The sequence below is a fragment of the Eumetopias jubatus genome, unplaced genomic scaffold, assembly GCF_037043125.1.
Source record: "Eumetopias jubatus isolate StellerSeaLion01/CBP00866 unplaced genomic scaffold, mEumJub1_p1.0 scaffold_14, whole genome shotgun sequence".
In the NCBI taxonomy this organism is placed as follows: Eukaryota; Metazoa; Chordata; class Mammalia; order Carnivora; family Otariidae; genus Eumetopias; species Eumetopias jubatus.
Genome location: NW_028274820.1, coordinates 69,598,458 through 69,886,815, shown reverse-complemented (window position 1 = coordinate 69,886,815; position 288,358 = coordinate 69,598,458). Strand labels below are relative to the sequence as shown.

Genomic DNA, 288,358 nt, shown 5'->3' with positions numbered 1-288,358 from the left:
CGATCTCCTGTTGAGTTCGTAGGTGTTCAGAATGGTTTGATCCCTATTCAGTTGAATTCCTGAGACCAGACAAAATCTAGGTCTCCTACTCCTCCGCCATCTTGCTCCCTTCCTGTTAATGTATATTTTAAAACATTTTGCTATTATGAAATAATGTGGCTATGAAAATTCTTGTAATAGGTTTCCTTGTACAGATGTGCAAGAATTATCTGCATTACATACCCACAAGTAGAACTGCTTGATTGATGGGCACACATTTTAATGCACATTTACTTTTCTTATTGTTATCAAAATGCTCCATAGTGTACTTGTCCCAATTTACAAACACATAAGCACTAGAGAGGATTTCCATTTCTCCATGGTTTCTCCAAAAATTTGTTTTGTCAAACTTAAAGATTTTTGCTAATCTGTAACCTGAAAACTTGTGTGTGTGTGTGTGTGTGTGTGTGTGTGTGTATTTAATTGTACATCTATAATTCCTTGTGAAGTTTAGTTTTTTTTCTTTTGGATTCTCTCTTGTGTGAATGACCTGTTCTTATACTTTTCAAATTTTCCTAATGGATTGTTTTTCTTTTTTCTCTTATTGATTTTTAGAAGTCCTTTATAAATTCTGAGTACTAATCCTTTGACAGTTACATAGTAACAAATATCTTCTCATAGATCAAAGCTTTGTATTTTTTAAAAGTTTTTTGTGGCTTATATTTTATAATATAAATTTAAGGCAGTTAAATCTACTAACCTTTTTTCCCTATGTAGAATTTATAGTCTGTATCTTGTTTAAGAAGTTCTTTCTACCCAAAGGTCATAAAAATATGCTCTTATATTTTCTTCTAAAAATAGTAAATTTTTGCTTTTTACATTTAAATTATTAATTCACTAGAATGTATTTTTGTCCATAATGTGAGTTGAGATAAAAGTCTATTTATTTTCATATAGATAACCAATTGTTGCACTGCATTATATTGAAACTGGTTTATTTTTTCCACATAATTTGTAATGCTACCTCTGCCACGTATCAATTTTGCCACTTCCTTGCACACTGAGTTTTTATTAATGAACACATCTATTCCTATGTTCTGGGTTCCAGAAGTGTGTTTGTTCCTGCTTATAGCAGTACTGTAGTCTCTTCATTAACATAGTTTATAGTAAGTAAGGCTTGATATCTGATTGGACGGTTGTCCCCACATTGCTCTTCAACTGCACTATTTTGACTACTCTCTGTCTCTACTCATTTATACTAGTTTAAGGACCCACTTCTAAATTCCATACATAACGGTTGGGATTTTGATTAAAATATCATTTGCATTTAATAGGTTACTTTGGGAGAAAGTTATCATCTTTTACATGTTTCTCCATTTCTTTAAGCTTCCTGTCCTTCAGAAATCCTTGTAATATCTCTATGAAAGGGCTTGCATGATTTTTGTTAGGTTAATTTCTAGGTACTTTAGAGGTTTTGTTGATACGAGAATGGCATCATTTTCTACTACATTTTCTATTTGTTAATTACTTGGGTAGAGGAATGCTCTACCACCTTTACATAGTTAATCTTTGACCAATTGGTCTTGCTGAAGCTTCCTGTCAAATCTTATGTATTTTCCCCAAATTCACTTGGGTTTTCAACATAATACTCTCACCATCTCAAAATAAGGAAAAGTTTCTATTCCTTTAAAATTCTTGTACCTTTAATTTTGTTTTCTAATCTTTTCATATTGGCTAGGATCTCTAGTACAATACTGAGCAGAAATTAAAACAGCTGACATCCTTGTCCTGTACCTCATTTAAAACAAAATAATACTAATACAATTTTGATAAAGAAGAACTAAGTAAAAGAATTGGAAGTGAGAACTCAGTGATAGACCCACACAAATATGCTGAACAGATTCTTGACAAAGGGTGCAAAGCCAATTCAGTACAGGAATAATAGCTTTTTCAAAGAATAAACCTGGAGTAATTAAATATCCATAGGGACTTGACCCTTATACAAAATTAACTAAAAATGGTTTATGGACTTAAATGTAAAAAATGTAAACCTATAAAAAGTTTTAGGAAAAAAATACTAGAAAATCCTTGAAATGTAGGGCTAGGTGAAGAGTTCTTAGAGTTGTCACCAAATCACCATCCATAAAATGAAAATCCAACAAATTGAAACTCATTGAAATAAAATAAATTTTAAAATAATAAAATTACTTGATGAAAATGTTAGAACATTAATATATCCAGAAATAATAATATACTTTAGGTTTAAAGGGAGGGAATTAGAAGATTGCACACAGAAAATAATACATATGACCACATAAAAATTAAAATATTTTATCACAAACAAAATATAGATACAAAACTGCTCTCTTTTTAGGCTTGCAACTTGCAGTCATCTAAAAGGTCAACAATATTTTGGAAGAACATATAAATTTAAATGTATTTTTGCCATATTTGCATATCAGTTTTTTCTCCCTAGAGCTCTGAGGGTAGTTGGGTGGAGAGAGGAGTACTTAAATCAATACATACCAAAGTGTAAAATAACTCTAAAACTTTAATTAGTATGTATCTTATTCACAGTTACCTAAAGTGAAGATTAAGTTATAAAGACGTATTACTGCATTTTATTTTCTTATTAAAATTATTGCTACTGTATTTATAGTTCCTGTCAGTGGAATTCCCTTTCTTAATAAGACATATGCAATACTTTTGTAAAAAGAGCTCATTTAGATTTGAATCATTTCAACATTAACTTCAACACAGATGATAAAAATTTAACCTATGGCTCTGAGAGATTTCTCAAGCAGTTTTGAAATTTTCATGTCTATATATACACTCCTTCAGAAGAATATTCTCATTGTCAATATGTCCACTTTTAAAATAAATCTTTTAAAAATAATTTAGCATTCATATAACAAGATTATGTAAGATGGAAAAACTACTTCTGATGTAGTAAAATGAGAACAGGCTGAAGATATGGTTTTTAGGGAAAGAGAAAGCAGAACTAGAAAAGGTAAGAGGACACACAAGTTGGATAATGGAAAAAATCAAAAAGACCGGCATCTGAGAAGCAGGATTTAAGAAAATACCAGGAAAATAACAGTAAAGGAAAGAAACTCAGAAATGATAGTGAAGAGTGAAAGAACTTGCTATGTAGTTGGCCTGACATCGATGCCACCTTGGAAAGCTAAAACATTTTTTTTCGGATATGTTTTAAATATATGTGTTGTATTAGCCAAAATTTTCTATAATCTCCAAGGCAGGGCTTGAGTATTGCTGCAAGCACTCCCAGAGTGGAGGAGATGTTGCTATGTGGAAGCCAGTGGATGGCAGCAAGGGTGGGAGGAAAGATACGAAGTGACAAGTTGTGCAAGAGAACCAGAGAATTACTGGACACAAACAGTATAGAAATACACTGTCAGAAGTAAAGATAACTCTAGTAAAGGAGAAGAAAACCAACTACCATTTTGATGAATTATTCTGAAGCTAGGTTTTAGGATATGCACAATTCTTCAGCAGGCAAATCTAGAATGAGGGAGGGTGAAGAAGTTACTCATATTGTTTGAGGAAAGATATATTGTTTCAAAGGAACAAATTATTATTCCTTATTTCTCATTTTATATGAATTCTGAAATGGACCCATATTATCAGGAATTGTTACCTGATACCATATTCTACCCTATATGTCGGATGCTAGATTCAAAGTCCTTTTTCAGAAAGTTTTGAAGACTTATTTAGGGACTGCATACATTCCAAGATCTCATAAACATAATCTCAATTTACCTATAGTTGTGTGATCTGAAAGATTTTATTCTGGGTAGGGCGGGTTAAAAGAACATGGCATATAGATGGTCACCTAAGATGTAAGATCTGAAGGGCAATGGAAGCATCTCTGCTGTCAAGCACCTTCTTCACTCTGCGCTGTAACCTGAAATTCTACCATTGATGTTGCATGGCTTTGGACTATTGTTCATGGGAAACTAATAGTTTAGCCTAAAAGGATTTACCAGGCAATTTTCTAACAGTATAAAAGAAGAGAAATTAGGAGGTATGATAGCATTGGGTCATATAGCTGGGATTTGAAATGATGGAAAAGAGTTACTTTGTTTACCATTGCATATATAATACTCATTGGGAGTATATCTTCAATAAATATTGACTGAATGAATGAAGTGGTAAAGGAGTGTATTTAGAAAATGGAATATTATATACTGGCTGAAAATGAATGAACCATGCAGTAACATGAATGAATCTTGGCAATATAATATTAAGGAGAAATAATAAGTATTCCAAATTGAGTATAGCATAATAACTTCTCATAAAATTAAGACAACTAGTACACACACACACACACACACACACACACACACACACACCCCTACCTCTATGACTCACTTTTTAGGAACAAATATATTTGCAGTAAGTTAAATAAAGGAAAGCAAGGGAATGTAGGATTCAGGATTCAGGTTCCAGGGGAGGCAGGTGGATGAATCAGAGGAGGTCACTCTATGAACTCTCTATTAAATCAAGGTTATTTCTAAGGTTCTAGACTCTATTTGGATACTGGTTTCAAGAGTGCTTGCTACAATATTACAAATAACTAATTAAATATCTAAACAGATGGAAATGCATGGATTAATGCTGTGTTACTAACCCAGAGAAGACTACTATACTAGAAGTCCAAAATAATTAAATAAATACATACATAGAAGGAAAGAGAAAGAACTCAAAGTTTAGACTGAGGCACACTGAAAACAAATTGCCCACATCACAGTGCTTGTCTCTGGCTCAGACAATGTGAAATAGCAGACAGCCAGTGAGGAATATGCCCCTCCGTGGTTTTAAATAGAGAGAAATATATAGTTCTTCCCACTTGTGGACTTGAGTGTTATCTACTAAAAAATACTGGAATGGAGTTGGCTGCATAAAGAGCAAATCATCCATGGTCATAGAGTCTAATTAGAACTACGTAACTTACTGTTTCTCTTTTTGCCCTGGTTCTCCAGAAATGTGGATCCTAATGTGATGATCAATCACTGGGAATCTTTTTCATAGTTATTAAATCTTCTGCATTCTTTTCATGATTATAATTTTTATATTTTGTTAAACTACTTTACATTTTGTATATTGTAAATACTTTAAATTGGTTTTTAATGAAGTGGGCTATAAATGACAAAATAAAAATTACATGCCACAAATGGCTGAAGTCTTTATTTGGGAAACGGAAACAATTAACTGTATGGCTAGCAAAAACCACTTGTACTAGGGGAGAGAAATAATTTTCTTCTGCAACAATGTGTTAGCTATTTAACTTCAATAAATAAGTACACCTAGAAAATACTATTTAAACACTTGAGAAAGTAACATATTCAGCTGATACACTAAAAAAGATAACTGACCTCACCTTTTGGCTACATGTTTCAAAACTGTATGTTTTAATCTTATGATCAGCTTGAGGAAGCCTCTGTTCCTAGATACCATTGTAAAAATAATATGTGCTTCTGGCTTCAAGATTCTCTTCTGCTTTCTAAAATAATCCCTAAAATAACAAAGAAGTCAAAAAAGAAACAGATACACAAAGCTGATATTCAGTAAAACAAGAAGACATCAGAATCCCTAACCATAGGATGTGAGAGCCAATAGAATTATTGAGTGACTCAGTGAGCAGAAGGTCTGATTCAGTGTCTCTGGAAGGGGCTATTCATGATGTCTCAGAAAGACACGGACTTGAAGGTATCAGGCACCTGGGGAATTGTGTGTGTGTATGTGTGTGTGTGAAAGCCTGTGCATGCAACAGTTGGAATCCTTCTCTCCAATCTCCCTTTTTCTCTCCTATCACCAGAACAAGAAGGTCAACCACTAATCTTCAGTCCTTGCAGAAGTCAGAAAGCTGCCTTTGTAGAAACTGAAATAGAGCCAGGAAAGCTACACGATCTGTGAGGCCCAGTTCAAAATAAAAATGTGAAACTCCCTGTTCAAAAATTAAGAATTTCCAAGATGGCTTTGGTACAGAATTAAACAAAGTACAGAGCCCTTCTAAGTGCCCTGTGCAACCACACAGGTGGCACACCCATAAAGCTGTCTCTGCAAAAAGCCTCCAAACTCAGGAATACTAAGCAGAGAGGAGAGTAGGAGTGGAGTCATGGTACTAAGAATGAAATTACACTAATATCTATTTACTCAGTGGTGAGGTACCAAACCCATCACCCTTTTTTTTAAAAAATGTTTTATTTATTTATTCATGAGAATCAGAGAGAGAGAGAGAGAGAGAGAGAAGCAGAGGCAGGGGGAGAAGCAGGCTCCCTGCCTAGCAGGGAGCCCGATGCGGGGCTCAATCCCAGGACCCGGGGATCATGACCTGAGCCAAAGGCAGACACAACCATCTGAGCCACCGAGGCGCCCGAAACCCATCACTCTTAATGACAGCTTTATTGTCTTTCAGGTTATCCACTCCTTTGAGAAGTCTGAGGGATTCATCTGCAAAGGAACCAAACTAACCTAGAGGAAGATACTGGCATTTGGTAGTTCCCACGATAAAATCTATCTGGTAGCCATAATGCACAAACTGACAGACCACCTGGAAATAATCTCCATTCATTTGGAAACAAGCTTCACCTGTGTACACAGAGCTTCTGGATGTTTTTAGTGTTTCACTAAAAAAGAGTTACCAGGCATTTGAGGAAATAACAGTAATACAAAAAAAGAGCTATAAACAGAGAAAAAAGAACAGAGAAAAAGTGTAGGGGGCCAGACATTTCCCAAAGGGAAAATATTAATATTAAAAAAGTCACAATCATAATAGTGTCAGATAACCTTTTAAAAGCAATAGTGTTCCCTTCATATTTCCTCTTGTAACAGAGGAGGTGAAAACTGGATAACCTTATTTCTCAAAATATTTGCCAGAAGGTTCAAAGCCAATGAGGGGCAAATTCATGTTTCAGATTCAGAAAGCAGAAGAACAACTCAAGCTGTTATGGCTACTTTAGGATTGGAAAGCAAGCATGTGATTTCCAGCAGGCTACAGGTGTGTAGTTTGCCAGTAGAGTTCGAGCATTCTCTGATGAAAATTGCTTTGGTATTGCAGACATCGGTCATGGTTTTCTGATATCCTTATTTCCTGAAATCTAGGGGTGGCTGTTTCATAGCCTTTTCATAACTTTAGGTACCTATTTCTTTGAATTAAATACATTCCTACATGGAATAACTAGTAGAGTCTCAGTTTTCCTGACAGATCTCTGATAAAATAATAGGTATCAAGCACTGCTCTTTATTGTATTTTATGTTTGAAGTATATTTTATCTATTTTTAACCATAACTTTTTATATTATTCAAATATCAAACCATTAGAAAGATCTATAGATGACACATACAATGATATATTTTGTCTTCCCAAACTTCCTCTTCCCATCCCAATATGTAACAATTTTAAATATATTTTTATCCTTCTAATTGAAAGTTTTTCTAATTGAAAATATTAGCACCTTGAATAAAAAAACAGATTAAAGAAAAGAAGCGATATAATATTTATGGTATATGTTTGGAGATCACAAATCCATCTAATAGTAGGTCTATAAAGAGAAAACTAAGAAAATGGATGGGGTATTATACAAAAATACAAAAAAGAAAAAGTTTCCCAGAACTGAAAGATAAAATTATGCATTCTAAAAGGTAAAAGTTTCACTGCATGCTTAGCACAAAGATTTTACCTGAAGGCATGTAAGAACACCAGAAATAAACATCAGGGAATCAGAGATGATCTCAAAAATTTCAGAAAGAAAAAACAAATCACACACACAAAACTAGGAATCATAATGGCATCAGACTTCTCAAAAGTAGTATTTGGAAACTAGAAGACAGTGGAATAATGCCTTCAATATTTTGAGTGAAATAGTTTTCATCCAATTTTTATACCCAGCCTAAGTATCAGTCAAGTGTGAAGGTAGTATCAGGACATTTTATTGAAATCAAATTCTCAAAAATTTTGAGCTTCTCTGAACTCCTTAGGAATCCAGTGGAGGATATGCTCTACCAAAATGAGAAATAAAACAAAAATAGAATAAAATACAGAATTTGGGAAACAACGGATCCAACACAGGCAAGTAGGCATTCCAATGGCATAGTTCTATAGTAGTGGACTTAGTAGGTAATTAAGAAAGATAGTAACATGAGGATAGAAAGAAAAAAAAAACGGAAGTGACAGATTGTCTGCAGTTTGATGTGAGGACTATGCAAGAGATTTAAAGAAAAATAAGCAGATGGAAAATAAAGTTGTAGTTATTCTCTCAGAGACATAAAAATTACATAGAAAGGAAATAAACTCATAACGCACAAATTTGGACCAATGATGAACCATAAAAGCATAGTCCGATTAACAAAAACACCAAATATGGGTTTAACAACAACAGGAAAAGTCATATTAACAAGAACAGGAGAAAGGAAAGGAGATGGGGGCAGGGTGAAGGACTGCTGGTTTCCATGATTGCTCTTTTGACAAAGGTTAATAAGAATTAGGATGTGATCAAATAGAAACACACTCATAAATTATACATTTATTTACTTCTCTGAATAATTCAGAAGACTAGGAATGTTGACACAGCTGCAGATTCTAGGCTTTGAAGATCCACTTAGGGAGAATATCTCACAATTATGTCTGAGAAAGTGAGGGTCACATCACACTCTCTAGAAACATGTCTCTTACCCAGTAGGACCATCTTTTCTGTGTATCTTGCACTTAGGACTCTGGTTATGTATTACAACATTCCCTGGGCCTGAGATTTCTCTTCAATATTAGAGTTTCATAAAATAATGCAATGCATTTAGGCATGAATATATTCCTCATATGTTACCTTCAGATTCTGTGGGTTACTTCTTCCTATTACAAGCAAATTCCTAAATTAAATGCTACTTAGCTAGAATAAGGGTCATATACCCCAAATTTTCAAAGAGTCTCTAGGATTAAGATTTTAGACAAAAACAAAAACAAACAAAAATATTTTAGACAATAATGATTCCATGAAGCTTTTTATCATTATTTTCCTTTTAAAACCATGTACATTTATTACTTTGATCATTAAAAAAATGCTAATAAAATTATTTTAAAAATAAATAAATCCTGATATTTCAAAATTAAGCATAAAGATAAGATTCTTAATTACTTTCATGCTTGGGGTACATTGGAGCACAGTTTCAGATGGAAGATCAATACAATACTACTCTTTTGTCCAGATTTCTCACTAATAACTTGCAATACCTTTCAGCAGTCCCTTGACAAATGATTTGTACATGCTTCTCATTACTCTGCTAAGGCCCCCTTTTGGTCACAGAAAAAAAAAAAAAGAGAGAGATTTGAAGGAGACATGCATCTAAATCCAATCTGTACACGGAATGTAAGTTAACTCTTTTCCATCTTTCTTCTTGCATCTAAATTTGTGATGGGACCCCAATTTACCAAAGAATAGAACCTGCTAAAAAGATCACTGCATTTATTCCTAGCCTCCTAAATAATACTTCATATGTATAATTCAGAAAATCAGATTTTCCATTTAATGTCCCCACAATATGGGAATAGTGGTTTGGAATTGAAATGTTCTCATTGCTTCCCTAAACAACAATTTGGTCAGAATTTAACTGGCTCAGTGGGAATTTTTCCATCACTCAGAAAGACCATAAATGAATCATCTGAGCTGTTTGCTTAGCTCTTTGCCCTGTCTCTTAGCTTGGGGATAATGAAGCTTGATAGTAACGTGCTAAAATCATTTCTCTCTAAGAAAGATTTTAAATCTTACCCTATAAACTATATTTGATGATTTTTAAAGAGTTTTTAAAAATTTTGCATTGAACCAGCTAGGTCCTTAATTTTTCTTGTGATTTCTCTCTGACATTTAAAATGTTTTTCCTCCTTATGGCTTTAAGTAAATTTTTCTTAAGAAGCTGTGAACAGTTTGATGTGATTAAAGGATCTATCAAGACCATGGCTTCCAAGCTAGTTTAAATATTGGTATTGTCTTAATAAATGACTAAATATTAGCTCATTTAAGTTACCTGTTCATCCCAAGTAAAATAGAAAACTTCTGAAATTTTTCCAATATTTTTTCATTTTCTTTATGCAGTCACAAACTGTTTAAGATCACTTTTCATTTATCCCAGAGTAACATAACTTTACGTTCCCCCGAAGTGATTCTTTTCAATAAACACCATTTTCCTTCCTTGTTTTTAAATGCAAACATAAAGCAGCCTAACATTTGTCAAAGCTCCCATACCAGACAGGGGACTACAGCAAGTCATCTGGTTTATTCTCCAATTTTCAGGCAAGTACATACTGCTGATTATATTATCAAATGCAGCCAGCTGTAGTTTGAGATAGCCTATTAGTGAGAGAGGTTGATAAGGCCAATCAACAAATAAACAGGTAAAAATCTTCTCATTCCATTTGATGTGATTCTGACAAATGAGAGGAAAGTGACCCTATCAGCATTAAGAACAATAAGGTAGAAAACCACTCACAGGAAAATCAGTGAGGCAAAATTAGATCATGGTCAAATTGCCTCCCTCTTTTAATACACCTTTCACTCTGAAACCACCTGTCCTGGAATGCCTACATTCTGCATCAGGCTAATGTACTTATTGCTGTATTGTTTTGACTTGCCCAGATCAGTGTGCCATCAGATGCTGAATGACCACCTTTAGATTATAGGAATCTGGAGCAGTGATGAATTTTAATAGAGGTCTGCCAAGCAGTTGCCTTTAGTCCTTAGAGCAATAGCTGGTGTTCTCTTGTTATTCAGAATTTGTATAGAAGCATTTATGCCTAAAGCCTGCAGTGGAGGTGTACAGATGAGCAACTCTTCACAGAATTATCATAAGCAAATCTGGACAGCTTTTTCATTTTCTGGAAAATTGTGTACATAGCAAAATTTTTACAAGGATATCTGCTTTTAAATTGTAGTTAGGGAAGCAACACATCTTAAGTCAAATATCGAGGAGAAGAAGGCAGGTATGATTATGTCAGGAGGGATAGGACCATCACTAGGAAGCTAGACAAAAGTCTATAAAGTTTAGGACAGATCTGATCAGTAATAAGCAGAAATATATAAAGTTCCCAGAATGTAAGGGATAATGGTTATTCTTCTAGAGTCATGCTGTGGCTCTGAGGTGGTATGTATTCTGAGATTTATAGACGCTTGAGCAGATTTTGATCATTGGTCAAATGGTCAACAGTTGACCATTTATGAGCACCTAGACTACAAAAAGCAAGATACTAAACACCAACAGATGATATAAGCATAGCTACATGAATTAGAGTAGAAATGATGAGAATCACATTTGTGGGATTAGATGTGCATGAACCTTTGGGGCACCTGGGTGGCTCAGTCGGTTAAGCATCTGCCTTCAGCTCAGGGTCCTGGGATCAAACTCCTCATTGGGCTCCCTGCTCCATGGGGGGTCTGCTTCACCCTCTCCCTCTGTCTCTCCCCCTGCTTGTGCTCATACTCTCTCTCTCAAATAAATAAATAAAATCTTTAAAAAGTGCATAAACCTTCAACATAACAATGTGTGTGAGAACAGGCAGTTGGTCCAGGACAGTAGTGATTTATAACTATAGCATCGCCCCTTATGAACCAATAGCTCTCTTCTGTTGTTGATTTCTGCTGTGCTGTCAAGATTCAATCAGGTCTGTCACGCTTGGATAGCCCTCTGGCTTGAGCTTCCCTCTTTCCTTCAGAGTCCTCCACTTGGCTTGGTTATGGTGAGCCAGTTTGATAAGGCAGCATTTCCTAAGTTCACTAGATCATAATAATCACTTGTTAAATGCAGATTTCCAGGATCAATTCCTAAGAATACTGAATCAATAGGGCAGAAACTGTATTTAAAAAAAAAACAACTCTGTTGACTCCCATGGTCAGACCAAGGTGGGAAATATTATGATGACTGGAAAGAATAGGTTTATCCCATTCCAGATAAATATGTTTATTTCAAGGAATGAATATTTTAAGTAATACTTCAGCTCCCCGAAGTGTCAATCATTAGTGATTGTATGGAACACTCCGTATTTTCTAGGTTTTATAATGTGCTCATTGGAGATGTGTCTGTGAAAAAGCCACAGCACAGTCCTTGACCTCGGGGAGCTTGTGAGATATATCAATGATTACATGTAGCTTTATTATTATTTATAAACTAAATAATAAAATGTATAGGCTGATACAAGCTTACTTCAAACATATTCTACGCAATGTTTCTATTGGCAATATGATCATGTCTGTTCAATTAGATAATGTTGATGAACAGAGACTGCTCAAGGTGAGACAGAGCGGAATTTATCTATCCAAGACAAGAATGCTAGAGAGTACAGGATCCCATGGCTATGCTGCAAGACTTCACTGGAGACACAGCTGAAGCTCACTTAGCAGTTCAGAACAGGTTGCATATAGCTATAATACAAAGTGAAAACCAAGATTGACAGGTAATAGATTTCATAACTGGTCAATTTTTCTTCCTTTTACATTACTCAAAGAATTTATTTTGATCTACCAAATCTTTGTTTATTAAGCTCATTATATAACTAACACGTGTTCATTAAATGACTTTTCCTATTCATTGGATGACTTATTTCTGTGCTAACTGTAAATTTTATATATCTATCGAGCCACATCTTTCTTCACCTTAAATCCCAGTACAGTGGAAATCATACACAGTTGCCAGGTTCTTCCTGCTTTTTCTGCGAGTAGACAAAAGAAGTCTGAGTCTCTTGAAAGACCCAAGGGTATTGTGTAGATATACACAAGCTAGGAAGAGATTATGTCCTCCTCTCCCTTTATTTTCCTTTATCTGTTTGATGAATATTGAAGTTTTCCTTCCTCACGATTAAATCAAAGATGCCAGAAAAAATAATGTATATTCTTAGGCAGACAGAAAATTAAGGGATGCCTGAGTGCTGCAGTTGGTTAAGTGTCTGACTCTTGGTTTTGGCTCAGGTTGTGATCTCTGGGTTGTGAGGTCAAGCCCCATTTTGGGCTCTGGGCTCAGCAAGGAATCTCCTTAGAATTTCTCTCTCCCTCTCCCTCTGCCCCACCACTCCCTGCTAATGTTCTCTCAAATAATACATCTTAAAAGAAAGAAAGAAAGAGAGAGAGAGAGAAAGTTAGAAAGAAAGAAAAAAGGGGGAGAGAGAGAGAGAGAGAGAGAGAGAGAGAGAGAGAGAGAGAAAGAAAGAAAGAAAGAAAGAAAGAAAGAAAGAAAGAAAGAAAGAAAGAAAGAAAGAAAGAAAGAAAGAAAGAAAGAAAGAAAGAAAATTAAGATGCATTTAGTTAGGGGCCAAGAATGAGAAATCATGAGCAGTTGATAGGCTGAAGTTCTCAGAAGAGGCAATGGTGATGGGATTAGGCTCAGGAAGGAACCTTTAGTGATTTTCTTTTTTTCCTGGAAGGTTGATGGCTATGAGGAGATGGTAGAAACATGGTACTGGGTGTTCCATTTAGCTTATTCCCAAATGTGCACCTCAGCCTCATGCATCCACAACAATGAAGAGTCCTTTGAATTTCTACTTTCCCTTTAAGAAAGTAGAGGTGTTGTTTTTTTGTTTGTTTTTCTGGCTTGATGCTCTATACCAAACCTGGCAAACTGTCTGGAGAGTTTGTAACTATATTTTTAATAGTTTTTAGTTCTTCTGTTGCAATTCTTTGAAGCCTTCCGTTAGTCTAGGAGGACCTGTGCAACCATCCCAATTCAGTTTTTCCTTCAATGTCATAATGTTCAGAGCCCAAATGGCCCCAACTCCTGGAGACAAATGAAATGGTTGGGCAGCAGAAGTCAGTAGTGAGCTGGGGCTATCATGCACTGCTCACAGAAGGTGATTACATGCATATCTTCCCAGTTCTGTATTCAGTTATATCATGTTAGTAGCATAACATCTGCCAAAGTGGGAGTATTTGTGGCCCAAGACAAAAAAATGCTACAAACCAGGGATTTTTTTTTTTTTTCTGGAGAGCTTGCTATTAAATATTTTCCAGCATACCACTGGCACAGCAGGGCTCTCCTCATCTCTTGCATGCAACTGGGGGCCACCCATTCATCCTTAGGCTTAAATGGGTATCTCAGTACAACTGTATCAGCAATGGCTTGCATTAGCCAGTTTTTTGTTCTGTTCTATTGTTTGGGTTTTTTTTCTTTTTTTAGCTGAAAGAAAGAAGCAGCAGTGGCTGTGGACAACTCTGAGCATTGCCATTAACATCTGAATCTAGGGTATGACACAGACCTACCCACAAAGGGAGAGCAACATACATTTCTGTCTGGTCATATTGTGGGGGCCCCCAACCTGACAGCTGCCAAGCCAAGTTCGCAGTACACTAAATGAGACAAACAGGAAGTCAATAGCTGTCCCTAAAATAGAAAGGACTGATAACCAATGGGTACCCAAAAGCAAATTCATCAGTCACAATTCAAAGATCTAATTCTTACAAATGTTTTCTTTTGCCATTCTGAATTTGGGAAGGAAGGGACAGTATGAAATTTTACTTTCCTCTCTTGACCAGGCACCACAGATAGAGATCTGGAAAATCCAACTTTAGTAAGAATTTTTACTCTTTGCCAGCTTCTGCTACTTTTCCCAGGATCGCATCAGAAGGCTCCAGGGCAAATGGGACATTCCAATAGGTCTCATCCTGGCCATCAGAAATTGTAGAGGAGGAAAAATAAATTTCCCCTCCATCCTTTATTTTTTTTTTAAGATTTATTTATTTATTTTGAGAGAGTGAGAATGAGAGAGAGAGAGTACATGGGGGGGGAGGGTTAAAGGGAGAAGCAGGCTCCCTGCTGAGCAGGGAGCCTGATGCGGGACTCGATCCCGGGACTCCAGGATCATGACCTGAGCCGAAGGCAGTTGCTTAACCGACTGAACCACCCAGGTGCCCTCCCCTCCACCCTTTAAAAGTTGAGTGCCTGGCTGAGACCCCCCTTTTTTTCTAGGGTCCCTCATAAATGGATAAGCTTATCTAAAGGTGGCCGAAAGTTCTTCACTGTGGCCACTGTAATTCAAAATTATCTTTGATAATGTTAGCCTACTTGTTCCACCTTAAAACAAAATTTTATTCACCTGAGGCCTCACAGTGAACACAGTCTGACCCCAAGACCCAGTCCAATTTCTAAATCAGACCCAGTCCAACTGTAGCTGGATCCTGCACCCAGTCTGGAAAAAGAAATGCTCAAATAAAGTCTGAAAGCTCATAAAGCAAAAACAAGGATCTGGGAGTGACTTCCCACTACCTCAGATGCAGCGAGAAAGAGGCTCAGCAGGTTCTTCCATCTTGTTGCTCGTTGCTCTGGGGGCTCTTGGGGGTCTCCCTCAGTTCCCTCTTCTGACACCAGAGCTGTTAAAAGATAAACTAAGGCTTATTAAAAATTTTAAGAATTTATTTGAGCAAAAACTGTTTTGGATAGGGGAGCATGCAATCTAGCAGATAAGCTCCAAGGAACTGAACAAAATGAAAGACTTTTATAGTTAGCAAGGAGCAGGAACAAGGAAGTTATACTGGCAAGAAAGCAGGTTGGTTATTGCAAAGTTACTTTCCTTTAGGGGATGGCAGGTTTTCTATCAGGCAGATTACCTAAGTAGTGCTGATCAGACAATTCCTGAATGACTGGTTTAAGATTCCACTTCTGGGAGAGCCAAAACTAGTTAAGACTTGGTTTGGGGATGTGGGGCTTAGCACAAGCAATTCCATTTTGATCTATTGTCTTGTTTTTAACTCCTATTAATAGTTATTTTCATATTTAGAAGCTAAATAATATCACTAAATATTTACTAAGACTGGTGATCAAGTGTCCCAAACTAATTAGTTTCCAAGGTTTGAGAAATTACAAAATTCAATTTAAAATTAAATTATATTTTTATTATTCCTGCTGGTTTCCCAAGGATAGAATCATTTTGCACACTTTTATAAGTGTTTCTATCTCTTTCTGAAAAGCAGACTCTTTATCCCCCTTTTTTGACTCTAAAATTGCAGGTTTCCATGCTAATACGTTGCCCAGTTTTGTGTTAATATATTTTCACAAGTAGCTGCACATGCTTGCTTTTTGCATGTTGTAAATAATTAGAAGTTCTTCAAGCCCTGGGTAAATCTTCTTAGGTGGATTTAAATCAAACTTTAGAAACAATGCCAACATAATGGTATCCTCTGGGGTTGGGTAAAATATTACAGCAAAGCATTTCAAAAGATTCTTGATGCTAATTACAAGTCTTTCCCTCTTACCAAAGTCAAAAGACTTGGCTGGTATTTGCAACTTTGTCAGAAAACTTACCTCAAACGTTGGCTAATACTGTAAGGAGATACAGGTAATTGGTCCACGGAGTGTTAAAAATCAAGTTTGCGTTAAAAAAAAAAATTTTTTTTTGACCCTGTGGTTTTGAATATGAGTCTCTGGTGGTCCATAGAATCTATGTCTCACTAAGTCTTGCATGCAACTGGGGGCCTACAACATCTCTGTGTTTTTAGAGGAAAGATATTGAAATCTTATCCATCAGAATTCCTCCCTGGAGCTGTAGCTTTGTAATTTTAAGGAGAAAATTTAAATTCACATCAACTGATTCTTCTATTGTTTATCCAGTCTCATGCTAATTATTTCTAATTATTTTCTAATGATACATATATAATTTGTTATTTTCTACCTTCTCTTGAAGAAAGAGAAATGAAATGAGCACTCTGTGTTATTCCACAGCACTCTCTTTACCATGCCTTTATTCACCTTCAGCCATATGTCCTGGGGACCGCTAATGACAAATGAAGAAGAGCAAAATATTTAATAAAAATCTTATTCCAAAATTCTTTGAAAATATTGGTCAAAAGCCAAACCCCTGCAAGACTTAGGGATACAGGCGCCTGCTACTTCTATGTGTGTGGAAGTGTTGTTTTAGGGACTCCGGTCTTGATTTGTTCCTCTGAAATTTTTCATTAGTGAATCAATTATTTATTTTTATTTTCTTAAGATTAGAATGCTACCAATAGGTCCTCAGGACTGAGTCCCATGTTCATGAGAATATGGAGAGTCTCTTCACCTTTTTCTTTTTCCTTCTGCATTTTGGACATTCCTTTTCTTTCTTTGCTGCTTTGTTCTCTTCCCAACTCTTGAATGTGTGCCTGCCTCAGGTTCTGTCCTTGGTCCTCTTGTATGTGTGGCTCTTCATTCTCTGCCTCATGGGAACTTCATCCATTCCTACAACTTTTCGTAAACGAAGATTTACCCAAGGCTTGAGGAACTTCTAATTATTTACAACATGCAAAAAGCAAGCATGTGCAGCTACTTGTGAAAATATATTAACACAAAACTGGGCAATGCATTAGCATGGAAACCTGCAATACCTACCTACCATTTCTTTGCACATAATTCCTGTAACTGTAAGACTGGTTCAAATTTTGTTTCTGAAGTGCAAACCTGCACACTTAACCTTTCCAACTGTTTGTTTTGAAAGTCCCTTAATATCAACATATCAAGAACTGAACTTGTTTTCCCTTCACATATTTCTTCGTCCTCTTGCCACTAGCATACTTTCAGTAAACTAGGCTCAAAACCTGTGGATCACCCTTGTTTCCACACTCTCTTTTGCTTTCTGCATTCGAACCAGTTCCAAAAATCATATATATTTGACTTGTGCATCTTTTGGTAGCTTTTCATAATTATGTCACCATCCTGGTTGATCTGTCTTGCCTCCACTGGAGTTGGTATTTTCTCTCTCCCTGCTCCGTAATCCATGTTATACATTATGATCTGTTCATGTCTCAAGGTTCAGCTTCAGTTGTCTTTTTCCTCTAATAAAATTCCTTCAGTGACTTCTCAATTACTGTATTATGTATTAGCTTCTTCTTTTGTCACTCAGTGCTAGTTATAATGTCTTTTTTGGCTTAAATGTATTGCTCTGATGGTGTTTCCATCATGACTATTTCCTCACAAATATTCTGCCTTTTCTCTCCTCTATTGCTTTACTCTTATTTCCCTTCAAGCCCAAACTTCCAGTTTTACTATTTTGTAGCTCCTGTCAAAACCCTATCCTATACACAGCTTTCCCCACCACCGTTTTTTTTTTTTTTTTTTTTTTTAGAGAGAGAGTGCTTAATCACATGCCTGCATGGATGGGGGGAGGGGCAGAGAGAGAGAGAGAGAGAGAATCTCAAGCAGACTCCATGCTGGGCATGGAGCCCAGTGCAGGGCTCAAACTCATGACCCTGAGATCATGACCTGAGCCAAAATCAAGAGTTGGCTGCTTAACCGACTGAGCCACCCAGGCATCCCTATACACAGCTTCTCTTAAACCTCAATTCCTCCCAAACTTTTCTGATGCTTTCAATATTGATCCAACTGATCATAATATCAATACATTTTACATATGTAAAATATCATGTATAAATTTAAATTATGTAGGACTTTTAAAAATATCATCCTTGCTTTATCTACTGTCTGTTTGAAAACTCTGAGGGCACCTTTGTCTTCTTTCAAGTACTATGCACTTTGCACAGAGGCAGAACCACGTATTATTGATTTTTCTAGAACTCTTATGACATAGGTCCTACATGCCTGGCTGCAGGGGAATGAAGAAGAGATTGTACTATAAAGTTGCTGCAGGTCTATTACCCTTTTATTTCTCTTTCCTCCTCCTGCTTTCCTCTTAAATCTGTGGTCTTCAAGCATGACAGGCCTGATAGATTTTTGAAGGAAAAGACAAAAAAATGGCATCAAGTATGTATAGAGCACTGGCAATTTATAAACTGCCAAAGATATACTCTTCCCACTGTTGAGAGTGGAGCGGGTCTCTCACAGTTTTTGCGCAAACAGATGAGCAACTGGGAGGTTGACAAACAACAACAATTCCCTCAGGACAGTGGTTACCTGGCTCTGTGATTTTGTTTCTTCCTCTTTTTTTCTCTCTGAAATGAATGTAGGTAATTTTCTTGCCCAGAAAATGTGCCCACTGGGAAGAATATTCCCTTAAGCAGTCTGATAGAAACAAACAAAAACCACAGGGCAATGTTATTTCCATCCTCATCCTGTAGTTACTGTGTTACAGTAACAAGAAAAGGCTCTGGGATGCCTGGGTGGGGGGCGCCTGGGTGGCTCAGTTGGTTAGGCGACTGCCTTCGGCTCAGGTCATGATCTCAGGGTCCTGGGATCAAGCCCTGCATCGGGCTCCCTGCTCAGTGGGAAGCCTGCTTCTCCCTCTGCCTCTCCCCCTGCTTGTGCACTCTCTCTCTCTCTCTCTCTCTCTCTCGCTCTCTCTCTGTGTCAAATAAATAAATAAATAATCTTTAAAAAAAAAAAAGAAAAGATTTCCGGGTGCAGGGAGTGGCTTAGGGGAGGAGGTGTTATGTCCCAGGCAGGGACAACATGATGTGCTCACCTCTCTGTAATTTTTATAACTACTTTTGTCAAACCTAAATACTAAAGAATTAAAACACACAGAAGGAAAACGTGTAGATGCCCCTTGTTATTTTAGCTTGAGTGAAGCTAGATTAAGGGTGTTCTTACACATGCAAGTTCTATGCACACAAACCTAGAATGGTCTTCAGTATCTGAAAAGATGGCGGTATTTCTCGTGTTCTTGCTTTTAGCAATTCCCTAGCTTTGCTATAAGAATTTAGAGATTCTTTAACTTTGCATTCCATTTATGCAACCTACAAGTTGCCTCTTACCAGCAACAGTTCTTATAGCCCAGACCCTAATTAGAAAATTTGTCTTGGTGATGGTGCTAATAGGCAACCAAAGATAGTAGTGTTTTAACATGTAGCAATAAATGCTCTTTTCTTGTTTAAATCAGTGTGCTTGTTATTTTCATATAACCAGATATTACCTTGTGAGCATAGCTGGCAGCACAGAGTTCAGGCATGTGAGAAAGTTCCAAATGCTAAGAGGCTCATTTTGTGGCTGTTAAGATTACAGTGATTTTAATGATCCTATAAAAAGGACAGCAGTCTAATCACTGTGGTTGCGTGGGTTTTACATCTATCCATTGTAAGTGCTGATATTCTTCTGCTTATATTCATCAAGCTACCTAGAGTAGAAGCTTCTCAGTAAAGTGTCCGGCAAGGGTTATTACATGCAAAATGTTAGCTCTGGCCACAAGTTATGATTTATGATGCCAATGACTACTCATTAGCAACTGTATTTATCAGCTGGAATGGTTTTACTATCAAGTTTGAGTCTGTCTTAGGTACCTCTGCCATAAAGTAGGAATGAGCACATTTCTTCTAAACAGTCCTTGGTTTGACCAAGAACTAGTGAAAAAAATAATGTATATATCAAATGTCTCATTACCTCAGAATCAAGTAATGAATAGTTCCTGTGCCTAGAGCTAATGTACTACTCCTGCATTATCATCATGGTTCTTGATTTGGGTTACAAGAATGGGTTTGAGCAATAATGTAGTTGAAACGACAAATTGGTTCATTTGGAATGTTTTCAATCCCTAATTTTTCATATGTTGTTGAGATTGATAAGTGATTTGGTAACTTGGCAAAATGCATCTTTCAAATTTCATGTGTTTTTCAGAATTTATTATATATTTTGACTTTTCTTTGTCTAATTATATTTTGTTTTCTGTCATGCATCACAATTTGTATTTTACGCAGAAAAACATAGAAAACAAACCAAAGAGCTTTTAGCCAAATTATTTCATTGCACAGCTGTTTTAATTTTTCCTATTTTTAATTCCAAGAAAGTTGGGCTCAGGAGGCTAATGTCTAAGGCATTAGAAGAATGAACAAAATAATACGATCTAGAATAAGAAGGCTTTTATCTCACAGAGGGATATGAGCCTGGTAAGTGATAGAACCCTTTATAAGTAATACAAATCTGAAATGCTGTACAGTTAAAGTGTTGCTATAAGGACATGTAGGAAAATGATTATCTTTTCTTGAAAATATGTGGGGGTATTAGTTTTCAAATGTATTATGCAAATAACCTAAATATTATTGCAATATCTTATTGCTATGGAAGACGTTTGCTGCTCCAATTTTAGAGTTAAAAAAAAATCCTTGTTAGGAATGGTACTGTGTAGAATTTCTAGCACTACTTTATGTAGGGCCATGATTTTCGTGCAAAATAAAATGCTAGGTATATTTTAGTTCCTTGCTTTTTGAATGTAAAGTTTGTAGAAAAAGGATATTTTATTCTGTCACTAACATACTTATATTGACAGACTAACAAATGTTCTTTCTAAATAAACATGAAGACAGAAAGCAAAAGTTAAAAACATATTAAGCAAATTTCTGTCATTTGCACTTAATGTTGTAAGACTAACAGTCCAACCAGTAGCTATATATCTTTAAGATGGAATTTGCTTATAGAATTTTTTCCCTTCATGTATTCCCAAACAGTGCAAATCTCCATTATTTCCTCACTTTCCATTCATGTATCTCTAAATAGTGTAAATCTTCATTATTTCTTTGTGTTAAACCTTGTAAAATTTAAAATTAATGGAATAGTACATGAATGAATTAAAATTTGCTACCTTCATAAACAGAGTAGAGAGTTTAAAATTCTAGATCATATTAATTTGGGGGGGAGGGGCAAAGGAAGAGGAAGAGAGAGAATCTTAAGAAGGCTCCATGCCCAGGGGGGAGCCCAAGGTGGGGCTCAATCTCACAACTCTGAGGCGAAGATCATGACCTGAGCTGAAATCAGGAGTCAGAAACTTAAGGGACTGAGACACCCAGGTACTCCTAGATCATATTACTTTAAAAATATGATGTGGATAACTCTTTAATAACTTTTATTTTTCTAAAATTCTTAAAGAATTTGTTTTATCAGGTCTCACATAGATATGCCTACTCCCATAGTTGAAATAATCCTTCATTAGAAAACAGGAGCTTGGGGCGCCTGGGTGGCTCAGTCGTTAAGTGTCTGCGTTTGGCTCAGGTCATGATCTCAGGGTCCTGGGATCGAGCCCTGCATCGGGCTCCCTGCTCAGCAGGAAGCCTGCTTCTCCCTCTTCTTCTCCCGCTGCTTCTGTTCCCTCTCTCTGTGTGTCTGTCTCTGTCCAATAAATAAATAAAATCTTTAAAAAAAAAGAAAAGAAAAGAAAAGAAAACAGGAGTTTTTAGAGTTTAGTTCTGTATCCTCCTAGCCAGACAATACTGAGTTACAAAAAGCTCTGGGTTTGAAGCTTATTTCTTATATTCCTTCTGATCCTTAGTTTTCTCATCCATAATGTGGAGATTCATGTATAATCTTAGGTCAGGTTAGACAGGAAACACATTGAGGTGGAGGAGGTTTACTGGGGAGAGGAGATGCTCTCAGGAATAATGTCTGTGAAGAAGTAAGGGAAGCAAGAGAAGTTCATCTTCTATATATTTGCAACAAAGGTGTCAGCCAATCCCACGGAGGACTCTGAAATAGAATTAATTAAGATGTCTTGAATTGAGGTAAGTTATTCAGGCCTCTGTTACTTATCATCAAATCGTTGGATATGGGCTCTTCTGAGAAAAGGGTATGCAATTTTGAGGGAGACAGTTCTCTTGGGAGAGATGGCCAAAGGAATTTCCTAGGAAGTAGCTAATAAGCTAACCCTCCAGCAGCTGGCAAACAGATGCCTTGTTCTTAAGAGGGGGATCTGAGTGGCACACTACAGTATGCATTACAGTTACCTTAAAAAAAAAAAAGACCTATGTGTATGCCTAGTGTACACTTTGTACACTGCAGTTATTGAATAAACAGTAGCTATTTTTTTATTATCATTATTTTTATGAAGATTTGTAGAATTTTTCTGAGGAGTCCATGGGATTACATGCACATTGTTAATAATCATTAAGTGCCATAAAATATGCAATTAAAATATAAGGTGGTTGTTTCCTTTTAAGGCCAATCTCCAGCAAGTTGTTTCTATGCACACACACTGAAAAGAGCTGTTGGATCATTTCAATCACTGTATAATCCCTTGCATCACAAAGAGTGTATTCATTTCTGCTGGTGTTTCCTAACATGGAATACACTACAGAGAGGTTTAATTCAAAAACCAAATACAGACATGCATGGTGACCCAAAGTAAGTGTGTAGAAGAGACTTCCTAAAGCATTAATGTTTTTCATTGGCCAGTTAACTGGCTTTGAATTATTTTTAATGGATAAAACATTTTAGCAGCATTCTCTAGAGACTGCTCTGATTTCAAATGAAGCATTTCCAATTAATCTAAGAAAGACATTATATAAACACAAATTAACAATCTCATGGTAATAGATAATAACAATATTGCTGCAAATTATTATAGCTTATTCACTAAGCAATTCAAAGACTTATTCTAGACATAATCAAACTCATCCTTGCATCTCCACAGACTCTTTTGATGCAGGTATTATGACTCCATAATTAACCCCGAGGGAAGATGTTTACAATGATTTATCATTTAGCCTTTTCTAAGCTTTGAATTAATGAGATCTGTTGACTAGTTGGTGGAATAACTTGTCAGTTCTATGGCTCTGTGGGTGTGAGGAGTGGTGAGGTGGTGAAAACAAGTTTTGGAGAAAGACATTACAACACTCAAAGAAGAACAAATGTTTTTCACACACCTTTTGCTATGATTTCTTATTTTTATAATTCTCTTTATATATGCCAGATTCATGAATGTAAAAGTGTGATATTCCTGATTCAATAACTTCTCCTGAGTAACATCTGAATGGGTTTCCACTATAATAGAAGTTTACCTTAAAGAAGGGCTTTGTTTCACTGAGTGATCTAAATATATAATGTCAAGGTACTTTTATATTAAATACTTTAATGTAAGGCACAGTGCCTTGCATTTAGTATGTATCTTAATACATACTTTTTTAGAAAATTAATATCTAAATATTTGTAAACGTAGAGTAAATTGCCATGGAGACAGCACGACAGAATAGCTTGTTTTCAGATTAGCCATAAGCTGGTGCACTCCAAATTTCATTTGCTATTTTGTGAAATGTCATTTACAAACAAGGTTGCTGGTCTGAGTACCAGTTATAAGTTGGGTTTCATTGATAAGTACTTATGAGGCTCTTCTATTCAAACAACACCCTCTTAATTTTACTTTACACAAAGTAAGATAAAATGCAGCAAGTGCAGGCTCAGCCATGAAAACAGTTGTAAATATGGTGGACCCACAGATAGGAATGAGAGCACAATCAGAAAATAATTGAATGGTGAAATATATTATCTATGCTAATAAACATGTCACACAGCAACAGGTCATAAAAGACCAGTTTGAACATATTTCATAATTTCTCATTATCTGAGATATGGAGCTACTGACAACACAATGCCTTTTAGGTAATTTTTTCCCTCAGAAAATCTGGCTATGAATGTAAGTAGTGCTTTGGTTTATGAGGATTATAGAACATTTTCTTTCTTATGAGGGTTACCCACACTTAGTTGAGATGATGTGGCATTGACATATATGAATAAGAAAGTGGTAGCATATATCCTGAAGCAGCTGTTGTGCTCACAGATTGTTAAGCACAATGGGAAACCCAACTGTTAAGATGATTGTCCAAGAATGTTGTTAAGAAAGAAAGCATTTCAGCTGTATGATGGTCCTAAAAGAAAAGTTATTGTGCTTGAGGAAAACTGTTGACATTACTTTCATCTACAAAATAAATGGAATATGAGTTTCTAAATTCTCTTTCTCATACAGAAAATAAATATCAAAGATAATATCAAAAAAATAACTTCAGGGATAGGCTAGTGTAAATTAGTCAATGACTCATTCAATTTAGATTTACTCAAAATCAACTCTACATTGAATTCTGCTATGCATATTCTGAAATAGTGGTCACTTTTACTGTGTCATAGGTGACCACATAATATTAAGACAACAGAAAGAAAATCACAAAATTGGGGTCATTTAAATTTTTTTCTGGCAGTGAGGACAAGCACAAAGTAAAACTTTTGGATCACAATTCAGAATTCTGAACACTAATACTGCTATTCTGATACTTTTGAGCCTTAATGTTTCCCAGTCACTTACTGTTCCAGCATTAGCACTAATATTTACATAAACATATTCACAGAGCCTTTTCTGAAGGTAGCTCTGTTATAGATGACATAAAGACATGCTTTTTTTCTAGGAGAGTATAATCTACAACTTAGTTGAATTGGATGTAACTGAAGAAGTTGAATTTCTTCTTGCTATAGTTTCTTATTGTGGTCTTGCAAGTAACAACAATGACAAAATAAGAAATACTGAACTCAGGGCGACTGGGTGGCTCAGTCAGTTAAGCATCTGACTCTTGGTTTTGGCTCAGGTCATGACCTCAGGGTCAAGAGATGGAGCCTGGCGCAGGCTCTGTGCTCAGCGTGTGGAGTCTGATGAGATTATCTTTCTCTCCCTCCCCCTCAGGTACTCCCCCAGCTCTCATCCTCTCTCTCTCTCAAATAAATAAATAAAACAAACAAACAAAATAAACGAACTCAAGAAACCATCTTAAACCATGGCAAATCAGATAGATTAAATGTTGAGTGATAACCAATTTGCCTCTCAACCAGCTATATCCTGTGGTAGGTGAAATTGTATTCAGTTCAATAATGATTTATTAAGAGCTACAAGGGCTACAAGGATCTGAAAGATGCAGTGAGTTCTCTCTTAGTAACTGACTTTCTTACAGCAAGATACAACAAGAATATAAATAACTATTATGTATGGTAGATTATGATAAATTCAACAGGAGAAATATAAATGAAAGGCTATAGGTATTGAAAGGAAATAAATACCACCAACTTTTGACTAGTTAACAGACTACATGAATAGAAGGAAAAATGCACAGAAGTCAGAGGTTAGAGGAGGGTGGAGTAATGGGGACGAGGAAGGATGGAAAAGAAAGTGCAGTGGGTGTTCAGGAGAGAGTAACCACAAAAATCTATTTTGACGTGCATCTCTTTGGGAAGGCAGACAGTCAATCAGAGTTAGGAAGCTATGATTTTGGAACCAGCTCTGTCACAACCTGTGTGACCTTAGACAAGTTATTTGAGATAATTGGTTAATGAGCTTAACATGAAAAAAACAAGGGCTGGATCTGCCCAGTAAACTCTAAGGTTCTTTTTTAGCTCTGAAACACTTTTGTTCTCTGGGTTTTGGCCCACAGAGTTGCAAGGATGCCATATTTATGCCTACATAGTTAGAAACATGGGCTTATCAAAGTAGGTGAAATAGGAAGGGTTTGTGTCTGTATTTCATGACATTAAAAGGACACATCTTTATGGCATGTCAGAATTGTGAAAGTTGGTACAGACATAGAATCAGGAGATACATGGGATGGCAGATTGGAAAGGCTTTTTCTGATGCATAGGCAGTACTACATGACTGAGTGGGATCACAGAGCATGTGGTCAAGAGTTAATGTGATAACAAAGGGGAATCACTTTCGACTATGGTATTCTGGGAAATGAATATGATTCAGGTAAGTGCTTGATTTTGCTACTGAAGAATGGAAGATAAACAGGAAGTGGGGAGTTGGGGAGAGTCAGGAGTTAGTTTGTACAATGCTGTAGCTTACGAGTGGAGAGAAAATGTGTCACACACTAGAAGATCAACTGGCAGGCTCTTTTGTACCAACTCTTCAGTATGGTATGGGAAAAGCGAGCAAGACATAATTCATTGTTTTTTGAGTATTGAACTAGGCAAGGAAAGTTGATTTGTAAAGAAAGAAGATTGGGTAGGGAAAGTAGCAGACAATATTACTTAGTAATTAAGTTTTTTGTCAGCAAACATGGTATTTAAAACATAATTTTAAATCTTGAACTTTATTTTAGTTTTCATCACCTATTTTATTTATTTATTTTATGGCATATTCAGTATTTCCAGTTTTATTTAAGTTTTTTTACTTAGTTTTTCTTTTTGGTAAGGAATTTGGAAACTATACAATAGAAAAAGTATTCATTTCAGTTCAGGAGACATTGTTGGCTTAGTGAGACGAAGAATGGCTAATAATGAGTAAGTTTTAAAGAACTTCTCCATTACTAATATGACAGATATCTCAACAAGGGAGGTATAAAGATAAATGTAAAATTAATGAGGAGGACAACACTTCAAAGCTTTGGTTTGTGCATAAAAAAGAAAAGTTATTCATGCTTGTGAATGAATTTGGAGGAAATCGGGATTTTATCATTTAGATGTTTTTAACAAATGATAGGAAGCTTTATACAGGAAAATCTATTCATTATTTTGACTAGTTGCAGCATGCGTTTTTCCAGTTAGGTTTAATTTATATCATATTTTAGAAACAAAGTAAAATGATGTGGGGCAACTTGTGTGTGTGTGTGTGTGTGTGGTGTGTGTGTATGTTTTGAGGGAGGCAACTTTCTAACCTATGATAGCTCACCTGCTATTTAGACTGTAGGCTCTAAATGTAAGTTTATAAACATATATGAACGTAGTACTTGCACAAAGAAGATCTCTATTTGTGGAATTGAACCAAATATATGTATGTGTGCACTATATATATATATATACATCCACACACATATTTTTTATAAAAGTGTGAAAAAATATATTTTGTCTTTTACGTGAAACTTCTTTGAATTCACAGCAAATTATAATCAACCTAAGGTGCAGGCTTCCAGAACTACTCAAACTTCAGGTCTGTCTGACAGACCAGCAGGGGAAGTGTGAGCCACCGCCCCAGCTGTCTAGACAGAACTAGCCAAAAAGCCTGCTGTCACTGCTGGAAACCACTATTATGCAGCTTGGCCCTGAGTGTGTGTCTTTGATGGCAGCAGGTTCAGGATATGAAAGATGGGCCGTGAAGGTGCGGAAACGCCAACTGATCTTGAGATAATGAAAATGGGCTGGCACACTATTTGGAAAAGCCAGAAGAAGACTCACAGACAACTGGGGAAAACACAATACTAATTATAGTGTTAGAGCAAAAAGAATATTTTCAATCTTCAATATTACTTTTAAAGGATTATTTTCTGTAAAAGTTTAATCTCAAACAAAAAAATCATCTGACCTGGATTCTATTCCTCACATTACATGAATGGTATTCACTTTTGAATCATGCAATGTTTTCTCTTTCTTTTTCTACAATTAAAAAAAAATAGTTCAGTCGTAATATTTATTTTGCTTTCACAGAACTAGTAAATAAGAAAGAAAGGCTATGATGTGTTGAAATGGTATATAATTCCAACATATTCAGATAATACTTCCAGTTTCTAGGCAAAAATAAGTATGTGGTGGATATAATACCCATATATAATTATATAATTTATGTTCTGTAGTATATATGATATACAATATATAATCTACATGACAAGTATATAGGTATTGGTAGATATAAATGACTTTCAGCACTTCTGAAATAAATATAACAAAACACATCGCAGAATATTTCAGTTACAATAATTATGTAATATTATCCCCATATTGCATTCCCAGCCTGTCTTGTTTCTGTAGCAAAAATTAAAATTAAAATTCTCCCTATAGAAGCAATCTAAATCTAATTGATTCTGCAGCTGAGCAGAAGTTAGGGGATGTTTAAGCTTTTCAGTTTAATAATAAACTGTCTCCCTTTATTGATAAATAAGTGGCTCATTTATTATTGATTTGCATCTTTGCATATCTCATATTTTCATTTTAGGGATTTCAAAACTTAATTTTAAAAAATGCAATTTCTACAATTTGAATGGAAGTGTGGCAAATTGGAAACCATCTGATATCACCTTGTAATTTAGCTCTGAATACTGCTGATTTTTCCAGCATTTACATCAGTTTGGTTTTTATCCTTAACTTTGACTTGTATTATGTTGGCTAAAGAGGCAACATCATATTCACCATGCCAGGCAAGTTAGATAAGATTCAACTGCTAAAACTTCCTTGGCAGCATGTTGTGAAGACTTCTTTGATTTGGCAGCTTGGAAGTCTGGCAGCTAGAGAGCAAGAATAATGCGGTGCCTCACTCTGGTTGAGCTCTGGGCATCCCCTAACTACACAGTGAGCCTGGCACACTTGTCTTGGAAGGATGAAGTCACTGGCAGCCAACTGTGCAGGTACACATCTGTATCTGGCTGAGGGCTGTTCCACCCCATGACTGACTTTCTACTCACTTTCTAAATGAATAGAGAGAAACTTCCTCCCACTGACTATAGGCTCTCCCAGGCTCTATATTCAACTTAAAAGTATTCTTTCTTCCTTTTTTTTTTTTTCCCCTTCTGAGGCTATCTTTTACCTTCATTTCTCTTTTACCTTTCAGTAAGCTGGATCATCATTGTTAGATCATGGAATGTGATGAGTTGGGGAAAGTGGAGAGAGATGAAAGGTCTGGTGTGATACATGAAGTTTGGATATTACTCAAGTCAACAAGTAGCACACAGTACATGATTTTTAAAATAATAGGTGATTAAATCTGTGATGCAGGAGATAATTTTGACAGCAGTGGCTGAGGAAAGTTTGAGAGAGATTAAGTTGAGTAGCAAGAAGACCACAGGAGTCAGTTGCAGCAATCCAAGCAAAAAATACAGGGAGGTTACATGAAGGAAACAAGAATAATGTGAACAGAAAGAGAGGTAACAGTATTGAGACCACCGATTGAACTTGAGTAGGTTACCACCGATACATGGATTAAGGAAGAGGAATACATCAGGAATATCCCCCAAGTGGTTAACTTGCATTCTTAGAAGGTGACCAAGATGAGATGGATTAGTGTTGACTTTGTGTGGGGAGGGTTGACATTAAGGTTTGGATATCCAAGTGAAGTAGGAAGTTGTATATATGGATACGTAGATTAAGAGTTATGAGCCCAAGATATAGCTTTGCAAGTCATTAGCATTTATGTTGTAATTTAAACCACATTTGTTGGATGAAATAATTCAGAAACTGTAATGGTCATTATTGCTATTTTCTGATATTCTGGTTTACTTTGTGCGCATTACAGGATCATACTGGCCTGTCCCCTTTGAAGTTCAGTTTGACTATATTACTCACTCTGGCCAACAAGATTGAAAGGCAAGAATTTATGCCTTTTGGGGGCAGAAACTTTCAAGTTGGTGCATGCTTTTCCATGTTCTCTTCCCTCTAACACCGTGACCAGAAATATGCAAGTGATGGAGAATTTGTTAACTTGTTCATCTGAAGGAAGATGATGTGATGGAGATCCTCAGCTGAACTGAGATGAACATGTAGTCTGAACAAGAAATCAACACTGATTGTTTTAAGCCACTGAAATCATAGGGGTTATTAGTTGTAACTTAGCTTATCCTGTCTTGATAAAGTGAAAGAGTGATAAGATTCAGAGACAGAATCTAAGAAAACAGTAGCTTATATGCAAGAAGTATTGAAGGAAGAGTTTATAGAAAGGAGTGAAGACAAACACTCAGAAAAGGTAGAAGGAAGAAGAAAATGAAAAAAGAAAAAAATGTACCCGAAGCCTAGGGAGGATGAAAGTTCCCAGTAGGAAGGAAGAGTGGACATCATGGGCACTAACTGGTAACCTTGGCAAGAGTCATTTCAATAAGAGTGTAATATGGGCAGAACCCCAACTGTAAAGTGCTGAGGAATAAAGGAAAATGAAGAAGAGATCTAAACTGTATGTGCTATGGTTAGTTCTGTGAATTGTATAAGACTGATGAATCACAGACCTGTATCCCTGAAACAAATAATATATGTTTATTAAAAAAAAAAAAGAAATTCTGAAAAAAATAAAATATAATAAAATAAACTGTATCTTGTACTTTTGAGTAGCTTGGTTTTCTTTAAACGGAGAGACAAGTATTGTGTCAGTATAGAGCAGAAAAGATTTGAAAAATAATTTTTTTGCTGTTTATGGATGGATAGTCCTAGGGCATATTTATAAGCTAAAAGGAAAAAGATGAGAGGGAGAGGTTGAAGAGAAAGGTGAAAGTTGGTAACGAGTGACCTCTTACACATTAGAAGCGACCAAAACATTGGCTCACATGAAGTGAAGAAACTAGCTCTGGAAAATAATAAAGGGAGGTCGTTTTTATGTGTACTTTCATGAAAGACAGTGCTTAAGAGGACTTAGCTATTATAAATCGATTCATGGAACTCTTTGCCACTGAGTTTACTCTGTGGCTTAGACTCTCAATAAGACTAAATATACAAGAATGCCATCCACATAAAAAAGAAAGGATACAAAGCCATGATTCCCTACATTGGTATTTAAAAAAGAGTGGGTATCCCATATTCATCCTATAGTAGTATAGAAAGAAAGGTTTCTTTTGAATAATTGTACAGAAAGAAAGGTTTATTTTGAAATTAACGGCATTTATGCTACTTATTTTTCTTCACAGGGTTTGGTGGGGGTGGTATGAGGTGCAGTGGTGTTTTAAAATTGTGCACTAAGAAGGCAGATCATTTTCTAAGATCTTAGTGATATAAAATACCAGTGCCTCGCTGGTCCTAAGGGAATGTATGGATGCAACATTAAATTTCTCTTTAGAAAATTATCATATTAGCAATCTCTGATTAGAGTCAGTTCTTGTCCTCATGTATTGTGCTATTCCCTATAAGAATTATTTACTATGTCTGTTTGTTCTTGAGAGTAACATACTGCATAAATACTAAGGGTATTTGAAAAGAAAAGTATTTTGTACATGTTAATTTGCATTTAGTGTTTTAATGATTATTGTGCTGATACAGTGTTTATAGTTCTTTCAGATAAGAATTAATGAGTTTTGGGCAAAGGCTTGAAAGTTTCAAAGTTCATTTCAAATGTTCTTTTATGATGGTATTTATAACCCCAGAATAAGGATTCTCATGCTTTCTATAACATTATAACTTTGATACATGGTCAGAAAATGGTCATTAAATTTGCTTTTCACATTAGCTCAATACATTTTTAAAAGTTATTTTTATGTTTGGGAAATTCTTTGGGCTTGACTTTGTATGCATTACAGAATGAGCCAAAGTGATCCAAAGTTTCTTTTCTTATTTTGTTATTGGAGAACTGATGTAATTGACTCCTTGGACTTCACCCTTCCGAAAAAGAGGGATAACGCTAGTTTCTGACATATAAGACATTATTCACCTAGAAATGCCCTGATTTTTTGATTCTGGAAGTATGATCCTTATACAGTAAAAGACTGTACACATGGATTATAGCAAGTAGGCCAATGAGGCTGGAGCGGACTGAGCAAGGCAAATAGTGTTAGGTGATGAGGTGAGAGAGATGAACAGGCTATGGGTAGAGAGTGGGTTATGTGGAATCTTGTTGATGCTTATAGGGACTTTGGCTTTTACTCTGAGCAAGATGGGGAGATACTGAAAAAGAAAATGGTAATATAATGGTAAGGCTAGCCTAGAAATTTGAAATTCTAAAATTAAATATAATGTTGCAGATTATCTTATGTGAGAAAACTTGTATGATATTTCACCATCATTAGACAACTATTTCCATTTACTTTATTGCAATATCTAACATTCTTCTCAGCACACTTTCATAGTCAATAGTGACTATCTTGTAAAGAAATGCCATGGGAAGGATTTTAGTTTTAGGTACAAAGCTTTAGGTATAAGATGATTCTAATGTCCTGTTCAATACCAGGATTTCATGACTCCACAATCTCTAATAATTTCCATCATTCTCAGCTGTCAATTGTCTTATGCCCTAGCAGATTACTCCAAATTATTTCAGATTTGAGGACCTTCCTGCAACCGTCTCCCTGAGCTTTGACCTGACCAACTGATTTACTCACTGTTTATCTAAATTACTAAGTTTATAACTTATGGTGTAAAATGGCATGCTGAGTTAATTATACAAAGTAGGCTGCAAAGTTCTTTTGAAAGCAGTAACATAGAGTGAAACATAGGATTGATAAACTGCCATTTTAACTTAAAATTTAATGAACAGTTTTTCAAAGATGCTTTCTTCCAGAATGGCTCAATAAGCTCCCAAGACACCAATCTCCCTGCAGATAATGACTACAAACTCTGAACAAAATATAATAAATGACTACTTGAAGGCTTTAGAGTCCACAGCAGCAGAACAGGAAGATTCTAGAGGGGACCCTAAAACTTGAAGAAGGGATTGACAGAGGTGAGTTTCCAATTTTTCTCAGCATTAACCCTGACAGATATTATGGCAAATCACAGCCACTGGAGTGTGAGGAAATCCAGGAAACAAAATAACAGAAACACCCTAAAATTGTGTCTATTCTCTACCCAAGTGTATATCAAACCTATATGCAAGAGAAGAGTTGTCTAAGATATGAAAAAGATGATTCAAGAGAGCTTGCTGCTTTAACCAGCTCCAGCCACCACCTGTACTATTCCCTTCATGTTAAAAATCATGCAATCAAATTAGACAATCTGGAAGAAATGGATGCATTCCTAGAGATGTATAAACTACCAAAACTGAACCAGGAAGAAATAGAAAACCTGAACAGACCCATAACCAGTAAGGATATTGAAGCAGTAATCAAAAATCTCCCAAAAAGAAAATAGCCCAGGGCCAGATGGCTTCCCAGGGGATTCTACCAAACATTTAAAGAATTAATACCTATTCTTCTGAAACTGTTCCAAAAAAATAGAAATGGAAGGAAAACTTCCAAACTCATTTTATGAGGCCAGCATTACCTTGATCCCAAAACCAGACAAAGACCCCATCAAAAAGGAGAACCACAGACCAATATCCCTGATGAACATGGATGCAAAAATTCTCACCAAAATACTAGCCAGTAGGAAACAACAGTACATTAAAAGGATTATTCACCAGGACCAAATGGGATTTATTCCTGGGCTGCAAGGGTGGTTCAACATCTGCAAATCAATCAACGTGATACAATACATTAATAAAAAAAAGAACAAGAACCATATGATCCTCTCAATAGATGCAGAAAAAGCATTTGACAAAGTACAGCATCCTTTCTTGATTAAAACTCTTCAGAGTGGGGGCGCCTGGTTGGCTCAGATGGTTAAGTGTCTGCCTTTGGCTTGGGTCATGATCCCAGGGTCCTGGGATCGAGCCCCGCATTGGGCTCCTGGCTCAGCAGGGAGCCTGCTTCTCCCTCTCCCTTTGCCTCTCCCCCTGCTCATGCTCTCTCTCTCTCTGTATCTCTGTGTCTCAAATGAATAAATTTAAAAAAATCTTAAAAAAAAATCTTCAGAGTGTAGGGATAGAGGGTATATATCTCAATATCATAAAAACCATCAATGAAAAGCCCAGAGTGAATATCATTCTCAATGGGGAAAAACTGAGAGCTTTTCCCCTAAGGTCAGGAACACGGCAGGGATGTCCACTATCACCACTGCTATTCAACATAGTATTAGAAGTCCTAGCCTCAGCAATCAGACAACAAAAAGAAATAAAAGGCATCTGAATTGGCAAAAAAAAAGTCAAAATCTCTTTGCAGATAATATGATATTTTATCTGAGAAACCTAAAAGACTCCACCCCAAAACTGCCAGAACTCATACAGGACTTCAGTAAAGTGGCAGGATATGAAATCAATGCACAGAAATCAGTTGCTCTATACACCAACAAGACAGAAGAAAGAGAAATTAAGGAGTCGATTCCATTTACAATTGCACCCAAAACCATAAGATACCTAGGAATAAATCTAACCAAAGAGACAAAGAATCTATACTCAGAAAACTATAGAGTACTCATGAAAGAAATTGAGGAAGACACAAAGAAATGGAAAAACCTTCCATGCTCATGGATTGGAAGAACAAATATTGTGAAGATGTCTATGCTACCTAGAGCAATCTACACATTCAATGCAATCCCCATCAAAATACCATCCACTTTTTTCAAAGAAATGGAACAAATAATCCTAAAATTTGTATGGAACCAGAAAAGATCCCCAATAGCCAGAGGAATGTTGAAAAAGAAAAGCAAAGCTGGAGGCATTACAATTCCGGACTTCCAGCTCTATTACAAAGCTGTCATCATCAAGACAGTATGGTATTGGCACAAAAACAGACACATAGATCAGTGGAACAGAATAGAGAGCCCAGAAATGGACCCTCAACTCTATGGTCAACTAATCTTCAACAAAGCAGGAAAGAATGTCCAGTGGCAAAAAGACAGTCTCTTCAACAAATGGTGTTGGGAAAATTGGACAGCCACATGCAGAAGAATGAAACTGGACCATTTCCTTACACCACACACAAAAACAGACTCAAAAGGGATGAAAGACCCAAATGTGAGACAGGAGTCCATCAAAATCCTTGAGGAGAACACAGGCAGCAACTTCTTTGACCTCAGCTGCAGCAACTTCTTCCTAGAAACATCGCCAAAGGCAAGGGAAGCAAGGGCAAAAATGAACTATTGGGACTTCATCAAGATAAAAGTCTTTTCCATAGCAAAAGAAACAGTCCACAAAACCAAAAGACAACCGACAGAATGGGAGAAGATATTTGCAAATGCCATATCAGATAAAGGGCTTGTATCCAAAATTGATAAAGAACTTATCAAATTCAACACCCAAAGAAAAAATGATCCAATCAAGAAATGGGCAGAAGACATGAACAGACATTTCTGCAAAGAAAACATCCAAATGGCCAATAGATACATGAAAAAGTGCTCAACATCACTCGGCATCAGGGAAATACAAATTAAAACCTCAATGAGATATCACCTCACACCAGTCAGAATGGCTAAAATTAACCAGTCAGGAAATGACAGATGTTGGCGAGGATGCGGAGAAAGGGGAACCTTCCTACACCTTTGGTGGGAATGCAAGCTGGTACAGCCACTCTGGAAAACAGTATGGAGGTTCCTCAAAAGGTTGAAAATAGAGCTACCTTATGACCCAGCAATTGCACTACTGGGTATTTACCCCAAAGATGCAAATGTAGTGATCTGAAGGGGCATCTGCACCCCAATGTTTATAGCAGCAATGTCCACAATAGCCAACTATGGAAAGAGCCAGGATGTCCATCAACAGATGAATGGATAAAGAAGATGTGGTATATATGTACAATAGAATATTATGCAGCCATCAAAAAAAAAATGAAATCTTGCCATTTGCAACAACATGGATGGAACTAGAGGGTATTATGCCAAGCGAAATAAGTCAATCAGAGAAATACAATTATCACATGATCTCACTGATATGAGGAATTTGAGAAACAAGACATAGGATCATAGGGGAAGGCAGGGAAAAATGAAACAAGATGAAACCAGAGAGGGAGACAAACAATAAGAGACTCAATCTCAGAAAACACACTGAGGGTTGTTGGAGAGGAGGGTGGTGGGAGGGATAGGGTGGCTGGGTGATGGACACTGGGGAGGGTATGTGCTATGGTGAGTGCTGTGGGTTGTGTTAAGACTGATGAATCACAGACCTGTACCCCTGAAACAAATAATACATTATGTGTTAATAAAAAAAAAAAAAAAAACATCATGCAGTCATTTTGTGTGCCACCAATACCCCAAGCCTGAAGGTTTTCCCCAACCATAGATTCATTCTAGAGCCCTGGGTACCTTAAAACTTAAACAATGATAGCATGTCTTTGAAGGGATTTGCCAAATAAGAAGAATGAAGCTGAAAAATAAAAAAGATGGCTCGATTTTCCATTAGAGTATCACCTGACAATGGTGAAAATGGGTTGTGTGAAATGAAGCGGACCTTACACTTGAAAAAAATGTACAAATCAATCATTCCTGGAATTGCATACATTGGACACTGTCAAAATGCATATTGTGTAACTTGACCCAAGCCTATTACCCAAAAGAACAATAAAATCCATTAAAAATTTGAAGATCGTGTAACCAGCTTGTGCAAGATAGTGGCAGTTTCTGCTCAAATGTCCTTTTTCTTCAATCAAATCCAAGGACAGAAACAAAGTAAATTGAACATGCATTTGGCTTCTTCAAAGGCTGAAGGGTCAGTTTTTATGCCAATGGTGCAGTTACTGGTTATTTGGGTTAATCTTCAGCTTTGTCCTAAAATGAGCCAAACTTACGCTTTTCTTCCATGTAAGAAGAGAAGGAGATTTGATACTCCTCTCTGCCAAAAGGAGAAGCAAAAGTAGTAAGATCCATGTGCTGTAATGAGTTAAATAATCAGACATAAAACATTCATACTTGGATCTCTGTCTTTAAATCAGCATGCAATTTTCGTGCCTGAATATATGATAACAGAAGCTTAGCACTGACTGACAGTCAAGAAAATTGCTATTACTGAAAATGCTCCATGCACTGTTACAATTAACAATGCAGCTCTGGTGCAGTGAACTGAAGCATATGTCTGTATTAAACAGTGAATAACAGTCAACATGATCGAGTCGAACAGACCTATGCTCAGCACTGGGAGGGGGTCGGAGGAGGACAAAATGACAGCAGTGTCCTTGTGCTCAAGGAAGGTTGGTTTTACAACATGCAAACAGATACGCTCTCAAATAAATAAAAAATGATAAAAGAAAAGTAAACACAAGGTGTTTGATGGTACAATGCTATGAATGATTATTTTTCCCAGGAATGTTGCTGAAGAATCATCAGAGTGAATTTTGCCTTTGAACTTTGGGATCTTAGAGGAGATTATGTATCACTAAAATTGAAGATTTGTTCTTTTTTGAGAAAGGCTAGTCATTTAGTTATATTTCCTATGTTCTATAAAATGAGTTTTTACTCATTTGTTCTTATTAATCTGATTATATTTCCACCATTGATCTGTTTCACAGTTAATGTAATTTGATTAAGAAATTCATGAAATAGGAAACTCGTATTTAGTTTATGCCTTAATTTGTGAAGCATTAATTGGGTGTTTACTGTATGCCAGTCCCTGTACTTTTCTAATACTGGCACATCCAACAAGTCATCATCTGGCCTTTGCTTTGACAGCAGTAGTCATGGGAAGTCAATTCTAACTGATTTCACTGCACTTGAATGAAACATGCCTCCCACGATCTTCACTCACTCATCTAAAAAGATTTGAGTAACTAATGTGTGATGGGCAGTATATAGGACAAAGAGGTTAGAAATTAATTTGGGCGCCTGGGTGGCTCAGTTAGTTAAGCAACTGCCTTCAGCTCAGGTCATGATCCTGGAGTCCCAGGATCAAGTCCCACATCGGACTCCCTGCTCAGCAGGGAGTCTGCTTCTCCCTCTGACCCTCCTCCCTCTCATGCTCTCTGTCTCTCATTCTCTCTCTTGCAAATAAATAAAAAATCTTAAAAAAAAATTAAAAAAAAAAAGAAATTAATGCAATTCCTATTTCTGCTCCCAGGCAGCTAATGGTCCACTGATTAATTCTGATTTTATCATCAATCACATAAACTGGGGTTCCCAGTCTTGGTTGCCTAAATACAATTACCTAGAGATTTTCTTTTTAAAAACACAGATTCTCAAGGGCCACACTTAACATAATATTAACTTCACATAATATTATGGAATATTATGCAGCCATCAAAAGGAACAAAATCTTGCCATTTGCAACAATGTGGATGGAACTAGAGGGTATTATGCTAAGTGAAATAAGTCAATCAGAGAAAGACGTATCATATGATCTCACTGATATGAGGAATTCTTAACCTCAGGAAACAAAGTGAGTGTTGCTGGAGTGGTGGGGGGTAGGAGGGATGGGGTGGCTGGGTGATAGACATTGGGGAGGGTATGCGCTACGGTGGGCACTGTGAATTGTGTAAGACTGTTGAATCACAGACCTGTACCTCTGAAACAAATAGTACATTATATGTTAAAAAAAAAGAAGAAGAAGAAGAAGAAGAAGAAGAAGATAGCAGGAAGGGAAAAATGAAGGGGGGGAAATCGGAGGGGGAGATGAACCATGAGGGACTATGAACTCTGAGAAACAAACTGAGGGTTCTAGAGGGGAGGGGGTGGGGGGATGGGTTAGCCTGGTGATGGGTATTAAAGAGGGCACGTATTTTTTTCTTTTTAAGATTTTATTTATTTATTTGACAGAAAGAGACACAGCAAGAGAGGGAACACAAGCAGGGGGAGTGGAAGAGGGAAGCAGGCTTCCCACGGAGCAGGGAGCCAGATGCAGGGCTCAATCCCAGGACCCTGGGATCATGACCTGAGCCAAAGGCAGATGCTTAACGACTGAGCCACCCAGGAGCCCCAAGAGGGCACGTATTGAATGGAGCACTGGGTGTTACACGCAAACAATGAATCATGGAACACTACATCAAAAACTAATGATGTAATGTATGGTGATTAACATAACATAATAAAATAAAATTTAAAATAATAATAATAGGGGCACCTGGGTGACTCAGTCGTTAATCATCTGCCTTCGGCTCGGGTCATGATCCCAGGGTCCTGGGATTGAGCCCCGCATCGGGCTCCCTGCTTGGCGGGAGGCCTGCTTCTCCCTCTCCCACTCCCCCTGCTTGTGTTCCCCCTCTCGCTGTGTCTCTCTCTGTCAAATAAGTAAATAAAATCTTTTAAAAAAATAAATAAAATAATAATAATAATAATACTTGCAGGAATATATAACTATTTTCAAGTATCTTAAAAATACCCACTTATAAATTTTATGCTAATTCAAAATGAATAATTTACTCATTAGTGTTTACTCAAAAGACTCAATGTTTTTATTTAACTTCTAGTTTCTTTAACTTGAATAGGAACAGAAAATCTCTTAAATGAAAAACAGTCTTACTATGAAATGACTTTAGTCAGACAGTACACGTTTTTTCCCTTTAAGTAAGAAGCTGAATTAAATGAATGAAAATAGCCGAGTATCAACAGAACCTCCATGAGTTAAGGAAACAGTATTTGCCGTAAAAGAGGAAAAATGCACATAAAAGGCAAAATTTAGAAGATTATGAACTCTAGACTACTACCAGTGTTTATAATTTTCCACTCTATATAATTGCAATTTCTCATTTCTGATTTACAGAGACTGTGTACCACAGTAACCTAGGAATGTTGCTTCTGCATCATGCATGCAGATCAAATACCCTTGTGTTCATTAGATGAACTGAATCACCATCCAGCCATGCTACCAGGCAAAGGCTTACCCTAGAGCACCACTGCCTGCCCAGGAATGTGCACTGCTGTGCGGGGGGACGCAAAAAAGAACCTCAGAGACTAGCCTCTGTGTGTGGATGCAATATTAAAATAAACTAAAAAAAGCAGAGCGTCTGTGAGATGTTACAGGTAAAACCTCATTTTAATGTTGAACATTGCAGTCCCAAATACCTTAAAAGTTGAGAAGTTAGCCATGTGACACCAAAATTTTCACTGAAGATAGGTACAGGGCTTAAAGTGTGGCACACATGAAGACATGGTGCGGGGAATCATTTCATCTAAAAAGGGAGAGAAATTTCCCTCTTTTCTTTTTTCACAAATAGGATTTTTTTATTTGTCACCATTAAATGTCTGACTTTTAAACAGATTCTTGGACTGCTGGCTCATATCCATCAGCTCGCTCAACTTTAGCACCGGTCTCATCCCCAGTAGCTTTTCCAGAACCACTACCTTCACCATGAAGCTCCATGAGCTTTCCCAATTCAAACTTGGGCTTCTTCAGCATTTTTACTTTTCTAACTAAGACATCATGAAGTGGATAAATAGACTGACAAGCCTTTTCTATATCTTTTCTGATGCTGTCTGGAATCAATTTATTGACCACTTCTTTCAAGTCATTTGTTTGCACCTCTCGGGTCATGATTTCCATCATCTTTTTCCGAATTTGACGGACCTGTTGGTGCTGAGCATAAGAGGTCTTCCGAATCTGATTATTGCATTTTTTAGTAAAACCAACACAAAATAGACAAAACAAATAACCATCGGTAGTCTTGACATCAACATGAGCTTCAATCATGGTCTGCCATTTTTTGACCATGTAGCACATTTTGTCACGGGTAAGATCCATGCCATGGAAATTAGTCAGGCAGTTTTTGCCCTGAACATCTTTAGTAATTAGCTTGAATTTTCTAAATGCAACTTCATCATTCTGCAAATCAGCAAGGCTCACTTCAAAAACCCGACCCTTGAGGCCATCAGATGCAATTTTGGTTCCTTGAGTTCTTGTGACTAATGTTTTTCCAATATTTCTTATATTGAACATAGCTGGTGCTTTCACATCATACCAATCTTTCTTAGAAAATGGATCAACCACTTTCTTCTTGGCTCCCTTTTTGCCGCCTTTCGTAAGGCACTTGTTCTTGCCGACCGCCATGGCGCTGCTCAGGGAGCCAAAAGGCAGAAATTTCCCTCTTAATATGTTATGCCACATGCACAGAAAACACATGTGGGTAATCATCCATAACAACTATTTTAAAGTTTTGGGCAAATAATACTCATTTTTAAACAGTGCTTCTTTGAGGAACTGTAATTATGAAATTTTCATGTAGATTTTTGAACACAAATATTTTCATTACAGAAAAAAATTGAAATTTCAAAAAGCACTTTACCTCTCCACTTAAAATAATATATCCTTGGTCAAAATATATATAATTTTTCATTAAAGAAAGTATGACTGCAGAATTATTAATAAAAATATATTGGAATAGTAAACATCCTGAAATAGTGTCAGTTCTTAAATGCCATTCCCTGGTTTAAGTGGAAAAAAATGTCCAAAGTTATTTCCTCATTTATTTTAATGCAATGCAAGGCTTTACCTTCATAGAGAGACAAATTCATTTTAATAATTTAGTTACATTACAATCATTTTATGTTCACCATTTCTGTGTCACTGCCATTTTAAAACTGTTCTCCTTAAGGGACAGCCACTTTCTGCCTTGATCTTTCTCACCTGTCCTTTCCTTTCTATCACAGGCTTAATTTTAATTTTAAAGATCCCTGCTCTACTGGATTATTGCTAACATTCTCCTCAGAACCCAGAGAAGGCTGGGACATAATGCTGCCTAATTCCAGTAGTTTCTAAGGGCTTGGAAAGAGGAGAGACCTCTGGAATAAGGAAGTCACGTAACTATCCAAAGACCGTTGGAGGTGAATGAATAAACTATAACTCTACCAGCTTTGTGGTGTTGTCTGAGTCAAGAACAAATTCTTCAGGATCATCACATCATTCTTATTGAATTGTTCTGTTTTCTAATGTTAGCTGGTCATATGTAAAATAGCTTCACACCTCAGCTTTAGATCCCATCATTCTACTAAATGAGTCAAAATTCTGATTTGTCATTTAATCTGCACTATTTACCATTCTCAGCAGATGAAATGTGCCTAAATTAACAAATGATGGCTATGTTCCTAGAGCTCTATGCATCAGGTTCTAACAGCCTCATCCTCACCATCCTCACTATTGTTAGGTAAAATGTCATTATTTTCTTAGAATTGTTCACGCTTTGTAGATACACTCTCATTTGACCATAATCACAGTCGTAAGCAAAAAGAATTGAGATGACTAATTTCCTCGGTTTAATCAACACAATTCAGGTTCTGACCAATGTGTTTATCTTATTATTTGATAGAACTCTACACAAGACTAACTCCAGTCTAATTGTGAATTAGGCAAAATTTTTACTTTGCTTACTTGCTTCTACCAAGATATATAAAAAAATACATTCTTCCTCCTGACTTTGCTCCATTTCCTTCCTTATGTTCTTTCCCTGATTTTCCCGTCTCCTTTATTTAGTGTCTGGGGCACCTAAGAAATTAAGTGACAAAATAGTTAACCCTAAAAATAAGCCTTTATCTTTTTATGAAAACAAAAACTATATTTCATTTGATCCTTATAAATATCTTGCATGTAATCTCCATTTGCCATTTCTTAGTTATAAGTAACTTTTCCAAAGTCACATAATGAGAGTCCTTAAAGAATCTTTAATCTAGACTCTGAAAGCTAGACTCTCCACAGTATGTGCATTGAAGAAGAGGGTGTCTGGGGAGAATAATGTTTAATACAAATGAGTGAAAGCTTAAAGAGTGGGACTTTATGTTCCAGAGATTCTTATTGTTATCATTATTATTACTTAAGAACATCATCTGCCATGCTCAAGCTGTACCATATAAGTAGATCCCCACTCCAAGCAACTTTGATATCATGGTGTATCATGACATTATGGTATATTAATGTACAAAAATTGATAGATATTTCATGGCCAATACACTAAAACAACTAAAGGCATACGCAGATTGACTAAAAGTGGTACAAATTGGATAATTATGACTGGAATACCTAGAATTAAAGGCAGGAGAGAATGAAACAGTAAGTCTCTCTCCTTTTCAGTGAGTTTGGTATTAGTGAAGGAATAAATTATCATAAACATAAGGAAGTTAGAAGGCTCATTATAGGTGACTTATCATGACTAATTTTAAGATTTAATATTCAAATGGCTCCTTCCAGAGTGTTGCCAGGTCTGTTCTGGCAAGAGATAACACCAAAACATCTAATTATAGGTAAATGCAGCTTCTATTTTCCTACAATTCTAAACAGATGAGATTTAGTGATTTGAATAACTAGATTGAAGGTGATAAACGTTGGGAATTCAGGACTAGTTTTCTATCTAGTCACTTCAAAATGGATATATGAGCCAATTATTTCTTAACAGATGTATATGAACCTGATCAATTAGCAGCATTGGAAAGTAGATTTTGTCAAGCCACTGGAACTCTTGTTCATTTCCTGATTCTTCATTTTAATGCCTTACCTTCCTTCCTCATGATCTCTCAAGCATGCACTGCTGTCACCCAGTGGAATAAATTACTAAAAGTAGAATTCAGCCAATAAAAGAGAAGTTTAGGGTCAGAAGCCAAACTGGCACCTTTCAAATCACACTCCTTAAGCAATCACTCCTGCCGTGGAAAAAGGCCGATCCGAACGCAGAACTGCATGTTTGCATTACGACAAGGGAAAGTGAGGGAAGTGTTCCCAGTGAGTAAAGTTTTACTTTGAAGGAAGTTTTAGACAAAAATAGACTATAATAGTAGTAAAATGACTTGCCAAGAAACTACACGTAAGAATGCAGGACTTCTAACTCATATTCTCTCAGATATGATTAATTTGCTAAATGATTAATTTGTGGGTTTATATATATTATTTCCCTCATATTTTTTCTTCTGTTTATTTTATTCTTTTGGGGGGCTTATGTTTAATGTTCCTTTGTTTTCACTCTCTTTTTATTTGTTTAATCACTTATAAAATTTTCTCTGAGCACAATTTTAACTATATTCCATGTGTTCACTTATACGGTGTTTTCATCATTATTATGTTCAATCATTCTAAAGTTCTTATTTCTACTCTTTTACTAACAAATTGTATAAATGAGTTTTTAAAATGTTTCTCAATAGAAGAACTTTCTGTGTTTTTTATTTTGTCATTAATTTCTAGTTTTATTGCATTGCAATCTTTCGTAAAACCTCTATTGACTTTGGGCCTCTAATATTATCTTTTTATTTGTTTTGTGATTGTTCCCCAGGAACTTCAGAAGAAATTACATTCTCCATTTCAGGGAACAATGTACATGTGCTTAGTTGTCTGTATCTGTTCTATGCCTTCTATAGCATTATTTATTTCTGTCCACTTGATATTTTAATGCATTGAAAACATGCATTAAGTCTCCTACTGTGTTTCCTTATTGATTTCTCCTTTTATCTCTTACAATTTCTGCTTTCTGAATATTGCAACTATGGCACTCCATGTATAGATATTCAAGACCATTAGAAATGTATGCTGAATAGAAATATTTCAGAATGCTCTTCTTCAGTACTTTTTAGCCTGAATATCAATATTTATATTGGAAACTGCTCTGTTTTGGTTCTGTATACTCTTTTTTATTATTTTTTAAAACTATTTTTAGAGGAGTTTTAGGTTTACAACCTAAACAAAATTAAAAGGAAAGTACAGACATCTCCCATATACTCCCTACCCCCACACATGTAAAACCTCCCTAATTATCACTAGAATGTTACATTTTTTACCAAGTATGAACTTACATTAACACATCATAATCACCTAATGTCCACAGTTTATATTAGGGTTCACTTTTAGTGGTGTACATTTATGGGTTTGGAGTATACCCTTTTATTTTTAAGTTTTATGAATTACTTTAATTTAGATTTATCTCTTCTAAAGAGAATGGTGTCTTATTTGGTGATACAACTAAAAAATATTTTCTTTCCATAAGTGCCTTAACCCATTTAATCCATCATTGATATGACAGATATGTTTGATGTTAATTCTGGCACACTATTACTTTGTTTTCCATTTTAAAAAAATTTACGTAAGTAGGGCTGAAAAGATGGCAGCGTAAGAGGACCCTAAGCTGACCTCATTCCACAGATACAACTAGATAACACTCATATCAGTGTAAATAACCCAGAAAATGCCTGGAAAAATGGCAGAACAAACTTCATGACTAAAGGTAGAAAAGAGGCCACACTGAATAGGGTAGGACAGGCAGAGACACAGTGGGCAGCTCAACAGATCTTGGCTATCTGTGGTGGAGAGGGAGCTACTGTCACAGAAAAGGGAGAGAGGCAGACTATTAACACTGGGGAGCCCACCCAGGGGAGATGAATCCCCATAACAACTGACTTTCAAAGGAAGAGTCCAAAGGAAGAGTCCTTAACAACCAGCAGGACTTAAAGCCAAGAATTTAAAGGATCAGTGTGCTCAGCTCTGGGAGAGCCTGGAGGGCAACAGGAAGCTGAGTTCCTGTCCTTAAAGAAAAAGTGCCACAAACAGCCCCTGGGAATTACAGTATACCAGCAGCAGTTTGAAAAATTCTGGGGTATATGGGAGGGAGAATTATTTACTAATCTCAGAGCATATCCCAAAGGGGCAGGTTTCACTGGAGGGACTTCTCCAGGAACAAAGAAGCTGCCAGGTGCCATCTCCCTCTCCCACTCCCCAGTATAAATACATGGCCACCTTCTGAAACCAGTGTGGGCCAACATTCACTACCTAACTTGCTTATACCAAGCCCAACTACCCCACACTTTGATGGATCCACCCTTCCCAATCACATTTGCTTCACTCCTCAAGATCCGCCCCCCAAAGACTAGGACAAACCATGCCAACACCATGTCTCCCGACCCACACATTTTGCAGGGCCTCGGTCCTAGTGGTGGCAGTGGAAGCAGGCCCTGTGAAAGCCTGACGTGAACCTTGTTAAAACTGCATTCATTACCGATGTATGCTTTATGGATCCACACAGGTTGGACCAGTCCCAGAGGCAGAACCTGCAGGTCTCCTTTTGTAAGCAGACCTGCACACTTTGTTAAGCTGCATGTCCTATCCTAGCTGGGGACCAAACACTGCCCACAACAGGCAGAGAGAGCCTGTGCAGACAACTGGACTGAAGGAAAAGGCAGCCAGGACACAATAGCAGGGGACACACAATCCACATAGGACACCCCCCCGATACACCAGGTTCTGGTGACCAGGAGACGCTGTGCCACAGGACACTACAGGACCTATTCTTCACAAGGCCGTCACTTCAAAAACATGAGAGGTAGCTGATTTTCCCTAATGCATAGAAACATACACAGAGGCCAAGACAAATGAGGAGACAGAGGAATATGTCCCAAATGAAAGAATGGGACAAAACTATAGCAAGAGACCTACATGAAACAAATATAAGTAGTATGCCTGATAGAGAATTTAAAATAATGGTCACAAAGATACTCACTAGACTTGAGAAAAGAGTGGAGGACATCAGTGAGATAAATAAGAACCAATCAGAGATGAAAAACACAATAAATGAAATTAAAAATTCACTAGATGGAATAAATAGCTGACTAGAGGAAGCAGAGGAATAAATTAGCAATTTGGAAAACAGAGTAATGGAAAGTAATCAAGCTGAGCAGGTGAGAGGGGAAAAAAAATGATGCAAAATGAGGATAGACTCAGGGAACTCAGCGACTTCATCAAGTGTATAACATTCACATTATAGGGTTCCAAGAAGAAGAAGAGAAAAGGGGACAGAAAATTCTTTGAAGAAATAACAGCCAAACTTCCTTAATCTGGGAAGGAAACAGATATCCAGATCCAGGAGGCACAGAGATTCCCCCCCAAAAATCAACCCAAGCAGGTCCACACCAAGACATTTATTAACTAAGATGGCAAAAAGTAGTGATAAAGAAAAAAATTTTAAAGCAGCAAGAAAAAGTACAGTTATGTACAAGGGAAGCCCCATAAGGATATCAGTGAATTTTTCAGCAGAAATTTCAAGCCAGAAGGCAGTGGCATGATATATTCAAAGTGCTAAAAGGAAAATACCTACAATCAAGAATATTCTATCCAGGAAGGCTATCATTCTTAGGATAACAATTATAAAAATTTATGCACCCAGCATGGGAGCACCAAGATACATAAAACAGTTAATAACAAACATAAAGGAACTAATCAATAATAATACAATCATAGTAGAGGACTTCAACATCCCAGATATATCAATGGATAGATCATCCAAAGAGAAAAATCAACAAGGAAAGAGTGGGTTTGAATGATACACTAGACCAGATGGATTTAATAGATATATTCAGAACACTCCATCCTAAAAGAGAATACACATTCTTTTCAAGTGCACATGGAACATTCTCCAGAATAGATCACATATTAGGTCACAAAACAAGTCTCAACAAACTTAAAAAGATCAAAGTCATACTATGCATCTTTTCTGACCACAATGGTCTGAAACTAGAAATCAACCACAAGAAAAAATTGGGAAAGAGCACATATACATGGAGGTTAAATAACATGCCACTAAACAATGAATGGCTTAACCAATTGTTCAAAGAAGACATCAAAAATTACATGGGAAGAAATGAAGATGAAAACACAACAGTCCAAAATCTTTGGGACACAGCAAATTGGGTCTAAGAGAGAAGTTTATAGCAATACAGGCCTACCTCAAGAAGCAAGAAAAATCTCAACTAAACAACCTAACCTTACACCTAAAAGAGCTAGAAAAAGAACAAACAAAACCCTAAGCCAGCAGAAGAAAAGAAATAATAAAGATTAGAGCAGAAATAAATTACACAGAAAGTAAAAACAAAACAAAACAAAACAATATAATAAATCAATGATACCAAGAGCTAGTTCCTTGAAAAGACCAACAAAACTGATAAACATCTAGTCAGACACACACACACACACAAAACACAAATGAAAAAGGAGGAATAACAACTTACACTGTAGAAATACAAATGAGTATAAGAGAAAATTATGAAAAATTATATGCCAACAACTTGGACAACCTAGAAAAATTGGATAAATTCCTAGAAACATATAACCTACAAACACTGAAGCGAGAAGTAGAAAATTTGAACAGACCAATTACTAGCAAAGCAACTGAATCAGTAATCAAAAAATTCCCAAAACACGAAAGTCCAGGACCAGATGGCATCACAGGTAAATTTCACAAAACATTTAAAGAAGAGTTAATGCCTATTCTTCTCAAACTTTTCCAAAAAATGGAAGAGGAAGGAAAACTTCCAAATTCATTCTATGAGGCCAGCACTACCCTGATACCAAAACCATATAAAGACCCCACACAAAAAAGAGAACTCCAGGCCAATATCTCTGATGACTATAGATGCAAAAACCATCAACAAAATATTAGCAAACTAAATCCAATAATACATTAAAAGAATCATTCACCATGATTAAGTGGGACTTATCATGGGATGCAAAGGTGGTTCATATTCACAAATCAATCAACAAGATACATCACACCAATAAGAGAAAGGATAAAAACCATACGATCATCTCAATAAATGCAGAAAAAGCATTTGACAAAGTGCAACATCTAATCATGATTAAAAAAAAAGCTTCTATAAAGTAGGTTTAGAGAAAACACAACTCAACATAATAAAGGCCACCTTTGAAAAACCCACAGCTAACATCATCCTCAGTGGGAAAACTAGAGCTTTTCCTCTACGGTCAGGAACACAAGGATGACTACTGTCAACACTTTATTCAACACAGTACTGGAAGTCGTAGCCACAGTAATCAGCCAACAAAAAGGAGTAAAAGTCATCCAAATTGGTAGGGAAGAAGTAAAACTTCCACTATTTGCAGATCATATGATACTATATATAGAAAACCCAGAAGACTCCACCAAAAAACTGCTAGAAGTGATAAATTCAGTAAAGTCACAGATACAAAACCAATGTACAGAAATCCATTGCACTTTTTTTTTAAAGATCTGTTTATTTATTTGAATGGGGGGAGGGGCTGAGGGAGAGAAACTCAAGCAGACTCCCCACTTAGTGGGAGCTTGATCTCAGAACCCATGAGATCATGACCTGAGCTGAAACCAAGAGCTAGATGCTTAACCAACTGAGCTACCCAAGCACCCCTCCATTGCATTTCTATACATTAATAATGAAGCAGCAGAAAGAGAAATTAAGAAAACAATCCCACTTATAATTCCACCAAAAATAAAGTACCTAGGAATTAACTTAACCAAGGTGGTGAAAGACCTGTACTACGAAAGACCTGTACTCTGAAAACATTGATGAAAGAAATTGAAGACAACACAAAGAAATGGAAAGATTCCATGCTCATGGATTGGAAGAACAAATATTGTTAATATGTCTATACTACCCAAAGCAATCTATATACATTTAATGCAATCCCTATCAAAATACCAACAGCATTTTCCATAGAACTAGAACAATCCTGTAATGTGTATGGAACCACAGAAGACCCTGAAGAACCAAAACAAATCTTGAAAGAGAAAAAAGCTGGAGGAATCACAATTCCAGACTTCAAGTTATATTACAAAGCTGTAGTAATCAAAACAGTAGACACATAGATCAATAGAACAAAATAGAAAGCCCAGAAATAAACCCACAATTACATGGTCAATTAATCTTCAACAAAGCAGGCAAGAATATGCAATGTGACAAAGACAATCTCTTCAACAAATTGTGTTGGGAAAACTGAACAGCTACGTGCAAAAGAATGAAACTGGACCACTTTCTTATCCCATACACAAAAATGAACTCAAAATGGATTAAGGCCTATATGTGAGAACTGAAACTATAAAAATCCCAGAAGAGAGCACAGGCAGTCATTTCTTTGACATTGGTCATAGCAACATTTTTTTAGATATGTCTCCTGAGGCAAGGGAAACAAATGCAAAAATAAACTATTGAGACTACATCAAAATAAAAAAGCTTCTCCATAGCAAAGAAGCAACAAACAAAACTAAAAGACAATTGACTAAATGGGAGAAGATATTTGCAAATGACATATCGAATAAAGGGATAGTAACCAAAACATATAAAGAACTTATACAACTCAAAACCAAAAAAAAAAATCCTATTAAAAAGTGGACAGAAGACATGTACAGACATTTCTCTAAAGAAGACCTACAGATGGCCAACAGATACATGAAAAGATGGTCAACATCACTCATCATCAGGGAAATGCAAATCAAAACCACAATGAAATATCACTTCACACCTATCAGAATGGCTAAAATCAAAAACTCAAGAAACAAGTGTTGGTAAAAATGTGGAGAGAAAGGAATCCTCAGACACCACTGGTGGGAATGCAAACTGGCGCAGCCACTGTGAAGACAGTATGGAGGTTCTTCAAAAAATAAAAAATAGAAGTACCCTATGATCCAGTAATTGCACTATTTATCCAAAGAATATGAAAACACTAATTTGAAGGGATATATGTACTCCTATCTTTATTGCAGCATTATTTACAATAGTCAAACTATGGAAGCAGCACAAATGTCCATTGATAGATGAATGCATAAAGAAGATTAGGTATCTATCTATCTATCTGTCATCTACTGATCGATAGATATGTAATGCAATATTATTCATCCATAAAAAAGGATGAAATCTTGCCATTTGAAACAACATGGATGGAGCTAGAGAGTACAATACTAAGTGAAATGAGCCAGTCAGGGAAAGACAAATACCACATGATTTCACTCATACGTGGAATTTAAGAACAAAGCAAATGAACAAAGCGGGGGGGGGAGAGAAACCAAAAAACAAACTCTTATTAACTATAGAGAGAGAACAGATGGTTACCAGAGGGGAGGTCTGTGGGGGATGGGTGAAATATGTGAAGGGGATTAAGAGCACACTTATCTTGATGAGCACTGAGTAATATATGAAACCACTGAATCACTATATTGTACACCTCAAACTAATATAACACTATATATTAACTACACTGGAATTAAAATAAAAAGTAAATTTTTAAAATATACATAAGTATTTAATATGTGGTATGATTTCATTGCTCTGGGGTGTGTGTGTGTGTGTGTGCGCGCGCGCGCGTGTGTCTAGGTAGGAGAGCTTGAGAGAGAGAGAGAAGAGGTTTTGTTTATTTTTAAGCACGTATTTTCATTTAGAACTGTTTTTTGGGTATATTTGGGTATATAAATACATTTAAATCATTTTTGGTAGTATTATATTATTGCCTTAATCATATTCCAACATATGAGTTATGATAATTTATTACTTTGGGAGTAAAGGTACTTTCCAAATGTTTTGCTATTATGAATAATACCCTTATATTTGAATTTTGGTCCTTAGCTCTAATTAGTTCCTTACAGTAGACTGTTAAAGACAGCAATAGCACATTACAGAATATCAACATCTTTAAAGCTTTGTATACATACTAGCATGTTGGTTTTCAGAAAAATCTGAAATAATTTATATTTTGTCAGTATTAAATATAGCTGCTTGCTTTCCAGCAATGATTTTTTGTTTGTTTGTTTAATCTCTGACAAATCATCAGGAGAAAATGTTTTCGTATCTTTTAGGTCATTATGGCTGCCATAGCAAATTACCAAAAATTTAGAGGCATAAAACAATGCCTATTTATTGTCTTAGAGTCCCGTAGGCCAGAAGTCTAGGCAGTGGCTCAGCTGGTTCCCTGTTCCCGGTTTCACAAGGCTGAAATCAAGGCATTAGAAGGGCTCTGTTTCTCTCTGGTGGCTCTGGGAATGAATTCATTTCTAAGCTCTTTCAGGTTGTTGGAAAAATTCAGTTCCATGTAGTTGTAGTATTGAAGTCCTAGAAAACTTGCTGGCTGTGGGCTCTCAGCTTTTAAAGGCCACCCAAATTTTTGGCTGGAGGCTTTTTCTCCATCTTCAAAGTTAGCAAAGGCAGTTCGAGGGCTTCTTATGCCTCTACTGTCTTGGAACACTCCTTGTGTTTTGTCTCTCTTGTCTCTGTTTCTGCCCCATCCCTCTGCCTCCTTCTGCTGTTTTTAAAGCCTCACATGATTACAATGGACCCATCAGGATAATCATGTCTTCTTGTTTTAGTTTTTACATACAAGTATAGGAGAGACATTTTTTGTGGTTTTACTGGTTATATGTATCATATCCAGTTTTCTTTATGTAGAAATTTGTTATTTTCTAATTTTCATTTGTGATAATAGAATTTTTATTTTTATAATTTATACATAAATTTATATTTTATATAAATTTAAGTATGTGATATAGTTTTTAAATATTAAGATTGTTGAATTTTTCTTGTTCTCATAAACTAATGTTTTAAAATTAATATTTTAGCATTTTCTGGTTTTATTTTCATATTATAAGGTAAGGGTCAAGTATGGTTATTTTCATATAGCCAATTTTCTAAAAATCTATTATGTACTAACTCATCCCTTTCTTAATATTAGTATTTTAGAGCATATTTTAATGTCCTCTTCAAGAGCTACCCATTCTACTCCTTTGATTTGTTTGTTTCTTTGTGCAATGGTATCATGACTTGTGCAATACTATAGTATTATCTGGAATAATAGGTGGAGGTGTTTCTTATCACTTTTGTTTCAAAATTCATGATGACATATTTTTAAAAATTTTAATTCTAGAATTGTTCTCTTGTAAAGGAATCCATTAGAACTTTAATGGAGGCTTTATTAATCATATAAGTAAATTTAAGGTAAATTTCCCACCTTAAAATTTATTTCACTTTTAAAACGATCCTTTTAAACCTTTGTAAATGGGAGTGATCTTTTTCTCTCTCTTTTTATATATAGTTCCCACACATTTCCTATTACGGTTATTTTGAGGAATTTTGATTATTCTATTGTCAAGGGAATTTCTTGCTTTGAAAAGCTTGTGTATTCAGCTTTCTGTCACTTTTTAAATGTTTACATTTCAGAATCATTCTAATGATTTTTGACATCCTATGTAAATATCTATATTCTTTATAGAAGATATTAATTTGATCATTTTGACTTCTTAGTGATTGCATTTGATTATATTGATTCTTGCTTTCTGATGATTATACCTTTCATTTATTTTTCTTTCTTGCTTATTGCAGGAATACTAGCTTTCAGTATGGTAAAAATTAATTTTTGCAACCTTATTAATTATAATGTGAAATCATCTGCCATCATTTATTTTGTCTACTTATTGTCAGAAAGCTAATAAAGTCCTGTTAAATTAATATACAATTATGTTTCTGGTGTTTTCTTACATTTTTACTAATATTTGCTTTCCTTTTTAATGCTCTTGCTATTTTTTCAAGTTTTTATTCAAATTCCAGTTAACATACAGTGTAATACTAGTTTCAGGTGTAGAATATAGTGATCAACACTTCCATACATCACCTGGTGCTCATACAAGTGCCCTCCTTAATCCCTATCACCTGTTTTGCCCATCCCCCACCCACCTCCATTCTGGTAACCATCAGTTTGTTGTCTACAGTTAAGAGTCTGTTTTTGGCTTGCCTCTCTCTCTCTCTCTCTCTCTCTCTCCCCCTCTCTGTCCCCCTTTGCTTGTTTGTTTTATTTCTTAAATTCCACATATGAGTGAAATCATATGGTATTTGTTTTTCTCTAACTTATTTCACTTAATGTTTTTGCCATTTAAACCACAATGCTTCATCAATATTACATTTTCTTTGTACATTGCATCTTTTTGGCTATATAATTACCTTCTCTCTCATTTAGTGTTTCTGATATGTATTTTATTTTGCATAAAATTAATAATGATACTTATTTCCATTAGATTTGAATTTATCTGGTAAAACTATACCATTCTTTTTATTTTTGACATTTCTCACAAATCTTATTTCAGTTTTGGCTCATAGGTTTATATTTAAGACTATTTCATAACAAGGGAGAAAAAAAGTTGTATTTATTACCGTAATAGATATGCTTGCCTGTATTTCCCTTGGATAAAATCCTTTCTAATATCCAAGCTTCCTTGTTTTACTTTTTCAATACTTTTTAGCTTTTGCTGTGTTGACTTTTATTTTGTCTTATGTTTCACCAGTGATTTTAATGTTATCAGTGTTACTAGAGTAATTATTTACAAATAATTCCCATTAAAATTTTCAAAAATATTTTTAACATTTATTATTCTATTTAACTATAGGATAAAAATGAAATATTTGCTACATTTTTATTTTCCACCCACTCTTGTTTTTATACACATAATATATATCTTGACATCCAGCTCATCTTAAGTGATTTATATATTTAAACATATTCTCATAAAATTGATGTCTCCAAATAAATGTATTTTTAGATGTAATTTTAACTATTTTAAACTTCAAATTCAATAATTTTGTATTTTTGTGTTCCTATTTTGCTTAAATTCTTATTTTCCAATCATTATTTTTAAGGAATATTCATGGCCAGTATTGTTTGAGCCCTTGAGATTTTTGAGAATATTGTACATTTTTTTGAAATATCAAAACCAATTATGTTATTGGAGAATTTTGGGATCACCAAACTCTTATTTCTCAAAACTCTATAAACATTGTTAGCTCGTTCATATTTTATGGCAAATAGAAAACGAACAGTTTGATTTGGTTCTTTTGTAGACAATTTGTGGAATTATTTTCATTAACCTTTTATAGAAAGAGTAAGAGGATTTTTCTTGGTGTCTCTTATTAATTTGATCTAAAGTTTAATGAGCTCTTTTGATCTACATATTCATGATTTTTTAAGCCTCAAGAGAGATTCTTTTAAATTATTTTATATTTCATTATTGGTTCTATTCCAGTTTTTGCCCTTTTATAACAGTAATATCTTTAATCCATAGGTTGACTTCTGTTCTCTGTCACTCATCTTTTTTGTGGATAACAAGTTCTTTTCTTTTGTTTTGTTTTTAAATTTTCTTCTGGTCCAAATAGTAAATAATTTTCAGAAACCTACAACTTAATTTCTTCAAATCTTCAGGACTTTGATATATTCCTCTTGTTCTTCAAGATATTTTTTACAGAACACATTTTTTGGGTTTTTTCTTTTCTTTTCCTTTCTTTCATTTTTAAAAAATATAATTCAATGAGGTGATATTTATCTAAATCTGTGCTGTCCAATACAGTAGCCAATAGTCACATGTGGCCATTTACATTAAGATTAGTTAAGTTAAATTACAAGTTAAGTTTCTCATGATGGTGGATACATGAAATTGTGCATGTATTAATACTGTACAGAATTTTAGGGCAACTGGTATTCACCTGAAAACAAATGAGGTTGGACTCCTACCTCACACCATATACAAAAATTATTATACATTTTATAATATATATTTTATATAATTGTTATTAGATATTTATTCCATTTTATATAATATTTATACATATTTTACACACACACACACACACGTACACTGAAATTTACATCTTAAAGGTAGTCTTAAGAAACCTTGAAGTTATTAAAGAAACACCAAGAGTAGACTATGAGACTACTCAGAAGATTGATGGGATCTCTCCAAGAAAAAGCTGTCCTTGTTTACTCAAGGTAGATTTATTGAGAGATAACTGACTCCTTATTTATTTGACATTTATTTGTATTGAAATGCCAATGCAGAAACTTAAGTAGAAAGCCACCTGTCTTTCCTAAGTAGACACTAATAATATATGGATTTTGTTCAGCTGGTTTGTCTCATACCTCAGTGGCCATGTTTACCAGAAACTGTCTTCATTCTGCTGCTTTGGAGTCCTGTTGATAGTATCCTTAATTAAATGCCATATGAGGCAAACTGAATGGGTTTGGTCTACCTTCTGTTGGTCATATAATCCAGTGGCAGACAGAGTGTCATACTTATGGAAGAATTCTCCGGAAGCCAAGATAGTGTAAAAATGAGTTATGGATGTTGTTGGAAGACAATTCTCCATGAGTCTCTTGCATTTTGTATGCCTACCAAACAGAACAAATTCTTTTGTTCCAGACTATTTCCAGGATGTACAAAGGGGTTGTATCTATTTCTTTTGGCTACTGTAACAAAATATTAAAAACTGAGTGGCTTAAAATGCAGAAGTTAATGTCTTACAGTTCTCCAAGCCAGAAGTCTGAAATCAAGGTGTCGGCAGGGCCCAATGCCCTTTGGAGGCTGCAGAGGAAAATCTATTCCTTGCATCTTCTGGCTTTTGGATGACTATAGGCATTATTTGTCTTATGGCCACTTGACTCCAATCTCTGTCTCCATGAGTACTTTACCTCCTCCTCTGTTTGTGTGAATGCTTCCTCTACCTCTGTCTTACAAGAACACTTGTTACTTACATATATAAATAATATGTAAACAATGTAAGCAATAAATAATAACAAAGTTAATATTTACTTGTTTTACACTATTTTTTTACATAAAAAGTCCATGATAAGCTAGTAAGTTATACATTTGTATTAGGTGATTGTGAAGTTGGTACATATCCTCCACCTCTCATGCAGAACCTTTTGTCAGACATGATATACATTGGTTAGATAACCAAATGTGTGGAGTTTGGAACTTATAGACATTTGGAAGATAAAAGTGATCAAACTCGGGACTCTGGGTGGCTCAGTCAGTTAAGCATCTGCCTTTAGCTCAGGTCATGATCCCAGTGTCCTGGGATTGAGTCCTTGCTCAGCAGGGAGCCTGCTTCCCCCTCTGCCTGCTGCTCACCCTGCTTGTACTCTCACTTTCTCTCTGGAAATAAATAAATAAAATCTTTTTTAAAAAAGTGATCAAACTCAGGATACTGTCCTCATGGTATCACTTTCCATGTTGTAGGTTACCAACATTATAATTCAATCTAAACAATGTCCCCAAATATATCCACTACTGAATGTGACCTGGGTTAAATTAGGTTTCCAGTATTTTATCCTGGGCATAGTTATCTCTGTCTCTAGTACCTATTAAAGAGAGGAGAATATGACAGATCATTTTAAAGTTCACCTTGCACTTAAATTAGTTCTCAGTTCAGGCTTCTATTACTGAGAAAAAACACAATGCTTTCATTGTATTCCTAGATGCTACTTTCCCCAAGGTTTTATAGAACTTAACATTTATTTTTCATATTTGAGAATGGATATTTAGTCCCTGAACTTTCTTCACAGTTAAAGGGAAAAGAAATTTCTCAATGCTGAGACTTTGCAATCTTTAACAGTGTATCCCTGTTAAAACAAATGTAGAACTATCTTGCCACTCTCTTTATAGGAATACTGTGCAGAAAAGGAAATAATACCTTTAAATATTTTGCATGATTTCTTGAGTATTAAATGATAAAGAGAATATGAAAAATAAGACACAAAGTTCAAAACATTTAGAATAAAATCCCATGACCTCAACATACTGGGGTCAAATTAGATGTAAGAAATTCATCAGGCCAAACAGCTGAGGATTGATAAAATTACCTTTTATGTAACTAATAGCTTTTTCTGATTCATTCCCCTTGATGTTAAATAATAATAACTTTAGTGCAGTGTTTCTCAAACACCTACTCAGTCACAAGGAATTGAGATTTTTTTAAAAAAGATAATTCTTCTGCTCCATTTCATAGCATTATGATTTAAAAAGCTTGGAGTGCCTGGCTGGCTCAGTCAGTAGAGCATGAGACTCTTGAACTCAGGCTCCATGTTGGGGATCTAGCCTATTTAAAAAAAAAGGGGGGGCACCTGGGTGGCTCAGTCAATTAAGTGTCTGCCTTTGGCTCAGTTCATGATCCCAGGGTCCTGGGATCAAGCTTGCATCAGGCTCCCTGCTCCACAGGAAGCCTGCTTCTCCCTCTCCCACTACCCCTCCTTGTGTTCCCTCTCTCACTGTGTCTCTGTCAAATAAATAAATAAAATCTTAAAAAAAAAAAAAAAGAAAAGGCTGGGCCTGGGGGGTGGGGTAGTTAAACAAATTTGTGCTTTTTGAAAACCTCACTCCAGGTCATTCCAATAAACAGCCAAGCTTGGTAACTACTGTGAAAAGTTAACTGCCCTAATCTCTCAGTCTTGCCAAACTTTACCACAGTTTTATAAGAATATTAAGAAAAGGGGCGCCTGGGTGGCTCAGTTGGTTAAGCAACTGCCTTCGGCTCAGGTCATGATCCTGGAGTCCCGGGATTGAGTCCCACATTGGGCTCCCTGCTCAGCGGGGAGTCTGCTTCTCCCTCTGACCCTCTTCCCTCTCGTGCTCTCTATCTCTCATTCTCTCTCTCTCTCAAATAAATAAATAAAATCTTTAAAAAAAAGAATATTAAGAAAACATATCAATGTTAAAAAATGACTAATTTTCAGCTAATTTTTCTTTAATAGGAATCCCTTGAGCTTAAAAATATTTTTATTAACATAGACATGCAAAATATGCTATATTTAATAACAATTTTACTTTAAAAGACCAAGAAGCAATAAAAACCTACTCATTATAGATAAGCTCTGAACAAACATCCTTCTCAGATCATGAAATTATGGACATTCAGGAATCAAAGTAAATGCTCTTACTTGACTAATTCAAGCTACTATTTTCTTTTAACTCTTGCTGTTTTGTTGTTGTTGTTGGAGTTTGTTTTCCACAGAATTCTATTTTCTTGCTTTGAGTCCCTAGCGATATGCAAACTTTCCCAGTTAAGTAGCCACATAAGGTGGTTACAAACCAATCTTAAAATTTCAACTGTATGATCACTGTGATTTTGGAGAACATGTGGTGTGGCCATTATGATGGATTTGAACCTCAGTGAACCTCAAACTCAGAATGAGTCTGCCCCCATCCAAAGGCTGCAGAAGAGCTGAGAACAACTGACAGTAATTCCTCTAAGAGTTTCCAGGCCATCTCTAAGTGCACAACAAATGTTTTCCAAAGACCAATGTCTAGGTAGCAGGAGAACAGAAATCACCTGAAGGCCAGAAAACTGGAGGGTAGAATTGGGTATCAAACAGAATGCCCCAAAAATTGACAGCCAAATTACAAAGCAGTAGAACTCTTCATGGGTTTGGGGAGCTGGCAGCTGAGCTATACAGAGATATGCAAATTCTGGCTGATACTCAGATCCAAACTCTGCTTCAGGGAAAGTATGATATACCCATAAAATTTGTGCAGACAGTGGTAAAGCTGCAGTGATATCTAGACCCAAATCAACTTCAGATTAGATTCACTCAACTTCATACATTAAAAGTCGAACAGAAAAAATGGGTAAATATTTAGTGGTAAATATTATTTTATTTTATCCCTATTATTCTTTTACAACCACATCTGATGAACAACCAAAAATTACAGCATATGTAAAAATGTAGAAAAATGTGAATATCAGGCAGAAGTATAGCCCAAAAGTTAATAATACTAAGGAAGCATGTAAAATAACTGTGATTCCCAGCAATTGCACTACTGGGTATTTACCCCAAAGGTACCAATGTAGTGATATGAAGGGGTACGTGCACCCAAATGTTTATAGCAGCAATGCCCACAATAGCCAAACTTTGGCAAGAGCCAAGACATCCATCAACAGATGAATGGATAAAGAAGATGTGACACACACACACGCACACACACACGCACACTGGAATATTATGCAGCCATCAAAAAACCTGAAATCTTGCCATTTGCAATGATATGGATGGAACTAGAGAGTATTATGCTAAGCGAAATAAGTCAATCAGAGAAAAACGAGTATCATATGATCTCACTGATATGAGGAATTTGAGAAACAAGACAGAGGATCATAGGGGAAGGGAGAAAAAAATGAAACAAGATAAAACCAGAGAGGGAGACAAACCATAAGAAACTCTTAATCTCAGGAAATACACAGAGGGTTGCTGGAGTGGTGGGGGTGGAAGGGTTGGGGAGGCTGGGTGATGGACATTGGGGAGGGTTACACTATGGCGAGTGCTGTGAAGTGTGTAAGACTGATGAATCACAGACCTGTGCCTCTGAAACAAATAATATATTATATGTTAAAAAAAAAAAGAAGATAGTAGGAAGGGAAAAATGAAGGGGGGAAATCAGAGGGGGAGACAAACCATGAGAGACTGGACTCTGAGAAACAAACTGAGGGTTTTAGAGGAGAGGGGGGTGGGGGGGATGGGTTAGCCCGGTGATGGGTATTAAGGAGGGCATGGATTTCATGGAGCCCTGGGTGTTATATGCAAACAATGAATCATGGAACACTACATCAAAAACTAATGAGGTAATGTATGGTGACTAACATAATGTAATAAAAAAATAAAAAATAAATAACTGTGATTGATAAGTTAAAGGATCTAACAGAAAAGGAAGACAATGAGTATAAATATGCATAGAAATATAAACAAATATTATAAATATTTTAAAATGAAAAAATATATCAGAAATTATTGGTATGGTCTTCCAGAACATATATACCTTTTCCAATCTATATACCTTTTATTTCCTTTTCTTATTGTATTAGCTAGAACTTCCACTACAGTGTGGAAAAGGAGTGGTGAGATTAGACATCTTTGCCTTGTACCTGATCTTAATGGGAAGGTTTCATGTTTCTTGCTATCAAATATAACATTTCTACAGATATGTTTTAGATTTCTTTTATCAAGTTGAGAAAGTATTCCTATATTCCTAGTTTACTGAATGTTTTTCCATTGTTTCCAATGTTTTCTGAGTCCATAGTCTCAGAGTCGGTAGTCTCTCATGGTTTGTTGCTCCATACATGGAGCAACAATTCTGTGAACTTGAAGAGATAAATAGAAATTGGTCAAGCCAAATATTAAAGGATAGAAGACTGAAAAATTAGAAAACTAGGTGATATCTGTGGGACAATATCAAATAGGTAACACATGGGTAATTAGGATTCCAGAGGAAGGAGAGAGAGAAATTGAGCAAAATAGTTATTTGAAGAGAAAATGATAAAAAAAGAACCATCACAGAGTTGAACTTAATGATACTATCAATTAACTGGATATACTGACATCTATAGACTATTCCATCCAACATCAGCAGGATACACATTTTTTTCAAGCTTACATGAAACATTCACCAAGACAGACCACATTCTGGGCCACTAAACACACATTAACAAATTTAAAGAGGAATCATACAATGTCTGCTCACAGACTGCAATGGAATAAAACTAGAAGTTAACAGAAAAATAACTGGAAAATCTCAAAATATGTGGAGATTAAACAACATACTTTTTTTTAAAGATTTTATTTATTCATTCATGAGAGACAGAGGGAGAGAGAGAGAGAGAGAGAGAGAGAGAGAAGCAGAGGGAGAAGCAGGCTCCCAAGGAGCAGGGAGCCTGATGCGGGACTCGATCCCAGGACCCTGGGATCATGACCTGAGCCGAAGGCAGACGCTGAACCATCTGAGCCACCCAGGCACCCTAAACAACACACTTCTAAGTAACATGTTGGTCAAAGAAGAAATAGCAAAAGAAATTAAAAGATGTTAAGAATTAAATGAAAATGAAAACAAAACATAAAAATTTGTGGGATACAGTGAAAGCAGTGTTCAGAAGCAAATTTATAGACTTGAACACATATATTCAAAAAGAAAGACACAAAATCAATAATCTAAGTACCATTTTGGGAAACTAGAAAAAGTAGAACATATAAAATCCAAGGCAAGCAGAAAAAAAATAAAAAATAAATATTGGAGCAGAAATCAATGAAACTGCAGATAGGATATCAACAAAGAAAAATCAATGATATCAAAAATTAGTTCTATGAAAAGATCGATAAAATCAATAAGCCTCTGGCCAGGCTAAGAAAAAAAAGAGGACACAAATCACTAACATTAAAAATGAAAGAGGAGACACCACTACAGATCCAATGGACATTAAAATAAGGATAGCAACAACAAAATACTATGAACAACTCTATGCCCATAAATTTGATAACCTAGATGAAATGGATGAATTCCTTAAGACACAAGTTCCAAAACGCAAGAAGAAACAGATGATTTGAATAAGACCACATCTATTACAAAGGTGAATCAATAATTAATAACCTAAAACAGAAAACACATGGCCCAAATGGGTTCACTGGTGAATTTTAATGAACATTTAAGGGAGAAATTATAACGATACTCTACCATCTCTTTCACAGAATAGAAGCAGAGAGAATACTTCCTAACTCATTCTATGAGATCAGCATTGCCCTAGTACCAAAGCCAGACAAAGATATTACAATAAAATAAAAATACAGACTAATATCTCTCATGAATACAGGTGCAAAAATATTAGCAAATAGAATCTAATAGTGCATAAAAATACTTTTATACAATGACCAATTGGAATTTTTCCCAATATGAAAAACTGATTCAATATTCAAAAAGCAATTAATGTAATCCATCACAAAAATAGGGGCTAAAAAAGAAAAACAATCATATCATCATATCAGTATATGCAGAAAAAGTATTTGACAAAATCTAATATCTACTCATGATAAAAACATTCAGTAAACTAGGAATATAGGAATACTTTCTCAACTTGATAAAAGAAATCTAAAACATATCTGTAGAAATGTTATATTTGATAGCAAGAAACATGAAACCTTCCCATTAAGATCAGGTACAAGGCAAAGATGTCTAATCTCACCACTCCTTTTCCACACTGTAGTGGAAGTTCTAGCTAATACAATAAGAAAAGGAAATAAAATGTATATAGATTGGAAAGAAAAAATAAAACTGTCTTTATTCACAGATGACATAACCGATTACATAGAAAATCTGAAAGAATGACAAAAATAATATACTGGGACTAATAGGTGATTAAAGCAAGGTTGCAAGATACAAGGTTAATGTACAAAAGTCAATTGTTTTCCCATATACCAGCAATGAATAGACAGAATTTGAATTTAAAAACACAATATTATTTACATTAGCATCCCCAAACATGAAATACTTAGGTGTAAATCTAACAAAATATACACAACTGTATATAAGGAAAACTACAAAACTTGGATGAACAAAATCAAAGAAAAGCTAACTAAATGGAGAAATATTCCATGTTCAAGGGTAGGAAGATGATATTGTCATGATGTCAGTTTTTCCCAGCTTGATTTATAGATTCAATGAAATCCCAATAAAAATCCCAGCTAGTTATTTTGTGAATATTGAGAAACAGCTTCTAAAGTTCAGAGAGGGAGGCAAAAGACCAAGAATAACTAACATAGTATTGAAGAAGAAAAAGTTGGAAGTCTGACACTACCCAACTTCAAGACTTATTCTAAAGCTATAGTAATCAATACAGTGTGGTAGTGGCAAAAGAATGGACAAATAGATCAAAGGAACAGCATAGAGAGCCCAGAAGAGATTCACATAAACACAGTCAACTGGTCTTTGACAAAATAACAAAGGCAATACAATGGATCAAAAATAGTCTTTTCAACAAATGGTGCTAGAACAATTGGACATTCACATGCAATGAGATGGATCTAGACACAAACGTTACACTTTTAACAAAAGTTAGTGAAAAGTCTGTGAATCATAAACTTAAATGTAAAACACAAAATTTTAAAAGTCTAGAAGATAACATAAGAGAAAACCTAGATGACCTTGAGTATGATGGTAACTTTTTTTTTTTTTAGGTGGAGAGCAGAGGGAGAGGATCTTTTTTTTTTATGTTATGTTAATCACCACACATTACAGCATTAGTTTTTGATGTAGTGTTCCATGATTCATTGTTTGCATATAAGACCCAGTGCTCCAGGTAGTACGTGCCCTCTTTAATACCCATCACCAGGCTAACCCATCCCCCACCCCTCTCCCCTCTAGAACCCTCAGTTTGTTTCTCAGAGTCCATATTCTCTCACGGTTCCTCTCCTCCTCCGATTTCCCCACCTTCATTATTCCCTTCCTGCTATCTTCTTCTTCTTCTTCTTCTTCTTTTTTTTAACATATAATGTATTATTTGTTTCAGAGGTACAGGTCTGTGATTCAACAGTCTTACACAATTCACAGCCCTCACCATAGCACATACCCTCCCCAATGTCTATCACCCAGCCACCCATCCCTCCCATCCCCCACCACTCCAGCAACCCTCAGTTTGTTTCCTAAGATTGAGAATTCCTCATATCAGTGAGATCATATGGTATAAGTCTTTCTCTGATTGACTTATTTCACTCAGCATAATACCTTCCAGTTCCATCAACGTTGTTGCAAATGGCAATATTTCATTCCTTTTGATGGCTGCATAATATTCCAGTGTGTGTGTGTGTGTGTGTGTGTGTGTGTGTGTGTGTGTGTGTGTATACCACTTCTCCTTTATCCATTCATCTGTCGATGGACATCTTGGCACTTTCCATAGTTTGGCTATTGTGGACATTGCTGCTATAAACATTGGGGTGCACATACCCCTTCAGGTCCCTACATTTGTATCATGGGGTAAATACCCAGTACTGCAATTGCTAGATTGTAGGGTAGCTCTATTTTCAACTTTTTGAGGAACCTCCATACTGTTTTCCAGAGTGGCTGTACCAGCTTGCATTCCCACCAACAGTGTAGGAGGGTTCCCCTATCTTCACATCCCCACCAACATCTGTCATTTCCTGACTTGTTAATTTTAGCCGTTCTGACTGGTGTGAGGTGGTATCTCATTGAGGTTTTGATTTGCATTTCCCTGATGCCGAGTGATGTTGAACACTTTTTCACGTGTCTTTTGGCCATTTGGATGTCTTCTTTGGAAAAATGTCTGTTCATGTCTTCTGCCCATTTCTGGATTGGATCATTTGTTCTTTGGGTGTTTAGTTTGATAAGTTCTTTATAGATTTTGGATACTAGCCCTTTATCTGATATGGCATTTGCAAATATCTTCTCCCATCCTTTGGTTGTCTTTTGGTTTTATGGATTGTTTCTTTTACTGTGCAAAAGCTTTTTATCTTGATGAAGTCCCAATAGTTCATTTTTGCCCTTGCTTCCTTTGCCTTTGGCGATATTTCTAGGAAGAAGTTGCTGCAGCTGAGGTCGAAGAGGTTGCTGCCTGTGTTCTCCTTTAGGATTTTGATGGACTCCTATCTCACATTTAGGTCTTTCAACCATTTTGAGTCTCTTTTTGTGTGTGGTGTAAGGGAATGGTCCAGTTTCATTCTTCTGCATGTGGCTGTCCAATTTTCTCAACACCATTTGTTGAAGAGACTGTCTTTTTTCCATTGGACATTCTTTCCTATTTTGTTGAAGATTAGTTGACTATAGAGTTGAGGGTCTATTTCTGGGCTCTCTGTTCTGTTCCATTGATCTATGTATCTGTTGTTGTGCCAGTACCATACTGTCTTGATGATGACAGCTTTGTAATAGAGCTTGAAGTCCAGAATTGTAATGCCTCCAGCTTTGTTTTTCTTTTTCAACATTCCTCTGGCTATTGGGGATCTTTTCTGGTTCCATACAAATTTTAGGATTATTTGTTCCATTTCTTTGAAAACAGTGGATGGTATTTTGATGGGGATTGCTTTGAATGAGTAGATTGCTTTAGGTAGCATTGACATCTTCATAATATTTGTTCTTCCAATCCATGAGCATGGAATGTTTTTCATTTCTTTGTGTCTTCCTCAATTTCTTTCATGAGTATTTTATAGTTTTCTGAGTATAGATTCTTTAAGTCTTTGGTTAGATTTATTCCTAGGTATCTGAAGGTTTTGGGTGCAATTGTAAATGGGATCGACTCCTTAAATTCTCTTTCTTCTGTCTTGTTGGTGTATAGGAATGCCTCTGATTTCTGTGCATTGATTTTATATCCTGCCACTTTACTGAATTCCTGTATGAGTGCTAGCAGTTTTGGGGTGGAGTCTTTTGGGTTTTCCACATAAAGTATCATATCATTGGCAAACAGTGAGAGTTTGACTTTTGTTGATTTGGATGCCTTTGATTTCTTTTTGTTGTCTGATTGCTGTGGCTAGGACTTCTAATACTATGTTGAATAGCAGTGGTGATAGTGGACATCCCTGCCGCATTCCTGACCTTAGGGGGAAAGCTCTCAGTTTTTCCCCATTGAGAATTATATTTGCTGTAGGTTTTTCATAGCTGGCTTTTATGATATTGAGGTATGTACCCTATATCCCTATACTCTGAAGAGTTTTGATCAAGAAAGGATGCTGTACTTTGTCAAATGCTTTTTCTGCATCTACTGAGAGGATCATATGGTTCTTGTTCTTTTTTTTATTAATGTATTTTATCACATTGATTGATTTGCAGATGTTGAACCAACCTTGCAGTCCAGGGGTAACTCCCAATTAGTCATGGTGAATAATCCTTTTAATGTACTGCTATACTCTATTAGCTAATATTTTGGTGAGAATTTTTGCATCCATGTTCATCAAGGATATTGGTCTGTAATTCTTTATGATGGGGTCTTTGTCTGGTTTGGGTATCAAGGTAATGGTGGCCTCATAAAATGTATTTGGAAGTTTTCCTTCCATTTCTATTTTTTGAACAGTTTCAGAAGAATAGGTATTATTTCTTCTTTAAATACTTGGTAGATATCCCCTGGGAAGCCATCTGGACCTGGGCTTTTGTTTTTTGGGAGATTTTTGATGACTGCTTCAATTTCCTTAGTGGTTATAGGGCTGTTCAGGTTTTCTATTTCTTCCTGGTTCAGTTTTGGTAGTTGATACATCTCTAGGAATGCATCCATTTCTTCCAGATTATCTAATTTGCTAGTATATAGTTCCTCATAATATGTTCTTATACTTGTATTTCTTTGGTGTTGGTTGTGATCTCTCCTCTTTCATTCATGATTTTATTTATTTGGGTTCTTTCTCTTTGCTTTTTGATAAGTCTGGCCAGGGTTTTATCAATCTTCTTAATTCTTTCAAAGAACCAGCTCCTAGTTTTGTTGATCTGTTCTACTGTTCTTTTGGTTTCTATTTCATTGATTTCTGCTCTGATCTTTATTATTTCTCTTCTTCTGCTGGGTTTAGGCTTTATTTGCTGTTCTTTCTCCAGCTCCTTTAGGTGGAGGGTTAGGTCGTGTATTTGAGACCTTTCTTGTTTCTTGAGAAAGGTTTGTATTGCTGTATACTTTCCTCTCAGGACTGCGTTTGCTGTATCCCAAAGATTTTGAACAGTTGTGTTTTCATTTTCATTGGTTTCCATGAATTTTTTTAAGTCTTCTTTAATTTCCTGGTTGACCCATTCATTCTTTAGTAGGATGCCCTTTAGCCTCCATGTATTTGAGTTCTTTCTGACTTTCCTCTTGTGATTGAGTTCTAGTTTCAAAGCACTGTGGTCTGAAAATATGCAGGGAATAATCCCAATCTTTTGGTACTGGTTGAGACCTGATTTGTGACCCAGGATGTGATCTATTCTGGGGAATGTTCCATGGGCACTAGAGAAGAATGTGTATTCTGTTGCTTTGGGATGGAATGTTCTGGATATATCTGTGAAGTCCATTTGGTCCAGTGTGTCATTTAAAGTCTTTATTTCCCTGTTGATCTTTTGCTTAGATGATCTGTCCATTTCAGTCAGGGTTGTGTTAAAGTCCCCCACTATTATTGTATTGTTGTCCATGTGTTTCTTTGTTTTTGTTACTAATTGGCTGCTCCCATGTTAGAGGCATAGATATTTACAATTGTTAGATCCTCTTGTTGGATAGACCCTTTATGTAAGATATAGTGTCCTTCCTCATCTCTTCCTACAGTCTTTGGTTTAAAATCTAATTTGTCTGATATAAAGATTGTCACCCTAGCTTTCTTTTGGTGTCCATTAGCATGGTAAATGGTTTTCCGCCCCCTCACTTTCAATCTGGGGGTGTCTTTGGGTCTAAAATGAATCTCTTGGAGACAGTATATCGATGGGTCTTGTTTTTTTATCCAATCTGATAGCCTGTGTCTTTTGTTTGGGGCATTTAGTCCATTTACATTCAGGGTAACTATTGAAAGATATGAATTTAGTGCCATTGTAGTGCCTGTAAGCTGACTGTTACTGTATATTGTCTGTGTACCTTGCTGGTCAATGTTACTTTTAGGCTCTCTCTTTGCTTAGAGACCCCTTTCAATATTTCTTGTAGGGCTGGTTTTGTGTTTGCAAATTCCTTTAGTTTTTGTTTGGAAGCTTTTTATCTCTCCTATTTTCAATGACAGCCTAGCTGGATATAGTATTCTTGGAAGCATATTTTTCTCATTCAGTACTCTATCATGCCAGTCCTTTCTGGCCTGCCAGGTCTCTGTGGATAGGTCTGTTGCCAATCTAATGTTTCTACCATTATAGGTTATAGATCTCTTGTCCTGAGCTGCTTTCAGGATTTTCTCTTTGTCGCTGAGACTTGTAAGTTTTACTGTTAGATATCGGGGTGTTGACCTATTTTTATTGATTTTGAGGGGGGTTCTCTGTGTCTCCTGGATTTTGATGCCTGTTTCCTTCCCCAAATTAGGGACATTCTCTGCTATAATTTGCTCCAATATACTTTCAGCCCCTCTCTCTCTTTCCTCTTCTTCTAGGATCCCAATTATTCTAAAATTGTTTCATCTTCTGGTATCACTTATCTCTCGAATTCTGCCCTCGTGATCCAGTAGTAGTTTATCTCTCTTTTTCTCAGCTTCTTTATTTTCCATCATTTGGTCTTCTATATCGCTAATTCTCTCTTCTGCCTCATTTATCCTAGCAGTTAGAGCCTCCATTTTTGGTTGCACCTCATTAATAGACTTTTTGATTTCGACTTGGTTAGATTTTTGTTCTTTTTTTCTCCAGAAAGCGTTTCTCTAATATCTTCCATGCTTTTTTCAAACCCAGCTAGTAACTTTAAAATCGTCATTCTGAATTCTAGTTCCGACATCTTACTAATGTCTGTATTGATTAGGTCCCTGGAAGTTGGTACTGCCTCTTGTTCTTTTTTTTGAGGTGATTTTTTTTCCATCTTGTCATTTTATCCAGAGGAGAATAGATGAATGAGAGAACAAAATGCTAACAGGGTAACAATGTCCCCAGAAAAATATACACTAAACAAATCAGAAGAGACCTGAAACTGGTGGAAAAGAAAAGGAAATGAAAAAAAAAGAAAAAGTCAAAACAAACATACAAGCAAACAAAAAGAATATGATCAAATATGATCAGGCTGGTGCATAGATCAGTGACACACACTAGATTTTGTGTGTATTTTGGTCTGTTAGATGAAAGTGCCTCCCAAAATTTTAAAGAAAGAAAAACTTATATATGTACAAAAATAAGGGTTAATAAAATGAAGGGATGGAATATGACTGTAAAGATGAAAATTATAAAAGATTTTATAAAAGGAATTGATAAAATAAGAAGTTGGTTGAAAAAAGAAAGAAGAGGATTATAAAAAAAAAAAAGAGAGAGAGAATGTGATCAGGCTGGAGACTAGAACAAAGCCATACCCTAGAGATTTAGGGTATATTTTGGTCTGTTAGAAGAAACCGTATCCCAAAATTTTAAAGAGAGAACATCTTATATACATATACCAAAAATAAGGTTAACTACTATGAAGGGATAGAATATGACTCAAAAAATGAAATATAAAAAAGGTTTTTAAAAAAGGATAAGATATTCATTGAAAAAGGGAAAAAGAAAATTTCAAAAAAAAATAAAGTTCAAAAAAAATTAACTTTGAAAGACTAAAGAATCATGGTAAAAAAGCCATGAATTCTATGTGCAGTATTCCCCTATTGCTGAATTTTGCCGTTCTCATTGATTGGTAAACTTGGTCTTGGCTGGCTGTTCTTGCTGATCTTCTGGGGGAGGGGCCTTTTGCTGTGGTTCCCAAATGTCTTTGCCAGAGGTGGAATTGCCCCGCTCTTGCCGGGTCCAGGCTAAGTAATCTGCTCAGGTTTGCTCTCCGGAGCTTTTGTTCCCTGCAAGCTTTCGTACAGCTTTGGAGGACGACACTGAAAATGGTGGCCTCCCATTCTCCGCCCCTGAGATGCCAGGAACTTGAGGCCCCACTCCTCAGTGAGCCCCCAGAGAAAAGCAGTCAATCACCCCCATCTCCCCAGTCTCCAGCCACACTCCACTCTCACCTGGCCTGAGACTGAGCATTTCTATATCTGGCACCGAACCCTGTGTGGAGTCTCCAAACCTAGCAGATCCCTGCAGTGTGCTCCCACACCACTCCTCCCGGGTGAGGAAGGGGAGTCTCCCCAGATCTGCCGCTTGTTGGGTTCCTGCTGGAAGAGCAGGGGCCCGACTGTGCCGCAGATCATGGTTTATGGCAACCCCGAGCTGAGAGCCCGCGCCTTGGCTCCATCTCTGCAGCTGGCTTCCCTGCTGTGGTACCTGGGAGCTCTGCCGCACTCAGGCACCCCTGGTCTTTTTTTTGACCCCAAGGGTCCTGAGACCACACTGTCCTGCGAGGGTTCCACCTCCCACTTAGCCACTGGAGTGATGTCCCTCAGTGGAGCCGACTTCTAGAAGTTCCAATTTTGTGCTCCGTGGCTCTATCTCTTGCCAATAGCATCTGACAGAGGCCCCCTCCCCTGCCGTCTATCCTCCGGAATATCGCCTCAGATTCACTTCTGCACACATACTTCCTACCTTTCAGAAAGTTGTCGCTTTTCTGATCAGAAAGTTGCTGCTATTCTTTTCTTCGATCTCCTGTTGAGTTCATAGGTGTTCAGAATGGTCTGATCCCTATCTAGTTGAATTCCTGGGACCAGAGGAAATTTAGGTCTCCTACTCCTCTGCCATCTTAGAGGGAGAGAATCTTAAGCAGGCTCCACACCCAGGGCAGAGCCAGACACAGGACTCTTATCTCCTAATTGTGAGATCATGACCTGAGCCAAAATCAAGAGTCAGACATTTAACCAACTGAGCCAACCAGGCACCCCTGTATGCTGATAATTTTTAAATACAACACCAAAGGCATGCTCCAGTAGGAAAATAATTGATAAACTAGACTTCATTAAAATTAAAAATATCTGCCCTGTGAAAGATACTGTCAAGTAAATAGAAAGACAAGCCACAGACTGGAAGGAAATCTTTGCAAAAGACATATTTGATAAAGGTCTATTATCCAAAATATACAAATAACTCTTAAAACTCAATAATAATAATAAATAAAAACTGATAAAAAATGGGTCAAAGATTTTAACAGACACCTCACCAAAGAAGATATATAGATGGAAAATAAGCATATGGAAAATGTTCACCCTTTATATGTTGTTAGAGAAATATAAATTAAAACAAAAATGAAATTCCACTACAAACCTTTTAAAATGGCCAAAATCCAAAACACTGACATCAAATGCTGGTGAGTAAGTGGAGCGACACAAACTCATTAATTGCTGGTGAGAATGCAAAATGATGCAGCTACTTTGGAAGACCGTTTTGTGGTTTCTTACTAAACTCAACATACTCTACCATATGATCCACCAATCATCCTACCTGATGTTTACCCATATGAACTGAAAATTTCTGTCTACACAAAAACCTGCACACAGATGTTTAGAGCAGTTTTATTCATAATTGCCCAAACCTGGAAACAACCAAAATGTCCTTCAATAAGTGAATAAACAAACTTTGGTACATCCAGACCATAGAATATTATTTATGACTAAAAAGAAATGTGCTATCAAGCCATGAAAAGACAGAGAGGAAACTTAAATGCATATTACTAAGCTAAGGTAACCAATCTGAAAAGGCTACAAACCATGATTTCAACATTATGACATTCTGGAAAAGGCAAAACTATGGGTACAGTAAAAAGATCAGTGGTTACCAGGGGTTTGGTTAAAAGAGGAGAGGGATGAATAGGTGAAGCACAGGAATATTTTTTTTAGAGGTGAAACTATTCTATATGATATGGTAATGATAGATACATGACATTATACATTTGTAGAATGTATACATAGAATACTACAATACAAAATAACAACAACAAAAAGAATACTACCATACAAATAATAAATTTTAATGTCATCTATAGACTTCAGTTTATAAAAATTATACAATAAATTGCAATAATATTGGTCCATTAATTGTAACAAATGTATTACACAAATATAAGATGTTAATAAACAGGGAAACTTGGAAGAAGGAGAGTATATGGAGACTCTCTGTACTACCTCCTCGTTTTTTTTATAAATCTAAAATTGCTCGAAAAAGTAAATTCTATTAATTAACGCAGGAACGGAAAGAGAAGAGAGATTTAAAGCATGGGAAAAGGCCTCAAGCACAGCTGCTGGTCCTGAAGATCAAGGGGACCAGGTACCTAAAATTGTGAAGCCCTACAATTGAGAAGAACTGATTTTTGTCAACAGCTTGAATGAACTTAGAAGTAGATTCTTAACCAGATCTTTAGTAGTAGCCCAGGCCAGCTGACACCTTGATTTCACCTTTGTAAGGCCCTAACCAGCTGAGCCATGCTGTGCCCAGACTTCTCACCTATATAACAGATGGCGACTAAGTTTGTGGTAATTTGTTAAGTAGCAATATAATTCTATACAATTCTCATAAAATTATTGCCATTTGATTATAGAAAAAACTGAGGCCCAGGGAAGTTACAATTAAATTCATATACCAATTAAAGAGAATTAATACGGTTCCATTAATCTAAGTCACCGATGGGTCAGATGAAACATCTGTTTAGTTTACTACCAAAAGATTTTTCCCAGAGAACATGAGAGCTAAAACATTTCTAGAGAAAATCAACTTGAACCCTACTGATTCATGGTATATGCTGAATTAAAGCATTGTTTGCATGTTTCTCATTGTACATGAAGTTTAAAATTAATAAAATGACCCGGAAAGTTAATATTATGAGATATAATTCTATAATATTAGTTACTTGTACATCTTATTTTTTATTAACTCAGTTCATTTTACTAACACTAATTTATATTTGTCTGTAGTTGTTGAAAGTAGTAAGCTAGAAAGTCATAAACTTTTTAAGAAAATAACCTCCAGTTTAAATTCAGTCTGCAATCTGCTTTTTCTTATTTCTTTTGCTCTTTATTTAGAATCAATTATTATTATGTAAAGTTTAAGTAAGGTCTTTTTTTGTGCATTTTGTATTTCTAAATAAATGACTTCTTAGCAAAGAAGATTTTTAAAGTGTTGAGATAATCAATTTAGCTTCATAAGAAACCTGGCCAAAGGATATTGACTTACATTTAAGGAAGACATAAAAGATGATTTGAGATGATTCAAGGGAAATACCCATTTGTATAGGTGAAATACAATTTAGCTTACATAATGACGATTGTTTCTCTGGTTTTCATGGAATATGATTTAGTGTATTTCTCTAGAAAGCCCTCATTACACCCTTTGAGAATTGCTTCATTAGTAGGTGTTTCTTCATCCTTTCAATATACAAGAAATTAACTTAATCTCTAAAATTTATTCCAATCTTGTTATTTTAATGACTAAAGAAATATCAGAAAATGATCTTATATCAACAGATGATTCAATTGGCTTAATCATAACATCTGATTAATCTTCACATATTCCAAATTATTGCATTTTGTGATAGGCTTGATTACTCCAGGCTCTGTGTATGATCCTCATGAAGCCACTGAGAATTCACTAAGTCATAAGAAACATAAAATAATCTGAAATACGGCAAAAAATCAGTGTTTTCCAAAAGAGGTTACTCATCTTGGAAGATACTTAGTTAAAAGAAATGAAAATGACTCATTGTCAAGTGTATTTGGGAAAATGCATTAATACACTAAGGGTTCTGAGTTATTCCTAATCACAGATAACTGTTTTACTCAATATTTCCCAAGTTTCTTTTACCTTGGGAAGCTTTTACTCAAATAACAATAGTTACTAAAGTTTCATGGGAAGGTATTTTTGAAACACTGGCACGGAGTAATTCCTGGAACGTGTTTGGAGGGCAGAGTGATAGAGAGGGCAGAAGCACAGGTTCTATTGCCAAACACGGGCTCTGAAGCTAAGCCCCACCACGCATGGGCTGTAGCAAACGACTTACATATTTAGAGGGCCACAGTTTCCTTACTGATTAAATGGGGGCTGATAAGGAAAAGCATGGCATGTTAAAATTAGAGGCTCTGGAGCTGGAACATCTGGGTTTGGATCCTTTTTCTCTAGATAGTAGTTGTACGATCTCAGCCAAGATACTTACCCTATTTGAGTCTTATGGATAATCCTACTGTCTGCCTCAGAAGACTATTGAGTTTAATTTTTAAATATATGTAAAGAACTTAAATGAATACTTGGAAGAATGAATTTTCAGTAATAATAGTTAATATTATAATAGTTTACATGGTTGTGGTGATGATTAAATGAAACTATGACAAGATTAGAAGAATACCTGTCATAATTTGAATTCCACAGATGTCATTGCTCCTTCTCTATTCCCCTTACTGGCATTGATTCTTCCTTCTTTTCTAAGTTTTTTTTTTAAGATTTTATTTATTTATTTGAGATAGAGAGAGAATGAGAGCGAGAGCATGAGCTGGGAGACAGAGGAAGAGGGAAAAGCAGGCTCCCCACTGACCAGGGAGCCCAAGGCGGGGCTCAATCCCAGGACCCTGGGATCATGACCTGAGCAGGCAGATGCTTAACCCACTGAGCCACTCAGGCGTCCCTCTCAGCTAAGTTTTGATCCACTTTGGAGTTTCTGAAGTATTTTAAATAATTATTTTATTGAATGATATCTTATTCCCAAAGGATTTAGAGAAAGCAAATAGATGTGGAAATCAGATCAAAGTAAAGTTGAGGGTGTGGAAACAAAACTCTACCAGGAAATATTAGGAGAAGCTATAGTAATCCATTCCACACATTGCTAGAAATAGGTAAATAATTGTCTTTTAGCTTTTTCTAGAACTGAGACCCAAAACATATCTTCCATGTGTCCAAAATAAAGACAATCATGTGTTAAAGACACAGCACTCTTTTCAAGGCAAGGTGATACATAGTCACACATTTCAGCTAAATAAATTTTCCATAAGCCTTTCTGATGGTTTAGGAAAACTGAAACTAATTAAATAAGTAAATAATTATAAGGTGATCCAGTGAAGTGAGTAGAAATCCTCACTGATAATCACTTCAAACATTCAGAGTCAGAGGTTCTATTTTGTGCTGAAGCCTGGAGTGCAGCTAACCTCTGCTGCCAACTGGGGGCAAAACCATTTTGTGAGTGAAGAAAACTGTGACATTCTTGTAAATACATACTATGACCTGATATCTGATGAGATAGTCTATATCATCTCTGCACTAAGCCTCAGGCATAATTGAGGTTTTTCTTCAGAAAATAGTCAAGTCTATTCTAACAGATAAAATGGCTAAATTATTTGCCTATAGACCAATCTCAATTATTTTTGTCTAGAAAAAGTCAAAGTAAATATTACCAATTTCCAAATTAACATTTTAAAAATCTCAGTAACACATCCCACCAACATTTACTATTTATTAATATGAATTCTTGGATCATATTTTCATATAGATTAACCACAAATGAACTTGATAAAGAGAGGTTGGAAATAAACTGGTTAGATATCGCTGTATGCATAGGATGACTTAATTTTAGGAAAGTTTTCTTTAACCATTGTTCTGACAGTATTTTGTAGCAAGACACTTTGAAGCTATACCTATTAAATGACAATAAAATCACATCAACAACGTTAACAAAATACATAACATTCATTCCTCAAAATAAGAGCACATGGATCCAAATCTTCCAGGAGCAATTATGAGTCATTAAGATACAAGTTTAAGAAAACTTGGTTATGACATCTTTGTTTTCTACCAAAAGAAATTGTCAATTTATCCTCAAGTGACTCTGATCTCAGTATTTTCAGATACAGTCTCAGTTTGAGCAAGAATAATCAGGGGAATATTTCTTTTATAGTATTTCTATTCCAATTGAGAAATAGCAAAATTCAAGAATGTTTAAGAGCACATTCAATACTATTATGGAAAGTAACAATTTTGATAGATCAAAACATTTGCAAATTTATTAGGGAGGTTCATAAATGCCATATTGATGGTAAAAACAGTAATAATAGTGATATTAATAAGAGCACATTTTAATATTCAGTGTTTGTTATAAGGCCTTTCAATATATCCCAAAAACTGTTATCAAACTCAGACTCCTTTTCTCTATAAAACACAAGCTGTTCATTTTAACATATAATTTCATTTCCATTCTGAGTAAATGAAATTCTTAACCAGGAAATATTATAATCATTAATCTAGCATAATTAAAAAATGATTTTCTTTAAAAGCTACAGTGTGGATAACATATAATTTGAAATTAATTTTAAAAGGAGCATAACAGATACACCAATTCACAGTGGGTTTAATATGGATAAAAAAATGATAGTAAGATATAAGATATGGATTAATTTTCAAACCCAAAAGCATATTTACAGGTCATTGGTATCAGGGAGTAAAACTTAGATTTACTCAGTCACTAAAAGAGGTGAGGAAATAGGCAGACTGGCCTATCCCTTTATATCTCATTCTTTTGAGCATCTTGGATGGACAGTAGTCAGAGGTCCCACCCCTAAATTTATAGCCAAGCATCTGACATCCTTGCCAACAAAGGAAAGAACATACCTCACATTAATAGGAAGAAAAAATAATTTCACATAACAAATGGGTAAATGGTGATGCAGAAGAAGTTTTGTTCATATCTTCACAGAATATTATTAGGCTTATTAAATTACTATTTTGGAGTCACATTTGATTTGGCCATCTAGATTTTTTTTTTACTAATCAGGGTACCTAATTAAACTACATATCAATTGTGTTTGTTTGGACATAGCTTGTGTATTAATGTAGCCCTATGCTGAGTAGAAAGACCATTTTATTTAAGTTTAAGACTATTCATCACAGTACTATTATTGTTAAATTTTATTAAAGTAAATTTATTGTGATATCATTCACTTCTCTTATTTGTTTTTAATTCAAGAGGTATGCATCAAAATCCTACTGTGATGAGAAGAAAGGTAAGGAAATATTAAGCCTTCTAGAAAAAAATAAATGTCATTCTGTAGACATAACATAAACCTATGGAACATCATAATCTGCCTTGTGTCAATGTTGAATGAAATGCTAAAACAAATCTATAGGCAGTAACAGCCAATAAACATTTGAAGAAGAGAGATGAGTGAAAGATGGAGCAATAAAAGAAAGCTTAATGAAGGAAGTCAGTCTAGGTGTTGAGTTATGGTTGGCATTTGGATAGGCTGAAGGAAAGGGCAAAATGTTTCAGGAAAGACAAAGCCTCGGAATTAAGACTTTGTGTAAGTATACACTGAGGATCTATGTGTAGCTGGAACAGATAGTGTGTACCAAGAGAGGATGGGAAGATGTGTTTGGATAGACAGGAAGAAGCCAGACTGGAGGAGGAAAAGTGAGGACCAATAATAAGATGGACAGTTGAGGCATCATTCTACTTACAAAGGAGTAATAGTGATGAGGAAAATAATGTGTTATTTCCATTAACTTGCAAGGTCACTTCTACTACTTACTCCTCTAAGTAAGGAATGTTGAAGAATACCTATTGGGTATTCTCACTGAAAGTTCATCACATATGAACTGGTGAATTCAGGTATCAATTGTTTCATCCCAGGATCATGCTGTAGTCAAAGACATCCTCCAATGACCTTGGTGATAAAAGGGAAAGGGAACAATAGTCCTGCCTCTAAAAATCCAGTGGGAAAGAAAAACTCAATATCTGGTCAAGTGGAAAACTTGAGAATCTATCCAGGAGTATTATTTGGGAACAGTTTTCCCTGGTTGTACTACATAAACTGTATCCCCCTCTATTAAATGTAGGATCTAGTTATAAATTCTGGATGGTGAGGCAACCTTACTAACCCTGGTACTCTGGCTGCTTAGGATTTCACTGCCTCTTAGAAGTTGGACTAATACCTACAGATACCAACTTTTATCATTCCAACCATGACCTTTTTAAATAAAAAAAAAAAAATTGTTCTCACTACCCTAATCTTTCAATAGAAATTGTAGGGGTGCTGAGATGTTATACCTCAGGGTAGCTGGGTTGGGTTTATGGAGGCTCAGTAGGTCTAATCTGACTCTGAGCTGACTTAATCCACAGAGTCATTCAAATATTAGCATTTTCTATGTGTGTCATAATATGGAAAAAGGGTGAGAAACACTGTTTTATGTAATAGCAGCAATATTGAATCAATATCCTGATTTTTTATTCATTTCTTCATTCAAGAAATGTTCCCTTTAGGAACATCTGAGGTGCTGGATCCTTATGAGTGTGTGGTTCCTGATGACCAAGAAGGCCTTAAAATGTTCCCCTTAGCTTAATGAACATTTAGACAAGCTTCTTCCAGACTCTAAGTTTCTGACTTCCCTTTCCTTAGAGCATTTACTTTAGAAAACTTGTAATTATAAATCTTCTCTACCCCTTTAAGATGTAAATCTTTTTAATACCTCTTACCAGTTTTATGGCCCAGGGATGTCTTTCTTAAGGACCTGGGGACCATCTATTTACAATGTAATCATCAAGGAAGATAACACCTCTATTTCTCAGTTTGTGGAAGGAGGACAAAAAGTGGCTGTAGGAGCCTAAATTCCGCAGAGTTTCTTGCTTCAAGTTATTAAATTATCTCCTGTCATAAAGACAGGAGAAAGTTTACTTTTCCCTTGGATAAACTCAATTGACAAACACAAATGGCCTATGATCTTCATCTCACTGAAGCTCTTAAAAACCCAACAGACTGGTTTTAGTGGAGTTGAGTTCAGACTGAGTTCTATTCTCACTCTATTACAACATTAAATCAAGTTTCCGTTGTCTATTTAATATTGTCCAGTGTAATTTTTGCTTTAACATTTAATTTTACCATTCTGCCTTGCATCTTGTACCCTGATACGTCATTTCTTATTGATCTTGTGTTAAGAGAAGCCACGTGTGAGGGACCTTAGGTAATATACTGTTTATATCTGGCTTAATGCTATGACCATTAAAAAAAAGTTTTATATGCTCTTTTTATTTCTACTTTATCATATTATCATAATTTAATGTCTTAAAGTAGATTCTTATGAAATTGTACAGTATACACAAAATAGTTCATAACAACCATTGCTGAATATATATTCTTAAATGTCTATTTGATGATAATCTTATCATCATTAATGTTGTTTATCAACAGCTTTCCTCCACATTCCACAAAAATGGTGGTTTTAGGGGCACCTGGGTGACTCAGTTGGTTGAGCGTCCAGCTCTTGGTTTCTGTTCAGGTCATGATGGCAGGGTCGGGGGATCAAGCCCTGCGTGGCCTCCATGCTCAGTGGGGAGTCTGCTTGAGATTCTCTCCCTCTCCACCCACTTGTGCACATGCTCTCTCTCTCTCTCTCTCTCTCCCCCTCTTTCTCTCAAATAAATAAATAAAACTTTAAAGAAATGGTAGTTTTAAAAGATATTTCCCTCGGCCTTCATAGGAAACATTTGTTATACAGACTATACCCTATCATAATTCAACTGTAACATAAAAAAAGATGAAACTACATGGTTTGTCACCTTGCCTTCTGAATTTACTATTATCTGGGTTTTTTTTTAAGATTTTTATTTAATTATTTGAGAGAGAGCATGAGTGAAGGGGGAGGGGCAGAGAAAGAGGGAAAGGGAGAAGCAGATTCCCTGTGGAGCAGAGAGCCTGACTTGGGCTTCATCCCAGGACATCATGACCTGAGCCGAAAGCAGACACTTAACTGACTAAGCCACCCAGATGCCCCACTATTATGTGTTTTTAAAAGAAATCAATTCTCTATATTTTTTGGCATCATTTTTATGAGTAACATCCAACTGTTCATTATTGTTCATTTTCCAGCCTGCTCACTCATTTTCTGTAAGACAAAGGTTTTATACCCATAATAAGGAAAAACACTTTAATTGGTACATGAATGTTACATTCCATCATGACTCAATTACTTGCTGAGCATGTTTTCTTTAAATACTACCATGTCATTTTAACAAATATACTGTATTAATTTCTGAAGAAATGTGCAAATCATTAAAACACCCTACAATGACATCATAATAAACTTCTGAAATGCTGTTTACCCATTTCATTGCTTTATTTATATGAAGCAGCAGTGACAGTTGCAAACCAGCTGTAGTGATAACAGGTGTGCTTGCCCCCTGGATATCTGATGGATATATTCCCGCTAAGTGGTAGTCTAATCACCCAAACTCCATGGAAGACTAAATTTAAATCAGATGTTAATTGCCTCCAGAGTTCAGCTGATCTTTGCTTTCAATTATCTCCCCTAAAGCCAAATGGAAAAATGCTTTGACTCAGGAAATTGTATATGAAATTCACATCTGCTATAAGGAAAATAGTTTTACAAACTATGCATTTTTTTTAAAAAGAGCAAACCCTTCCTCATATTCATATCTAATATTTCTCCTGCTATCTTCTTCTAATGTTGTCTTCATCAAATGATTTCTATAAAGAGATTATATCTACAGAATCTTTATTTTGTAATTCTGTTTGTCATTATAAGCTTCTGTAAATAAGGGACTACATTGTTTTCATCATTCTATATTGGGCATCACCCAGCAGAGTCTGTTGTCTATGGATGTTCCACACATCTATGCCAGCTTACCTTACAGACTTACAGTAGCATACACTTGAACAAATTATTTATTTTCTCAACTCTCCTCATTCTTTGATTAACTTATTTTCTAACTTTTCCCTTTTCTCTTCCTCCTCCCAATGTTTAATATAGGCATTCTAGAATGAACAAGTTCGTTTAATGCTCTGATCTGTAATTAATCCCTCAGGTCCTGGGCCAGCTTATCTAATGTCACGTCTGCACAGGTGACTCTACATCTTCAGTCTTGACCTCTCCCAAGTTTCATTTCCAGTTTTCCAACTTCGTGTTGGCTGCACAGGATAGTCTTTCTGGCAAACAAATTCCATCCACCACCTCCTTCCTCGTCTGGAGGTCTGCTTCTTTTCTTTTTCTATATAATTTTTCACTACTATCTTAATGGGTATTTGAACTCAAACTTTTATTTATTTTTTAATATCTCTTGGTTTCCTTCCTCAGCATCTATTGTTCTTTTTTTAAATTTTTTTATTAACATATAGTATATTATTTGTTTCAGGGGTACAGGTCTGTGATTCATCAGTCTTATACAATTCACAGCGCTCACCATAGCACATACCCTTCCCAATGAGCTTGATTCCTTCACTTTTTCCTTCTCTTCCCAAGTGACCCACCTTTATATTTAATCTATTTCAGCTTTCTAATTTCCTTTTCTGATAAAATTTCTAGCCTTATTGAGCTTCATGCACTTGTTACTGTATAAGAAATTATTATTATATATTACATTTAAACTTCCAAACATCATACTGAGCACCTTGGTCTAGTTAGAATTGGTGAGAAGTCTATATACACTCTAATCATATTCTTGATTTTCCTGTATTTGCTCCCTTGTTTTATAGACAATAACAATGTCAAAATGCTCTTTAACTGACCTGTCTAGTTTATACTTTTTACTAAAAATGAAGGGAGAAAATTGTTTTTTTAAGCTCAGAGTTATTGGAATTAGTTCTTTAAAAAGGACACTGCATAGAAGTGTTAAATTTCTGGGCAAAACAAAACAAAACAAATCCATACTATTACAAATATCTTTTCTATTGCTAAGCCAAAATAAAAACCAGGAGTTACAAATACCCCAAAAAAGAAAGATCAATCAACCTACTCGTGGAGATAAAATCAATTGATGGAGAGCAGAAACAGTACTAAATACTCTATACCACACAATAAGCCCCAGTTTACACATGGCACACAATTCATGGCGAAAACGAAGCCAATACGGTTAGTTGGAAACCCATCCAATTATTAGAAACTTATCTCATACTCTTGTTTTCCATCATGAAATGCATGTCTATAAACCTATCTTTTTATTTCATTATTATTATTACTTTTTAAATTCAGACAGGCACTGAGTAAAGGATGCTCAGATATAATGGAAGAAAAGAAAAACCATATTGTTTTTTTCCCTTTAAACTCTCATAAGACAGGCAAACCAATTTAAACTAGATTTAGAAAATAAGAAGATGCTGTCCGCCTCGTTTAATCCCAGTGAATTTTATATCAGAACAATAAATCCTTAAAAATGCAGGCTTCCAATGGAACCCTGTTAAATATTTAATCATAGGCACTAGGCCCATAACCATAAGCCGTGTTCCTTATTCTTATTTATTTCAACAGTAACTTTTATTCTTTTTATGGAAGGGATCAAATGATGAGGAATAATCACTCAACTGGGCATATGTGTGCTTACCAATACCATCATGGCAATATTGCTGCATACAGATTTAGTTGTATAAGGATGAAATTAGAGAAATGACTACTTCTGCAATGCAAAGAGAAGAAAATCTCTCCCATCTACATTTGCTAGATGTGTGAGATTACGATAAAGGCATATAGTTTTTGGGTTGTTTTAGGTTATATTAAAAAATAAAAATGCCATGTTGAGCTATCAGAAGGCATCAGTTTAATGCCTGAGTGTATATATAGTACCAATACAGGAAATGTTCACTTTTTTTTTTTTGCTTGTTTTTGAACTTTATTCAAATGGAATCATACGGAATGTACTATTTACTGTTAGGCTTCTTTCATTATGTTTGTAAATTTCAAGCATATTTTCAAATGTGGTTGTAATTCATTTTTATTTCTTTATAGCATCATGTTATAAAAAATGTAACCCGTTTTCATTATCCTTTCTATTATTGATGTATATTTGGGTAGTTCCGAGTTTAGAAAATTACCAAATAATGCTGCTCTGAACATTCTTTTGCACAGTGAACATATGTAGGCATTTCTATTGGGTTTTTACCTAAAAGAGGAATTTGGGGGTCATTAGGTGTATGTAAGTGCATCTTAGGAAGATACCACCAAAGAGTTTTTGAAAGTGGTTTTAACAGTTTACACTCACAGTGAATGGAAGTCCAGCTACTCTCTATCCTCATTAACACCTGGCATCATTGGTGATTTTTATTGTAGTCATTGTGTATTGGTATTGCACTGTGGATTTTTTTTTAGAGAGAGAGGGAGAGAGAGTGTGAGTGGGCGAGGCAGGGGGAAGGGCAGAGGGAGAGAGAGAATCTTAAGCAGGCTCCACACCCAGTGCAGATCCTAACTCAGGGCTCAATCTCACAAGCCAAAACCAAGAGTCAATCACTTAACCAACTGAGCCACCTCAGGAGCCCCATGCACTGTTTTAATTGCAGCTTCCTGATGGTGTTGTAATGATGTAATGATATAACGATGTTGTGCATTTTTTCATGTATCAGTGAACATTTTAAAGTTTTTTTTTCTCATCTGTCAGGGCTGAGATTAAGTGTCACCTCTTTAAGGAAGCCTTCTTTGACTCTCCAGAATAGGTCTATTCTGATGTGTGTTCTGCAGAAAATGGTATTTTTCATTCATGGCCTGAATCTCAATGATGGAAGCTGTCAAATTAGATTCTACTTTCCGGGAGGGTAGGAACCATGCCCAACCTATTAAATTCTATATTGCAGTGGCTAACATTGCCCTCACATATTAAGCACTCAATAAATAGAGGGTCTAGTATTGCATTTACAAGTACATACTTGATAAGTCCATTTAATTATCAATAATTGAATAGCTGAAAAGCCAGACTCAGGATAAAATAAAAAGAAGCCTTCGAACCCCAAAATTTCTATGGACAAAAAGAGGCTTGGAAAATTATCCAGCTACAAACACAGGCCACTTCCTATGGAAAAGGAAAGATTAACTGGTGATTAAAAGTCTAGTGGCAGAAGAGTACTAGCAGTAGAACAGTAGAGAGGGGGGAAAGGACCCTAATCAAGGAACTGCTGAGAGAATGCCATCAAGTTTCAGCATTATTAATGATGAGTGACCATTGTGGGCTTCCCCTCTTTTTAAACTGAATTATCAATTATGCTAGTGTTAAAAAGAAAACCACAGGCCCCAAATAGCATCACTTAGGCTGAGTCCCCAGGCAGGGGCTTAATACATAAGGAATTGCAGTTTCAACACCACACCCCCTGAAATGTAGTCTTCACCAGTCCATCAGGAATTTTCTGAGGAGTGAGTCTACCACTAGGGCCCTCTCCATTCCCCCAAAGGCAGAGGAGGTGATCTGCATGAGGAGACTCCCTGCTCGGAATTCCCCCTAAGGAAAAGAAACCTTGCCTGAAATGTCCACAATAGCCAAACTGTGGAAAGAGCCAAGATGTCCATCGACAGATGAATGGATAAAGAAGCTGTGGTATATATACACAATGGAATATTATGCAGCCATCAAAAGGAATGAGATCTTGCCATTTGCAACGACGTGGATGGAACTGGAGGGTGTTATGCTGAGTGAAATAAGTCAATCAGAGAAAGACATGTATCATATGACCTCACTGATATGAGGAATTCTTAATCTCAGGAAACAAACTGAGGGTTACTGGAGTGGTCGGGGGTGGGAGGGATGGGGTGGCTGGGTGATAGACATTGGGGAGGGTATGTGCTATGGTGAGCGCTGTGAATTGTGCAAGACTGTTGAATCACAGATCTGTACTTCTGAAACAAATAACGCAACATATTTTAAGAAAAAAGAAAAAAGAAAAAGAAGAATATAACAGGAAAGGAAGGATGAAGGGGAGTAAGTCAGAGGGGGAGACGAACCATGAGAGACGATGGACTCTGAGAAACAAACTGAGGGTTCTAGAGGGGAGGGGGTGGGGGGATGGGTTAGCCTGGGGATGGGTATTAAAGAGGGCACGTTCTGCGTGGAGCACTGGGTGTTATGAACAAACAATGAATCATGGAACACTGCATCAAAAACTAATGATGTAACATATGGTGATTAACATAACAATAAAATATTAAAAAAAAAAGAAACCTTGCCTGAAACAATCCTTTTCTTTTGCTAATAACTGTCCCACCCTTCTTCCTATAAAAAGCTTTCCTTTTGTATACCTCGCCAGAAGCTCCCCTATACTTACTAAATGGAATGCTGCCTGATTCATGAATTGTTTAATAAAGCCAACTGACCTTCAAATTTACTTAGTTAATTTTTTTTTTTTTTTAACACTATCCTATGTCTGACAATTATTGTGTGCTCTGTCATCATGGAACAGAAAACTGTTCTCTTTAGGGTGTAAGTCTTCAAATCAAGAGGAAGCATACTAAGCAAACAAACTCAAGGATCCTCATCCACAGCTACACCTGATTTAGATAAGGTTCTGCCTCTTGAACTTAATTTTCTTTTTTTAAAGATTTTACTTATTTATTTGACAGAGAGAGAGAGAGAAAGCAGGAACACAAGCAGGAGGAGTGGGAGAGGAAGAAGCAGGCTTCCCGCCGAGCAGGGAGCCCAATGCGGGGCTCGATCCCAGGACCCTGGGATCATGACCTGAGCTGAAGGCAGACACTTAACAACTGAGCCACCCAGGCGCCCCTTGAACTTGATTTTCTGATGGGATAAGATTTTGATCGAGGTCTTTGTCAGAATGTAAATAATTTATGGCCAAAATCAGTCTATGGAAATTTTAAAACAATGGCTGCAAATTCTTTAGTACTCTTCCCATTGAGATGTGGAGGTATATGCCTCTTCCCCTTGAGCTTGTGACTACTTAATAATAGAGTATGATAAAAATTATGCTATGTCACGGCAGAGGTTAAATCATAAATGGCCATTTAGCTTCTGCCTTGCTTGTTGTAACATTCACTGGCTCTATTTAAGGTGTCCAACTACTCTGAAGCTGGAAACTTCAGCTATATGGACAAGCTAAGTTGAGACATACCAATCACCTCAGCTGAGCAAGTCTTCAAATCATTGCAGCTCAATAATATAAATGAAGATCAGTGGTTCACAAAGTTTAGTCCATGGACCTCTTAAGAGCCACTGAGATTCTTTCAAGAAGTCTGTGAGCTCAAAACTATTTTCTTAATAATGCTAACACATGGCTGCCTTTTGTATGGTGTTGATATTCAAAGTGGCAAAAAACTCTCTGTTGTCTTAGCATGAATCAAGGCAGAAGCACCACACCACTAATACTCTAAATTCTTCACCGCCATACACTTACAGAAAAAAAAAAAAAGCCATTTTCACTTAAGAATACCTGTGGCGATGCTGAAAAAAATATTAATTTTATCATATCACAATCATTTAGTACTCATCTTTTTAATATTCTATGTGACAAGATGGGAAATATGCATAAAGTACATCGCTGCATATTAAACTATGATACTTGTCTCAAGGAAAAGCACTTGTGCAACTGAGCTGTGGGCTGAACTAGGTGCTTCTTCTATGCAACACCATTTTCCATGAAAGAATGACTGAAAAAACTATGGTTACTCATCGTTAGGTTTCTGAAAAATATTTTCTCAAAAAAGGAAGAATCATTTCCAAGAATACATTGACAGTATTGATTGTCAATGATAAATTTTTGAGTTTTTATCTGCCCCTATCAGCTTAACAGCTTCCTGAGACTTTTCTGATGAGATGGGTGATGATTTTAATAAATGTCAGTTTTTATTTTTATAATGAAATGTATCCACATTTGCAAGATCTGCATAACTCAGTGAAGACATATTTTCCTAAAGACCTGTGCACATTATAAAAATCATTCAAAGGTAGGGGTGCCTGGGTGGCTCAGTCATTAAGCGTCTGCCTTCGGCTCAGGTCATGATCCCAGGGTCCTGGGATCGAGCCCCGCATCGGGCTCCCCGCTTGACGGGAAGCCTGCTTCTCCCTCTCAACTCTCCCTGCTTGTGTTCCCTCTCTCACTGTCTCTCTCTCTCTGTCAAATAAATAAATAAAATCTTTAAAAAAAAATCATTCAAAGGTAAAAGAGCCATTGAAAATACAATACATATCAATGGATTTTAATGTAACACAGTGCAAAAAGTTCACTGATACAGTCTCAGATTCCACACTGCAAATGAACTTGAAGAAAATACCTCTTGCCCAGTTTTGGTGCAGTATTGAAGGAAAATATTCTCAATTATCTCAAGAGGCTATTAAAATATTCCTCCCTTTTCCAACTTTACATCTCTGTAAGGTCAGATTTTCTTTGTATACTTCAATTAAAACAATGCATTGTAACATGGGACATAGCAGATATGAGAAACAATGTTTCCTATTAAGTACGAAATTAAAAGATTTTGCAAAAACGTAAAACAAAGCCACTCCACATTTTTTCTGTTTTGGAAAATAAACTTTTTATTTAAAAAGTTACTGATGATATCAATTAAAGAGATTACTGTAACTATTTTAAATAAATTAAAGATAGTTATAAAATTTGTTTTAATTCTTAATACGGTGAATATCAATGTTATAATCCACATAAACAAACACTGCTCTTGGGTCCTCAATAAATTTTATAAACATGTGAAAGTGTTCTGAGACCCCCCCAAAAAATTGCTCCAGATGATTCCAGACATTCCAGTCAGTCATCTCAGTCTTTCAGTGCTTCCCAGCTGAGGCCACAGACATCATAGAACAGACACAAGCCATTCCTGCTGGGTCCTTTCTGAGTCTATGACCAGAAAAGAATGGTGGTTGTTTTGTGCCACTAAGAGGTTTATTCTACAGTGATGATAGATAACTGAAACTCAAGCTTGTCTTTCAGCTTCCCTACCTAATCCAGTTAAGAACGCTTCCTTAACATTTAAGGATGCTGATACATCCACTCACATAAGTTGGAAGAAAGGGAGTTTCTAGATTGCTCTCACTCCCTCATGCCACTTTCCTGGATTTACCGAGTTTGATAGATTTTACCTATTAGGTAGCTCAAGAAGTCCTTCACTCTTTTACCTTTTCATAGCCAGACATTTAATTCAGGCACTTAGATCTCTCCTTCTAAAGATGGCAATAGCTTTCTAATTGATTTTTCTAGCACAGTTGCTTTGTAGTCAGACTAGTATTTCGCCGTGATCGTATAGTGGTTAGTACTCTGTGTTGTGTAGTCAGACTAGTATTTTATTTTAGGAAAACATTTTTTTCTCTTTTAAGGATAAATATGGCATTATGAGCTTCCTGCTGAAAAGCCTTCAGTAGCTAACCATCATCTTCAGGATAAAGAGTAAACTCTTTAAGGGAGAAACTAAAGCTCATGTAATATGACTCCTACTGTCTGCTTGGTCTCATTTCCATCATAAGCTTTTCTAAATTTTCAATATTCTGCTGTACTAACAGTAGCTTCCAAAATAAACCATTATCTCTAAAATCTCTGAGCTTATGTATTCACCTTTCCTTCTGCTATATCCTGCTAGACTTTCAAGATCCATGTGAATAAATTATCTTTTAGGAAGCAATATATGAGTTCTAGAATTAATTCCAGAAGAATGAATTGGATTTTCTGCCCTGTGTATTTATATCACACTAGTTTATACCTGCATTTTAACATTTATCAGACTATGTAACATACTGTACTGAGAGCTACTGAGATGGAATTATATTCCATCTTTGTATTTCTGAAATCCCATTATCTATCAGTGATGAACAAATATCTATAGAATGAATAAAGAAATTGTTTTTATATAGTAGATATTTCTAGAAGAATTTGAAAATAATTTAACCGTCCATACTGAGAACATCGTATTAAACAAAGATCAAAGTTAAAGGATTATATATAGTCTTTAAACAAGTGAATATGTTTTTGAAATGTCATTCACAGTCAAGGTAAATTTTATTAATAAAAAGACATCACAGATTCTATTAGTTTTCACCTAAGATTGTACTCTTTTTTTTTTACTATTTAATATCTGCTAAATCTAGCATTCCAGAGCTGATTAATACTTTCATGCTTTCAAAGATATAAAACTACATAGTAACAGAAACTTAATTCTATGCTCAAATATACTTTTCAGTGCAATATTCATGCTTCAAATATTTATACAGTATTTTAATTTAGCACAGTGCAATTATTCTCTGTATATTACCAACTGACAACCTATCTGCTTCCTTAACAAACTTGATTTCAATTTGTAATGTGGAAAAAAACATAAAGTGGAGTATGGCAAATAGAGAGGGTTTTGACTAGAGAAATGACCTGCAGACTCCATTAGGTTTTAAAAGGATCATTCTGGCTACATTTTTGAGAGTAGCCTTTAAAGGAGGTGTCCTCGGGACACTTGGGTGGCTCAGTCCGTTAAGCATCTGCCTTCAGCTCAGGTTATGTCCCAGGGTCCTGGGATAGAGCCCTGCATAGGGCTCTCTGCTCAGTGGGGAGCCTGCTTCTCCCTCTCCCTCTGTCTACCACTCTGCCTACTTACGCTCTCTCTCTGTGTCAAATAAATAAATAAAATCTTTTAAAAAAATAAAGGGGTGTACTGAATATCTTCCACTTGTACCTCCAGGTTTATTCTCCATCCTTGTCCCCCTACTTCATGCCCCAGGGGGTCACCCAATATAAATGACATCAACTGACTTCCTTTCTTCCAGCTTCTAGTTGGATACCTCCAATACAGGTGCATCAGATACTTTTTGATTTCAGCCTCACATTCTCCTTTTCACCGCTAGCTGAACATTTAAACTACAGACTTTGACTCACTTATCTTTAATGCTCCTAGACTAACCTCAAACAAGAGGGGATAGGACAAGATGGATGAATGCTTTTCCCTGTAATCTTTGGTTGATACATCTAAAGTCGTTCCTGAGAAGTTCTATGAAGGATCAAGCTTCAGCTATTTCTAGGAGGAATCAAACTCAGTAATACACACTTGTACTGACTTTACATCCTATCTTATTTCATTGTTTCCTATTCCTCCTTCACACTCACTGTCACCTGCTAAATATACCTGCATATGAGTAATTGTTTCAGTCTTTGCTTTTAGAAAAGCCAGGCTAAGACGCTGGTAGGGAGGCACTGATAGGAGATCTAGAAATTATAAGAAGCATGAGGTCAAGATACCTATTTTTCTGGCTTCTCCGCCAAGTCACTGTGGGTTTACTCCATCCTGCTACTGTAAGGGCAAATACAAAATAAAACTAAGAGGCTTAATTCTCCCTGTTGAAAATAAGAGAAGAGACTTTTCTCCCCTCCCTTTCTTAGAGTATTTACTTTAGAAACTTGTAAGTTATTTTTCTGTCTCTGAAATGTATGTAAATCTTTTTAAGAGCTAAATAAGGCTCTTGCCAGCTTTATAACCCAGGCTTGTCTTTCTCAAGGACCTTTGAACCATTTCTTTGAAATGTAATCAAGGAAGACGGTGCCCCTATCTCCTGGTTTCTGTGGGAGAGTAGGAACCTAACTTCAGTGGGCACTTTGCTCCAAGTTGCCAAACTATCTCCTGTTACAAAGGTATGAGAAGTTTATCTTTCCTTCGTGTAAAGCCAATTAATTAACACAGATGATCATTCTAAATATCAGGTAAATTGAAGATGAACTACTTGGGACAACTAGTGCTATCAAGTCCTCTTAGTTGAGGACTAGTTATTATTTATCTTGAGAATATGTATGTAATGCGTTGTGTCTGTTTGGCTACAAAAGGGTGAGATTTATGTCTGTCTTTGCAATCATTTAGCAGATTGCCTGTGATGCACATCAAATTCTAGTTCAATGCTTATTTAATGGTAAAACCATTTTCTTTCTTTTCTACATTTGTCAAGAGGCTTTCTGGGTTGTCAGATTGTTTTTTCTTAGAGAGGGGGAAGAGGCAGAAGAAGAGAGAGAGAGAATACCAAGCAGGCTCCACACCCAGCAGGGCTCGATCTCACAACCCTGAGATCATGACTTGAGCCAAAATGAAGAGTCAGATGCTTAACCCGACTGAGCCACCCAGGTGACCCAGGAGATTTGGTTTTAAATTATATTCCCCCAACACTTCCAAAAACTATAAACCTTCTTATAGTGCTCCCATGGTTCTAGTAACTGCTCCTTCTCCTAGACCCTCTAAACCTAGATGTGTTAACAGCTCCCTTCTATTACTAGCCCACAACCACTGCAACTTTTTCTATTGCTTTTCTCAAACTATGTCAGTAACTTGGTAAACAGTTCTTTTGTTAAACTCTCCTAAAATTCCAAATTTGAGTGTGGCATTAATTTCCTTTCAGAACTTTGACTAACAAAATAGAAGAGCCTGGGGGCAGGAAAATTATATGGGATATTATCTCGTAATCCAAGTAAAAGATGATGGTTGCTGGTGAATATTAATGAGAGATGTAAGACGTAGACAGATTTTGAAAAAAAAAAAGAGCAATAGGATTTGCAAATGTATTGAAAAGAAGAAGGACAGGCAGATGACTCTAAAATGTTTGGATTGATGAACTAAAGGGATGGCATTCTCCTACTGAGATGGGAAATACTTAAAAGCACCTTTGTGGTAGGGGAAAGCATGAGTTTATGTATTTGTTAAATTTGAGATGGATATATGATGTCCAAGTAGACATGCTAAGTAGACCATTGCACGTACCTGTAGTTGAGGAGAAAAGTCCAGGCTGAGAGAATAAGTATAGTTGCAACAAGCAGGGGGACAGTAGAGGGAGAGGGAGAAGTGGGTCCTCCACCAAGGAGGGACCCTGGGATCATGACCTGAGCCAAAGGCAGATGCTCAACCATCTGAGCCACCCAGGTGCCCCCACTTGTCATCTTCTAAAGTAGATTTTCATTGATAATGGTCTTTCCCTTCCCATTAGAAATATAAATTTGATGAAGACAGACATTTTTTGTCTTCCTTGTTCGCTGATGTTTTCCCAGCACAAAGAACATTGCTTGGCACAAAGTAGGTGTTCAGGAGGTTTGTGTTGAATGAATGAATGGGTTAGTAGTTTGGAGACTGATGATTTTTGTTTTAAAATGTTCTCTTAGGAATTTATGTAATTGTAGGAGCCCTTAAGACAACTGAAGTGAGGAACAGTCCTGCTTTGGTAGCACTAAGACCCTATATGAGTAATAATTTGTGAAAATGGCAGTTTCAACTAGAGGCAAAACAAATAGCTACTATATAGGCCCATGTCTCCTTTCTATCACAAAAAGTTCTTGAAATAGTATGAACAGAACTTATCTTCCTAAAAATCCAACATATTTCAGTGTTCTTGGACACCTTAAGTTCTTTCTTTAAAGCCTCTTTCAAGGTAGGTGGTATGGTTTCTATAAAGAGCCTATCTGGTCAGAGAAGAATGTCTGGCTCAAAGCCTGTTAAAATTGTTATCACACATCCTAAGGCCATTCCCTTTATGCTTCTATCCAAAGACAATATCAGCACTACTTTTCTGGCTCTCCAGATCTTACAGAAGATGTGGAGTCTTCACTGGCATATCTGTGTGCTCACCCTACCTACTCTCTGGACCTGTTTTCTATTACCTAAGACTTTATTTTTAAATGCAGAGTAATTATTTTATTTTAAATATTTTATTTGAGAGAGAGAGAGAGAGAGAGCATGAGCAGGGGACAGGGAGAGGGAGAAGTAGGCTCATCGTCCAGAACCCTGGGATCATGACCTGAGCTGAAGGCAGATACTTAACCAACTGAGCCACACAGGCGCCCCAAAATAATTGTTTTAAATAGCAAAAAAATTACTTAAAATCTTTACATATTTGTGTGAATGAATGTGTTGATCACATAAACACATTAAAATATTGCTCAAATAACAATAGTCTAGATAAAAAGTAGTCTAGTACATCTCAGTGGGTTGATAGAGTGGACCATAAGTTCAGACTACTGGAGTTCGTATTTAGGAGACATGTGTCATCTAATACAATTTATTTAATTTTGCTGTGCCTCATTTTCTCATCATGGACAGATTAGTAACTTCATAAAAGTGTTGTTAAAATTAAATTAATTAGGGTAAAGAGATTTATATGATGTGTAGGACATAGAAAGTACTTCAAAAGTGCTAGCTATTAAACTATCATTTTGCTGTTGTTGCACTGCAAGGATATCCCTAAAATCAATTTTGTAACTAACATTTTTGACACCTTATATTACTAAAACCATAGTAAAACAAGGATTTTGGAAGTGGAGGACACAGGAAGATGGCTGAAAATACTTTTGGTTTAAATTAGACATGAATATAATTTTAAATTCCATGTGACTTGGTGAAAACGTTTCTTTTTGCCATCCCTTCTATGACCATCTCCAATCCTTTGTTTCTTGCCTGCTTTTTTCAAGTTTAATTCCACTGCTGAAATAAATCTTTATTTTGCATGTGTGGTGACTATTAAATACAACAATCGATTGCTGCTGTATGTTCTACTAATGAGCCATAAGAAATTCTCTCTCCTGTCATTTCTACACAGCTGACTTCATTCACACTGCATAAATGAACACCTAAAAACAAATCAGTGTCAGTTTTTATTAATATGTAGTGGTTTTCAGATTACAGTTATCACAACAAGAAAATGTATTTGTTGGTGAAAAGTGAAGATTAAAAAATGATGAATTTCTGAAAATTGTATTTCAATTGCACCTTTCAGTGAAGTAAATATTGGAGATAGTAGTAAAGTGGAAAGAACACAGGGTAAGGTATGAATTGGAATACCAGATCCTTCCTGTTACTAGTTATGTGAACTTGATGGAACAGTTAACCTTTCCAAGCCTCAGATTTTCTATCTGTGAAATATAATTCCTTTCTCACCAAATCCAGGCCATCTAGAGCAATAAGAAACCCCATTTTCAACTCAATAAGAGGCAAAATCGTTGTTTGAAGATGGAAATTAGGATGTTAAATTCCCAAATGCTTGGGGGGGGGGCAAAGTGAGTATAGAGGAGAGGGATGCTTGGCTTGCAAGGTCTGATTACAAAGAAAAATGAGGTCCCTGGGCCACTAAATTGTCTTTGTGTGTACTAGCTGGCTATTCCCTATATCCAAGGCGATGTCTCTTGGCTGCTGGGTCCCTGTACTCACTTGCTTTTTGTGCTGATTGGTTCATTTGCCTTATGCTATGCTCTTGGGGAGCTCTGGTCACCCCTCTTTGCTGAATTTGTTTCCCCTTGACTCCTACGCATTTGCAGACATCTGAGGGTTGTTATATCCTCCATCTAGCTCTGCTAAGATTATCCACCTTGCACCTCTGCTGCAAAATCATTTAGCTCTGCCCTAATAGGCCCCCCCCCCCGATAGACCCAGAGCCTCTCGATTCAGAATCCACATCTCAAAGGAACTGAGGGGGTTTCAGGTGTACCACCTAGAGCCTGACCATTGGGCTCTATTCTCTCATCTAGTATGCATTATCCCATCTTGTAGTGGGGCTTCAGCTCAGGGTCTCCTCCTGGTGTCCTAATCCACTCTGGAACAAGGTGAAAGCTGCATGCTTTTTGTATTCCCTTCATTTTATTAAACACATATCCAAAAATGGCCCCAAATGAACTATATCTCAGAATACTCAGTTTGGGCTGGCTGTATGACTCACTTCTTAGTGGCAGAAATGAGACTTCAAAACTTCTGAATCTAAGCCAGAAGAAACATGGCAGCTTCCGTCCTAATCTTTTGGAATGCTTTCTCAGGAGAAAGCAAGCCATTGTATGAGCAATATGAATACCCTGACACTGCCTTGTGAGAAAGTTCAAACTAGCCATGTCCTGTGGCCATACCAGCTTCAGCTGTTCCAGGCATTCTAGACCAGGCATTAGACACGTGGTGAAAGGGGCCTTCAAATACTCTACTCTCAGCCTTCATTTGATTGCAGTCTCAAAGGAGAACCATCAAGCTGAGTTCCTCATCCTACAAGCCAAATGAGGTAACAATAACTCACCGTTGTAAGCCAGTGTGCTTTCAGAGGATATGTTCTGCAACTGAAAAGCAGGAAAGTTTCTCTTGTTTAAAAGCCAAAGAGGAGAATTAGGACACATGTCTGCTCTTCTCATACTTCTACCTCTCTTTTCTTTTCACATCTTTATGGTCTATAAATACATGTAGTTATGGTCATGGTGGTGCTGTTGATTGATGCTGGGCAATTTCCATTGTTGCTGGTTTTTGCTTTATCTTGTTATGTTATTGTTCCTGTCCTATCTAAGCTTTAATAGTAAACCATTTCTCTCCTCTACACCAAGAGTCTCTAAACATTTTTGATCTAATACTTCTCAAACAAAACAAAACAAAATACATGTTGAAAATTCATGTGCAATGTATCTATTAAGGAAATGCACCCAGGAAAAAATGATTATGGATTGGGGAAGCAGACAGAAAAAAAAAAAAAAAGAGGGCAAGCAAAAGTGTAATTTCAGGTAGTCCTGGTGGTATAGCTCTAGTCGGACCTTGCAGACACCCTGGAGTGTAAATTACCCCTCAAGAGTTTGTTCTGGCTTAAGGGAGCAGAGCTGACTTTTAATAATTTTGCCCTGTTTAATCAATGTCTAAGGGCTTATTGGGGGGTGGGGCAGTGGGAAGATAAATTCCCCAAACCTCTAGGTCTGTATTCCAGCAGGTAAAGAAACTCCAGTGGCAGCTGCCATCTGAAGAGAGCTACAGGTGTGTACTTTCGAAAGAAAACATAGACGGAAACTGGGGAGTCTAAAATAATAAAAGGAATCCAAGGGGATTTCATTGGCACCAACATACCCACTACATCCCACAGTGTATGTTATAGTGGGAAAACACAGAAAGACATAAAAAGACATGGATTAGGACTATACTTCACACACAAAAGTTTTGAGGTTTATTATTGACACTTGGGAAATTTGTGGAACTTCAAAAAACCTGCTTTGTTGGTGTAGAGGAGAGGTAAAAAAAAAAATAAAAGAGGAAATTCTCATTCCCAATTCACTGCACTGCTTTAAAAACTATCAGTCTGGAATGCATAGAAATCAGCCCAAAAGAATTTTTTTTTCTTTTTCTTTTTCAGGGACTTCAACAACAAATAACAGACAAAAGATGGATATGACAAATGAACAGTCAGAAAAGATTTTTTTTTAAAAGCCAGATTGGTATACAATAGATATAATATTCCAGCTAATCATATGATATGAGTTCATAAAAACCTAATAGTTGGCTACTCTCTGTATTAAAATTATGTCTCAGAGTCTTACTTTAGAGGCTTCTTAATATTCGCTGTAAAAGGGAGAATCTACATGAAGTGTGTATTCATACAAAAAATAGGAGTATTTATGCTGTCAATTTCTTGTTGTCTATTTGTTTTGTGGTCTACGTGCACTTGCAGTGTGGGTATTACCTTTAAAGCATGGCATTAATTCATTGCATTAATTGTTCAAGCAATTTATCTATTTTGTAAGGATTGTACTTGGTTGAGGTAAGAGGGTGTAACTGTAAATCCACTTATCAGACACATAACACTGCAATATCTCACAATATGCTGAAGATAAGCCAACTGGTGAGGACTTCACTTCTTATTATTGTAGAGCCCCTATCAGTTTCTCAGAGCAGCTCATAAAACATAGGTGACATTTGACCCTCTAACATAGGGACAGAATTAGAGCACCTTCTAAAATCTGTAAGTTAAATATTAATAAATAATGGTATCTGAATTATTTTTAGATAAATATTCAACTATAGGATCTAGTATACACCCAAATCAAATCTTGTATAGCCTTCAGTGTGTACATATATATTCACTTTTCTTTTACCTACTCTTTTTCTTCCTAATTTCAGCTAGGCTGTATTGGTGGGCAAGGAGTTTATCAGAATCTACACTATAGAGTAACTCTATAAGCAGAGTCCTTCAGATTTGGCACTTAACATATTAAAGAGACAAAATAATTTAGCAAATCCCCTCTCTCCATAGTGTTTGGTTTTCAAGGCACATTTGTGTGGCTGAAAATCTAGTGAATATTTATTGCTACAATTTACTTTCCTTCCCCCAACATTCAGTTTGTGGGAAAAGGGGCCTGGTCTCATCAATTTTTCAAAATTTTGAAACAGTAGAAATACTTAGATTCAGAGTAGAACCCCTGTTACTTCCCTTATTTCAAGGATAGAAAGCAAAGAGGGCTTTCCATGATGTCACCTTTAGCTACTCTCACTCTAAAGACTGTGGTAATAATTAAGTAATATCACACAAATAAACACCTAACAGGACTTAGAAAACTTATGATCTCCAGGGGCTATATTAGGTGACTTTTTGACTATGTGTGCATTTCTGTGTGTAATAAAATTTGACATTTCAACCATTTTTAAGCGTATACTGCAAGCACTACCATAATCCATTTCCACAACTTTTTCATAACCCCTAACAAAAACTCTACAACCATTAAGCAAAAAACTGCCCATTTCTCCCTTTCCCCAGCATCTGGTAACTTTAAACCTTTCTGTCTCTGTGAATTTGCCCATTCTAGATATTTCATATAAGTGGAATCATACCATATTTATTTACTTTTGTTTCTTAGCTCTGCACTGCTGAATGTCTTTCTTTTTCTGGGGTGATACCTTTTGTTTGTCTGACTGTCACAAGCCCTGTCAGCCTTTTTTGCTCTTGTCCTTAGGAAATGTTCCTTTTCCATGTAATTGTGCATTCAACACTTCATAATATTATGTAAAGTATTATATACTACAAAAATACACACATGCATGCAACTATAAGTAGAATTTTCCATAATCTATTTGAAAATATTGCTATATTATATTACCCATTATGAAGTGAATTAATTGAGAGAAAATTTTCCTGCTTACAATATTAATTAATGAGATAGCACATTCTGCTAAATTTGCATATCTTACTGGTAGCTGAAACATGCCAACTGAGTGACTGTCTTAATTAATAGCTGTTCAGTGGACCACGATGTTGCATTTCATAAAGAATTAGGATAGGCCACTGACTGTTTAATTCTCTAGTTTTCACACAAGTTACAAATCGTACTAAACTACATTAAAATAATTACAAAGTTGTATACACACACATAAATCTATTTAAAACAAAAGAATAATTATGTTTATATTTTTTAGTGGCAAACAATAAAATTTAGTCTTTCTTTTTTAGCACTTATACTGAAAAATTCAGTCCAACTTATTTGTCTACTCTAAAAAATACTAAGCAAACTTCTCTGCTAGATGAAATGTAAAAATGAAATTGCTGCCTGTTTTGCTTAGAAAACTTGACTATAAATTAAAAAACAAAACAGGGCTTGATATTCAGAATACTATAAATATATATATATTTTTCTGGAATATGTGTCCATAGCATTTGATTTGATAATAACCAGATAAAATAGCCTTTTCACTGCTAGTAAACTTATTAGACTTCTGTGGCTTTTTTGCCAAGTAGTCATATGTGGTGTGGCTCTGATTTTTATAAGAGTAACTTTGGTGATGTGTTCTGGGTTTCTTTGATTATAAATCTCCATCATCAAAGAGACAGAGAAATACACAGTTCCTCACAAGTGGTACGAGTGTGGTGGTTATGGGCCATCAGGAAATTGTGTCTTCACAGGATTGCCTACTTGCTGCTTTTGCATATATCGCTGTGATAGAGCTCTGCGTGGCTTTGAGACAGTGGCATAACTGAGTCTTCTTGTTTACTCAAATGTCATAGTTAATGTTTATAGTGTTTACTCTGTGCTAGGAAATTTGCTAAATCTTCTTCATGCACTAACTCATTTAATCCTAATAACACTTTGAAAGTAGGTACTATTATAATCAGCGTCATCTTCTTTTTAGATGAAGAAGCTGAGCCTTTGACTTGTCCAAGATCACTAAGCAGGATTTCCAGGAGGCCTTTTAGCTGGAGTTTAGAGGATTTCTTCCAGACATCAGGATCCTGGCGCCAAAGGTTATTAAATTGCTGGTGCCAATGGTTATTAACCTTTCTGCCACAACTGCTCTACTTCAAAAGATGGTATACTTTTGCACAACAAAAATCTGTTTAGAGGCATAAATGATGTTGCAAACCCTTTTTTTGGTCGTTGATCTCTGAGAGCAGAAGAAAACTATGAAAACAGATTGTACTTCCTTCTTTTATATCAATATTAATGTTTTCATTAGATTAGAAAAAGATCCTCAATAATTAGTTTAACATATTACTCTCTGACAAGATATACAATAATCTTCACACTCAAAAATACATTTTCTAAGACTTTGAATTATGTAGGCTATGAAACTGCCCTTCAGAATATTTCTACACATTTTTACATAAAACACAGAATATAGGGTTTTCCTGCCCACTGCTGTCCCTCCCTTCCAAGCAAAATCTGAATATATCTTCTTTATTGATGTGCTAACTCAGTCTTGGCTCCATCTGCAAAGTTCTCATCTTCATTTATTAAATAGGTCCACCGTGAACTCTGTTTTTTGTTTGTTTTTATTAACTCCTTTCTACAGTTTCCCTGCTAATAAATGCTAGACTCCTAGAAAACCTTACCTTCCTCATCCCAGCAAGGACTCCTAACATACTCTAGCAGCAGTCAACCAGGAAGACCTTGGGAGATGATAATGCAGGTGAGGGAACAGCATCAAGGCTGAAGTAAGTGGTAAGAAAGAGAAGAGACTGCCCAAAATGTAACGCTCTGCTTTTAGAGCGTCTCAAAACATTACTGTGGGAAAAACACATTTATCAGAACTCTTTACAAAACAATACTGTGTGTGCTTGTTGGAAGGAATACCTTTTTTGTTTTTTGTTTTTTTTTGTTTTGGAGTATAGGTTATACACAATGTTATATTAGTTTCAGGTGTACAACTTAGTGATTTGATAAGTTTATGCATTATTCCATGTTCACTAGTGTAGCTAACATCTGTCCCATTACACAGCTATTACAGTATCATTGACTGTATGCCATATGCTGCTTTTTATTCCCATGACTTACTCATTCCATAACTAGAGGCCTGTATCTCTCTGTATGCTTCACCCATTTTACCCAACTCCCCACCCCTCCCCCCCCGCTACCATCAGTTTGTTCTCTTTGTTTATAGTTCTGATTCTGCCTTTTGTTTATTCATTTTTTTAGATTCCATTTGTGAGTGGAATCTTATGGTTTTTGTCTTTCTCAGTCTGACTTATTTCACTTAGCATAATACCCTCTAGGTTCATCCATGTTGTCTCAAATGGCATGATCTCATCCTTTTTATAGCTGTGTAATTATTATTGCACTGTGTATATATACCACAGTCTCCTTATCCATTTGTCTACTGATGGACACTGAGGTTGCTTCCGTATCTTGGCTATTGCAAATAATGCTGCAGTAAACACAGGGGTGCATATATCTTTGTGAGTGAGTGTTTTGTTTTCCCTGGGTAAATACCCAATAGTGGAATTATTGGATAATACAGTATTTCTACTTTTGATTTTTTTGACAAACCTCCATACTGTTTTCCACAGTGGCTGTACCAATTTACATTCTCACCAACAGTGCATGAGGGTTCCTTTTTCTCCACATCCTTACCAATACTTGTTTCTTGTCTTCTGGATTTTAGCCATTCTAACAGGTGTGAGGTGGCATCTCATTGTGGTTTTGATTTGCAGTTCCCTGATGATGTGTGATGTTGGTGTTTTTGTGTATGGTGTTAGAAAGTAGTCCAGTTTCATTCTCTTACATGTAGCTGTCCAGTTTTCCCAGCGCCATTTAACTTTTTTTAAGATTTTTATTTATTTAGTTGAGGGAGAGAGAGAGAGAGCACTAATGGGTGAGGGGCAGAGGGAGAAGCAGACTCCCCACTGAACAGGGAGCACCATGAGGGACTCGATCCCCAGGACTCTGGGATCATGACCTGAGCTGAAGGCAGACACTTAACTGACTGAGCCAGCCATGTGTCCTGTTCCCAGCCCCTGTGTAACGGCCCCAAATGGCCCTATGTTGTCAATTTCTTCACAGCAGGCTAGGACATTAACCCACAGTTCACTGGTGCCAATTAATTACCAATCAGTTGCTTCACATATAGTTCAAATAAATATAATTTAGCCATTTAAAGCCTACCTACTTTAAACATCCTGTGAAACAGCACCCAATATCTACTAATAAGATAGACACTATACCTATAAAACGCCCTAAACTGCTATTGCCCTTGGAGCTCTCTGACCAGAGGCTCCCATCTTGCTGTTGAGTGATGTAACCTAGACATGTTCATCACCTAGACATTTGCATTAGTAGACCCATAAGCCCCCCCTCCAAGTTTCCCTTCTTCCATGAGACTTCCCATGCCCTATTCCCCTCCTGGGTGGTGGCCTTGCCTTACCATCTCTAAAACCTCTCTTGCTAGGAAGTACTCCCAATCTTGCAATCCTGTCCAAATACTGCCCAATAAAGCCTGTGTGTTACCACCTCTTATGATTCTATCTCTTTCTTGATCAAACTTGAAATCCTCAAACTTACCACACATGACTGGTAAACCTGATGTGATTCTGTGTTCTCCAGTAGAGGGGAAAAAAAAATGGCATCGAATCTTCATTCCTCGGGCCATAAGAGAAAAGAAACAAAGTCCACTGACAGTGATTTTCCTTCTCTACCTCTCCTCCATGTGTCTTTTAGCTTCTTCACCAAATAAGTAGTAAACAAAGATTTAAACTGCATTGCTTAGAGGCAGTATCAAAGTGTTAGCAGTTTGATAGCTTAGGGTGCTATGGCTGATGGAGCACATCACAGTAAATCTTCCTGGAAATATGAGGGCAATGGGTACCTTGAAGTATTGACAAGAGATCAAAGAGACCCTAACATAAAGTCAGCCACCCTAACACGTTGTTTATTATTATTATCTGAAGTATTGGTTTGGTGGCTAAACTCAGGCAGGTCTTTGTTTTATGTCTTAGTTTCTTTGAGATTATCCTACTGTTAAACATGTTTATTCTGCATGTTATTGGTTATGTCAGCCATATCAGGTATTGTGGTGAAAATTCCACAGTGTATACCTCTAATTTTATGTATGTAACTGAATTAAGTGCTGTTATTTGCAACAAGAAATAAGGGCAAGTAGGATATTCTCTCTCTGATATGAGTGAAGCTTTTCTTTCTAAACACTCTTGACCCAATATTTAAAAACTATCTTCTTAAAGAGTGAGGTCTATTTATTTTTGGATTAAAGACTTCAGGTTATAAGGAGAAAGGAGTAGTTTCATTTAGAATAAAGCATGAGACTTCATATGATAAAAAGAAATGATGTGATGGAAGACACATATGAGAACTTCTCAGAAAAGTTGGGCAGGAAATTAAATGTTTCATCTAAGCTCATTTATCATGCATTCACCTTTAGCTCATGACACATTCCCAGTAATGGTGACATTTGCAAACTAACTTAATTGCATATTCTTTAGGAATGATACTTAGGACATATTTTCTAAATAACTATAAAATCATATTGGTCATTAATTTCAGTTACTTTTTATCCAGCTTTAGAAAATATATAAGTATGGTAGATATCAGAAGAAAGAAAACTAATTGGTTAGCATTTAACAGCTACTTTTGAAATTAAGAAAAAAAATTAAACAGTTAAACGTGTCTTAAAAATGGCTGAATGGGGGCACCTGGGTAGCTCAGTTAAGCATCTGACTCTTGCTTTCAGCTCAGGTCATGATTTGAGGGTTGTGGGATCCAGTCCCAAATCAGGCTTCAGGTTCACTGTGGAATCTGCTTGAGATTGTCTCTCTCCCTCTCCCTCTGCCTCCCCCCCCGCCACTGCATGCATACATGCATGCTCTCTCTCTCTCTCATAAATAAATAAATCTAAAAAAAAAAAAGAGGCTGAATAAGGGCATAGGAACCGAATCCCAGAGCCTAAGTGGATCAGATAAGATAGAGAAATAACTGTTTTACCTACCAATAGCTGAGATGCTCAAACATTTCCTGGGGCAGTATCTACACATCTCTGTACTTCTAGATGCCACGGTGTGCCATAGTAAGAAGTTGCACAGACTATAGCAGCAAAATGGTCCTACCATGAACTTGACTGGACAGAGGATCCAGAACTTACAGTAGTGGCCAAGATGGAGGAAGCCTACTACAGCCCACTTGGGATAAAATACACAAAGCAACTCTTATAATACATTGTATACAGGAGAAACACATCATCCTGGGTGAAGAATTAGGAAAAGAAGCTGCTGTGAGTGTGGTAAAAGTCCCTGTTGTTTCTCCCTGTTTTTCTGTCTCTCTCCTTCTCACTCTCTCTTCTCCCTCTCTACTGGTTCTGTCCCAAGGCTATAGATCTGCAGAGTTTCAGTATTCATGGCTTTGGCACCTAAAACTCAAGAGAAAATAATTTCTTTGTAGAAAGGAAATACGGAAATGAGCTCTGTGGTGCAAAAATCATTGGAGGAATAGCTGTCGTTGTTTATTATTATTATTATTATTATTATTATTATTATTATTTTGGCTCTCTTTTCTTTCAACACACAGCCAAGGATGAGTTCAGTAGATGGAACTGTGCAACAGCGTGGGAGACGAAAATGCTGAAAGAAAAATATCTACTTGCCAGAGAAATTGGGAAAAAGGATCTCTGGGAGCCTAAAAATGTGAAGGAAATGGTAGAGAAGAAAAATATAGAGAAGGGGGTCTCCTAATTCTGTGTATGAACCTATATAGGTCTCAGGCCCACCCCTAGCCTGTATACACATGTCATGCATCCAAGAGGTATAACAAAGGCTTTGAGAACTGAGCTACAAAATGAATCACCACCTAAGTCACAGACTAACACCTGAGAGAAGAATACCAGGGAAAAACCAAAGAGCCTAGCAAAAGTTTTGAAATCTGACATTGCCTAGATAAGGTAAAACAACTTGCAGTGTAAACCTAAACAGACTTACCTGTTAAAATAACCACAAACCCGACAATATCAAGAGCTAAAGAGGATGTGTAGCAAGTAGAACTTTCACACATTGCTAATAGAGATACACTCTTGAAAACAGTTTGACAGTTTATATAAATTTAAACATATTCTTACCATATGACCCAGTAATCACATTCTTAAGTATCTCATATGAAATACAAATCTTCACATCAAATCCTGCACACTAATGTTTCAGGAGCCTTACTTGAAATCACCAAAAACTGAAAACAAGCCAAATGTTGCTCAACAAAGGAATGGAGAAAAATTCTGATATATCTGTGCGATGGAATATTACTTAGCAATGAAAAGGAGTGAACTATACATAAACAAATGAATCTCAAGTGTTCTGTGTCATGTAAAAGAAGCTAGACTCAAAATTCTACACATTGTATGTATGTTCCTACATATTTTCGGAAAAAAACAATATTGTAGAAGTGGAGAATAGACTAGTGTTTACCAGGCATTAAAGGTAAGGGGAACAGAGGGGCCCCAAGATGTCTGGCTGCCTTGCATGCTCCCTCCTTATAGGCTCTGCAGAGATGATGGGCTGAGGATAGTGGGTGCTTGCTGGCCACAGGGCCTCATTGCAGGTTATTTCTAAATCCCTGTGGCCTTCCTGGTGAGAGGAAGGCACAACAGTTTCCCCTCCAGAGGGTGGCTTTGTCCCAGGCACAGACACAACCAGCTTGGGGTGCTCTAGGCCAAGGGTAGTGTGGGCCCTCTGGTCTTTTTCACCTGATCCAGAGGCACCCAGAGCGAGCTTACACTGGAAGATTCACCTCTGCCCAGCTTGCCCTCATATTATCTCCTCACAGGAAAGAGTGGTTGAGGTTGCTGGTTCAGCCCTGATTGCACACACAGAGCCTGTCCTAGATCTGACCTTTTCAAAGGCTCATCACTCCTTTCTAGTCCTTCTCTCTATGCATCTGAGAAATAAGCAGGATTTGATCACAAAAAAGAAGGGGTAACATTACCCTCTTGAGCATGAGATAATTTTTTGGCAGTCATCTAATTGTTCTTGTTTATGGGGTAGATTACATAACCATTCATTCATGAAAACTAGTAGAACTATACACCAGAAGAGTGAACTTTACTTCATGTAAATAAAAAATTAAAAATGGCTGCATATAGGTTAAAAAACGAGTACTTAGTATTAATAAAAAGAAAGAAAACGAAAAAGATAAGCTGAAATGTTCAAACACTATCTCTAAATGCCAAAGTATATTGACTGTTTGGGGTCAAGGTGATTTGCCGGCAAGCTAGAAACTCTAATTTACTGCTTGATACAGTGAGGCCATTAAGACAAATTAAACAACAAGGCAAATCTTGTTATTTCAGCTAGTGAGAAGACTGTCTTTGAACCACTGTTGGCTTTGCATCAGTACTTTTGGACAGTGCTTTACTATGTGAAAAATACTGATACATGAAAATCTATTTGGTCTCTCCCAATTAGGTTTTCTGAAAAATAATATCAGATCTTCATTTCACTTTATACCTTTCACTTTCACAAATAACTAAATAAATAGACTAGAAAACACTAGAATCAGTTAGGGTCATTTCTTTACAACACTTTTTGGAACAGTTCTAGAACCTTAGGTAGTGAATGCCATGTTACACAGCTCACATTGACCCTACCTTCAATCTCCCTGAATTATAGCATTAATTCCCCAGCTGTGGGAAATCTAAGAAACCTCTTGGTTGGGAATTTCCTTTCATTCAAGAGAGTTGCCTTGCCTAAGGTCATGACCACTCCTTAAGGGCAGACCACATCCAGTGAATGGTCAATGAAGAAGTATAAAAGTCTGACCTCCTTGCTCATAATGGAACAAATGTGAAAGGCTCTCTGAGCTTTAGACCCTGGCACAGTATCAGCTGAGGCTTCTGCTGCAAATGCATCAGAGTTGGACCTCTCCCTTTTACTTCTTTTCTGTTTCTTTTAGTGTCCCCAGATGTTGACCTTAAGAGTAGCCACTAACACATTTACTGCATGGAAATCTCTACATTAGAGTCTGTTTCTCTGGGAACCTGGCCTATAAACTTGGTGCCAGAGAGGCTTCAAGGAAAACAGACTCTAAAAGGAGATACTGGAACTAAATGACCCTCTACCTGGCTGGCAGTGAGGAATCCATCACCAATGATACATGGAGTACTGACAGTCCCTGGCATGTTGTAGTGGTGTGAATTTCACAGGTGGAAGCAAATTCACTAAAAGATGTGGTATTTCAGGGTGAGGTAGTAATTTTAGGGATTATAAAAATTGAATGGGTTATTCAATGTGCTGGAGAAAAGCAGTGCAAGACTGAGGTTGATTAATCAATTAAATTAATTAATCAATTAACTGAGGTTAATTAACCAATTAAATATTAAGGTGTGAAAACCTTGGCAAGCATATAAAGAGATTTTCATTTCCAGTAACTGGAGGGCTGACAAAGCTAAGGATGAAGTCCCTATCTTAACCTTTATAGTTAGAAAAGCTTGAGAGCAGACTGGACTCTCAATTCTGAAAGGTCTTCTATGCCTTAAGAAGAATTGAGATCCTGGAACTTGATATTAGGATATCTGTGATGATGCATTTGAAAACTTAAATTCAAATGCATGCTTTGACCTTCAGAAATACCTCAATTCCCAAAGATAATGCAGACAAATTTTCCTTGCAAGAAAATACATACTCCATCAAGATATACTGCCACCTGCTTTTCTGGCCACCAATATAACCCAGTATAACCTGTCCAGGAAAGTACTGGGTTTATTAAAACAGACAGAGACTGGTCTCCAAGGAACTATACTAACATATAGTCATATGTTAGTTAGAGGATGCATGGGACTGGATCCTGAGGGTGCAGAATCAAGGAGAGGTGAAACATTAAGTTTGGACAAAAAAAAAAAATAGTTTACCAATATTGGAGCACCCTTCCATTATACAAAATTTCATATCCCAGCAAGGATCCAGGAAACAATGATGACATATTACTAAGATGGCTCTTAGAAGCTTAAGAAACTAAAGGCTCATACTATGTGAAACAGATGTACCAGAACTCTTGTTAAAGCTAGTGAAATAAGGGAAGTAAAAGGTTTAGAAGGCAGAGGATACTAGAGGGTAGTATAAGGCACCAGGTAACTATGTTACATGTGAGATACTATGTTACTCAATTTACTGGTGATCTGGTATACACTGATGAGAGGGGCACCAACATCACTGAGAAGCGCAGTGGTAGCTATCTTTTGTAAGCCTGGACATATGGTTGAAATGCTCTTACAGAACTGGGTTCACTGATAGCAATGGGGATTATAGGATCCCTAAATGATAGAGATGAAGTGTCAGTAGTTAACTATTAGAAGGAAGGTGTGCACAATTATTATAATAAATAGCACAGTCAGAGTGGCAGCCAGGGCGTCCTGACCTGCAGAAAACTATGGAATTCCCAGGGACAAAAAAAATGGACAGATAACAAAGGTTGTTTCAAAATAACAATATACAAAATACACAAGGAAATCAAGACTGGATCATCTGGAACATGAGAGCAGCTATCTCAACAAAATGTCACAATATCTTGTCCAGTTTCAAGACCTGAGCCAAATCTTAGATCTGGAAACTGGGGTCTGAAGAAAAGCCAGGACCTAAACAGGTAGAACCCTACAGTACGCAGCAAGTATCTATGGTAATGAGTGCCTTAGTTTTTCCTCAAAAAGACCTATGGCCAGGACAAACTTCATGGGCCTGTGATCATGTGCCTGTGATCATTACAGGCACAAGTAAGTAGGGCTCAAAAGAGCCCTGCCCTTGGTTCAATGTCTACTGTTACTACCTTGAATTTTTTTTTTTTTTTTAAGATTTTATTTAGTTGCCAGAGAGAGAGAATGCGCACGAGCAGGGGGAGCAGCAGGCAGAGGGAGAAGCAGACTCCCGCTGAGCAGGGAGCCCGGGACTCTGGGATCATGACCTGAGCTGAGGGCAGACGCTTAATGGACTGAGCCACCCAGGTGCCCCACTATCTTGAAATTCTTAATTTTATCTTTGAACTTGGTTTTGCAAGTGAAGTCTGATGTAACAGAGGAGCTCACATGTGATCAGATGAGATTGATATGAACAATCTGTAAGCCCTCCTGTTCTTGCTATTTCATTTGCATATAATGTTGCAATGTTCCATGAGCACAGAATTCTGGTGGACTTATGAAGCATGGGAATTGGGTGAGACCCAGAATACAAGTGTATTAAACTTTTGACTAGGTAAACAGAATCCCTGAAGGGCTACATCTTCCAATTGAATTAGAACTTGTTTGAACTCAGGAAGAAAGCAGTCACATTCTAAGAAACATAAATGATCAGGGGACCCTATCACATCCTGTCTTACTCTTGTTACTTGCCTATATTAGCCAACAACTTATGCTGAAAATGACAGAGAGGGAGAGAGAATGGCAAGGCAACTTAAGTTCCTTCTCCTTCAGTTCTTCCCTACTCATCAATAACTTGAAGATAATGTTGACAGAATGTATACATGTCAAGAAGTAAAATGAAAACAGCTGAAGTTGAATTAGTTGTACAGAATATTTCCACTATTCTGGTAAGACTAAAATGCATATGCCTGTATGAGCTACAAAATACTAATTATGTCATTCTGATGATTCTGCAAATGAGTAAAATGTTCTTATATTTGGTTTTAAAACTGACATTGCACAATATAAAGATGAACAGCAAAATTTATGCTAGTAATTTAAGATTTTTTTTTTAACTTTAGAGTACTAATAAGAGGCATGACAAATGATACCTCCTACCATGATGAAAGAAGGACAATACTTGCTAACTATCTTAAGATACCAGAAGCAGCATGTCTCTCATTTGGGAATGCCTTTCCAACCCATACTACAAATAATATGCAAGGCTTCCAGCTTTGAAAAGGGCCCAGAGTAGGAAAGGCTTTGCATCTAGTGTGTGGAACTAGTTTTGAGTTAATGGCAAGTTCCCATAGAAGAATCACAGCAGAAATCAACAGGGTTCAGGATATAGAGTCCCCCATAGTGGAGAATGGAAAACCATTTGAAAAACAGTTCCTTGTGAGCTATTGGGCCTGGAAAAAAAATAGAGCACCTAACCATGGGACATCAAGTGACTATATAGCCAAAACTGCCCATCAAGAGCTGTTTTCTGTCACACCAAGTTACAAATGATAGATCAGGCATGAATAAGGTCACCAAGAGGGGCAGGCACAAGTAAGTAGGATAATCAAGTGGTCCAGGTCCCTGTGATACCCACCTTTCTCTCCTTCACACCTATAGCCTGATGGGGAAATCCCTTATAATCAGCAGATGGAGGAGAAAAAAGTAAAAATTCAGTTCAGGGATAAAATTTGGTTTAGATAAATTTTCACAATGGGAAGAACTTTGAATGGTGCTCCTAATAATCTACTTTTCATGGAAAAAGGAGTAGCCTGTGGTAGGATTTTTAAGTATCCAAGGGGAGTAATGACCTGGTTATTTAGTTAAATGCTTAGAAGGAGGGGGTGCCTGGGTGGCTCAGCTGTTAAGCGTCTGCCTTCAGCTCAGGTTGTGATCCCAGGGTCCTGGGATCAAGCCCCGCATTGGGCCCCCTGCTTGGTGGGGGGCCTGCTTCTCCCTCTCCCACTCCCCCTGCTTGTGTTCCTGCTCTCCCTCTCTGTCTCTCTTTTTGTCAATAAATAAATACAATCTTTAAAAAAAATGCTTAGAAGGAGAAATATTGGTAGATCAGGGGCAACAAGGTCTGAGAAAATCTACGGGAACGGGTGTGAAGATCTTTGGAGAAGTCAGCTAGTTGATGTCAGCCAGCCTCTGTCCTTGGCCAAGAATGGACCAACAGATAAACAGAATAGCAAAGTGGAAGGGATAATTGACCCTGGCCATCGGGGGTGGGCAGGGCAAAGAAACATGTTTGTCCTCTAAATGATCCCCTGTGGTGATGCTTGCCCAATTTTGACAATAAATAGATAAATACAGAGTCATGGCTTAAGCAGGTCAGTAGTGACCAATGGCTCAGACCCCATAGATATAAAATTCTGGGTCATTCCACTAGATAAGGCATCTAGATTGGCAGGACTAACAGAAAAGGTGAAGGGAATCTATAATGGGTGATGGAAAAGAGAGACAATGAATATCATTTGCAACTTCAGAACAAGCTGCAGTGGGGTGGGGATAGGTCTATAGTTTATCCCACCAACCTTTCCTTTTGTGTGCTTCTCCAGGAAAAATGGCACACTAAAATGTGGAAATGAAGGAACTCTCCAAGAACTTATATGACACTCATGAAGCTGGAAAGTACAAGGAATGGATGATGGTGATGCTTCCATAAGCTATGCAGATTACTCACCCCACCCACAGGACTGAAACATACATTCTCCCCAAAGCTAACAGCTCTCACCTGAGTGCAGCCTCAGCTGCAGAGAACACTTGACCCAGGGCCCAATTCTTTCACCAGGGGAAATCCCACATCTAATGACTGGCCACTGTAGGGCATAAAAGCTTGTCTCCTTTCCTTGATTTCAGATAACCCAGAACGGACATCGCAGAAAAGGAGCTCCCTGTGCTATGAACTGAGCAGTGAGGCACACCCAACCCCTGCTCAACTGTGCTTCTTTTAATCCCCTCTTCTGTACAATAAACCTCCTGCAAACCCCTGCCTCGAGTCTATTTCCTGAGAAATCTAACCTGTGACGCAACCCACCCCACCGCAATATTCAATAGCCTTGTTGAAAATCTAAAAAATCAGGGTAAATGATGGAAGAACCATTCTGCAGATCTGTAGAATGCTGTTCCTCCAACCACAGAGAGCTATAACTGATATAAAATATTGCTTATCACAGATGGGAATCCCAGACAATAGTGTAGCTAAACTAAATTACCAGGCAAATAAATTCCTTTCCTCATCATTGATTTAATAGGATAAATAATATGGGAGACGAGGAAAGTTCCATTTATATGCAATGTAAATGAAACCAAATAAAGAATTTCATTCATTTCTTTATGAGACGTCAAATTAAGAAGCTGATAGGAGCATGAAATGAACTGAAACAGGATGAAGAGCAAAAAATTCCACATTATTTTTTGATTGCTGGTCACATAAACATTATAGGGATTATCAGAACTAGGCTTTATTTAACAAGTTAATCAAAAAGAATCAGGAATAGATGAACATTAATTGCATTTGAAATCGAATACAGAGAAAATATTTCAGAAAAATGGGGCAATAGCAGTGTATCTAAAGACCATAGATATGTTTTCCCTAGATATCTACATCACTTAAATGGTCTCTATGCCACTGGAGTTTCTCTCCACTTTAGCTTTGTTACATCTGAATGTTCTCCTAGAGTAGCTTTTTCTCAGGCATAGTTCTCATTGTATTATTAGATCAGGCATAAATTATGTCAGGTATAAATATAATCTAATCATAATTCTAATCATCTGAATAATTACTTTTGCTGGGACCTCATAAGTATTTTATCTCAGGGACTTTTATGATCCATTGTTTTCACCTCTAACTAGGAAAATCTTTATTTTTTTATTTTTTTATGTATTAGAGAGCAAGAGAGAAACAGCATGAGGGGAGAGGGTCAGAGGGAGAAGCAGGCTCCCCACTGAGCTGGGAGCCTGATGTGGGACTCAATCCCAGAACTCTGGGATCATGACCTGAGCCGAAGGCAGTCACTTAACCAACTGAGCCACCCAGGCGCCCGGAAAAATCTTTATTTTAAATACAACTCTTCTAATATCCTGTCAAGATTTTGCCACCTCTTGGGCATACAGAGGAACCTGGACTTATATTGGGAGAAATAAGGAGGGGAACCTACTTTGTATTTTCATTGCAAATTCCATGACTTTAATGTCCAAAATTATGACAAAATCAAGCTATATAAACTACTTTACAACTATGCTAAACATGTCCAGATTTCTTTTCTAGCTCTATCTTGAGTAGGTTACTTACATAATCTTAGTCTCCACCTCTGTAATAAGAATATCACAATTGTACTAAGTCCACTTTAGAGACTAACTAAGGGACATATATTAATTAACATGAGTGAGACAGAGTGCTAAATTCATATTCTTGGTAAAAACAAAACAAAACAAACAAAAAGAACCCCCCCCAAAAAACAGCTATGTTGACAATTTTAAGTACAACAGAAGAAGACAGTAAATTTGCAAATGCATGACTATCATAATGAAAGTATCCTTCTCTTTTTTTTTTTTTGTAATCTGAGACTTGACTTTGACTATTTTCTGAGCTCCAGTGGAAGAGGCAGTGCAGATTTCCTGAGGCCCTCCAGATTTCCTTTCCCTTGCAAGAGAAAGAAAATCAAGCCTTATAATACAGTCAAGATCTCAGTCTTCTAAAAAAGCTTTTAGCTCAGTGATTGATTATATAATTGGTTTGGTGACAGAAAAGCCTTCTTAAGATATACATTGAAATTGTTTATTTAGGGAGCTTGTTTCCTGGTTTGCTCACTACTCAGAGGTTATGCTTGTTTTCCCCATTGGCACAGGATCATTTATTTATTTCATAACATCATTGAGTTGCTATTGTATTATCTCTATTTTCAGCTCATTCCAACCAAGGGGAAAATTTAATCAATGGTCCCTAGATCATCGCATCCTGATGCTGTAGTGATGTAGCATTAATGATTAGGGAAGTCGTCAGTTCAGCCTTCAGTCTTAGGCCTCCAGCCAGAATCTTTCATGCCCCATTACCTTGGGAGTATTATCTAAATACTTCTTTTCTCCTCTTTACTTTATTTAATGTTTTTCTAGAAAGTATATTTTCAGGTTTTATTTTTTAAATACAATGGCTTAGGAAAGCAACAAAATCTACCAAATCATCTTTTGAACATCCTTAGTCTCCCCACCCTATTGCCTCCACCCTGCACCAACAGGCTTATTTTTTGAAGAAACTAAACTATAGACTCTCATTGCCATAGCTGATGAGCTTTCATTATAAGAACAGTAATTAAGTGACAGTTTACAGATTAAATGGGAAGACTATTTTACCCTAGTAGTTATCAGGATGTTAGCAGCCAAGTTTATAATCCCCAATGGGAGACGAGAGGATCCTTTCAGAAGAAACTGACCCAAGAAAAAAAGATCTTCAGATGCTGACATATGGTATCTCCAAGAAAATGATGGCTCCCAACAGCACCTGCATTGTGAAAAGACTGAAACAATGAACAGTGAAGCCAACCAGTTGGCAAAGACATCTCACATTAAGAGTGTCCTTTAATACTTCACTCTTAAATATAAAGACAACTGAGGGTCACCAAACCTTTGATGGAAGCCCTAATAGAAAAGACAGAGATCCAAAGAAACTGGAAAAGAAAATGAACTCAAAGGAAGCAGCCAGAGAGAAAAACAACCTTAAAAGAAAAAAAGCAAAAGCAAGAAAAAACTATAACTGATATCACCAAAGAGATGAGAGAAGATACTATGCACATGAGGTAGGTTTTAAAAAAATGGAATCATTAAAAAAAAATAAGGTCTTGGTAATTAAATATAAAATTGCTTAATTAAAAAAAAGATAAATGCTTGGAAGATAGATTTGCTGATATGATCCAGAAAATATTAAACAGATAAAGAAATGGAAAATAGGAAAGAATTGGGAATATCAGAGGATAAATCCAGGAGTTCAACTATCCTAATGGGATTTCCAAGAAAACAGAATTTGAAAGAGAGAAAAATTATCAAAGAAAAAATACCAATAATAAAGAGCTGTAACCAACACATTATCATGTGATTTTAGGTCTCTGATAAAAAGAGGATCCTAATAGCTTTCAGAGAGAAAAAATCATGTATAGAGAAATAAGAACTAGAGAGCATCAGACATCCATCATTAGACCGACAGCAAAAGCCAAAAGGCATTGGATAATGCCTTAAAAATTCTGAATGAAAATATGTTCCAATCTTGAATTCAATACTCCATATTCTCTGTGTGCATTAATCAAGTGCAAATTTTTAAAGCATTTTCAGATCTGCAAGTTCTTTAAAATTATGTTTCCCTTGCCTTTGCTTTTTTCAGAAAGCTACTGGTAATTATATTCCACCAAAATAAAGAGATAAACTAAGAAAGCAGAACAACATGGGATCAAGAAAACATAAAAGTCTCAATCCCAGAAGGGAGGTGTGAAGGGGATTCCCAAAGTGACAGGAAAAAAAAAAATGAGACTTGTTTAGAACAGGTCTAGATTGAAATAGGAATATAAAGGGCAGGGCGCCTGGGTGGCTCAGATGGATAAGCGTCTGCCTTCAGCTCAGGTCATGAGCCCAGGGTCCTGCGATCGAGTCCCGCATCAGGCTCCCTTCTCAGTGCAGAGCCTGCTTCTCCCTCTCCCTCTGCTTGTGCTCTTCTGTCTCTCTGTCAAATAAATAAATGAAATAAATAAATAATTAAATATAAAATCTTATTTATTTATTTGACAGAGAGAGACACACAGAGAGACGAAACACAAGCAGGGGAAGTGGGAGAGGGAGAAGCAGGCTTCCCACGGAGCAGGGAGCCCGATGCGGGGCTCGATCCCAGGACCCTGGGATCATGACCTGAGCTGAAGGCAGATGCTTAATGACTGAGCCACCCAGGCACCCTAAATAAATAAAATCCTTAAAAAAGAAAAAAAAAAAGAAATATAAAGGGCCTTAAGGAGGGGGCTCCCCAGTAATAAAAATGGAAAGAATCAACTAAATGATATATTTGGCCACATTAAAAGGAAGTTTTACAGTTTCTTCACAGCTCATTTTGGGGATGAACTAGAGATCGCTAATTAAAAAGCAAGCAAATTGTAAAAATAATTATAAACTGATACTTTCTACATTGTTTATTGCAGGAAGTCTATTTTTAGGTTATAAAATAAAAATAGCAGCTACAATTCTTTCAGAGGCTCTTATATGTCAAACATACTTTGTCTCTGATTTTTGAACCATTGCAAGTAAGAATTATCATTATTTTACAGATGAGAAAATCAACACTCAAAGAAACTAAATGAATTGCCTGCCCTAAGTCATACAGTTAGCGAGAAGTGAACTGAGATTCAAATCTACATTCTAAAATCTATGCTTTTCCTAATAAAGCATGCTTAAACAGCATGCTGATACATCTGTATGCATATTATGTACATAAAATGCAGTATTGCCCAGGTGGCTGGGTGGCTCACTCAGTTAAGTGTCTGCTTTCAGCTCCGGTCATGATCTCAGGGTCCTGGGATTGAGCCCCTTGTTGGGCTCTCTGCTCAGCAGGGAGTCTGCTTATTTCTCTCCCTCTGCCCCTCCCCCTGCTTGTGCTCTCTCTCTCTCTCTCTCTTTCGCTCGCTCTTTCTCTAAAATCAATAAAATCTTTAAAAAATGCAGTATTGCCAGCTGACATATAGTATCGCTTTCATCTTTATTTGCACTATGTGTGCATATAATATAATGTGTGTATGTATGTAATTTTCTCAACTAGGCTATGAGCATTTAGTAAAGAGGAATTATACGTTCTATGCTCCAAGTTAATATTAAGTGAAATATTCTTATTCTTATGTGTTTCCTTAGGACTTTACTTTCAAATTATTTTTACATTAAAAATGAAGTACCTGTGGTAGATGACAATTTTCACATCCATCTGTGCTAGGAAGGATATAGTTACACACTGGACTTTCAACATGAACTTGATCGTGGATATCATTAGATGAAATACTATAGTAGGATTTAAGTATAAGTGCCAGATTTCAGAAATTTGTACATACAAGCGATGGTCAGAGAAGAGAAAGAGTGTCCACAAAGAAGTTTGGTGTTACAGACATGAAGTGAGGGTTTCTAGAAAGAATTAATCAACCATTGAATACTACTGTAACAATCCCAATGGATTCTACAACATGAAGGGCAACAGCAGTTTCAAGAACTGTCTTGGAGATAGGGGTAGATGATGTGGAAACAATATTGGAGTGACTGTGTTTTGACTCCTCATTAGAATGTAAGTGCTGTAAGGAGAGGGAGTTGTTTCCTTTCTTCCTAACACTATCTCAGTGACTGTAACAAGGCCTGATGGAGGAGGCACTGGGCAGTGACTTCATTTAGTGAATTTTAAGCACAACTATATTTTAAGGTCCCAACTAAATTCCTGTGTGCTGGGATTTAACCAGAACGAAATCAGAAATAGAGATAGTTTATCAGGTGATAATGACTTCTATGGAGAACGTTTAAGCAGGCAAAGAGAACAGGGAGTGCAGGAAGTAAGGGGGGGTGATGGTAAATGAGAATTGCCAGTGGGCATGTCCCGGGATGCTGCTTTAGGACGGTTATGTTCATGCAAAAACACGAAGCAGCTGCAAAGTCATAACGAAATCTGTGGGAAGAGCATTCCAGGGAGAGGGAGAAGGAAATGAAAAAGGCTGATGTGACACTGCATCTGGAATGTTTGAGAAACAGCAAGGAAAAAAATGATTACTACAATCCTTAAATTTTTTCCAGACAACTTATAAGGTAATTTCTAGATCCATCTTGTAAATAATGAAATGGAGATTCAGAAAAGTCACCCAGTAAGTTACAGTTAGGTTCCCTTCCACAAAATGAGAATGCTTGCTCTTGGCCAGGGTTTCTCAGCTGCGGCACTATTGGTGTTTGGGGTTGGGTAATTCACTGTTGTCAGGGGCAGTCTGGTGTATCACAGGCCTCTACCCACTAGACGCCAGTAGCACCCCTCTCCTCCCTACCCCTGTGCGACAGTCAAACTTTCCTCCAGACATTGTTAAATGTCTCCTGGTGGTAGAGAGCCTGAAATCATCCCTGGTTGAGAACCACTGCCAAAGAGTAGCGCAGGTAACAGGCAAAGGCATCATTGTGAATGACAGTTAACTTAGGCCCTATTTTTAAGACCAAATTAGTTGCAGCACAATGATGATATTTAAGACCGTTAATGGTCATTTTATACATAATTGATTGATTCTGCTATGAGGTAATTTGAATCAGTTGCAAAGATAACCCCAAACCCTAAATTGACTAGAGTGGGCTTATGCTTTGCATTACTCAAAGATGCCTTATGTGCATGTAAAACCAAAAGCACATCATGGAAATTCTGAGCCTTTCTACTTAATTCTAGCATGAGAATATTTATGCACACATTTTATTAGCCTAATTCATTTTGTTAAAGAGCATAAAAGATATTTTATATTCAAAGTTTTAAGACAAAGCTATCATTAGATTTTATTAATTTTCCAAAAAAATCAATCTCAGTGTAATTAACTTGTAATGAGTATACCCTCACTTCACAATATCTTGCTCTCTCCAACTACAATTTATATACCCCGCAACTAACGAGTTAGTGTGCTTTAAAATACTGTCTATGCCATTTATTGAGGGTGTGGCTTGGTAATATATTAAGTTTGCCTTTATTTCTTAATAAAAAATACATCATTTGAATTAAGGAGGTTCAGCTCGCATTACTTAAGTAAACATATGTAACTTTCTCCTGCCTTATAAAAGCAGATATCCAGCTCACCATTGGGCCCATCCTTGCCTAAATGATGAATGAATGTTATCAGGGAACTGTTTCAGCAGTGCAGTGGGTAAAACAGCCCAGAATGCATTCAAACGTGAATTGAGGAAATGCAGTTCAGAAGCTTTTTAAATGGCCTTAACCTCATAGAATGCATTTCTTCCCTGGCCTCCTGAGCAGGGCTTGCTGTTGTTGCTGGGCCAGTGGGAGAAGCTTAGACACAGCTCTGTTTTCCCACCAGGCATGAAGAGCTCTCCTACCAGATTGAAGACACACAAGCCTGTTAGAGAAAGGATTGAGCACTGGAGCTGTTGTTTACAACATTATTTAGACTAATTAAAAATTATAATACATAAAAACTCATGGAGAACTTAGAAAAGAGAGTGAAGTTAAATTGTAAAGCTGTTTAATCAAGCACCAAATCACGAGTGTTTTAAAAAAAATATTTTGAGCCTGATCCTATTTATATTAGTATGCCTACTATTAACCCATCACATTCCTACACATAGAAAACAATGTATGAAGCATGTCATTTGTGACTTTAAAATTGTTTTTAAGAGCTCAACATAATTGAGGCATCTTTCTTTAAACTAACCTGATTTATACTGCAAAGTTGATTACATCAGAATCACACAGGGCAATTATTTCTCTTATATGTCTCAAAATTTGGGCTAATGGTCTAATGATAGGCACCCTGTGCCCAAATAATGTTTTCTTTTTCTCCCTAAAAATGCTTATTACTTGAGTCCATCTAGTAATTACCCTTTAGTTATTTAAAAAAAAATCCTACTATTCAAATTTATATAAGAAATATCATCATTTTCACCAAACAAAATTTTTGATCTTAACTGCTGCTCATTCTCCTCCCCCCCGCCTTGTTTTTTGGTGATTGTTCACTGACATTTTCTAGAGAGGAATAAAGCTGAATGGAATTCTGTATCATTGGCTTGGAGACTTTGCTTATTGAAGATTATTTTTTTAATATGCCAAAAGCTGATATTTTAAGTAAAACCATTGCCCTAGTTTCTTTATAGGTCTATGAACTAATAAAACACAGAGAGAAATTCAATGCCAGTTGTGAAAAGAAAATGGGATTTTGAGCAAAGGGAACATTTTTGGTAGCGATAGTTTTACAAGATACTCTACATTCCAACGACTCTCATGAGTCTAGGAATTCAAGCATGGCAGAGTAAGTTCTGGTAAGATCCACAAGTGAATAATTTTTTAAGCAAGTGCAGCTTATATGACTATTGCAATAAGCATAGTTATTACCAACAGGGTGAGGCAATTTTATAGACTTTCTATTAAACTCTTTCTTCCCATATATTTACCATTTTAAAATCCATGTAAACAAATGAAAGATATTTCAGTAACAGATTGCATGCATACTTTTTAAGATAATTCAGTCTTTATTCATTTTAGAAGAAAGGGCTTAAATCTGGGGTGCTTTTGGCAGTTAATGAGACTCATTCTTGATAATGGTGCATAGTAGAATTAGTAAGAGTTTAAGATGCTTAATTGCAAATTATTCTTCAACACTAACAGAATGTGCTCAAAGCTTTTGTTTCTGTGCTTTTATTTTTCTTTCTCACCAACACTGCAGAATTAATTTAAGCATGTTTTATCAAAACTTGAAACAGGGAAATACAGTTTACTTTTCTGTCATGTTTTGTTAAGTGAATGTGAATCACTATGCACTGGGGTGTATGTGTGAGAGAGAGAGGTAGAGAAAGAGAGAGACAGAGAGAGAGTGACAGGGACAGAGGCAGAGAGACACAGAGAGAGGAAATTAAAGTTTGCAAAATTCCTTGAGAAGTACTGAGATCCAATAAAGAAACTCACTAAAATGAGATAGTACTAGCATTCCAAGAAAGTAACTCACCACATACTTTATGGCATAAGTGCTATTTCTGAGAGGAAAGGAAAGAAGAGTTGCCCTCAAAGGTTGGCATGAATGCAAGGTGCCATATCAGCAAATGCATCCAAAGAAAGATTGCCTTCCAAAAGCTGGACAAAAGAATTAGATAAAGTAATGAGGTGTGACTGACATTTCATACTAAGATTCATCATGTTGTCACTTTAACAATGAAAAGTCGACTCTCTTGGGGGTATGATAGCAACTGTGAAAAGAGCTGGTTGATTTACCTCTACTATTTATCTTAGAGTAAACAACAGGAGATGTGGAGGTTTTCTGCTCAACTATGTCTTTATCTACAGCCCTGACAAATCCTATTTGATGTAGGTAAGGCATCACTAATTGCACCGAGTGGACAGGAATGTATTTGACCAATTAATTGAATATTGCAATTTTAACTTATTCATAAATAAAAGTAACATCTTCCTCATTTTAGCCTATTCACCTACTTTTTCTATAACATAGTCACAGTTATCCATGAAAAAGAAAAAGGGAACTACCTAGAATAATTTTAAGATGATTCAAATATTAACTAAGAGTGTGATCGAGTTCCTTAATTGAGGTTGCTGTTGCCTTAAAAAAGGATGCCTACAATACTTTGAGTACAGCTAATGTGCTCTAATGAATGAGCAGGATATAGTTTAAAGAATATTGTCAAAGAAGAATCCCATACAATATTTAAAGGGACTGAATCATCTTTCTCCTTATTGCAATAATAACCTTGCATATGAATTCACTTGAACTTAAAAGCATAATTTGCTTTTGTCCTAATATTAAGTACTCAGAAATGTTTTCTCTTTATTCTGATTGCAAATTAGATTAGTATTCTCACAGTTGATTTCCTTTCAGATAGTATAGGGCTTTTCTGTTCATAAAGTGAGAAATCAGTGTAATTATAGTTCCATGACACTTTTGTAGTATGGAGAGATGTAGATAATACTTAATACCTGAGAAAATTAATTATCTATTCATTGAAGAGGTTTTCCAATAATTTCCAAATGTAGAAACCATTCTTCTGTGTCACCTTTCAACTTTTGCCTCTATTTTGTGCTATCCACCATTGAATAGAAAAGCTGATTTTAAAAAAAGAATATTCAAATATGTACTGAGCTATCAGGTGCCATGCACTGTACTAGACATTTTGAAAATAGGAAGAAATATGAGATAATTATGTGGGTTATTCAAGGCTAAAGCAGTTATAAGAAAATATTTCTGATAAAGAGATTTCTCATTATTTTATACATGCATTTTACTTTTATTCACTTTATTTGGTGGTTGTCTTTATAAACACAAGTCAGTATGAAAATGTACAGTATATTGCCATAACACCATCACAGTGATTTATGAAAAAAAATTGAAACAATTTTTTATTATATCTTTTTCCCTTACTTTTATTGTATACCAAATTACTCCAAAACTTAGTGGCTTGAAACAAACCATTACATTATATTCATAGATCCTGCGGGTCAGGAACTCAAATAGGGCAGAATGAGAAGTTTTGTTTTTGTTTTTGTTTGCTTTTGCTCCATGGTTGCTGAGATTTCAACCAGAAAGACTCTAAAATGATAAGGTAACTTGATGGCTAGGGCTAGGACCATTTCAAACTCATTCACTCCCATGTCTAGCATTAGGCTAGGATAACAAGAACACTAAGAACACTGTTCAGAAGACCTGCATGTAGTTTTTATGTGGCATGGCTTCCTCACAGCATGGTGGTCTCAGGGTAGTAAGATTTCTAACGTAGTGTTTCAGGGCTCCAATTGTGACTATTCCAGGGATCAATTAGAAGATGCAGTTGCAATTATATAAATAGAAAAATAAATTGCATAGTACCCTCAACCATTTAAAAATATCAAACTGGCCCTTGAATATACTCAACTCCATTTAAAACTGGCACTTCCTCACTCTCTCAGTTTGCACAGTTTTTACCTTGGTTTGATTTTCCCCCTATGTGGATGTGGCCTTTGATATTCCTTGGTTCTCAAGTGAAACACATTTATCATGGTGAGTTACCAAGCTAGAATTTTAATTGTAATCAGTCACAAGTTAGTGTCATTGACCTCAAACTTTCAGTTTGCAATTACTTTGGATGAGCAGAGGACTAAATCCTGAGCTCTGAGATGATACCACTAACCTACTAACATCATGCCTAAAGCAATGGCTCCACTTAATTTTTTAATCTTTATAGATCAATTGTTTAACTGCTCTAACAAATCAGAACCATGGCTTTTGGGAATATGTAGCCAATCCTTGGAAGTAATTTTTGCACTTCCTCATAGGTTTGACTCATTGCGAGCATGCTTGTGTGTATTTAGTAATTCCTCTGTTACTTTTCATCGCATACAGAATAAAGTCCAGTCTCTGCTATTACAGCCTAAAAAGCCATATGTGTGTGTTTTTTTTTTTTTTTTGGTATTTGAAAGTGGTTTTATAATTTATCTCCCTCTAATGACTATAATCTCCACCAGAACTGGAATATTCCAGAATTATTCATCATCCTATCCTTGTCCTAAATCAGTAGTTGCTTTATAGAAACAACTAAATGTGTATTATTTACATTAATTAATCAATGTTTACATTAATTCAAGAGGGAAGACTATTATCTTTAGGGACTGGTCATCTATTAGAAGGAATAACATATTTATTTTTTTCCTGAGCAGAAAAATGGAAAAAGCCATTTGTAGAAGGCACATAAATCTCATGGGTAATTTGAAAGACACAGGGTCAGATTTTCAAAAGGAAATAAATGTAAAGATGCATATTCTCAGGCAAATTAAAAACGTGGTTAGCATTATGGCTATAAAATCAACTTTGTGCTAATGTTTCCAAGTATTAAACAGTAACTATTTAAGGGCATTTTATTTGCCAGCATATGATAATAGATTGACATTTGATGACAAGATTTACACTAAATTCATTTAGGCAATCAGTGTTAACATGAGAAAGGATGATAACATGTAAAAATAAGACTGGAGCTAAGTTGAAAGCTATCACAAAGAATTAACTAATTCTGATGCAGGAGATTGTGAGGTAGAAAAAAAAGGAAAGAGGAAAAAATGAATTCTAATTGAAGAAGTCTGAGACACTATCTCTTAGAGTGGTTATGTAGGCAGAATAGGAAAACAGGTTAAAAAAAGTCAATTTTTCTGTGAAAATTAGTTTTGGGGAACACTCAAGTGGGAATACTATTAATAACTGAAAATATTTGGCTGGTATTAGGCTAAAGATATAAGTAACTGAGATAGTCAGATTTCTAAGATGTGTTATATCCCCCAATTCCTGTTTTCTGGGTATTCAGTGGAATAGTAATCTATGTACTTTGGTGAAGAGATTTTGCAGATGGAATTAAGGTTACTAATCAATTCAGTTTAAGATGAGAAGAATATCCTAGATTATTCAGGTAGGCCCAATGTAATCACATGAGCCACTAAAAGCAGAAGAGGAAAGCAGAAAAGTTAGGCAGAGAGATACCACTGGAGAGAGAGGCAGAGGACAGGTTATGTGGAAGAGAAGGTGAAAAGAGATTTTGGAAGCATGAGAATGACTCAACCCATTGTTGCTGACTTTGTACATGGAGAGTAGAGGCAACATTCCAAGGAATGGAAGAAGTCTCTAAAAACTAAAAATGATCCCTGGTCAACAGCTAGCTAGGAAATGGGAACCTCAGTCCTACAACTGTTTGGAAATGAATTCTTACAATAATCTGAATGATCCTGGAAGAAGGTTCATCCCTGAACTTCCAAGAAGGAATGCAGCCTACTGACATGTTGATTTCATGAACCAACTGAGCTACACTGTGCCTAGACTTCAGACCTAGAGAACTCTTGGATAATACATGTGTATGGTTTTAAACATCTAAAACTGTAGTGATTTATTATAACAATAGAGTTTCTAACATAAAAGTGATTCAATGACTAGCACTTAAGTGATAATGTAACTGAAGCACACAGAAAAAAAGAGAAGAACTTAATGGTTTAAGATTAAACTTTGGGAGTTCTACTTAAAATGAGGAGCTAATTGGGGAAACTGGGCTTAGTGAAGCCAAGCCAAACAAGGTGGAAGCTAGGGAATGCATGGATGGTTAGCCATTAAAAGGACAGTTGATGGTTATAGGACCTCTTCATGGTCATGCAAATAAAGGGAGCTAAAAACAGGAATGGATGATCAATAAGTTTAATGTCAAGCAGAAAAAGGATGAAGAAAAAAATCACTGAGGAAGTCATTGAAGCTAGAAATCAAATTTCAGGAATAAGAAGGGACTAGCAAAGAAATAGTTTGTGACAAGTATAGATTGCTTGCTTTAGAAGAGTTTAGATATAGGGCGCCTGGGTGGCTCAGTCAGTTAAGCGTCTGGCTTCAGCTCAGGTCATGATCCCAGGGTCCTGGGATCAAGCCCCACATCAGGCTCCCTGCTCAGCGGGAAGCCTGCTTCTCCCTCTCCCACTCCCCCTGCTTGTGTTCCCTCTCTCGCTGTGTCTCTGTCAAATAAATAAATTAAATCTAAAAAAAAAAAGAAGAGTTTAAATATAAATTGAATAAAAGTGAGTTTGAGCAATGACATAAAGAATAACTGAAATAAAGGTGACATCAGTATGAAAGATGACCCTATTTTACAAAAAAAAAAAAAACCTGTCAATATTATAACATAAATTTCTGTTTCATTAGCGTATTAGGCGAAAGTGAAACCAACTAATTCTTAAGTGCTCACAAATGCATTGGGGGAAGCATAGCAGAAAGAAAAGGTAATAGAGCAAACCTGGATCCCAAAACATGAGCGAGTTCTTAACATTCCTTAATTTCAGCTACCTCAGCAAATACACAGGGCGAATATACATGCTTCTCAAGCTTGTCGTGATGATTACATGAGAAAGTATGTGCAAACCACCTAGCACAGATTCAACAGCCTGAACCAGCCTAGGAAGTCCCAAACTGAATACCACTCATAGTAATGGCAACCTTAGTGTCTGTCCCAGAGGAGGTTTGAGAACTGAGAATATGATATGAAATGGTATACAGCCAGTTTTTGGTCTGGATACTTTCTCTACTTTTCTAATATTTCTTAATAAATAAATGAAATGCTCCTCCTTAATCACAGTGCCTTAGACATCAATAGTGCTGATATGATTTCATATTTATTCTCTTTGCTTTCTTTCTTGTGGGTTACTGTAAACAGCCTTTCCTTCATACAACATTGCCTTGAACAGCTATGTAACTTGTGATCTGCTTGACTCCAAGGGGTACCATTTTCATCAGAATCTATGATCCAAGGGGCACCTGTGTGGCTCAGTTGGTTAAGTGACTGCCTTTGGCTCAGGTTGTGATCCCAGGGTCCTGGGATCAAGACCACTTCAGGCTCTCTGCTCATCGGGGAACCTGCTTCTCCCTGTCCCTCTGCCTGCCGCTCTGCCTGCTTGTGCTCTCTCTCTCTGTGTCAAATAAATAGTCTTTAAAAAAAAAAATCTATGATATGAATTGCTAAAATTGCTGGGACTTCACACTTAAGATTTTAAAACAATCTATTACATTATAGGCTTTCTGTTTAAACTGGTTTAAGTCAGTTTTAGGCATGTGGATTAAAACAGCAAGCCTATGATTTCTTGATGGGATTTGAGAAAAAACTTTTTTTTAGATTGTTTTTGGTAGTATTTAAGTCTCTTTGAATAAGGCTTAGGAAAAAACTAGACTGAGAATAAAGCCTCTCTTAAAGACTATCTGTTTTAACTAACTGTGGACCCAAAGAAGTATAAATATGATCATATACCTAAATGAACCTCAATATCATCACGTGAGTTGATGTCAATTTGTGAATATTATGATGATTATTACATTTTAAAATGTTAAGTACTTATTGAAATATCTGTTTCCTGATAGATGCTAGCATTTTTGTGAGAGTTGTACTATCAAAACACATTTTTTGATAATTCGGTAGCAGATTTTAAATTAGTGAAAATATATTTCAAGTATTTTTCCAAAAGATGATTTTATTTCAGATATTCTAGGCTTAAATTGTTTATGTAGGTTTTGATTCTATAGGATATCATCTAGAATTTACTGTTTTAAGAAATCACTCTTTAAGAACATTAAAACAGTCTCTGATAAGTAGAAGTTCATGCTATTATTTGTGTTGTTTTCACTTCTTTTTAATAGAAAATGTACTAAATAAGATCATCCAAAACATGTGCATTACACTGCACCAGTTTAAGCCATAATTATTACTATGAAGACTTTAAAATATCCAAAAACTTTCTATTTGCCTAAGTAAAACATAAATTCTGTTTAAGCAATTATGAATGTCAATTGCTAACTTTAGAAATTATGATTTTTTATGCCATGAACCTTCTGGCATTCTGCTGTTTCTAGCATTTTAACAAGTCATGCTATAATTTTTTTGAGGGAGGGATATAGGTGTTAATTCAGTATTGCTTTGGCATACTGTTTTTAAGGTCTCTGAATCCAGAATGAGACTTTATAGATTCTCCATGGATTTTATGGTGACTTAAACAAATTAATTTTCTACATTTCAATTTCCTTACTTGTATAATAGACTTATCTTATTGAGTTGATGTAACAAGTAAATAATTTAATACATTTGAAAGTAACTGGAATAAAATAAACCCATAATTTATTAGATGTTTAGTAATAGTGTTACTTTCTTTTGAATGACATAAATCTGAAATAAATTCAGTGCTAGCTCTAAAAGAGTAAATCACAAGAGCCCACTGTAAGAAAAACATTGTATTCTTATGTAATCTGGTAAATATGGTAGACCAACCTGACAAAGATATGCCACTTTCCCACTCCAAACACACTGGAATACTGAATAAAATATAAAATTAGAAGAATTATATGAATAGCTGACACTGAAGAAAAAAATACTCTTTAGCTAAAATCCTGTGAAAATATAAGGAATTTAACGCGAGAGCCATCAGTGGGAATTTCCATGGTGGCTAATGTGGGATGATTTGTATAGCAACTTTAAAGTGTGGGGTTGGATGGGAGGGGCATGGGGGGATGCAGTAACTGGGTGATGGACATTAAGGAGGACATGTGATGTAATAAGCACTGGGTATGATATAAGACTGATGAATCACTAACCTCTACCTCTGAAACCAATAATATACTATATGTTAATTAATTGAATTTAAATTAAAATCTCCTAAAAAAAAAAAGTGTGGGACTGAGATTATAATGCCTATAAGAGTGGTAGCCCCAAGCTCAAGCTAGTTGGAGAACAAAGACAGAATCCATTTTATAAAGCCAAGAGCATCAAAGGACTGCTCTCATCACCAAAGGGAGACAAAAATATTTACTTGAACAAAAAACATGGCAAAAAAAATTCTATCACCTTCATAGGATTCTAAGAGTAAAAGAATAACCCATGAGATAATAAAAACTAGAAGGCACCATTTATGAGTGTGAGAATGTAGCAGTAACCCAAATGAAGACTCAACATGAAAACTGTTCTAGAAATAGCAAAACCAATGGGACACCAGTAGAGGCAAATGTAAATGTGCTTTGTAGAAATAATGTCACAACCCCAAAACATAATATTCTTTCAGAAAAACAAGGTGTTCTGAGAATGAACTCACTATTAAAAATTTAAAAATAAAAAAAAGAACACACAAAAAACAACGGAAAATAAAGGAAAGTTGGCACACACAATTAAGAATTAGCATGATAATAGTGCAGATGAATATTTTTTTTAAATGTTTTATTTATTTATTCATGAGAGTCAGAGAGAGAGAGAGAGAGGCAGAGGCAGAGGGAGAAGCAGGCTCCCCGCCTAGCAGGGAGTCCAATGCGGGGCTCGATCCCAGGACCCCGGGATCATGACCTGAGCCGAAGGCAGACGCTTAACCATCTGAGCCACCCAGGAGCCCCAGATGAACATTTTTAAAGACCATTTAAAATAAGTACGTTTAAAATGTCTAAAGAGAGGCACCTGGGTGTGGCTCAGTTTGTTAAGCATCCAACTCTTGATTTGAGTTCAGGTGATAATCTCAGGGTCATTTGATTCAGCCCCACCTAGGGCTCCAGTGCTGGGTGTGGAGCCTGCCTAAGATTCTCTCTCCTTCTCCCTCTGCCCCTCCCCCCCACCACTTGCACTGTCTTGAGCTCTCCCTCTCAAAAACATAAAGTAAAATAAAATAAAATGCTTAAAGAATAAAATATGGTTTACAAAAAATAATGCCATACCCCCTGGTATGAAACAGAAAGAAATGACAGAGAAGAAACAAGCAAATATGGCTTCTAGGAATTATACCTATACATACACACATACACACAAATACATATATTTAGTATAATAATCACTTTCCTGTGTCAACTTGATTAGATCATGGGTCGACCACATGTCTGGTTAGGCATTACTTCTGGGTGTGACTTGTGAGGGTGCTTCTGGAAGAGATTAGCATTTGAACTGGCAAACTAAGTGGAGGACATTGCCCTTCCCAATGGGATGGGCACCATCTAATATGTTGAGAGTCTGAATAGAATAAAAAGGTGGAGGAAGGGAGGATTCACTATGTCTTCTCAACTTCTTGAACTGAGATATTAATCTCCTCCTGTCCTTGGATCTCCTGATTCTTGGACCTTGAGACTCAGATCATTAGCTCTCTGGCTCTCTGGCCTTAGAACTATATTACTAGCCTTCCTGGATCTCTGACTTGCAGATAGCAGATTGTGAGACTTCTCAAACTCCATAATTACATGAGCCAGTATCTTATAATATACCTCTTTATGATACCTTATAATAAACCAATATCTTAGAACAAATATATATACGAGCCAGTATCTTATAATATACCTCTTTATGATACCTTATAATAAACCAATATCTTAGAACAAATATATATACGATTCTATCTATTCTTAGAACAAATATATATACAAATATATATTCTATCTATCTATCTGTCTTGTTGGTTCTGTTTCTTTGAAGATCCCTGATTAATGCATTTAGTGTGACTGAAAATTTTTAAAAAATGCATGATAGGTTGTAAAATGGATTATATAAGTGAAAGAGAATTATTTAATTCTTGTTATGACAAAAAACTTTACAAAGTTTTTTAAAAAATGAAAAAAAGATTAAAAAAGATTAAATACGTTCACAAAGGAGGAGCTCTGGTCCTAGGGGATTAGTGTCCTTATAAGGAGAGACACTGGGAAGTTTTCTCTCTCTCTCTGCATGTATATAAAGAAGTCATGTGCATATACAATAATAGATCAGCCACTGAAAAACCAGGGGAAGAGGTCTCACCAGAAACATACCAGGGTAATACCCTGCCTTGGACTTCCAGCCTCCAGAACTGTGAGAAAATAAAAAATAATAAAAAATAAAAATACTAAAAATCTGTTGTTTAAATTTAATCTATTAATAAAATGAAACCTGCTTGTAACTGAAAAATAAAAATCTGTTGTGTAAGCCACCCAGGCTAGGGTATTTTATTATGGCAGCTTGAACTAACTAAGACAATAGTCTTTTCAATTACTGGTACTGAAACAACTGGATAACTACATGCAAAATCAATCAATCGATCAATCTAGTCACAGACCTTACACATTTAAACAAAAAATAACTCAAAATGAACCACAGACCCAATGTAAAATGCAAAACTATAAAACATAAGAGAAAACTTAAGTGAACTTAAGGTTTTTTGAGGATGACTTTTTAAGTACAACACCATAAGCAGAATTAATGAAAGAAAAAAATAATTAGGTGGATGTCATTAAATTAAAAACTCCTGCTTTATGAAAAACAATGTTAGGAACACTGCAATACAAGCCACACGCTGGGAAAAAATCTTTGCAAAGTGCATATTTGATAGAAGGATGAGTATCCAAAATATACCAAGAACTCTTAAAACTCAACAATAAGAAAACAATCCAATTTAAAAATAGGCAAAAAAATCAGAACAGCTATATCACCAAAGAATATATACTGAAGGCAAATAAGCATAACAATAAAATCGTCAACATCTTGTGCCATTAGGGAATTGCAAATTAAAATGAGCTACCACTACACACCTCTTAGAAAAGCTAAAATATAAAATAATGATAATACCAAATGCTGGTGAGGATATAAAGCAACAGAAACTCATTCATTGCTGGTGGAAATGCAAAATGTTACAGTCACTTTGAAAGACAGTTTGGTGGTTTCTCATAAAACTAAATATGTACTCTTACCATATGATAGAACAATTGCATTTTTTGGTATTTATCCAAATGAGTTGAAAATGTGTCCACACAAAAACCTTCACACAAATGTTATAGCAGCTTTAGTTACAATTGCCAAAACTTAGAAGGAACTCAGATGTTCTTTAGTAGATGAATAGATAAATTGTAGTACATCCAGACAATGGAATATTATTCAGCACTAAAAAGAAATGAGCTATCAAGCCACAGAAAGGCATGGAGGAATCTTAAAGGCACATTACTAAGTAAAAGCAGCCAGTCTGAAAAGATTAAATACTGTATAATCCTAACTATATGACATTCTGGAAAAGGTAAAATTATGAAGACAGTAAAAAAAAAAAATCACTGGTTGCCAATAAATCCCAGAAATAAAATATAAATTCCAAACCAATAAAGAGTATAATAGGAAGAAATACTGATCAAATAGAAAGCAAACAGAAAACATGCACACAAAGAAAAGCATTTCAAAAAACAGTATAAGAAGCCAATAATAAATCTAAATATATCAATAAGCACAATGAGCATGGTAGATTACATTACTGTTCAAAAATAATTGCTTCCCCTTCACTGCACTGTTATCAGGCTTGGCCATATGATTTGTTGAGTAACACAAAGGACTGAATTTTCAAATCAAACTTAAGTGGGTTAGACATCATACCCAAATTCAGGTTCTGCTAGTGATTTCAAGGATACAGATAATCAAGAGACTCAGATAAAGCAAAGAGACTTCTAAGACAAGCTGAGCAGCCCCTGGGTTCTTTCCTTCCCACAGTGAACATTCACTCTTGGCCAAAAAAAGACAAAATCTCTAAATGGGGTATATAGGCTATTACCTTGGATATCAGGGAGCATTGTGTTTATGAAGCATTTCCAATTTCCCACCAGCTAGTGTGATATTTTCCAGGGAGCCATACCTCATAAATCCATAGATTCTGTTTTTATTTATCATAAGCCATCTTTAGCCAGGAGCACCCCATTAAGAACTTTCCCTAGATAAGGACTTCTTCCTAGCAAATATTATTAATCTATTGACCCAAAGATTCAGTTATGATGTTATAAAGGAGATATGACGGAAGCATCCCCTTGGTAATAGGGTGATTAGATTATAGGCTAGATTTTTAAACACCTTCTTCCATATTCATAATGCTTTTCTTTTGGGGAGGATTATATTTCCTGATGTCATTGGATTTAGGTCTGTCCACTTGCATTGCTTTGGTCAATAAAATGTGAGTAATTGTGAAGTGTGTCACTTCTGAACAGTTTTAAGAACCAGCTTAGGGATTGCCATTTATCTCTTTCATTCTACCAAGAGAATAGCAGTGTCCTAGGTAAAGATTACATGGTTATCCTTGGTTCTAAGTGAAGAAGATGTGATAGACAGTAGAATGAGCAAGACTTAAACTCTCAGCTTTAAGTCACTAACTGGGTTGTTTGTCACTGCATCTGATTAGAGAGAGTGAGCCAGAGCGAAATATTAGCATGCTGGACCCTAAACAGAAAGACTGAGGGAAGTCCTTATGGCCATAGAATCCCAAGAATATTATTTTATCTCATTCAACACTATTTTTTTCTGAATTATGCTATAATACATTTACGTTATACCAGAATATCAGTAAATTATTGTATTGATAGGATCATAACAATTAACAGTCTAGGCTGGGAGTATTTTATTGGTCAAGTAGTGCTAATAGTTAAGCCACTGTTACTTTAAAAGAGTCCCACGTGTTTAAGCTCTTGCGTCTGAATCTATAAAAATCCACTCCTTACTGTATATGTAAGAAATCCTTATAATGTAAGTTATGCATGAAGAGTTAATAGAAATAACTCAGTATATAATAAAACTGCTACAGGTTCCAATAACATAAAAGGAAGGCTCCTGAATTTTTAACTTTTTTTCTCAGTACTGTAGAAATACGCACAGTAAGAGTGTACAACTGTTTTATTCCATACTGAAACTCTTGGGGTTTCCATGGGAAATGCGCTGGTATAACTACATGGGTTGCAAGAAGATCTTTATAATTTTTTAGATGAAATCTTGAATCTACACAACCACTCACGTAAAAGGAACAGACCCTGACATGTGTATATATTACAGATATAATTTGGTCATTCGTTAAATTCTACTTTACCTCCTAAGACAAGTTCATACCATCATTCCAAGTACACAACTATGTGGGGGAAATAATTGCAAAATGGAAAGAAAGTTTTTCCTCTAATGATTGTTTGACTTATAGTGACAGAAAACATCAAAATAATATTGGCTAGAAATAAATGCTTACTTTCCTCATGCATAAATGCAGGCAGAACATTGTTGGCATGTGTACTCCACAATTATCAATAAGAGAGATGTGGAGGCTTTTCACACCATTTTTGTCCATGTAAACCTGTTGTTTTAATAAATAAAGCATATTCATGGCTTAGATTTTAAATCATATTTACAGATGAGGAACACTTCTAGGTCCAAACAGGTGAACTTCACAGCTACTACTGCTGGCAGGAATGTGCCCCACCCCATGCATTTTAAGCCTAAAGGGCAGAGGCTTAATGTCAGAGAACATCATCCTCTAGATTGAAGAACTGAAACCAGAGAAAGAGACTTGGTGAAGTTCGTGTAACCATCATCGGATACCTTCACCTCCGTGCTACAGAAGCAAATGAAAGCTATGCTACTTTTAGATAAACTAGAAGGAATTATCCTGATCATGTTAAGTGAAATTTTCTCTCATTGTTCACAATTACGCCAAGGGCATTAGCTACAGAAGGGTATCCATGGATAAGTACGGAATATTAGAACAGCGAAGAGGAAGCCACACAGATATCCTGTCTCTTCAAATATCAGAAGCTTCTACATCATAGCAATAGAGCAGTGGATCAAGTCCACCTCTCCCAGAGGCTTAGTCCAAAAACTTCCTGTTGGCATTTGTACCAAATAAGGCTCCCTGCACTTCTGGCAGCATCTGCTGGGCTATGAGATCTAGCCACCTTTCCAGAGTATTGGAAACTTGTATTTTATGATCTCCATTATGGATCTCAACTCCACCACTACCTCCTCAGGCAGGTAGTCCTCCGGATCAATTTGGACATCAATATCTTTTTTGGTGGCAATTTTATACATAGAAATTGCTTTTGGCACTGCAGCCTTTACCAGAGGGAAAGCTTGTGTCCTGAAATGTATGCACATTCAGGGCTCCAACAGTTGGTACAAACCCTGGAGGACCAGTCCATCCAGCAGCACTGGGTACCTGGCTGTGTCTTTTACCACTTTGCTGAGCCTCTGTTTCACTCTGTTTAGTAGGTCTTTAATAAGGTCACCTCTCACTCTGAGGACTTTGGGCTTTGCTTGATTCATCAAATTGGATGTCTGAATTTTCTTCTGCTGTTCCATCTGCTTTCATTTCTTATACTATTCCATAATCTTGGTCTTTGGGTTTGCCCAAGATGACCTTTCTCAATCTCGAAGTCTTCCTCTGCCTTTGCATCTATTTCTTTGGCTTTCTCGTTGGCTTCTTGCTCAATAAAAGCCATCATATGCTTCATCTGCTTTTGCACATCAGCATCACTGAGGGTCTGGTGAAGGCAATGCTAGGCTGGTGGGCAACTGGCTCCAGTTTAGGTTTGAAAGGGGTGGTGGAAGGAAGGCGAAAGGAAAATCCAGTGCAGGTTTTGGCTTCCTTTGCTTTATAACTCTGGCTTCTGGTTCTTCTCAGACAATTTTTGCATCATGGTTTCCATCTCATAGTCCAAGATTGATACTCTAGCTCAAACTATCACATCTGCATATCAGCCAAAAGGAAGGAGAAAAAATATTGGGAGGGGACATTTCCCCTTTCTTTAAGTACATCTTTTGTTAAACACACCTTTTCCTCCACATGGATGCCACTGCTCAGAGCAGTCAAAATCACAAATCTAAGGGCAAAGGAGGCCTGGAAATACAAGTCCAATGTTGTACAATCGTACACACAGAAATCACGGGGAAGATCAATTGCTGAAGCAAAAGGAAAGAATATGTGAATATGTAAAGAGGAAAGTTATCTGCGTTAGGAGCTTATTTGACTATGAGAATTTGGATCATCTTCTTATCTGGACAACTTCACCAGAAAAATTCATTAAAAATATTTTGAACATTAAAAAGAGACCCTTGTATTACCTAATAAAAGTAGTACTAAAATTCCTTTGTATATTTCCAAACTGGATGGTAGTGTTGAATGGGTAAACTACTTTTCCCCTTATTTTGCTGACATTTCCTAATAACCTGATACATATAGAATAAAGATTTTGAAGATCACTTTAGATGGCTTTTTGAATCAGAGGGGATGAGTTTTTCAGGACTTCTAAGCATCTAACAGCATTAGAGAAGGGAGTTAATATCTTTGTCTTATTCAACAACATACACATTGATTCTTAACACTGTGCAATACAAATAATAAAGGCAAGACTAGCCCATTTTGAATAGATTTTTTTTCTTAATCTAAACAAATTAAATGGAACGTCTCACTTATTATTGACTACTTATAAATAATTACATTCTGAGAAGAATTTAGGTACATACTTTCAGGTACTTAATTTTATAGCTTGAATAAATTTGTTTTTATTTATATGAAATTTATTTCATTTTTATTTTAATTTTAAATGTAGTAACAGTGTTTTGTTTTTTTACAAATTCCTTTCTATTTAGTAAATTAATTTCATGGTCCATTTAGAAATATATTAAGCACAGGGGGTAACTGGAGATGGCAAAAATGTGAAAGTGGTAAATAAATGACAGTTAAACAACATGGAGAAAAATGTACTTATTATATCCTTCAAGCAATCTTGCATATATAATGTTTAGACCAGTTAAACTTTTGGTGGTTATTGATATGCAGTAAGTTTGAGGTTTTTTTTTTTTTTTTTAGTTTTAGATATTTTTGAAGCACACTTTCTCAATATTCCATGTTTAAGGCAGAAACATGCATTAATAGCCAATGAACTGTGAAGAAATTTATACAGAAAAATAAAGCACCTAATAGCTATAGAAGACTTTATCCACCTTCACACAGAGTTGATACAGAAAGTGTCAGAGCAGTAGTATTAATAACAAATAATGAATTAGAATAAAATATTCATTTATGATCTAACTTTTAGCAAAATAGCTTCTTTGATTCACTAGAAAATATGCTGCTTGCAAGAGGTATGCCCCTAGTTATTAAGTGTACTTTTGATGCTATAAGTCCTGAATTGGCCATCATTTCCACAACTAATTTGTAATGAATGTATCTTACTAACATTTCTGTGTCTGTTGATAAAATCAACAGTAACCAAGAAAATTTCTGCTTTACTTACTGTACACTCAATAATAAAAATGTTTTTACAGTTATTAATAGTCATAAAAAATTCACAACTTAATGATATATCAGCCCAAAACACGTACACAGTCCCAAATCAGCCTACATTTCTCAAACTATTTTTGTTTTGTTTTTTGACTGGTACACTTTAGTATATTACAGTTCTGGTGACAAAGTGATAAAGGGATCCAAACCACAACATGTTAGGAATAACTAAAATACTGTCATTACTAAAGAACAATAATAACTCCCAGTATCTATGAAAGCATCTTCAATTGCCTAATCATTAAGCTTGCCTGTCTTACACTGTGTCAAAGTTTAGGTTAAAATCTTTATTTCACTGACCAAATTCTTGCCTATGTTTATGCAGCAGAGTTCTCACATGTTCTAATAAAGACATTTTCAAGTGTCTGGCTTCACAGTGCTCTATGTCTCATCTCTCACTTTTCAGCTCATCAGACATTGTCATAACAGAATATGTACTCAATTATAGCAACAGTGAACCTCACATATTTATCAAAGTGGGGCACACTGTGAAAACTTGGCAGGACACCAAAGGGCCATGGAAAACTTTGAGAACCACTGGATCCAAAACAAAAAAAAAACACAACCACAATTTGCTTCAATTGTGAATGGTCTATCATCTCATCTATGTTCTTTTGACTAAATATGTGTTAGTATTCTACATACATATTTCTTTTCCAATATGAATGTATTTTTATTGTTCTTAGATTTTTTTACTTGAGTGCCATCTATCTTCATATTTAAGAAGTAAACCTGTTAGTATGTTTACAGATATTTTAACATTTTGTAAAATGTGTGGCATACCCAGTATGATACTCATATATATAGGAGACACTGTCAGAGTCTTGACTACATACTCTGGATGCTACCATTTCAATATTTTCCTGAGGGCTTCCAAATCCCATCATCTGCATCTCTATTCCTGAGGGTTATTTTTTCCCTGAAAATACCGAAAATTATTCCTTCCAAGTGTACAACAGGCCAGAAGTCCTGGGGAATTAACATCCCCTGGAAATAGCTCTCAATCAGAGATGGATGGGAATTGTGTATAAATGTCTCAGTGCCCTTCTTCTTTTGTTGAGATAATTTTGAGGCCCAGAGTCTTCCTGTAGTAATGAACTCCAGCTACCCATCTGGATGGATAGCTGGCCTAGCCACACTCCCAATACTGGCTGCCATCTTTTCCCTGGTCCCCCTCCTCCCTCTTCCAGCAACTCTCTGGCCACTTGCACTTGTAATTTTTACTCAAATGATTCCTCCTTAGTTTGGGGAAACAAACTAAGGCAATATGATAAATATATTTCTGAATTTTCCTTTTTGCAACTGTCCTTTTGTCTTCTCTTGTCTTAATATCTTAAAATCACTTGTATAAACATTTAGTTACTACTTTTTTTTAAAGATTTATTTATTTATTTTAGAGGTGGAGGAAGGGTCAGAGGGAGAGAGGAAGAGGGAGAGAGAATCCCAAGCGGACTTCCTGCTAAGCACGGAGACATATGTAGGGCTCAATCCCCTGATCCCAAGATCATGACCTGAGCTGAAACCAAGAGTCAGATGCTGAGTGTGCTACCCAGGTGCCCCAACAGTAACCACTTTCTTGATCATTTTGGTTTGACTCACACTACCACCAGTTTTCTTCCTAAAACACAGGGTTGGACTTGACTCAAACCTGCTCCTAAATTTTCATTGCCTATTCTATAACGGCCTAATGGGCAAAATCTTCCAAAATCTTACTGAGCTGTATTCCTTTAATCTTACCTTCTACTTTATCACCCAGCTTTACTCCTGCCAGACCAGAGAAATGGCCACCTCCAAAGGAAGTTCCCATGCTCTCTGAATCTTCAGTGCTTCTGCTCATGCTGCTTTCTCTGCCTAGAGTGGTGGTGTTCAACACAGTAGCCATGAAAGCTAAATTAATAAAAATTAAATACATTTAAAAATTCAATTCAAACATTTCAAGTTCTCAACTGAGAATTATGTGCTACCATAATAGTACAGATATAAAATATTTCTATCATCACAGAAAGTTCTACTGGACAGAGCTGGTCTGGAGCATTCTTTTATATCTAGTTTTTAAAATACTATTTTTTTTTATTTTAAGTTCTATCTTTAAGCTAACTTTTTGGGGTGCTGGGTGGCTCAGTCAGTTAAGCGTCTGACTCTTAATTTCGGCTCAGGTCATGATCTCAGGGTCGTGGCATCAAGCCCTGTGTCAGGCTCCCTGATCAGTAGAGGTCTGCTTGAGATTCTCTCTCTCCCTCTGGCCCTCTGCCTGCTCATGCTCTCGCTCTCTCTCAAATAATAAATCTTAAAAAAAAAAAAGTTTTCTGTGAAAATTCTCCCAAAGTAGAACTAATTTTGTCACATGTCTCTATTCATTCACTGATTTAACTTTATTTCAATCAATCACATGACAGATACTGTGTATTTTATTTATGAATATCTGTGCATATAAATCATTTATGCATAAGTAGATTTCTTAAAGACAAAATAAGTACACTCATTTTTGTATTTTTTAAGACACTTAGCAAAGTGTTTTACTTATCAACAAATATTCATTTAATTCTTATGAACTAGTTTAACTGAATTAAACACCCCTCTAGATATTATTCCTGTAAGCTTCTTTTGAACCACTTCTTTCCTAATGCTGTATTTTTGCTGTCATTACTTAGAATTTACAGTCATTATTAAATTTTGAGAGCTTATTGAAATTATTTTGAATCTTAATTGTATCATCTAGTCTAAATTAATAATGGCATTTCTATATTACATATAAATTTGATACATGGTTTATTTCTTAGAGTACTAATATTTTCATTTCTTCTTTGACATCCAAAAACACTGATGGGAGCTTCTGGTTCCTTTTTATAATTATAAGAATCTAGAGAAGAGAAACCATGCCCATATCATTAAATGTGCCTATTTCCTTGTATAGAATTTTGCTTAATGTCTGCTTTATTTTGATGCTTGTTGTCACTTCCAGGCCAATTTATAGAGATAATTCATGTACACAAGTAGAGCTGGAGTGCTTAAAATGTTCTTAAACATAGGAACTGGGTCCTTGTTGTATTCCATTTATTTAATTAAACATTAATAGATGTTTTTAATAGAGTTTGCCAAAAATAACCTTAGAGACCTCCACTGGAACTTTCAATCTTCCTAAATTTGATTCACAGATACTCTTTACATATTGCTGTTTAACCTGTTGTATACGCAAATAGTACTATCATCATTCTCAGTCCTTCTGATCTTCTCCATACAGGCCATATGAAAGATTGAAACCAAGGAGATTTTCATTTTTATAGGGATAGTATAGACTCTCTAAATGATCACTTACTTTTCAAAATCCTAGGAAATTGTGGCAGAATCTAAGCTTAAAGGACCCCAGAGAATCTTCTAAAAAGCACGTATTTAATAATACAGGCTACACATTTTTAATGTGTTTTTTTTCACATTTTTAATGCATTTTTGCTTTGAAGTATCAAATGATAGATTCACAGTCCTTGGAAAAAGTGCCTAAGACTAGAGTAAAATCTATCATGAACTCTTTTCAAAAGTAAATGCTTATGGAATGACATCATCCTAATTTTCTCAATTAGGATAATGTTTGAAAATAAATGATCTCCAAACATTGACTCTTAACTAGTACATGTCTCAAATCCAAAACAAAAGTAGGTTAAAAATTAAAGTTCAAGAAGTAATATCTAATAATGAGTGATCTAATCTAAAAATCATGATTCCATACATTTTGTTGTGTCCAGTAACTTTAGATTTTTAACTTTTAAAATAGAAAGTGTAATCTTAGTTTCTTTAAGCTTTAATTAAGGATGTAATATTCAAAAATGTCTAACACCTGCTTTATAATAAGTATTATTTCAAATGCCAGATGGACCAATTAAGATATTCTTTTAGATGATGCAAAATCTTGTGATGTAAGTAGTTTTTTTCAAATCCAAATTTAAATATGCACTATAAGAATGTAATATTATCTAAGTATATGTTAATGAAATACTTTCATTTTTACCCTGGAGACAGAGCAAAGCACTGTCATTTTTTTTTTCTTTTCCAGCATCCCCTCTTCATTCTTGTCTTCTGATTCCACTGTTTGAACACCCATGCTTTTGTTTCCCCATGACCACTGCTGCTGGAAGCAGCTCATATTTTACAGAGTTGAGCTCCCCAGAACAAAGGTAGAATTACAGGCTTTTAACCTGCAAGTACATGGAAATTAAAATAGGTAAAAGAAAAGGTATAGAGAAATATAGACTGAATTTGTATATAAAAATACTTTACAAAGTCTATATCCTCAGCTGGCTCCTATACTTACACAAATCATTTTAACACAGTTTATTCCATTCACACAGTAGGAACCCCACTGGTAGCTTCTACTCAAATCAACCATCCAGCACACATTTCCAACACTCTTAAGCCACAAGTCTCATGAAGAGTTCACTGAAAATATTTGTTTATAGTTCCTAACACCTTTCTTACACCCACAACTGTCAGTAGCTGATTTTGTATAAACTGACTGGGTTCTGTATGTCTGATCAGAGAATAAGTTCACAACTTCACTCCCATCAGGCAAAGAGAGTGGTTTTTATCTTCTATTGTCTTTCAATGCTTTGTTTATATTGAGTTGGTAGCATTTAACACCTTGCTTTTACTTTTCCTATTTCACATCATTCTTCCCTAATAATCTCCAAGGTCCTCTGGAGCCAGGGCCGGGTATCATTCATCTTTATATCTCTGATGGCTAGAACAGCAAAGTTTTCTGTGCACTTGGCTGTGGATTATGGTCTATGTGGTTCTTAGTCTCATCAGTATGTATGGCTCAATCTTTTCACACTGACAAATACAATCACCACATCACTGGAGGCAACCTGAAGATAGGGCAACTAGAGTTTCTATCTAAAACCACAGTTGGGAGAAACTCCCCTGCTGCTCAGCAGTAACTTAGGCCAAGTATTGGTTGATTCACATTCAAACAAAGCCTTACAGCATTTGTGTGCAACAGAAGCAGTCTGTCAGATGAAATTTCACCATTTCAACAGAGCACCATTTAGACCCCTGTTCTTTGTCTTCCTTCCACACAAGACTTTTCACTGAGGTCCCTTAAAGAGACCGTCCGTATGAGGTTAGAATTCTATCCATCTATCTATATATACAATACAACCTACGATCATAACCTCATGGCTATAAAAATAAGGTTTGAAGACCCATAAGAATCTAACTCCATCTTAAAAGCACCGTGTCTGCTATAAAGTCCTTTGAAGACTGGAGAGTTTATGGGGACACCTGGGTGGCTCAGTTGGTTAAGCACCCAACTCTTGACTTCAGCTCAGGTCATGATCTCAGGGTCCTGGGATCAAGCCCTCCCGTCGGGCTCCACAGCTCTGCACTCAGTGAGGAGTCAGCTTGACGATTTTCTCCTTTTCTCTCTGCCTCTCTTCCCTCTATACTCTCACTCTCTCAAATAAATAAATAATCTTTAAAAAGAATAAAGGACTGGAGAAATTGGAAAGACTACAGCTTAACAATTACTCATCCGTAGCCTTTGTGACATTGGGAACACAATAGCTGAATTTTATATCTAATAGTGTAGTGCGGCAGCCAAGAAGGATGCTTGTTGACATTCTATTGAGTCACAGAAGCCAATATTCTGCCAATGACATGGGAGTAAAGAAGATCAGTTTGTAACCTAGATCTTTATCAGGAAGCTAGCTTTCTCCACAAAAGACTCAAGACAGATTGGAGAATGCAGACCATAACACAGAACTCTAAGATGAGAAAAAACAAGAAATTCTAGGTTTTCCTAAATATAGACAAAAATCATCCGTGTAGTACTGAACCAAGCAGAAGTCCAGAATTTTGCTATTAACTGAAAGTGAGAAAGCACTATATGCCAAAGCTTGATAAAGTTTTAGAACTCAGAATGAACAAATGTATAAAAAAGGAATTGTCTGCAAAATCAAAATTCTTGTTCGGGCATGTGCATGTGTGTGTGTGTGAGAGGGTGAAAATGACAAAATATTACATTGCGTGCATCCCCACAGAAACAGAAGAGAAATATGAATCAGATCATAATAAAGCCTAGTTCTTTAAAACATTTCAAGAGTTCATTAGTGTGGAAGCATTAGAAGTTTATATATTTCTCCCACTACATATCATTTAGGAGCCATATATATATATATAATATATGCACATTATATTAACATTATATATTATACTATTTTACAATATTTAATATTACATATTAAATATAATTATATATATTTCATATACATATAAAATTTCATTCTTTTTATCAAAATTTTGTTTTGTTCTTGACTTATAACCCTCAATTAAAGAAGCCTTCCAAGTATTTTTATAGAAAATTTTCTGTATTGGGTAGATATTCTCTGAGTAATGTAGCAGACAAAAGTAGACAAAACTGGATGCAGCACTCATTTGAGAATTTTATTTAACAGAACATATTTATTGAAACTACATTATAGGCTGTGCCATGGAGTGGGAAGACTTAAAATATGTAGCACTTTAGTTTTTATTTTTATTTTTTATTATTTTTTAAGATTTTATTTATTTGACAGAGAGAGCACAAACAGAGGGGGAGAGAGGGAGAAGCAGGCTCCCTGCTGAGCAAGGAGCCCGATGCAGAGCTTGATCCCAGGACCCTGGGATCATGACCTGAGCCGAAGGCAGCCGCTTAACCTACTGAGCCACCCAGGCGTCCCAGCACTTTAGTTTTTATAGGCATCAGGGACACACCTAGAAGAATGACATTCAAAGCATATTATCTTTATTCATGGGTGACTTGACAGGATTCACTCCAGCAGACCCACTCAATCCCCTGAAAAGTTTTGTTGAAACATAACCTGATAAGTAAATGAAGCTCAATTTTCCAAAGAAGGGAATGTACTTATATATTTCAATGTTATATATACTGGGCTATGTGATATGTGAGGTTATTTCCAATTCTAAATTTTTGTAGTATATGCACATTATAGGTATGTGTATGTACATAGGAATTTCAAAATTACTCTGGAGATGGAAATTCAAGCAATGATGGTGATCGTCTTTCAGAGATGGTCAAAGAAGCCACTCTCTGAAAAGCTGTGCTGCCAACAAGAATCATCAGTCTCACATTTAAGTCAGTTTTCTTTATACCTAGAATCAATGCAGGAAAAACAATTACCTTACTTATTTTCAAACACACATGAAGGTATTCAGGAACTTTTCCTCTTGCTAGATATAAAACACAACTAAGCTTCCTGCTGTAGAATTATTTTCTGTAAGATTAAGGTTTACATTGATGGAAATTTAAGAAAATATTTCTCTTCTATGTTCTTGCATTATCTTAAAGAGCCATTCAGTGAATCATTTTTCTTTCAAATTTATCAACTCCACTGTCTAATGGCCTATAGTTTCCATTTTTATGCATTTTTAGAGCATCTATTCATTAACAAGGATATAACAAGCATCAGTTGTATGCAAGGCTCTATCCTAATGAGCACAAGAGCTATATACAGTGCTTTCCTCAGAGAGCTTAAAACTAATTTATGGGGTCAAATTATATGTTAAGCATAAATAAACAATGTAATAATAAGTGCAGTGTATGTATTACCAGTGCATTAATACATATATGCCACTAAGATCACACACAAAATATTTTCAGCACGATTAGACACTAATGCAATAGTATGCCAGATTATGCACATTTCACCATGAAGCAAAATGTTTAGCGGAAGCTTAACAGTAACAATATGGAAATGGGATTGTGCCTTAAAAGTGAATAAACTTCGGGGCACCTGGGTGGCTCAGTCGGTTAAGTGTCCAACTCTTGGTTTTGGCTCAGGTCATGATCTCATGGGTCCTGAGATCAAGCCCCACTTCAGCTCCGCTCTGAGTGAGGAGTGGGCTTGAAGAGTCTCTCCCTCTGCCCCTCCCCCCACTTGCACGGTCTCTCTCTCCTTCTCAAATAAATAAATAAATAAATCTTTTAAAAAAGTGAATAAACTTCAAACACATTCAGAACTTCGGTAAATCTGGAAAATAGCATAAGAAATGGGTTAAAATATAGTGTGTCCAAGACATTTTGAAGATAAGAACAGCCTAGACTTGCCAGGAAAAGGGAAAGAATTGAAAGACCCGCTTGAAAGGTAGATTAAACTCAGATTCTAGAGAACTTTGTGCTCCCAGCTAAGGAAGTTTTGGCTGCATTATTTCATATGAAATGAGAAACCATAGCAAGTTCTTTTTTTTCCCAAAAGAAATTATGCTGAAGAAAATTTTATGATCAGTCATACAAGAATTAGCATTAGGGAAAGGGAACCTAGAGATTTAAAAAAGACAAAAAAACAAACAAAACAAGACAAAAAACTAGCTCGGGACTATTTCAAACTCTGTACCTGAAATGATTAGAGTCTGACCTGTGTGTCATCTCTATGTGGAAGAAATAGAAAGGAAGGAAGGAATGCTTTCAATGGGTGTTTTTTAAAGAATTGGCAGATCGTGGTAAAGGATTTGGAATGGAGGCGGAAAAACAGAGTAATTCAGGTTTTCATCCTGGGTGATTGAGAAGTGTTTGTATCATTAATTGAGAAAAGGATGTTTGTTTTGAGAGGTAAGGAAATCTACCTTACAAAAGCTGAGTTTGGGGTCATAATGGATTATCCAAAGGGACGTGATTATGAAAAAAAAGATGAAGATACAGAATTGGAGATTAGAACCATAGATATACATGGGTAATGATGCTTGAATAAAAAGAAAGGGGATTTACTACTGAGAAATCATCTGTGATGATCAACATGGCCCACTCCATGGAGGGGTAAAAGCAGATTTGGGGCAACAAGAAAAGGAGGCAGTGGAGATCACTTATATTTAAACAACTATACAATTAAGAGAAGAAATAATAGATAATACAAGTAAGCAGAGACAAGTTTTATTTTTAAAAAATTCACTATATTCAGCCAAATTGTTATTCATGACTTAAGACAAACAAAAATCTCATATATGCAAGATCTTAGAATATCTACTACACAGATACTCTGCTGAATATATCATTTAAAATTTAAGAACAGGTGAAGATTACCTGAAACCCAGGATAAGAATAGTGAAATAACAGGAAAAAATAATTTATAAATATTGAAAGTCTTTAAAGATAGAGTGACATGTATAACAAATTATGTATGTGTGTATATATACCTAAATATATGTGTATATATATATCTACATACATTTTTATGTGTGTTCTATGTCAATACCACCAGAGTTTTTAAGAGAGTCATGAGAAAAAAAACAAACAAACAACCAAACAAAAAACCAGAACTGGATCTAGCACCAAATGAGTCTCTGAAGAATAAAAGTAACATGATATCAGAATTTTTAAAAGATGCTCCTGAGAAAAATATTCTTGAGATACAGAGTTATGACTCTTCCGACTTAAAAGCTCTTTGGACAGTACATCCAGGACTTCCTGGGTTAACCTGCCTACCTTTAAAGGAAGCTCTCTCTATGGAGAAATGTACGGCTGTCAGGAGCTTAGCTGAGGAACCAATTCCTTTGAGATAATGTCATTTTATTTTTTTTTTAAACTTTTTTTAAAAAAGATTTTATTTATTTATTTGACAGAGAGAGAGACAGCAAAAGAGGGAAACAAGCAGGGAGAGTGGGAGAGGGAGAAGCAGGCTCCCCACTGAGCATCAGGCTCGATCCCAGGATCCTGGGACCAAGACCCAGGCCAAAGACAGACGCCCAACGACTGAGCCACCCAGGCGCCCCAATGTCATTTTATACCAAAGTAAAAGAATGCAGGCAAAAACAAGCAATGTGAGAGTTTGGTCTACAGTTTACTCAACTTTGGTATTCCTCGAAGCCCTAAGACATAGTGGGACCTCAGTTAATAACTTCTCAGTGGCATTAAAGGACTGGGCCCTGAGCTAGTCACACTTTAGCACCAGAGTGTTTTTACAAACGCATCATGAAATTAGTCCTCTCTTTTCTACAATTAATTAAAACTTTAAAAATCTCTTTGTATGGGTTTATTAGGTGAGGTGGCTACACCAAACGGAATATTTATTTTGGGAATTTAATGACAAGAAATTAATTTCCATTGACATTCTGATTTAAAATTCAAGGACATCTGAACAGTGGGTTTGTGAAAAGGTGTCAAAGGCCTTCTGGCTGTTTCATCAACTTTCTCCCCGCCCCCCACCCCCCCGCCTTTTACCATCTTACCTCATTAGTTAGCAGGCATGCCGTAGCATGACCAAGAGTCTGAAAAATAAATGATTGCAGCTGTCAGTACCTCCTGTTTGAATTCTTGACTTTCTTTATGAGTATGTGGGCTCTGTTGTGTTTTCTAGTAGCAAACCATTGCCAAAGGAGGCTCCGTGGTTCTTTCATGTAAATTAATTTCTACAAATGTAACTTTCCCACTTTGCCTGGAGCTCTTCTTTGTGACTTCTGCATTTATTTAACACACAGTATTTTGAAAATTAAAATGTATTTTTATTGAGTTTCACTTTTATTGGAGACAGCTTGAAATTATTACTTGATCTGCATTTTAAAAACAACTAATAAACATGTCTCTCTTAAATAATTGCTGGGTGACTATTTCACCCAGGCATTCTTTATCTGCATAGACTGCTTGCAGTGCAGCCCTTCTTCTCTCTCTCGCCCTTGTAACACGTCATTCACTTTGCTGTTATGTTTCTTTTCATTAATTAAAGAAAAATTCTACTCAAGCCCATGATCTAGCCCAAATTAAAAAATGTTACCTTTTGAGTTGCTTGGAAATTCAGCCTTTTCAAAATTGCAATGATCACCCAAGATACTTTATTCTGGCAAATCAGACAGACTGTATAATTAAAACTCTCTTTCTGACTTATCTAGTTAAGTCAAGATTTTGTCAATATATTAAAAATGTACTAATAAATAAATAAATAAAAATGTACTCTAATGTTACTAAATATAAAAATGTCACAGCCATTTATCCTGTTTATTTTCTTTATATAATCTTGAATTCTCAAGGACATGAAGCATAGTTTTATTATTGATAACAAACTGTAGAAATGCTTATTTTAATGATAGTGGTTTTTTTTTCATTCAAGTAGACAAATATTTTTTTGGCAGCAAACATATGGTCAAAGTTTAACAGTAATGGGAAAAAGTCTGGATTTGTATAGGTGTTCAGTGTTTTAAAAATAAGTATTTTAACACTTGACAGTTTGTTTCATGCAAGAAGTATAACTTGGGATCTAAAAGTCAGGTTGACAAAATCTATAAAGAACTTATCAAGTTTTGGGTTATCAAACTCAACACCCAAAGAACAAATAATCCAGTCAAGAAATGTGTAGATGACATGAACAGACATTTCTCCAAAGAAGACATACAAATAGCTAACAGACACATGAAAAAATGCTCAACATCACTCAGCATCAGGAAAATACAAATCAAAACCACAATGAGATACCACCTCATACCAGTCAGAATGGCTAAAATTAACAAGTCAGGAAAAAACAAATGTTGGCAAGGATACAGAGAAAGGGGAACCCTCTAATGCTGCTGGTGGGAATGCAAGCTGGTGCAGCCACTCTGGAAGACAGTATGGAGGTTCCTCATGAAGTTAAAAATAGAGTTACCCTATGACCCAGCAAGTGCCCTACTAGGTATTTATCCCAAAGACACAAATGTAAGTGATCCGAAGGGGCACCTGTACCCCAATGTTGACAGCAGCAATGTCCACAATAGCCAAACTATGGAAAGAGCCCAGATGTCCATCGACAGATGAATGGATAAAAAAGATGTGGTGTGTGTGTGTGTATATTCATATATATATATATATATGAATATTACTCAGACATCAAAAAAATGAAATCTTGCCATTTGCAACAACGTGGACGGAACTAGAGGGTACCATGCTAAGTGAAATAAGTCAATCAGAGAAAGACGATTATTATATGATTTCACTCATATGTGGAATTTAAGAAACAAAACAGAGAAGCATAGAGGAAGGGAGGGAAAAATAAAACAAGATGAAATCAGAGAGCGAGGCAAAACATAAGAGACTCTTAATCATAGGAATAAACTGAGGGTTGCTGGATGAGCAGTGGATGGGGGTACGGGGTAACTGTGACGGGCATTAAGGAGGGCACTTGATGTAATGAGCACTGGGTGTTATATGCAACTGATGAATCACTGACCTCTACCTCTGAAACTAAGAATACATTATATGTTAATTAATTCAATGTAAATACAAATAAATAAATAAAAGTCAGGTGGAATAGGGTTCAAATCCTGAGGTTGCCATTTAGTTGCATGACACATAGGGCAAGTTCCCCAATAGCTCTAACCTCATATCTATCAAAAGTAAAGTGGAAGCTGTAACAGTACCCACCTAAAAAGTCTGTGGGGAAGATTAAATGAGAAAGTGCCTATTAAGTGCCTGGGTAGCACCTCCCAGAGTTACATACTCACTAAGAATAGAATCTATAAAGAGAACAGAGTTACTACCTATACTGATTTGTCCAATAGTGTACTCAAGTCTATGTTAGCAAACACTAGGTGTGCTTGCTTAATGGTTTTCTATTGAAATATTGTGTCCATTTATAGCTCTATGTAGAAATTTATTAATGGTAAATAAACAGGAGATTTGATTTCTGGAAAATTCAACTCTGGGAAAAAATGTTCGAAACAGTAACAAGTAAAGGCAACTGGTGTTATGGTTCTTATTAACATTTAGCACTTGTGTAGGTATAATTGATACTGGTTATTGCTTTAACTGGCAAGTTCTTTAGTTACCAGTAAGTTCAAGCATCTCTGTTTATATTTGTTGACCATTTGAATGTGTTATTCTGTGTAGTGCCTATTTACGTCCTTTATGCCCAATTGGGCTACTTGCTTCCCCTCACATTGTTTGCTTAACAATTTGTACAAGCTCTTTGTACTACACAGATAATAAGCCTCTCTTTGTCCTTTGTGTTGTGAGCTATTTCCCCAAAATCTATTGTTAGCCTATCGACTTATTAATGATTTCTTTTGCTACAAAAGTTCCTAGCTGTGTGACCTATACCTTAATGTTCCCATCTGTAAAACAGAGATGATAATAACTAAAAATTCAGTCATACTGGGAAGGTGCTTAGACTAGTGCTTGGCACAGTGTATAAGTGTTATGTATGACTTCATATAAAGATGTAATCAAACATGTACCTCTTTTCCCACATAAAGTCTAAATTTTCAGTCTTTTTCTTTTTAAGATTATTCATCTTAGAGAACAAGAGAGCCCATGAACATGCGAGAGTGGGGGAAGGGGCAGAGAGAGAAGGAGAGAAGAATCTCAAGCAGACTTCCCGCTGAGCTCAGAGCCTGACACTCTACTCAATCTCCTGACCCTGAGATCACGACCTGAATTGAAATCAGGAATCAGATGCTCAACCAACTGAACCACCCAGGTGCCCCTAAATTTTTAGTCTTGGTTAAACATTTTTTTATCTGTATCATATATTGAATTTTTATATGCTCCTGCAGAATTTGGGTATTTTTTAAATTTTATATTTTACAGAGCTTTATTTCCAGACACCTAGACAGTTGTGCTAACAGTGTTTATGACATACCTCTTTTATTCTGAGTTGAAATGCCACCCTTGTCATTTAATAAATTTGCATATTATAGTATCTATTTCTGAATTCTCTTTTCTGTACCTCTAACCCTAGGCCAGTATTGTCTTGATTTGATTATAGTGGCTTTCTATTTTTTTGTGATATTTATCTGTCAAATTATACCTTCCTTACTTATTGTTCATTTGCACACTTTTCACAGTTATTTTTGGAAATTTATAATTTCATATAAAGTGTAAATCATTTGCTCAGTTTTCATAGAAAATCTAGTTTGCATTCCAACTGAAATGGTACAATAGATGTATATTTATTTATTTTTGAAATGGCTACTGAATTACATTGAATTAATTTTCATCATTTATTGATATGATTGTTTTAATGAGATTTTAAATTATTTATTTATTTATAGTATTGAAGTGTAGTTGACATAAAATGTTGTATTAGTTTCAGATGTACCACATGGTGATTGGAAAATTCTATAAATTATTCAGTGCTCCCCACAATTAAGTATAGTGATCTGTCACCATATAATATTATTACATTATTATTGATTATATTCTCTATGCTGCACTTTGTATCTCTGTGACTCATTTATTTTATAAGTAGAAATTTGTATCTCTTAATCCCCTTTACCTATTTCATCCATTCCCCCAGCCCCCTCCCCTCTGGCAACCACCACTTTGTTCTCTGTATTTAAGAATCTGGTTTTTTTGTTTGTTCATTTGGTTTGTTTTCTAGATTCCACATGTAAGTGAAATCATATGGTATTTGTCTTTCGTGGTATGATTTAGTTCACTTAGTGTAATACCTTCAAGGTCCATCTATATTGTCACAAATGGCAAGATTTCATTCCTTTTTATGGTTGAATAAGATTCCATTATTTGTATTATTTAATTTGTTAATATAATGGATTCTATAAGTTTCCTGATATTGAATACCCTTGCATTCTTGGAATAAACCTTATTTGCTCATAGGGCAGGTTTTTTTGATACATTACTAGAACATACTGGCTTATATTTTAGTTAAAATTTTGCAGTGTAATTGAGGCTGGTTTATATTTTTTCCTTTTTTACTGTATCAGATTTTGTCATTAAAATATACTTCATTCATAAAATTAACTGTGTACTCTCCCACATTTGGAATAATCAAAATAATATTGGAATTATCTGATATTAAAGCTTACAGAAAGTTCTGCTATGAACTTGTTTTATCCTGGTGTCAGTGGTCTTTCCTTTGTAATTGGTGTTTTATTTTTTTTCACTTCTCAGGTCAGCTAGCGAGAAAAACATCCATTCCTAAGGTTTTAAAATGTGTTGCCATAGAGTGATTCCAGAATCTATTTACAAGTGTTTTATTTTTTCATATGTACCTGTGGCTATTCTTTCCTTTTCCTGATACTACCTACCTGTGTTCTGTTTCCTTTTTTCTTATTTGAGTGTGAAAGAGATTTTTATGTTTTATTTCACTTTTCAAGGTAAAAACTTTCTATTTTTTGTTGTTATATTCCATTTGATTCAGCTTTCATCTTAATCACTTCTCCTTTCCCAATATATTTTGGTTCATTTCAATGTTCTTTGAATATAAATTTCATCTAGTTTTCCCCTTTGCTCTTTAGTAATAAAGGCATTCATAGCTATAAGGTTTCTGCTTAGAGTAGCTTTCACTGGGCCTTACAGGTTTCAAAGTGATGCCCTTCATATTGCTTCCAGGGAATTATGTTTCTATTTTGAGTTCCTTTTTAATCCAAAGTTTATCTATATGTATTTCTTAATTTCCAAGTACTCAAGGATTTGGTTCACCTTTTTTATTATTTATATCTATTTTTGTTTTTTTATGATAAGCATATATATACTAAAAGACTTCTACTTTTAAAATATTAATTTTCTACTTTTACTGAGAAATAATTGATATATATTATGGTGTAAGTTTAAGGCATAAAAATATTATTAAGTTTGCCATATATTTCATAAATTTTTAACAGTTCCTTGGACATAAAAATATATCTACCTTCTGTAATAGGAGGTTCTAAATGTATCTAGCAGATCAACTTTATTTATTGTTATTCAATTTCTCTATCCTTTCACTTACTTTTATCTCTATTAGTTTTGTCCAAATTTGAAGGAAATACATATTATAGTTGTATTTTTATCAAGTTCTCCTTGCATTTATAATAGGCTTTGCCTTGATGTTTTCTTGCCAAATTATTTGTGGCCTACAAGATTCAAATGGCTATGTCTTCATATCTTTTTTTAATAATCTAATGTCTCCTTTTATCCTGTTTAGTTCTATTAACTTTGAAAACCACTTTGTGTGATATTAATGCTTCAACTTCTGCCTTCTACCTGTTTGAATGTGCCTGGAAACTCTTTGCCAACTCTTTTATTTTCAATCCATAGTACTTTGGTTTAAATATTTTTCAAGGAAACAGCTTATAGCTTTTTTTTTAAACCTAATCTGTCTTTTAGATTTTTTATTATCTGTAGGTTTAGTTTGTTATAATCTGGATGCTATGATGACCCGCTGTCAATGAGCTCAAAGTGCTGAAACTTTCTTGGCACACGGTAGAAAGAAGTCTAAAGCCTGATGGATATGAATATATCGGGATGGATCTTTTATAAGTAACATGCTCAGCCTGTAACTATGCTTAAAAAGTCCAGAGAACACTCTTCACAAAGACATTAAGAAATGTATTAGTGATAAAAAGCTTGGTGTTGTGTCAGTGGTCTAATTGGTCATGAGGTCTAAAGAAAAAAAACAGGTAGCCTATATTATTTTAATATACTGTAGTATAAATTTATAGACCTGTCCTCTCATTAATTTATAGACTTGTCCCCTACAAACAGAGGCAAAAACTTAAAAAATAAAATACTAGCTAAATTATTCTCTAAATAGGAAATCTAAGAAATCAACAAGTAAATGCTTAGAAGTAATGGGAATTTAATTTAATAGTACTCTTATATGTATAACCAATTAAGGTAGATAAAATTCCACTTAACATATCAACATAATCCATATGGTATGTAGGTATAACACCACAAATATATGCGGGGCTTGTGTGGGAAAAGTTACATAGCATCACTGAAGAGTACACAGAAGGTTTTGGGTATTTATAAAACCTATCTATCTACAGATTGATAGATAGAGACAAAGATAAATTACAGATGGATTAGGCAGCTATATGCATAAAACAACATTTCAAACTTTGTAAGAAAATAAAGGAATTGGCCTTTGGATGAGAAAATATTTTTTAAAGGAAACACGAAAATCAAAAACTTCGAAAAAAATGATACACTGACTATATAATAATATAAATTCTAGACAGCAAAATGAAAAGACAAGACAAACTGGGCAAAATGTGTAACCACAATGACTAATGTCCAGAAATAATTTATATATATATTTCACATATGCAATTATATATACATACATTTATAACTTATATACATATATACAAAAATCCAGAAAAAAGTATACATAAAAATATTTTCATATATAAAATATAGAAGTGGGTATATATTATGTATATAATTTTTTTCTGGGCATTAATCTTTTGTTATACATGTTACAAATATCTTTTTCACAGTCTGTGGTTTGTCTTTCATTTTGTTTTGTATTCTGTTATACAGAATATATACATATAAACACATTATTATATACAGAATATATGTATATAATAGAATACATATATAAAACAGACATTTAATAGTAAAAGGAGGTGCTTCAAGGAAAACTAATAGCCAATATCCATACTGAATATGAATATTTATTAACTCATTTATTAACCCATTTATTACTATAGTTTTAATAAAATAACCAGCTCTTTCAATGTTATGAGAAAAGATACTTGTGGTTGGGATAAAATTACCAGGGAAATCATTGCAACTGTATCTTAAACATCTTAAAGGAAAACAAAGAGAATTCACCCTGGAAAATTATTAGGTGACTCAAGAAGTGCCACTAATATGCTAATGAAGATGTTGGAGTCAAAGATGCACTGGAAGAGTCTGAATTAAGTTGTTTTATAACATGAGTAAATAGAACAAATTTTCCAAATTAATATATTGTCATAATATGCATGTGTAATAAAAGTACTAAATTAAGTAGTTATTTGCTCTTTTATCTACAGCTTTAAAAACTTAGCTGAACATTTTTCCAAAGAAGACATACAGAGATGGCCAACAGACACATGAAAAAAATGCTCAACATCACCAATCCGTCGGGGAAAACTGCAATGAAATATTATCTCACACCTGTCCGAAAGGCTAAAATCAAAAAGACAAGAAATAACATGTGTTGGCAAGGAGGTGAAGAAAAAGGAACCCTAATCCATTGTTGGTAGGAATGTAAATTGGTACAGACACTGTGGAAAACAGTATGGAAGTTCTTCAAAAAATTTAAAATAGAAATATGTATGATCCTATAATTCCATTACTGGGTATTTACCCAAGGAAGATGAAAACACTAATTTGAAAGGATATATGCGCCTGTTTATTGCAGCATTATTTACAATGGCCAAGATATGGAAGCAACCTAAGAGTCCATCAATAAACAAATGGGTAAGGAATATGTGGTACATATATACAAAGGAATATTACATATCTTGTATGTAATCTTGCCACTTGCAACAAAATGAATGGACCTAGGGGGTATCATGCTAAGTGAAATAAGGCAGACTGAGCAAGATAAACACCATATGATTTCACTCATGTGGAATCTAAAAAAACAAATGAATAAATAAAAAGAAAAATCAGACCTATAAATACAGAGAACAAATTGATGGTTGCAAGAGGGTAGGGGAGTGGAGAGATTGGCAAAATGGTGAAGGGATGTGGGAGATACAGGCTTCCAGTTACAGAAGGAGTAAGTCACTGGAATAAAAGACACAGCATACAGAATATACTCCATGATATTGTAATAGCATTGCATGGTGATGGGTGGTAGTTACACTTATAGTGAGCATAGCATAATATATAAACCTAATTACCAAGTTGTATGCCTGAAACTAATGTAACATTATGTGTCAACTACATTCAAATACAATTTTTTAATTAGTCAAAAAAACGGAAGTCATTTAACTGAGAAAATTCTACTTATACAAACATAGATTTTTACAGAACTATTAAGGTCTAGCAAATAATACTGTAAAAAAAAAGAAAAAAGAAGTGTGTGTCAGGCAATTGAAACAAATCAGTCTGAAGTTCATCAAAACTACTTGAAGAATGGCTGGAGACATAATTTATTTTCATTCGTCTTCCTCAAATATAACCCATTTTCAATTTTGCTTTATTATTTGAAGGAATCTCACTCCTAGTTAATTCTCTATATAATGTTTATTAATCTCATTTTTGTTACCAAAATTTTATTTTATCTGTTTTACTTCATAACCATTAAGTTGCTTTAAAGGTTTTGTGGAAAACAAAGTTTGAGGCAAAAAATGTCTGCATATATATTTACATACATGAAACGATATGAGAGCTTGATAGAGAATTCAATTAGATTTTCCATGTATCCTTCAATGAAAAATATATTTAATGGAAGATGGAAATATTTAATTAAAATGGAATGTATGAATCAAGAATATACTGAAAAGGTCATTATTAGGGAAGAGTACAAATACAAAATCTAAATCTGAAATGATAACCTAATAACTGGGAGGAGATAAAATGTAACGTGCATTGTTACATAATGAAATCAATCAGATAAGTATAATTGAGTTTACTCTATTTCTGTTTTCCTTTATATGCAATTTTAAATTATATTTTAGAAGCATAAATAGAACCTTATTTTCTAAGAAACCCTCTATTATTTATTAGATAATATACACAATCATCTACTTAAAGTGATTTTAAATTTATCTTTAGACACACACATACACACGTTAGCTAAAGAGACACTCTAAATTTTCTAATAGAATTTCTACTTTAGCCTTGAAAATTGTTGTCTCATTTAAGAAAGAAAATTTGTATGAGAAGAGTCAAATTCCCTAGACCCTTCTTCAGAAACATGAATTCAGTAGGTCTGGTGTTGGGAGCTCTGGAATCTGCATGTTAAGAACTTGTGGTAATTTAAATGATGATTGAGTATGACCACACTTTGATAATCATCACACTGTTCCAATTATTTTGTGAGTTGTTTTGTTTTGTTCTAGGACCAGGTTTTAGTTTTTAACTTTGTAGTACGGATGATAGAACATAGTGTAAATTATCTCATTGCTCTGAGAGTTAGACAAGAAATAATTTGTATAATCAGCATAGTAGTAAGTACATACTATGTGCTCACTAAAGGTTAGCTTGTTTTAATTAGTCATTTTCCATTATGGATATGTTAGCCTTATACTATCATGATCTATCTCTGCATTTGTTCCCCTTTGAACCGTAATTTCCTGAGGGAAGAGAAGACTACACTTCTATAATTGTACCTCTAGAGTCTTGCTTAATGTCTGACATGTCATATGTGCTCAGGACATCTGTGTTCAGTGTATTAATGAACTGAGGTGTGCACACAGAAAAACTTTCAAAGTTAACCGATGTCTATAGAGCAAAGGTGGGGAGGTAAAAGAGAGAGGTAAAAGAAATAGAAAGAAGGTAAAAGGGATATAAAAGAACCAAGTGACAATTGGAGACCAAAAAAAAAAAAAAAAAAAAGAGAAGATGGACGCTCTGATGCGATCCTGCTCTTACCTCCACTCTCAGTGTGCGTAAGTCCCTGTATGTCCCCTCTGAGCGGTGTCAGCATCCTCACCCTCTCAACTCTGCAGCTCCGTCCTGCCTCTGTTATCTCTCTCCTACCGCTCTTGCTCACTCTCTTTGCCGTAGTATGGATTTTGCACCCCTCTACTGAAATAGTCATATCTTATTAGACAAAACATACTACCATTTCTCTTTAAGGTGAGTGCCTATTAAATCACATTAGTGGAAAACTTCTGTAATATTAGCATGTTACTAAAAATGTTTCTATAATTTTATGCTTGCTTAGTTTTTTTTTTTTTTTTCCCAAGAGTATCCCCTAGGAGACTTTCTTAGGGCACAAGTACAATTAAAATATTTACCAAAATGCATACAAATAACAGCAGTTATTTAAACACTAAATTTCCTAAGCTATAGGAAAATATTGAAAGTATTTCATCCATAACTTGTTTTAAAACCAAACATGCCTTAATTTTAAATACTGCTCCCAAGTAACCTTAAATATTGTAGTTAAAAATTCAGTAAAAAGTCTATATATTAAAGAATGCATTTTATTTATTTATTTTTATAGATTTTATTTATTCATTTATTTGAGAAAGAGAAAGAGAGCATGAGCAGGAGGGAGAGGGAGAAGCAGACTCCCCCCTGAGCAGAGAGCCCAGCACCCCGAGATCATGACCTGAGCCAAAGGCAGACGCTTAACCAACTGAGCCATCCAGGCACCCCTAAAGCATGCATTTTAAAACAATTAAGGTATTTGAGCGCTGTGAATTGTTTAAGACTGATGAATCACAGACCTGTACCTCTGAAACAAATAATACATTATATCTTAAAAAAAAAAAAAGAAGATAGTAGGAAGGGGAAAATGAAGGGGGGTAAATTGGAGGGGGAGACGAACCATGAGAGACTATGGACTCTGAGAAACAAACTGAGGGTTCTAGAGGGGAGGGGGTAGGGGGATGGGTTAGCCTGGTGATGGGTATTAAAGAGGGCACATATTGAATGGAGCACTGGGTGTTATACGCAAACAATGAATCATGGAACACTACATGAAAAAGTAATGATGTAATGTATGGGGATTAACATAACATAATAAAATAAAATTAAAAAAACTAAAAAAAAAAAGGTATTTACATCATTTCAAATGACAATAAAATTTTTACTAAGAGTTAGCATTTGCCCCTAAGAACATTCCTAGTAATAAAATATCAGATAATTTGAGTATATTAAATAAGCTACCACTTAATAAATTATTGTTTTGTGCTAAATGATGAATTAAAAGAATTACTGGAACTTCCCAAAGAAAATAAATTACTCTCAAGTGTACATTACAGGCTAGAAATATAAGGTTTAATACATATTAAAAATGATTTATTGCAATTCTCATCTTCCTATCCATGATGATAGCTGCTTAAGGGAGGTAAACTTGAAATGTAGCAACTATTTAATCTCTCCCACAAAAATATTTTTCAGCTTCTTGCTATAGTATATTTTTGTTGTCATGTTTTTTCACTTTAACTAATTTATTTCAAATGAGACTACTTGTTTATTTAGTGAGCAAGAATTTCTCAATGTATATTTTTAGAGGTTATGATAAAATAAGGCACCAAACATACGCACATCAGTTGCCTCGGTAGCTTCAGCTTCTAGACCAGTCCCCAGGTATCAACACAAACAGAGTTGATGTGGGCATGACATTGGCGACACTGTGATACAATGTGATGACACATTAGTTATGCTGTGAAGCTGCATAACGGATGCAAAGCAAGATAAGATGCTCAGAACTGTAAGCTAAATAGTAACTTCAGATCATCTGAGAATGGTTTAAATTATGAACAGAACAAAGTTATATTTAGAGCAGAATTCATTCAGTCAATAAATACTGAACAACTACTATGTGCCAGGCACAATTTTGGATACTCATAAATCAAAGCTGGAATCCCACTATCTCTGTTCTCAACAGAGGTGTTTAGTGATTGAATAACAACATAGTTTTTCCTCTCTTTAAGCTAAGGGTAGTTTTAAAAGTGACCTCCAAACTAAAAGAACCCCAAACTATAAGAACAGGAGTCAGCAATTCTATAGGTAATTTTTTAGGTTCTAGCTCTTGATTCTTAGGCCTGTGTATTCAGTGTCACACATTAGCTGCTAGTTCAAACCATGTACAGTATCTTTTAGGAGAATATCCCAGAGTTTGTAGAGAATAAATGTTGCAAAGTAAAAATAAAAGCATTTGTTCAATTACCACAGTGCCCTACAACTGATTTGATGCTTTTGATCCTCAATTGCTAAAAATAATTTTTTGAGACATGTACATGAAGCCTTAAATTAAAGATGCCTGGGCTTTTTAGATACATACTACAACGGTTACACTACCACAAGATTACTCTTATGTTCAGACACAAAGAAAAGAAGAATCTGTGATAACTTTTCTCCCCATCCCTTGTAGCACAGAGGTCCAAGTCCAGACACATGGGCTTAGAATCCAGAGAGGTACCTATGATGCTTGAAAAGCTTTCCATCCATGATAATGTACCTGTGCTTCGTTAGTTTTTACCCTTCTCTTTCTCATTCTCTGCTGCTATAACTTCTCTCCATTTCTTTCCCCTTTTTCTTCTTTTATACAGTTAAATGTAAATAATTATTTAAATCACCTATCAATGAATGAACTAAGAAACAAAGCCATGACTTCATATTTTTTCAATAACTTTCATCAAACAAACCCTAAGCCCCAATTTAATAGTCTCTCATTTTGCAGTTCTAGGTTAAAATCCATTCACTTGCTATTTCAAAACCCACCTCATGTTATGGTCTCATCACCTTAAGGAATAAAAGTCATGCTTGAAATATACTAGCTAATTTAACACAAATTGCTGCCTAAAGAAGACACTGGCTAAAGGAGAGAGAAAAACCTGCTATTCTGCAAATTCCCAAAACAAGTGGTCTGGGGTTCGGGAAAATGACAAGAAACAAGAAATTTGTATTCTAGTTGTATGCGACCAAATTTCTAGATGGACCTCAGGTATTCTTAACTACAGGGAGAGCTCTATAAATGTAATCCCAAATGCCCACAATTAAGAAGTAGATAATTATCCGCATGCACAGAGGAAATGTTTCTAGAACTGTATGTTATAATGCTTTTAATATCTTGACTTGGAACATATGCTTCAAACTACCAGGAAGACAGAGGCTGTAGGCATCAACTGAGCTTGAGTCTTTCCTGGCATTTCTCCTACATTCTCTACTTAAAGCAGAGATCAAACAAAGTAGGATAGTGGAGAACAGTCTGCTTAGCAAATATATCCAATCAACAGATACTTCCTTTTTTCTTTCCTTTCTTTTTTTGATGAGTTTGTCTAAAGGTTTATTGACTTTGTTGATCTTTCCAAAGAACCAGCTCCTGGATTCATTGATCTGCTCTGTTGTTTTCTTAGTCTTTATTTCATTTATCTCTGCTCTGGTGTTTTTTTTCCCCCCTTCCTTCTCTTGTCTTTGGGCTTTGTTTGGTCTTCTTTTCCTAGCTCCTTTACATATAAGGTTAGGTTGTTTGAGATTTTTGTTTGTTTCTTGAGGTAGTCCTGTATTGCTATAATCTTCCTTCTTAAAACAGCTTTTGCGGCATCCTTAAAGATTCTAGACCATTGTGTTTTTTCATTTGTCTCCATGTAGGTTTTTTTTAAAGATTTTATTTATTTATTTTAGAAAGAGAGAGAAAGTGCCTGCACATGCACAGGGGCTGGGGGAGGAGCGGAGGAGGAGGGAGAGGGAGCGGGACAAGCAGACTGTGCTGAGCACAGAGCCCAATGCCGTTCTGTGTGAACTTGAAAACAATGTGTATTCTCTGCCATTTTTGGAGAGAATATTCTGAATATATCTGTTAAGTTTATTTATTTCTCCTTTAAAAAATACTTTTATTTCCCTTTATCCTCTCTATGGCTTCTGCTTAGGCCAATGGCAGGCAATGATATTCACAGTCTTTACAGATCTTCTAAGAAATGTTCAATAGTGACAAAATTGTTACTTAATTTTATATTGATAATCATAATCTTTCCATATATATCCAAGTGCTTTTAATGGTCTTTTCTCTCAGTTTTATTGACACCAAGACACTTTTGATGTAATTATGCTACCTTGGAATGTTATATGTAAACATATGTATAATATTATATATTTGTTATCAACTTTAGCTAATTTTTAATACAAAAATATAATATTTTATTATTTTAATAATATAAAATGTGTTTGGTTTTTTAAAAATTTTTTATTTAAATTCAATTGGCCAACATATAGCACATCATTAGTTTCAGATGTAGTGTTCAATAATTTATCAGTTGCATATAACACCCAATGATACATTAGTGCTATACTAATTTTAATGATATACTGCATTAGGCTATTGGTCCATCAGACTGTCTAAGAACCTCTTAGATAAAGTAGGCATCTATTAAAACCATATTGCAAAAGAAAACTTGCTACTATTACCCATTGTAATCCATGATCATGTAATAGAAACTTGTGGGTTACTCTACTACATTTTAAAGCTTTAGTTTTACCATTTCTTCACCATTATCATTAATTTATAAAACACTCAGTTTTGTTACTTGTATTTTTTTAGGAATGTAAGTTTCTTTTAAAGAATTTTTTTTTTCAAATCCCAGAGATGTAAATCTAAATCTTAGCCCTGATAGATCCTATACACAAGCCCATAGGCAAGTACTTTTAATCTTCCCATTCTTCAATTTCTTTGTTGGTTAAAAGAGGAATAATTACAATAGTTAAGTAACAAGCAGTGAGGGTAGATCTCTATACTGCGCATCACTACCAAAGCAACTATGTTGGGATCTTCTCAATCCCTCCTACACACCATCAGAGATGTGTGTCAGGGAGCATCAGTCTTGCTTTTCTGAGCATCAGGGAGCTCAGTCTTGGATTGGGAAGAGGCATGGAGGGCATGGGAACAGTGGACAACACAGACTTGACCACAGCTAAGTCCTGACACATAGACAGATATGATCCACTGGTGGTTTAGAAGGTCCCAGCTTGAGAATGAAGAAGACAGCTGATCAGACTCAAAGGTTGTTATCTGGGCACATGATTGGCTTTCAAGCACTCCCTGGAGGACTCTCGTATGGTTCCCTCTTTTCCACTTCGCAATACTACCAGGTCTTCAGATCCCCCTCCCAATAACATCTTCTCCAAAGTTAAGCCCTTTCCCTTTCTGTTTTTGTTGAGTAAAGGGTGCAGAGACAGAAACCCTTTTAGTCATTAGCATACATGTAAAACAGAATTAGAAAAAAATTTAGAAGCAGAACAGTAGCCTTGCACTGACCATCATGCCAGTTCTAATTTTCAGACAAGGGCATGCCTGCGTGGGGTTTACCTGTAATGGATATACCATGGAAAGAGATCCTCAGGGGTGGGACTATTTTAATGCTCTCCATATTTATAGGGACAGGTGCCAGAGAATAATAAATGCTCCTGGTTGAGAAACTGGGTCTTGTTTGAGAAGCAGAGCCTCTCTGATCAGCAACTGGAATCTGCCAGGGCTTTCTTGAGCTAACTCAAACCTACTAAGACTGATTTTTATGAAGATTCTAAAAGGAAGAGGAAATGAGCCTCTGGGGTTTCCATACTTGGTTCTCGTCACTATTCTACTTCATCAGCCCTCATTTTCTACAGGTTGAAGGGAATGGGCAAAGGAGTGTGGTCAACATATTCTCAAGGGGATTTTATTTCAATGTTCTCTACCACCTCTCTTTATGGCATATTCTTTTGTTTCTCAAGAGCCCAATTAGATTTTTTAAAAAAAAGCAAAACAAAACAAAAAACCATCAGTAGTTTCTTTTTAATTGCATTTCTGCTGTGACAATTTCTCTTGAGACAACCCCGGAAGAAGCTAGAAGTTCTGGAAACAAGGAAAGCATGAAGATAAATATGTCAAGATCTTATCTTACTACTTCTATCTCACAAGGCTTTTCCTGAGAATTAAATGAGATAATGTATGTAAAGCATTTATCCTAATTCCTGTTAAGCACAAAATAAGGGCTTGATTTATCAAGCTTCATTTAGGTGGCTCTTAGAAGCCAAGTTTGTCATGAAATGTCCCTTACACACAAGTTAAAAATGAAGACAACGCATTTCAGACTCATTTCAATATAGCGATCTTATAGTAACTACTTCTTTGAATTCAATCACTTTAAGCTGACTTGTTGGTCTGAGGTGTATTTGTTAATTATCAAATAAAACTGGCTTTGTTATTCAACCTCTAACACTGCCATTGATTGTCACTAGAATATATGGGATCCAATATAGAAAAATTCATAAACCATTTACAGCTGTGTATTAGCAATAAATAAGACTGGCAAGCAAAGTAAATCAAAATCCACTTTAGTAATAATACTTCTAATAAGAATCTACTTGGTTCTCAAGGATTATAAATAAAATACACTTGATACCTTTAAAAAGGTCCTAAATCCTAGAAATATTTAGCACCATTTCTTGGGAAAAGAAAGTAAGCATAGGAAAAAATAAATAAATGGCCAAAATGTTACATGACTAATAAGCATAAGGGGTAAGACTCGAGTCTAGATCTACTCACTCTCTAACTTAACCTCCCACTATTAGATAAAACTACCCAAATCATCCATTTCTCAATTCCCTAGAACTAGTAGCTTAGAGATTTCACTGGTCGTATATGTAGTGTACTTATTTTCTGAGAGTTATTGTGAAATTCCTTATCCTTATAGTTCTAATAATGAAGAAAATAAATTAAAATGAAAATGCCATGCAAATACTGAGGGATATTTATATTAATTATTTCTCAGCAACTTTGGTAACAACCAAGCAAGGTCTTTCTCATCTGAATCCTAGTTTTAAGCACCAGATTAACATTAACAAACAACAAAATGATACCCAAAACTTAAGGAAAACTAATGAAGCTTCCTAATTATCTAACCTATTACTCAGTTGCTACAAGGTATGTCAGAACTTGAGTCAAATTTAAGCTAATTTCCATTGATTACTAGAACAGCAATATTCTTGGTTATTCTTCTCCTTTTCCCTTCAATGCTATCAATCCAGATATAGGGCCTAGAATTTACACACTGAATAAATCTTACATTCAAAAACTTCTTTTCGTTTTAACACCTATCAGGTTACTAACAATAAATGTTTGGCAAAGGGATGACTCTAATAGTTTTGCACTGCATACAACATAATACTGTAATACGTACTGAATAGATAGAAATAAATACCTGAGACCATGGTCTCTGTGTGTTGGTATTTGGGAGGAAGGAACATTTGTTTCAGCTAAATTAGCACATATTACACAGGCATTAAACCACCCACATTGTCTCTGCTACATTTAATTCCTATGCTGAGTCCTTCAGTCCAACCTTCAAAGACCACCATGACCCAGTACTATAAATCACTAGACAGAGAGATAGGTATGTAAATGAAAATGCACGCATAATTATATATGTATTATATACAGATACATACACATGTGCACATTTGAACTACTACATTCCAAAGCTTAATTCTATCATTTCATTCTCATCATATCATTCATGAATAAAGCACTCACAACGTACAAATTGTAGAGCTGACTATTGTTTGTTTTTGTTTACAGTAAGAAAAAGAAATTTCTTTCAAAAGGCTTTACAGTCTCTTTTAGAATACTAAAAACTGTATGTGAATCTTAATTCTGTCACTTTCTTGCAAATACATGCCTCTTTCACCCATGCTCACTATTTCTAGATGAGGGTGTCTCTGTATTAGATTATACACACCCTGCATTAGTCAGGGTCCTCCAGGGAAGAACCAATAGGATAAAATAGAAAGACATAGATAGGCATAGATAGACAGATAGATAGGTAGGTAGGTAGGTAGATAGATAGATGATAGATGATAGATAGATGATAGATAGATAGATGATAGATGATAGATAGATAGATAATAGATAGATGATAGACAGATGATAGATAGAGTGAGTGAGCTAAAAAGAGATTTATTATAACATATTGGCTCATGCAATTTTGGAGGCTAAGGTGGCCCATGACCTGTCACCTGTAAGCTGGAGATCTAGGAAGGTCAGTTGTATAGTTTGAAGGCCTGAGAGCTGGAGAGCTGATGATACAGATTCCAGTCTTGGTCTAAAGGCCTGAAAACCAGGGGCAGTGAGGACAGGGGAATATCAATACTCTGGCTCAGGCAGTCAATCAGAGATCAAATTCAAGCATCTATCACCTTTTTGTTCTATTTAAGTTTTTCTTCAATGACTAGATGATGATCACCCACCCACACAGGAAAAGACCATCTGCTTCACTCAGGTCACCAGTTCAAATACTAATTACTTCTGGAAACACCATCACAAACACACCCAGAAATAAGGTTTAACCAGATAGCTGGGCATCCTGTGGTCCACTCAAGTTGACACAGAAAATTAACAATCACATACACCAAACTCCAGTTCTTCCATGAGTAAAATAAAGATGATAATAATAGTTATGTAACATTTAACAAGGGTAGGTATACACACTGTTTGGGACCACCAAATTACTTGTGAACAACTTTATTAATTTGATGGATGTTCAATGCTGGGGAAGTACATATAAAATATGCTTCAGGGGCAGGGTTATAGAGAAAAGCTAATTCAGTAGAAATGGTGGATTTCTGTTCTACTAATTTGAAGGGAAAATAATTAGGCATATGTACATAATTAGGATATTTATTTTTCTTTAAGAACTTTGATTCCTAAAACTTATATAGATAAGATATCTCAATACCTCAACATAATTACTGGTTTACACAGAAAATGAAAATGCTATGCTATTCAAAGGTGCCTGTGGGCTATTCTGAGTCACTACTTTTGACTCTGAATGATAACAAGGATAGGAAATTCTGGGCACTCTGTGGTGAACATGGCAATTTGGGGGGGATGTACCTAAGTATACAATGCCATCAGGACTTTAGACCCCTTGTAAACACTTCTAATTGTCCATTTATTCAGACCTTTTATTTCCAGATGAAGGACTATAGAATATCTACCCTAAATCCTCACTATTATGAGATTTAGGGCTTTGTCCATAGATTGACCCTCCTTAACAGGTGCTGCACTGAAGATAACTTGCAATCTTAGCATTAATGTTAGTGTCCTGCAATTGCTCTCATGATTCCCCAAATAGTGGCCCATAAAATAAAAGCAATGAAGAAAAAAATTATATAAGTAGCAATAGATTAATATTAATCAATTAGTAAATGAGTAGGTCCTCTGTTCTAGAATAGATGCCTGAGGGTGACTAGTTAATTCAGTTGGGTAGAATGTGATGCTAACACCACCAATGTCACAGGTTTGATCCCCAGACAGGCCAAGAAAGGCACTAGTTCTCATGTTTAATAGAATAGGTACCTGTGCAGAGAAATTCTAAACTCTAGAGCCCTTCCTATGCACTACCTGAAGAGGAATCCCTAGTTCCTCTTTCTAAATCAGCTTTGATTGATGAAATCCCACAGTGATGTTGGAATGGTTTAATGAGACATACATGTGACGTTGGGAAGGTTAAGTCCAGAAGAAAAAAAGGTTTATATATATATATCTGTAAATATATATATATATATATTTTAAATATATATATATATATATATATTTTAAGATTTTATTTATTTATTTGACAGAGAGGGAGAGACAGTGAGAGAGGGAACACAAGCCAGGGGAGTGGGAGAGGGAGAGCAGGCTTCCCGTGGAGCAGGGAGCCCGATGCGGGACCCGATCCCAGGATCCTGGGATCATGACCTGAGCCAAAGGCAGACACTTAATGACTGAGCCACCCAGGCGCCCAAGGTTTATATTTCTAATTATACAATGCAAGATCTCTTGGCATCCCCATGTACTAGAGTGTCTCCAGGCTGAGAGATTTTAGAAAATTAGTGGGTTCAAAGTGGAGTGAGGAGTAAGGAAAATGAGAAAGCAGACTTCTCAATGAAGCTGTTCACTGAAAACAAAGCTGAAAATAAGTTCAGGCTGGCCCTGTGGAGAAAAGTGAACCAACAAATCAAAAAAAAAAAAAGAGAGAGAGAGAGAGAGAGATAGAGAGAGAGAAAAGAGAGAGAGAGTCAAGGGCTTGTCAAGATCCTGGACAGCATCAGAAACAGAAAGCTCTGGCAGAGAACCATGTAAGGTTAATGGCCTGTTCAAATCTAGGTGAGGAACATGAGCTGTGAACACATAACTAAGCAATTCCTACTTGGAATGTCCTCTGTGCCCAAAGAAGACTTTATTTTGGGACACATAAAAGTGTGCATAATGTGAAGAAGAATTTTAAGGGGGAAGGAATTAATCTATGAGGCCTTTTAAGCAATGAATAGGCCCATAGTTGGGGCCCATTGACTGTATGCCAAGAAAACAGACCCTAGTCCTAGATTTTTACCAGCTTCTTAAGCACTCATGGCTGTTATTAAAACTTTCGAGGCTACTTCCTTTATCTCTTAAATTAGGAAATTCTTTATTGTTCTAAAATGTCACAATTCAGTATCAGGTCCAACTATTGTACGAATATAAGACAGCAGTAATTCACTTATACAGATCTGCAAATTTCCCTTCAGGTTTCACTTCCACTCCCTCACCTGTGACCCAAGAGGGCATATTCATATGGTTTCATGCAAGGTAGAGTCCACCACAGGTCTTTTTACAGTTTTCAGAGTTGTCTAAAAAATATTCCAAATGGTAAATGATGCAATTTCAAAGAACTGATCCTTAGAAAACAATCTCATAACAGGGGGCAAATAATAGCACTAAAGACCCTTACAAGGAAAACAAGATGAACACTGTCTTCACAATTTAAAATAATAGCTTTAAAGAAAAAGTATGTTAATTTTAAAATATGTGCCAAAAAAGCATAGTACTTCTTCTCTATATTTCATTCATTCATTTATGCCTTCATCTAGCAAATATTTATGTAGCACTTACAATATGTCTGGAACTACACTAGGCTTTGGTGATAGAGCAGGGAAAAAAACAGACAGATATCTCTGCACTATTGGAGCTCACATTCCAGGAGAGGGTGGGGTGGGAAGATAAACACAGAATGTCAGAGGGGGACATATGTTACAAAGAAAAATAACACAGGGATGGAAATTAGGGAGTGGGTGATGGGAGCGGGAGATGCCTCCTTGTACACAGGGCCATTGGGAGATGGCATTCTAGGAGAAGAAGTTAACCTGGGAGTTCTTGATTCCTTGAGATGACTGACACAAACGGGAGTAAATGACAACAAAATTACGTTAGTTCTGATGATGTGAGATTGGAGGTTAAGGAGTTGGACTAAGGACCATAGCAGAATTGTGCAGAGGTATGAGTACCTCCTTATTCTGCCAAAGTTGAGATTAAGGCTCATTAGAAGGCTCAATCATGTCTAGATGGTTTGAAAACACTTACTCAAATATGTGGATGGATAGGAAGAAGGTGAAAAGAATAATTCTAGCTAAAGTTATATAAATCAAGTTAATATTTGAGAAGAAAAAAGGGACACTCAGAAATGTAACTCAGAGGCTGGCAGGAGGATAATGATTCTTAAAATTTTCACTTTAAATGATATATATACTTTGGGGGTGCCTGGGTGGGTCAGTTGTTATGCGTCTGCCTTTGGCTCAGGTCATGATCCCAGGGTCCTGGGATCGAGCCCCACATCAGGCTCCCTACTTGGCGGGAGGCCTGCTTCTCCTTCTCCCACTCCCTCTTCTTGCGGTTCCTGCTCTGTCAAATAAATAAATAAAATCTTTAAAAAATATAAATGATATACACTTTGGATTTAAGTTAGAACTAATGTAAGAAATTAGTAGGCATACTTGAAGGTATTAGAAAGCTAAATTCTTAATGCAGGAATACAAATTTACTGAACATGCAACTTCTATTTAAAAACTGAGTGAGCTTTAATCTGTTAGGATTTTTACCAAGGTCTAAGAAATCTCAATACAAAGAATAAAAAATGCACACTGAGAAAGAACAAATGAGAATTCTTATCTCAAATCTACATGTTCTATCTATTCTTGGAGGGGGGAAAACACATTAAACAAGGCTCCCACTTCTCTGCAGCACTACTATTTATTAATACTACATGAACTTGGGCTAATTTCTTATAACCTGAAGGAGGTAATCATGGAATCCAGATTTAATATTTATGCTGATTTGCAGCTACCACTGAGAGAGGTTTTGAAGACTTTAAAAGAATCAGATTGACAATACGCAATTTCCTGATTAAAAGAGTAAAATATTTTTAAGTCTCTTATTGCACTGTTGACATTACACACAAAAAAGAAACATTTTGGAGCAATTCAAGAAATAAACCAAGCAATAGATATACTGAGAAACTTGTGCACAAATGAACAAGAAAACAACAAATTGGCACACAAAGCAAACCAGCCAACAAATAAACAAAATACATACACATACACAACAACAAAAAAATCACCCTCCTTTTTTCCATGCTGATTTTTTATATCTTCTGCATAATACTCTTCCAAGTTCTAATTAATGCATTTGCCTTTATAAAATTTAGATTTTATGATATGATTTGGTATAAATTCAATGAAATCTAAGTGTTAAAATTACAGGAGTATACTAATATGTTTCAAATCTTCCAAGATAAAATTGGCTTTTATTCTACCTCTCCACTCCACATGTCACAAAGTTGTTTTTAAAATGATGAATTACAGCTCCATAGAAAATATGTTAGATTTTCACACAGAGATCATTCCACTAATGTGATTCAGTCAAAAGATATTTCATCTGTTGTACTCAAAAAAGAAATGACAGATTGCTAAAGGAGGATGAACTTTTGATTAATAGAAATGCACACATGGCTACAGAAAAATGATTTGTTGAGAAATCTAAATAAAACTATTAGCAAAAATATTAAAAGATACAAGAAAAGTCAAGAATTAGTCTGCACTTGATCTTCAGAATGTTAGTTGCAATTAATATTTTACAAATATTTTAAATCTTTAATAATTATGACCATTTAATGAACAATGATAAAATTAAAACAAGTATTAAAAATACCAATTTTGTTTCTCTGAGAAACAAACTGAGGGTTCTAGGGGGAGGGGTGGGGGGTGGGTTAGCCTGGTGATGGGTATTAAAGAGGGCACATACTGAATGGAGCACTGGGTGTTATACGCAAACAATGAATCATGGAACACTACATCAAAAACTAATGATGTAATGTATGGTGACTAACATAACATAATAAAATAAAAAAAATAAATAAAAATTCCAATTTTTTTCCTCACGATTGCATTCTTCTTTTGGAATTTGTGTAAATTATTATCTTGCTTCTCTTTGTAACTTTACCATATCTATAAGGGCTCCTATACAACATATCATTTAGTTTTGCCTGCTTTTAAAGATAACATCATACAACATGCATGCTGCTGGCAGTTTTATTTCAATCAACGTTATGTTTTTGAGATGTATTCATGTTGTATGCAGTTCATTCATTTTCAGTGTTGTACAGTATTCAGTTGTGTTAATACATTATAATTTGTTAGTTCTGCCAATGGATATTTTTATTATATGAAGTTTGTTTTTTCTCCTCTAATGCTGCTGTGAACATGTATCTATGTATTGGTACAACGCACAAAAGTTTCTCTAGGGTATACATGTCTATGAGTGGAATTTCATGGTTGTAGAATATATGCATGTTTAACATTATCAGGTAATACCAATTTGTTTTCCAAAACACTGCTAACAAATCATACCCCATCCTACAGTGCAAGCAACTTTCTCTTTGGTAACAACCTCACCAACATTTAACAAAAAAAAAAGTGTAAATTTTGACAATCTGGTGAGGCAAAATCATATCTTTTCCTTATTAATCAACACCATTAATATTAATAAGGCTAAGCTTTGTTTCTTAAAATTTGTGAATTTCCAATTATACCTCTTGTCAATTTTCTAGAGTCATTGTCCCATTTTTTGATAGATTTGTAGAAATTTTACATATTCTGAGTACAATATTTTGTCAGTTATTAGCATTTTAAGTATCTTCTCACAGGTTGAGCTTTGTCTTGTAACTTTACAGTATATTTTGATAAACAGATGTTCTTAAGATATTTTAAATTAAGATTTATATACTGAGATAAATTTAGTTGAATATGAAGCTGTGAGAAATAAATAGAACAACTGGAATAAATTCAAAAGAATTCACACCAGAACATATAAAGAGTCAAAGTTTTGAAAATGGAAGACAAAGAAAAAGTCTTGAAAGCCATGAGAAAGGATACCATATCTACAGGACAAAAACAATTCAAATGACAGCATATTTCTTATCAAAAAACATGGAGGCCAGAAGAAAGTGGTACAAAATTTCAAGTGCTAAAAGGAAAAAAAGCCCAAAAAACCCCATCAATACAGAAATCTATATCCAGTGAAGTATTCTTCAAGAATAAAGTGACAATGAAGAAGTTTTCAAATAGTGAAAAATGGAAACAAACATAAACAGCAGACTTAAGTCCTAGGATGTTTATAATCACATTATTTGTAAAAGATCTAAATATACCAACTAAAAGACAGAGACAAGAAGAATGAATTAAAGCACATGACCCCACTAAATGGTTTCTATAAGAAACTTACATTAAGTATAATGATATTGGCAGGTTAAAAGTAAAATAAGGGAAGGATAAAGCATAAAAATATTAATAAAAATAGCAGGAGTGACAATATTAATATCAGATAAAGGGATCTTAGAGCAGAGAAAATTACTAGAGACAGAGAAGGATATTACATAAACAGAAAAGGGTCAATCTATCAAGAATACATGGCGATCCTGAATCCAGATGTGTAAATTATATAAGGCAAAAATTAATAAAACTGAAAAGAGAAATAGAGAAATCCACAATTACAGTTAGAAACTTCAATATACTTCTTTCAACAGAAGAACAATTAGATAACTAAGCCTGACATCTTATATTAAAATTAACTGAAAATAGAATCACAGACTTAAATGTAAATGTAAAAAATACAAACTTTTACTTAAAAACATAAAAAAATTATTGGGATGTAAGGTTCAGCAAAGAGTTCTCAGACTTGATCCCAAAAGCATGATCTACAAAAGGAAAAGTTAATAAGCTGGATTTCATCAAAAACATTTTTTTTTAATTGCTACATCAAAGACCCTGTTAAGAGCATAAAAGCAAGTTGCAGAGATGGAGAAATATCTGCAGATCACATATCCAGCAAAAAACTAGTATCTACAACACACAAAGAGCTATTAAAACTCAATAGTAAAAAAAAAACGGCATGCAATTAGATGACGGACAAAAATATGACAAAAAAACTCCACTGAAGAAATAGTACAGATGACAAATAAGAAAACTGAATGATGCTGAATGTCATTAGCCACTAGGAAAAGGTAAATTAAAACCACAGTAAGATATCACTACTTATATAATTACCAAAATGGCTAAAATAAAAAATAGTGACAATACCAAATGCTGGTGAAGATGTGGAGAAACTGGATCACTTATCTTACTGGAAGAATATAAAATAGAGCAGTCTGGAAAATATTTTGTCAGATTCCTTTAAAAATTAAACATTCAGGGTGCCTGGCTGGCTCAGTCATTAAGCGTCTGCCTTTGGCTCAGGTCATGATCCCAGGGTCCTGGGATCGAGTCCCACATCGGGCTCCCTGCTCGGCGGGAAGCCTGCTTCTCCCTCTCCCACTCCCCCTGCTTGTGTTCCTGCTCTCACTGTCTCTTTCTGTCAAATAAATGAATAAAATCTTTAAAAAAAATTAAACATTCAACAACTATACAAACAAGACATTTCATTTATCAGAGAAATAAAGACATGCAGAAAGGGAGGTGGATGGGGGGATGGGCTAACTGGGTGATGGGCATTAAGGAGGGCACGTGATGTGTTGAGCACTGGGTGTTATATACAACTAATGAACCATGAACACTATATCAAAACTAATGATGTACTATATGTTGGCTAACTGAATTTAAATTAAAAAAACACAAAACTTATGCACATATAAAGACATGTATAGATATGTTTATAGTAATTTCACTCATAATAGAGTAAAATGGGAAATAATACAGATATCCTTCCATCTGTGAGGAGTTACACTTTGGTTCTTTCATATCATGGAATACTACTCCATAATAAAAGGGGATACTGTATTATTTCACATACTAGCCTAGATGAATCTCTAGAGAAATAAACTGAGTGATAAAAGGCAATCCTAGAAAGTTATACATTGTTTGATTTTATTTATGTAACATTCTTGAAATGGAAAAAAGAAATATAGAGATTGAGAGCATATTAGTCATTGCCAGGGATTAAGAGTGGGGGAGAAAGAGTTAAATGGGGACATGAAGGATCCTTGTGTTGTCAGAAGTGTTTTATATTTTGACTATAACAATGTGATTATCCTGGTTGTGGTAATGAACTATCAGTTTTCAAGATGTTTCCCATTAGGGAAAACTGGGTGAAGAATACAAGGAATCTCTTTGTGTTATTTGATAGAATTGCATATTAATCTAATTTTAAATAGAATAAATTTATACTATTTATTTCTATTTTCTGAACTTATTGAATCTTTGTATTTATATCTTTTGCCAAATATGGGGAGTTTCCGACTATTATTTGAATATTTCCTTAACCAAGCCCTTTTCCCCTTTCCTCAAAAGGGCTCCAATGACATAAACATTAGATCTTTGGTCATAGTGCCATGGCTCTCTGGGCCTTGGCTCATTTATATTTTCAGTCTATTTTCTTGGTTATTTAGACACTGTGTTTTCCGGTGTTCTATCTTGTAATTCACTAATTCTTTCCTCTGTCCCATCCATTCCACTGTTCAACTCATTCAATGATTGTTTTTAAAATTTGTTATTGTATTTTCAGTTCCATTTGGTTCTTCTTTATATTTTCTATTTCTTTGCTGAGACTTCTTTTCCCCTTCATTTGTTTCATTTGTAATTGTTCTTTGAAGCATTTTTCTTTTCTCATGGTTTCTTTAAGACCTTCATCAGATAAAGGTAACGTTTCCATTATCTCAGTGTTGTCATTTTTCAGTTGTATTTTTTCATTCAATGTGAGATCATCCTGGTTCTCACTATGACAAGAGATTTTTTAATTTGAACCTGGGTATCTGGGGCATTATGCACTGAATCTCATGGACACAGTGTCAAAAATGAGATGAGTAAGGTCATGATATGCAATTGTCATGAATTTCAATTATCTATTTAGCTTAATTAAAAAAAAAAAAAACCCAAGAAAGTTTTTCAAAAAAACCTGATGAGTAGATTTTAAAACTTATACATAAACATATAAAAGGATAGGAATTCTTGAAGCATCATTAACAGAGAACCAAGTGAGCATACAAGGCCCACCAAATATCAAGACTTATAAACCTATAGTGATTTAGATACACTGATAGTCACAAGTATGGACACACAAAAAAATTAATGGAATAGATTTAAAATCTATAAAGTAATCCAAAAATATATGGAAAATGGTATATGATCCATTCATTTACACTTTTTTCCTAGTTGGACAAATATTTTTTTAATTAAGCTAAATAGATATTTGAAATTCATAATTGTATTATCATGCTCTTATGCATTGCATCTTTTGACATTATGTCCATGAATGTTTATTTACCTAGGTCTTCTTTATTGTATGCCAGTACAATTTTAAATTATTTATATCTTTTATGTCTTATAATGGATATTTTTCTATTTTTTATTATATTTATAGTAAGTAGTATTTTTAATTGCATCTTCTAACTCTACATGCCTTATTGAAATACAGTTGACTTGTGTATGGATCTTATAGCTAGTCTGCTAAACTCACTTAAATTATAAATTTATATAATATTACATATGTTCTTGAATGTCATAGAATCTAAATAAATCCTTATAGAATATCATTATGCTATTTTCCATGTCTTTTCATCTTTCCTAATTTATATCTCTATTTTGGCTAATTTTCATAAAAGATACATTAAAATTCAATGACCTTCTTTTTAGAATCATTTTTAATGATTAAACATTGTTTAATCTACCCATTAAACCTGAATTATGTATTTTAAAATTTTAGAAGTCCTATGTAGTTCCTATTCAAATCTAATTGAACATATTGGTATTCTCTGGTCCTTAAATTATTTTTTATTACTTTAATCATATTAAATTTACTTACTTTATATTCTGCATGTGATTTGTCCTATACCCAAAGTTTTGGTGGGATTGATTCTGAAAGCTTTTGGTACTGTTACTCTTAGTCATGGTGGCTTGTTCTTTCACATATTTAGTGTTCCTTGTGATTTCATGCTTCTTGAATTTTATCTTGGCATTTTTTTCCTTTAGCACTAGCTTTAAAGTGTTAATTTGCTTCTACCTGCTGCCTATGAAAAATATTGATGTTGGACCTGTTTACAATTTTTCTTAAGGTTTTCAGACAATATAGCTCATGGGATTCTTTCCCCAAAGGAGCATAAGCATAGGCTAGTTGTTAGGAATTTTCAAGGGAAACTTCTTTTTTGCTGCCTTCAACTAGACTCAATGCCAAATTAGGCAGATATTCCACTAGATACATCTGCAGGGTATGTTCTTCATGTTTATAGTTGTATAGGCACACCTTCCTCTCACTTGTTACTAGCAAAATTTACAATGATCCAACCACACATAGATTTAATGAATATCTATATTTGTATATATAGTTTATTAAGCCACACTGTTATCTGTAAAGAAGTTCCAAATTTTCAACAATATTCATTTATCTTAAGATGACTATGTTTGACTTTATTTGTTTCTACTTAACTTTGTATTTGACTTTCTTATTAGTGGCCGGTACTAATGTTAATGGGTCAAATATTAAAGTCAGAAGTGATTCTAAGCTCATTTCTTTACATATATTCCAGATTACAAGATTAAGTGATGTCTCCTAAATGTCAGCCTCATACTCAGCTTTCACTCTACCCTCTTCCCTCAGTCTGAAATACCATCCTACCCCATCCTCCACCCAGTCTCATTTGCTGAAAATTTACTACCTCAAAGCTCAAGTGAAATATGGAATTCAGTAAGCACTCCCTTACTGTTTGCTCTCACAACCATACCACACTGTCATGGATTATTTATTTTGTCTATATATTTTGAACATTAATAAAAATTCATTCATCCTGAGTATCAAATCTATAATTAAAGATCTAGCTAGAGAAAACTTAACCTTCCTTGCTATATTGTTAAAGTAACATGGAATAATATGTTTCTTCAAATGGGAGAAGTCAGAACTCAAAATATTACATATAAACAGAATCTTTATTTCAAAGCAATGAAAAATGACTAATGGCACAAAAAGGAAATTGATTAAGAGTGATTTCAAGTAAAAGCTATGTAACTAAAATTCTCAGTGCATGCATTTGGGGAACAGTTTTTTTTTTATGTAATGCAGTTTCGAAATAACAAAGAAATGAGACTTGGAAGCAATTATTTTCAACTATGGCTTTGAGATGTACACTACTTTGAAAGTGGAAAAGTTACATTTTAGTAATGGATTAGAAAAACCTATGAATTAGCAGATCTGATAGAATTAAGAGATGTTAACACAGAGAAGTAAAAACCAGTAAGTCACCCTTCAAAGGGTTACAAAACAGAGCTCTCTCACAACTGTGTATTTGGAAGTGAATCATGCACTACACAAGTAAACACCTGAAGGAAAAATATAAACTGGATGCAATTTAATTGATTATAATGATCTCACCGGGAGAAAGAGCCATGGCCTTTCATTAACATGTATTAAAGAACCACAAAGGTTACAAATAGTTCATGGTTTTAATGTTCCTTCATTACTTTCTTCTTCACCTTCTTTTTCTACTTCTTTTATATTTTAAACCATATTCATTTAGCATTCAGCCAAAGAAACAGCAGGACTCTCTTGAACCTGCCACCAATGATTTATTAAGCTCATTTTCTATTCATTTGTTTATAGATCAAACACAGAAAGAAAGGCTCAACAATATTGAACATATTTAATAAAAAGCACACAAACCAAGTATTTAAACTTCGTATTGTGCTAGGTTAGACATTTTGGAAGAAAGACAATAATTACACATAGGCAACTGCTTTGATGTAGCCTCTCAAATCAATACAGCTACTTAGTACAAGGTAGGCATTTATGTATGTTTAGCATTGGCGCTCTTTCCAGAGTATGACATTTCAGGTAAATGTGCTTTATTGCAGACATGGGAAAACAGATCAATGAACTTCTCATTGACAGCCTCTTTCTCACTTGCTAGCCTCTATAAATGGGATGTCATTAATCTCCCATTCGCTACAACAGCAGTCTCTAAATTGGTTGACTGTGCACCCCATTAGTAAAAAGTTTTTGTTTTGGCTACTCTGCTTTATTATTTATAAATAATAAAATGCCCTGCTCTTATTAGAATATAAAATACACAAAAATTTCTAAAAGCAGAAATTTTAAATAAACACTAGCAAAAGAGAAGTTGTAATATTCTCTTCCTGTACTTTATGGATCATCTTGCTGTGTCCCTGAGGCATGCATGCATCATTTTGGAGACCACCATTCCAGAAAACCTATGTGTCCTGTGAGACACAGCATATAACTAAATAAAATAGATATCTGCAGAATGTAGAAAACTACAGTAAGTGCTCTTCTGATAGTTTCCCACAGAATCAGGAGGTTTTCATTAAGTAATAGTCATGTTTAGTGAACATTATGAAACTTTAATATCATTTCCCCATAATACAACTTTTATTTCCCAGTCATAAAAGCAAATGTCTCACCAATAGATGGTATTCCAGAGTGAAAAGATTAATCTTAGGTCTATCATAATTATGGGATATTCACAGTCTAGCTTATTTTTTTATTGTACCAATGTTCTTCAAATAAAATGATTTATCCATTCAAAAAGTAAGCATGGGATATATTATCAAGCTGAACTCCCTGGTTCTGGTATATTTAACATTCATGTGTGGGAAATGAGTATCTAAGTTTTGCCATTTATGTGGGTTTGCCATTGGTTTCAGCAGTCATAGTTTGTTCCAATGTGCAAAAATATGATGGGAAACAGTGGTCATCTGTATTGATTTCCATTGAGTAATGAGAACAAAAAGTAATACTATAGAATTGAATTATTTTTTCAAGATTTTTTAATTTATTTATTTGATAGAGAAAGAGAGGAAGAGAGAGTACAAGCAGGGGAGCAATAGAAGGAGAGGGAGAAGCAGGCTCCCCATCACTGAGTGGGGAGCTTGATACGGGGCTCCATCCCAGGGCCCCGAGATCATGACCTGAGCTGAAGGCAGATGTTTAACCGACTGAGCCACCCAGGTGCCCCTAGAGAATTATTATAGAAGTACACCGGCTTAGAAATAAGTTTAAAAATCAAAGTTATTTAAATTATTAAAATAAGGGGCCTTTAGGGACAGTTCACTTGCACTAAATCCCCTGTAACTTTGCATTCCTAACGAGTAGAATGATGAAAGTGGGTGGCATTTAAAATACTCCCACATTTTAGGGGGCGCCTGGGTGGCTCAGTTGGTTAAGCGACTGCCTTCGGCTCAGGTCATGATCCTGGAGTCCTGGGATCGAGTCCCACATCAGGCACCCTGCTCAGCAGGGAGTCTGCTTCTCCCTCTGACCCTCTTCCCTCTCATGCTCTCTATCTCTCGTTCTCTCTCTCTCAAATAGATAAATAAAATCTTTAAAAAATAAATAAATAAATAAATAAAATAAAATACTCCCACATTTTAAACCCAGTGTCCTGTGTCAGGGTTTCATGTTCATAGTGTTGCTTTTTCATGATAAGGTAGGTCAGTGATTTTCTGCAGGTCATATATCTTCTCAAAGAAATGAGGATTTATCTGGTGAGTATTTGATAGACGATTACAAAGTCTGTATGATTATGATTACTAAAATATACAGTTTAACCAGGCAAAGTGAGGTACTTTAGCAAAAGAGAAATACTAATTTAAAACTGCATTTTGACACCTACAATGTAAAGCTAACCAGAAAAAGGAGGGAACATATTGTAATTTATGACAATATTATCACTGTATTCACTAAAATTCAATTATGACCCCAGGATGTTGTTAGGCACCCACATAGGCAAATGAGGTACTGCACTGGACACAAATAGATGTGAGAGTTAATTTTAAACCTCTGGGGGCAATATGAAAAGCAAAGACACAGTGATTTTAGGATGCAAAAAACAAGATGTGATTATGATATGTGGCCTTGTTTTAGGGAACACCTAGAATCATAGAAAGTTAGTGGGGTGCATCGATTTAATTAAACTTAAGGAAACTGAGAGCAGAGAGTGAAACGTCTCACTCAAAGTTGCAAAGTAAGATAATGCAGAACCAAAACCAAACCCTGCCATCCTAATATTATTTCAGACTACTTACCCCACCTACAGCACATTTCTTAGACTATTATTAAGGACATTATTACATAACTTAAAAGTAATTTTTATTTCTTTCAACAATGAAAAGCTATTTGAAGTTCATCTTGGGAAACAAGGCTGTTTTTAAAAAATATTGCTCTAACTAAAATATAATGAAAATAATTTCTTTCATTATTCTGAGAGCAGTTACAAAATGTCTGGATCAACAGAAGTAAAATATATATAAAATAAAATGTAATATATAAAATTAAAATATATAAATTAAATATAAATGTATATAGAAATTAAAATAAATGGATAGTTATATATAAATCTGTATGTATGCATATGTACATATACACAAACATACATATATGCATTCACACATATATACAGCATTCATGAATATTAAATTGATTTGATTATATTAGCATATTTTCAATAATTAGGTTTTGTTTTATAATCATTGCCTGTGAAATAAAAAATAAGTCTGTGACACACTGAAACACAGAAAAATATACAGCAAGGCAAATGATGTAATTATTCATAAAGGAGATTTTACAGAGAGAAAAGGAGGAACACTGATAAAATAGTAGATTCTCCTCCTGATCAGCAATATAAGAATCTCAAAACTTTTCAAATGAAGCAACTCTGGGAGGTCTTCACTATACTGCAAATATATATATTTTTTAATTTTGTAACTACGATTTGTGAAAGCCTTCTTGCCAACCATAGGCAAAATAAGGCATCTTTAGCAGATGTATAGATCTCTTATAGGCAAAGCAATTTTGAGGAAACCTGATTACAGTTATACACAGTTTATTTCACTATATTTAATAATATAATTTTATTTTAATGTCTGCTTTGATCCCTTCTTTATATTCCAGTTAAATTCATGGCTTCCTTGTAGGAAAGTCATACGTTTTGTTATCATCCTGCCTTTGAAAATTAAAAATATATTGTTTCAGTTGGAAACTATCAATAGAAAAGATTATGAAAAAAATATTGTATACATATATTGTGTGTCATAAGGACTGTATCAGAAAAAAAATGATTTGTAAAGAAATCTAGGTTGTTCAGGGGGAATATACCATCATCTTAATCTAAAGACAAAATTTCTAACAGATGAATAAAGAACGTAAGTTAGCCTTACAGCTTTTGCATTCTAACATTACACAAAGGTTACAAAACAATAGACAGCCTTATCAAGGAAATAATATGTCCTTCCATGAAAAATGAACACAACAAGGAAGTGCTGTAAGGAGAGTGAGAAAATGCCAAATCTTTCCATGACATTGCTTGTTGACGTTTTCCTCAATCCATTTTGCATGGTCTCTCAAAATTTAATGTGCAGAACGTTCACATTTGCTGGCCCGGTGCTTTTCAATTACATCCCTTAGCTTGGCCTAATACTTAACTTGCCACAGGGTGACAGGCAGAGCAAGATGGAAAAGACTCTCATATTCTCTCTCCCTTTTCCTCACCTGCCATGCCTCATGCCCTTCCCCCTTTCAACACTATTTTATGCTAGGAAGATCACAATTATTGTGGTATATTGCCCAGGAATTTCTTCAAATATGTCTGTCCCTCGACAGTACTCCAGTCAAGAAATATATATCTCCTTTTCCCTTAGTGACATAGATCTTTAGTCCTTTTATACATAATTTTCACAGAATATAATCAGTACCAGGAAAATGGTTAAATTAGCAAATGATTTGAGCACTGCATGTAACATCAGAATCAAAAGTAATACCCTGAACTCAGATGATCCAGATTTTCAAGAAGGGATTACATGGGCTACATATTCTAGTTAGTCATTCTGTTGATTGATTTTTATTTGTAAAAATTTAATAGGTAATTTCACATTTGACCTTTTAATCAATGGACCCATAATTTCTGGTCATGGATTCCTTTTCCCTTGGGAAAAGAAAAATTATGGTACACAAAAATCATCATCATAAAAAATATAGGAATTATCACTGCACTACCAGTATAATCAATTATTTGTATATTTATGTGAGAAAAAAATGTTACTATTCACATAGCCCATATTAACTAGAAAGTCAGAAGATTAAACTGAGATTGATTTTACCTTCGGTACTAGCCCTGATACCAACATATGGAAAAACTTTACAGTTTGCAAACTCTGCTGTTTTACTTGAACATAGTAATACCAGCCTGTTTGTTTTTTGTTTTTTTTTAAGATTTTATTTATTTGAGAGAGTGCAAGACAGCAAGAGACAGTGAGCAAGAGTGAGCGAGATGAGGAGCAGAGGGAGAAGAGCCGGAAGCGGGGCTTGATCCCAGCACTCCGGAATCACCACCTGAGCTGAAGGCAGCCGCTTAACCAACTGAGCCACCCAGGTGCCCCCAGCCTGGTTTCTGAACTTGGGACTCTAAAGTTGCTTTCTTGCTGAGGAACTATCCAAAGTTCACTCTTAAGGTATGATATTTGTTCTTATTTCTCTGGGGGTCTGCAAGGATCCCCTCTAATAAATTAGAATTCATTATATTAGGGATAGGGGACAGTGCTTCCTTTCTAAACAGGTTATAGAAATCCCAGACTCCTTGTTCTGTAGTGAAAATACAGGGGACTCTATAGCAAACTATGGCTAAGATTTTTAAGTTGTAGAATATTCTTGCTTTACACTCACCTTTATGGCATCATATAAGGAATCTTTTTTCACTTTTTTAATCAGAAAATGTTCTCTGACCGTCAATGGGATTTGGGAGTCACTATAATCAACAGACAGTGTGGGAGGTCCTGACTAAGCCTTTGGAATAGTGGAGAAAGGTGGGAGATAAACACACCAGGCATCTGTTAAAGATTTTTTTTCCTTTATTGAAATGCATAATTGCCTTGTGAAGTTTCTAATTTGTTTTGCTTTACAAACACACTATAATACGTATTTCTTATGTTTCACTTTTATTCTCTGTGAAGCTCAACTTTAGATTAATTTCTAAAATCTAAGCAATTGTCTTTTTGTTTTATATACTCTCATTTAAGATGATTTATAATTAGTTTTATTACCAGAAGATTTTGTAGCAACTTATTCAAAATTCTGAAAAACCAGGATAATTTGGAACAATGTATGCAGAAGGATCTAATTAAACAAAAAAAATATATTGGAAATTCAAATTCTATAACCATCAATTAAAAGTTATGTAATATTCTGCTTAACAAATTGGTAAAATTAAATAAAAAGTTCACAATGTTAAATCAGTGGGAATTCTTATACATTAAATATGAACTCAGCAATACTAAAAGTTAAAAAAAAAAATGCCCACATCACTGATTGAGAGGTAGAACTATGGGACTTTTTATTTTCATTTTCTGCTTTTCTGTGCTTCCAAACTTTTAAAACATTAATAAATTAAGTTTTATTTTAAATACAATATAGTTGTTATAGGGTAATTCCTTGATTACAAAGTCTTCCTGGAATAATAATCCTTTTGGCAGAAATAACCAAATTTCTGAAAATAATCTCAAGGCAGTGTAATAAGGTACACCCTCCTGTGCCCTCTCCCCACTCTGTTTGGTCCTTGATGCCCTTTTGCTCCTAGAAGCCTCTTGATCTTGTAATGAAGATAAATTGGACATGTTGGTAACCAAGTGAGAATTTTTCACTATAAATTAATTCCAGTCAAAGTTCTATCTCAAACAGGTATTAGGCCTTAACTCAATGGACTTTCACTTTTAATTCTTTAATTTCTCATTATAAGATGAAAGGAAAGCTCTCCCATTGAAGGAATTTGATAATGAGCTCTGCTACCAAAAAATGTGTAAGATAGTGTTTCTACCTCAAGAAATTCATGCTCTAGGTAGAAAATTAGATATGGTAAACAAATGACAAAATGATATGGAAAACACCAAAACAATGTCTATTTAGAAGTGCTAAGTGAACACAACAAAGCAAATCATTTTACTTGGGGAATCTGTGTAAAAAGATGACTTTTAGGAAACAGTAAATATGAAGTGGAGTGAAAGAAGAAAGCCAACGCAGAGGGAACAAACCAGGCAAAGGCATAGAGGCTCAAAAGCATGGACCATGTCTTAAGGAACAGTAAAAGTTGTATTGATTAGGTTGGTGGGAGAGGAAGTTGAAATCTACCTTGGGATTAGCTTCTTATAAACTGGTAGGTTGACTTTTGTGGCTATTGATAAGAGAATAAAGGTATATCTCGGCACAAGACCCCTTGAATTTCAATACTTATTACTATATGAGGTTTTCATATTTAATTGAAGTCTTTTAAGGTATTTGAGTGTAAAGCATCAGAGGGGACAGGTATGTAGTGGAGACTAGCCACAGTTCTCCAATACCTATTATCCCCATCTCCATGTAGCAGTAGACTCATTTGTTCCCAGAATCCTTGCTCTTCTATGGTAAATGAACTGAGATTAGGCAGCTGATGGTAACTGCAGCAGAACCTGAAACCTCCCTAGTCCTGGGGCACATGTGGTTGATCAGTCTATTGCTTTTTGACTCCTACCTCCTTGCTTTTGATGCTGTATCCCAAGGTAACCAAATAATTTATGTTTTAATAATTTGATTCCTTATTTTGGTTAATATTAAATGTCATTTTGCTTAAAGAATTCTAGCCAAGAGAATATTCATATCTCTATTATACTATTTCTATCACAAAAGGAAATAGGGCCTAAAAACAGTATACCTTTCATTCAGAGTTGAAGTATTAAAGATATCAAAGAGGGGGTGCCTGGTGGCTCAGTCGTTAAGCGTCTGCCTTTGGCTCAGGTCGTGATCCCAGAGTCCTGGGATCGAGCCCCGCATCAGGCTCCCCGCTCAGCGGGAAGCCTGCTTCTCCCTCTCCCACTCCCCCTGCTTGTGTTCCTTCTCGCACTGTCTCTCTCTGTCAAATAAATAAATAAAATCTTAAAAAAAAAAGATATCAAAGAGAAACTCATCCAATTTTTTTTGTTTTGTTTTTTAACTGTACCATTAGTAGTTGAAAGTAATTTTCAAGGTTCTCTTTAGCGCTATTTTTCTTTGATTGTGGATGTTAATAGACATACACAAAGACACATATATATGTAAATGTATATACACATTATATATCAACAAACAATTGAATTGACTGAATAAAATCACCTTCTTCCCCTCCTACCCAATGTTATTAATTCATTCAAAAATATTTATTAAGCATTATTCTAGGCTAGGTCATTTTTCACAATGGAGAAACACCAGTGGACAGAATAAAATCTCTGCCCACCTGCAGTTCTAATGAAAACGCAGAAAACAAACAAATGCACAGACGTATTACATAATGCATAGTTTTAAATATTATGAAAAAATTAAAAGCAGGATTAGGGAATCAGCCATGCGTTGCAGAGAGGGTTTTTTCAGATTGGGTCATCAAGTAAAACTTCTCTGATGAGCTAACATTTCAACTGTGCCCTGAATGAACTGGTTTGCAATTTTTTTTCAGATAATTGACAGCAGGAGAAAAGAAAAAGTCACTGAGAGCATTTACAGAGAGCAATTATAATGCTGAACTTTAGAATACATGATGGACAAAGGAGGAAATTTAGGAACTCTTAGAGGGGGCTGGTATTGATAATAAAAAAGTGGTGGAGGCCAGGGATGGGATGTCTGAGAATTACTGGAAACATGGTAAGTTAGCTAGAAAAATGGGAGGTGCTAGAGTGGTTGAATTCAAGAAGTCTGAGGTAGTGTTATTATTGGTAATTGTATTAGTCAGGTCTCCAGAGAAACAGAACCAACAGAAGACAGACAGATACAGACATAGAGATAGAGATAGAGATAGGAGAAGACTGATCGTAGGAATTGGCTCACGCAGTATGGAGGCTAATATGCCCCACAATCTGCCGTCTACAAACTGGTGGTATAATTCAGTCCAAGTCTGAAGGCCTGAGAATTAGGGGAACCAATGGTATAAATCCAGAGTCTGAAGGTTTAAGAACTAGGATCTCCAATGTCCTAGAGCAGAAGAAGAGGAGTTTCCCAGTTCAAGAAGAAAGAGAGAATTTGCCCTTCCTTCACATTTTGTTCTTTCAGGGCCTTCAATGAATTGGATGATGCCTGGCCACATTAGTGAGAGTAGATCTTTACTTGGTCTGCTAAATCCAATGCTAATCTCTTCCAGAAATATTCTTTCAGACATACCCCAAAATAATGTGTTCCTAGCTATCTGAGCATCAGTAGCTCAGTCATGGTGACACATAAAATTAACCATCACAATGAAGTGGTAGAGACTACCCAGAGTTCCCCAAAATCATTATCTCCTTCTTGTAGGAGATGTGCTTTCTTGTAGCAACAGACTCATGCCAGTTTCATCTAGGCATATGAATGCCAAGCTACACATTATATGTCTGTACCCTCTCTAAAGCTACCTGTGGCTAGAGGCTTGATGGGTGTTACATCTAGATAATCTCTATAAGAGAAAGCCACTTTCCTGTACTCTGTATTCTGCCCACCTCAAAAATTAAATTTCCATTGTCTACAATGCGGACTTGTAAGATCCAGCTCCCATCTTGAGGATGAGGACATACCTATCAAGAATGGCTAATGGCATCATCGAGAAACCTGGGTCCCTGAATGATCTAATGGGCAACACTATCCTTCCAAACTAGATTGTCTACCTCTAAACTGTTACATGAGAAAGAAATGACTTCTTTTCAAGCACTGGAGATTGTGGTTCTTTCATCAAGTCAGCTACTAGTATGTACAACATCTTGCTACTCAAACTGTGGTCCATGGTAGCAGCACTGGTGCCACATGGGATCTTGTTAAAAACACAGACTCTAAGACTCCCCTCCAGACTAATAAATTGGGCTACATTTTAAACAGCTCTCCAGGTAATTATTATACACATCAAAGTCTGAGCAGCACTGCCTAGTGCTTAAGATCTGAATATAGAAATCTAATGCTCAGGATCAAGGTATCAACATGGCCATGGAGTGTTAAAGTGGGGTGGATGGAAAGAAAATTATAATTAAAGAGATCAAGTAAATAAGAAGCTAGGAGGTTAGAAATGTATATATGATGGTGGATAAGTGATCACCTAGAATAATCACCTAGAATGATGAGAAAAAAAATGTTAGAAAAAAAGTGAGCCAGAGCTAAAATGTTTGGTTAGGTGAATGTGATGGTTAATTTTACATAGCAACTTCACTGGGCCATGAGTCATCCAGACAATTGGTCAAATATTATTCTGTCAGTGAGAATGTTTCTGGATAATATTAACATTTGAATTGACAGAAAGAGTAAAAAAGATTGTCCTCCCTTTTGTGGGTGGGACTCATCTACTCGAAGAAAGACCTGAACAAAACACAAAAGCTAAGAGGGAACTCCTCTGGCCTAAGTACTTAAGATGGAACATAGGTATTTTCCTGTCTTTGGACTCAAACTAGAACTACACCAACAGATTTGGGGTCTCCAGCTTTCTACTGCAGATCTTGAGAATTCTCAGTCTCTTTAAACAAACACATGAGCCAATTCCTTATAATAAATCTCTATTGGTTCTGTTTTTCTAGAGAACTCATGCAGGGAGGGAGTCACCAGGAAGACACATGTGCCAATGATAGTAACAAGGAGGGGTAATAAGAGGAAAGTTTTGAATATACCCTCTTTTCGAAGAGCTGGGATTTTTAAGGTATGGAGTAAAAATTACTTAAAAGCAGTAATGAAGAACAAAGATTTTTGGTTACCACCAAATTATACATTGGAGTAATTGTGCTGTTAGTGAAAAACAAACGAACCAACCCAAATACACCTTGAGATAAATACAGGGGAAGAGTAATTTCAGGGGAGAAATATCTTGAGGGTACAGCAATACTTAAACAAGAGCATACAGGTGAAGAGAATATTAATAGAAATAGTTTAAGAGGGATGCCTGGGTGGCTCAGTTGGATAAGTGTCTGCCTTTGGCTCAGGTCATGGTCCTGGGGTCCTGGGATTGAGTCCCGCATCAGGCTCCCTGCTATGTGGGGAGCCTGCTTCTCCCTCTCCCTCTGCCATTCCCTCTGCTTGTGCTCTTTGGCTCTATCTCTCTGTCAAATAAATAAATAAAATCTTAAAAAAAAAGAAATAGTTTAAGAAATAGGACACATTGACAATGAAAAAATCACAGGTCCGAAGAGCACCATAAGAGGATTTAGGGCTGAGGGAAGAAAGTTGGATGGAAGGCGAGGCCAGTGATAAATGTTCATATAATGATGGATAACAAAAGAGAGACTTCTGATAATAGTTGAAGGGAACCTAGAAAACCAAGAAAACTCTTAGATGATATAAGAAATCAATTAAAATATAGATGTTTTAATTGGAGAAGATGTAGTTCAAAGTGATTAAATAGACCTAGAGATGGCAAACTCTCTTAGGAGGCTGCTCAACACTTCCCATTGCAGGAGACACTGAAGCAGCAGGGAGTTACCTGTAATCAAAATCTTGTGATGACATTGAAGCACTAGGAAAGTTGAAAGCTTAAGTGAGACTGAGGATTCTAATATTATTGACAAGTGAACTAACATAGGTAAATACTTGATAACCTTTGTTCTAAAAGACGACACAAGTGTACTTGTATTATTCATAAAATATGTCAATACAGAATGCTTTAATCCTGAATAATTCCTGATAACTATTTTGCTCTGTGATACATCAGTAGACACATCTCCCTATAATCACTCAGCAAGACACAACTCCCTATAATCACTCTTAGAATGTGCTATGACTTAAGGAACTTCATGAATTTATGAATGGATAGAGAACCATATAAACATCCCAAATCACATTGCTGCTTTGCCAATTCTTTGAATTATGGATAGGTAGTTTGGCAACTATTTTCTTATATCATAAAGGTATTATTTTACTTGGAAGCTAAAAGCTATCACTCAGTCTTGGCAAATGTAAGATGCCATACAATTTACTATTCATTTAAGCTAACAACTTTGAGATATTTATAATAATTGTACCAAAGTCCTGACAAAATCATTTTGCTCAAAACTTTCAGCCTTTATTTATGTTTAGTCTCATACAGGATTTCTGCAACAGATGGAATTTTAAAATCATTATTATTGATTTCCCAATCTTCCTTAATATTCAGGTGCTAACAAAAACATATTTGACACGGAAAATAAAGCTTAATACATAATAAGACTAGATGAATCTTTTTACTTCCTTATCTTAGATATCTCTCATCTTCTTAACCTCACCTAGGTCTTGTCTTCTGTAATTTAATATTCAGCTTAGTGACTAGCGGCAGAATACAAACCATTGAGTAGTTTCAATTCATTAAAAAGATTATCACAAGGTTATTGAATTAATTGTATGGTTTGAATTTATAAAACACCACTCAAGGCAACAAAAAAATGAGTAACAATTCTAGTTTGTAATGAAAATTTCAAATATTCCCATTTATGAACAATGAAGCATTGAAATGTTCCTTCAATTCTCCACTCTGATTATAATTTTATTGGCTCTCAGTTTAGAAAATAGTTTGGTTCTTCCCCTTGACATCTCCAATACATAACTTTATTTCAATAAAACTACTGAGATGTTTTCATAGTGAAAATTTCTGCTTATTATCATTTCTTTCCACTTCTCTTGCTACACACACACACACACACACACACACACACACACTCTCACAAAGAGAAACAAATAATTTCTGTTTGAAATAAGAAAAAATTTAAGATGAGACATAGGTTTATTTTCTCCTCTTAAGGCCCCGTTATTTCTCCCAATACAGAGTGTAGTTTGACAAAACAAAACAAAAACATTATCTGAGAAGTCTGATTGATTTCGGTTCAACTTTTGGCTACATTCTCAATAACACAGAGTTGGATAAATTTTAAAACTACTTAGAATTTCAATGTTCTCCTTTGTAAAATGAGAGTATATGACTTTCTCTACTGACACTTGTGAAGAATAAACTGTCCAAGGCTCTCAACTTTTCCACTATGTTCCTCCTAAAGGGAAAAGAAAGTAAATGGACCTCTGAAAGGAGAGTTAAAAATGAATTCAAAACACAAAATTTATTTGAAGTTTTACATTTTTTACATCAATATTGAAGAATAAGATATTAGTTAATGGGAGTTGTCAGCTTCTATCTTCACAATTTTCTACTTAATTATCACTTCCCCTCTTCTATAAGGAATAAAAGATTTTATAAATATAAAATACCTACGAGGAATATTTTACTTGAAAAACAATCAAAACAAAGAAATACTATGTCATACCTTCATTTAGGGAGCTGCACAATGAAGTGTAAAATACTGTAGGATGCATATTATATGCTTCAAAGCATAATTTTGAATGGCATGAAAGAGTTGACAGAGCTACAGATGATGGGGACACAGTGGCATGAACAAAATGATTCTTTGAGTCTGCAACTCCCTGGAGTTTTAAGATGCTAAAGCAATGGAAATGAGCATACGTATCTAGAGTAGTAATGATGTATTAATGTCATAATGTTGTATTAAGAGCTGTGAGTTTGAAACATTGCTACAAGACTAAACCACAGGTCTCATGGCTTTGTAAGCTTATTAGAACACAATGTATATTGCAATGCACTCTACTATATATCTACTTTTAATATAAAAGCTGTGTTTATTCAGGTAAGCCTTAATAGGAAATCGGTATCACAGGAAGGTCTATACTGTGATTTCAAGGGTCCGGCATCTCTGTTGGTTAAAAAAGAAAAAAAAAAAACTATCTTACCTGCTTAGCATAGTGTTTGCCATATTGTAGTGGATTAAAAAATATTAGCTCCTATTCTGAGTCTATATTTGTGATGATCAATTTTATATGTCAACTTGGTTAGATAATTGTGCCAGATATTTTATCAAGCTTTATTCTGGATGTTTCAGTGAGGGTGTTTTGGATGAGATTAACATCTAAATCAGTGAACTTTGAGTAAAGTAGGTTGCCCTCCATAATAAGGATGAGCTTCATCCAATCAGTTAAAGGTCTCAATAAGACAAAAAGATTCATCTCCTCTAAGCAAGAAGGAATTCTGCAACAGAAGGCCTTTGGATCTGAATTGCAACATTGGCTCTTCCCAGGTCTCCAGTCTGCTGGCCCACTATGCACACTGTGGATTTGCCAGTGTCCGTAATCACGAGTCAATTCCTTAAATATCTCTATCTATATATCTATTATATGTATACTATGTTTATATCTATCTATACATACATATACATCCTATTGATTCTGTGAACAACCCTAAAGTAAAACATTTAATGATAAAATCATTTACTTCATCATGGATGAAGACATCATTCCAGTAAGCTCATGTAATTTTAAATACAGAACTCAAGTAGAATCAAAGGCTGAACACCACTGAATTAGCACAGGGACCTTTTAGGGACTGAATTGTGCCTCCTCAAATCCATATCCTCCTAGTACCTCAGAATGTGTCTGTATTTGGGACCTTTAAAGAGGTGATTAAGGTAAAATGAGGTCAATGTGTGGGCCTGAATCCAATATGACTACTGTCCTCGTAAGAAGAGAAGGTTAAACACTGGCACACACATAGAGAAGACCATGTGAAGACACAAGGCGAATTTAGCCATCTACAAGTCTACATCTACAAGAGAGGCTTTAGAAGATATCTTGATCTCAGATTTCTGGCCTTCAGAACTGTAATAAAACAAATTTCTGTTGTTTAAGCCACCCACTTTGTGGTACTTTGTTATAACAGTCCTTGCAAACTGATATAGAACCCAAACTCATTTTGGGTGATGGGACAATTATTCCTTGAACCCTATCACAGAGCTCCATATTAAATTAAATCAGCAAGAGATATAGATAATTGAGTAGATCTCTTAATAAATAGGAGATTGTGAGGCCTTTTAAATAAATGACATTTATTTAAGGGATAATACATTTTAAAGCATACAGATTTAAAATTAAAGCATTAGAAAGCACTCCAAAAATGTTATGATAACCTTAATCAATAGAAACTGCATGTAGCCTCCATTGCCTTCTCTTTCAAAACATGATCTTGCAGTTGGACTGAGGTAGTCAGGCAAGGCTCTTGAGAGAACTATAGAAAATGACCCAATCTTTATGATCTGCTATTTAAGGGACAGCTATTTATCAGTCCTGAAGCAGCCAGTCCTTTTGCCTTTAAGATGAAACAGTAAACATTTGAATCACTCTCTTGACAGCCCTCCTAATATCAAAATATCTTTTATTTTCCCTGGTTACCAGCCCTTCTAAGGTTTATAAAATGTTTTGAAGCATTTAAAGGTCTCATATGGAACATACAAGTTGCTCATTTGTTGAATGTACCTAGGAAGATAAGCGATACATCACTGCAACATTTTTATAGGAAGATTTATTTAATGAAAAGGCCCTGAGTGTAAGAGTTTCTCACACACACACACACACACACACACACACACACACATCTCAGTATCATAAGCTGTAGTTCTAAAACCAAATGATCTAAAATCTTCTTAGTGAAAACTTTTTTTTCTCATGAGCTTTGAGCTTTCATTTTACTTTACCATTGAGTAAACCTGCAATCTTATGGAAGTTCTGTTATCATTTAACAGTGCTATTTTCAAATAAAGCCATATACAAAATACAGAATTGAATCTGATTCCTTCCCATTGGTCTTTCAAAAACACTTCTTTATGCTTCAGTTCTGCAGGAAATCAAACTAATTTTCAAATGCTGATATAAATACCACATAAAATATATCCCATAAAATCGATATTTTCTGTGTATTAGAAAATACATTATATACCAAATTTATACTTCATTTTTTTTAACTAAACAATTTTATTTTCACTTTCGGTAACCTTTTCTGTATTTTTCTAACGTTAAATTTCTCTTAAGAAGATTATTACTTTTCAACATTCCTTTCCCCAGAATTGTGTCTCCCATTACATTGTAGTCTCTTCAGAAGGTTAGTTCTCCAGTTCCCTCTCTGTAGTTTTCAAGGCGGAAAAAAAAAAAACATGAAATACATAATTTTATTTAGATTTTGCATTTATGTTCAAGACATTTAATATTGTTATAATAAATTTGAAATGATACTTACAGTTCTTAATAGTCATTCTAAAATAGAGTTAGAAATTTTAACCTTTACAATCTGGTATTTACTTAAATGTGTCCAAACTGCTACACTAGCTTCTTCAAGTCCTGTATATAATCAGCAGTTTCAAATGTAATGCAGGAAATGACTCAGTTCACAAATAAACTATATTGCACGGGCTATTATACAGAATTTCTCTTACTTTGTTTTTGATACTTGCTGATGTTAATTACTAATTATTAGCTTTAAGAAATAAGATCCAGTGCTCAGCAGCTATATTTGCTCTTTTGTGAACTTACTGAACCATTTCTATTAAACCACTTAACTTCTCTGTGCATTTTGTCTTACTTCCATAAGAAAATTGCTTAAATATATTAAATAAATGGGGTTGATATATTTTAAGACTGTTGAATAAAATGTACCAATTAATAGTATCAGAGTTTATGATTAAATTTAATATAATTTAATCATGTCTTGTATCAGCTCAAAGAAAATCCTGTGAGCAAAAATCTGTTATGGCTCTTGCCTCTAGATTTCCAACCAGTAAAAAAATTTACATTAAAGATTGACTTATGTGAGTGCCCTTTTCAATCCCTGTTGACTGAAAGGCAGAGGGAAAGTTAGTGAAAACTTCTACTACCTGTCTTTTGCTAGCATTCCTGATAAAACCTAGACCTCAAAAGTAAGAAGCTAAAGTAGTGGGGAAAAATAACAGTAAGGGCAGTTTTCTCCATCCCTGGAAAGTCTTTTCATTTTTCAGTGTCTAGCTGGGCAGGTATTACTTTCACTCAAGACCACTGATTAATTAAAAAAAAAAGCAAGAAACAAAAAACTTCCCCAAAACCACACACACACACACATTGTACAGGTTGTGGGAACCCCAAATACCCATGACATCCTGAGAGTACACTGATGTTAGAATACTTTACAAAAGATATCAGCAGAAATTTGACTAATCATTACTGACCCAAGTTCTTAGAATTAATGGGTGAAGAGATCATCGCAAATTTTAGAGACTGATAAATGACAACAAACTTTTGTGAGCAGATGCTTCTGATGGCATGATAACCAACTTACTAAAATGGGTGAAATAAGGAGTTTGGCAGCCTTGCCCTGAGAGAGTTAAGTCCTATCCACCATCAGCTCAGTAATGGAATAATCCTTCCAAAGTAGTAGGAATATCATGAATGCAGGTGACCCTGCACTACACCTTTATGATAACTTAGTGCCCCTCATGCTGACTATGATAGATACTATGACAGTCAGATTTGTAGAGTCACCTACCTACCTCAGTTCATGAAATATGTAAGCATGTGAGTGCTTAGTCCATGCTCCAATAGGAAAAGAGAGGGCAAACTAATGTGGCAAAGAACTTCTCTCATTGGGAAAGTGTCAATGGGAAAACAGTTGCTTGGAAATGACTATGAGACAAATTTTCCATGATCAGAAAATTGACATATCTGGCAAGTGAATTTTGTTGCCCTTCTACCACTAGGTTCAAGTGACTACAAATTGGTGTTAGCTAGGAGAAACATTGTACTCTAGGCTTTCCTTACAAAGTGCAACAAAAGCAATCTCAGAGAATATTGTCCAACTATATGTATCACTTTTGATGACAATGCATAATTCATTGCTACCACTGGACATAAATGGACAATAAAACATATTACACAAATATACCACATTCCATTTCAACATCAGAGCAGTGGTCTCAATGAAAACTGAAACGAGCAACTATAAAAGTTATAAAAACTGGAGCTAAAAAAAATGGTTTGGCTTCATAGTTTAAATGATTGTCATTAGGTTGAATACAAAGGGAAGTAAGATAGAGACTCTACTGATGAGGTTTCTACAATTAGGTGGTGGAAATAAGGGGTCTGGGGAGGATGCAACTGCATAGCTTTATTTTCAGAACTGATAAAATTTTTCTTCGGTTTGGTCTGTTTGTTACGGGTTACCCAAAGAAGGCAATTTAAATGGTCCAGAGTATTCATACCATAAAATTTGACATCAAATAATCATAATGTATTTTAGGATGTGTCAAAACTTTACTCTTTTCACCAAATCAGGACAAATAGTGAATTTAGTCCATCACCAAGCAGTAAGAAACAATCTTGTAGATTTTCCCCTGTCGGATCTAATATCAGCCCAGTGGTGAGGCCAAGAACTGATAATGAGTCGGCTGTAATTGTAAACCCTATGGTTAAGCATTATGCTAAGCTAGACCACCTGATCATGAGAGAGTAAGTATGGGTCAAATGAAAACAGGCTGATATTGTAGCAAACAGAAGAAGGATTTATAAGTAGATCATGATTCCAGGGCAGAATGAACCCTCACTATGAGAATGTTTCAGAGTAAAAGAATAATACTTTTGGCTAGCTTTCAGATCTGGCAGTGATTAGTCACCAAGCTCAAAGCAAAACAAAATAAAACAAAACAACAAAACAAAACAACATCAGACCTGTTTTCTTCAGAGAAGGTGACCAAACCTCCTACTAACTCATATATTTAAAAAAAATTCACATGTAGTATTTGAAGAGGACTGACTCAATTATTTCAATAACTTTTAATAATTCAACCTACTAGTAGCCAAATACAGCAATCATTAGGCAAATATTTTATAGGCTTTATTTATGATTTTTCCAGATGACCCAAGAGAAATATTACCAGTGAATCATATAAGATGGTAGATATTGAACAACAAAGTTTTTGTATTTTATCAAGTCATAAATTATGATGATATGTAGCTAAACAGTAGCCTGGTAGTGATAGGAAGTAAACTGCTGCTTCATGCTCAATGTCAGAGCTTGATTTGCTCCTTTTCATGTATCAAATGTAGATGAGGATGGAATGCATTTAAGGAAGATATAAATATTACCAAGGATCCTTAGAAAAATAACACAGTCAAATACCTACAACACATACTAATAGTTTTTAGTAACTAAGGATGATGGAAGAAAAAGAATAATCGAGCAGGAATTTGTACTCTCCATTGAATAGTCCAAATACTGGTTTTTAATGGAATATTTATAAGATTATTCTTTCACACAAAGTGTTTCAGAAAATGGTGAAAAATTATAAAAATAAACCTGAGAAACATGTAGCAAGGAGATAATGGCACAGGTAAGAGTTTACAGTGGGAAGGATAAGAACGGGACTGGAAATCTATTCTCTCCCTTTACTGGAAGACACTTGGGTAAGAAAGAAAGATGACTCAGATAGACCCCCTGTAAACTTGCTAGTAACAGAGAACACCTGGAGACAAACTAATGGTAGGGACTAGCAAGAGTGCCCTTATCTATGTAATGCTTAAATAAACAGAATGTATCTGAGTCCAGGCTCTTAGTAAATGTCACATAAGCTATGTAATTATATAAGGAAGATGTTTAATGACTGAAAGACCTCCCTTTTATGTGATGTTCAGCATATGTTATGCAAAGACCTTAGATGTAAAACCCAGGCCAGAGCAATGCTAATGTACAAAACTGGATCTGAGGAACTCTGTTATGGTCCCAGACATCCTCATGCTTTATTTATGTCTCACATTACATGTATCCTTAAAATATTAGGAAATTTTGATACTTTGTGAGATCACTTTTCTTGTGAGTCTGATTTGCCCCTCTGATTATCAGTGATATGTAATGGGCCAACCAGAGATAAGGAAGGTCATGCCTTGGATAGAAGGATCATGCCCTAGAGTAAGGACTATTCTAGGCTCATTCTTCCAAAAAGCCTACAAAACTTAGTTAAAAGGAGTTATTTATTAGTTATAAGAATTTACTAAATCTTGTGAATATGAAATCAGGTATTCATAAGAGCCTTTTTAAGCCATATATTTTGCATCTTATTCAGATGTTATGTCTAAATGACATTTTAAAAAAATCAGTTCCCTGGTGTGTATTTTATTTCTACCTATTTAATAAAATTGTATAGAGAAATAATGATACCATTATTTTACCTGAAAATCTGTTAAAGATATTTTATAGCAGCTTTCTTTCTTCTAGACTTGCTCAGCATAAAATGTTATATTTTAAGCACCATAAGGCTTTCAACAGCTCTACATCCTTTAGGAGGAGGAAGTGGCACATTTAGCCTAATGCTATTGATTCACTTAAACCAAGAGAGCAGTGAATCTTGACTTTTTATGCCATGGCATATATTCCTGCATTATATTGCCACCCTTCTGCCAAAGGCATAATCCCTCCAACCCCTTGGCTCCTAGACAAAAGGCTCTACAAACATTTTTATCTACCTAGCAGCTGCTCCCCATTTGAGACTGTGGACCGCTGGAGTTTATGCATGTTGCCACACTTCCTCCCGTAGCACAACAAACAGAACTGAAGTGCCTCAGAAGCCTCTGTGAATAAGGCAGAATGCAGCTGTTTAGAAACAAAGGGATAACTGCTGCTTTGAAAGGGACAATTAATGATCTCCCACTGCCATGTTATATTAATAAGCCCACTTGCTTAAATAAGTATTAATTGTAAAATGACAGTCCACACCTCTTTTATTATCTCTCCCTGTGCTTCCCATAACTGGGAACACAAGTCCTTCTACTTGTTATGGAATATTCCTGGCTTTCAAGTGGTTTATTCTTGGTTTTAACATTTATGAAGATCCTTTAGACATATACAAAACAATCATTAAAAAATGCAACAGTAACAATTATACTGGGTATGGTGTTCTCTAGGTTTCCAAACTAAGAGTGGTCCACTTTATTCTCTGTATACAAACCCCCCTCCCTCCACCTTTTTTTCCAGAAATTCACTCAATTAGGCCTCCGATTTTAGTCACAACTTTAGTTTAGTGTGTCTCGTGTTGCAGACACAAGCTAACTCCTCATACCAATTTGGCTAACAACCAATGCACTGAAAGATCAAGTCTGAATTATGGTTGATTTTTTTCTTTAAGTACATCTATGTCACCAAAATAACTTAGCTGGAGATTTTTCAATCCAGCTTGACTTTAACTTCACATGTATTTTAATTTTAGACTCTAAACTCTTCTCAGATTCAATGCCTTTCGTGTGGATGGATGGGGTTTCCCTTGGAAGCATGTTACCATTTCTATTTTTATAAACCTATATCTTAATTCTCCATTCTGGTGGCAAAATCACTGTGGTTAACCACCTTCAATCTGAGTGTAGGTCTTTGTCTACAGTTTGTGTGTGAATGTCATTTGAACACTGGTCAACTAATTATTGAACAAATATATATTCAGCAAACTGACACAGAGCATGATGTTTGATATTACCAAGGGCATATATTAGATTATTAGATTACATTGTCAAAGAGCTAGATGGGACAGAAATAATCTTCCTTGAAAAAAATAGGAGATATCTATCTATCTATCTGTCTGGCTACTTTTGGAAGACAAAAGTCTCTATAACTTAAAAACATATTGTTATATAATATACATAAAATTTACCAATTGAAAGTAGACAATTCAGTGTTAGTATATTCACAAGATGAAACATCACCACCATCTAATTTCTGAACATTTTCATCACTCTAGGAAGAAACCCTTTATCCATTAGTAGTCACTTCCCATTCCCCCTCCACTAACCCCTGGCAACCACTGATCTACTTTCTGTCTCTATGGATTTACTATTCTACACATTTCATGTAAAGAGAATCATGTAATATGTGACTTTTTGTGACTGGCTTCTTTCAATTAGCAAAATGTTTATAAGGCTCATTAACGTTGAAGTACAAATGCTTCATTCCTTATTATGGCTGAATAATATTCCATTGTTGGATATATTACATTTATTAATCAGTTGATGGATGTTTGTATTGGACCATTTCCACTTTTTGGTTGTTATGAAAAATGCTTCTATGAATGTTCATATATAAGTTTTGTTTGAGCACCTGTTTCCAATTCATTTGGATATATACCTAAAAGTGGAATCACTGGGTCATCAGGTAAATCCATATATAATTTGCTATAGTTGCACCACTATATATTCCTTGAGAAATGATGTCTCTTCCATTACCACACTGTCGTGGTGACTATAGATTTGTAGTGCATTTTAAATTGCAAGGGTGAATCCTAGTTCCAAGAGTGTTTTGGCTATCCTGGGACCCTGTTTATCCTGGGTCAGACTTTCTTGTTTCTTTGCATGTATCATAATTTTGTTGAAAACTAGACATTTTAAATAATATAATGGGACAGCTCAGGACATCAGATATCCCCCCCATCCAAGGTTGGTTTGTGTCACTACATACTGTAATTGTTGTGTGTTATTTAAGTGACATTTCTGAACAAATGCTACAAAGACCCTATATGTCAAGTATGGCTACTAACATCCGTCCTCAGCTTGCTTAGTGGTCAGTTAATAATTGAACAGAGATTTCCTTAAATATCTAGAATCGGTGAGTCCCTGAGTCTTCACCAAGGGCTTCTGAGTGGATGCTGGCATATGCTTTCCACACTACAGGTAATCTACAACTCTTTCTTAGTATCCCTCTACTTCCCGCTTGTTAAAGATCATCTAGGTCAGTCAGAAGTAAGAGCTTAGGGGCACCTGGGTGGCTCAGTTGGTTAAGTGACTGCCTTCGGCTCAGGTCATGATCCTGGAGTCCCGGGATCGAGTCCCGCATCAGGCTCCCTGCTCAGCAGGGAGTCTGCTTCTCCCTCTGACCCGCCCCCCTCTCACGCTCTATCTTTCTCTCAAATAAATAAAATCTTAAAAAAAAAAAAGAGCTTAGAACTTTCCCAGATCTTTCCTGAACATATATACAAACTTATACATGGACATGGCCCCTGGATTCCCAAGAAGGGATTCCCAAAGCCCTTAACAGCAGATCATCCTTAGCTTTTCCCTTTTAGTCTTTTTGGTTAGTCCATTGTTTGCCCCATGGCCTCAGAAGGGCTTAATGTCAAAACGTTCAACAAAGGCTCTAGGAAAAGTTTTTAATACTTGATGAATTGAGGGAAGCCAAATAAAAGCAGTTTTTTCATATGGAATCTTTCAGAGAACCACAAATAATGGTCAAACAATGACTCCTTCCTCAGAATAAGGCTTTGAAACAGCTCCAACTGTGTTCTGCTCATTCCAGGACTGCAAATATGGTCTGTTGATTTTTCAAGGCTACTGCTGTGCTGAGGAGCAGGGCACTGGGCTAACAAGTTAAAACACCACAAAACTCTCTGATTTGACCAAAATTCATCCAATTTTTTTTAAAGATTTTATTTATTTGAGAGGGAGAGAGTGAGAGATAGAGAGCATGAGAGGGAAGAGGGTCAGAGGGAGAAGCAGACTCCCCACCGAGCAGGGAGCCTGATGTGGGACGTGATCCCGGGGCTCCAGGATCATGACCTGAGCTGAAGGCAGTCGCTTAACCAACTGAGCCACCCAGGTGCCCAAAATTCACCCAATTTTTTAAATTAAGTGCTCCGGGTTGCTGTAAGCCTTTAGTTAATATCTAGAGTTCTCTAAAAACTGATACTCATTTTTGCCACTTTGTTGTCCCACAAAGGAGTGACCTGACATCTCTGCCTTGCCATTTTCACAGATGCCACTATGTATTCATTAAACAATGTATAGATTGTAATCTTTGAAGTCAAATATTCACCTCTTGGTTAGAGACCAACTTGAAGGATGTCAAAGTCTTTGTGAGTGTAGAGTATACACAATTAAAAATGAATGTTTTTAGGCAATTTTATTTAAAAATAATTTTAAAAAGTCTAACGATTTCTATTAGAATTGTCCTCTGAAAAGATCATCTATATTCAGACTGAATTTGGATGATATATTCAGCAATTCTCAGTAATATTCTATATAAGATGTGTATTTAGTAATAAATATTTCATCAAATCCAGGCATGGAACTTTTAAAAGAGGTTCAGTAGAGTTACATGATTTCCATAGGGGACTCAGAATCATTTAAGGGTAATTTTGTCTGACATTTTCTCTGTCAAGTTATTATGTATGCCAGATGACTGAAATATTTTACATCCATATGCTCCTGGTTTTTTTCAGTTCTGAGTTATTGCATGCTGAAGTAAGTCATCTTCTATGTAAAAGCCAATCATATAAGAAATATAAAAACTGCATGCAGAACCAAGGGATTTTCATACTTATAATTGACATATTACAATGTATATTGATAATCTTGTAGAAAATCCAGTTCAACATTCACGTGTCTTCCTCTAAATTTAGGCACTATGCTGTATGCTGAGTAAGTAAAGATGATTGACATAGTTGAAACTTTCTGAGAGCTTCTAAATGATGGAAAGACAGAAAAATAATGTCATTTAAATGTAAGTAATTTATTATAGGCATTCACTAAATCCTAGCTGATCCCAGAGGAAGAAGTAAGTAACTTGAAGTCAGGAAAGATAACACAAGGGAAAGACATTTAAGCAAAATTTTGCAAAATGAAGAGAAATACATTATCTAAAATTAAACCAAGTATATTCCAGAAATAGGGAACAATATACATTTACAAAATACTATCATTTTCTTATGATGCATCCATTTCTCTCTTTTCCTCCTTAAAAATTGATTTTGTTTTCAGATACTCTTCCATCTCCACACTGTTTCATGGGAATCTGAACTCAAACGCATCTTGAGAAATGGGTCTAGTTGGTCTAAGTTTAATGAAACAGAAATGTGTCCCAATTCTGACCAATAAGATTTGAAAGAAAGTTTAAGGACAAGTTTATCAAAAAAAGTTTTGCAGTTCCTAAGTGAAAATCAAGGGTATAACATTCACTTTATTCCTCTAGAAACTGTCATATCTGAAACTAATGCTTGAATTTATGCAGCATCTTGCCACACATTTAAAATTAAAGCCAACATTGAAATTGACTAAACTGAGAATGGAAAAATACTATATTCTTGATATCACTGAGGCCTGAATCAATGCTGAAGCAGTGCTACTTCTGGACCTCTACACCTATACTTCTATATCCTTCTAACTCCTACATATACTCTGAAATACATGTGTGCACATATGTGTGTGCACACACAAAGGAATATATATATATATTTAATGATATACATGTATGTGTATGTGAGGCAAAATGGATGGTAATAATTTTTCACCAAGGTGATTTGATTTCACGTTGAGAAGCTGTAATTAATTTCAACAAAATTTTGAATCAGTATTGGAAAATCTCAGCTGAAGACCTCCTCCTCTGTCATGTGCTCCCAGCATCATGCCATGACATATAGAAAACTGATGATTTCTACCACTGTGCAGAGGACAAACTGCAAAAAGCACACTATCTAGGTTATGCATGAGTAATTATTGGATAAAAATTCAAGGACATATAAAACCCTTGACTCATACCTCCAAATATCCTAAAATTTGTCACAAATTTAAAATACTCAACTATAGACTGGCCCCAGAACTAAAACACATCCCCAAATCTGTCTGATCATAGCACTATTTCCTAGGGATATGGTGACAAATCACATGAAATAATGGTACATTACAATGCTTTTCATGTGGATAGATTAATTAATTAATTGGTTAATTAGGTAATCTCTTCTGTGCTTCCAACAGACATGTGGCGTTTTTGCTAGGCACTGGTAATAGGGTTTTGAATAAGATGGTAAGATCCGTGTGCTTATGGATTTTAAGATCTAATAAGATAAACACTAAATGGATAATCACACAATTATTAATTATGATAGTCATGAATATAGTGAAGAAATGGTAAAAAGAATTTCAGAGCATATTTCTGGTCATATAACTAGAAAGGTAAATTAGTTGAAGAAGAAGAGAAAGAGAAGAAATTTTCTATTTCCCAGAGTCCTTCAGAGTTATACAGCATGAAACATAGCATAATGACAGCTACAACCTACAATGACATCAGTCCCTCAGGGAGACTTCTTTTAACAAATTTTTGGTATTTTCCTAGCTCACAAGTTGTTTATGGAGGAAAAGATGGAAGTATTTCCCTGGACCCAGGAGGTATCATAAGTCTTATTAAAATTATCATTTGTAAAAGTGAAAAATGATTTACTATACTCGTGAAATAAGTAGCAAAAAAATTACCATCTGGCATCCTTCCAGTTTGCCAACAAAGTAGTAAAGTTAAATAAAATGAGTCTTCCAGTTAGTAATTTTAAATAAACCACTGCTTATTATAGTCCAGATATAAGTGGACTATGGGACCAGTTCAGTTAAAGAACTCATTAAAATTTACAAGGGAAATGAATGAGAATAAAAAAGGTAGTTTTGGGGGCACCTGGGTGGCCCATTTGTTAAGCGTCTGCCTTTGGCTCAGGTCATGATCCCAGGCTCCTGGGATCGGGCCCTGCACTGGGCTCCCTGCTCAGTGGGAAGCCTGCTTCTCCCTCTCTCCCCCCTGCCTGTGTACCTGCTCTCGCTCTCTCTCAATCTCGCTAATAAATAAATAAAATCATTAAAAAAAAGGGTAGTTTTGTTTGTCTGTTTTAGTTTAACAATAAAGGTTTTTCTGAAAACTTAACTGATAACAAAAATTTTTTGTCTATATATTTTTCCTTTAAATTTTTTATTGTTATGTTAATCACCACACATTACATCATTAGTTTTTGATGTAGTGTTCTATGATTCATTGTTTGTGTATAACACCCAGTGCTCCATGCAGAACATGCCCTTTTTAATACCCATCACCAGGCTAACCGATCCCCACCCCCCTCCCCTCTAGAACCCTCAGTTTGTTTTTCAGAGTCCATCGTCTCTCATGGTTCGTCTCCCCCTCCGAAACCCTCCCCTTCATTCTTCCCCTCCTGCTGTCTTCTTTTTTTTGTTTCTTAACATATATTGCATTATGTTTCAGAGGTACAGATATGTGATTCAACAATTTCCTGCACACTTCAAGTGCTCACCATAGTACATACCCTCCCCAATGTCTATCACCCAGCCACCCCATCCCTCCCAAACCACCCCCACTCTAGCAACCCTCAGTTTGTTTCCTGAGATTAAGAATTCCTCATATCAGTGAGGTCATATGATACATGTCTTTCTCTGATTGACTTATTTCACTCAGCATAACACCCTCCAGTTCTATCCATGTCATTGCAAATGGCAGATCTCATTCCTTTTGATGGCTGCATAATAGGTATATATATAAATAAGATGTACATATACACCACATCTTCTTTATCCATTCATCTGTTGATGGACATCTTGGCTCTTTCCACAGTTTGGCTATTGTGGACATTGAGGCTATAAACATTGGGATGCACATACCCCTTTGGATCCCTACATTTGTATGGGGTAAATACCCAGTAGTGCAATTGCTGGATCATATGATAGCTCTATTTTCAACTTTTTGAGGAACCTCCATACTGTTTTCCAGAGTAGTTGCACCAGCTTGCATTCCCACCAACAGTATAGGAGGGTTCCCCTTTCTCCACATCCCCACCAACATTTGTCGTTTCCTGACTTGTTAATTTTAGCCATTCTGAATGGTGTGAGGTGGTATCTCATTGAGGTTTTGATTTGCATTTTCCCGATGCTGAGCGATGTTGAACACTTTTTCATGTGTCTGTTGGCCATTTGGATGTCTTCTCTGGGAAAATGTCTGTTCGTGTCTTCTGCCCATTTCTTGATTGGATCATTTGTTCTTTGGGTGTTGAGTTTGATACGTTCTTTAGAGATTTTGGATACTAGCCCTTTATCTGATATGTCATTTGCAAATATCTTCGCCCATTCTGTTAGTTGTCTTTTGGTTTTGTGGACTATTTCTTTTGCTGTGCAAAAGCTTTTTATCTTGATGAAATCCCAATAGTTCATTTTTGCCCTTGCTTCCCTTGCCTTTGGCGATATTTCTAGGAAGAAGTTGCTGTGGCTGAGGTCGAAGAGGTTGCTGCCTGTGTTCTCCTTTAGGATTTTGATGGACTCCTGTCTCACATTTAGGTCTTTCAACCATTTGGAGTCTATTTTTGTGTGTGGTGTAAGGAAATGGTCCAGTTTCATTCTTCTGCATGCGGTTGTCCAATTTTCCCAACACCATTTGTTGAAGAGACTGTCTTTTTTCCATTGGACATTCTTTCCTGCTTTGTCAATGATTAGTTGACCATAGAGTTGAGGGTCCATTTCTGGGCTCTCGATTCTGTTCCATTGATCTATGTGTCAGTTTTTGTGCCAGTACCGTAGTGTCTTGATGATGACAGCTTTGTAATAGAGCTGGAAGTCCGGAATTGTGATGCCACCAGCTTTGCTTTTCTTTTTCAATATTCCTCTGGCTATTCGGGGTCTCTTCTGCTTCCATACAAATTTTAGGGTTATTCCATTTCCTTGAAAAAAGTGGATGGTATTTTGATGGGGATTGCATTGAATGTGTAGATTGCTCTAGGTAGCATTGACATCTTCACAATATTTGTTCTTGTAATCCATGAGCATGGAATGTTTTTCCATTTGTTTGTGTCTTGCTCAATTTCTTTCATGACTATTTTATAGTTTTTTGAGTACAGATCCTTTGACTCTTTGGTTAGATTTATTCCTAGGTATCTTACGGTTTTGGGTGCAATTGTAAATGGGATCGACTCCTTAATTTCTCTTTCTTCTGTCTTGTTGTTGGTGTATAGGGATGCCACTGATTTCTGTGCATTGATTTTATATCCTGCCACTTGACTGAATTCCTGTATGAGTTCTAGCAATTTTGAGGTGGAGTCTTTTGGGTTTTCCACATAAGGTATCATATCTGCAAACAGTGAGATTTTGACAACTTCTTTGCTGATTTGGATGCCTTTGATATCTTTTTGTTGTCTGATTGCTGTGGCTAGGACTTCTAATAATATGTTGAATAGCAGTGGTGATAGTGGACATCCCCGCCACGTTCCTGACCTTAGGGGGAAAGCTCTCAGTTTTTCCCCATTGAGAATGATATTCGCTGTGGGTTTTTCATAGATGGCTTTTATGATATCGAGGTATGTACCCTCTATCCCTATACCCTGAAGAGTTTTGATCAGCAAAGGATGCTGTACTTTGTCAAATGCTTTTTCTGCATCTATTGAGAGGACCATATGATTCTTGTTCTTTCTTTTGTTAATATATTGTATCACGTTGATTGATTTGCGGATGTTGAACCAACCTTGCAGTCCAGGGATAAATCCCACTTATTCATGGTGAATAATCCTTTTAATGTACTGTTGGATCCTATTGGCTAGTATTTTGGTGAGAATTTTTGCAGCCCTGTTCATCAAGGATATTGGTCTGTAATTCTCCTTTTTAATTCTCCTCTTCCTCCAGGTTATCTAGTTTGTTGGCATAGAGTTGCTCATAATATGTTCTTATAATTGTTTGTATTTCTTTGGTGTTGGTTGTGATCTCTCCTCTTTCATTCATGATTTTGTTGATTTGGGCCATTTCTCTTTTCTTTTTGATAAGTCTGGCCAGGGGTTTATTAATCTTGTTGACTCTTTCAAAGAACCAGCTCCTAGTTTTGTTGATCTATTCTACTGTTCTGATTTCTATTTCATGGATTTCTGCTCTGATCTTTATTATTTCTCTCCTCCTGCTGGGTTTAGGCTTAATTTGCTGTTTTTTTTCTCTAGCTCCTTTAGGTGTACGGTTAGGTGGTGTATTTGAGACCTTTCTTGTTTTTTGAGAAAGGTTTGTATTGTTATATACTTTCCTCTTAGGACTGCCTTTGCTGCATCCCAAAGATTTTGAACAGTTGTGTGTTCATTTTGTTTCCATGAATTTTTTTAATTCTTCTTTAATTTCCTGGTTGACCCATTCATTCTTTATTAGGATGCTCTTTAGCCTCCATGTATTTGAGTTCTTTCCGACTTCCCTCTTGTGATTGAGTTCAGTTTCAAAGCATTGTGGTCTGAAAATATGCAGGGAAGAATCCCAATCTTTTGGTACCGGTTGAGCCCTCATTTGTGACCTAGGATGTGATCTATTCTGGAGACCGTTCCATGGGCACTAGAGAAGAATGTGTATTCCACTGTTTTGGGATGGAATGTTCTGAATATGTCTGTGAAGTCCATTTGGTCCAGTGTGTCATTTAAAGTCTTTATTTCTTTGTTGATCTTTTGCTTAGATGATCTGTCCATTTCACTTAGGGGGGTGTTAAAGTCCCCCACTATTATTGTATTGTTGTCCATGTGTTTCTTTGCTTTTGTTATTAATTGCCTTATATAATTGGTTGCTCCCATGTTAGGGGTATAGATATTTACAGTTGTTAGGTCTTCTTGTTGGATAGACCCTTTAAGTAAGATATAGTGTCCTTCCTCATCTCATTACAGTCTTTGGTTTAAAATCTAATTTGTCTGATATAAGGATTGCCACCCTTTCTTTTGGTGTCCATTAGGATAGTAAATGGTTTTCCACCCCCTCACTTTCAATCTGGGGGTGTCTTTGGGTCTAAAATGAGTCTCTTGCAGACAGCATATCGATGGGTCTTGTTTTTTAATCCAATCTGATAGCCTGTGTCTTTTGATTGGGGTATTTAGCCCATTTACATTCAGGGTAACTATTGGAAGATATGAATTTAGTGCCATTGTATTTCCTGTAAGTTGATTGTGATTGTATATTGTTTGTGTTCCTTTCTGGTCTATGCTGCTTTTAGGCTCTCTCTTTGCTTAGAGGACCCCTTTCAATATTTCTTGTAAGGCTGCTTTCATGTTTGCAAATTCCTTGTGTTTGTTTGTCCTGGCAGCTTTTTACCTCTCCTTCTAATTTCAATGACAGCCTAGCTGGATATAGTATTCTTGGCTGCATATTTTTCTCGTTTAGTGCTCTGATTATATCATTCCAGTACTTTCTGCCTGCCTGGTCTCTGTGGATATGTCTGTTGCCAATCTAATGTTTCTTCCATTATAGGTTACATAACTCTTCTCCCGAGCTGCTTTCAGGATTTTCTCTTTGTCTCTGAGACCCGTAAGTTTTACTATTAGATGTAGGGGTGTTGACCTATTTTTATTGATTTTGAGAGGGGTTCTCTGTGCCTCCTGGATTTTGATGCCTGTTTCTTTCCCCACATTGGGGAAGTTCTCCGCTATAATTTGCTCCAGTATACCTTCTGCCCCTCTCTCTCTTTCTTCTTCTTCTGGGATCCCAATTATTCTAATGTTGTTTTGTCTTATGGTATCGCTTATCTCTCGAATTCTGCCCTTGTGATCCAGTGGTTGTTTATCTCTCTTTTTCTCAGCTTCTTTATTTTCCATCATTTGGTCCTCTATATCGCTGATTTTCTCTTCTGCCTCATTTATCCTAGCAGTTAGTGCCCCCATTTTTGATTGCACCTCATGAATAGCCTTTTTGATTTTGACTTGGTTAGATTTTAGTTCTTTTATTTCTCCAGAAACGGTTTCTCTAATAACTTCCATGCTTTTTTCAAGTCCAGCTAGTATCTTTAAAATCATGATTCTGAACTCTAGGTCTGACATCATACTAATGTCCATATTGAGTAGGTGCCTGGCAGTCGGTACTACCACTTGGTCTTTTTGTTGAGGTAATTTTTTCCATCTTGTCACTTTGTCCAGAGGAGAATAGGTGAATGAGAAAACAAAATGCTAACAGGGTAACAATGTCCCGAGAAAATAAACTCTAAACAAATCAGAAAAGACCTGAAACCAGGAGAAAAGAAAGGGAAAGAAAGAAAAAAGAAAGAGAAAAAGAAAAGAAAAAGAAAAAGATAAAAACAAAAACAGAACAAAACAAAAAACAGAATATGATCAAATATGATCAAATACTTTGGTCTCTTAGAAGAAAGTGCCTCCCAAAATTTTAAAGAAAGAAACTTATATATGTACAAAATAAGGGTTGATACGATGAAGGGATGGAATATGACTATAAAGATGAAAATTATAAAAAAAATATAAAAGGAATTGATAATAAGTTGTTTGAACAAAGAAAGAAGAGGATTTAAAAAAAAAAAGGAGAGAATGTGATCAGGCAGGAGACTAGAACAAAGCCATACACTAGAGATTTAGGATATATTTTGATCTGTTAGAAGAAACTGAATCTCAAAATTTTAAAGAGAGAACAACTTATAGATATATATGCCAAAAATAAGGGTAACTACTATGAAGGGATAGAATATGACTAAAAATGAAAAATAAAAAAAAATTTTTTAAAAAGGGATAAGATGTTGGTTGAAAAAGCGAAAAAGAAAAATTCAAAAAAAAGTTTAAAGAAAAATTAACTTTGAAAAATTAAAGAATCATGGTAAAAAAGCCATGAATTCTATGTGCAGTATTCCCCTAGCACTGGAGTTCTGCTGTTCTCATTGATGGGTAAACTTGGTCTTGGCTGGCTCTTCGTGGTGATCTTCTGGGGTGGGGGAAGGCTGTTGCTGTGGTTCCCAAATGTCTTTGCCGGAGGCGGAATTGCCCTGCCCTTGTCAGTCTGGGCTAAGGAATCTGCTCGGGTTTGCCCTCGGGAGCTTTTGTTCCCTGCAAGCTTTCCGTACAGCTTTGGAGGACAAGAGTTGAAAACGGCGCCCTCCCAATCTCTGCCCCAGAGGAGCCGAGAACTTGGGGCTCTGCTCCTCAGTGCGCCCCCAGAGAAAAACAGTCAATCACTCCCGTCTCCCCAGTCTCTGGCCACACTCCACGCTCACCCAGCCTGTGACTGAGCGTTTGTATCTCTGGCACCTGACTCGTTGTAGAGTCTCCAAACCCAGCAGATCCCTGTGGTGCGCTCCCATGCTGCTCCTCCAAGGGGAGGAAGGGGAGTCTCCCCAGATCTGCCGCTTGTTGGGTCCCTGCTGGAGGAGCAGTGGCCCGACTGTGTCACTGATCACAGTTTATGACAACCCCAAGCTGAGAGCCCACGCCTCGGCTCCATCTCTGCAGCCGGCTTCCCCACGCTGATACCCAGAAGCTCTGCCGCACTCAGGCACCCCCAGTCTTTCTGTGACCCCAAGGGTCCTGAGACCACAGTGTCCCGCGAGGGTCCCACCCTGCTGCTTAGCCACTGAAGCAACGTCCCTCAGCGGAGCTGACTTCTAAAAGTTCCAATTTTGTGCTCCGTGGCTCTATCACTTGCCAGAAGCGGCTGACAGAGGCCTCCTCCCCCGCTGTCTACCCTCCCGAATATCGCCTCGGATTCACTTCTCTGCACATCCTACTTTCCAGAAAGTGGTCGCTTTTCTGTTAAGTTGTTGCTATTCTTTTCTTTGATCTCCTGTTGAGTTCGTAGGTGTTCAGAATGGTTTGATCCCTATCCAGCTGAATTCCTGAGACTAGATGAAATCCAGGTCTCCTACTCCTCTGCCATCTTGCTATGCCCCCCGTCTGATACCAAAATTTTTATCAGGTCTTTTTGAAGTCGGGCTAATGGCCTAAAACAAGACTATACACGCACACACACACACCCACACACACCCCCCCACACAAATGTCCATGTTAACTCATATGTTCTAAGAAGTAATTAAAATAACTATTATTCCTTTAGTGTTATTATCAAGGCTATTCCAAACACAGGTTAGGTTAAATTAAGGCAAGCAGAGACTGTGGAAGATCTCCCAGTAAACTGCCTCTGTCTTGCTTCACAAGCTCCTGTAACATTTCTCCTTTGTTCTGTACTCAAATTACCAAACTTCTTATTACAAAATGTTTTGTACTTTCAACATATTTCAATGTCTATTCCAAGAAATAGCTAAACTATCCAAGAAATAGCTTTTACCGTCTCAGGTAAAAGACGTTTAGCTATTTCAAATGGGCATAGTATACAGCCATATACTACTTCTCTTGTACATTTTTACCTTTTCTTCCAAATTCCTCTTCCCATCTGATTTCTAGACGTGTCATTTAAATAGCCTTCCTGTAGAATTATATAATTGTGATCCAAAGGCATACTATCCAGGAATGATGGTCAGCATCTCTCAAGTGAGTACCAGATCCCAGGCACTATAGACAAGAATTTTTTATAAAAGATCTTTAATCCAGGCACCTGGGGGCTCAGTCATTAAGCATCTGCCTTTGGCTCAAGTAATGTCCCAGGGTCCTGGGATCCAGTCCCACATCAGGCTCCCTGCTCAGCGGGAAGCCTGCTTCTCCGTCTCCTGCTCCCCCTGCTTGTGTTCCCTCTCTCACTGTTTCTCTGTCAAATAAATAAATAAATAAATAAATAAATAATCTTTAAAAAAATATCTTTAATCCTCCAAATCACCCTAGATAACATACTATTTGCCTTCATTATGTAGATGGCATATCCAAATATTCAAAAAAGTAAAATAACTTAACCATAGTCACACTGTATAGCACAGAGAAGAAAGCCATATTTCAAGTCTAGGACTCCCAAAGCAAAGTCTCAAAAAGTAAAAAGAGGTAACAGTTTCATGAGGGGAAAAAAATAAGGATAGATTTCTATTTTTAAAAAAGCATACATATCTCTAACTCATTAATCACATTTTTGATGTAATAAACCTTTAAAATCTATCAGAAGCAATTGCCCAAGAAATATAGACTATTAATTTTTAAAAAGTGTCTGAAGTAAATAAATGGCAGAGAATGTAATATTCAGAATGAGAGGGAGCTAAAAGGTGGACAAAAACATTTGTTTGATTTAGAAGGAGTGTAGCGGCAATTGTGAATGAGACTGGGAATGCTGGAGGAAATGAGAGAAGCTTCGGAATTAGGAGGAAACAGATATACAGATGACATTGGGAGTAGGTATTTAAGGATGTGGAAAAAAATGAAAAGTTATCTTTTAAAAATTAGAAATATGAAATAGATATTGTTCATCCCCCTCCCCCACAAGAGAGACAAGGGCAACAATACTTGGTGTGGTAGGAAACAGACAACCAGTGCAGAGTGAGAATTGCAAGCACATGATGAAAAGTGGCAAGTGGAAAAGCTAACATCTGACAGAAGCTGGAGGTTCCTCAAAAAATTAAAAATAGACCTACCCTATGACCCAGCAATTGCACTACTGGGTATTTACCCCAAAGACACAGATGTAGTGAAAAGAAGGGCCATATGCACCCCAATGTTCATAGCAGCAATGTCCACAATAGCCAAACTGTGGAAAGAGCCGAGATGCCCTTCAACAGATGAATGGATAAAGAAGATGTGGTCCATATTGATATTGTGGTCCAATGGAATATTACTCAGCCATCAGAAAGGATGAATACCCAACTTTTACATCAACATGGATGGGCCTGGAGGAGATTAAGCTAAGTGAAATAAGTCAAGCAGAGAAAGTCAATTATCATATGGTTTCACTTATTTGTGGAACATAAGGAAGAGCATGGAGGACATTAGCAGAAGGAAGGGAAAAATAAGGCGGGGGGAGTCACACGGGGAGACGAACCATGAGAGACTATGGACTCTGAGAAACAAACTGAGGGTTCTAGAGGGGAGGAGGGTGGGGGGATGGGTTAGCCTGGTGATGGGTATTAAGGAGGGCACGTACTGCATAGAGCACTGGGTGTTATACACAAACAATGAATCATGGAACACTCCATCAAAAACTAATGATGTATTGCATGGTGACTGACTTAACATAATAAAATTAAATTAAATTAAAAAAAAAATCTGACAGAAGCAAGAGCAGCCAACTTTGGTGACACCCTAGAATGTAGGCAATACATACACTTCTGAAGTCTTAGCAGGAAAAAAACCCAGAAACTTGTAAGCAAAGAAAATGTTTTAATCCAAACACTGATTACTGTCCTGGCAGAACTTGTAGATCCACTACTAATTCTTTCAGTCTCATGTACACTAGTTATAAAACAACTATACATGGCTGCTAAATATTCTTAAAATTCATAATGAACCTCTAGGCACCTTGACAAAAGGGCCATAATGGCATACAGAGTGGATGAATACTTACATGACAGGGAAAACAGCAAGGATGACTACTCTGAAAGCTGTCCATCAAGAGGTAGACAGGGCTCTGTAAACTATGCTGCTATTTCAAGAGCAATGTGACACTGAAAATCCTTGAATTAAAATGCCAAGCATTTAGCAGCAATTATCTAATGGATTTTCACTTCCATGGATTTATTCCAAATTCCTTATTTCTAAATGAGAAGTGTGCAACATCATTTCTCTTTGGGAGCTTCTGTGAAGTGGGGGCCCATGCTGTTTGCTTCTTTGAGCAGAGCTCAAAGAAAAGCATTTCACAAAATGATACAGAGGAGAAGGTGGAAGTGTGTGTGACTATCACTTGTTGTCACCTGAGTTGGATTTTATGTATTAGCTGTGCTGAATAATACATGAATGGAATACAATTCACACTAAAATTCTTATGAAAGGCACTTACTCCACATACATACAAGCCGCATTTCAAGTTAAATTAACTGCTCCTTTTTTATTCCTAAGCAGAAACCCTACAAATTGAAACACGTATTAGTATGATATATAAAGCATACATTCAATTCCAAAGAGGTTTTTTTCCTTATTAATATTAGAAGCCTTCTAAGCTGACTACATTTGGTTTTCTATTTTTAAAAGATAGGAAATAGAAAATTTACAAACCCATATTAGTCCTCTCTCTGAAGAAAAACTGAAGCTTTAAGTTTGAAAATGATCTTAGCTTGGGTTTCTGGAAAACAGAGCTGGAAGAGAGTATGGGTGCACTGACACGTTATTCAGAAAGTGTAAACCCAGGGCAGCAAGAGTGTGGAAAAGGGGAAATGAGGTAGGGGGAAGATATGAAAAAATGTGTAGTTAATGAACTACTATACTGGCTACTTCTTTACAGTGAGCCATGAAGGAGGGCAGAGCAAGTAACCCAGCAGAGACATCCACTTGGCTTCGGAGTCATCCATGAGAAGAGAAAAGAAATTGTACTGTGTAGATTTGCATTGTATCTACTGATTCTCCCAACCTCCTGTTTCCTACTGGTCCAAGTTGATACCAACAGGAAGTAATTCCCTTCAGCTTCCTGTTGTCTCACTGGGCCCTGTCAGATGTCTTTTCAGATAACAGACTTCATGCTCTACGGTGTGTCATTTCATCCGGATTCAGAAGTAAATGGTGACCAAACCTCTGGGCATGTGGCTGGCCACTGTGGCTACATGGTGATGGCTAAGAACAGCCAAGCATTTCTAAGGGAATGACTAGTCAGACCTACACGGTGGAAATCTGTGGGCCCCAAGGAGTTGATTAGGGACTTGAAGCAGAGCAAGTAGCTGACGAGATGCCAAAGAATTTCAGAAAGTGCATACAATTCAAGTCTGGTATAAACACCAGCAAATGACAAACACAAAACATTCTCTGATATTAACAAGGACTTGTATTTGGTGAATAACATATAAACTAGAACCCAGTATTGCTGTTCTTTAAGGATTTGGTGAATAAATGATCAGAGTGAACAGACACCAGGAAAAATGCTTTCTGCATCAGCACTGAACATAAGTGATTTGCTAACTGTTTTGATTAGATTTGTAGGAGTGACAGGTTTGAAATCTTATATTTGTTTTATCTTCTGGAGCACAGGTAGTCTGGTTGAAATGCTGAATATACGGAATCATGAGAAAGGATAGGGTTAACTATCACCTCATGGAAAATGATAGTTCTAAGTAATTCAACCGCAGCACAAATATCATGTTTCTATTTGATAGCAGATAGTGAAAATAAAAAGTGGATGGTCACCAGAGAAAATCTGTTATAAAAATTCCTTCATTTTCATCATTTAACAAAACTATGTTGAAATAAAAAAATCTGCCAGGTTAAACACTTCACAGAATTCTTTTAAGTTTTGGCACTGTGTTGGGATTTTACATCCACATATAAAGTTAGTTTTGTTTTCTCTAGTTGTCTGTTTCTCCAGAGATAAACTTAGAAATAAAAACAATTTATAAAAACCCTCACTTGACTGGCTCTTATATTGAGCTAAAATATTAAGCACTTTCAAAACATATATTTATATTTTTATTTGAATATTTTGGAGGCATGGGAAAAAACTCTGAGGAAGTAGGCAATATATTATTACAGCTTCTAACACACAGTAGAGCCTCATTATTCACAGATCCCGTATCTGTGAATTCACCTACTAGCTTAAATTTATTTATAACTCCAAAATCAAAACCTGGGGCACTTTTATGATCATTTGTGGGTTTACACAGAGTGGCAAAAAAATTTGAATTGCCTGATGTTTACTTTCGTAGCTGAAGTGGAACAAGGCAATGCTCTGCCTTCCTGTTTCAGCTTTCATTCTATAAATAAATGTCTTTCTCATGATCTATTTAGTGCCACATTTTTCACATTTTTTTGTGCATTGTGTTGGTGATTTCACTGTTTTAAATGACCATGAAGCATATTGGTGACCTGCCACCTAGTGCTATTAAGCATAAGAAAACCATGATGTGCTTTACAGAGAAAATATCATGTTAGATAAGCTTCATTCAGACATGATTATAGCACTACTGGCCATGAGTTCGACACTTATAAATCAACAATATATATTAAATAAGGTGTCTTTAAACAGACACACACAAAACAAGGTTCCATATTGATCAGTTGGTCAACATGGTGCCATAGGAGGAACTTAACTCTGAATTTCCTAGAGGAGCCATGACTCAGTATTTACTAATTCAGTGTTCTTGGTGACTTTATAGAATATAATTTCCATGAGTCATGAGAATTGACTGTATTTGGCAAAGAGAAACACTAAAAATCATATTGAGATATTCCAAAATCTATTTGAGTTGTTGAAGACTTGATTTGGGGGAAGATCTGACGCTGACAGATTGTAGGATAATAGAGAGTTCAACTTGCCATCCGTCCTTTCCTCAATTCCATCCTTTCTTTGTTCCCTTTCTTATAGAAGAATTCATAGACTGATCCACAGAAATACTTAGGATAAGGAGGGGGCGAGAAGGTCCAATAAATGAAATTCTTCTTCTCAAGTACAAAACTACTTGAGATGTAAACACATGCATCAGATAAGTAGAATCAATGTAATCTTCATGACTGCCAAAAACTACATGAAAGATATTAGATGCTCAGCTAAATCCACTTTCTAATACTGAACTCCAGATTTAGATGCATTCATCTATCCTGACAGAGGCAGTGCTGAGAAACTGCAGGTACCTCTTACTCAGGATCAGAGTCTCTTCTACAAATATACATGCTGGAAAAGGGATGCTTTTCTAAAATAAAATGAGCAAAGAGTAAAAGTCTATTACTATTACTAGCTAATAGTACTCTCATCAAACAGATAATTCACCTCTTCTCCCCTGGGAAAGAATGAATGATGCAAGTTTCTAGGGGTGTTAGTCTTCCTCCAGGTGGAATCAAAAAATGAGAGAGGACTCTTACCACATCCTCTGGAGTTATTTCATTGCATTGTAAGAACAAGTTATATAACAAAATTCTGATTACATGGTGGTACGATATAGGTTTACTGATGACTATAGAAAAAGCTGGCAATCACTACAGAAAAATGATCGTTTAGAACTTTAACACAGAAGCTTATTTATACTTTATTTTGATCTACAATGTAATGTCCCATAAAACAGAGATAACTCTGTTAACAACAATCCAGAATTGATTAAAAGAATCTTTCCACTTGCTAACTTGCTTTTCAATAAAGTAACTGAGCCATAATAATTAAACTCCTATTCCTTTCACTCTAGGAAAAAATAAGGCAATAAAACATAAGTCTTCCCTTTGTGATACAAGAGAGTTGAGAAAAGAGGATCATAACATAGGTAAGGTTATTCCCCTGGAGAAAAAAAGGAACGTATATCCTAGACACAGACAAGGACCATTGTATCTCAATTGAAATCCACCATGTCCATCATACGATATTGATGAAACCTGCAGTTTACCTATATCTTTAATATAGCAGCCAATATCACAGAGACTATATATCTTCCTTTGGGTTCAAGGATGGGAGAATTGGAGAAATTAGTAGTGATGTTGCTTCCTTTTTATTCACATCATCCCAATATAAAATTCTGTTTTCCTTTCTTAAGTGTAAGGTGTATTAAAACAAACAGATAAAAAATCCTCAATTCCAACTGAAATAGGTAATTGGGCCAGACAAGATTTACATAATTTAGCCCAGAAACCACTTGTGATGCTCATTTTTCAATGTACAGTTTAGTACAGATTGGAGCAACTTCTCAAGTGAAGAAAATGATTATACTGAGCAAAAAGAAATCTGTCCAACCATTACTCTTTTTGAGCTGGATAGGAATTTTGATATTAGTAGACTCTGGAAGACCACTGAAATTTAGAAAGAAATCTGTTTATTAAATCTATTAAAATGTTATTAGTAAGAATGAGTTAAATTGAATGTTCTTATAAATATTTGGTAGATAAAATCTGTTTTTATATTATGATTTTTTTTTGCAAAATTTATTTGAAATATTGAATTAAATGCAGACATCATTCCCTCACTGCATTGTAGTGATGACCCTGTGGTAAGGCAAGTGATCTTGTAAGTGTGGGACTATTTCTGCCCTCTCTATTCAGTTCCAGTGGTATATTTGCTTACGCTTACACTGAACAGTTTTAACTTTTATATCTGAATATATAAGTATCCTATTTTCGTTCTACTTCTTCAAGATGGACATTTTGCCCCTTGAGTTTACATATGAATTTTAAAATTGACTTTTCAATATAACTAAGGTTTAAATAGTCTTCTGGAGTTTTGATTACAATTGTTTAGAATTTATATTTCGATTTTGAAACATTTGGAATATTTACACGATTCAGTGTTTCTACCCATGAAAATGAAATATTCCTTTATTTACGTGGTCTTAAAAAGTTTCTATCAAGAATATTTTGTAGTTTTTACATCTGCTACTCAATTTAGCCCTAAGGCTTGATATTTTTTGATATTACAATTGGTATTTTTAAAATTCTACTTTCTATTTTTTGTTGCAGTAAACATTTAACTTTTTACATTGTTCTTGTATCCATAAATCTTGTAAAATTCAAGTTTTAATCTTTAAAGTCTCTCTGTAGCTTCTTTTAGTTTTATGTAGAGAATCATGTTTTCTGCAAAGAATGACAAGTTTATTCAATTCTTTCTAATCTTCGCTTTTTTTTTTTAAAGATTTTATTCATCTATTCATGAGAGACAGAGGGAGAGAGAGAGAGAGAGAGAAGCAGAGGGAGAAGCAGGCTCCCAAGGAGCAGGGAGCCCGATGCGGGACTTGATCCCAGGACCCCGGGACCATGAACTGAGCCGAAGGCAGATGCCTAACGACTGAGCCACCCAGGCGCCCCTCTAATCTTCGCTTCTTGTCATAATGCAATGACTAGAACTTTCAGTACAATTTTGGATAGAAGTAGCAATAGTGGACATTCCCACCTAATTTATATCTAATTTATTATCTCAGAGAACACTTACAATTTCACTGTTATGTTGGAAATTTTCCATAGAATTGTGTAAGTAGACCCCTTGGAAGGAACTAGGTAGAGGAGCTGTTCTGGGATTCATTTCTCTCCCAGTTCCCTGGAGGGTGGGTGATGCACAATAAACAATATTACAAAGATAAACATAACCTGTAAAGTAAGGTCATTACTGGTTCCAGGCAGCTTATTTATGAACTAAACTATTATTTATAAATTTATGAGACAAGATCCTTATAGAATATCATTTAAGCTCTAAATCTCTGAGATATGAAAGAGATGTTTCATAGTCTTCCTGCCGGAGGGGTACCCATTAAAATTACTTAATATATGAAGTTACTCCTTCTCCTTCATCTGGGCCTCTTCATTGCTTGTATCCTTGAAAATTTTTGGTACTAGATAAGGTTTCTGATTAATGTGAGTATAGTCTGATTTTGCTTCATGTTAAAATGGTTAGACAAAAAAATTATGGCTGTCATAGTTGATACATTTTACCATAAATTACTTTTTCTATCTCTTTTGAGATAATCATGTGGGCTTCCTTCTATATTCTGCTAATGAAGTGATTTACACTGCGTGGTTTTTAAATGTTAAACTGACCTTACATTCCTGGAATAAGCCACATCAATTGTTATATGTGTGTGTATGTGTGTAGTTCATTATAGTCTGATCAATCTTTGTCTCAACTGACATATTTATTAACATTTAATGTAATAACTGATATATTTGGCTATATATTTGGGTTTAAATTTCTATTTCATCATTGTTTTCTATGTCCATATTTTTTCTTCTTTTTCTCTTTCCTTATTTTGGATTAATCAAGTTGTGATCATCATCATCACCATCATCATTGTTATTTCATTTAGTCTCTCTGTGAGCTTCTAGTTTTAAAACTTTTTATTATTCCACTGGTGGCTGCTGTAGATATTTCAGAACATAACCTTTACCTTATTAATTTAAATTAATTTAAACACTTCTCATACAATATAAGAGTATTACAGCACTTTACTCCATTTACACAATTTCTGCCTTATTATTATTGCCACATATTTTAATTATATATGTGTCTTAAACTCAAAAAGACATATTGTTAGTGTTTGAAACAGCCAATATCCATTTTCAGGTAACCCTATATTTACTTTTGCTGTTTTTATTCCTTACTACATTTCTATGTTTCTTGCAAGGCTCATTTTCTTAACTGAAAAAAAAAATCCCTTTAATATTTAATACATTCAGGTTTTCTGGCCTGATACTCTTTCAGTTGTTCTTTGTGTGAAAATAGAATTAAAGGTTAGATATTATTTAAGTACCTTAAATATGTGATTCCATTATCTTCTACCTTGAATAGTCTGTTATTAGTCTGATTTTACTTCTTTGAAAGTAATATACTTCAGATTTTCTCTGGCTGTTTTTAAGATTTTCTGTCTTTGGCTGTCAATAATAAATTTTGGATGCCTAAATATGTTTTTTTTCCTATTTATTCCGCTTAGGATTTAAACCAGTATCTATGGACTGATATATTTTATCAGTATTAAAATTTATCTTTCAGTATTTATTAAATATTGATTCTGTCAAATTATGTCTCTTTTTCTTCTATGACCTTAAATATAAGTTAGAAATATTATGAAGTCCCATATGTGTCATATATTATTTTTGGTTTTGTTTCCTCCTCATTTTTTTCTTGCTTAGATATTGTAAACTGGATATTTTTTACCAACTGAACTTTCACCTCTCTATTCTCTCCGGTCATATCTAATATGCTTTGGAGCTCCTTTATAACATTCTTAATTACATTTATTGTATATTTCAATATTTCAAATATTTCAATATTTGAATTTCCATCTGATTCATTTCTTAGTATAGTTCTTAGGGAAAAAGTTCCCTCTTTTCTATAACATATTATCATAGTTTTATTAAATGTCTGTGTGATGACTTCAATATCTAGGTTTCTTATATCTCTCTTTTTTTCTTTTTATTTCTCTTTGTTTTGTAATTTTGGTCTTGTTTATTGGTAAGGCTGGTAATTCTTTACTGAATATTTTTATTGGTGTTCTTTATTTAATTCCTACAATATTGTATAGGAAAAATATATTATAAAATCTATAAAAATATTATAAAGACTTTTAATGATATTATCTTCCTTTAGATAGCATTAAATTAACAGGGAGATCACTTTGATCTAGTTGAGGCTGGATTTTAGCCTGTTATTGGGCTGTACTATTTCCAGTTCACACTATTAATGTTTACTCTTACTCCTAAGACACAGTAGTTACTGTTTGAGCAAAGCCCTCTGTGCTCTCAACTAAAGCCTGTGTTATTTAGCGGGGCCTCTATATTTTAAATGGTCCAGAAACTCAACTTATATATTACCAACACTGTGAGGTTATTTATGTATCTGACTGTATCTTTATCCATATACCTGCAGCTTTCTACTTATTTTCTTATAGTTTCCCCTTACATATGCAGAAAACAACAAATATATTAGGGGAAATTGTGAACAGTATTTTGTTCTCATTTCTGTATGGTTTCCTCCCTTTTGAGATCTTAGCCCCTGAAAATCCTGGACACTTTGACTGCCCAGAAACCCATGCTCCTATCCCATATACCTAAGACCTAATTTTTACCAATATCATGTCTATTTCAAAAAAAGGTCACATTATTGTGGGATTTACATTTGTTTGAAATATTCAAATTAGGTAAATATATATAGACAGAACACAGATTAGTGGTTGCCAGACACTGAAGGGAGGGTGAAGTGGGGTATAACTACTTAATGGGTCGGAGGTTTTATTTAGAAGTGATGAAAGTGTTTTGAACTAGACAGATGTGATGGTTGTATAACATTGAGAATGTACTTAATGTCACTGAATTATTCCTTTTAAAATGGTTAATTTTATGTTATGTGAACTATGTCTCAAAAAAGTTATATATGGGCATATATTAAAGCTGTTATTACTTAAAAAAAATCTAAGTGAGTTCTTTTAGGAGTAATAACAATATAGGATCAAAATCTGAAAAAGCTACTGTAATCCTAGAACCATAAAGAAAATATACAGGGGGAAATTTTAAATGCATTTGGTTTGGGGGGAAAAAAAGCAAAGATCAGCAGGGCAAGGTATGTAGAAAAGACTTCTTGTGAAGAAAATAAGTAGAGCAATAGTAGCCTGCAATAGAACCTTGGATTGGTACTGTGGGAAGCATAGAAAAACATCAGTATTTAATATAATTCTGAACCTTATCAGTACTTGTAACTCATTATAAAAGGACAGTTAAGATTTTCCTTAAATCCCTGTTTAAGATACAAAATTTCCAGATAAAAAGGAGATAGCATGTGTGGCTTTATCCATATGTAAAATGTCTTAGTAAAAAAAAAAAAAAATGACAGTAGAAAAATGAGATGACTGAAAATATTCAATCAACAACTTCCACAGCTTCCATATTCCATTTGCTATCCCCAAATTAAAACCCCAGCAACTCACAGTCTAGGCTTCCCCAATTACCTAGATTTCGTGAATACTAACATGATTTTTACATCTAAGTGTACGCATGATCACACAGGCACAAAATCACAAAGCAGCAACATTCATTCCTACTGAAGAACCTTCTAAGCACTATACAAATGCACTACTTGACTACTTTTGTCCACGAAAAAGTATTAAGTCAAACTAGAAACTGGCACAGATGAAGATAAAACAGTCAATCCAAAGACAATGTATGAGAAGATTTAGGTTAACTCCCTAGAGAATTAAGCAATATCAATTTTAGGCTTCTGCAGAACGCATTAGAGATATGTCAGCCATCGGCAGATGCTTTTAAAATGAAAGGACTGTTCAAAAATGAGGAATCCGTGTGATACTAAAAGGATGCCAAGTAATACCAGTATGTCCTGAAATCATAGATACTACTTTTATCTCAAGGGTGGGAGCAGTTGGCTTCCTGGAAGATCAGAAGTTTTATCAAAAACACTGTTTGAAAATTTTGGGGGGGAAAAAAGAGAACAGTACAACATATTAATGCTCACCATATGACAAACGATATGCTATCCACATTCCTCAAACCGTATTTCCAAAGAACATTGGTAGAAGAATTAATGGAGAATATTGTAGTACATTTTATTTAGAAAAACTTATAGAACCAAAATTTCAGTTGTCACTATGATATTCCAACAAGGCAGAGCTATTCTGATAATAATCTACCATATTAAGCATCTATTGAAAATTCTAAATATTTTACACCACAAAAAAACAAGCTTTGTCATGAATTTTAAGCTATAAAAGTGGGATTTAAAACTAAAGGAAAAGACCACCAGAAAATAAGTCATCTGCTTTGAGTTCTCATTTATTTCAAATTCTCACCGAAGTAAGTAAAAAAATTAAATACCAAAGTCTGGAGTGCCAATCTAATCTGAGAAAGGGGACTAACCATTCATTTTTCAAACACTTGGAGTATTATATTAGTTTTCCATTGCTGTGTAAGAATTCACCACCAACTTGTGGCTTAAAATAGCACCCATTTGCTCTCCTATAGTTTCTGTAGTATGAGTCCGGCTAAATGAGATTCTCTGCTTTCAGTCTCACAAGGCTAAAATTAAGATGTCAGCTTGTCTCTATTCCTTTCTGGAGCTTGTGGGTTTTTTTCCAAGCTTATTCAGGTTGCTACCCTCCTATCCTGGATCCCTGACCTTCCCTATAGGAAGTTTATAAAATTTCACCACAAGGCTGCCCCTTTCTTCTGGTTAGCAGGATGGTATCTCTCTGCTTCACCTTCCTCTAAAGGGCTTGACTGATGAGTGAATCTCACCCAGGTTAATCTCACTTTTGATTGACTCAGAGTGGACTGATTAGTAATGCTGTCATAGAGTGATATCTCATCATATTTGCAGGTTTTGCCCATTCTGAAGAGGAGACAATTTTATAGGCTGTGTATACCAGGGGGTGGGAATCCTGGAGGACACCAAAGAACTCTGCCAACCACAGGTATTACTGAAGAGTAAAGCACAGGTAAGACAACATTTAAGGAAGGATTAACCAGTCTCGGATCCATTGTATTTAAAATAAGTAGAAAGAATAAGTAGTGGTATCCATTAAAAAATGTAGGTTGGCACATAAGGAACCACATAGGAGAATGTCTTGTGAGGAGTCATCAAGAAGTGTACCATGCGCTAGAGTTCAAGTACATAGGGAGAGGGGATTCCCCAGGACAGTTCAGTTTTTACATGACACTGGGGCTCCATAAAGAGAGATAGGGCTGAGGAAGATGAACTACTTTAACACATTCTTCTTTCTTTGCTTAAGAACTGTCCACCACTACCCCCCCATGACAATTCTAAGAACCCCAGAATTTTATGTCTTAACTTTATCAACAATTTTCTTGCCTTAACTTGTGCAATTACCCTGGCAAGGGAATGTATAAAAGTGATGATCCATCTTTGATCCATGTATTCATTGGTATATTATGGTGAGATTGAATGGGTGAATAAAGATGATTGCCTACTAGGGTTAATTCTAAAATTTCCTTGTTTAACATGTCTCTGTAAATGTTTTATGGCTTTATATTTAGAAAGATTGATTTTCATACTAAGCCTATTAAATGTGCCTGGCCCTTGAACAAGTTAAGATCCAATTAGGTATTTTAACTAACTGAATAAATAAAATATCAGATCCCAATATAAAAATGTATTATTGGGGCTTAACTTGAGAAAGAACTAAGATTTATAAGTAAATCTTATTTATATTAAAAGCTTTCAATCATTTCCTTTGGAGGGGAAAAAAAAGCCTTTTTACAACCATCTTATAAATTCCCTTTAGAAAACAACTATTTGAATTGCTAATCATCTCATTTTTGTTTACAAATACTTCTGTAGAAAAATTAAAGTAACAGAAGGATAATATAATAACCTATTGCTTATATTATCACATTATAGAAATATAACTACAGTTTGGAATTATTACAAATAATCTTCAAATTTCTCATTTGCTATAAAAATTTAATATTTGAATAATGGTAAGCTTTTCAAATGAAGGCACTGAAATAAGATCAGTGCACATATACAGGAATACATATATCTAAATTATCTAAAGAAAGTAATCTTAAAATATAATTATCTAAAAATCAATAAAATATCTTAAACATGTTGATTCCATCTTATTATAATCATCTATTATGATTTAATGGGGTGCCCATATAGCTCATTCGGTTAAGCATCTACCTTTGGCTCAGGTCATGATCACAGGGTTCCTTGGACTGAGTCCCAAAGTTGGGCTTCCTGCTCAGTGGGGAGTCTGCTTCTCCCTCTCCCTCTCCCCCTGGCTCGTGCTCTCTCCCTCTCTCTCCTTCCCTCTTTCTCTCTCTCAAATAAATAAAATCTTTTACAAAATTATCTTAAAAAAGAATTATGGTTTACTAATACCATTTGGATATGGTCTTGGCAAATCTGACACAGTAAAATGTTCACAGCAGAGAAGAAAAACCCAGTTTTTCTTAAGACTCTGCCAGTTTAGCCTTAGGATTCAATAGCTCTCACGAGCAAGAAGAAAATAATAAGTACAAGAATTAGAAATCAGCACAATTCCAGCCTCTTAAGTAGTGGCATAAGTATATACTTGGGGCAAACAAGTAAAATTTTGCCAAAGCTCTCCATTCCCCAACCCTCTGGCCCCAGAGTTAATCCTGCCAGTACCTCAAACACTCTGGGTCTTGCTGAAGGAGTTGGGCCCTGAAAGGTCCTCTCATGAAATAATATGGCTTGTAGTAATTTGACTGCACTTTGCAGAATGACAATTCTGTAAGACATAGCTAGGGTGCCATGCCACAATTCCTTTACTCCTCAAAGGTTATCGGATATCCTTCAGCGATGCCATGGAAAGATCATCAGTAGTAATCAAACTGGAAAGATTATTCTTGACTTTATAGGAAGGCTCTATTTCATTTTCATTTTCTAAATAAGAATCTATAAGACTTAAGTCAACTCTTCTGAAGTATTAGATTCTTTTTTGTGGTTCTTTATTGAACTCCTTTTCAAAAGGCTGTTTGATTTCTAAGCCACAGTTTCTGTATGGTTGTTTTTACGTGCAATGATTTATCAGCCGCCATGTCCCCCTCCAATAAATTTAAAAACGGTTCCCCATAACAGGCTGAGCCTTATTTTTAACAGAAATAATTGAAAAGGCATTGGGGGCTCCTTGAGAGCTCTCACTGTGGCACAGCAAGAACACCATTTCCTGAATCAAGTTAATAAGAGAGCGGCAAGAGAAATAGATTCCAAGCAACAGAAATTTTTCAGGAGAACAAGTAGGTATCAGGTAAGATTTGGAGAGTACTCTGTGATCTTTGGAAAAGTGGAAATACATTAAATGTCTTTCCCAACCAGGTCCAGCTGTGTACCAGCATCATTTTAGGACTCCATCTGTTTGCTCATGATTCCAATTATCGTAGAATAGCTAATGTACTGCACGCTGGAATCCCTTGTTTTAGTATATAGTGACAGCATTATCTGTCCTGCCCAATATCCTGCTAATCCACGCTGACCGATGGGACAACGATAACTACCACAGAACGGGGACTGGGCTTCAAATTGCATTGCCATTACTTCAAAGTACACGTACGTGCTTTTTATGACTCCTTTAGTTCAGCTATTCAAGTAGGCAAGCATATACTCTAGAATGAGAATGAGTTTATCTGAATGAAAATGTAATGTTTTGTAACAAACAAAACAAGATAATGAGTTTGTTCTTGCATGTTTAGCTATTTATGGTAAAGAAAAATGCACCCTTGAGAAAACTGGTAATAGGGGCAGCAGGTATAAGTAAGACAAGGGGAGCATAATTCCGGAGCTGCAGCTTGGGGGCACCTGGGTGGCTCAGTCGGCTAAGCACCTGCCTCTTGATTTCAGCTCCGGTCAGGACCTCTGGGCCAAGACCTCAGGGCTCTGGGATGGAGCCCCAAGTCAGGTTTGGCCCTAGGCATGGAAGCCGCTTTAAGATTCTCCTTCTCCCCCTCTCTCTACCTCTCCTTCTCTGCTTGCACGTGCACACACGCTCGCTAACAGAAGTAAAATAAAAAGCTGCAGTTTGAATAGCAATTATTTTTATTGACTCTTGTGCATAAAAATATGTAGATCGCGATTTGCTGAAGCCCATGCCTCATACCACTTGTTCTGTCACTCCAGTTCTTCACTTCTCTTCCTTTCTCCCTTTATTCCCCTTCTCCTACCTGTTTCACTGTAAAGCCTTATTACAGGGAGAGAAGACTGTAAAATGAAAAGTGCTGGTGAGAGTGAGAATAGGATCCTTTTTCCTTCCTCAGGCTGCATTGTGACTTCAGAGCGGCTTAGTAGAAAAACCAGGGAATACCTTGTCCTAGTTTTCTAGGAAAATTGCTTTGGAACATTTTGTAAGACCAATTCATTAATAGTGCAGCTGATTAAGAAAAAACTTTGCTACCTTTAGTCTATATTCTTTTAAAAATACAAATGGAGTGACTGTCTGGCTTTTTAGTCTTTTTTACCAGATAAAACTGGTGAATTATAAAGTTTCTTTTTCTTTGCTAATCTGCTTTTGCACAAACAACCTCAGTAAGAATGGCTTACTAAGGACATCATAGTTATAACACGTCCACTGGGGCTCTGAAAATAAAACTTCCCCAATTATTTAATAGTAATCACCTCTGAAATTATACTATTTTATCCTGTTAAAGCTGTTGCGAATTGGACAAAGGTACATTTTATTTTTAATAGCATTAAAAATTTTGCTTTTTAACTGATAAATTTTGAGGGTTTATTTAATTCCTTATAATGATCCTCTGGACCTTTTATCACTCCTAAATTATTCATGCAATTTTATGTACAAACAAGAAATAAAATGGATGACAAAAAGCATATTAAAAAGACTCCAAGTAACTTCTTGGATATGTAAATAGACAGCTGAACTCGTTTCTGACCATCACTGTGATAAATGATGTTCTCATATCAAAGTCTTTAGGTCAAGTAAACAAAATTCTGTTGGCTCCGTTTGTTCTTGCACTTTGGCTTCTTTTTCATAAGTCGTATGTCTTATTATTAGAAAAATTAAATCATTCCTTAGAATCTAAATTAACCAAGTTATAAATTGCATTTTGTCATGAGTTTTCCAGGATTCTTATATAGATCTAAAAGTATGTTTTTTTACATTTTCACTTTTTAATCAGTTATTATTTTTTTGTTGGTAATTCTCTTTATTATGGCAATAACAAAATTCCTTTTCTTTTTCTTACCAAGTTAAATGTCTACTTATGCTATTTTTCTAAAAAGCTGTGCTTAAACTCAAATTCTTAATAATTTGCTATTAGTTAAAACAACACTAGTATTGGGGCACCTGGGTGGCTCAGTCGTTAAGTGTCTGCCTTCAGCTCAGGTCATGATCCCAGGGTCCTGGCATCAAGCCCTGTGTCAGGCTTCCTGCTCAGTGGTAAGCCTGCCTCTCCCTCTCCCACTCCCCCGTTTGTGTTCCCTCTCTTGCTGTGTATCTGTCAAATAAATAAATAAAATCTTAAAAAAAAACAACACTAGTACTAAAACAACCAATATATGCATATTTCATGTAGTATATAACAGATATCTATGACATCTCATTTGAGCCTGGTAACAAATATGGAAGAAGAGTAATTAGATATTATTATTATACCATTTTATGGATAAGAAAACTGAGATTATAAAAGGTAAAGTTATTTTTCTTAAGGCCACTGAGCTGATAAGTAAGTAAATAAATAATTAATAACACAAAGGCAGGTACTTAGACTCAAAATTTCAATATGCACCAGTCTCTGATAAGATCTGGAGACATAAAGATGAATGAGATATGTCTTGCCTTCCAGGACCCCATAATCTACTGTCACAGAATTATGCTTAGTGTTCTCTGGGTGGGAACAAATAGTAGGAGCTTTTAATTCATTTTGACCTGGTCTGATAAGATTAGTAAAAATGATTATCTGAGTCTTGAAGACTGAATAGGAGACAACCACATAAAGTCTACAGAAGTGGAATAGGAAGATTCTTTCCCCAAAGAAAAAACAACATGGTGTAAGAAGGGGAGTAGACCCAATTTCAAATGATAGAAGAGGTGTGAAACAAAGTGTCAGTGGATAGGCTAGAGAGTTAAGGTACATGAGGACTGTGAGTGATTGGGTTTTGATCTGGCATGTTATAAGTAACTACTGAAGGGCTTTAAGAAAAAAAAAGTGTGATATACAAATCTTTTAGAGAGATTTCTGGCACTGATGTGAATATACTTGACTAAAATGAGCCTGGAGGCAGGGGGTCCAGTTAGTTGTTTGTAACAATTATCCAGTAAGAGATGATAAAGTCCTAGAACTAGAATTGGATAGGAAAAGGTAAGTTTGAAGAAGATTAAGTGGTAGGAGTTTACAAATGACTGGATTTGGGGATGGGAGACATGGAGAATTCAAGGTTGGTAGACTGAATGGAAGATAATGAGATCCCCAACTGAATGGAGGAATACATGAAAAACCAGTGTTAGAAAAGATGTGTGTAATTTGGTGATGTTAAACAAGTTCTTGTGAATACAGACCTTCAGAATAGCCGGTGAAAGATTGGGTATGTAGATTTGGAAGTCCCCTGAATATTTGTGAACACTAAAAATGATAGTAAATTATATCTTTCAACAACTGCATGCCACATGAGATGGGCAATGAAGAGAAAAAACCAAATTTGAAGAACACCAAAAATTAAGGATCAGAGGGAAAAAAGTTTCAGAAAATAAGAGGAATAAATAACAAATACCTGAGGCATGGTATCAGGAATAGAGTTTCAAAAAGAAAGGGGCGATTAACAGCTACAAATGCAGAAAGAGCTTCAGTAACTACAAGTGGTATTAGGATTTGACAATGGCTAGAACATTTTTTTTTTTTTTTTTGGTAAAAAAATAATTTGATTGAGAGGTTTGTTCTTCCTTTGAATCCTCTGGGGAAATGTGGGGAAATGCTTCTTTTCACTAGTACTACAGAATCCTGATTGTTTTTCCTTTATTAATCCCGCAATGCGGTGCAGAAAATGACAACAGGAAGATGAGGATTCTCTGGCCCCCACATTGTAGACTTTGGCCTTGGCAGCCTCCACTCTCAGTTTGAATCCTTGAAGGGAAGCATAATGCTTGGTAAACAACCTCTGACTGAAATTTTTAAAGCAAGGTAGTGAATCAGATGCAGTTTATAATTCATCTCTGTATGAACTGAGAACTACATATACCAAAACACACTGCTCCAAGAACTCCTCTTGACTTCTTGTGACAAGGTTCTCCCTGTGTTCACTTGTCCTCCTAGGAAGTGTTGCCATTCCATTAATACCTATTTCTGTTCTTGGTGGTTTGTGTAGTAAATATACACTATTCCTTTATTGTATGGAACCTAAAACTCCTCTTTCGAATGGGAGTCTCCCAACTTTGGAATCCTGGTGATAGGCAGAGCTCATAATTTCTGTTGAAGTTGACAGTTCCAGCTACTTGCTTTCCCAGTGTTCAGATGACTTCCCTGTTTTCTCCCCTTCTCTGCTCAGTTCTGTATCACAAAAGACTACAACAGACTTCTGGAGAGGTTAGATCAATGGAAGGCAGTGGAGGAATAGAGAAGGTAGTCAGGGTACTGGTCTTTCCTTTTCTGTCTCAGGCAGCGTGTGTCGCATGCCCTCCACGACTCTATCTCCTGGGACACTTTCTCCCTCATGGTCCCAACATTCTCTAGGCATTCCTTAACTTATTTTTGGTTCCAACCAAATCTCCCTCTCTTCTGGGCTCTGATGACACTCATTTCTGCTCTAGCCCCAGAAGTGTTAGTAGCTTCCTCTTATGGCTAATCTCTGGATGGTTTTAAGCGTCCTCCATTTGACTACTCAGTTCTTCCAACACCTATATTACCAATCCACAATGTTTTAAGACCAAATGGTTTCTTGGTTTTACAAACTCGACTAGACCCTGACTACTTCATTCAGCCTCCTTTGTAGCTGGGGTGCAGGTCTGTGTCTCAGGACTCATCAATGATATGCACTTAATATGGACTTTGGAAAGGTTGCTGTTGCCATGATAAACAGAGAATTGGACCACAGAGAACACTTTCTGGCTGTTCTATGGGTTTCACTGTGGGTTACAGTGCTAGTGATGTTAGAGCTGGTGGCCATTGCCCCATCCCATTACTGTCAGGGGTACAAGCTGCAATGTCCAGTGCTAAGTGGTAGCAGAAGTTTACAAGTGTGGTTGGGAGCACTGTGACCCCCTTACTGTTTCTCAGCCTTCTAGGAAATTCTATACATGATGCTTTTAATATAGTCTTTGCCTAAAACAAGAGAATTATTCCTCTTGCTTGCCACTAAGAACACTGACTGAGAGGTATTGAATCCTAGAAGTTATAGTCTAGAAACCAAAAACAAGAAAATGCTAGAAAGAGAGATTTGTAAGGAATGAGCCTGATTCTGGCCAGCTCAGAGAGTTCCTATGCAATTCTGCTTGACAACAATCCTTGAGTCCCAGATTTAGGGACAGCAATTTGGAATGTTCTAGATCAGAAGGTGAAGCAGATATAGTACGGGATGTCTATAAATCCCTCCAGATACTAACTCAGTTCTTCTCTTCAGTTTATAGCATTGTTGCTTGGATTTGTGTATCTTCCTCCAAGGCTATTGCAATGGAATCTTAGGAGACGGCTCAGCACTGCTCACTAGCCAAAATGTCACCACAGTGCCCACTTCCTATAAGTTATACTGCAATTGATTATTTGCTTGTCTCTCTGATGAGACAACGATCTCAACAATAAACACTGTGTCACTTTGCTCCATATTCTAAGACCTAGTAGAGAATAGGAAATATATTGTCAATATTTACTGAACAAGTGAATGAATTCCCGAGAACCAGACTCAGAAACTAAAATTTCATTCTGTTTTGTTTCTGCAAATACAATCAGGGAATTTAGAACATTGTGTTTGGAGACAGTACACAATGTTATTTAGTTCCGCTATTCTCCAACCTCCTCCAGATTTCCTCTCTCATATCTCTTTATAATATTCCTCTGTGATTGTTCACTAAAATGTGATCTCCAGGAAAGCTCCATTGTAAAGAAAGCACCAGTTATTCCTTCCTGCATGGTACATCATTTTGCAGTTATGTTAATTTTAAGAATTGCTGTATTGCACTGTAGTGCAATAGTCTGTAGCCTCATTAGACTTGGAGCATTTCAGTGATCAGACCATGATACAGAAACTACACTGATCCTTTGCATGATATCAGGGACATTTAAGGACCAAGGCCCTTTATAGATAACTTGGAGGGATTCAGTGAATTTAATTTTTTAATGCATGCAAAATTTCATGCAAACACATGCACTTTTTCAAAGGAAAGGTCCATAGGTGCTTGAAAATGTTTGTTGAACTTAATTTGATCAAACTATACATTAAATATATTTTTATCTTACAGTATTTTAATTTTTTGTAATAACAAACTACAATATGTTACAACATCATCAAATCTGATATACTGCTGTTTCCAGATACTCTTTTCATAAAATATAAAAAGTTGGGATATGAGAAGAAAAGGATAAATAAAGAGAAAATAATTTTTTCTCTAGAGAATGAATGTTTTACCCCATCTCCTTTTCCTCCACTAGGCAAGAGATTTCTCTACACCCTCTGCTGAGATGTTACCTATTATGAAATGAGAAGGGAAAAAAAGGTAAAGTAAAAAAAAGATGTAATAGTTCTGACTGGACTCCATTGAGACATTAAAACCACATCAGTTAAGTACTCAATTTAAAAATATATTGCTGATTTTTCTCACCAGATTTTTTTTCGGTCTGCTGTCCTTTATTTGAACTTCTTGGGGTCAGATGGGCTTTCAAATATTAGAATTTTCTAAATACTAAAAAGGTAATAAAATGCATTTACTATTACATACTAAACAGCACCCTAGCAGAATCCGGGGTAGCATCCTAAGATCCAACACACTAATAGTGCTACAGGGAACTATATGGATATTCAGAGAAAGAAGGATAAATAAAGACTAAAAAAAACTAGTGTCATTCTAGTCAAATTCTCAAGCCAGATAAATTAAATTGCGTCAAGTTTTGCTGCCAAAAAAAAAAAATCAGTTTCAAAATTACTTGGATTTTGGAATTATAGACTTCTCTTTACCTTTCACAAGTGGGCTCTTTAATACAACTTTTGCACTTGACTTCTTTGTCTTACACTATCTCAATTTTAAACTCAGAATGGAGCTTAGGAAAAGTAATCACTACCAAATAAATAGTAGGGGAAAAGTAATAGGTATAGGGAGTGTGGAGAAAAGAAACCCAAGCATCTTAAAATATTATCTACTAAAAATAATTTAGAGTTTAGAATTTATGTCACATATGTAAACACAAATACCGTATGCACACACCAAATGAGCAATGGCAAATACAGAACACTAAAAGTTACTTAGGATGCAAATATGTGTTAAAGGCTGAATGAGAAAGTATGGGGCAAAAATGGGATATGGAACGAGATTGTCTTGACCTCTTCTTGACCCCTTCCTGATACTTATACTTCCCATAAGGAGATCAGATGTACATTCATGGAGCAGTTAAAAAAAAATTAAAGGACTAAAACTTTGTCTATAGTGGTATTTAGAAAATATCTGCTCAGTGTGGACTTAGTGGTTAGATTGTCTTTGGCAGAAAGTTAAGGTGTAGTTTTATGGATCAGACATTCTACTTAAAGCCTCTTCCCCTTTGTTTTTAACAGGAGGACCTGCTCTAAATGACCTTTCCAAAAATTATTGGGAAGTGAGAGATAAGCAATATTAGCATCCTATCAAAAAGTAATTTCAGATGACTAGCAACAAAATATACTTAAGATGAAAATATGAAAAAAAGCATTCTTTCATGCCTATCAAACACTATATAAAGTCAAAATGCTTTTTAAAAAAATACTCATAGTACTATAAACAGTAAGAACCTTAAGAGCATATTAATCAAAACATAGGAACCTAGTTCATTCATTAAAATGTTTCATTATTAAGACAATGTGTGCCATCTATCATTTATTGTTAGTTATAATTTATAATACAGATAAAACTTGCTTAGTCGCATATTTAGAAACCAGATTTACACAGGGGAAGGGAAGGAAAAATAAGATGAAAATAGGAAGGCAAACCATAAGAGACACTGAACTCTAGAAAACAAACTGAGGGCTGCTGGAGGAGAGAGCGGTGCAGGGAAGGGGTAACTGGGTGATGGACATTAAGGGCACTTGATGTGATGAGCACTGGGAGTTATATGCAACTGATGAATCACTCGATTCTACCCTTGAAAATAATAATATAACACACTATATGTTAACTAAATTGAATTTAAATAAAGAATTAAAAAAAAAAAACACAACCAAAAAAAAAAAAGAGAGAGAGATCAGGTTTAGCAAAGTCATTCTCGGTAATGATGTTCTTATGAAAGTATTTCAAAATCATAAATTATATATATATATAAAATAAAATGAATGATATATAAATAAATATAATAATACATATCCATTCCTTCAATGGCATCATTTGCCTAAACTCAAACTAGCAGCTAGTGCATAATCAAATTCTACTTGCTCCTTACACAGAGCAGTGACATATATCTGAGATGCTGGAGACTACATGTTCCCCTGATCGATCGAATATCCCCTGAAATATCCACTCTTTCCTTCAAATATCCCATCATATTCTTTTATCATGAGTTAGTATAAGAAACCCCTCTGGGGGAACAGCAGTACCTGTCGGCTCACTGATGTGATAGCTCAGGAAGTGACAGATGGCACATGAGCTTTGCACATTCTCAGAGGAACATAATTATAATTGATGATTGTCAGAGCTTTCACATTTTCTCCAGAGACTATTTCTTTCCTCCTTTGACTTCTTTTCTTATTTGCTCTGGTCTCTTCTCTGACTTTCCATTTCTCCTTAATTCCCTACCTCTTGTTCTGTCTGCCTGCCATGGAAGTCTAGTCTGGAGCAAGTACCTTAGAAAGGGTTATTTAAATACAATGGTATTAGAAAACAAATAAATACAAGCATATAGCCTCTTAAAATAACAGGATGCTTGATGTAGAAACATTCTAAAATATTATGCAGCTTACTAATTACTGTAATTATGTTGTTTATATACATTAATACACGTATAAATGTGTGAAAGACTTTAACTGAACTAGGGTTCACCACAAGCAAATATTAGTCAACACTTATTCATCTGACTTCCTTCATTGTTTTGGTTAATAGTTCAGGTCAGTCATGTACTATTGATCCAGCTAATTAAAATTTCTATTAAAAAGAGTTGTATTAAATATTTTCAACCTTGAAATAAAAATACAAGAAAGAGACTCAAGGAAAAGAAAGGAAGGAATATGATGGCATTTATAAAGAAAAGAGTATCACTGAAGTTGTTACTACATTTTATCATTTTGAAATTGTAGTAAAATGCCACTGAGGACTCCACACCCATAAGTCTGGAAAATAGAAATATTATGGAGCTTTTTGAAGTAAATGCATGTAATACTGAAGCCTTTGAAAATTTCTCAATGGGAAGGGTTATATAGAACTGGGTGCTAGTAGTTGGTCTCAACTCCCCTCCTGCTCCTCAATACACACATACACATACATATAATCCGAGGTGTCATTCTACCACATTATAGCATATCAAGAAGCCATTCTCTGTTAATTAAAACATATAATTGAACTCATCTTTTTTTTTAAGATTTATTTATTTATTTGAGAAGGGAGAGGAAGAATCTCAAGCAGACACTGACGCAGGGCTCAATCTCAAGATAGCATAGAGACTGATGCAGGGCTCAATCTCAAGACCTTAAGATCCCGACCTGAGTCGAAACCAGGAGCTGGTGGCTTAACCGACTGTACCACCCAGGCACCCCTGTACTCATCATTTTTTATTATAAAATAATTCATCTCTCTTCATAGAGTTTCTACATACTCCCATGAAATTTCTATGCCAAGAATTCAAGAATTTAACAGATGACTCACTGATAAAAAATTGAAAAGAGAAGGTAAAATGTACTTTAAGAAGCATAAAAAAAAATACTAGCCCAAATTAACTATCTACTGTGATCAGGTTCAACTATTTAAATAATACTTAAAAATTTTACAATTTCTATTATCAGGATTAGTTTTCTTATGTAAACTCATAGTTCTTCTCCTAAGAAAAAGGTTTGATGTTAGTGTATATGGTTCACAGAAGTGTTTTCTAATGATTCAGAATTTGCATATAAATATGCACAGTATTATAATGCTTGGGAAAAGGGAAGGTGAAAATAGAAAAATGCCTACCAATATTCTTGATACAAATCTCCCTAGAATTACACATTATCTTACAAAATGATAGATGATATGCATCTGAACTTTTGGCAAGGTCTATAGGCAACTGAGGGGGTAGATCAGAGAAAGTTTAAAGTTAGTCTAACCCTGATCATTCTGAGAGTTCGGTTCTGACCGATGCTATGTAGATTCCACACAGCACGTGAAAATGAAGTGATGTGGAATATGTCGATAAACTGTCATGAGAAAGCCCGTTAGGGGGAAAAAAAAAAGATCACAGTCTTAATAAACACCGACCCCAAAGTAGGGAAATTAAGAGGAAATACAAACCTTCAAGTATTTGGACAAGTTATAGGTCAAAGTTAATGGTATGTTGGATGAATGTAAGTAGGCATCACTACAAGTAAGCAAATTTTATCCATTTAGCATAGGATTTTGAAGTCATAAAAAATGAATAGTAGGTATTGTCATTGCTGGATGAAATTATTCCTGATACTAAGGAAAGTGAACTGAAGTTTTCAATTAGAATTTGTTGAAGCTGTTTCATTGTTATATAACAGACAAACTCCAGTTGATCCTTGAACAATATAGAGGTTAGGGGGACTGACCCTTTTTGCAGTCAAAACTCCACTATAGGGGCACCTGGGTGGCTCAGTTGGTTAAGTGACTGCCTTCAGCTCAGGTCATGATCCTGGAGTCCCAGGATTGAGTCCCACATTGGGCTCCCTGCTCAGCGGGGAGTCTCCTTCTTCCTCTGACCCTCTCCCCTCTCATGTGCTCTCTCATTCGGTCTCTCTCAAAAAATAAATAAAATCTTAAAAAAAAAACTCCACTATAACTTTTATATCGGTACCTTACCAATAACATAAACGATTAACACATATTTTACATATCTTGTATATTATATACTGCATCCTTATAATAAAGTGAGCTAGAGAAAAGAAAATGTTAAGAAAATCATAAGAGAAAATACATTTACAGTACACTGTGCTATATTTATAAAAAATAATCCACATATAAGTGGACCCATATAGATCAAATCTGTGTTGTTGAAGGGTCAACTGTAGTATCTTTTCTTTTAATCTCTCAGCTAAACTCAAGATCCATGTACTTACACGTTATCTTCCACTAAAAACCTATGCCCCTTCCTCTGCTTTTCCATATACCTTAAATATTCACCTTCGCTTTGGGCACTATCTTTGCAGACCACGACACCACACCACTCCCTCCCTATGCTTCTCTTTTAGCAAATTCTGCCCTGTCTTATATATCTATACCAAATGTTTGAAGTTTTCCACAGGTTTATATTATAGTAACTAGAAAAGAATATTCAAGATTGAACATTTGAAGAAGCTACACAGTTACTAAAAATAATAAAGTTTATAAATGAAGCTAGCTCATTATTTCCTTCCTTCTCCAACAGCATCTTAATTTATCTTGGAGCTACTCCCACACAGCACGTTTCTTTCTCTTCACTCACAGATGTTGCATAGTTTTCCCTATATCCCTAGGTTCGCACCCACTTCTCATATTCTCCCCCTTTTAGAACCAGTATATTTTAAGGTTTGTTAACAGTTACCAAAGACATAAAGGATAATTCCACATTTGGATTAAAGATCTTACGAATTTCAGCATCACCTTTTTGCAGGAGGGACAGACCTCTAAGGTCATTCCAGCCAAGATCTTCTGATTCATTTCATAAAGAAGAGCAGAAAAACTGCCCTCTAGTATAATCTAATCACCAGAACTTCTACTTTCTTCAATGTCATCAGCAAGACCATGGGGGAGGGGGCATATTACATTCCCATGACTTATTTATTTCATAACTTCAAGTTTGGTACAAACTTTTAACCTCCTTTACCAATTTTGCCCACCCCTCCACCTCCTGCCTCTAGCAACGACAGATCTGTTCTCTGTATCTATGAGCTTAATTTTTTTTTTTTAGATTTCCTCATTTAAGTGAGATTATACAGTATTTATCTTTCTCTGTCTGACTTATTTTACTTAGTATAACACCCTCAAGGTCCATCCATGTTGTCACAAATGGCAAGATTTCATACTTTTTTATGGCCAAATAGTATTTCATTACATATATATACACCAGATCTTTATCCATTCATTCATCGATGGACACAGGTTGTTTCCATGTCTTGGCTATTGTAAATAATGCTGCAGTTAACACGGTGGTGCATAATTACTGGAACTTCTATTTTCCTTATTGTCATCAGAATGACCATTTAACAAACCTGAGCTTAGCAAAAATATTTTTAAGTATGGAAAAGAAAAAAACATTAAAAAACTTGGAGGCAACCAAAAAAATATAGGCATTGCTAACTTTATAAACTTCAAATGAGAAAAGATAAAAATTTTCATATACTGAAATGTTTCATATTTAAAAAATATTTCTATCGTAATAATTATTTTTTAAATTGAAACTTTTAGACTTAAAAAAATCAGATATGCTAGTAAAATTTAAATATCATTGTTTTCACTTATAACTAGATAATAATCCCCCTAAAGAGTCTCTTAATTTTTCCATTCAGTAGTATCATTTTAGGTTATTAAGTTAAAGTCACTCCTTTACATAAAATTGCTTAAGAAAGGAGATTATTAAAATATGGGATAACTCATGCTCTTTATAAGTGTAAGGAAAAAACAGAAAGAAGAACAGGATAAAGTTTGCCTTAGAACATGAAAGAGTTGGAAATTATGAAGCGACTTGTAAGGGATTTTAAATCATACTATAAAAGGGAGCCTGGAGTTAAGAAAAAAATTCAAACTGGTTATCCTATTAGAGATACAGTACAAGATAAAATTGAAGATAGGGCAAATATTTTATTCATAGCATGCTAACTAAAATTTTAAAAGCTGAAGTAATATCCTATACACATGCTTCAAAGATAAATATTAATGAATAAAATAAATTTCCATGCTGGCAAATGGGAAAAAATCTATAGTAGCAAATCAGCCTGGTTTTTGTTGTGCTGTTTCCTTTTCTTTGTCTGCTCTGTGACTTCAATAAAAATAGAACTCTCTGAGCATTTTCCCTAGGCTCGTGTTTTATGACATTTGCTAAGTAAAGCGCTGCTGGCCCACTCCCAGTTCACAGCCTGTTGATCACACCAGTGGATCTACAAGTCTTTCTTTGCCTCACACATGGGTGAAATCTCACTCTTCACTGGACCCACATGGCAATTTGTTAATACCTTTCTAATGTACTTTCTATACCACTTTAATTTTTTATATATATTTGTCACATATCCTATCCCTTGGTATTTCCTACTGCTAAGAACAGTGAATTTAATTTAGTAACACTCAGTGCTTAAATAAATTGACTTTAATCAAGTTCTGATTTATAAAATACCACAGTCTCTTCATTTATTGAATGAGGTTATGTGTAGAATTTTGAGATCTCATGCAAAATAAAGTCACAATTATATTTCCTATTGTATATTCCTAAAAGGAAGCAACCTCAATGATAAGAACAGAGAGATCAGTTAAGAACAAGTGTCAATGCTTGAGCAATCAAAATGAGAAAAAGTGTCACAATCCCTCACCATTTATAATATAGTCTGGAAATTATGTTACTATTAAGAAAACATTTATTTTTAAAGATATACTACCTGGTAACAAAGTATGTCTGATTAAAAGTGTTCATATTTTCGGGACACCTGGGTAGTTCAGTCAGTTAAGCGTCTGCCTTCTTCTCTTGGGATCAAGTCCCGCACTGGGCTCCTTGCTCAGCGGGGAGTCTGCTTCTCCCTCTACCTGTGTTCCCACTCTCTCTCTCTCTGACAAATAAATAAATAAAATCTTTTAAAAAAAAGTGTTCATATTTTAGACTCATGGCGATGGATTCCAAAGTATTTTATAAGATTCTTTAATTTGGTAGAATAAGAAAAATTTAAAAGTTTAAGATGTGTGCTCCCCAGTTGCTATGTTTTATAGGGAATGAATCATGATACCTGGGTTAAGCTATGGGATGAATGAAAATTTAAAATACCATTTTTAATCAGTACCTTCTCTTTATAATCCTTTTTGCCTAGTACAGACCACAGTTTTTTGGTCATTGTAGGTACTCTTAAATATTTTAAAATTAAAATCTGTTTAGGGAGTAAGAGAGTTTCATTTATTATAAATGGTCAGAGATGGAGTTTTTATAGATAGCCTGCATATCTGTGTGACTGGGAAATATAATCATCCGGAAAAAATTAAAGAACAACAATAAAAAATACATTCCTGGTAGACTGATTATTTACCGAAAGGCAAATTTTACATACTCTGCTCTGTGACTCTAGGGTTGAGAATATACAAACTATATTTCCCAGACTCTCTGGAACTAGGAACCACTTGAAGGAATGTTGACTTTCTTCCCATAGTTTAAGGTGGCTCAACAAAACTGTTTATATTTCATCCCACATTAAAGAAGAAAACGGGGGCTCCTGGGTGGCTCAGGTCATGACCTTGGGTCATGATTGAGCCCCATGTCAGGCTCTCTGCTCAGCAGAGAGCCTACTTCTCCTAGTGCTCTTTCTCCTCTCTCTCTCATTCTCTCAAATAAATAAAATCTTCAAAAAAAGTAAAGAAGAAAACTTCCTTTTAGGGACTTGAAATGCTTTGCCTATTTTTGAACTTTATATAAATGGAAATCTACTTTCTGTGTTTTATGTCTTCTTTAGTTAAATATTATATCTAAAAGATTCATCAATCTTGCTTTATGTAGGTCTACTGTTCATTTCTATACAGTATTCCATTATACGAATATATCACAAATTATTTATTCAGTGTAATGTTGATGGCCATTTGGGTTGTTGCCAGTATTGGAATATTCCAAAGATTACTTTTGTGAGCATTTATGTTCAGTGTTCTAAAGATATATATCCAGATGCTGAATTATTAAATCACAGAGTATGCATATCTTCAAGTATTCTATGTAATAGCAGACTCTTCTACAAAGTAATAGTACAAATTTGCACACCAACCCAGAAACACATGAAAGTTTTAATTGATCCACAAGCTCTATAAGACTTCCTAATTTTGGTCAAATTTATGTTTAGAGTTACCATATTATAGTTTTAATCTGTATTTCTAAAAATTAAAAAACTTTTTAATCTTATGTAAGTTGCAAGTTCAAGAGGACTAAATATATTAAGCATGTTTAAGATTCTTTAATTCTCCAGGAAGAGATAAAAGTACTAACTCACATTTGATAATTCAAGAATGCATATTGTAATTTCTGCTATGGTAAAAGAAGATGCAATTATTTGTCTGCTAGAAGAAAAAGAGAATGATAAAAATAATCAATTTAGAGTAAGTAAAGTGACAAAAAGGAACATAGTACAGGTGGGAAAAAATTTAAAAATAGTACCATGGCACATTTAGATTCCAAAATATTAATTATTCTATTAAATGTAAACTTCTATATATCCTAACTAAATGAAACATATTAATAAGAATTTGTTAACAATTAGTGAAAAATAGTTTCAGGAGACATACAAAAGCATGGATTTAAAATTTGAGAATAAAAGGGTAGAAAAACATATACCATGCATAAGCTAACAAAATGAAAGGTGGTATAGATATACTAATACCAGTGAAAAAGTTTTAAAGTAAAAAGGTAATAATAGATATTTTTTTTATTAGGTTTTTTATTGTTATGTTAATCACCATATATTACATCATTAGTTTTTGTTGCAGTGTTCCATGATTCATTGTTTGTTCATAACACCCAGTGCTCCATGCAGAACGTGCCCTCCTCAATACCCATCACCAGGCTAACCCATCCCCCTACCCCCCTCCCCTCTAGAACCCTCAGTTTGTTTTTCAGAGTCCATCATCTCTCATGGTTCGTCTCCCCCTCTGACATACTCCCCTTTTCTTCCTCTCCTGTTATCTTCTTCTTTTTCTTTTTTCTTAAAATATGTTGCGTTATTTGTTTCAGAAGTACAGATCTGTGATTCAACAGTCTTGCACAATTCACAGCGCTCACCGTAGCACATACCCTCCCCAATGTCGATCAACCAGGCACCCCATCCCTCCCACCCCCAACCACTCCAGTAACACTCAGTTTCTTTCCTGAGATTAAGAATTCCTCATATCAGTGAGGTCATGTGATACATGTCTTTCTCTGATTGACTTATTTCACTCAGCATAACACCCTCCAGTTCCATCCACGTCGTTGCAAATGGCAAGATCTTACAATAATATAAAGTTCAATTTAGCAAGTATACATAATATCCATAAATTTGTATGAACCTAATAGCAAAGTCTCAAAATATGCAAAGATAACAGAACTAAAAAAATATATAAAAAATTCCACAATTATACAAGGTATTTTAATCCATGTGTAACATCCCCAAAACAAAATTCACTGAAGAAGAAAATATTCTGCAGAACTTGCAAACAAAATTCTCAAGTGAACATTAAATATTTATCAGATCTTAGCATATGACTCACCAAAAATCAAGTCTCAAGAAGAACTAATGTGTTGAAATCATCCTGAATAGCTTCTCTGACCAAGTGCAAAGTTAGATAATTTTAAATTCCGCACAAATGTGGATAAAAGCCATGCAGTTCTAAATAATCTATTGGGTTAAAGAAGTCATGACAAGGAAGAATTAGGAAATAATTTTAATCAAATTATGCCATTTTCCAATGTATGTAGGTGTGTGAAACCAGACTGGACATGTCATTCAAAAATAAAACCAACCATAATAAATATTTTTGGATGAATATGGATCTTCAAAATGAATATTACATTTGACAATATTATTAAATAAAGAATACAAATAAAATTATTTCTTGGAGGTGATATTTCAGTTAAATAGGAAAAGGTCCTTGTTATTAGGAGAACAGGTCTTTAATTTTTTTCAGAGAACACTGTCATGTTATTTAAAATTGTTTTCAAATGGTTCCGGAAATATTGATAAGAGAAAGAGGACAAATAAGGCAAAAATTTAACAATTTATAAATGTGCATATCGATTTCTTGAACTATTTTTTAAATTTGTCTCTATCTCCACAATTTTTCAAAGTAAAATTGTAAGAAAAATTTTGAGGGATGAAGCTCAAGCTGTGCTCAGAGGCAAATATATAGTCTTCAAATGGACATACTGATAGAGTAAAAGGTAAAAATCTTAAATATCAAATCAACAATCTAGAGAAAGAAAAGCAAATTAGACACAAGACAGAAGCAGAAATCAATAATTTAGAAAGCAAATATCCAAAGAAGGAACAAAGCCAAAGTTCTCTAAAAAGACTAATGAAATTGAAAAACCTGTGGCAATGTAAATAATACAAATGTAAAGTAAAAATGTAAAATATAAACCACTTTACAAATATAAAAGAGATACTTCTGTATATCTTATAGATATTAAGAAAAGTAATTATGAAAGATATTCTACAGATATCAAAAAATAATATTGTTATGGACTGAATTGTATCCCCTTAAATTCATAGGCTGAAATTTTAGTCCCCAACACCACACAATGTGGCCTTATTTGGGGGGGGGGAAGCCTTTGCAAATCTAGTCACATGAGGTTATTAGGGTGCACCCTAATACAATACTATTGAAGTCCTAATAGGAAAGGGAAGTTTGGACACAGAGACAGATACTGATAGAGGGAAAAATGATATGAAGCTAGAGAATGCCATTTACAAAAACAAACAACAACAACAAAACAACTGAGGCCAGTAGCATCCTCTCAAGTGGCACGGAACAGATTCTTTCCCAGAAGAAAACAATACTGATAATACCTTGATTTTGAACTTCTGGCATCCAGAAATGTGAGAAAATAAATTTCTGTTAAGACACCAAATGTGTGGTATCTTGTTTGGACAGTCCTAGCAAACTAATACTTATTGTATAAACATTTCTGCCAATATTTTTAAAATGTTGATAAAGTAGGGGAGCCTGTGTGGCTCAGTCTGTTAAGCATCCAACTCTTGATTTCAGCTCAGGTCATGATCTTGGGATCCTTGAGATCAAGCCCTGTATTGGACTCTGTGCTGAGGGTGGAGCTTGCTTAAGATTCTCCCTCTCCCTCTGCTTTCCTGCTCTCTCTCTCTCTCAAAAAAAAAAAAAATTAAGGAATTTAAAAAATAAAATGTTGATAAAGTAGACAAATTCCAAGAAAGATACATTAAAAATAAAACAAAAATATAAAATTAGATGTTTCATAATTTTAAAGAAAAGGAATCCATAAATAAAACCCTTTCACAGAGATATTTAAAGATTTATTCATTCAATGGATGGCTTCAGTAATAAATTCTACCAAATATTTTAGGAAAAACTTGTACCATCATTATTCAAATTTTTGGTTTTCATATGTCATGTGATTTTTCTTCTCTAATATGTTGATATTATAATTTTGACATGTGTATCAGGCTTGAATTATCAAGATAAATCCCTCTTTCCCATAATATATTATCCTTTATATATTATTCAATTTGATTTGCTAATATTTCCAAAGGATTTTTACACCTAAGTTAATGCCTTCATTGATTTGTAGTCCTTTTTTGTAACGTCTTTGTTTTGTTTGGGTTTTGGCCTCAAAAAGATTAACTGGAAAGTGTTCTCTCCCTTCCTACTGTTGGATGTGTGAATGTAGAAATAATATTATTTCTTTGTTGAATGTTCATTAGAACTTTCCAGTGAAGCCATTTGGGCCTGAAGGTTTAATTTATTGAAGGACTTTTAATTATTAAATTTCTTTAATAGATATAAGACTATTCACATTATTTAATCTTGAGTAAGATTGGCTAGTTTGTGCCTTTCAAGGAATTTCTTTCATTTTTATCTAAGTTAAATTTATGGGCATAAAGCTAACTGTAATATTCTCTTATTATCCTTTAAATATCTATAGGATCTGCAATAATATCCCCCTTTCATTTCAAATTTGAAACATTTGTGATTTCTCTTTATTCAAGGTTAGTCTTGCAGAATTTCATTAATTTTTAAAATCTTTTTTTAAGAACCGGCTTTGGTTTATTTAATTTATCTGTTTTCTGTTTCCAATTCCATTGTTTTCTTATTTTTATTATTCCCTTCTTCCAGCTTGCTTTAGAATTCATGTTTATTTTCATTCCTCTCATCCTCCAAATGGTGGACCCGTTTTCCTTTCATGATCCCCTGAGGTAAGTCAATGCTCACATAATCCCTCCCCCTGTAAGCACCAGTATTTACTTATATATGGTAGTTGCCTACCTGATACCTCGGTTTTCTCATGAGTTCAAAAACTTACAACTTTGCAGATTATCTGGAGTGATGCTCTTTCCAGCTTTCTACATCTGAGTGGAAGCCAGAAATTCCTTTTAAAAATATTTTTCTCTATCCTTTTCAAATTGGATAATTTCTATTATCAATCTTCAGGTTCACTGGCTCTTTTCTTTGTAATCTTCATTATTCCATTATGCCCAGTGATTTTTTTATTCAAAAATATTTTTCAATCCTAAGATTTTTTTTCTTTTTTATGATTTATTATAATTCCTGTTTCTCAGCTGAGATTTTCTATCCATTCATTTATTACAAGCACATTTTCCTTTACCATATTCAGCGTAGTCAATTTATGTTTATTTGTAATTCCACCATCCGGGATATCTAAGGCTGGTCTCAGCTGATTTTCTTCTCCTGGTCACATTTTCCTGGTGGAGGTGGTGGTTCTCCTTCTCCTTCTTGTTTATTGGCTTTATTCAATGATTCATGAATTGGGCAGCACCTCATCTAGCAAGTAGAAATAAGCTCTTCTGGGTTCTTCTTATATTAAGTAATTTTGGAATTTATTTTGGATATTGTGAAAATTGTGTGGTGAATTTGATATTGTTGTATTCCACTAAAAAGCTTTGGTCTATTTTTAGCAAACGATTCCTTTGATTAGGCTCAAACTGCAATTTCTGTCTCACCTGAAATGGGTAGCCACCCAGTTCTCAGGATGATTTTTAGCCAGGATGCTTGCATGTGCTCTTTATAGATCAGGTAGAGGCTTAGGTAGGTATTATACACAGAACACTGTATTCTCTCCTTTCCAGGAGTCTGTTCTTACTCTCTAGCATAAGGCCATGGGCTTCTTACAGCTTCAGCTGTCTTTCCCTGTGCTGTGAGCATGGCCCACCCTCAGGCCCAAACCCACAAAAATGGGACTCTCCTATGTCAGTAACTGTCTTCAAGCTTCAAATTCCTGCCAAAATCAGTCTGCTTTTGTTCACTCTCTGGAGTTTTCAAGTAGTTGTAGTTCTTGTTTTTTTAGTTTGTTTCTTGCATTAGTCCAGGGTTTATTCATATTATATTTGAACAATTAGAATATTAGAGGTTTACCCTGCCAAATGATCACAGAACTTCACAAATTCTTTTTATGCCATTTTTTATTTAACCCATCAATTGCATTCTAAAATTTGATGATAATCTCTTTCATTTCCAAATCTTTTATTGCTTTTTCTTGTTATTCTTTTACAACTGGTCTGATAATTTTTTACAGTTTCTTACTCCTTTTTTTGTTATGGTTTTAAAATCTATATTTTAATTCTGGCCATTTAAAAACAATTATTTTATATTCTATATTAGGTAATTCCAATAAAATCAGAAATCTAAATATGTTGTTTGTTAATTTTGTTCACTTTCACTCATGGGGGCTTTATTCCTTATGTATTTGCTAAACTTTACTGTCGTACTCATATTAGGATTTTTTAAGGGAGATTATTTGAATGTGTCTCTGTCACATATCTTCCAGTTCTACAACAACAAGTCTTCCTCAGTTTTTCTGTTTAGGTTTTTGGACCTTGAAATTAGAGTATATTTAGATTACTATTAATGTGAGGAAGGCCTATCGTTATAAATTCTCAGCAAGAGTTTTTTGGTTTCCCATTCTGAATGTGCCCAAAATAGACAAATTATCTTGTCATCTTCTTTTGCTCACAGATTTTCTATCACCCCTTCATTGACACTGTAGCTCTTCAAGGGTTCTTGCTTTATATGTGGGTCTAAATTCCAAACTTGTCATTTTGTAAGAACCCAAGATATTATATTAATTTCACCCCAGAGCCTTCATTTAAAAAATTTTTTAAAGACTTATTTATTTCCTTTACAGAGGGCTGAGCAGAGGGACAGAGAGAAGAGCAGTGGGGAGGGGAGTGGGAGAGAGAGACTTAAGCAGATTCTGCTCTGAGCACAGAGTGCAGTACTCGACACGGGTCTTGATCTCAGGACCTTGAGATCAGGACCTGAGCCAAAACCAAGCAACCAAGTTGGTTGCTTAACTGACAGCATCACCTAGGCACCAGGGATTCCATATTTGTTTACTCTTTTGGTTATGTTTCTCAATATGCTTAAGCTCAACTATTAATTTTATAACCTATTTGCTTGAATTTTTCTGCACCTACATGATCTATAATGATAGTATTTTTCAGAATATCTAGCTCACTATATTGAGAGAAGTTCTCTACTTAAAAAACTCAGGATTCTCTGCCTATTCTTTCAATTTAGTATTTTCCTTATTTCCTTCAAATTAATAATGTCACGAAACTAGACAAATTGGTTTTATTGCAAACTCTTGCTAACTCATCAATGATTTATTCATATCCAACTGATTGCCTTTTCTAAGTTCCCAATTCCTTTCAGCAGAAAATCCTGTCTACTATTTTCGGAGGCCATCCAATATTGTTTATCCCCTCCCATTTTCCTGTCTTAAAATATCTGTATTTTCACATTTCTCTTTACCTTTGGTCTACAAGATTAATTCTGATACTTGTGCACTACTTTCAGCCTTCCTGTCATCTTCATAACCATTATGCTTTAAGATTATTTTCACCATGCTTTTGAATATTCAGTCTTTCCATGCTATCTCACTGTACAATACAGTTTTCTCTCTCCTAAATCTTTTTTCCCCACTTTTTTATTCAAATTCCAGCTAGTTACCATACAGTGCAGTATCAGTCTCAAGTGTACATTTTAGTGATTCAACATACAACACCTGATGTTCATCACAAGTGCACTTCTTAATCCCCATCACATATTTAACCCATCCTCCTGCCCATCTCCCCTCCAGTAACCATTAGTTTGTTCTCTATAGTTAAGAGTGTTTCTTGGTTTGCCTTTCCTTCCCCCCCCCATTTTCATCTGTTGTTTCTTAAATTCCACATGAGTGAAAGCATATGATATTTGTCTTTCTCTGACTTATTTCACTTAGCATAACTCTCTAGCTCCATGAACATCATTGCAAATGGCAAGATCTCATTCTTTTTATGGCTGAGTATTATACACTGTGTGTGTGTGTGTGTGTGTGTGTGTAGACATACATCTTTATCCATTCATCAGGTGAGGATGTGGAATAAGGGGAACCCTCTGTTTTTGGGAATGCAAACTGGTCAGCCACTCTGAAAAAACAGTTTGGAGGGTCTTCAAAAAGTTAAAAATAGGACTATCCTACAATCCAGTAATTACTACTAAGTATTTACCCAAAGGATACAAAAATACTGATTCAAAGGGATACATGCACCCCAATGTTTATTTACATCAGCATTATCTACAATAACCAAATTATGGAAAGAGCCCAAATGTCCATCTCCTAAATCTCTTGAATTTACTGCCCCTCCAAGCAGTACATTGTATTTTTTGGCAGGGGGGGAAAGCCTTCCCTTCACCATCACGCACTTCCTTTGAAATTGTTTTGATACAATTTCACCAATGATTTGCTCATCCCAGTCCTTTGACCTTCCTCATCTTCTTAACCTTGCTGCAAAATACACTGAAATTATCTTATATAAACCTCATGTCATTAACTCTTCTTCCTTTGGGAAATCTCCTTTTTACTAATCGATTTTCTCATTCTTGTCCTTATCTAAAATGTAGCCATTCTTCAAGGTTGCAGGTTTTGCTGTTAAGCATCTATCCCCATAACTCTCTACACTACATCACTTATTGATCTCTTCTCATAGCATGATTCAAAAATACTACCTCCATGAAATTAATTCCTAAATGTACACCCCTAAGTCCCTCCTTTTCTGGCAGTCATTTAAACAGAGACTGTTGGAGAAATTCTTTATTTCTCCCTCTTTATCCTGGCCATCCAAGCAGTTGCCTCAATGAGATAACTCTACTTACACAAATTATTTTTCATTCCCACTGTCATCACTTTGCTTCACAATCGTATCATCTAATTAGTCCCTTAATTTGTCTACTTGACTCTGGGGTGCCTGGGTGGCTCAGTTGGTAAAGCGACTGCCTTCAGCTCAGGTCATGATCTCAGGGTCCTGGGATCGAGCCCCGCATTGGGCTCCCTGCTCAGTGGGAAGCTTGCTTCTCCCTCTGACCCTCCCCCTGCTTGTGTTCCCTCTCTCGCTGTCTCTGTCACTTAAATAAATAAAATCTTTAAAAAAATTTTTTTTCTACTTGACTCTACCCTCAATCCATTCTGCACACTGAAGCTGAGTTAACTTTTCAAGTATACAGCTCTGATCATATCCCTACCATCCTGCTTAGAAACTTTCTTTTACTGTTCCCTGGGTAGAAAAACTTACTGTTATCAGAGAATTCCATAATCTGAGTCCACTTACCTCAAGAGCAGTTCATTCTAATTCACTTAAGGTACTTTGGGTACCAATCAATCTAGACTCATCATTTGATAACATCTTAGTCAAGACTCTGACTTCCAGAAACAGAAACCAACTCAAGCTAGTCCAAATAAAGGAGAATCTATTGAAAGGGCACAGAAACTTTTTTTTTTTTTAAGATTTTATTTGACAGAGAGAGACACAGCAAGAGAGGGAACACAAGCAGAGGGAGTGGGAGAGGGAGAAGCAGGCTTCCCGTGGAGCAGGGAACCCGATGTGGGGCTCGATCCCAGGCCCTTGGGATCATGACCTGAGCCGAAGGCAGACACTTAAGGACTGAGCCACCCAGGCGCCCCGAAAGGGCACAGAAACTTTAAACAGGACCAAAACAGAGTTAAATCACATGAAGCATGGAGATGAAACTTAGGAAACTATTAAAGATTAAAGCAATCTCCTAAAATGTTCTATGCTTCTCAGGAGCAAATCTACTAATTATATCTTCCACTCTCCTGACTCTATGTGATATTTCTATGAACCTGTCTCTACCACTGTACCTCAGTGCCTGTTTCTTTTTTCTAAGTTTTGAAGGACAGACTACTATTGGCAGCTAACCAACCAACAAAATAACTCTCGGTCCAGAGAAGGAATCTTCAGGTGGGCAGGCAATCAAAAATGTGTTAACGTGAGAACATAAACTGTGTTTCCTGTTTTTGAGCTATTTTTATCTTACATGTTCTACTTGTGATTGTATGTACTTCTCCCGACCCCTCCATCTTTCCAAATACCCCAAATTACTCATCCTTCAAGACCCCACACAAATGCTACATCCTCCTTAAAGTTTTTCCTGACTTCTCAACTGAAAGTAATCTCTCCCTCCTGTGAACACCCATAGCTCTTCTGACTCTCTGCAGTGGCAAGTCTTATCTCCCAAATTCAGCTGCAAGCAGAAGCTATAGTATTCCCCTACAATGCTTAGGTCAGTACAAGGAACACAGTAACCACTTGATAAATGTTTGCTGAATGGCAAATAGGATTCTAAAGAATAATTAAAGGCAGGAAGTATTTCTAAACCTTAAACTGAAGTATTTTTCAGAAAATGTTATATATTTTCATAAATATTCCTACAAAAGAGGAAAGATTGATGAGCATTAGGACATACCTAAAACTAATTCAATCTCAGTTAAAAACAAACAAAAACCTGACATTGCATTTATGGTCCAGGTGGTAGACCCAAATGATAGATTTACTTTGAAGAAGAATAAACAAGAATGAACAAACAAACAAAAACTATCTAATCATTTAGTAAGAATTCACTGCAGACTTAGAGGGCTCTACTCCTATGTTAAAACCTAACGCGGTAATAACTTTCTTTGTTTCCTAGCAACAAGACCATCATTAGTTAACCATTCTATTACTTTCCCCTAAATAGAAGAGTTGTTAAACTCCTCTTTCGGATTGCTAATCCGTGTATTAGCTCCTGCAGAGAGGAGCGATGCAAATGCAAGCCAAAGATAAATACTGCAATTCCTTACTTTCTGCTAGGCTTTTAAACTCTAAATTGTAGGCACTCACTATTCTGATGATCTAAGGTGAGAGATCCTGTGCTAGATAGGGACTGCAATCTAACATAAGGAAGGGCTGTAGAGCTACTAAAGCATCCCTGTACCAAAATGCTAAGGCTTATTAAAGTGTTAGCTATTACTGCACATGTGAATGGAGGCAGAAAACTTCTCTTTCAAGACAGTTGCTCAGGGCACCTGGGTGGCTCAGATGGTTAAGCGTCTGCCTTCGGCTTGGGTCATGATCCCGGGGTCCTGGGATCGAGTCCCGCATCGGGCTCCCGGCTCAGCAGGGAGTCTGCTTCTCCCTCTGCCTCTCTCTCTGTCTCTCATGAATAAATAAAAAATAAAAAATAAAAATCTTTAAAAAAAAAAAAAAGACAGTTGCTCAGTTCCTCTATAGTGTACAGCTGACAAGTACACTTGAGTTTGGTGGAGTATTCTCTTAGCTTTTAGGATTAATATTCAGCATGACTTGATCTCTGCAAAGTTCATTCTGCTCACTCTGATATTTGTACTCAATACCTCCATATCAGGTCCCTCTCTCGATTAGAATAGTTTATCTTTCTCACATATTTTGAATAATACTTTTGAACTGGACACAATAAATTGTATTTGTGGTCTCTGTACTCAAGGACTTTAATTGTGAGACATCTTCTGTATGATTCTTAAAGAAAAGATAAGTGGCCTTTCAGGGTATCATTCATTTATTTATAGTAGTCCCTCTGCTCCTAGGAATTCCCAATAAATTGATATTATTTTCTCTTCTTGTGATAATTTTGCTGCACATTTGTGTTTCCTAGTCCAGACTAAAGCCTTTTTTAGCGGAATTATTTTAGGTGTTTGTGCTTTGCCTAGCCAACATTTCACCATGGGATCCCTCTAATTGGATTTGTCTTAGACCTGTTGACATTCCAGTGTACTTTTTCTTTCATGTTTTTTCCCTAACTAAATGTTTTGGTCATAGTCAGTGATGTCACCAAGAGATGGCTTTAACCCCGTAAACCTCCATCAGCCTTTCCAAAGTTCTCTCTCCCAAAATAAGCATACAATATAAGAATATATGACAATTTTGCCATGCAAATACAGTTCTAGAAACAATGCCTAGTGATGGTCCCTTTCCAACTAGATTATTATCCTTATCCCCCTCATATTTATGCATCTTTTCCTAAAACTGTTTTCTATGCACTCTTTCCTTTAACAAATGCAAACAGACAGCATCTTATCCAAGTTCATGCCTATCTTTTAGCATCTATCAGTGACAAGCACATTTACCAGATATTCAATAGCAGTATGTTGAACGAAATTATTTCTGGAGAGGTTCATTTTTCTCTTTGGGCTGAAAGTTTTTATACAGGAGATGGTTTGTACATGTATGTTGTCAATTTGACACTGGCTTGTACAATTAGATTTCATTACAATTTGATTCAATTACAATTATGTAGCAATGTATGTAGTTACACAAAATTTTTTTTAATTTTTCTTTTAAAAAATGCTAAACTGGATGGCTCAGTCTGTTAAGCGTCTGCCTTTGGCTCAGGTCGTGCTCCCAGGGTCCTGGGATTGAACCCCATGTTGGGCTCCCTGTTCAGCAGGAAGTCTGCTTCTCCCTCTCCCTCTGCAGCAACCCCACAGCCCGTGCTTTCTCCCTCCCTCTCTCAAATAAATATCTTTAAAAAATACTAAAAGTGATTGTTTCCCCTAAGAATAGAGTATATAGGTATTGGCCAGATGTAGCATCTTTTCCACCATTAATATGTAAAGATACCGGTGAAACTGTAAGAGGTGTAAAAAGGCATTTCACGTTCAGGATTAATGCTGTTACACTGCAGTTAGTGACTTAAGGTCATTAGTCCTTTAATTTTTCAGGTTGGGTCATGGTATAAACCTACACGGATGCAAAACAGAACCTCAGAATCCTGATAACTCACCTCAAAAAATAAGAATTCCACTGCCTTTGTTTGACCCACTTGTTACACATACATTATTCTGTATTTTTTATGCCTGACCTTTCCTTTGTGAGGAATAATTTAGCCATCCAGGGGCACCTGGGTGGTTCAGTCGTTAAGCGTCTGCCTTTGGCTCAGGTCATGATCCCAGAGTCCTGGGATCTAGCCCCACGTTGGCCTTCCCGCTCCGTGGGAAGGCTGCTTCTCCCTCTCCCACTCCCCCTGCTTGTGTTCCCTCTCTCACTGTGTCTCTGTCAAATAAATAAATAAAATCTTTAAAAAAAAAGAATAATTTAGCCATCCCATATTTATATATTGAGACCCTGTCTAAAAAACACCCACTCCAGGGAGACTTTAATTATTTATTTTCATCTCTCCTTGTCTCGTATCCACCAAACTGTGATAACACATACATATATTTTGCTAAAATTATTTTAGGTATCTGTTTTATTAAACCAGAAGCTTATTGGGATTAGTAACTTAGTCTTATTGTCTTTGTATTCTTACACAGCCTCAACTAATACCTGGACAACAAAACGAATGCAAATACATGTTGTAAGCATATCATTTCATGTGTGATTATTTTGGAAGGTTGAATTGATACAGTGTGTACATTTAAAGCATATACATATAACAGTGATCTTTTCAAATGCCATTTTAGAAGTACCATGACATTAAGTGTCAATGGTAGATTGCAACTTCACGAGTGATTCCTGATTTTAGTAAGATCATTCATCCTTGTCATTGCAAGGTAATTAATGTAAATTTCATTTGCATATTCTTGGCTTTTCTTTTCATTCTTTAATCTTGTAATCACTCCTAGTAATACTCTGAAAAGATGACCTTAAAAGTGATTAACATATTTGTTTAGAATAGAATAATTGCTTGTTTATTAGTGTAATGTTTGAACAAATAAACAATAGATTAACCTAGGAAGAATGTTTCTCAAACTAGAAAATTGGTGGACAATGCTAATACATGTCATATTTTTAAAGACCAAGTAATAAATTTATCAAAATATTAAAGGAATCTAAGCTTTTGGTAGACACCGATAGACATTTAAGAGTTAGACTTCAATAATATTATTGCTTTCTCATTTCTTTGTTTCCTTATAGTTTTCCCTCTGTTTTCTTCCTTGATTTTTGTATCATTTTTTTTCAGAAAATACTCATTTATGCCTGAGGCTCACCCATGTGCTTTATCAATGTCTGTTGCTATAACACTTCCTGTTCCCATAGGTTCTGCAATTTCTCCTTCCATCCTTTCCCTCTTTCTCATTTCTTCTTGGCCTAGTTCTTATGAATCCTTCCTCATTTACACTTCCTATGATGCTTTTCATTTTTTCTGGCATCCTCCACATTACTTGTCACTTCTTTTTCTTGTTCCTTCAGTCCCCCACTCTTCAGCAGAACTTGAGCTCTTCCTCTATCTTGTATCCCTTTCTGTTACACTGGAGCTTATTCTTCCTCAAAACTTCTATTTTTTAAGTACAACCCTAATTTGTTTTCCTGCTCTTTGAGAGGCCACATGTAATTGCACCCGTTACTGCCATCAGAAGAGATTGCTTTGCACAGGAATCTTTTATATTTTCACAGATGTGAGCTTTCTCCCCATTTCTAATGGAAACTCAGTTAATGAATTTAAGATTAATCTAAAATTTATGGTGTATGTCCTATTTTCAATAATTCCCTATCCCATCTTATTCATTTTCATTTTAATGCCCAGAATAGTCCTAAATACAGAGTTGATTTTTTTGTTTATTTTACATTCAACAGTAAAATAATACTAGTTAACACTAACCAACATATGCTGGACCTTTTTTTTTTAATTAATAGTGTATCTACTTTTATGAAAATCAAAATATCAAACTGACATCATTTAATTCTTCTCCATAGGCTATAACATGGCAATAGTTTTCAAAAATAATTGACTTTAATAGAATATGTGCTCCTTGACAGGTGCTTCCTAAGTCTTAAATGTATTAACTAAGTAAGTCTTCACTACAACACTATATATTATTTTTATTCTTTTTTATACAGATAAGAAAACTGACACATAGCCTGAGTAACTTCTTCAGGGGTCACTCAACCCAGGCAACCAACCCAGGGTCCTATCAGATCCAGACAGCTTGCATTCAGAGGCTGCACACACAAGAAGCTCAAAAATATGCCTGGCCTACCGTGTAGTCTACAGAGGTTGATAGGTACTCTTTGTTCAGTGAATACTCAGTAAATGAGTAGATGGAATAAGTGACTAAAGTTAAGTATGTAAGTTGCCAGAAAGAAGCAGAATTGGTTGGTTTTGCTTTTCTCATAGTTCAAGATGGCTAATTATCTCTCAGAGTACTAAAAGAAAAATATTCATATGTTTTGTGTGAATTTGACACAAACCATGTAAGCATCAGATAAATTAAATCAGCCAAGATAACCAGTATGTACCTAAGTTTTAGTCATATACTGATTCAATGAAAATGTTACCAACAAAATTATAATCTTGCATTGGTTATAATGAAAAATGTTTGATTACATACACAGGATTTTTCTGCATTAATATTTGAGTCAAGTCTTTAATAGATCGATTGTGAGGATTTCTAATTTTAATTATGTGTTATTTATTTTGGATTTTATGCAATCCAATGGATATCTAATTCAAAATAAAATACCTTATTCCTCACTGATGAAATATAACTGAAGATACTAAATATGGAAGCTTATACTTACCACAATATATTTATAAAACTGATATATCTGAAGGGTTTACTTATACAAATACACAGATTTTTAAATTATTATATCACAATAATATAACAACTACAGCTAATATTCATGGACTATTTACTGGGTACTAAACATTATACTAGTTCTTTCCATGCATTATAGAATTTCATTCCTACAAAAACCTTTTGTGATAGTTCCATTATTGTCATCACTAGAAGGAATATTCACAATATTAAATAAAAGCAATAAATAGCAAGAATATGGACCATTCAGAATGCAAACCAGCATGCATGATGGAGTAAAATTCTGAAGGATTTTTTCTGAACCCAGTCCTACGTTGGGGAAGATCTGGGGAGGACATTCTGGAGGTAGATTCACATAGCCAGGATAGTAGGGGGGCACTTAGAGGACTGTAAGCATTCATTATTTACCAACTGATATCCCTCATGAAATGATTTTAATGTGTTCATAAAAACCTTGCCATTAGTTGCAAAGACGTTAAATAATAAAATATAAATAGTTCCATTAATCTTTTTTTAAAGATTTTACTTATTTGACAGAGCACAAGCAGAGGGAGTAGCAGGCAGAGGGAGAGGGAGAAGCAGGCTCCCCAAGGAGCAGGGAGCCCGATGCAGGACTCGATCCCCAGACCCTGGGATCATGACCTGAGCCGAAGGCAGACGCTTAATGACTGAGCCACCCAGGCATGCTAACAGTTCCATTAATCTTAATGGAAAAAAATATGGTATATTTCATCCCAACTCAAGACACTCAAGCAATGTTCAAAGATAGAAAAATCAGAACACCTAAAAAACATGCAATATCATGATAGCTTATTATATTGACCAAAGGAGGAAAATAGCAGTTGGAGGTAGGGGGTAAAGGGTAAAAAGACATCATACTAAGAAAGGAAATACAAAAGGAAAGAGCCAAGTGACTGACTTTCAGACAGGTAAGCCTTTTGGGAGGTACATGGTTATTCTGCACTCAAACTCAAATTGCACTTGAAAATAGTTATACCACAGGAAAAAAAACTTGAAGCACAAAATAAAGACAAAATCTGAGAGCACTTCAAAATAAATGAAACTAGTGTGTGCTCACAACAGACTGACGTGTCAAAGAAGCATCTACTTCTTTATACCTCTCACTTCTAAGTACACAAAGCAAACATGCTAACACAGTGGTTGGAAAATGTTTTTGTAGAGTATTCTCTAACCAAAAGACAATGTTTTGAAAAAATATCTCTGCCTGAAACTGAAGTGTCAATATGTTGTTTAATGTAGATAACTTATTAAGTTGTAGAATGAAAAAGTACTATACTGAAACAAAGGAGGCACCTGAAAAGGCGTGTAACTTTTTAAGAGTCATTATGACTCTTAAATAATTGAAGAGTTGGCAATCAATACATCCATATACATAAAAGCTGAGTATTAGACCTAATCATTCCCATTTTCCACTGAGGCAAATAAGATTGTGCAAGGTTAATTAACCAAATCTTGGTCATAAAGGAAGTAAGATAAAGTCAGTACTTCATCCCACTCTGTTTCATGTCAAAGCCTGTGTTCTAAATAATTGTGCTATGCGTCTAGAATTTCCTTATGCCTATTGCCAGCATTTGAATGATACAAAGAATTACACAATTTTCTATTAAGAAGTATAAGTAAATGCTCAGTTTTGCAAGGGTCTTCTTTATGTACAGGTGAAGTCAGTTAGAGCTTATCTGGTGAGCAGATGAATACCAAAAAGATCTTTCTTACAATATTTTCACAGCTAATACACTCTGCTAATGACTGAAATTCTACCACTTGATGGTCTTCTAACTGGGTTTAGAAATTGTCCCCAATATAATGTACTCTAGGATAAAAACTGAAGGACATTTTTATCATACATAAATTTCACATAAGATTTAACTAACCAATACCTTTCCAAAGTAAGGCCATGGAAAGAATGCTGACACAAGCAAGTGATAAATTATTGAACACTACATCTGAAATTAATGACGTACTATATGTTGGCTAATTGAATTTAAATTAAAAGAAAAGCGGAAAAAAATAATACTGAAATATGACTCAGAAGACAGAAGACCTGGGTTTTAGTTATACTGTGGCCGCTTACTGATTGGCACTGCTTATGTCACTTGACCTTTCTGAACCTTCCTTATGTATGGAAGGTAACAAAGTCATTCTAACTACATTGTAGCATTGCTGCAGAAAATTCCATTTAATAATGCAAATTAATGTATTCTTAAACCTACTTGTCCCATCAACATGTAAGCTCTAGTTTTCTTTCTTCAGATGGAAAGGGAATAGATTCATATTCCATACATAAAAGCTTTATTTGAAATACGAAATAAGGAAAAGCAGGAAAGGGTCTCTGCTCAGGGAGGGGAGGGCAGAAATTGAAAGAGAGGTGCTAACAGGCAGGGAGAAGAAAAGCAAATTTCATCTAATTTACAATTTTGTTTCTAGATGGCCATGAGATTTAATGTACAAGAAAAGAGAAACAAAACTTACTAAATGAAAAATAAAATGCAAGTTCTTTTTCATATGTTGTCCAGAGCTGATTCTCTTGTTCTGCTTATTCTAGAAATATAGATTCCTTTAAAATAGAAATCATTCTTGCATATTTTTTACAAATAAAAATCATTTCTAAGATATACACTAGGTTGGTTCTAGAAAGAGAGAAGGGGAGAGGGAAGAAGGGAGGAAGGAGAGAGGGAGGGAAGGAAGGGAAAAGGGAGGAAGAGAGGGAAGAGAGAGATTTAAATATGAATGCTTTCAAAGAGGCAATTTCTTGTTCAGAGTCCCTGCTGTGGACTTTGGCTTTAAACTTCTGCTGTCATATTATTCCTCTTGTGTTATGGGATTTTTACTTGCCAACACTCATCCCGAATGCTGAGCCATTTAAAAATCATTCATTCATAGCTTCAGAAGCAAATAAGGTCTGAACATTTTCAGACAGATAAATTATGACTACCACCTTACCACAGTTGTCTCGGCTGGACTGCTCAATGAATTTAAATTAATCTCAGTTTTCACCCACTGCAGATATGACCCCTAGGCTTTTCTTCAATAAAAATCAGTTGCAGCAAAATAACTTTGCTTCATCAGTGAACAGTCATAAGTTGACCACTATGTAGCTGCTAGTTAATAAGCAGTGAATGGTCCTAAAGGTGCCCAGGGCACAAATTATGAAACACTGCAATGTCTTTCTTCTAGTTTTATTTCAACATAAACCTAAAGTTAATGTAAATCTTAAGAAGACCATGTAACATGGGGCACCTGGGTGGCTCAGTCAGTTAACTGTTCGACTCTTGGTATCAGCTCAGGTCATGATCTCAGAGTCCTGAGATCAAGCCCCAACTAGGCCTCCACACTCAGCATGGAGTCTTCTTGGGATATTCTCTCTCTCTCTCTCTAAAAATAAAGAAATAAATCTTTAAAAAGGGGCCATATAACTAACATATCACCGTGTTGTATTTACTATAGTTGATGCTTAAACTATTATTATATCAAATATATCCCTTAAAGTTAAGAAATGACAACTTTTTTTAAATTATGAGATGTTAAAATATCACCCAAACTCATGATTCCAGTGAGATATAGGAGAATATTCTAGTGATTATTGTATTTCCCATGTGTTATTTATTAATCAGCCATAATTTTAAATGTCTGCAAATATTTATACTTGTGAAATCTCCCACTACTTTTTTTTTTCTAATTTCAGTGAAAAAGCTTACATACCTAAACATAAAATAAGATTTACTCTTCCAATTTAGGCCACATGAATGATACTGAGAGAGAGAAACTGAGAGCACTCCCTATAGCTAATAAATCATACTGAAATTTTGATAAACTCCTACATAGTTTTTGTTCCTTTAGACAGGAAGAAGAGATATGTGAGTGAAAAAGAGATATTTTGTTGCCCAAAGGTATCAATTAAGATGTTGTATTAGTAATGAATATACGAAATAGTAATTGACTAAAAAGGCCACGGGTCTATTCCAAAAAGTGTCTTTACAAGATCCCCAAAGCTAAAGAATGCTAATGAAGGCCTGGATCCCAGGATATCCATTGTATTCATACTTAACCTTTCTTGTCTCACCAGCCAAAAAAACTACCAAAGCAAGCAGCAATTAAGAATACATGTGGGGCACCTAGGTGGCTCAGTCTTTGGGCGTCTGCCTTCTGTCTTCAGCTCGGGTCATGATCTCCGGGTGCTGGGATGGAGCCCCGCATCAGGCTCCCTGCTCAGCGGGAGGCCTGCTTCTCCCTCTCCCACTCCCCCTGCTTGTGTTCCCTCTCTCACTGTCTCTCTCTGTCAAATAAATAAATAAAATCTTAAAAAAAAAAAAAAGAATACATGTGCTGTGTTCCTTCTCTTAGCACTCAGACTTTACCTGCCTATTTTCAGGAGGGAGAAACAAAAACTCATTGATGGCACAGTGAGAAAATCAGAACCCCTTTGGAACATGTTACATAACTCAATATGAAATTTTGTTTCACACAAAACATTTCTGAAATTATGGACTTCAAAGGAAAAATCTGAGTTTGCAAATATAAAACTCATGTTTAATTGCCTTTCAATCATAGATACATGTATACATGTGTATTATGTGATACACAAACATGTATAGTACAAAAATGTTATGTTACATGGGTAATTCTTTTATGATCGTGATTTTTTTTTCCATTTTGATAGAATTCAAATTAACATACTTGATTACATAACATGTACAGATATTATGCCTAACACGATCAAGTACTACGTGACTTTTTTCCAAAAACAATGAAAAGAATGAAAGTTAACAGCTTTGCAAATATGCTTATCAGGTCTGAAGCTTGTTTAATATGTATTTTTCTGCTAAAATTTGGGCAATAGGTGGTTCTCATTTTTCAGTAAAAAACCTATACAAAATATATTTAATCTTATAAATGTCCCTGTGCTAAAATGGTACCTGGTATACTTCATTTTCCAGAAAGCATCATGTTTTAGCCAGGGAGAAATAGACACATGCATGGAAGGACCTATAAGGAAAAATGCCAGTTATGGGAAATTCAGCCCCTGTGGCAGTATCAGCCAGGGGAAATATTTCCAATACGTTTACATGAAGTCCTTTTGGCACTCTCAAGTGGTAACTTCCGTTTCTTCTTTTCCCTAGGATATCCTGAAAATATCCCTCAGAAGGGATTATTCACTATTAATATAATTTGTTTTCAGCTATGAATATTTAATTATAAATAATGAGCAGCATAGATGGCATGAAATGCCTCTTACTAGTGAACCAGAATACGAGTTTGGTCTGGTGTCTGACAAAGGTAGGTAGAATCAAGACCAAATCATCAATTAAATATTTGGTACGATGATTTAAATAAATGTCCAATGGAAGTTAAAACAAAAAGAACTGCTTCAGCCATAGAATTTAATTGGATATGTAGTTAGGGAAACTGAAACTCTAAAGAAGCTCTCACAGGATTACTATAAAGGTTTCCTTGTCAGCTGGCCAAGTAAAGCTCCTGGAAGGAGTAAAAGACCTATGTGGTGTGTTTGCACTGATAGCTGGAGGACCAAGGGATCCATCCAGGTTGACAAGGCATTGACAGTGTGTTGGTAAGGTATGGTGTGTGGCACCACAAGCAAAAGAAACACACGGTACCACACATCATTTGAAAAGGGCAATGAGAGATGATACTATATGTTATTTATGAATGTACATATATGTGGTAAATGTTTAAAAATATGAAATAGGAAGGACAAACCCCAAATTCTGAATAGCAATTACTCCTGGAGGGAAGAGAAAGGATATGAAAGAGGAATGGAGTTTCTTCACTATATTTACAATGTTTTACTTTAAAAAAAAAGGATCTCATGGAAGAATGGCAGAAGTGATCTGAGTGATGATGGGTAAAATAGCTCTCTGAATTACTGTGTATTTAAAATTTCTGAACAATAAATTAAAAATAGAGAAGTTTGGGTACCTAGGTAGCTCAGTTGGTTAAGTGGCCAACTCTTGATTTCGGCTCAGGCCATGATCTCAGGGTTGTGAGATCAAGACCCGAGTCACGCTCCCTGCTTAGTGGGAAGTCGGTATGAGATTCTGTCTCTCCCTCTCCCCCTCCCCACCCTCCCCTTCTCTAAAAATAAATAAATGAATGAATAACTAAATAAATAAAAATAGAGGTTTGATTAAGAAGGGGAACAAAGAAAGGAGATAAATTCTGGAGTTAGCAAGATACTAATTATTCTACCAAATTAATGCCATTCCTTGAAAACATTCCACATTTTCTACATCTCCTCTATGCCAATGTTTTTCTGAAATTCTGTTGTCCACCCACCACCATCTCTGCCAAAAAAAAGAATCCCACATTTCCTCAAAGCCAACTCAAACATTAATTTCCATATCGAGCCTTTCCTTAATTGCTAAAAAAAAAAAAAAAAAAAAAGCATTTTCTCTCTCAACACTCTATGTACTTCCTCTGACCCAGATTTAATGGCACTGATAAAATATTACTTTTATTTACTATAGCAATATGTATTCTTATCCCCAGCCAGAATGCAACACATGGTAAAAACCTGCATATGGAAAGTACCCCATGGATGTTTTCTGAACTGAAAACTTTGTTGTATTCCAGCACAGTTTTCTTCAATACTTCAGTTTTTCAGAACCAGTCTCTTTTTAAAAAAATTTAAATATATGTGTCATCTGTGAATATAAATTTATGAAAATAAAATATAATGCAATATAAGAATATGTCTGCTATGTGAAAAAAAAATGGAAGATACAACCAGGCACTGTAGTTACAAAGACGATCTCTTTTAATCTTCAAAACAATTACTAAGCATAAATATGTTTATTTCTCCATTTTATAACTAAGGAAACTGGGACTCACTGAGAGTAATTACCAAGTTTCCACAACTAGTTTGTGAAGTTTGAGCCCAGAGCCTCTGCTTTCTCTGTCTCTGTCTCCTGCCCCCCGCCCCGACACACACACACACACACACACACACATATCCTGCTGGACACCTCTTGGTCCCTTTAAAGAAAAATTAGAACTGATTTAAAAAAAAAAAAAAAAACTGTTGCTATATCTGATCAAATAACTGACTTCACTAAAGAGGGGGACTAAAATTATTTTACATCTATTTAGTGCTTTAACATTGTTTCAAATTTCTCCATGTCTATCATTTGATTCTCACAAGTTATTATTAAAATTATTTACATATAATACATATTAATGATTCTCCAACAAAGATCAAATACAAATCCTTCAAACATTGCACAGTAGTTTCTAATTAACACAGACCTGTGTCATTGTTTTGCCATAATCTATTTCATCCTCCTTTATTACATGTGTTTTACCTTTTGGACTGTTCTGTAGAGTTCACTGCATATTCATAAGGTTTATATATTTTTGTTACTGGACAGAGTCTGTATCTTCAAAGTACTGGTTCTTCATTCCTCACCCTTTCCTTTTCATGAAATCAAAGAAATTTTCCCAGAACTGTAATTTACACATTTTCTCCATGATCTCGGATAGTTGGCTTTAAAAGCCTTTAAAAGCCTTTTGAAGTAGCAAAGTCAGATACTAAATGTCATGGTGGCAATTCCTCTCTATATCCTTCATTTAGGCTAAGATTGTCCTCTCAACGCAAAACTTCTGTTACCTTCACTCACTGCTCAGAGTGGGAGGCAGCACACATGAAACCTTTGCTTTATTTTAGTGCCTTTAAAAGCACCTGCCTAGTAGGGATATTGTGAAAAGTAAAATGGCACATATAAAAAATATTAAAGTAAGGTTGGGCACACAGTAGGTGCTCAGTAAATAGTGACTCTTAATTTATTATTGTTGCCTTATAATTGTATTTTAATAACTTCATTTATAAAACTTATTTTCTTATTTATAAGCACAGTCATATTTTATATTTTTCTGGGTAATAACTTTTTGTCTTCTCACACTTTTCAATCATTCAGGATTAAATATCCTTATAATGTCTTTTTCATAGTTTGGCTTTTTGTTTTAAAATGTTACATTTAGAACACTTAACTCTTCTATTTCAGTAATAGCAGGAGGAACATGAACTTGAGCAATCACTGCCTTAAGTTTTCTGCCTTAATATTGAAAACCAAAACATTACACCTTAAAAACAACTCTATCAGTCAGACAAAGCTTGCTTTCTTCTTGTGAATTTATCTTCTAAACTGCAGTTACATTCCACAATACCTACAAGGCCCTGAGAGGATACCAGATGTCCTGGAACATGAGGATTAAATCAGATGTGGTACATGAAATGCTTAGGACCAAACCTGGAACATAGTACCTGCTCATCAAAAGTCAGTGCTTTGTTGTGGTATCATTACATCTGAGAAATGACATGGATGGAGACCTCAGTGCCTAGAGCCAGCAATACTTCCAGCACTTGGGTGGGAGTCTATAGAAGAGCTTTTTCCTTTGAGCTCCAAGAAGAGCCAAAAATATGTCCACAGTAAGTAGAAGAGAGGCAAAAGACAGAATAGCAAACAAGATGCCAACTGTAGATTCCCAGAATGATTTGGGAGGTAGTTAGCCTTACTGCAAAGGCCTGGATCCTCCACGTGATGCTCAGGGGCTCTGTCCAAAAAAAAAAAAAAAAAAAAAAAACTGAGTTCTGATAGTTATTGCTTTTATTCCTAGCCTCAGGATTTATTTTTCTTGAGGTAGCACAGTAAACATCCTGCTTCATTCTCTCCCTTGACAGTTTTGATTTGTCCTAATTTTAATAAAGAAGTGCATCTTTATTGCACTCTGCCCCTCCCCCAGTTCACACACACACTCGCTTATAAATATTTTTTAAAAAGAACTGCATCTTCTGTGTCAGTCCCTCATCTCTTTCCCCCAATGTTAGTAAGAGAAGTTCTAGAAAAATCTTTAATATCTGCCTGCAAATGCCAGTGACCCAGTTTCTAATACTTTCTATCATCATTATTAAATATCAACAGCATGCCTTGTTTAATAGACTTTGCTTTATTGTGCCAGAAATTGCATGTTTCTCCCATGTGCATTCGAAGGTCTTTTCCAACAGGCCTTATGATTTGAGGAGAGCTTTGCAGTGGGGCCAGAACCTCTAGGCCCCACATTGTCCTTCCACAGCTATCACCCATGGCTCAATCCCTGGGATGCACTATCTTTTATTAAACTGTCTAAGTCTTCACCCTTTGGTTAATACAGTCAGCTATCCTATTAAATCTCTGCCTTGGTCTCACAGAAAGAGAAAATATATATTCTTATTTTTGTATCTGCAAGAGCTCTATAAGGAGTTAAATTTTCCAAAATTTCTTTTTCATTGCCTTAACCTGGCTGTTTCTCCTTCAAGTTTCACATGATCTTATTTCAATCATACTAACTTGGATATGAGTTTGCCTTTTCTTACATCTCTGATCACTTTGCCCTGTCCTGTACAAAGATTTTTTTGGGTAGTTTACTTTTTTCAACTTGTTTCTGAGTATACACTTTTCATTAATTACTTCTGTAGCTGTAAATACCTATTTTACTATCTAAAACTTTTTGGCTTTATTTCTTCCCTTGAGACTTCATGGTTTGTCTTGCTATTCTAACCTCTTCAGAAGTGAGCAAAGAGAAACATGTATTTCATTTTTATTTATTTACGAATAATACATTTATAAGTTTATTGAATTATAGAAATGCCACCTATAAGATCTCTGCTTTAAAAATTTTGTTGATTTACTTTGTAACAAAGATGACATATATTCTTGTAAAATTTCCACAGACACATGAAAAAAGGTTTATATTCTTTCAGCAGGAAGCACATCTCTCTCCCTCTCAGTGTGTGTGTATACGTATAATCACACATGTGTGCGCGGGCACGCTGCCCACAATACTAATTCACAGGTGCCCTTTATATTCTTTTCCAAACCGCATGCCATTCTTGGGAGTTGGAAACATACCATAAGCCTTGTGCGTAAGAATCTGAGCTTAAGCAAACACATCTCTGGCTCATCTTAATATAACCAATTATCAAGTTTCTACCCTATATACCTCTCCTAAGATGATAGCACCTCTTATAGGAAAGAGAATGAATTATAAAGGGAATCTTAGTGACGCTGTTCTGGTCTCTGTTTCTAAGAAAGCGCACAATTTCTAAATGGACTAGTAAATGGGTCCCACAGGAAGATGACTTGGTCCAACACTAGGAAGGACTGGAGATTAGAGAACTATACTATAATGGAATTATGGAGTTTTAGTACTTGAAAATACCTTAAAGATCATCTGGTCTCTTGCTCGCTGTTCTTCTCTCTCTCTCTCACACACACACACATATTTTACCCCCTCCTCTAGACTGGAGGAATCATGTGATTTTTCTCAAGATGTTTTATCCAAAGTTCCACAGGCCACCAATATGTGTTTTACAGTGTACAAAATGAAAATGGTCATTTTCCCTAAATATAAGTTGTCCAATTTAGTCATCTGTTATACTTGGTAAAAAATATGTGACAAAATAGCACCATATGTGTTTAAACATAAGAAGGAATCCATCAAAATTAGGTCTGGCAAAAAGAAGTATAATATATAAGGGAGGTAAATCTATGCCATAAGAAAAAAATATTTTGTAAAAGTATTGTGGGCATTATTTGTAAGTGTAGAGGGAAAGAAGATGGATGATACTATCTAGTTGCTAATATTTGAAATTGAGGTATCTAAATGAGCCAAAGAAAATCTGTGTCTACTCACTTGAATTGCTAAAATGAAGTATCTCAGGGGATTTATAGAATTAGATTGACCTTTATACAAATCAGAGTATAATACATATGAGGAAGCTACATCAAACCCTACAACATTTCTTCTTTGGCTTTGCCAAAGAAATTAAGCCCATATTGTTTTTAAATAATGGATGTAAATACATGTAAGACCACAATATAATCTTAAAGAGAAAACATTCCTCAGCAAGATACATATATTAAAGTGAACTGGAATGCACAGAGAGAACCATCCTCTGAGTTAGTAAGATACAGCTGGTTCTTTTGGAAACAGAATGATGGCTGAAGACACCTGTGTATGTGTTTGGCATCAAACATCAGCCATTATTCTATCATATCTATTTGATCAGTGAGCAAGAAGTATCACAATTTTTAATGAAATTGACCAGATCAGTTCTTTATCAAAACTCTGATACAATATACTTGCTAACTTATAAATCACCTCTTCAATGCTGCTTTCACAGTACTGTATGGTTTACCATGCAGGTACTTTTAGTAAACTAATCTGGTAAGTTAAAAGTTGAATTTCAAAAAATGTGAAAACTATCTATAGCAGAATACAGACTTATTTGTAAAAGAAAACAGTCTTAAAGATGTTCACTTTTATGTTTCACAGGTAAAGGTTAAATCATGAAAACAGAATAGACTTCCATTTGTGATAAATACATTTTTAGATTTCTATGGACCCTTCAATATTAATGATATATTGTCAGCAAAAGACACAGATCAGTAATTGAAATAATAGTTTTTTTTTCTAGTATCAGAGACGGATTGTATGTCCTAAAAATTTTAAATTTAGCTGACAAAAAAAAAAGATTAACAACAAAAGAAACAAACCAACAAAAACCCTACATGTCATTCCTACATACCTTACAGAACACAACATTATTTTATCCCATAATCCATAAACTATACTGGTCTTTAAGACCATGGCTAATCTGAGATATAATTTTTTCTCACCCACCTGGGAAGAGTAGGCAGAGTAAAACTAAGACAAAATTCTAATGAAGATCAGTTGCAGAACCAGTGCCTCCAAGTGCCCATAAAGGATTCACATAAAAAAAAAAAAAAAAACAACCAAAAGAGTCTGGCTGCAAGCATGATTCTTTCACTATAGCATCAGGGGGTCATCCTATGAGCCAAGTGAAAGAATCTAACAAAGATTTAAAAACAGACACCTGGGAGGCTCATTCCTTAAGTGTTTGCCTTTGGCTCAGGTCATGATCCCAGGGTCCTGGGATTGAGCCCCGCATCGGGCTCCCTGCTCAGTGGGAAGCCTGCTTCTCCCTCTCCCACTCCCCTTGCTTGTGTTCCCTCTCTCGCTGTCTCTCTTTCTGTCAAATAAATAAATGAAATCGTTAAAAAAAAAAAAAAAGACAGACACCTGGGCAAAGGACATCACTAGAAATTTAAGAATAAGGAAATCCAAAAAGGCACATCAATACAATTGACCATGTTTAAATTCATTTGTAATTAAATAAGTATAAATAAAAAATAAAATATTGTTTCTTCTCTTCCAGATCAGCAAATATGAAAAGACTGAAAATACCTAGCATTAGAGACAGCATGAAGAATATCTATCCCACATAGTATCAGTAAGAAAATAAGGCACCTTTTATTCTGGAAATTCCATTACTAAAAATATATCTTAAGGAGGTACGTGAATAAGTATACAAAGAATTTTAAGCAAGTTCAGAGAAGCATTTTTAATATCATAAATTTGAAAACAATCTAAATTTCTATCAATTAAGAACTATCCTGAGTTATCTAAGCTGCACATTAAAGTGATCAAGAATATTGATGTTGATTTGAGTCTCTGAACTTACTGTTCCCCTTATAGGCCTGTGTCCCCTCCCCCCACATTCCTCAACACTCTCTCAGTTAAGCCAGGGCATGTGACTATTATGAATAATGAGTGTTGAGCAGAGGAGATGGGTGACATGTCTATGTTGAAGTATTTAAGAGCCAGTGTGTGAACATTCATCTCCCCTCTGCCCCTGACCTAGAAACTGTGTTTCTAAATAGCACATCTGCAAGGCAAATGTTGGCTGAAATATCGAGTCACTGACTGGGAGATAGCTACTGGAGCCACAACAGACTTTATGAGATCAAAAAAACAAACTTACGTGTGTTGTTGGGGAGATATGGCGACTTATTAATTACCATCATAGAGAATAGCCTACCCTGACTGACAAAAGCATTTCTAGCAAAAGTGGGATACCGTTGTAAAAAAAAAAAAAAAAAAAAAATATATATATATATATATATGGCACTGGCTTAGTCATCAAGTGGAAGGTAGTAAGAAAACTGTTTCCAGAGACCAGTGAAATATTATATTCATCTTATGTAGTACCAAAACATTTGATAAAATTGAAGACTTGATAACTTGAAAGAGACTCTATACCTAATGAACCTGTAGCCCTGGGCCAATGACTATGATGACTAAATGAACTTAATAGTGTGTGTTAATTGCTAATTGGTGGTGTTTGGCAATTATTACAAGAAAAGTGAGATCAAGATAGAATTAGTACCAAGGAGGATACTGGGAAGCAAGCCCTCAAAATGAAATCTTAGAACAATTATTTTTGTCCTTGGCCTTGAAAACAGAGCTGGGAACCTTGCTTATGGCCATAGGATGCTAGTAATCCACGGTGCTCTGTGGTATCATAATTAAATGATCACCTGTGACTGCGAGGATCTGCCAATTCAAGTGCTTTGAGATACTGAAGGGTCTGTTTGTTACATAATTATTTAAAAACATTGATGAGGGAGAGATACTTCTGCACTACAGAGTTTGCAGAAAGAAAATGACAAGTTTGCGTTTTGAACATTATGATTTTAAAGCAAAAAATAAAGGATTCCTAGAATATTAATGGACAATTGGCACTGCTTAACTTCCAGTGAGAAGGTAGTGCTAATTACTGTAATAGGACATAAGCAAGAAGTCATAACCTGAATGTTAAGAACGTGGGTTTTTTGGTTTTTAGTTTTTGACTAGTGTCTTACCATAGTGTCTTTAGAAATAAAATATATGAGCAGCTTACTAAATATTACTTGTTATAGTCTGAATGTCTGTGTCTCTCCAAAATTCACATGTTGAAATCCTAAAGCCCAATGTGATGCTATTAGAAGGTAGGGACTTTAGCTGAAACCCTCATGAATGACATTAATGCCCTTATAAAAAAGGCCCAAGAAAGCTCCCTCGCTCCTCCCACCATGTGAGGACACAATGAGAAGTCTACTGAAAAAGAGTCTTTACCAGAACCTAATTATCTGGCACCCTGATCTAAGATTTCCAGGCTCCACAACTGTGAGAAATAAGTTTCTTTTGTTTATAAACTACCCAGGTATTTTGTTAGACAACCCGACTAAGACATCACTTTATATAACAAGGAAAAAAATAGGTCTGGTGACCAAACAGACTTGCAAAACCACAACTGAAGTCATAGCTGCTTAGCCAGTACTTATAGATTCAAGAGTTCACGGACCCAAAGTGCTTGATTGGTGGGGAGGCTAGTTCCCCTGGAGGGATGACCCTGAATAACTGCCACACATACTGTAAATTTTTCTCCTACTCTTCCCAAAGGTACTTACCACCATTTTCTTTGGTGACTGATACGTGGGAAAGACGAGACAGCCAGGCCTTTAAAAATGTACTAAATGCAGGCTCAGAATTGGTATTCATTCTTGAAGACCCCCAAATGCCACAATAATCTGCAAGTCAAAATGAGCATATAGTGATAATTTGATAAATGGCATTTTCATTCAAGTCTGTATCACAGTGAACTCCGTGGGCCCAAGGACCCATCCTGTGATAATATTCCCATTTCCCAGATGCATAGTTTAAGTAGATCTACTTAACTGGCAGACACTGGCTCCCTACCTCATGGAATATGGGCTATTATTATGAAAGGCAGGATCAGGTGGACTCCTCTCCCTCTACCAAACCACCTAGGGAAACTGGAGGTAAGAGCCACCAGCAGAAAGCCCGTGGATCTCCACAGATAATTACGCACTGCCATAAATTTAATCAGGTGATTCCACCAATTTCAGCTGCTAGTTTAGAAACACTATCTTTATCGGAACAAATTATCAAAGTCTCTGATACCTGGTATGAGCCAGTTTCTCTGCATTCTTCTTCCAGAATCTGGATGGTGGGGATGCATGAAGCCACTGGGGGCAGTAGGACACCAGGGAGTTCCAGGCGTGCGCACGCGGATGTCTGAGAGACGTTTACCAGCTTCTTCTGGTGCCCTGGCTCCTTACAGCCCGGCTGGGCCTCGGAGGCCCTAAGGCTTCCTGGGGCAGAGCCAGACTCCTTGCCGGGGAGGACCCCCAGGCTAGAGTGCATCATATTCCTGCTCTCTCCCCACAGTAGTCCAGAATATACCTCCCCTAATGCCTTCTGCTTTTTCTTTTTTTTTTTAAGATGACACATAGTACACCGACATGTAGTTGACTTCTGCTAGAAACCAGATATACCCAGAGTTTAAATCGAGTACGGCCAACATTCTGTCAGAGGCAGAGGAGGCTGCCCGGGAGCGAGTAAGGCAGGCTGGCGCAGTCCGGGACTGTGGACTTCATAGCTGGGAATAAAGAAGGGCTGATGAGGACGTCCATGTTGGTGTTCACTGAATGCTGCCTCCGCTTCATAACCACGATGGGCTTCTCATTTCCAAACATGTCAACTTCACTTTTCCGCCCCCTGACATTTAATCCACTGATTTAAGCATATATTGTACATGAGTTACAAATCCTCACTTCTGCCACTCTGCTAGAACTTTTCCAGAAAAGCCTCCATTTCTTCCTTGATCCTGTTTCTACAAGTAATACGAAGTTACTGTCAGTGTTTGGAGGCTGGAGCTGACAAGCTGCTGGTCGGTCATCCTGGCTAGGCAGCGGGCAAGGCCGGTGAAGGTGGTGTGGAAGTACCGCGGAACGGGAGGTGGACACCCCCACGGAGTCACAGCGGCGGCACGTGGCCATGGCGAGGTGGCACAGGCGTGGCGTGGCCCCTTCCCACGGGAAGAGCGAGTCCAAGTCTGTCCACAGCAAGACAGGAAAGTGCGCGAGCTGCTCCCACTGCCGCGCGCTGAAGTTGTGCAGGAAGAGGTCTTGGCCCCTCCCTGCCACGGGCTGCCCTGCCCACAGGTGGGCCCACAGGTGTTGTGACGCTGGTCTTCGTTGCACTTGCCCCCACGGACAGACCAGAGCAAGCGAATGTCGAGAGGCTCAGCATGCTTTTGCTGAGGGGTGCGGGTACCTGGTATACAGCTATTGACAGGACAATTGCTTTTTTTCCCTCTTTAACAATTGTGAAAAAACATGAAGAGGAGTCAGCTTTTACCTAATGTAGTTGAAAGTTGTTTAGAACCCAGTTAACTCTCCATTTCTCTACCAAACTCCAGTCTGATTAGGTTTGCATCACAGTGAAATCCTACAGAATAAGACATTTCTTCCACTACCTGATGACATCATGAAAACTGGACCAGATGAGCAGGAAGCAGGGGTTGTCTTGGATGATTTAATAAGATACATAGGAGCCAAAAGATGAGAGAGAGAAATCCTATCACAATTCAAGGGCTAATCACTGCAGTCATGTTTCTGGGACCTAGTTGTTGTGACATTCTCTCCAAAGTGAAAGATACTTCATTTTCACTTTTTACTTTTAAAAAACAAGTACAGTGGCTGGAGGTCTCTGAATTCTTGAGACAATGTATACCACTTTGGAGTGTGCTATTCTTACTAATTTATGGAAACTCATACGGTTAAAAGTTTTTAGAGGAGCCTGGAGTTGGCCCAGGTTCTAAGGCAAGCCTGTCTGCTACTTGAGCCTATTCACACATCTGATCTAACAATGCTTACTGTGTCTAAGAAAAATGGCAATATTATAAACAGTTCTGGCAATTTCCAATAGGAGAAATGCAGTGCAGATACACAGGGATTGGGAATCAGAGCATTACTCCCATGTTTCTCTTACACAGAAAATTATTTTTTTTTTTGACAATTCCTCCTGCATTGCCTCTTCTCCTTCATGCTATATCTATTTCTTCATAGAAAATTCCATTGACAAGTTGACTGTGGAGAAAAAAAAAACTCAGACTTTTATAGGTGGTTCTGCACTATATTCCTAGAACCAACAGGGAGTGGCCTTTTGAAGCATCACTGTTCTATTCAGGAATGTTCTTGAAAAATAGCACTGAAGAGAACGTCTCCCAAGAGAAGAATTTCATACATTTGATTTTCCAGTTTGTCTGGACCAAGAGATAGCTCCTGAAGCACTGGCAGCGGCTAATGGTTTGACTGGATCGAGAGGGACATGGGGAAAAATTGGAATATTGGTGAGAAGATCTGGAGAAAAGATGTGCAAATAAACTTTTGCAATGTGCACAGAGTATGAAGATCTTCATATCCCTGTTAATGTTAATCACTGGGCATTCACTGTAGAGGACAGTTTCAAATATCAGATGGAAATGACCACATGTTCTATTCCTGTCTGTCAGTCTTATCCATGGACACATAAAAAATGTCCATGGGACTACTCTGCATGGGTCAAAAAATGGACTTCCCCTCATCTGGTCCTTTTATTGCTACTATTGGGTACTTAATCTGTCAACATCAGAGACCAAAACTACCATTCTTCCTTGGGTGTGGCTGGAGGACTGGCCAGATAGCTTTTGACGGGCTGTTTACATTACACTTTGCTATTTGATGCTGGAGCTACAACTTCCACCAACAGGGGAAACTTTAATTAGAAGGACGCTTTAAAGCAAGAGGATGGAAAAGAGATGTGCCCCATTCTATTTAGAATATTCTATTCTATTCTATTCCCTATTCCTGTCAGCATCATGCCAGCCATGGTTCTTCATCTTAGAAGCAATAGTTAGTTCTCAGTCCTTGATTTCTTTTGGCATTTCCAGGACCGGCTTGATCACAGTCCATCAGATATGTCAGCAGCAGCCAAAGTGTCTCCTTCCCAGATGTGTCAGGCCTCTCCTCCATGTTTCTAACTCATTATCTGTATCCCCCGCTTCTGCCTGTGGTTCCTCAGTCCTAGAGTTGACAGCTTCCTCCCACAATTATTATCTCTGTGGTATGTCACTATTCCCTTTTGGTTTCTCGGGCCCCTCAATACCTTTTTAACCCATTCCAAAAGTCCTGAGAATTTTCCATTTGAAATCCCATCTGACTTCAAATTAGCAAAGACACATTGGAGAAACCTTATGAATGTAAGATATATATGGAAAAACCTGCCAGCAGTCAGTCGTCAATTTTTATTGCATACAGAGAAACTTTATGAATATAATGATTCATGTGAACACACGTCACTTTATGTAAGAGACCGCACACAGGGAAGAAAAGTGATATAAGCATTAAATGTGGGAATGTCTTCAGCAAAAAGTTCCATGTCACTATTTATCAGAACACTCACACCAGTATCTTTAGACATATGAGACTCGTATTGCTTTCTTGAGTATCACAATTTGAAAGGCCCATTTTGGCCCTCGTTAAACCATATCTCTTCACAGGGCACTAAGTCCAGAACCAAAAGAAGGACCCAGCCAAAGCCCTAAGGCATCCCTGCTTAAACATGCTCCTTGTACCACAGATCTCATAACTTCCTGTCCAAATAGCTCTGAGGCCAATTTGAGGGCCTGCATGAGCCTGTTCCTCAGATTTGTTGATCAGCAAGTGTGGAAACACTTCAGCTTGTATGGTACACAAGAAGTGGGCAGAGAAAGGAGCTTGGTTGTACACGATGAAGTGCCACACACCCTCAACAAAATGCTCTTCACAGTGCAGGATGATCCTGGATATGAGAAGAGAGGGGGTGGTAGGCTTCCAGGCCCAGAGGAGTTCAGTCATATCTGTGATGACGCCCATGAATTCAAGAACCAAAATGCAAGCACTCAAGAAAAAAAGAGAACTAAAATAGGAATGAGATGTTATGAACATTTGAAAGTGTGCATGTGTTCAACAATAAATCAAAACTTATTATATATCAAAGAATTCACACTCAGGGAAAATCTTATCAAATATGATATGAGGAAATAAAGTTTTTCTCTTAGATATAATCTTATAAATTATGTTTCAGATATGATACCAAACATTTCATAGAAAAGATTACAGAATACTTTTTTATTAATTAAGTTCAGTCAATGTGGAATGGACCTATCCAAAGCTATTCAAAAAGCAACTGAATAATTTTAAAAATCAGACAATGTACATTAAGCACATAAACAAACTTTCCCTGAGATAGAAAGGATTTATCTGAAAATGTAGAGATACTGGACTTTCTTGTTAATCCAACATAACCATGACCATAAAATTAATATAGTAAATAATGCCATAACTAGAGTACATTTATCAAGATTTTCTACATTAATACCACCAGGATGGCATAATACACAGTGGAAATATAATAACCCTTTAGAAGTTTAAACTATCATACCACAAACCTTTTCTCCTATTATTTCTTGGAAAATATAAATAGCTTTTGACATTTGTAACTGAATTGTCCTTTCGATAAAAAGCTATTATTTTGGTTAAGTTGTAAAAAAGGACTACGTGTGAAAAATGCTCAGTAGAACGTATCAGCAGATTGCAAAATTTCAGGGCTAAAATTAGGTTAAGGGCATTGTCAGAAAGTGAATATTTTCATGTTAAGGTTTTTGAAACATATTTTACTGCAACTTGGGTTAAGGAAAAGCCTTGGAAGTACAAAGATAACTGAATAAACGATCTACCTCAGGGAAGATTTGAGATTCACCTCCCTGAAGGTACGTGTTGTGTATCAAAGGGAAATGCAATCTGGGGCCACAGAGATATTATGGGGGTTGTAAACTGGGAAAGACCTGCCTAATCCTATTCCCACACCTCCAGATGTTTCCGTACATTCCAGAGGGTAAGAACCAAGGAGGTTTGCCTTCTCTTTCCAAGAAGAAATTGTTTACAAGAGGAAGTAAAGATTACTTTCCCTCTCACAGGAGAAGAGAAACATTTGTCCTCCTATATAAATGCTCAGATTCATATTTTGGGGGTTCCTCATTTAGAGTAGAGAGCCGGGTACATGTAAGGTCACATCTGTCTGGCTTTCATCACATGACCCAAGAAAGGGGGAAAAAACTGAGACAAAATGAACTAATGCAGCTATTGATATGAGTAATAATGCATCCCTGACTCAGAAACCTTATGCCTATTTTTAGAATAATGCAAATAAATATAAATATTGAAACGTAATAGGTATGACCTTTCCACTTTCTAAGCTCACATTATATACCATTAAATTGAGAAAGAAAGAAGGCAAGAAAGGAAAAGGGCAAGAAAGGAAAGAAATAAACCAGATGGAAGGGCTATGTCTAGGAAAGAATTATAGATGAGCTTACTGGCACATGGAAATGAGAATAATTGGAAAGATAGGAAGCCTTTTAAGATTATGAGAGAGTCATACTGCCAAAAACCCATAAATTTTTGCCTTTAGAAGTCTGTGATTGTTCAGTGCTTAAAACAACCCTTGGCTCCACAGTTCTCCAAGGTCAGAAATTAAACTGAAAAATCTCTGCAGCCACCAAGGACAGACAGCAAAACCTAAGACCCATTTTAAATGTGCCCAAGAAGGACAGAAAGGAGAAACACCACCAACAACAACAACAAAATGAAACAAAAACTCCCTCATGATAAGTGGAGCCTGAACCCTCAGATTCAAGAACAACTTTGGAGCCTAATCACCAGACTCCCCACATTCCTAGGGTAAAGAATTCCATAGTACTTGCCAGTAGAATTCCAGAATTTCTCTAGACCAGTGAAATCTGGTGCCTAGATGTGAAGCAGAAATATTTAATGGTCACCAAATATCCACGTGCTCCCCTACTTTCCCTAACCGCTTTGCAGTTAAAAGAAGTTGTGTTAGGAGTTTTATCCAACAGACTTTGAGCAAAAGTGACCTGAGTCACTCTCGCGCAGAAGCATTGAGATACAGTTCTCTCTTCCCTGTCACGGTTACCTGAAAGCTAGGTAGTAGTGTTTCTACATGATACAAGCCACCTGGATCCCACAGCTTAGAAGGAAGCTCCCCTTGAGAACCACTGGACTCCTGCCGATTTTGAGTGAGAAATAAGTACATGTTGTTAAACTACGGAAATTTGGAGAGCTTTGTTACTACAGTATTGTGTATCCCAGCAGTACTCAATCAGGGGTGATTTTGGCCCTACTAGAGATATCTGGCCATGTCTGGAGGCATTTTTGGTTGTCACAACTGGGAAGGGAAAGCCACAAGCATCTAGTGGGTAGAGGCCAGGGATACTGCTAAACATCCTGTGATGCACAGGACAGCCCCCCATACAGAGAACTGTTTGGCCAAAAACGTTGATGGTGTCACTGTTGAGGAATCCTGGCCAAGCCTAACCGGGTCCATATGACATTTAAATGGCCCATGATATACTGTTAAGTGAAAAAAATCTCAGATTTATTCTAATCATCTTTATGCAGCATTTTGAAATGGTGTGAATCTCCCTGTATCCACTTGTGCCTGTAATCTATTCTTTCCACACTCTCCAGAGTGATCTTTTTAAAAAATGTAAAGCAAATCACATCACTTCCCTGCTCAAAACTTCAAGGGCTTCAATCACACTCATAATAAAAACTCTACTCTGTACCTTGGCCTATGCGGTACCTGCCCTCTTACCGATCCAATGTCATTGCTATCCCTTTAATCTACCCTTACACAAGGCCTTATACAGTCCTTCTAATTTGCCACATACATTCCTGCCGTGGAACCCTCTTCCTGATCTGTTTATCCTCTAGATAACTGATGTCTCTGCCCTCAGTGGAGAGCTCTACTCCAAAGCCTCCCTCCCCCAAGAACCCTACCTGGAATAGATTCCACTTCCAGTCATTCCTTATCCCCTTACCCTGCCTTGTTTTCCCTCACAGAACTTAGGCATACCTGAATTTTTTTTTTAAGATTTTATTTATTTATTTGAGAGAGAGAGAATGAGAGATAGAGAGCACGAGAGGGAAGAGGGTCAGAGGGAGAAGCAGACTCCCCGCTGAGCAGGGAGCCCGATGCGGGACTCGATCCCGGGACTCCGGGATCATGACCTGAGCCGAAGGCAGTTGCTTAACCAACTGAGCCACCCAGGCGCCCAAGCATACCTGAAATTTTGCTGTGTATTTCTTTGTTTGCAATCTCCCGCACCAAAATTAGCTGCATCAAGTAGATGTTTAATATTTCCTCCACATCTCTAGGCTTAGAATCATGGCTAGACCTTAGAAGTACAAGATAAATACTTGTTGAATAAATGACTAAATGGATATAAATGCATTAAGGGATACCAGGAACTATGAAAAATGTTAATATTGTTCACCTTTGGGTTGTACAATTTCAAAGGATTTTCATTTCTTACTTATAATTTTATACATTGCCTCATTCCCTACCTCTGTTACTTTATACACCAATTTTTATTTTATTAATGTGAATGTCACATGTAAGAGGGTTGAGTTTTAGAGGCAATTTCTTCATTATATCCACGAAGAGAGGAATTATGTAACAAATCTACATTTTGGCTTGTTATACTCTCTTGGAATCAAATGGTACAACCCAGATTCCCCAAGTTTTGTATTTTATTTTTGTTTTTCTAAAGAGTTTTTTATTTATTCATTTAACAGAGATAGAGATAGAGAGAGAGAGAGAGGGAACACAAGCAGGGGGAGCAGCAGAGGGAGAGGGAGAAGCAGGCTCTCCACTGAGCAGGGAGCTCGACATGCTCCATCCCAGGACCCCGGGATCAGAACCAGAGCCAAAAGCAGATGCTTAACCCACCGAGCCACCCAGGTACCCCTCCCCTAGTTTTGTATTTTAATAAAGACTTTTCTTTTGGTGGCTATTAAGTCCATCTAAGGAAATAAAGGAGTAAGAAGAATTTCCCTTAATGCCTCAAAGGATTTCAACTGAAAGTACCAGGATCAAATTAAAGGAGAGTTCCACAAATGACATGTTATAAAATAATAAGACTCTGGGGCACCTGGGTGGCTGAGTCAGGTAAGTGTCTGCCTTCAGCTCAGGTCATGATCCCAGGGTCCTGGGATGAAGCTCCCCACCAGACTCCCTGCTCAGCAGGGAGGCTGCTTCTCCCTCTTCTGCTCCCCCTGCTTATGCTCTCTCTCTCTCTGACAAATAAATAAATAAAATCTTAAAAAAAATAGTAAGATTCCTATCCAATCTCAACCTTCAAAACAGCTCTTAGAAACTAAGTACACTCCTATATTCATCACTGGTGAGCTCTCAATGAACTGCAAAACAATGATAAAGAAAATATGAATTTGTTCTATTGAGAAACTCTGGGTACAATCCACACTTGAGATAATTAAAAAATAATGGACATTGAGTATTGAGAAAGGATATTAATCTTCACTAATGAATGAGACTGTATTATGATGTTATAATTAAAATGTCTGTAGTTTCTTTTGGAAATGACAAGCATCAACAAAATAGGAAAGATTTAAGATGGGCTTAAGAAAGTCTAATCTGGGTGTATCTCTAAAGAAAAACCTAGAGTGAACATGGGTATAGTGAATATGGGTATAGTGAATATGGGGATGAACAAAAACCTATAGTGAATATGGGTATAGTGAATATGGGGATGAACAAAAAAGAACAAGCTCTTTTCATATACTAGAAAGAAAAATTTTCAGGGGGTAAAATCCAACATTGAAATTAAAGTGTTTTGTTATCAGGTTATAAACTTTTAATAAAAATGATATCCTTTTTTTAAGATTTTTTTTAAAGATTTATTTACTTATTTGAGAGAGAGAAAGAGAGTGTGCATGCATGGGGGGAGGGGCAGAGGGAGAGAATCTCAAGCAGACTCCCCACTGAGTGTGGAGCCCAACACAGGGCTCCATCTCGCGACCCATGAGATGATGACCTGAGCTGAAACCAAGAGTTGGATGCTTAACTGACTGAGCCACCCAGATGCCCCAGTAAAAATGATGTCCTAAACAATATCACAATGAAAACTTTCAGCTAGTATTCTTTAAGTATCTCAAACAGTGAGTTTTCACTATGTCCAATAGGAGAGGAAAATACAAATGGACAACTGGAAAGTACATCAAGTTTAAAAAAATTAGATACTGATGACAAAATTGACACAAAACTTTGGATAAATAATATCCACATTGGCACAACTATTTGACTTGTGTCTTAAAAAATAAGGCTGACTAAAATACTGAGTCATTTATCAAAAAAAATCCAAACCACATGTACCTTAGAAAGATAAATACCTATTGATATAAATGGTAATTCAATCAAAATAGCACAAAAATATTAAGATGATATATCCAAGTATCTGGAGAGTGGGTAATGAAATCAAGAGCAATAAGCCAGTAATGTGGCAAAGTTATATTTAATAGATATTCTTTTACTTAATATCATTAACCAATTGAAGATGTGACTATGAACAGAATACAACAGATGTTTTATAGTAAGGTTTTATTAACCATTTTGACATGATACCCCCTGATATTTGACTTCCAAAATTAATACAAATTGGTTTGGATATGAACATGGTCCTGTAGACAGGAAATGGATTTTTAGATTAAGCAAAAGTTAACCACAGATTAATATTAATGGAGCCCATTGGATAAGCCTCCAATTAGTTAACATATCAGTGAACTTATGCATTGGAAGGCACTGAGTTTAATGGTAAGCAAAGTAATTGAGTACTTACTAATGGGTAAAAAATGAGCTTTAATTACATTTGCTGATTATATGAAAATGGAAGAGTAGTGAAAAATGACAGTGTTATGCTGGGCTGTAGCAGGAATGAGGTTGTAGGTGTGGGGAACAGGTGCTTTAGAAAGAAGTATTACTCAGGATTCCAACTCAATGAGTTGATATTTGGGTGATTTGTTTATTCATTTCTCCTAAAGCAGTGACTTTCTTTGCCTGAGAAAAGCAGCAACAGTAAAAGAGTGGGCAGATTTGGGGATTCATGGCTGATTTTAATTCTATATTTTATAAATTCACAAAAATTATTTTAACCTTTGGAAGCTGCTTGACAGACTGAGAATGGTCAAAAAGGATAACCACAAAAAATATGAAATTATAATTCGATTAATTTATTCATTCTATACATATTTATTATGCTCTTCCTCTGTGCCAAGCATTGTTCTAAGACTTTAGAGTATTTGTGAATAAAAAAGATTAATTTTTGCCCCTGTGAAATTTACACTGTAGCAAAATTGCTTCCTTCTAGATTTCTTTTCTTCCCTCAGTGACATTATATAGGGTTTTATATGAAAGCAAAGTAGCTGTTCTCCACGCTATCAGAGAATGGGAGAATAGAATCAGCATTTATGTAGTACCTACTGGCTTTCTGTGTTGCATCTTGGGGGTACAGAGATGCAAAGCATCTATAGCTACTGGGAAAGTACTTAGGGACAAAAAATATTACGAGGTATTACCTGAGACTTGACGAAATTTGTTAGACGCATAAGGAGACCTGGACGGAGGGGGCAGCATGAGAAAAGGCACCAAGGCATGAGAAAGTGTGACATGTTTTATGAATGTAAAGAAGAGTAGGAGATTAAAGTACATAAAGGCCAGATCATAATGAATTGTGTATATCATGCAAATAGGTTTAAAGTACAATCATGGGGAAAGGGGAGTCACTGAAGGATTTGCAACAGGGAAATATGATCACATGTGTCTAAGGCCCACACTAGTGAAGAGGACAATGAGCCTAGGTACAGGGAAACTGAGGAGTCTATTGCCATAGCCATGGGGACAGATGAAGAAACTGTGCCATCTAAAAGCACTGATTTTCAAGATCTATAAAGAACTTCTCAAATTCAACACCCAAAAAACAAATAATCAAGTCAAAAAATGGACAGAAGACATGAACAGACACTTCTCAAAAGAAGACATACAAATGGCTAACAGACACATGAAAAAATATTCATCATCATTAGCCATCAGGGAAATTCAAATCAAAACCACATTGAGATACCACCTTACACCAGTTAGAATGGCAAAAATTGACAAGGCAAGAAAAAGCAAATGCTGGAGAGGTTGTGGAGAAAGGGGAACCCTCTAACACTGTTGGTGGGAATGCACTTTGGAAAACAGTATGGAGGTGCCTCAAAAAATTAAAATAGAGCTACCTTATGACCCAGAAATTACACTACTAGGTATTTACCCCAAAGACAAAGATGTAGTGAAAAGAAGGGCCATATGCACCCCAATGTTCATAGCAGCAATGTCCACAATAGCCAAACTGTGGGAAGAGCCGAGATGCCCTTCAACAGATGAATGGATAAAGAAGTTGTGGTTCATATATACAATGGAGTATTACTCAGCCATCAGAAAGGACGAACACCCAACTTCTACATCAACATGGATGGGACTGGAGGAGATTATGCTAAGTGAAATAAGTCAAGCAGAGAAAGTCAATTATCATATGGTTTCACTTATTTGTGGAACATAAGGAAGAGCACGGAGGACATTAGGAGAAGGAAGGGAAAAGTGAAGGGGGGGAAATCGGAGGGAGAGACGAACCATGAGAGACTATGGACTCTGAGAAAAAACTGAGGGTTCCAGAGGGGAGGGGGGTGGGAGGATGGGTTAGCCTGGTGATGGGTATTAAGGAGGGCACGTACTGCATGGAGCACTGGGGGTTATACGCAAACAATGAATCATGGAACACTACGTCAAAAACTAATGATGTAATGTATGGGGACTAACATAATAAAATAAAATAAAATTTTTAAAAAATCATCAAAAAAATAAAAAATAAATAAAATGGGAGCACCTACTCACAGGTTCACATACATGGAAGTTGAAATTAATTCAAATTAAGTAGAATTACAAATTCAGGTCCTTAACCATACTAAGGATGTTTGAAATACTGGATCACATGTGGAACGTTCCCATCACCCACAGACATTCTATGGCAGCGGTGGCTACCTAACTGTGGACAAGAATCCCCTCCTCTGGGGAAGAAGTGAGATTAGACTGAGGGAAGAAAGGAAGGCCCTTTAAGGGGAGAAAACTAGATTATTCACTGTGTCTCTACATTTTTATTTTTTTACACCAAGAATGTAATCATGTGCCACTTGTGAAAACTGGGAAAAAAATAAAATAAAACCCTAAACTTGGTAGTTACTGAGGGGATGAAAAGGAAGGAATAGGCAGGGAGGTAGACTAAATCTCTCTTCAAGTTTTGTTGCTTATTTTTAGCGCTATTTGACCTTGGCCAGAATTTAGGGAAACAACTCTCAATATGTCAAAAACTTACTAGTATATATTTTAGAATATTTATATTGAATAAGAAAACCATTTGATACTATACGATACTGAACTTATATTTATTACTCTTATTACTATTATTATTTACAGGGAAAAAAAGCAACACTCAAAGACAGGAAATTACACTCACCATGAACTATACATGAAGACTTGGATAGAAGACAGAGGACTTTCTTTTTGGTCAGGCATTTCATCCACCTAGAAAGACTGTTGAGGTCTGAGTAGGAGAATGGTAATACAGGTAGTTTTGCCATTGAAGAGAGACAGATAAACAGCACTACATAGTAGTGACCAACTGAGCAGGGTCATGTTTTATATAGAGGCTGATCCTTTCAGGGCTATGGGAGAGAACATTCGTTATGAACCTGGTGCAGGATTAGAGTAGAAATGTTTGGCATTCTCTGGTATTTTGATATTTAAATGCTACCGATCAAAGATAGAAAAGAGAAAATCAGAAAAATTACCTCCTTTGAAATAAGGAAAAGAAGAAGAAAAATAGGCACAGAAATATCTTTTCACATCTAACAATCCTTGTTACTAGATCTTGAATGAAACTATACCTACGGTAAATGGTGAAGGAGGTAAAGTTTTGTTAGTAGTCACTGTTGTTTATTATTTTTTCTTTACTTCCGTGTCCTTTTACCCATACCCGTCTCTTTATCTTATGTAATGAAGGAGAGAAAAACACAATTCCTGTAGTAGGTTGCAGTCTTTTAGAATGTGTCTTTTGCTTCCTGCTAACGGGAAATCAAATGCAAAGAAGAAAGTTTCCCAAATTACTGGCTCATCACAAGTAAATGGAAAAAAAAATAGAAGCTTTTCCTTCAAGTACCTAACATTTATAAGCAGAAGGATAAATTAACAGAATGACAGGTGTTGGGAAATGACAAAAGGAAACAGATTACTGATGGGAATCAAATTACTTAGTCCTCAGTTACATTCCAGGCATAAATAAAGTAAAAACAATTAATCTCTTATTTCTGCCACCTGTAAATCTGCCAGGCATTCCATGCTCAATAGCATTAAAGAATTGCAGTGGAAAGACAGAGCCTAATTTTTCTCTACTCCATAACTTCAAAACCACCATATTTGACAGCTGGAATCATCTGCTGTAACACCTGGATGTCAGTCCACGAGGCAGAATGGCTTATAACCTGAAGAGTCCTCTCATTTCATTGAAAGGGGGTAGAATGCTTTAACATTCATCAGGCTGGACAAGGAAGAGTACATGATCTCACCCCTAAGTTGTAAGCACTAAGATGTGGCTCATTTCTGGATTGTAAGGCAAGAGTAAGGATGGGAAACTAGAAAGGATGAACTGGAAAACAATTGGTTTCTGTAGTTTCTGCTTGTTAAGAGTTTAGTAAATATAATGATTTTCTATTACCATTTTGACATTCGAAAAAAATACAATGAAGAAACAAACAACCATTATTTGTGGCATACGCCCCTAAATTTCCACACTTTTTCTGGATCTCTTAACCATAATTATGCAATTATGCTTTTAGAACTATGTCTTCATATTGACAGATGGAAAAACCTGAGTAGGCCCTGGAACATGGAGAAATCCTAAGGTGATAACACTTTTGTCATTATAAATTAGCCTGGAAGAGTCTGATTGCAGACCTATGGAACAATTCCTACCCTAAAACCATCATGTATCTAAGGACATTCAGCCAATTTCTAGGGAGAGCTTATGGTATTTTCCTTTTTTCTGATACCTGACACAAATCTTCATACTCTGTATACTTTTCTCTGATACATGCTTGGCCCCACTAAGTAACTGGGCATCCCCATTTTTCCTTACTCTGTCTGAGGTTATGTGGATATGCATTGGTAGAAGACCTTGTGGAGACTCTGTTAAACAGGAGACTTCGACTTCCCCAATTTTTTTTTAAGAAAAATTGGTTCTTTCTAACACAAGCATTCTTTTCTTTCCAACATCTATAACTCAAATGCAAAAAGACTGCTTATTTACTTGGCATTTTCTCCCCCAACATTGTCACCCAGCACATTTATTTCCTTTTAGGTCACCCTTTTGTTGAGTGACTTAACAGTTAATCATAAGTCTTGTCATGATTACTGCAAGCAATTGGATTTCGTGTGATTTTTAATGAAGCCTTGCATTGTGATGTTTCAGTTTCATTTTTGGCTTATGGTAACTTATTTGCAAAGCACAATGAAAGGGAAAAGAGGAAAAAGAGAGGGATGAAAGCTCTGGGGTCATTCTGGCTTATTCCAATGTTTAAGTATGTTCTCAGCAGTTGTATCCTCCACATCCCCATAAAATAACTGAAAGCTGAATATTGCCTAGATATAAGAAAATGTGAATTGATTATGGCCTCTTAGAAATTCCATACCCTGTGGAGCTGCCAGCGGTGTTTTCATCTCTTTAAAAATGTTTCCACTTTGATTCCTTTTTTTTTTCTTTAGAATCAAGCTTTGTAGTTAATTGCTGATAACATCCTTTTTTTATTTAGTCTTATATTGAGCAATCAAGTCTGCTTTCTTCTCTATCTAGTTTCCAAAAATCTTGGCTATTTTAAGGATTCTTCCCCCTGAGGTTAGCGAGTTTCCTACAGCTAACAACAAATGCATTAAATATTCATCCCCAGAAAAACGGCAATCTGAGTTTAAAAAAAAAAAAATTCAAAAATATGTTCTCAAACTGAGTTTTGTAATTACGACTCTGGAGAATAACTTACCCTGTTTAAATCACCCAGGACATTTTCCCCATGCGTTTACACATTTTAAGATGCTGAGTAAGACAATCTGAACACAGAAGCAATGGGTATATTTGTAGCCTCCGCTTGACCTTGTCCTACTTCATGTATTTATAACATACCATCTACTTCCATCAAAAATCTTTTTTTTTAATCAAAATAAGTATTGATTCCAAAAGCTATATAAATGTATGACTTGGGGCCAGGGAAAGAGGCGTAGATATCCTCTAGTATAGCCCGGTAATGAACTTGTTGATTGTGACTTTGGGGTTTTAAGGGAATAAGCAAAGAATAGGTAAATGCTGGAGAGGGGATGCAGGTTTGGCTATGGAGCAATGGCCCAGGGTGTCCAGGGTGCCAATGAGTGAAATGGCCTAAGTGTTGGCGGATCTAAAAGGTGGAGTGTGGTTAAAAGTGGCTGAACAGTGAAGAACATGGCAGAACCAGCTGGCTAACGGTCAGCATCACATTTCCCTTTCCCTTTACCATCTCTTTTTTGTCTTTAATCTCTAGCTGATCACTTCTAGCCTTCTCCCTTGTGTCTCCCCAAGATGATTAAATTAAAATAACAAAACAAAAACACATAAACAAGGGGAACATTGGCTTCAACAGAAGAACTGAGTAGACACAAAAATCCCATATTTCTTCTAAAGAACTATGAAAATACTCAAAGCCTTTCTAGCTCTTTAAAAGCACGGGCATCTGGGTGGCTCAGTCATTAAGTGTCTGCCTTCAGCTCAGGTCATGATCCCAGGGTCCTGGGATGGAGCCCCGCATCGGGCTCCCTGTTCGGCAGGGAGCCTGCTTCTCCCTCTCCCACTCCTCCTGCTTGTGTTCCTTCTCTCACTCTCTCTGTCAAATAAATAATAAAATCTTTAAAAAAAATAAAAATAAAAATAAAGTAAAAGCACAGGCCCTCAGAGAGATGGGAGAATTACAGCAGACATTAAATAAAGCAAGCACAGAGCATATTCACTAAACCTAGCTGGTTTAAGCAATCTTAGGAAAAAAAATAATATCTTTAATTTTCTACTGTGCTCATTTCCCTACATTTTTAAACACAGTTTTAGGGCAATATAAATGGCTCTTTCATTATTTTCACCATTACTACTAGAAGTGTATTGGATTTGGAAAATTATCTCAAGCACAGATAAACGTGTCAAGTCGTTTTTGGTCTTTTGGACCCTGCTTCCCCTAATTTTTAAACCATTTACCCATTGTGCAGTGCCTGTTTGCCAGCCCTCCCTTGGTGCCAGTGAATTCATCCTTTCTCCTTGTTTCCCATAAGGGAAATACCTGAGTTACATTTATACCAAAAAAAAAAAAAAAAATGGAAATAGCTGATTTCTTAGTGTTTTAATTCCTAAAATGTCTACATTTTAAAAGGGTCCAATCCATGAGCTAAATGAATAATGCTTAGATAGTAGACTCTTAAGGGCCAGTGACAAGATGACAGATGGATTCCTCTGGAAACCAGCCATTGTAGGTATGCATTACCACATTTGATTGTTAGGCAGACAGTTCTTGAGGTTGGCAAGGTCAGATGAGACTGGCTGAAGTTTAGTGTTTTAACTATCTTCGTATTTGTAGATGGCAGAGTATTAAATATTCTTAATCATACCTAATGATCAAAGGTGCCAATTTCTAAATTTGTTCTCTTGAAAAGGGGGCCTTAGAACATTCTCAAGTAAAAGTTGTAGACTCCAAAGATGTATAAGGCATATATCACTTTTTTTTTTTTTTTGACTTAGGAATGAAAATCCATTCAGCAATCAAAAGCAACATTCCACTTCTCTAGAAATCTATTGTCTGGCAATCATTAAAAAAAGGGACAGTCAATATGCATATTCCTGTCACTTTTAGAGAGCATGCTTCTAAAAGCATAGAAAACTTAGTTGAGATAAAACTTAGCCCACAGAAACAAATATGCCCACTTTTTAAATATAACAAGTATCTTCAAATTATAGGCTTGAAGTTTTGAATCTACCTCATTGTTAAAGTTACTCATGCCTCAAGAAATTTCATTGCAATGTTCTTTGAAGAGATTTTCTAAATTTAGAATAAAATCTCTTTCACGAGAAAGTCTTGCAAAACCCTATTATGATCATTCAAATGTAAAAGGAAAATATAGGTGAAAGACTCAAGTGAAAACACTCTTGATATGTTATCAACATATTACACATATTTTCAAATGTGTTTCAACAATTTGGAGTTTTTCAACAACCCGTGACACTGGATCCACACCCGTTAGACATTTCTCCTTTGACAGTCAGTACAAGGCTAGACTGTCCATTGTAGCCGCCAGAGAGACATTTCAAGGCACTAGCCCTAAAAAGGCACTTCATGTCTAGGTCCTGATCTTCTTCCTTTATTATTCAGCAAGGGGGCCCAGTGGCCCGCACAAACCAATTCCAGCCATACTCTCAGTGTGGGAGATCATTTCTGTCACATAGTTCCAGCCATGTTCTCAGGCAGATGTCTTCTCCAGCCCACTCCCTCTGACAAGTGTTTTCACTGCAGCAAACTGGATGTTCCGTCATAGCCATACCCTCTTTCAAGAGATCTGGACTCACCCTCAGGAAGAAGTTCTTCTAAAAGTTCTCTGTTCTTTTAGTCTGTTTCCTGACTGGACTCTGACTGATATACTAATTCTACTTTTGAAATAGCTTATTATCATGTCATAGAAAAAAGGAAAACTGCCTCCCATTCTACATTAAAGAAATGATATGATAAAATCATATGATCATTAATTATCTTAACAAATAGGAAATCTACGAGCAAGTCATTGAAAACTGCTAAGAGAAAAGTTGTATTATGATAGACCAATGGTATTACTAAAAATTACATGTATATTTGAAATTATTATATTTTATTACTATGGCTTAGAGAATAAATGATTTTTAAAAGTGACTTCTTATGAGAAGATGATATTCCCTATTCTGAAATAACAATAAATTATATAATGGTTACTATATAAAACGATTACCAAGTATTATAGTTTATAATATTATAGTTTATAGCAGGGCAAAGTAAGAATAAGAGTGTGAGAGACTCAGTTTTATCAGCTCTATGGCAAGAATCATAATATTTAGCTCTCAAGCCATTTCAAGTGGTGATGATAGTGACTGTTAAGGCATCTAGTGCAACACCTAGAATATAAGAGACAATAAAAGGACTGAATGATCCATGTGAGAGAAAGTTCTTTAGAATCTCAATTTGCCTTATTAGTGATTGGTAGAACCAAGACTGCAATTGGCAAGATTGCAATTTTAACTCCGAAGCCCATACTCTTGCCAATATAATAAGTATAATTTGGAAATGGAGAGTAGAATCAAAAGATGCACATGGGAGACAAGTAATACAGTGTACTGATGAAAACATCCTATCCTCACCAAATCTGAGTTATTTTGATGTGTTCTGATGTATATCTTGTGTAACTGTAAACTAATATTACTGTGGAGTGATTTAAAAATACCTGGTACATTCCTTCTTTGCTATCAATCACACATACCCCTGGCCCCTGGCCCTTCCCAGTCCAGAAACAGCTAAGTTCTTTCCAGCACAGTGCTGGCAGCTAGTACATCGAGATCAGAACTGACTTCCAGAATGAAACACATTTGCCATCACTGCTAGATAGTGACAAGATCTGTAAATATCTTTATGTAACCCAAAAGGCTGGATGCTAAGGAGGTAAGGTAGGCAAGGAAAAAAAAAAAAAAGTATTGTCACCTTTTTACCAAGTGTTCTACTAGATAAAAAGAAGAAGAGATTGGGGCAGAAACTATGAGGTAAAGGGATATAATAAAGCTGTCTGAATTCAGCCATGGCTTATTTAGCATAGCTAGAGTCAGAAAGTGCTGTAAGCTATGCTAGATAGAAAGGGCTAGATTTGAAAGCTCTATAGTTAATAGAAAGGCAAATAAGAATAAAACCAGAATAGCAGACATTTGATCCCAGCTATAGTGTAATAGGAAGAACTTGAAATCCTATTATAACAGACACAACAAAATGAAAATTAACATGCAATAAACACTGTCTCGAATGCACAGCTGATGCCTTGAAGCGTATCTCAAGGAGGCAGTGATGAAGAGAGAACTAAAAACGGAGCAATGTGCTCCTAGGCTTACACGGTGGCTGCACTGGGTGAAGTTATATGGTTATGGGTTATCTTTCAGGGATGTCTAGGTCTTTCAGATAAGATACACACAGACATGAGTCAAGAGTTTCAAGAAATGAATAATGAAGTGTTCAAAAAGAATCGTGTGTCTGGGACTCATAAGAGAGACACACTCAGTAAAAGGTTGCACAGGGGAGAACATGTGCCCACTGCCATAGTGAGGTGCAAGAATATTTCAAAGTCAGCATAGGCTGTATAAATCTGAACACCGGATCCCAATGTAGTTCATGTCCCTATTTATGCATTTGTGAGTGTAACTTTTTATCACTTTCACCCAAGGTTAAATGAAAAGACCCTCCATCTATCTAAAATAAAACAATATTCTAAGTAAGTTATAGTTTAACAAATTCAGAATATGTAATAACTAGAAACAATTTAGTACTAATAATGAAAACATAATGTATAAGACCATATAGAACATAAGTAGTTCTTGGAAAAAGGTATAGCCTTTAATATTTATATTACAAAAGAATAAAGTCTGAAAATTGTTAATTATCTGAGTCAAAAAGTTAGATAAAAGTTATATAAGCAAAACATTACATCATAATGTTGAAATTTATAACCATTCCCTTTAGAGTCTATTTAACATTGTACTGCATGTGATAATCCACACAGTAAAATGGTAATAAAAATATTTGAAAAGAAAAGCATACACATTGCATTTTTTACTTAAAATATGATTATTTACATAGAAAATTCAAGAGAATCTTCAAGAACTCAATACTAATTAGCATAAATAGCTTTTAACAAAGGTGGTAAGTTTGTTACAGAAAATTAATTTGACTCTACACATAGTCAATAAAAAGTTTAAAAATATGTATTCTTATGATAGCATTTGATGAATTTGCAAAATATATATGAAATAAAAATGTGGAAGATCTTTCTGGAGAAAAAATATAAACCTTTAATGGAAGTCATGATAAGAAGATCTAAATAGGGACAGAGTCCTCATTCATGGATGGGAATACTCACTAACATGGAAGTGGAAGAGATTTCCTAATTTTCTATGAATACAATGCCTTTCCCATAAAATCACCAACAATGTTTTTCACAGAAGTTAGATTACTGAACAAAATCTTACATAGAGAGACAAAGGACCTAGTATAGTTCGGCAAATTTTTAAAAAAATGTTGGTGACGGAAACTATACTCACACCTAAAGATATTCATTCCACTAATGTTCACTGAAAACAATTCACGTAGCAAATGTTAAGAGCTTAGGACAAAACTGATGGAGATCTCTGACTTCATAAAGATTCATTCTACTTGGGGAAATTGTAAGGTAATTAAGAGTGTTGTATTTTTCAGGATTAGACATGAGAACAAGGGATAAGAACAGAGTTCAGAGATAAAGCAATACACACATGGAAATTTGCCACATGATAAGGGGAATAGTACATATTAATAATTAAATATTTAATAAATATGCAGCAACAATAATTTATTCACATAATAAAATAAAATTAGAACCTTACTTCCCATTATAAATAAATAAATTCTGGGTCAATAAACAAGAAAGACTACATTGTATTGATTATTGGAAAAAAGATGCCATAGGTAATTTTTATACATTGGATTAAGAGATTTATTAAATATGAATAATTATAAGCCAAAGAAGGAAAATACTGATCCATTTGACTATACAAAAAGACAAAACCAAAACAAAACAAAAGCTACAAAGTGCTTAGGATATCAAAATAGCATTAAAAAAGTGAAAATATAGACCATAGACTTGGAGTAGATACTTGTCATACATTTAATAAACACAGAATAGGTATCCGGAATATATAAAGAACCACTAAAAGACAATAAGAAAAAGGCAAACATTTCAATTGAAAAAGATAAAGGACATTAGCAAACATTTCACAGAAGTGAAAACCCAAATGGCTAATAAACATGTGAACAGATGTTCATTTTAATAGCAACCCATAAAATGCAAATTAAAACAAGGCATTATTTTACATCCATCAGATCGGTAAAAACAAAATGTTGACAGTAACAAATG

General features: G+C 35.8%; 2 pseudogenes; both read right to left on the bottom strand.

Moving 5' to 3' along the window:
* Positions 1-40,214: 40,214 nt before the first annotated feature.
* LOC114210639 (small ribosomal subunit protein eS1 pseudogene) lies at positions 40,215-41,034 on the bottom strand (annotated as a pseudogene).
* A 90,882-nt stretch (positions 41,035-131,916) lies between these two features.
* Positions 131,917-266,833, bottom strand: LOC114210607 (V-type proton ATPase subunit E 1-like; annotated as a pseudogene).
* Positions 266,834-288,358: the final 21,525 nt, after the last annotated feature.